The sequence below is a fragment of the Lepidothrix coronata genome, unplaced genomic scaffold, assembly GCF_001604755.1.
Source record: "Lepidothrix coronata isolate B3197 unplaced genomic scaffold, Lepidothrix_coronata-1.0 Scaffold13, whole genome shotgun sequence".
In the NCBI taxonomy this organism is placed as follows: domain Eukaryota; kingdom Metazoa; phylum Chordata; class Aves; order Passeriformes; family Pipridae; genus Lepidothrix; species Lepidothrix coronata.
Genome location: NW_016690193.1, coordinates 6110371 through 6374053, shown reverse-complemented (window position 1 = coordinate 6374053; position 263683 = coordinate 6110371). Strand labels below are relative to the sequence as shown.

At 38.4% G+C, this 263683-nt stretch overlaps 6 protein-coding genes across 12 annotated transcripts in view; 2 read left to right on the top strand and 4 right to left on the bottom strand.

Moving 5' to 3' along the window:
• RAPGEF2 (Rap guanine nucleotide exchange factor 2) overlaps nt 1-7649 on the bottom strand; it is a 182403-nt gene extending 174754 nt beyond the window's left edge. For all 4 annotated transcript variants that reach the window (XM_017805851.1, XM_017805853.1, XM_017805852.1 and 1 more), the window contains exon 1: nt 7530-7649. In XM_017805851.1, coding sequence (XP_017661340.1) covers nt 7530-7598 — 69 coding nt within the window. In that variant the 5' untranslated portion in view covers nt 7599-7649. The remainder of the gene's footprint in view (nt 1-7529) is intronic.
• A 59627-nt stretch (nt 7650-67276) lies between these two features.
• On the bottom strand, nt 67277-117170 carry FNIP2 (folliculin interacting protein 2). 4 transcript variants are annotated; one of them, XM_017805953.1, is made up of 18 exons: nt 117054-117170; nt 95531-95657; nt 93409-93543; nt 92271-92371; nt 92117-92188; nt 91399-91499; nt 91123-91212; nt 89893-89964; nt 89147-89276; nt 85555-85756; nt 84892-84980; nt 83906-84052; nt 83609-83778; nt 79109-80426; nt 78201-78357; nt 76211-76411; nt 72406-72521; nt 67277-71094 (listed from the first exon to the last, which is right to left on the bottom strand). In XM_017805953.1, exons 1-18 carry the CDS (start codon nt 117146-117148, stop codon nt 71016-71018), a joined length of 3402 nt encoding a protein of 1133 aa, XP_017661442.1. In that variant the 5' UTR covers nt 117149-117170; the 3' UTR covers nt 67277-71015. The 4 variants fall into 4 exon arrangements, with proteins under 4 accessions (XP_017661442.1, XP_017661441.1, XP_017661444.1 ...); XM_017805952.1 differs by lacking the exon at nt 117054-117170 and adding an exon at nt 100644-100918; XM_017805955.1 differs by lacking the exon at nt 91123-91212.
• Nucleotides 117171-126394: 9224 nt separating this feature from the next.
• On the top strand, nt 126395-142227 carry PPID (peptidylprolyl isomerase D). Its single transcript, XM_017805811.1, has 10 exons — nt 126395-126528; nt 128222-128362; nt 128807-128913; nt 133578-133766; nt 134522-134644; nt 136241-136347; nt 138903-139044; nt 141245-141331; nt 141413-141455; nt 141998-142227. Exons 1-10 carry the CDS (start codon nt 126444-126446, stop codon nt 142084-142086), a joined length of 1113 nt encoding a protein of 370 aa, XP_017661300.1. The 5' UTR covers nt 126395-126443; the 3' UTR covers nt 142087-142227.
• A 571-nt stretch (nt 142228-142798) lies between these two features.
• Nucleotides 142799-161680, bottom strand: ETFDH (electron transfer flavoprotein dehydrogenase). Its single transcript, XM_017805810.1, has 13 exons — nt 161573-161680; nt 159455-159601; nt 158776-159005; nt 157869-157950; nt 157467-157585; nt 157070-157147; nt 154287-154433; nt 152718-152858; nt 150981-151124; nt 145853-146021; nt 143958-144140; nt 143441-143662; nt 142799-143139 (listed from the first exon to the last, which is right to left on the bottom strand). Exons 1-13 carry the CDS (start codon nt 161604-161606, stop codon nt 142976-142978), a joined length of 1860 nt encoding a protein of 619 aa, XP_017661299.1. The 5' UTR covers nt 161607-161680; the 3' UTR covers nt 142799-142975.
• Nucleotides 161681-161857: 177 nt separating this feature from the next.
• CUNH4orf46 (chromosome unknown C4orf46 homolog) lies at nt 161858-163392 on the top strand. Its single transcript, XM_017805809.1, has 2 exons — nt 161858-162055; nt 162154-163392. The coding sequence occupies exons 1-2, from the start codon at nt 161894-161896 to the stop codon at nt 162307-162309; spliced, it is 318 nt and encodes a 105-aa protein (XP_017661298.1). The 5' UTR covers nt 161858-161893; the 3' UTR covers nt 162310-163392.
• A 1540-nt stretch (nt 163393-164932) lies between these two features.
• Nucleotides 164933-210139, bottom strand: RXFP1 (relaxin/insulin like family peptide receptor 1). Its single transcript, XM_017805808.1, has 18 exons — nt 209785-210139; nt 193810-193965; nt 182317-182421; nt 181357-181462; nt 180136-180207; nt 178519-178590; nt 177403-177474; nt 176486-176557; nt 175746-175820; nt 175391-175462; nt 174368-174439; nt 172435-172506; nt 171650-171721; nt 170319-170390; nt 169867-170096; nt 168237-168647; nt 167556-167774; nt 164933-165536 (listed from the first exon to the last, which is right to left on the bottom strand). Exons 1-18 carry the CDS (start codon nt 209831-209833, stop codon nt 165235-165237), a joined length of 2301 nt encoding a protein of 766 aa, XP_017661297.1. The 5' UTR covers nt 209834-210139; the 3' UTR covers nt 164933-165234.
• Between the last annotated feature and the right edge of the window lie 53544 nt (nt 210140-263683).

Genomic DNA, 263683 nt, shown 5'->3' with positions numbered 1-263683 from the left:
GATGGGATACAAGAGTATCCTTAAAAATACAGAACTGCAAATGCAAACTGGAAAAAAAAAAAAAAAAAAAAAAAACCAAAAACAACTCTGTAATAAAAGTTTTTATTTATTAAGACAAGTTTATTTTAAGACATACAAAAAGCAAGCAAACAAACAGCCCGGTAAAGACAGTCAACAACAGGCATCTCCAGAAATGCGTCTTTCATGAAACTTACTACTCATTCCCGGGTAATTTACTCTGATGCATTTTCATTGTGTTGGTGTTTATCAGAATACATACAAATAAGAGAAAAATAGGTAAGTTATGCTTTCCACAGAAATATTAATATGAGAATATTCCTTCAACCTTTATCAATCCTGAAAAGTAAACTTGTGCCTCCCACTCTCCACTCTCCCTCCTCCCAATTTAAATATTTCAACCTTTTCTTATGCCTTCAGTGTTTTGCTCAGGTAATTATATACATGCTGCTCATTACTGTTGACTAGAATTCTTTAGAACTGTTCTAAATCAAATATTGAATCACTCTTACTCAGGTCAGAGAAGACAGAGACACACAGAAACGCATCTACAGCTATATGGGCGTAACAGAGATACCCAGAGAGAAGAAATAGCTGATTTTAACTGCAAAACAAAGCTGTAAGGAAAGCACTGCAGTAGGGCTCTTCTCTCTCCCTTTTCAAGAACAGTGGTTAACTTCACCAGCTTCAGGAAAAGGGAAGCAGAGAACCACTTCCATTTTGAGACTTATTCAAATACACTCCTTCACGCAAAATATATCCAGCAAATTAAATCTGCAACACTGGCTGCAGCAAACAAGGCGTGCAGGCTCAGCTGCCCTCCACAAAGCATCTTTGTGGAGCTATCTTTCTGCCAGCGCTCCTTTTGAATCCCCAAACAATACCTCACAAAAATTAGATCTCCTACTGTGGGAAAGTTCCCAAAACACAAGCCAAAATACATTTTCTCATGAGGATACAAAAAACCCTCAACGAGGAAGTCGAAGTTCTTACAATGACTGTTCAGTGTACATATAGTTATTCTTGAAACATGCTAACAGATTAAGTAGCAACATTCCGATTAAAAAAATTATTAAACTCACATCAGTAATTCAACAGAATTAATTAGTAGCTACTAGTAATTTGCACAAGCATAGACCTTTAAAAACTTCTAAACATACAGATTTTTTTAAAACAATGGAGTTCAAGAAACAATAACTTCTTAAAAAAACCTTAGCTAAGCTCTATTGTAATAAGCATAAAATAAATTAATCATCTTTGGAGATTACATTTAAATTATCTTTTTTTTTCCTAATGGTTCTTTGTGAATAACCTGATAACCCACAGAATACTCTATCCTCCTACTAAAGAAAAACACGATTTGGGGAAAATGCTTGTGTGTTCTTTACCTTTGCTGACCTACACTTTTACACCCAAGAAAGACGCAGTCTTTTTGGTTTTAGAAGTTCAATAGATGATTTTGCTTATTACTAGTTTTGGCAGAAGAGCAAGCCTATCCATGCCAATCAGTATCACTTTACAATAACCATCCTCCACCAAAGGCTCCCCAACAGCACCACTGGGCCTGACTCACCAGAGGGGTGGGTGAGGATGGGTGGGAGGGAACTGGCCTTTTGGCATAACAGAGGGTACAGACACGTGCTCTTATGTCTGAACAGCACGTTAAGAGGCAAGTGGACAAAAAAAGCCTGGGCTGAGTAGAAGATCCCCGGGCTTTGGGCCCAGCACTGCTCACTTCAGTAACTTCCCTAGGAAACGAAAGCCTCCCAATTTTTAAGTGCAGGAAGGTAACTCTGTCCACAAAGGCTGTCAAAAACATGCTCACAGGAACATACCCAGCCCAAACCCAGTGCAAACACTTCTGCAGCCACAGCAGGGCAGAAATCATAAGCAAACTCTATGAAGCAGATAATTAATCAAGTAGGAAATTACATAGAGCTTATCAGTGCTACAGTTAAACGCTCACTTTCCAAGTTTCAAACTTGCTGAGATACGTACAGCTAACTGAGCTGCAATCTTATGATGTAATGAGAAAGCAGACAAGTGTTTAGGATAACACTTCAAATTGGCTATTTCTATGCTATAGGTGAAGGTTTCCTGATCATACCAAGGTCTTTGCTTGTGTTGGCAAAAGATACAGCACTACAGAATCTACAAATGCAGAAAGTACTAGCCCTATGACAGGGAAGAACTATTGTAAAAGAAATTAAAAATTCAATACTCTTGCCCTTCTCAAAGCTCTTGGCAACAAAGATATGAATGGCTATGGGAAAATGCACACACACACCTCCCATCAGAAAGACTGGGAAATAAACATAGTTTCTTTCAAAACAAACAGGATACTGAGCAGCCCATTGCAGCACATACCCTTACTTTTGGGAAGGACATGAAAACTGACAGTGGAAGTTCAGAATCAAACATTCCAGGACTGTTTTAACAGACTGAGATTAGAGAGGTCACAAGAAAATCTGAGCTATGCAAAGGGTTTCAGTTTTCGTTATCAGCCACAAAAAGATATATTGACACAATTAAGTTTGTTGCACATGAAATTATGCTGCATAGCAATACTAGCTTGAGAAAAAACATTAAGAGGAAAAAAAAGTACACTTACTTCAAAAATACATTCTGTGATATTATTTCTGTACTAAACAAATACATTATTTGCTTTGTCAGGGAAAGGTATCACTTTTTCCCAGTAGTTACTTTGGATTTTATGTTCCCAGTTTAGTGCTGAAACACAACAAGAAAAACCCCTATGGATAAAGGTCTCTAGATACTTGTGTCTGTTATAACTTCTTTTTCAGACACAAGTATCCTCCTGCCCTACTTACACCCCAAGAGACATCACTTAACTTAAAGTTCATCAGACACATTCAGGGGATGTTAGCTATTTTGAACAAGTTTCCAAAACCCTGCAGCATCGAAAGGGTTAGTGGTTTTTTTTTGGTCAGGTCAACTACCCTTACAGATGACTTTATGACGGCAATTTTACTTCAAGCCCACTGACTGCCAAGCAAGAGAGAAGCCTGGACCAAGAACTAGCAACATTTCTTCATTAAGCTGTATTACTAACGTTGCTCCCAACATTAACACAAAACGTAACAGGCTCATGCCCCCACTTCAGAACTAGTCACTGCAAACAGCAGAAAGCCTGAACATTACCACAGGAAGTGCAGTCAGAAATCTAATTCTGTTGGTCAAATGGGCTCTCCTCAAAGAAACAGAATGTCAAGCCTTGCAAGCTAAGGCTACCCCTGAAAAACCGCATTACAAAGCTCTGAGATGTATTATGGAAAGACATTATAACAATGCAATGCAGCCAAATACCAGGCATCAGCTGTCACAGTCCTTCGCTCTTCAGGGCTTCCAAGAACCAGCAGGAGAATTTAGCAACAGAATCAGTTCTCAGCATTATACTGCTGTTAGCAGCGTGATAACAGAGGTTACCCTCCTCTTCAAATGCTAGCCTCAAAAAGATGGTAACATGCTAGCATGCTGACAGTGAAGAAAATCTGAAAGTAATGCTCAAGCTCCAAAATATTTTTGTTTTCCAAAAGAAAGAAATCCCAAACAAGCTCTTCTGAAAAAGATCATTTTAGTCTTCTGGTGTATTTGGTATAAAGACCATGATCAGCCTGAATTTAAAGACTAAATTCTTTTGCTAGACTCGTACATAAAACGCTTAGTTTCTATGACCCCATTAAACTACAAGGTCTTGTATTTATTTGCTAAGAGATCACTATAGCAAGAAGGAAATGTTCATTTCTGGCTTATCTGAAGATTGCACACAATCATGCTATCACTGGTTACAAGTATAAAAATAACACAACTGGGGAACAAGCTGAAAGTTTATTCGGAAAACGCATAGGTACATCCTATAATTAAACCATTGTTCCTCTCAAGTGTTCAAGAAGGGAGTATCTGCTTAACAACAGCATCCTGTTTAGATGTCTTCTGACATTAAATGACGCACTAGTATCAAACTAAGGACTACTGTACAGTTCTCCCGTCTGCCCTCAAGATGTGGTCTGATGCTGTTATATCTCTGCTACTCGTTACTGCTGTACTGAATTGCCTCAATGTACCACACCGGCAGTTTCCAGAGGAAAACCTTAGGCATCTAACATATATGAAGTCACACATTAAAAAATTTTCTTCCTGCAGACGTCACTACATGGTATAAAAACAGTGAACTAGTATGCAGAGTTTCTGAAGTAACTAGCTGTTCACATACGATGCCATGCGAATGAGTCGTTAGCATAAAGAAAGATTAGGGCTCGGTTTCTCTTGTTTGAAAACAAAAGCAGCCCTATTTTTTCAGATTAAGCTACACCAGCATAAAACTGCATGCTTACTAAGTTGGCCTATGATGCCCATAAGAATTTGTTTTGAAAAGACTTAAAGCTATAACAGTCCACGTAAGACAACATTCAGAGAAAAAAAAATAGATTGCTATTACTCACAGCTTAAGGGCAGAAAACCATTTGTAATTTATGAACATTTAAAAGTTAGATTCCCCAAAGTAGTTAAATTAACTTCCTAGTTCACATCTTCAAAGAGAAAATGAATAGTTTAATACAGCAATTAAAGAGGAGAGCTCTGTTACACAACAGGCATGTTAAAGACCAGGTCATACACATATTCTTTTTTTTAATTATTTATTAGTTTCTTTAGCCAACAGAATACTGAGTTGTAATTCACAAAATTCAGGACAACTCTGTAAAGGAGGATACACCAAAGAGATACAAAGTTAAGAATTTACCAAAGCAATTGCAGAATACACTGTTTACCTATTTGAAAAAAAAAAAAAAAATCAGCCCAGTCCAAAATTACCAAGAGATTTTTGCACTACAGAAGTTCATACCAATTTAAGTTTGCTTTCTCCAACAATGTATATCAGACTTAGTAGTTCTCAAAGCCATACACAGTGGCTATCATACTGTCACTCCTTTCCTCTGAGCCTGCAGTGAAGGCATTGTGCCAAATTTGCACCCTGACAATCCAGGGTGAATAGTAATGTCAAACAGATATTTACTTCATCTTGATTTGGGAGAAGCTGAGCCCCAAAGAGTTTGTTAATGCAAGTAAGCAGCAAATATGCTACTAACATACTTCTCTTGCTATTTCCTGTACTGACATGAATATGATAAATATATTTTTTCTTTCCAACTCTCTCTCAACTTTAAAGAAACCTCATGACTTCCCAAAAGCCAAAATTAAATAACTATCTTTATGAGATAGCATTGCAAGGACAGGAAAATACAAGTAAAGAGACAATAAAAAGTTACTTTAAGGGAGGAAGGAGAAGCAAGGTCTTGGTACCTTTCTATATTTTTTTCCATTTACTTAGCAATGAAAGATGATATGCATAAGCATATTTCTTTCAAATTCCAATACTACTGTAAAATAAAATCAAACTTCCAGAACAGAGAACCAACATCAGAAAACTCTTTAACATACACAATTCAACATGAGTTATTCACAAAAATATCAACCAAGTTTTCTGCTGCAAGCCCTGCTCTCCCCAGCAGCAACAGGAAGGCACGCCTGACTACAAGTTTCAAGTATTTCCAGTGCTAAAAACACATCATGTTTCCCACAAATTTGGTATTATTTGTGGATTATTTTGGGCCAGTGTCAGTTTCATGGATTTAAGGGTGGGCTTCTTTTCCTGCCGTGATTGCCACAGCAGGCTGCCAGTCTGCTGATTCGGGAAGTTTTACAGCATTAACACAGCCCTGGTGTTCCCGATTTAGCTCTCTGCCCTGTGCCCTTCACATAGGCTTTATCCCTTCATTCAGGCTGGATTCTTCACTGCGTCATTTCTTACTTTCTGCCTTTTTTGTTTGTTTATTATCCCTTCTAGACAGCAAGGCCAACTGCCAAGGGCACAAGAAAGTTTAACAGTTCACATGGCACAGACCACACCACAGGGAAAGCATTGTCCCCCCAGCCCAGGGTGGTGGCCCCACAACCTGATCAACTAGTTTCTGAGCATCTGCCAGCCTCACTACTCCTGAACACTCAATCATCCTTTGATAACCATCTCCTGAGGCTGGACATTGCTGGTAGGCTCCCCCAGCTGGAATTTACACCTCTACCAACACAAATGACCTCCCTACAAGTTTGCAGAGACTGTCTTCCCCAGGAGAGCACACTTGGCCTCTTTCAGCTTTCACAACACACTGAAGGGCTGGGTCCAGCACAGAAGGCAAACAGACATTTTTGGAAAGGTCAAACAAGGACAGAGAAACAACTTTAGCACCACAAAAGCAAGTTCCAGAAGCAGCTTTCTTTTTTCCTGTAAAATAGAATTTAAAAAAAAGATTTGCCAAAGAAACGCTACATACAATGCCTATGCAGTCAGTATGTTTTTCCATGAGAAGTTTTATTTTCTCACACATATTCCACGAGCATGAGGATAAAAATAACATTACCACAATGACGTATCTATAGTAGGAGGAATGACTTATGGGTGGTGACCGAAAGTCAAGGTTTTCTCTTTGACCCCAATTTGAAATCATCCCCAGCCAGTGAGACGCCTGCCAAAACAATCAGTAACATTTCTTCCCCAAAACCCGAATACAGGGACTGCTCAGAGAGCAGGACAAGCCTTTAGAAAATAGGACAGATGGCATTACAACTCCAAGCAAAGTAACTCCTTGTATCATTAGCTATTGAACCGCAGCTTGATGTGGGGATCAGTGTAAAGCTTATTAGTCTTTAGACAGTTGGCAGCAACAGCCACTGCAGCAACCGTTCGGGAGCAGAAGGAACTCATTCAGTTTACTTGTTTTTCAGGTCATGTTAAGTCAAAATGTTTCTGTACGCACGCCGGTCCCCAGCTTAACCTTTCTCAGCCTCTCTAAGTGCAACTACGCTTACAAACAGCTTAAACTCACACACTCCTCTGACAAAGAGGGCTCCAGGAGCCCGGCGCAGGTATCTAAAAAATTCCTGCCTGGTGCCATTGTGTAAGGATTTCACCCTACTTTGGAGAGCAAGGACTTGCCAAGAATACCACTGACCTCAGCCCTTACATTATGAAACAGCGCTGCCAGCTCTAGCCAGCTATGTAAAAGTAGGGATTGAATTCAAATCCGGAGCCACAGCGTACTCCGGGGCAATAACAAAACACACACGAAAAGAAAAAGCCAAACGAAAAATTATACTCTAAGTGCATTTTTCTTTTTACCGGAAACAACCTTCAAAACAAACCCAGCTGGCGTTTATCCCTCTTCTTCCCCCAAAATTAGTGAGTAGAAGGAAAGTTGTCGCGTTAACGCGCGTCTTCCCTTCCCGGGAGCTGCCGGCCGGGAATTCAGCGCTGGGGAGCTCAGTGGGGCTGGAGAGGGGGGATCCACCCCTCTCGGGAGCAGCTGCGCTCCCGGGGGAGCGCGGCCGTGGCGCTCCCGGGCTGCCCGGCCGGGGCTGCGCGGGGCGGGCGGAGCGGCCCCGCCACCACCGCCCCGAGCGCGGGTCCGCGGGGTCTGCGGGGAAGGGGCGCCTACCTGGGGGCTGCGCTCCGCCGGGTTCTTCATCACCGCCTGGCGGAAGCTGTTATCCACGTAGGACGCCATCGCGCCCCTCCTGCCTCCCGCCGCCGCCGCCGCCGCCGCCCGGGGAGGCGATGGGGGAGGGCCGGCCGGGGCCTGGCGCTGCGCGGCCGGGGCGCTGGGCGAGGAGCTGGGAGGCGGCGCGGAGGCACCGCGGGCTCAGCAGCGCCGCCGCCCGGAGCTGGAGGCGGCAGCCGAGCCCCGCCGGTGGCAGCGGCGGCGACAAGGGCTCGGCGCTCCCTCTCGACCCGGCTCTACGCCTCCCGCCGGCCCGCTCCGCCGCATCCCCCTGGGCACCGTCCTCGCCGCCTCCCTCCTCTTCCTCCTCCTCCCATCCGGGCTGATTGGGGGCTCCGCGCCCGCCTCGGCGACGGGGAAGTTGCTGGCTCGGGGAGGCGGAGCGGCGGGGGGCGGGTGGAGGCGGGACGGAGCAGGGAGGGTGGGGCGGGGTGCTGGGGGTCGCGGCCGGCGGGGTCTCCTTCAGCGGCAGTGGTTTAGCATCCTCCCCATGGGAAAACATCCTTCCTGGTTTTAACAACCGGAAAAAAAAAAAAAAAAGGAAGTCTGACCGGTTGCCGCCATCGTCCTAAGACACGCGCATCACCATAGCTTTGGCCGTGCATCCTGTAGATGGATCCTGGTGCTGAGCAAGCTGGACACTGAAACAAAAACTATAAATAAAGACTCGATCTGCTAGATCTAGTGACTTTTGGGAGCCCACTTGTTATCACACTTCTCAAAAGTAGTCCGTACCAGCCGGCTGTCCCCTCTGTCATTGTTATATGGGATAAAAACGAGGAAGGGATGTGAAATCTTTATTTTATCAATTTTCTGGGGATTATCTAGCAGCGGATTCTTCTCACGTGAACTTAAGTTTTTAAAGAATAAGGGGTCTCGCAACATGGCTGATTTTCTTTGTTTACCATGATACTGAGCACGTCTCAGCAGCAGCTCAACAAACGCGAATCATGGAAGTATTATTAACGTGCCATTAGCAGCAGGGTAATACTATTAATGTATTTGCCTTCACAAGCGATGTGTACCCTTCACTGATACGGATCACGCAATGTAAATAATGTCAACACTAATAAATCTGTTTAACTCCCAGTCACTAGCAGTCACATTTCAATCCCAAGTAAGGTAGTGTCATCTTTATTTGATTTTTTTATTTGTGAAAAGTCCCATGGATAACCATCTTTTCCTTATAAAACATACACTGCTGGTCTCAGGAGACAAAATCTTACACTTTTAGACATACATGGCTCTCAAAAATGCTCTGTCTTCAGACTAATCTTCTAAACCTACTGAATTTCTAGATATGGCTCATTAACAAAGATAGCTTTTCGGGCTAATCCCACTCATATGTGTCAGCAAAATATTTTTGCAGTAATACCAATCATTCTGGGCAGATTATGGCAAAATACTAAGGAGGGCTCCACATTCTCTACATCTTGCTTGTAGGAGCTTATTACTAGTCCTTTGGGGGGATTTCTTTCCTAACTAACAGATTGATAATGTAATGTCCTTTGCCCTAAAAAATAACAGTTTAAATATGCCTCATGTTCATCATTCAGAGGGTATAATTTCTTCAAATTAATCAAGCCTGCAGCTATAGAAAAGTGTCATCTTTTCCAAAGCTGAGTTTACCAACACAGAGTGCTGAAGTTCCCTTTTTTTGTGGGGCATATGTATAGGGCGAGTGCCACAGGAATGTGAGGAATGCTCTCCTGGGCTTCAATCCTCAATCACTCCAGGGCACCCATTCCCTCCTGCTACAGACTAGCTTGCCTGACATCTTTATATCTCTACATCAAAACAGAGCTACCCACTCTATTTTAATATGCAATTATCTTTCATTTCAGACCTATTAGCTGTAACAGCATCAAGTGAAGTGTTTTGCTCTGGTTAATTTTTTGCCGTGCTGTCTGGAACACAATAGCTGTGATTCATAGGGATGTTTAACTTCAGCCAATGGGATCTGGGAGTTCTGATAGTACTCAGCTCAGTGTGACAAATCTCAATGGTTATAGATGTATGTCAAAGGCTTATCACATGGTACATGAATTGTTATAAATGGAAATGAATGAAAGCTAGAGGACTATGTACAAATACACTCAACGACTTCTTAATAATATTTAAAGATGCATTGCGTTAGCACCTTTTTAGTGTCTGTAAGCAACAAATTTGTATAATGAAAATGCTTCTGATTATTCATATCCTCCATGGTGGATACTAGTCTGTCCTTTACGCTGGTTTTTTTCCTAGCTGAAATTAGTCTAGTTTTTTCAGAATAGAAAAAAAATAAACAAATCAGTAAATAATCATCAAGATACAGAGTAAGGACAGTAAATGTTAGAGAAAATATCGAATTATCACTGGAAACCCTATTTTTTATGCAAATACTCAAAAAAATATAATTTACAGTGTCAAATGTTTTTGCAAATTCAATATTCTCATAGTCTCACTGTCCTCCTGTTTTCCAACTTTAACAATAAATCAGTATGTTTTAAAATACATATATATACCATGACATGCCATACCATTCATTTTTCTTTTTGGTTATTCCTCAGTCTACATATCTAGCCTTATTAACAATGGATTTTTTTCGAGGGGTAGAGGTATGTGACAGTGTTTTTCTGGTCATGTTAGTACATTATACAGGTTTTCGACTCCATATTACACAAGGAAACCAAGAGTTAACTATATATACATGCAGTACATATAGTACTGATATTTCAGCAATATGAAAAGGCTGCAACTCAAAATATGACAGCTCAGCATAATACCCTTTTGGATAGCTATAACTAAGCACTATGTTATTTTAGAAAAGTATTTTTTCTTGGAAATACAGAGTACCTGCCTTCCTGAATATCTCTGTTTCTTTCAAGTGGTAATTTGAAATGGTCAGGTCAAACAATTACTGAAATGACAAGGAAACAAATTCAGTATTTCTGGGAGCTCTTTGTTCATTTGCTAAATCTCATTTTTAAGAAGATACTCACACTTTGAAAGGCTTGCACTTGACTTAGTCATACAGGTTTTAATTCATTACACCAGTTATTAGTCACCGACAGTTAAATACTTGGTTTTCTCAGGACTGTCTGCCCTGGTAGGGAAACAAAACATTGCCTCTTTGAGAGAGTTTAGTAAATTATATACAGTCATCATGGTTATAAGCCCCAGGATGTCCTTTTCTCCCCTTTCTTTGGATAAGTACTCATTTTCATCTATCTTCTTGAGACGGCATGGCAGCTGAAGCAGATTCATGCCGCCAAACTCCAGCCCTCAGAGCTGCATGTCTCCTTCCCAGCTCTCTCTCTTCTCAGCAACCATAAAAAAATACTTCCATAACCATTCATGGAGGTAGACTGTTACAGAGGAATGGAGGTATCAGCCCAGTGAACCCCTCTGGAGCTGACCAGAAGAGCAGCCATTCCCTTCAGCCTGGGCTGAAGCTAATTTTATTGGCTTTTAAGTCAGAGATGAATTATTTTAGGCACAAGTAAGGCCACTACCAAGAGGAGATAATTTCCTTTGAACAAGATTAGCCTCTACGCTCTGTCTTTAGGGGTGGCACCATTCCCAAGAATGCTATCTCTCTCCTTTTTGGGATTTATACATGGATGGGATTGCTACCATTTGCAATTCCAGTTTTTAGCATCTTTTACAGTATGATGAAGGACATGTGGATTTGTTTGTTTGGGTGGGTGGTTTTGTCTGTTAATTTTTTACACAACATCCTCTAGTTACAACTACTATGTGCCCCTGAATCAGAGGGTAGAATAGAAAGATATCAGTAGCTTAACACGGTCCATACTAAAATAATCCTTGAATGTTTAACATAGTTTTACGGTCCTTTTGTACTCATAAGATGTATGAAATTCTCTCTAAAAGAGAACTTGGCCTGTGCCATAAAGGAAAAATCATCCTTTGTTTTTTCTTAAAGGAAAAAGAGAAGGATTTTTTTACTACTATTATACATTTCATTTATTTATTCAGAATTTGCCACTATTTGCATAGATACGTTTGGGAATATTTATCATTTAACTTCTGCTGTAGCTGCAAATGTATGCAAACCGGCTTTAGCTAGTTAGCTTAATACTAGCATCAACAGCTCAGGGACCAGCACGAACCATCCAAGTATTTACATGATCTTGGAGAGGAATTCACAGCCCACACAGTGTTCTCTTCAGCTGTACTGATAAAGGTACCCTGAGAAAAAGAAAGGTGGCTGATATCTGTATTGCAGCAGCACCCAGGAGGCATAGCAATTGATGGTAGCCCCTATGCTACACCCTGTGTGAACACTGAGCAAATTAACAGGAACTCCTGAAGGTTGAGCCTGTATTTCTGAAGCTCAGGTACACCTACACAAGCTTCATTTGTGTTTGCGACCATGCTACAGGTCTGGCCCTCGTCTCTCAGGAGTGAAAGTGATGATAGGAGATGGTTGTGAGTCTTCTATGCTGGTACCTCCACTGGGAAGCTAGGCTCCAGGCCTCATGTCAACATCTCCAGCTTCTCCTTCTGTGAAAAGAGACACAAAAGTAGCAACTAAACTTCTCAGGTAAAGTATTCTGAGACAGAGAAAGCGCTGCAAAGTGCTGTTACTAATAACAGTAGCAGCATTTTGATTTTTTTTTTTAACAGAAAATTAACTACAGACACAGAAATAGTCAAATAGCATCTTTTGTCATTATCGGGACGTGTGGTGAGAGAGGCTGGTTCAGTGGGAAGATGCAAAGCACACAGCAGGAAGTTGGCACATAGGTGCTGGTGTGCTCTGAAACAGGCTGCCAGCATGGAAAGGTGCCTTGTGGGAGTTCTCGAATTGCAGCTGCTACACAGTGGCAAAGGTATCAGAGAGACTAAGCTCAGTGTCATTTTAGATAGATGACACTTTCTGAATTATATATGGGTTAAAAAATGCACTCTACTCCTTTCCAAATAGTTGTCCATGACCTAGAATAGGCAGGATATACATAGGAACAATTTCAGCTGTTGAATGTATATCATAAGAGTTTCATGATCTAAATATTTGGTGTCACATATATTTCTCATAGTATATTTCAGTAAATAGCATCCCAAATAAGGAAAAAATATTTCATTCTTATTCGTTGTCTTTGAAATTTTCATTACTAAACAAATTAAAGCCAAAGCTTACATTTCAGTGTTTTGCTTTTAAACCAATATATTTCCTAAAAGAAAATACAAACTTACTCTTTCTGAAATGGCTGCACTTGACTTGTTTAAAATAATCTTTTGAAGTTTTTTCAACCCAAACATTACATGATTGTGCCAAACTATCAAAAGGAGAAATTGTCTAAAAGTCAAATCTACACAGAACTACTATTTATTCAAAGCTGGCCAAGTCTTTAAAAGAATTTGACTCATACATATTAACGATATATAGCTAGATGATCATTAATATCCAACCATACTGCTTCTCATAAAATACTAGATGATAAAGTTATCTAATAGATCATGCAGAATAATAAATAAAATATGTAAAACTCTGCAAGGAAAATGAAACACATAGGAGGTAGGAATTTTATTCCTGCACAAAGATATCAAATATTTAAGATTGTTATTAAGACCTTTCACTCCAAATGTGCTATTTCACTATTAGGATTCTATACTAACTGCCTAGTTTTCACTGACTGCCATCAGAAACCTATTATTTTTTTTTTTTTAGGTCAGCTTTATTATATATTATATATGATTAAAGCATTTGGCTTCAGTTCGTACTAGCTGTTTCAAAAAATATGAATATATTTATAACTTTTGGCATTACTGCAGGGCATTATTCTACAAATTAAGTTTACAGCTGGTAGCATTTTTCCATAATGAATTATTGATTAATTATTCCAGATATTGCCTGTCCTTGCTCAACTACCAAGCACTGCTTACTGCACTGCTAAGTCAGCCCATGCTAGAACTATTCCTTGGACTGAGTCCCCAAATGCTGCATTCCTGTCAGCTTTCTCCTCTTTAGTCTTGTCACCATCTTCCATGGAGATCATCCACACTCTTCCCTGCTTGCTTTAACACAACAGTATAGTGAATCACAAATATGTTCCAACATGATGCTACTGGTGCTTATTAGAAGAGCATTTGTATTTACATTGCTTCCTAACAACCTCCATAAATTACTGCCTTGCTTTGAAATTAATAGTCATTGTGTATAATGTTTATGTGGCTCAGCCTTCTTCATCTTTCAGTCACCGTTTAGATCTGTTCAAAGCATATGGGGATGTGTGGGTGTGTGCTTAACTGAATGTTCCTCTGCTGTACATACATATCCTGGCAAAGCATATTCACACCTATATCATAATGTGACAAGTACTAGGTACCAATTTAAATGGTTAGGATCAGCTTTAAGTTCAATGAATTCTATAAAAGTTGATAGTTTTTTACTTAAAAATCACTAATACCACACTCCATTGATTTATGTTCCATCTATTCTTCCAAGAAGAAATCATCCAGTATCTGGAATAAAAGAGCTTTAAAATCTAATTTTACCCTATCCAAAGAAAGCATATTCCATGTAGATGGACACTGAGTTAAGCTGCCAAGGTGATCTAAGCTTATCATGGAATTTTCCTGATAATTCTGGACAGTTTAATAACAATATGTCTGACCTTGTATGTGCAGAGCTCTGCACTGCACCTGTAGTCAAAGAATACTCTTAATAAACAGATCATAGGAAAAAATAAATAGTTCAGGTTCAAAACACTGTAATGACCAATTTTTTTTTCACACAGACTCTACAATCACTGTTAATGTCAGCAGTGAAAATTAAGACTATTTCTTTATTTTTGTAATGAACTTAATACAAAGAGATCCCTATTGCCACCATAACCTTCAGCTTCTGTAAAAATACATAATGATAAATTCAAGCATTAAATTCAGTTGGAGCAAGAAATCCTCCAGTAATACAAAAATAGAGACATGAAGGAATAGACAAAAATAAGCATTACTGCACTCATAAGCAGTCTGAGGTAGAAGTTTACACAATATATTCCTTGTGTTACCTAGATCTAAGACACAGAGCAACAAATTATCACTTTTCCCCAGGGTTTTTGTGTAATTTTGCTATTTGTTTCATTTATGCAATAGATACTCATAATACTCCTCAAACATTCAGTAGCTAGCTGTGATAAACACTGTCTTCCTACTCCTGTAACAACTGATTTGTGCTGAGAACATCCACCATTGCCTTCTTGTATCACTGCTGGAAAAACATAAGAACACAATGTCTGGTTCACTTTTCCTTTCTAAAACATATTTTTAAAAGAAAAAGAAAAAGCTTTTGTTGTTGTTGCTGTGCTTAGTAGAGCAACTAGCAGAGGGAAGTGGCTGATGAAGATCTGTAACCAACCAAGTATATCTTGTAAATGTGTTTTCTAGGTCAGGAAGAGAAACTGAAATGTGGGAAGTAATTGTAAAAAAGAGGTAGTTGAGATTAATGTTTTGTGGCAAATCAAGTGACCCTCTGGAAGATGTAAACTTTTGAAAAACACATGAACATTTAAGGATTTTGTCAGGAGAAGCTCTTTGCCAGGAATATTTTTTTTTTTGTGCTATTAGCCACTTAGAGGTCTGTCGACATATGCTGGCACCTGACTGGCATGATGAGAGCCCTGTGCACTGTCACAGTAAGCACACTCCTGCTATCCATACTTAATTTTTTCTTCCTTCAGTTCAAGCTATCTGGCATGGAGACAGTTCTGTGTATTTAGTCCTTGTGATAAGGAAGTCTTGAAATACTTTAGAAGTACCCTCCTGCAAATAAACTGGAGGGTGGAGATTGGCATCCACATGCTCTTGTTTGTGCACGAGTAGTATTCACATGAGGAAGCAGATTCTGCAGTGGGAGAAAATCTAGGGTAGATCATTTCTCCTGCTTCAGCATACCTTCATTTTACAGTCCAGGTCCTCATCTGATTAAAGTCCCTGTATTTCAATGAAACCAACAAAATTCTGCTAATTTAAAACTGCTAAAGACACTCTCCTTGTTTCTGATCCTTGATGGGCTTGCAGGGAGTTCTGAGAGTGCTGCAGCAGAGGATGGTCTCTAGCAAAAAAAAAAAATTATGCACTGTTTGAAGCTTCCAGAGAGACGGCTCTAACTTGCACTCAGCTATGCCCTTGGGAAGAGGAGCATGACGAACCACAAAACAATCTTGCCCCTGTTTGCCCGATGGTGACATCTGTGTCTTGTTAGTGAAGCACAAACTGTTAAAATAGTTCTTCTCTCAGGTGGAAGTGAGCTGTATAACTTCATTCCATTGATGTGAGTAGCTAACAATTTTGCCTCAAGCCTTCACATTACTATTACATTCGAGTATGAAGTTAGATTGTTCTTGCTATCGAGCAGAAGAGTACAGGAGAAAATTTTATCTTTAATTAATTTTTCTGGGTCCCTTGTGTTCCAAAAATACTACCAATGGTCCAGAAGTTAAGTATTTGCATGGATATTTTTTATTTTCAAATAGATTTTCCGAAGTTTTATTTGAAGTACCTGTAGTCTTTAACCCATACTCATCATGAATACACTTTCAGTGAGGGTCCTGCTCACCTGACATGTAAATCTCTGAGTGAGATAATGGGTTGATACTCCTGGGCAATGTAAGTACAATTGATTAAAAACACACATCAGCACATTTTCAAAGTGCAAAGAGGGGCCTTTCAAGCAAAAATACCACATTTTTTTTTTTAAACCATCAATAATGGTACAGATATTCAGTTCATTTCAAGTAGGAGACCAACACTGAAGCTTAGGCAAAGTATTTTCCTACTGCGGTTAGATTTTAAAAGATCTGTGCACATGGGAATCAAGTTGCACTTTGCTTTGTGGGAGCCTCAAACACAATGGTTCCAAGGGTAATCTTGTGGGAAATAAAACGGGGTTTGTAGGTGGAAGGAGATGTGATGGCATTTGACAAAAACTAGACCACAAGTGGCCTGAAACCATTCTGCAGTGCTTGCAGATCTTTGTTTTTGTAAATTTTAAAGAGAAATAAAAGTACTGAAGATATTCAAAGCATGACATAGGTTTGAGCTATTAACTTAAATACCTCATGGTTTTGCAATGTGCGTATGTATGTCTTATCTTCAAAACCATGCAGGTATGTCATAGCCCTCAAAAAGCATCTCTTAACCTCAAAACCAAATGTTTAAAGTTAAATTATATCTCCGTCCTCTAGCAGACATTTGCAACTCTTGTATGCAACTGAAAATGCTTAATTGGTCTAGATGTACTCACTTGCACAATTATAAAGTGAAATAGGATAGCTGACATTGCAGGCTGTGATAACTTGTTCCAGTTGTAATTCCCCATAAAATAACTTTGATTAATTTATCTGCCCATCATTTCCCTGAATTTACCTGAAACACTGTATAGAGATCATAAAACTAGAAAATAACTCACATTTCCCTTTCCTCCAAAGAAATTTGTGGGGCCAGATACCTTTACCAGAAAAACAAGAGAGAGATAATATTGCATGTAGAATTATTCTGAAAAACAAGTAAGAAACCCTTTCTGGGGTTAAAAAAGCATGACTAGTTTATACCATTCCACTCTTTCAGTCTCCTCTATGCAGCACAAGTGTGTGATTCTTTCTGACGCACCAGAGAGTTCAGTTACTAACTTTCAACCTCTTTCCTGAGATGCTGCATAGTCCTTCATTCAATGGACATAACTATCCAATTATTTACTCAATGAAAAAAAATAATCTGAAAGAAAGCAAAGCTAACTCAAAAATAGGGAAGATGGAATGCAATTAAAATATACACTTGTTTTAGCCTATCAAGCTTTACTCTTCTCACGACCTGAGCTAGACAGGCTATTCTCAATCTATTTACCCAGAAAGCATAAAGTAGGTGTATGTCTATGAAGCAAACCCTCATGTCTGTAGTCTCCCACCAGTCAGCCCCTGCTGGTTTATTCAGAAGTGCCTCACCATCTCACAGCACTATTAACTATTCTTTATGGGGCCAAGTTGGCTACTGTTTTCCAAGCCAATTTTTCCAGCTACCTATGTGGGCCCTAAGGCTCACCGAGGTTTACAAAGACCTTTAAAACTGATTTTTACACAGCTTTCAAGGTCTTGCCAACCTAGTTTAGAAACCACATTTCACGGAGTGATCTTGGCCCTAGCCAGATCATGTGTGCTGCTCAACACTTGAAACTTCCACTGGCTTGTCTGTGCAAGGTAAAGCATGTCAATGTGGTCATGCCAGTAAAAGCTCAGTGCAAATATATAATTATAAAGAAGTAATTTATAGCTACAGCTTATTTCAGCCCCCTCACTCAGATGAGATACAATATTACAAGAACTTTCAGTGGAAGGGAGTTCCTACTGGGACTGTTGGGGCTTTAATTATAATCCTGCAGTTAAAGCAGGGAAAAAAAAATAATCCTGCACTATCCTTTCAACCGAGAAGACAGGCGTTTTTCATCATTCCTCCTAAAATCATTTCCCTCTGTTTTGAAGTATGGTTAGAGGCAAGTGCTCCAAATCTTCTATCAAATTTGGGTCTCTTTGACGATCCCTGTAGGCTCCAGTTCCGCTGTATTAATTGAAGCTGAGTGCAGTAGGAAATTCGGCCTCATAAACTTTAGAAGTGCATATTTATCTGGTAGTACTGTAACCTGAAATACATTTTAATTCTTGATGTCACTAATCACTTCTTTCATATGGGAAAATATGTTGCCATGGTGAAATCTTACTTTTTTTTCTTTATAGGAAAACATCACAGAACACCATTAGGAAAGTGTAAATAATTCCTTCCTCTATAATGCTTGCTGTGCAATACATCTTTGAACAAGTTACTAACACGTGTTAGTAACTCCTTGTTATGAACCATATAACAAAATGCCTGCACCTACCTCACAAGGGCATTCTGAGAGCTGGGGCTTGTAAAGACCTTTTGAGGATGAAAAGCATTATATGACTGTTGAGCACTAATCTCAGCCATGTGGACAAGCCGCGCACATTCGAAGTAAAAACCTTTCTAATAACATCCATCTGCATCTTGAATACAAGAATGAAATTGTAAGACAGCCTGTCAATGATCAAGGCTTTTTTATGCAGCTCACTGTTTGGCAGCTTGCCAGCTCAGAGAGCCTACAGAGGAAAATGGCTCCGAAGGAAAGAATGTGCATGTTAAGCAGAGGACAGCCTTTGTGAAGGGTGGGAAAAAGCAAGACAAATACCCTCAAATGCCAAAGTGCTCTCTGATACATGGAGGAAAGAGGTGAGACAAACTGTAAGGAAGAAACTACAGTAGGCAGGAGCCTCCTCTTCTCACTAAAGATGACTCTAGCCTGTTTGCACTAAACTGCCAACATTTCTACTTCAGGACCAAGCCTGCTTTACATTAAGGATGTTTCTCTGTAGAGAGGCTGGGAGAAGACAGCGAAGGATTTATTTGGAACTGCGGCACCTAGACCAGCTAAGAATGCATGTCAACCTCCAAAACTCTATTAATGATATCGCAAAGTCTTTCAAAAAGGTTTGTGAGACAATGCAGTAGGATCTGAGCTTGCTGAGGAGATCCAAGCTCTTCTTCAGACGGAATGATGCCGACCTTTTTATTCAATGGGACTTATCTCACTGGCAAAGGCACTTTAGCTCGTGCTGCTGACATGCACTGTCTCCCTTCTATTACAAGCCCCTGTGCAGAATCGTCAGCAAATTCTTTTGCCTGATATATATATATACACACACACACANATCATGCAGAATAATAAATAAAATATGTAAAACTCTGCAAGGAAAATGAAACACATAGGAGGTAGGAATTTTATTCCTGCACAAAGATATCAAATTGTTAAGATTGTTATTAAGACCTTTCACTCCAAATGTGCTATTTCACTATTAGGATTCTATACTAACTGCCTAGTTTTCACTGACTGCCATCAGAAACCTATTATTTTTTTTTTTTTAGGTCAGCTTTATTATATATTATATATGATTAAAGCATTTGGCTTCAGTTCATACTAGCTGTTTCAAAAAATATGAATATATTTATAACTTTTGGCATTACTGCAGGGCATTATTCTACAAATTAAGTTTACAGCTGGTAGCATTTTTCCATAATGAATTATTGATTAATTATTCCAGATATTGCCTGTCCTTGCTCAACTACCAAGCACTGCTTACTGCACTGCTAAGTCAGCCCATGCTAGAACTATTCCTTGGACTGAGTCCCCAAATGCTGCATTCCTGTCAGCTTTCTCCTCTTTAGTCTTGTCACCATCTTCCATGGAGATCATCCACACTCTTCCCTGCTTGCTTTAACACAACAGTATAGTGAATCACAAATATGTTCCAACATGATGCTACTGGTGCTTATTAGAAGAGCATTTGTATTTACATTGCTTCCTAACAACCTCCATAAATTACTGCCTTGCTTTGAAATTAATAGTCATTGTGTATAATGTTTATGTGGCTCAGCCTTCTTCATCTTTCAGTCACCGTTTAGATCTGTTCAAAGCATATGGGGATGTGTGGGTGTGTGCTTAACTGAATGTTCCTCTGCTGTACATACATATCCTGGCAAAGCATATTCACACCTATATCATAATGTGACAAGTACTAGGTACCAATTTAAATGGTTAGGATCAGCTTTAAGTTCAATGAATTCTATAAAAGTTGATAGTTTTTTACTTAAAAATCACTAATACCACACTCCATTGATTTATGTTCCATCTATTCTTCCAAGAAGAAATCATCCAGTATCTGGAATAAAAGAGCTTTAAAATCTAATTTTACCCTATCCAAAGAAAGCATATTCCATGTAGATGGACACTGAGTTAAGCTGCCAAGGTGATCTAAGCTTATCATGGAATTTTCCTGATAATTCTGGACAGTTTAATAACAATATGTCTGACCTTGTATGTGCAGAGCTCTGCACTGCACCTGTAGTCAAAGAATACTCTTAATAAACAGATCATAGGAAAAAATAAATAGTTCAGGTTCAAAACACTGTAATGACCAATTTTTTTTTCACACAGACTCTACAATCACTGTTAATGTCAGCAGTGAAAATTAAGACTATTTCTTTATTTTTGTAATGAACTTAATACAAAGAGATCCCTATTGCCACCATAAACTTCAGCTTCTGTAAAAATACATAATGATAAATTCAAGCATTAAATTCAGTTGGAGCAAGAAATCCTCCAGTAATACAAAAATAGAGACATGAAGGAATAGACAAAAATAAGCATTACTGCACTCATAAGCAGTCTGAGGTAGAAGTTTACACAATATATTCCTTGTGTTACCTAGATCTAAGACACAGAGCAACAAATTATCACTTTTCCCCAGGGTTTTTGTGTAATTTTGCTATTTGTTTCATTTATGCAATAGATACTCATAATACTCCTCAAACATTCAGTAGCTAGCTGTGATAAACACTGTCTTCCTACTCCTGTAACAACTGATTTGTGCTGAGAACATCCACCATTGCCTTCTTGTATCACTGCTGGAAAAACATAAGAACACAATGTCTGGTTCACTTTTCCTTTCTAAAACATATTTTTAAAAGAAAAAGAAAAAGCTTTTGTTGTTGTTGCTGTGCTTAGTAGAGCAACTAGCAGAGGGAAGTGGCTGATGAAGATCTGTAACCAACCAAGTATATCTTGTAAATGTGTTTTCTAGGTCAGGAAGAGAAACTGAAATGTGGGAAGTAATTGTAAAAAAGAGGTAGTTGAGATTAATGTTTTGTGGCAAATCAAGTGACCCTCTGGAAGATGTAAACTTTTGAAAAACACATGAACATTTAAGGATTTTGTCAGGAGAAGCTCTTTGCCAGGAATATTTTTTTTTTTGTGCTATTAGCCACTTAGAGGTCTGTCGACATATGCTGGCACCTGACTGGCATGATGAGAGCCCTGTGCACTGTCACAGTAAGCACACTCCTGCTATCCATACTTAATTTTTTCTTCCTTCAGTTCAAGCTATCTGGCATGGAGACAGTTCTGTGTATTTAGTCCTTGTGATAAGGAAGTCTTGAAATACTTTAGAAGTACCCTCCTGCAAATAAACTGGAGGGTGGAGATTGGCATCCACATGCTCTTGTTTGTGCACGAGTAGTATTCACATGAGGAAGCAGATTCTGCAGTGGGAGAAAATCTAGGGTAGATCATTTCTCCTGCTTCAGCATACCTTCATTTTACAGTCCAGGTCCTCATCTGATTAAAGTCCCTGTATTTCAATGAAACCAACAAAATTCTGCTAATTTAAAACTGCTAAAGACACTCTCCTTGTTTCTGATCCTTGATGGGCTTGCAGGGAGTTCTGAGAGTGCTGCAGCAGAGGATGGTCTCTAGCAAAAAAAAAAAATTATGCACTGTTTGAAGCTTCCAGAGAGACGGCTCTAACTTGCACTCAGCTATGCCCTTGGGAAGAGGAGCATGACGAACCACAAAACAATCTTGCCCCTGTTTGCCCGATGGTGACATCTGTGTCTTGTTAGTGAAGCACAAACTGTTAAAATAGTTCTTCTCTCAGGTGGAAGTGAGCTGTATAACTTCATTCCATTGATGTGAGTAGCTAACAATTTTGCCTCAAGCCTTCACATTACTATTACATTCGAGTATGAAGTTAGATTGTTCTTGCTATCGAGCAGAAGAGTACAGGAGAAAATTTTATCTTTAATTAATTTTTCTGGGTCCCTTGTGTTCCAAAAATACTACCAATGGTCCAGAAGTTAAGTATTTGCATGGATATTTTTTATTTTCAAATAGATTTTCCGAAGTTTTATTTGAAGTACCTGTAGTCTTTAACCCATACTCATCATGAATACACTTTCAGTGAGGGTCCTGCTCACCTGACATGTAAATCTCTGAGTGAGATAATGGGTTGATACTCCTGGGCAATGTAAGTACAATTGATTAAAAACACACATCAGCACATTTTCAAAGTGCAAAGAGGGGCCTTTCAAGCAAAAATACCACATTTTTTTTTTTAAACCATCAATAATGGTACAGATATTCAGTTCATTTCAAGTAGGAGACCAACACTGAAGCTTAGGCAAAGTATTTTCCTACTGCGGTTAGATTTTAAAAGATCTGTGCACATGGGAATCAAGTTGCACTTTGCTTTGTGGGAGCCTCAAACACAATGGTTCCAAGGGTAATCTTGTGGGAAATAAAACGGGGTTTGTAGGTGGAAGGAGATGTGATGGCATTTGACAAAAACTAGACCACAAGTGGCCTGAAACCATTCTGCAGTGCTTGCAGATCTTTGTTTTTGTAAATTTTAAAGAGAAATAAAAGTACTGAAGATATTCAAAGCATGACATAGGTTTGAGCTATTAACTTAAATACCTCATGGTTTTGCAATGTGCGTATGTATGTCTTATCTTCAAAACCATGCAGGTATGTCATAGCCCTCAAAAAGCATCTCTTAACCTCAAAACCAAATGTTTAAAGTTAAATTATATCTCCGTCCTCTAGCAGACATTTGCAACTCTTGTATGCAACTGAAAATGCTTAATTGGTCTAGATGTACTCACTTGCACAATTATAAAGTGAAATAGGATAGCTGACATTGCAGGCTGTGATAACTTGTTCCAGTTGTAATTCCCCATAAAATAACTTTGATTAATTTATCTGCCCATCATTTCCCTGAATTTACCTGAAACACTGTATAGAGATCATAAAACTAGAAAATAACTCACATTTCCCTTTCCTCCAAAGAAATTTGTGGGGCCAGATACCTTTACCAGAAAAACAAGAGAGAGATAATATTGCATGTAGAATTATTCTGAAAAACAAGTAAGAAACCCTTTCTGGGGTTAAAAAAGCATGACTAGTTTATACCATTCCACTCTTTCAGTCTCCTCTATGCAGCACAAGTGTGTGATTCTTTCTGACGCACCAGAGAGTTCAGTTACTAACTTTCAACCTCTTTCCTGAGATGCTGCATAGTCCTTCATTCAATGGACATAACTATCCAATTATTTACTCAATGAAAAAAAATAATCTGAAAGAAAGCAAAGCTAACTCAAAAATAGGGAAGATGGAATGCAATTAAAATATACACTTGTTTTAGCCTATCAAGCTTTACTCTTCTCACGACCTGAGCTAGACAGGCTATTCTCAATCTATTTACCCAGAAAGCATAAAGTAGGTGTATGTCTATGAAGCAAACCCTCATGTCTGTAGTCTCCCACCAGTCAGCCCCTGCTGGTTTATTCAGAAGTGCCTCACCATCTCACAGCACTATTAACTATTCTTTATGGGGCCAAGTTGGCTACTGTTTTCCAAGCCAATTTTTCCAGCTACCTATGTGGGCCCTAAGGCTCACCGAGGTTTACAAAGACCTTTAAAACTGATTTTTACACAGCTTTCAAGGTCTTGCCAACCTAGTTTAGAAACCACATTTCACGGAGTGATCTTGGCCCTAGCCAGATCATGTGTGCTGCTCAACACTTGAAACTTCCACTGGCTTGTCTGTGCAAGGTAAAGCATGTCAATGTGGTCATGCCAGTAAAAGCTCAGTGCAAATATATAATTATAAAGAAGTAATTTATAGCTACAGCTTATTTCAGCCCCCTCACTCAGATGAGATACAATATTACAAGAACTTTCAGTGGAAGGGAGTTCCTACTGGGACTGTTGGGGCTTTAATTATAATCCTGCAGTTAAAGCAGGGAAAAAAAAATAATCCTGCACTATCCTTTCAACCGAGAAGACAGGCGTTTTTCATCATTCCTCCTAAAATCATTTCCCTCTGTTTTGAAGTATGGTTAGAGGCAAGTGCTCCAAATCTTCTATCAAATTTGGGTCTCTTTGACGATCCCTGTAGGCTCCAGTTCCGCTGTATTAATTGAAGCTGAGTGCAGTAGGAAATTCGGCCTCATAAATTTTAGAAGTGCATATTTATCTGGTAGTACTGTAACCTGAAATACATTTTAATTCTTGATGTCACTAATCACTTCTTTCATATGGGAAAATATGTTGCCATGGTGAAATCTTACTTTTTTTTCTTTATAGGAAAACATCACAGAACACCATTAGGAAAGTGTAAATAATTCCTTCCTCTATAATGCTTGCTGTGCAATACATCTTTGAACAAGTTACTAACACGTGTTAGTAACTCCTTGTTATGAACCATATAACAAAATGCCTGCACCTACCTCACAAGGGCATTCTGAGAGCTGGGGCTTGTAAAGACCTTTTGAGGATGAAAAGCATTATATGACTGTTGAGCACTAATCTCAGCCATGTGGACAAGCCGCGCACATTCGAAGTAAAAACCTTTCTAATAACATCCATCTGCATCTTGAATACAAGAATGAAATTGTAAGACAGCCTGTCAATGATCAAGGCTTTTTTATGCAGCTCACTGTTTGGCAGCTTGCCAGCTCAGAGAGCCTACAGAGGAAAATGGCTCCGAAGGAAAGAATGTGCATGTTAAGCAGAGGACAGCCTTTGTGAAGGGTGGGAAAAAGCAAGACAAATACCCTCAAATGCCAAAGTGCTCTCTGATACATGGAGGAAAGAGGTGAGACAAACTGTAAGGAAGAAACTACAGTAGGCAGGAGCCTCCTCTTCTCACTAAAGATGACTCTAGCCTGTTTGCACTAAACTGCCAACATTTCTACTTCAGGACCAAGCCTGCTTTACATTAAGGATGTTTCTCTGTAGAGAGGCTGGGAGAAGACAGCGAAGGATTTATTTGGAACTGCGGCACCTAGACCAGCTAAGAATGCATGTCAACCTCCAAAACTCTATTAATGATATCGCAAAGTCTTTCAAAAAGGTTTGTGAGACAATGCAGTAGGATCCGAGCTTGCTGAGGAGATCCAAGCTCTTCTTCAGACGGAATGATGCCGACCTTTTTATTCAATGGGACTTATCTCGCTGGCAAAGGCACTTTAGCTCGTGCTGCTGACATGCACTGTCTCCCTTCTATTACAAGCCCCTGTGCAGAATCGTCAGCAAATTCTTTTGCCTGATATATATATATACACACACACACACATATATCCAATGTCAGAATTAGCCCCCTTACTTCCTCTCACCAGTCATCTACGTATTCGTTTCACTCAAGCTGTGCTCCAGCTGTACAGCGTTGCAATGCTGCAGCAAACATATGGAGTTTCAGCCAACAGTCTTCCTTCACTTCCTACAGCACTTTAGTCTCTCTCTCCCCACAGCACTTCGTGCACTATTTCACATGCAGCAAGGTTTAATTAAAGTAAAATATGCAAGAATTACACTAATAACAAGAAAATCTTCATCTATCATCCTATATTGAGAAAATTTCGTAAGGAAAGATTTCCAGTCTTCCATTAAAATGTTTACCTGCAAGAGATTTCTTCTCTAATAAATCATGATTTACATTTAGATAGTACCTTTTATTCTGATATCTTGTCTTTACTGAAAAGTTGATTCCAGTCATGACTCACGCCTAGCCTTTCATTCAAATTCCTGCCATATATAAAGAGCCCAAAACTAAATATTTAAGCAGCTTTTAATTCACGTTATCTTGCCACAGATCAATTTAGCACAACTCATCAACTGCTAACATGATCAATAATTAATGCAGCTGCAGATCATCTGCTTCAGAGTTCTGTCAGTCCTCTTAATTTCTTCCCGCAGTTTGCTCCATAAGCCCAGGGAGAACAGGACAGCTCTACCACGGCTCCCTGGAGTGAAATTCATAGAGGAGCTAAGTCCACTGAAACAAGGAAAAAACCCCAAACAAACAACTAAACCAACCAAAAAAAAACCCAAACCCCACACCAAAGCAAAAGACTTCGAATATGCTCTCAGAAGTGTTCAGGATCCGACAGATGAGCCCTTTTTGGTGAATTTTCCTTTTGTGGTGTATTGTGTTACTAATCTCAGCATTTGATTTCCTGACCTCCTCTTCTCCACAGCAGGGATGCCAGAAGAGCACATGTCCATATCTCAGCTCTTCTAATCCAAGGCCTAGCTTCTTAAGTCAAAGTCTTTGCACCTGAAACTGAGATGCCACACAGTGGACTGAAAAAAATAATACTCAGGTAGGTAGGAATATATGTTGTACATTTTGAAACTCTTTTAAAATAAAACAAACTACCAAGCCTAAGCTGGTAGAAAAAGCAGACTATGTGCCACAGCTGCAGTAGCGCCTCATATCTCCCTCCATCTCTGAAACAGACCTGTCCAGCAAGACAGCTTACTTGTAAGGCCTGAGGAAGCCCTGATGTCCATCATGTGGTTGCTTCAAAACTGCATGTACCTTTGCAAAGTTTTTTACTGACATTGCTGGTGGCGTTGCTGCTGAAAATTTTGAAATCATGCGATTTAATCTGCAGTCCAATGACACAGCTGTCATATTTTCCCATCTTCTCTCTTTCTGTGACTTATTAGACATTTTCTATACTAAATAAAAGCATGCCAGTTAGAAGGGTGGTCTTTTACTTTCAGAATGAGACATACATCATTAATTGCAGAAAAAGTTTGGATAGTGTAAATTCAGACAACAAAAATAAAGGTTATCCCCCTCCTTTAGGAAAATCAATACCAGCATAAGCACACTTAAGAAACATGGCATTGCTTGTGTAAGTATAACACCTCTTTAACTGCACTGTTTTTTTCAATGACTGTACTTTTCCATGGAGATGAGGGCTTGAGGATGACGCCAGCCTTTGAGCCTGCCTGTTGTGCATGGCACAACATTGCAGATGACCATTGCAGATGACAGATGTACCCAGGCCCTGGAGGTGCCTGGCAGAGGCTGGGTGTACTCTCCCCTGGCATGACAGAGCACAAAACAATCTGGCTTGGGGAAGAGGCTATTTGGAATGTAAAGGGAGGAGGAGTGAACAATGGAGACCAGACCAGGAAAAATAGGAGAGACTGAGACAGGTCACACTGAGAGGAGCAGCTGAAGGGCCAAGAGAAGACAGCAGCAAAATGTTGTTGAACAAGTAACACTTAGTGATTCAAAGCCAGTGTCCATCAGCTCAGTTTTTATTCAGAAGATCAGCACGTGCCAATGGGTGTGCATAGATAGGCATTGTCAATCAAATGCTCCAATACTGCCCTTTAGGCATGGTTAGGAAAAGGAAAACTATTAGAGTGACACTAAAGATGCTTCAGTACACAAATCAGAGCTGCCACATATGTTTAACTAGAGTGCAAGGAACACCATGCTATCCTTGATTATTCATTAATTAGAAGTTTGTTTCAGATGTGGTTAGAAATATACTGGAAAGCCCTTGTTGAGCATTTTTAATATTGTATGCATTGTTGAAGCACCAAGGATTCGTATTGCACCATACCAGTCCTTTGGATTTGCTCACTTAGAAATGGCTTGTGCCCTAAGGTGTTTACAAGCGAATAAAAAAAGTGGGAGACAACAGATGGAACCAGCAGCTGGAGGATCGGCAGAAATCAAGGCAGCTCTGACAGGCATGTCAGCCAGACTTTTGTCTGGGGCTCTCTTATTCCATATCTTTTGCCAGCATCAAAAAAACTCAAATCTCAACAAAATTACTGGATGAACCAGAAAAAAAGTAACTCTTGAGAAAAACCTGCATGTCCTCACTCAGATCACTTTCTTGGAGTGGAAAACTCTGAAGACCCACAGGTGCTGCCCAGGATTCACCTTTTTGATCCCCAAAGTAGCAAATAGCAGCTGAAACCCAGGAATTCAGGGTCTCTAAAACTCCAGTTTCCTGAAGTCAAATAATTTTACTTGTCAATGGGCAATCTCCAGCAGACTTATTGAATGCAGTGAAACACATGTGGGCCTCACTTGGAGTCAGCTCTCCAAGGACACCTGCAGCGGCTGTTTCTCCAGGGCTGCCATCCTGCCAGTGGGGGGACTGGGCCAGGCCAAGACCAGGGACACTTGTGCAGGCAAGGGAATGATATGTAATAGTGCACCAGTCCTCAGCACCTGCCTGGGTGGAAGAGCCGGCAGCCACTGTGATGATGGGCACAGGAGCCCTGGTGCAGCAGGGGCTGGACCACTCCCAGGCAAGGAGAGACCACACCATGCCGCCCTCCCACCACAGGGCTTTGGTGGGGAGACTCTCATGGAGTATGTGATGGTGCTGGGGTCTCAGAGCCCCTCAAACAGCAGGGGTACTGCTCCAGCCTAGAACAGGACTGCAGGTCCTTTGTGGGCAGGGAAAGGGCAGCATTACTGTGTATCTTCACTGCCAGCATTTGTCTGGTGAACCTTGGTTAAACATGATAGATTGGTGATCAAAGCACGAGCAGCACGGTTAAAAAGGATTAAGCAGTGACAAAAAAATGATGTTAGATAGTACCATAGTTTTTGTTTCATTGGAGAGTTTGATGCCTAAACAGAAAGACTCCTTCCTTTTGATGTTTACATTTTTTGTATCAAGTAAGTATCTGGGTATTTTTCAGCCTCAAGGGATTATTTATTGTGTGCTAGGCTTAAAAAGGCATGCACACCTAGAGACAGTAAAATGAACTGGATGCTTTTTCAGTGTGGAAGCTTTTATGCCCTGCTCAGCAATTCTCATTCATTACTTTAAAAGTGCGACCTGCACCTCCATATTGAAGAAAAAGCCCTGGCAGTGTTTGAAGGGAGAATGAGGTTCTGGTCCAGGGACTAAATGAAAACCTCCTGCTGAGCACCAGCAAGGATTTCTCAGTGTTTCTAGCTACAGTTCCATTTGAATTTCAAATGTACCAGTTTAAAAGGAAATACTCCAGAATAAAAATAATGGGCTTTTATGAAAAGAATTTGCATTCGTTTCAGAGACTGCTTTTAAATTATAGTGATGATCTGCATATAGATTCACACTAATAACGATTTTATTTAGAGACTGATACATTTCAATGCACTTGTATCTTGTAGTAATTAAACAAGAATTGTACAAATTGTACTTCAGTATTCCATTTTTTCCTTAAATGCCAAATTACTAGAAACAATATCTGGGTAGTATAAATTGAGTTGTAATACAGTATATGTGCTCCAGTAGCAGTTCATATATGAGTACCTACTCTTCAAATTATACACAGCAGTAGCTTCTGCTCTTGAGGTACAAGTCGCTGGAACATAAAACCTGCAGTTTCGGGTCAGATTAAGAATTCATATCATCTAATATCCTTGACAAAATTGCTCTTAAATCTCATTCAAAAGTTTTGCCTTGCAACTTCTTTGCGACAAAAGGTGAGTCAATTTGGCCATGAACTGAGTGAAAAAAGAATTTCCTTTGATGTTTAAATATGTTTCTAGCAATTTAATTCTAGGTTTTGGCTTATGAAATGTTGCAACTGCTCCTTATTCATCTTCTTCAGAAAGGTCATTATTTAACAGCTCTCTACCACAGCCTTTTCGGTCATTTCTGAGAAAGAGAGAGACGACATAAAATTTCTGTTGACTTCCTGAAAAGAAACAAAGTCAATGGTTTTGATTCTAGATTACTGCTAGTTTTCAGTTATTAAGATTAACAGAATGGCACAGGTAGATAACTACATCCACATCAACACCTTTCCGTACTTTTTCTCATTTTAACAGGTCATTTCATGAGACTGGTAAGAGTGGGGAATCAGAACTTCACACAGTATTCAAGATATAGGTGCAGCACCAATATATTCAGTGGCATATTATCTGGAGGTCATGCTGAATTGCCTGTTCACTAAAAGCCAACACGATACCACCCCCACTCTTGTCAGAAAGAGCACACAGTGGTAAAATTGCATGGTATAAGTTGTATAAATAGCACCCAGTGACAAAACCAGCCTGTGAGTTTACCTACTCAACCCTTCTGCAGCATTGTTAATATCATTAAAAAAATTGAGCAAGTTTTAGAAAAATGTCAAGTTGGATAAAGTTATTTCAATTCAACTACTGTGCTACAATTCTGTCCTAAGAAGTTTTTCTACCTAAAAGTTTTCCTACTCTTTTTTTCCTTTCTATCTAATATCATGGTAAGACTGCTGTTACTCTCAGTAGATGGTGGATTACACTCTTTTAGGAGCATGGGTTTTCTGGAGAAAGCACTTTTCCTGAGAAACTTATCTTGGAAAGTGCTTTGGCTCTTCTTGCTGACTGTCATTAATCCAATAATATCACTACAGTATTGTGTGACACAGGCATCGCTCCTGTGAAAGATTTGTGCCAGGCAATTCTGAGACAAGAGGAATAGTCAAGGTTATTTTTAAAGCAGCAGAAGTAACTTAATCGCAGGAACATAATCACTATTTGAGAATACACAGCTTGCTATTAGTGACACTGATATCTTGTAAAGGGAAAAGTAAAATTCACCTGATTATTTATAGAGTTTTATTGCACATAATGGAGCAAGTGTGTTTTTGCAGATTTACAAGTTAGCAGATGGGTTCATAATTAGTGTATTATTCATACGCATTGTAGGACTCTTTAGACAAAGATCCAAGCATCTATGTTCAAAGTTGCTAGTATTTCAGATAGGCCTATGATTACTGTTCTGTTTCTGGTGGTTTAAAGATAAGAAGATTATTTTTTTTAATCCCTTAAATAATTCCTTAAAAATAAAATGGGATTTATTTATGTAATAGTATCTGTAAGCTTCTTGGTTCAGATTTCAACAAAATATATGATTCTCTTTTCATGATCCAATTTTTAAAAAGTAATGCACTCACATACCTCCGCAGATGTGTCCTAGATCCTGTTCCAACTGGCATCCTTAAGGTCAAAAGGGGCTTGACCTTCTCATATAGTTTCAGAACCCATCTTCTCAAGGAAGCAAAAATTATTAACTAAATAATAAACCTGACCAAGCAGGACTTCTTCACTATATCATTTCAGTTATTCTTATGGAGGATCCTGATTATCTGCTTGAAAGACTGTTAGCAGGTGACAGGAGGGAAGAGCTTGCTTTTATTTCTTCTGCGCTTTTCCAGCCTCAGGCTCTTAATCAAATCTAGGAAAATAAAGATAAGCTAATAAAAGCAGAGTTAAATACTACTTGACATACAGTGCAGGTGATACATATTACCTTCTGAAAATATCTAACTGAGGTATTAAAAGGACACTTCTTGTGTTTAAGGGTCCCATTATGTCTGTCTTCATAACATATACGTAAAAAAGGAAAGTGCTAAAGAAATACTGTGACTGTGGAACAGTCTGAGCTACCATGCTCTATGCAAGTGCCACAAGTGATGGGTTGTGATTTCAGAGCCTCCAGGAGGTTATATTCTAAGACTCAAACCATCCTTCTGCACCAGCCTTCATCTGGTGATTGCTGTAGCCCCTGGTTTGCATGCAGTCCCCCCAGGGATGAAAGGCATTCACATCTCTGTGCATGCCAGGGTGGGAACACTGCTCTTGTTGCAGCACTCCTCGGGACTATGCCAGCTCAGCACTCCTGACCTTCAACCACTTGTTCCCATCTCACACTGTTTGTTTTGGCACAACTGTTTCTTCCCAAGCCACCCCCTGAGGCCACATGGAAAATGAGATCAGTGAACTAATGTGTTAAAAATAAACCAAAAAAAAACAAACCCAAAGCATTTTACCATGTGGTTGAGAAGCAGTTGTTTCGCTGCCCTGGGTATCCCCGGGTAGGCAGGTAGAGGGGCTGAAATTGGCAATGCTGCAAAGAAATGACACATGGCATCCCATTCAGCGCTGGTGCCTCTTATTAGATGATGACCTCAAGATAGTTCTCAAAGGGTGGATTCCTACACCAAGCAGCTGAATGTCGTGACTGACATTTGCATGGCTATACTCAGGGCGCTGAGATACCCTAGGTATCTTTTTTCTATAAAAATAGCCAAAAGAGAAAAATGCAAAAAAAAGGAGCAGAGAGATGCAGGAAAATGTTGAAGTCTGTGGTGTCTCTGATGAATGGTTACCTCTGTTTACTGATTGTCATTCGGTGTTTTTCAAGAGGAGATACATTTAACAAATGAAATATGAAAAGCAGTTTATGATGCTGAAATTTTGCCTACATCTTTTGAAGAAAATAATGGAAGTAAAATAAGCTGGAGAGATGTATTTGTATTTGGAGTAATGTTTGAAATCATGGTCTGTAACAGAGAAACAGCTTTTCATTTTTTCTCAATTTTTTGTTCAAAAATTAATGTTTAGTGCTTTGTCTGGCTTGACTTAGAAGTTTAAAACAGAATAGAAAACCTTCTCATCACTGATTTAGAATCACGAGCCCTGGGCTCTGTTTTCTGAGCAACTCACTTTTCCTGCAAGACTGCAGAGTACCTTCAGCTCATATGGAAATCAGTAGGTTCTGTTGTAAGCACAAGTCTAGGGCCTGCTTATACTTTTCATTAAGCCTTCATGAAATAGCTATTGCTAGATAACACCAGCTGTGGCCATTTTATACTGGAAAGCAATTGGGATGTTCCACTTAAACTGCAACCAGGAACTCCGGAACTCCAGAAAAAGAGAAGTCCACACATGGAATTAATTTGAAAAGAGTTAATCAGAGGAATACCAAGCTCAACTTGTGGTATTTGCTATATGTTTATATAGTTTAAGTCAGGTTAAAGATGTTCATCACAGGGTGACAAGGGCAATTTTGCCCTTTATTCTCTGAAAACTTACACAAAATATGCATAACCATATCCACCACGACTAGTAATCTCTACTACCAGCTTCAGCTGGTCAGATTAATGCCATCTGGAAGTTACTGTTTGGTCAGTAGAATGAACTATTTCTGTTGTTGTTGAGGGAGTGGGAAGACACTAATTCCTTACAGGGTGTTGTAAATTTAAGCAATGGTTCTGTATTTAGCCGTGGTTTAGTTCTGTGCTTTTAAATATGCCCCACTAGCATATGTGTTTGCTGGGATGAATAAGACTGCTAGGATTTATATGATTATTTATTTACATTAGTATAAATAAAATTTATTGCCCTAGCTTATAATTAATATATGTGGAGTAACAGTGAAACAAAAGGAAAACCAGTCTCAGTGTTATTGAAATAACTGTCATTCTTACTATCATCTCTTCCCTCATTCAGCATTCTGGGAATATACCCACAGCTTTCTCCAAAAGCTTGATCAAATAAATATGTCCTTCACTGAGCCTAGAGAATCAGTGCATCTGGACAAGCTAGGGAGCATACTGCAGAGATTTCAAGACTGCACAGTGTGTGAGCTGCCAGCACTGCCTCTCTTTATCTGACCAAGAATAGCCTGCTCAAACGCCTTTGCTAAGCCAAAACTGTCGAGAGGCAGTCCCTTGGGAATCAAGCCAGGGTTTTTCCCAGCGACAGATATATTCTATCTTCATCCTTACTAATGGAACATTTATAATTGATTTCCTTTGTTTAACCTTTCCCTTGCTTCTACAAGGAGAAACAAAAGTCTAAACTTTGCTTTCTGTACGACAAACATGACAGCATTCCTTACAGAATGTTAATCACAAAGTGGGAAGTATTGAGAGACTCTTGGTTTGCTATTAAATTACAATTCAATTTCTAGCAATTATTCTGAAGTCCAAACAGACCAATAATACATGTAATTAGTGAGGATTCTTTGAAAAGGGAAATGTACACTTAAAGGACAGTTCAGACTGTGGAGTCAAAAAGTGAGAAACCTGATGGAAAAATCAGGACAAAAATCCAAGCTCTGGGAGCAAAGTTGGTTTTAGAGGTTCCTGCTTTTTATTAATTCACCTATGGCACAGTTCACTGCCTTTGCACTTGTGCTAATGGCAACTGATCAGAGGCTGTGCTGTAAACTGGATTAGTGAAACAACCTTAGGAAGATTTCCCCACAATCTCTAAATAACAGTGAAAAATGCTATCAGTTAGCAGGACTGCTTAATGCAGAGGCTTTGGAACCATACCACGCATCAGCTATTAACTCAGAGAGGTGAGCTCAGGTAGTATCTGCTTCTTAGAGCTCAACTGCTTATTATAGGATGCTGGAAATTTGGATACGATGTTAAAGGAAGCATTGCATGGAGTACTCATACTTAAATTTTAGCCCCATGCTGAATAGGACTGAATCTGGTTTTAAAAGGTGTCCTTCGCTGTTAATGCAACACAGTCAAAACAGAATTGCCAACCTTTACTGAGAGGCTGATCTGACTTTGAACTGTACTGGAGTGATGTTTGTTTCAATTGTCTCTGCACATAGTGATCTATTTTCAGTTTAATATGCATCCTGAGTAAACATGGTTTGGAAATTAAGCCCTTGCCTAGGAACAGGAGTCAAGTATTATCTATAGTTGAAAATTCAGTATGATTAACTTTAAGTATAGAAACTGTTCCAGAGTAACTCCCAAAGTGTTTCACAAAAAAAAGTTCCTATCTGTTCCTGTTTTGCTTCACCCATTTTCAAGAGCAGCTTCATGTGAAAACTCACCCTGCTCTTTTGCATTTTTGTTTTTATTTTGTGATAACTACGGTAGTGTGGAGGATGTGTTTTTTTTCAGCCTCAGTCTGGATCAATACAGCTCTACTACCTAAAGCGGTTGCATAACTATCAGTAGACCAGCAGGGAATTGATTTAAATCTATACCCGCAATGAAGTCATCTAACATCATCAGATGCTTCTCCAGTAGAAGACTTTGTCAGCATGCTCCTAATGGTTCATCCTTTTAACTAAAAACATGGCTTGTGGCTTTTTCAGGGCTTTTTCAGGGTAAAGCCACACTGTGCTTTACAATCTCTGTGTGACAAAACTTCTGAGTGGTGCAGAAGGAACTCTGGTTGTTGCCCAAAGGAAGACCTGTCTTCCACTGTAATAATGCAATATTTCTAGGACTTTACATTTTTGTCAAAAACGTGGAAATCTGTGTGGTGTTTGTCTGGCTAAATGATATTTGAAAGCTGAATCATTATAACATCCCAGTTATAGAGGTGATGATGGCAATGGTGCCTCTCAGACAATCACGATCTCAACAACTTAGTCATACTAAATTTGGAATTTCTCTTTTGAAGCTATTATCCAAGTGCTTTGTAATAACCATTAAGGCAAAAATCTGCCTTCATATGAAGCTCTAAGAACTCTCAGCTTTGACAGTAAAAAATATCAATATTAATCTCAGGCTGCAAATTGATGCTGCAGAGACTTTGGTGATTTATGAGTTCCCATAACACTCTTGCCCTGTTTGCACAGGGCAGAGACACAGCTTGCAATGACCAGCCTTTAGGTTAAATCTCTACCTCTCTGTGTTACTAAAGCAGCTTTCTAAAGATTTGATTTGCTTATTTGTACCTAGTCCATAAGAGCGCAGGGCTCCCTGAAAAGAGCACCATTGCACCATTGACTATGAAGCAGTGATGTGGAAGCTACTGGTGAACCTGAGCATGAGTAAAACTCTGAGGTTAGCTCTGTGCCTTACCCTCCAGCCTCCTGTGTTGCTACCAAAGAAAACTCAGGTCCTCACACTGGGTGGGACTTATGAGGTTTTCCAGCCAGGTGTCTCATCAGCAATGGAGAGTACGGCTTCATTTTGCTTTTCTTATACCATGCCTTCTGGTCATGCACCTCAACAGCTGGAACAGCATCTCATTCCATAAATTCAGACCCTTCGTAATTCTGCACTAAAGTTCCTTTCATCTCTGGATGACATAGAAAGTCTCTTAAAATCACTGGGGTTTGTTATTCAAAATAACTTTGTAGTCAATATTTTAAATTGACATTGAGATATATTGAATTGAATTAAAGCCACCTTAATTCTGGATTAGAATAAAATCACAGAATCTAATTCAGTAAACCAAAGCCACTTTAAATTCATATCTTTCCCAATGCATACTCATTTCCTGAACATGTTTATATAAATAAAACTGAAAGCACCATTTTAAAAGGTAAGTACCCAATCAAAATGACAAAAAGTTGCTCTTTAGTAGAAGGAGACTAATTTTGTTTCACGTCATGCTCCTTTTTCAACAGCCAGATTTTTAGAGCAGGAAAAAGGATTATGTGACCCCCACAGCTGGAGACATTCTAACAAAAGATACAAGTACAATGTTCTTGCAAAGTGGAACAGCTGTGTAATGTTCTTGCTTTATAAGTAAGATAAAAGACAATAAAGTATACTGAAATAGGTTAGTAGGAAAAACAATTTAAATAGTGTGTTTCTCTGACTTTTCTGTCTATAGGCCCAGATGCTATACATGATTACTGAACTTATTCCCTACATCTGCAATGATAGACAGCACCAGTAATGCCAACTATTTGTGGTGCCTGGCTCCCCCATTTTTCATATGTATCACCTCGCAGACATCACTACCCTGGCAAAATTGGGTGGCATGTGAGGGAATTCAGCCATTTCACCAGGAAACATCTCCAGAGTGGAGAAAGACTTTGTCTATGAAATTACCTGAGTTGCAGAAGGCAGAAAAAGGTTGTGCTCTGCTTTGCAGTTTCATTCTGAATTACCATTAGGGCCAAGATTAATAATGGACTAAGGAAGGAACAAGAGAGAGTACAACTGATAAAAACTGTATGAGCAAAACATCAACCTAGGCTTACAGAGGCTTCAAGAAATATTTCTCTAACATTATGCCTGAAGTAAGGCTCCCAGGTTCATGAGGCTGCCTGACTAAAGCAACCTATCCAGCACAATATAATGTTTGCATTTAAGGGCTGAGTGGCTGTGGGCTGCATTTTCCCACATGACTGGAGTAGACAGAGATGTGGGAGGAGCTGTTTGAGGGAGCGAGGTCTAACATGGCATGAGCCATCAAGTGATCTGTCCTGGCTGATTCCCAAACACTGCAGAGACACCTAAAGCATCAGGTTTTCAGCCTCCCACAGGGTTTGTATGCTCACAGATGCTTACAGACCCCTGGTAATTCTGCAAACCTGCATGTTACTCAGCCTCATGAAGGGCATGGGGTACAGAAGTAGATAACATGCTTCAGACATCCAATTTTTTTCCACTTGTTCTAGTCATTTTGAACCTCTTACACATCTAGTTACAGATGAATTCATGCTTGTGATAGGTTATAATAAAAAGTCCTACGGCTTGATTCCTGAAACAATTTGTATTTATAAATGTAGATATGATATACATCAGATTTGTTCTTATACATATGCATGCAAATTCACATGTGATGACATGGCTATATTTAACATTGCTATGGCTATATTTTATATTATTATGTGTATTGCATAGTAGTTTTAGAAGCCCAAAATAGCTAGGGTTTTGTTTTATTTAGAGCCATATGAATTTATACCACTTTTTTCCTAAAAAATATTTTCAATACTTAAGGTGCTCTTGCACCACGCTGCAGCACGTCTACATTGAACACTCTGTATCCCCCCAACCCTTATTAAAACACCAAACATAGAGGAAGTATATACATTATTCATGGGTTTTGTCTGGGAGCAAATGAGCCTGCCTGTGAGGGAGGAATCTTCCCAAGGACAGAGCAAGACCACTGGGAAAAGCAAGTAGAAATGAGAAATTTTGGAAAACTGTGGTACAGTTGGGATTAGAAAAATGCTTGGAACATTAGATGCACAGGTTCCTGAAATGAAGGAAAGAAAAATAATTTTAGGGAGCTAAAGGACAGTGTGTAGCATTTGGTGTAACCCAGGAAGCTGGTGAAAAACCAGGAGGAATTTGGAAGTGAGGACCCATGGAGAAAGTGAGCAGGGTTAGGTGTGTGTACAAACCTTTCAGAGCCTGGTTTCAGTTCTACAGTTATAAAATTTGCCTTGCTCACATGAAACCAGCTTTTGAGCTTAAGGTGTCTTTCATGCTTCTTGAGGACCTTTGAAGGGAAGTTGTAGGGATAAACTGAATTTGTAGCTGACTGTGAATCCCCTTAAACAGAAAGACCAGCTGCTGGGTGATCAACTCTAAACAGCTGCCCTTTTTGGCTCTCTTGGTGATCTGGTGGTCTCTTCCCAAACACACAAAAACCACTCACTCTCCCCCACCCTTCCCAGGGGGAGGATGTGCAAGACAGAGGGGTAGACTTTCCTATTTGTTCTTTCCACCTGGATGCAGAGGAGAGGAAGAGAAGAAAGTCTCTGTATTTGTTTTCCCCTGCTCACAACTATTCACAACCAAAGGAATATATTCAGTAGGCAGTAAGAAAGTAGCTGTGGGCGCAATAAGCTGATGGAGCTGCTTGACTGAGCTAATTAGCCATTGAAAATATGAAGTCTAACTGTATCAGACCTCTCTGAAAGGAACCGGTCTTTGGTACAAAACTGATAAATCTTTAATTTCTAGGGGCTGATCATTTGTGATGTGATGTAATGTAATGGGAGGGAGACAAAAGTCAGCAGCATTCAGACCCTCTGCAAGCCTCGTTTGCTCCCTGAGCACACCTTTTTTGCTGTACAGCAGCTTTCTAGGTGAAATTCTGAAGAAATTCTACCTGAAAGTCAGTGTGGTTTCAGAGCCAACAGGAGCACCACAGACATGGTATTTGTCCTCAGACAACTGCAAGAGAAGTGTAGGGAACAGAACAAAGGTCTTTATGTAACCTTTGTTGACCTCACCAAGGCTTTTGATACTGTGAGTAGAAGAGGTCTGTGGCAGATTTTGGAACGTTTAGTTTGTCCCCCCAAGTTCCTTAAAATGATCATCTCACTCCACGAGGATCAGCACGGCCAAGTCAGATATGGCAACACACTTTCTGAGCCCTTTCTAATAAAGAATGGCATGAAACAAGGCTGCGTTCTCGCTCCTACCCTATTCACAGTCTTCTTTAGCATGATGCTCCAAAGGGCCACAGCAGACCTCGAGGATCAGGACGGTATCTACATTCGATATTGTACTGATGGAAGTCTATTCAACCTAAGGCGACTGAAGGCCCACACCAAGACCTTAAACCATCTTGTCCGGGAGCTGCTCTATGCTGATGACGATGCCCTTGTTGCCCACACAGAAACAGCCCTACAGCATTTAACATCCTGCTTTGCAGACGCTGCTGAGCTCTTTGGGCTGGAAGTCAGTCTAAAGAAGACAGAAGTTCTCCATCAACCTGCACCTCAGGAAGTCCCCCATCATCCCCACATCACCATTGGCCAATCAGAACTCAAATCAGTCCAGCAGTTTAATTACCTAGGCAGCCTCATCTCCTCGGATGGTAAGATTGACGGGGAGATACACAACAGGTTAGCAAAGGCATACAGTGCCTTCGGAAAGTTTCATAAAAGAGTTTGGCGAAACAAACACCTGAAGAAAAGCACCAAGATCAGTGTTTACAGAGCCATAGTGCTGTCTACTCTCTTATATGGATCCGAATCATGGGTCATCTACCGCCACCACCTGCGACTCCTAGAACGCTTCCATCAACGCTGCCTCCGTACGATCCTAAACATCCACTGGTCAGATTATGTGACCAATACATCTGTACTAGAACAAGCAGCAGTCACAAGTATTGAGGCCATGTTGCTGAGAACACAGCTGCGTTGGGCAGGGCACGTTTCCAGGATGAAGGACCACCGCCTCCCCAAGATCTTGCTTTATGGTGAACTTGCCACCGGCTGCCGCAAGAGAGGAGCCCCAAAGAGAAGATACAAGGACTCTCTGAAACAACATCTCAGCCTTGGCCACATTGATCGACATAACTGGTCTACTCTGGCCTCCAATTGGGAGGCCTGGAGACACACCATCTATAACGCTGCTGATGCTTTTGAGAAAGCACGGATCACCCTTAAGGAGAAAAGACAAAGCAGAAAGAATCGTGCCTTGCAGAATTTACCATCTAAGGAGTCTTTCTGTTGTGCCTTTTGCAACCGGACATGCCTATCTCGTATTGGCCTTTTTAGCCACCAGCGCACTTGCAACAAACGTGGGTAGAGCCCTTCCCAAATCTTCGTTTGCGAAGCCTAGCCATGAATGACCTTTCTAGGTAAAATTCTGAATCTTCATTGATAATTTCCCTGCAAAGTCTGAACAGAGGTATGGTCCAAGCTTTATTGAATATTATCTCCTGCCATGAATCCAAAAACATTTCCTGCTGTAATGAATTTGGTGTGAGTCCAAACTTATGAAAACACAAATAAGGGTTTGCATGTATACGTTGCACATATGAATAACCTCCATGTATAGGTGTATGTGTTTAATAGATTTGTGATATCGCTTCTCTGAATTTAACAATGTGCACCTGAACTCTTTTTGTTCTTACCAAAAAATTGCCAACATAGAGTGTAGTAAGTGGCAATTTGGTATCCCTGTGCAGAGCTGTGTGTACTTGCTTAGGAAGCAGTAGTCATTTGGGAAAGACTTGTCCAATGTAAGTACAACCCAGGGACACTGCTGACAGTCCAGATTTCAGGATTAGAGGAGGGAGATGTAAGGTCTTTCTCAATCATAGGAGAAGCTGCTGCATAAAGTGTGTTACCATTCTGCCTGACACATTCTGCAGCCCTGGCCATGAGAGAAGCCAGTAAAGGCTGAGCAATGCGTAGCTGACTAGAGGTCCTCCTGCCTTGGCCCCTTGTCCCCTGCGCAGCAAAGGGCAGTTAAACTTAGCCTACAACTACAGGGTTTTTTCCATTATCGGCTATGTATTCATAAATGAACTCTCCAATAGAGAATGAACTCTCGGTTCAATGGGTTTTTTTTTTTTTTTTACAATCTATAGATTTTATAGTCTACTTTGTACTTTTAAGTGGGTATTTTCTAGTACTAAAATGGATCTGAACCATTTTCTTCATGTAAAATCAATAGCAGACATAGATTCCATGTCCTTCTCCCAAATATCTAAGCATCAACAATTTGACTACTCTCATTTTTGATCTGCAGATACTGCTCTCAACAGAGATTAAAATAAAAACAATTTAAGCTGCTTAGTGAAATTAAATAGCTTTTAGAACAATTTATTAGAAAAATAAAGCTTTTAGCTCATGATTTATCATATGATTTTTAACAAATTTTAATATAAAACACAGTGCTTATATTTACTCTCCTTTGCACCACAGATACAATGTTGAGATATTCTAACCAAGCATGTTTAAGATAGACTTATAATGCTTTCAAGCATATTGTACTAAGTGGTAATTCTTAACTCACAAGGCTTCTGCCAGTGTTAATACTCTCAAATTTTTGAAAGTGAAAGCACATTGCATGCTGAAGAAGGGCCTTAATGCTGTCACCATAGAGATGACACTTTGCAACCCTTATTTATGTCTCCTTGATTGCACCAAACAAACGCACTCTCTTTATAGACAAATGCTTTTTGTTTCTTAAGGATCATTTCTCTAGATGATGCTTTAAATAATGTCTTTGTTGAGACATAAATATTATTTTGTAGTGCAGTGAATTTTTCACAATAAAGACTACAGTACCTTTTCAGGCTTGAATCAGTTTGAATAAATGCAAAGAAAATTCCTTGGTTAAAATGAGAGCCAGAGAGGACAGTCTCTTTGTCTGCACAAACAAGGATGAAAGAACCTGTTATTTGAAAGTTTTGCAAAATTGAACTCAAATTCATAAATAGCATGAGCTGTTTAAAATAAATACAAAAATAACCACTCAGCCCTATTCCAAAATAGCTGAAGAGTGAAAATCAATGCAGTGCAGAAGGGCTATGCAATCCCACCACCAAAGCAAACTGCCTTTCATGCTATGCAATCTTACTACAAGAAGCCCTTGCCCTCACCCCCCTCCCCATGTTGAGCAAATGTTGCAGGGAAGCAATTTCCCTGGTGAGTGAAGTGCCATGCACATTTGTAGGTCTGCATAAGTGCTTATTGAGTGAGAGTGAGGAAAATTATAGATGGTAGCAGAAGTCATAATTTGATCTAATTTTAATACAAGAACGGACTTTAACACAAAGTTTGTATCTCTCGCCTGAGTGTATTTAAGCCTGCACAGGCTGTGCAGTGTGGGTCTTACCAGGTCTGCTGGTCAGCAATGTGTGTGGAGTTTATTTGCTGTGTGTAATTGCAGTTGTCTTCCCCACCCCTACTCCTGACAAACTCTGCATTAGACCCAAGAAGCAGCGTTCCCTAAGTTACTGATCAAAACAGTTGTTTTGCCTCCTCTTTTTTTTGGCTTTTACTCTAGTTTATTCTTTTTTAATTGAGCTAGTTTCCATGACAGCTAGGGCCATACAAACAAAACTCTTTAAAATACCGATTTGATTAAGCTTTTATCAAATGATAACAATCTAAACACATTGATAAGCCCTGTCCTGACACAGAAAGCTCTGCACTGTGACCCATGGTCTGAATCCAACCCAGAGGACCACTTCACCTGCCCTGCCACACCTAATGGCCATGGCAGGGGCAGAGGGGCTGAAGGCAGATCATCTGCCCTTCCCAAATACTGCCTGTATTTGGAGCAAGGAGCTGCTGGTTCAGCTAATAGACCCTCAGCATCAACACTGCTACATGCCAATCACCATGCTGTCTGGGCTGCATATGCTTAATAGCCACTGATTTCAGAAGCTGATTATCTAATTGCTCCATCATGTCAGCTTTGACCTCATGCTTGGCCCAAATGCCCCAGTCCTTGGTGTTGCTTGCACTTCCTAGAAATAGTCTGCCTGTCCAGCAAGGAAAAGCAAGCACAGAATAGGTATTAGGGACCTGAGCTTTTGACCCTGAAGGCAATATGGATTCAACTGATTTGAGGCACTTGATTGTGTGAATTTGAGCCTGAACATACACAGCTGGTACAAAGGGGGTAGATAAGATCACTGGAGCTGTACTTTTAGCTGAATAGGCAGAATTAACCTAGGAGCTTAAACCTCCCCAAATCAGGAATCATCTCCCTTTTGTGCAGATGGCATAGTGGAATCAAACCTAATTAAATTTTTAAGAGTAATTTGCTGTTGTTCCTTTTACTAGCATTTTTATAGTGAATTGCTCATATCTGCCAGAGAAAACCACAGAAAAACTTATTTCCTCTGGCATATCTGAGAAACAGAGCTGCTCTATGGTCTTCTTATCTCTCAAGATGCCTTATCAGGGGGAAAAAAAACCCAACAAAACAAACCAACCAACCAAACAAAACCAAACCAAATTAAACCAAAATGTAACTCCTACTGACTGCTGTGATGGATGTCCAAGTGCCAGCTGCCTTACTGTCCCCAAGGATATTAGCCAGGCAGCTCAGGAGGCTGCTGTGGAGGACTCAGCCTTCAGCACCCAGGGCAGGAAGAAAGGTCTGTGTCCCCTTCTGTGCTGTGGGGTGCTGTGAGAGCCACAGGAGTGCTGGCAAGTCCCTCTCCATCTGAGTGAGCATCTCCATCTGTGTGCCTGAATCCAAGCATTAATGTCTGCCAGTTGTCTACTTATAATGTTTCTAACTGGGCTATGACACCTGCAAGAGGGAAATCCAATTTTCCCTTGAAGCAGTTTTTCCCCAATGCTTAGACTTGCTAGTACTGCACTGATCCACATGTCAAGTGGGATCCTGTTTTAGACTTTACCTGGGAACAGGGTTGCTTAGTTTTTCAAGTGCATGTCTAAATTATTCTGCAGTTGAAACAGCCCACCAGACATCATGGCTGGGCTTTGCGAACGAAGATTTGGGAAAGGTCTCTACCCACGTTTGTCACAAGCACGCTGGTGGCTAAAAAGGCCAATACGAGACAGGCATGTCCGATTGCAAAAGGCACAGCAGAAAGACTCCACCAGACATACACAATTGTTTTAGTACAGTCCTAAGGAAAATGTAGAAAAAAGGAGAACAGAGTAGCAGGAATGAAGGGAAGGACAGCTGTGAATGGGGAGATAAACTAGGAGATAAACATGGGCTAGTTCAAAGCCTTTGTCCAGCTACTGGTCTAAGTAGAGCTCATGAGCTACTTGAGTTCTGTGGGCACAGTAAAAAGAAATTGCCTAAGCAATTGTCACTGCTTAATCTATATCTGATATGATGTTTGATTGCACAGGACCTGAACAATTACACTGAGCAAGTAAGATGAAGAAGCAGAGAACTCAGGGAGGCCAATCAAGCCACTCTGTTCTGTTGAGCCTCAAAGGAGCTCTGATTCAGCTATTTGTACCAGTTCTTTTACCAACATGTGGCCCAAGTCCTGTCTGCAGATAAGCATGACAGGAATTCAAATAAAGACTACTTGGGGTGCTGCTGCTTCTCTCTCCAAGACAAAAGTAATACACATGGTTATCTCACTCAAGTGAGTTAAGTTTGAAAAAAGCTTATTACTGAAGATTGAACCTTGACTTATTTGCAATGATATTTGCTATCCTGGCTGTATTTGTGTCCCATGATCTCAGAGGTACAGTCTGTGATGGACTTTGGGACTTATCCCTTTTCTGTTTTCCACTTGTGACCTTTAGATGCATTTAAAATAATCCCTTACCTTTTCAACTACTCTTCTTCTCCTTAAAAACTCTTCTCTAAGTGACTCTTCATTGGCTCTTTTCAAAATTTTAAAGGAGTCAATCAACTGGCAAGCCCGCTGTCTCTGCAACCCTTGTACAACGTGGAAGCAAGTAGTGATGGTTATTTTTCACATTCTCTAGTTTCATTGTCATATCTCCACCTAAATCTTCCAGGTTGGCACATGCTGGCGCCAAAGTTCATGGTAACCACTTATTATTTTTTTAAAATTTGGTCTAATCAGTGCCCTATGAGGAATTTCTCTGAGAATTCCTGGAATAGGCATATTATTGGCATACTTGACTTTGAAGTTCAACAGATCTAATGAAAGCCTGGTACCCACTGCTGCAGAAAACCATTGAGAATAGAGTATTTAGTTGATATTTTGTCATAAATGCATAGGAGTGTTCCAGACCTAAACTACAATACATTTCAAGCAGCTAAAAGAGCTCTCTAGAAAATATTTAATCCCTTTTGAAGAGAGAGCCCTGTTTCACAGAACTCATTTCCTTTTTTTTTAGTCAGAATTAATTTTTCGAGTTATTTTTATTAATCATCTTAAAAGAAATCTCAGGTTTATAAAGCAATAATCATCTGCAGCTAGGAATGCATTACAGAAATTGGAGTGTGACATTAGAAAAAGGCCTTATGAGACTGGCAGAGCTCTCCCACCAAACCATGCATGTGAAAAGAACTTACACCATGCCAGAATATACAAGGTTCACCACAATCAGGAGCTCTGACTGCTAAGGCATTCCTAATCTAGGTAAAACACAGAGCTGTGAAAAGAACTGAGGGTATTTATGGAGAAGGACTGCCCAAGGAGTTTCATTGTATCTTCTCACCTTTCTTCAAAAATAACCACTGGGAAATACAGTATATTAATGTATGCAAGGTAGTGACCCCCAGTGAAAAATGAGAAATGCCCAAAATCCCTAGAACTTGCCTGGGAAGCAGCAGGTGATGACTGAAGTGCCTCCATCATCACAGCAGGTATCCAAACATGCCTGCCTGCTCCCAAGACTGTGGAAAGGTGTCCTGTTCTTGCTCCGCAGATGTAACCACATCTCTGCATTGCCTCAGATGTGCTGTGGCAGAGGGCAAGGCCGTGCAGACAGACACACAGACACAGCTCTGCTCAGCCTCTTCCTCCCTCCCCTTTGTTCTCACTTCTGAATGCTGTGAACAGGAGCTGCTGCCCTCAGGACACTGCTTCCCTTCACAGTGATCCATAGTACAAGGAGCTCTCACAGCATATTAAGAAGTTCCTTTTTCCCCCATTGCCCGTTTGTACACCCTGGAGCAGCAGCACTGGTGCCACAGGTGTCAGGGGTTCAACTGGGTGCAACAGACAGACCCATGAAAAAGCCTAAGCAGCTCCTCCAAGCGGAACTCCACCTTGCCAGTAGTAGCAGCAGTACCAGGAACAGATGGGCCAGCTGGTCTTCAAAAGCTATAATCGCTCTCTAAACTATGGCACGGGTATGCTTCCTCATGTGCTGGGAGTAGGAAGTCATTATCAGCTTATTTTGGTTATTACAGTAGTGTGTTGTTGTGACTCTTGTAGCCTGGTGACAAGCTACAGCGTAAGAATCACTTCCACAAAATCTGTGATCCCATGGAATCTTCAGTCCATTGCTGGAAGGCAGCCAGCACCGCCAGGCAGCATTGCAGCTTTGTCATTTTTATAAAACATTCATGAAACATGCACCTTATTAAGCACTTGGAAAGTAATCCTAGTTTAAATTGATAGATGAACAAAGAAACAGCAATTTGCTGTTAGGGAATGGTTTATTTGCTCTTCACCACAGGAAGGTGGATAGAAAAACAAAGTCACCCAAGTCGGAAACAAATAAATTAAATGCGTTCAATTAGCTAATGGAGTGTCTCACAAAAGGTTGCAATATTAGAAAATTAAATTAGGTCTTCCTAATATGCTGAGTCATTAACACTTTTTTTTGTTTTTAAGAGCAGCCTGAAATACTCAGGAGCTTATTTTTCACCATTGGCTTTTTGCTCTCCCTGCCATACCTTTCAGTACTGATTCTCTTCAGTATTGGAAACAGTGCTAATTTGTGAAAAGCATTTCTAAGCTAAATACCTTTGCTGTAATTCATGAGTACAAGAAACATAATTCAAATTTTTCTAAAGGAACATGGTGTCCTCAGAGATCAGTTTCATGAGCTATTACATGATTTAGTACCACTGGTTACAAAAAGACTCAACTCAAGGATGTTCATTGGTGGCTTCCTGTGCTTTTTCACAACAACTGAAAAAGGAGGATAGAAGCATTTTGAATTTGCAGTCCTGTCCTCGCAATGTTATTCCAAATGAGCTAAATCCAACTTACATTAGGTTAATTAACATCAGTGTGGTATTTGCTGGGGACAGCAACAGATTGGCCAGACATACTCCTTGTTGCACTGCTACAGTAACGTGCTCTGTGTGGTGTGGTGGCAGAGACTTCCTATTCTCTTCACACCATCCCAGTTGGAATGCTGCAGGGTCTGTGATTAGGAAATGGAGTGCACATCTTTGTAACTCCACCTAGACCTTGCTGAAGAGACAGGAAGAAGGGACAAGGATATTTCCTGCAAATACCTACATAATAAGTACACCTATTTTCACAGCTTATGCTTTGCAAGCATATCTGATCTCATCCAAATCATGAGGTGGGGGGTCCTAGGTGACCCCCAGCCAGGCTAGAGGGTGAGGCTGGAGGAAGAAGCAGTGCTCAGTGCTGACTCCTGTTCTCAGTGAAGTGGAACTGAATCTGTCCCATGGAAAAACCCAAAGTCTGCATTAAAGATAGCTCGACAGCTGGAAGCACAGGCAAAGGTCCTGGACAGTGGGGTAGGGTTGAAAAAGAGCGAGCTAGAGACATAAAGGCACTTTTCTACAAGAGTATTTCTTTCCCAGGCAAATAAAAGACTCAGGTACATATGGAAACTTATTATCCTCACGTGCTTAAAATCAAACTCTTTGCTGGGTGAGATCTGGCATGCCCTTATGTAAGCAAATTATTTTTATCTGCTTCCAGCCTAATAGAGACTTGACTATTTTGAGAACTCATAGGTCTCATTGCTATGGAAACTAACTCTGTATCTTTAGGTCAGTCTTGTTATCTCTGATTCGCAGAGTCCACATCTAATGTTTAATTAAAAAAAAAAAAAAGCCTAGTTGTATTTGCTGTTTCAGTCCCACTCCTCATTACCCTTTGTCTAACTCCTGTTCCCAAAAGCAGAGTCCAACACCCTTTACAGGGAAGAGAAATTAGGATATTAGCAGCCAATGTAAGGTTACTGGTTTCAGTGTCAATGAGAAGTGACGGGATTTATGTTGATAGTACAGACAATCAACATTGGAGCATCAGCAAGCAAGCTGACCCCATCCAGGAGTAAAAACCTGGCCTCACACAGCTGTCCTCTTCTTGTTTCTCTCTTGCTTAGGTGAGTGAGTCAAAATACTCAACAATACTCTGAAATGCTAAACAACTCTTTTCCAATCCAATCATCCCTATATGAAAAATCGTACTTGACACACCTCAGTTTCTTTACAGCACTAACAGAACTACAAGGTGTTTGCATTTCTTTGGGTTGCTTTTTCTTGGGAGGGAAAATGTTGACTTTTTCAGAGGTAGTTCAAGGACCAATATATTTCACTATTTCAGCCTCAAAAGACTTTTCTGCATAATTCAAAGTCACAGAGAATTCACACCCAGAACCTTTTAAAGTTGCTGGAATTCTACTATTTTAGTAACACTGGAGGTTTTTCTTTGTTTTTCTTCTTCTAAAAAAAAAGTTGCCACCTCACTGACAGAAAGGTTGCTTTGTTATTTTCCACAAGAAAAGAATTATTTCAATTGTGATATATACCCACACTTTTGCTCAGAAGTAGCATGCATTGTAAATTTTGCTGTAAAAAAAGTTACTCCTTTGGTAAAGATGGTAAATCTACCAAGAAGGCAGTGCCTGTCAGTAAAAATGAAATATTTTCATCCAAAATGCTAACACATATACCTGCTTAATACATTACTTCCTATTACAGCACATGTAATCTATATATCCTAGTACAGGACAAATGTGCCTTGTCTCAGGGGTCTCAGATATAAGGGGAGTTCTGTCTCCATTCTTCTTTGCTGTTGTCTTCTCTTTTCAGTTTTAAGTGATTTATTGATTTTTTTTTTCTCCTTTGGAGTAAGAGGCTAATCTCTTCTACTGGCTTAAAGACGGTTGGTTGATTTTGGTTTTGTTTTTTCTCCCAGAAAACTAAGCTTGTATTCCTATTGAACTCTGATGCAGCTCTTTTTTTTTTTTGCCCTCCTGGCTTCTCCTGCCCAGTAGGAATGAAATCCCTATCTCACCATGCTCCATTTTTATGCAAGCCAAATATCAAATATATAAGATCAGAGAGCAAGCACTGAAAATTTTAGACAATCAGGATTATGCAATGGTGGAAAATGAGAAGTAAATGTTTCTTAAAGGTTGAAGGGCATTCAGCTTCAATAGACAGGAAAAACCCATAAGTTTAATTCTTGTAATGGATGGCAGTGACACATATTCTGCTTTCTGGGATATTATTCCATAGAGGAATGCAACATAAACCAGTAGTTAAACTAGCACAGATGTTACTGGAAATATTTAGAAGATGTTTACTTTATATGATTAGTGACTAAATATGCAATGTTCTTGGGTATGTCATCCTCATGACTTCCCACAAGACATAATATTTTCCTTGTTGGAAAAAGCAAACAGCTAAGTTGTAGGCAGCTTTTAATAACTGAGATATTTTGGACTGATGATATAACTGTTTAAGCATCCATCAGCAAAATCATCCTGCTGCCCAAACACTTCCCTGGACTTGCTCCCATGGAGGAAGGGACAGCTTATTCCAGGGAATTGAGGTGGGAAATTTCTCATTGGAAAGCTACCAGAGAAAGTACCAGTGCTGGGCTGGGAGAGGGTGACTGGGAGAGTGGAGAAGCATTTTTAAGGTATGCAGGGAATAAGGGGAGCAAGCCCAGGGAAGTGGTCTCAGAATAAAACCTGTTTCTTACTATAATTTACTGGGTGGATCTCTCTGGGCTTAACTAAAGAAGTGAAAAAGGATTTTTCTTACTAGGGTGTGAAACCAGCAAATAGAGTTTTCTTTCACAAAGCTCACAAAAGTTTCAGCTATTGCAGTAAAACTGCTGCAACATTCTCTGAGTACGTGCTTGTAGTTGCTTAAAGAAAAAAAAATTAACAAGCACTGTGGTTAATGTGATTCTGTAAAATTAGCTGATTTAAGACTTCCTACACTCAAAGTTGTATCATTATAATCCCCTCTAGCTAATCAGGTGATTTGTGCATAGAATGTACCAAATCCTCTACTGTAGATGAAAAAAGACCAAGCAGCTGAAAAAAAGGGAGGTGTGAAGTCTGCCTTCCTTTCTCTCAAGCCTCCCACCCTTCAGACCCAAAGGAGACCCTATTGCACTGAAGCAGGGACAGCACAGAAGAATCATAGAATAATTTAGGCTGGAAAAGACCTTTAAGATCATCAAGTACAACTATTAATGCAGTACTGCCAAGTTCACCACTAAACCATGTCCCCACGTACCACATCTACACGTTTTAAATACCTCAGGGATGGTGACTCAAACACTTCCCTGGGCAGCCTGTTCCAGTGCTTCACAATCTTTCCTGTGAAGAAATGTTTCCTAATATTCAATCTAAACCTCACCCGGTGCAAGCTAAGGCCATTTACTTTTGTCCTATCATTTGTTACCTGGGAAAAGAAACCAACCCCTACCTTGCTACAACCTCTTTTCGTTTACCTTCTCTGGACACTCTCCAGTACCATAATGTCTTTCCTGTAGTGAGGGGCCCAAAACTGGATGCAGGATACAAGGTGCAGCCTCACCAGTGCCAAGTACAGGGGCACAATCACTGCCCTGGTCCTGCTGGCCACACTATTGCTGATACAGGCCAGGATGCCATTGGCCTTCTTGGCCACTTGGGCACACTGCTGGCTCATGTTCAGCTGCTGGCAACCAGCATCCTCAAGTCCTTTTCTGCCAGGCAGTTTTCCAGCCACTCTGCCCCCAGCCTGTAGTGCTACATGAGGCTGTTATGACCCAAGGGCAGGACCCAACACTTCACTTTGTTGAACCTCATACACTTGTCCTCAGTTCATCAAACCAGACTGTCCAGATCCCTCTGCAGAGCCTTCCTGCCCTCCTGCAGATCAACACTCCCACCCAACTTGCTGTCATCTGTGAACTGACTGAGGGAGTACTTGATCCTCTTGTCCAGTTATTAAAGTATTAAACAGGTCTGGCCTCAATACTGGGCCCTGGGGAACCCCACTTGTGACCAGCTTCCAGCTGGATCTAACTCCATTCACCACTACTCTCTGGGTCTGGCCATCCAGCCAGTTTTTTACCCAGCAAAGAGTACACCTGCCCAAGCTATGAACAGCCATTTTCTCCAGAATGCTGTGGAAACTGTGTCAAGGGATTTACTAAAGTCCAGGTAGACTACACCCACAGCCTTTCCATCATCCACAAGCATGTCATCTTCCCATAGAAGGAGATCAGGTTGGTCCAATTAGGACATGCTTTTCATGGACCATGCTGTCTGGACCCAACCTCCTCATTGTCCTGCACCTACCATGCACATTTCTTCACGATGTCCTTACTGGTCTCTGCCCTGTTGCCCTCCCTGTCCTTCATCTTTTGCCTGACACAAGCATTGTTCTGACTGCCTGTGGCTCTCAGCCCACTTTCTCTGAATAACTGCACCCACATCGCCCCAAGGCCAGATCAAATGTCTTTTTAATTTTAAGAAATAGTGGCCCATATCACTTTCTTGAAGACAAAGCAGCACTGTTTTCCTCACCTCATTCTTACTATGCACCCCCATGTTGATGAACTCCTGTTTGTTTCTTGCCTTCTGTATAACCTTCCTGTTTTGGCTCATTACATATTGCTCAGTGATCTCCAGCCTCTGGGGTCAGAGCCAGCATTGGAGTGAGGGGATGTGTGGTGGGATGTCACCATCCAGGGCTGTGGCTGCAGGGAGGGAAATGTCACAGGCCATGGCTGGGCCTCATGCTCTGAGTTTGTCATACAAGGGGGTTACCCTCTGCTGCAGTAACAGGTTTTGTCCGCTCTATTCCTCAGCCTCCTTCATCTTTTTCCTCCCTCTTTTGTTCCGCTTTCCGATGCTAAACATGAAGGTGGAGTAGCCAGAAAGACAACTGCTGCCTTTTTCCATCTGCCTCTCCTATGCATCCATCCTTTATGGGGATTAAACATTTTTGTTTTATTGTGAACTTTTTTGACCAGTGGATGATGGCTGGTGAAAGAAGCTTGATTCTAAAAGAGTTGAAGCTCTGTGCTGCAGTTGAAAGGCAAAATATTGTGGAGAGCTCTGTATACCAGCCAAACAGCAAGACTTCCTCAGGCTCCTACTTCTTAAATGCTCATCTGCTAAATATGTTGCTTTTATATAATTTACAGAATGTTTCCCTGCCTTTTCTATATACGTTTGCTATGGTATGGTCATATATTATTTTTCTCATCAGCTTGAGGGCACAGATATTGATACAGCTCTTACACCACTGCAATCCCAATGACTTCAAGGGAATTACTTCCCATTACAGCAAGTGAAATCAGAATGAGTAAATACACCACTTCTCTGCTATTCACCATTAACACTGTAAATCTCACTGGAGTAGTCAGAGAAAGCTGGAGACTAACTCTTGTTTGGCTCTGTGCATCTTGTGTGATATGCAGGGCATCCTCTTTCTCATTGAGAACCAGAACTGCTCTGACAGAGTGGAGAAGAGCCAGTGACAGAATAATTTTGTGCTATTTATTTTTACTACCAAATTGGAAATACTTTATTTTCTCTAGCTCTTTCTGTTGGGAATCAAAGCACTCAAGCCGTTCAGTCACCCAGAAAGGGCTTTCATCCTCTCTTATAAATGGGAAAACCCTGAGACACAGACAGCTTAAATTATTTGTTCTAGGTCATAGATGTGGTGGAGACAGAAATAGTTCCATGTTCCAGATTGCCACTTGAATACATTTAACCACAAGACCATCCTTCTTCATTACTCCTTAGTGTTTAATTTAGACACAAACATAAGAAGGCAACAAAAGAGAGCATAAGAAGGCAACAAAACAAAAGCTCAGGTTCAGATCCACCACAAATCAGACACGCAAAACTGCTAAACTGCATCCAGCTATCATATGGCTGCTGTAGGAAAGCTTGGCAGTTGCCTCCCTATGGAGAGGTCAGTTATGATTGCATACCATAGAGATACTCCCTGGATGGGCTGTGAGTTACTCCGGAAGAGAAAGAGAAAGGATCTGTCAAAGTCAAACATGTTCTGAAGACACATCCTCATAAACGGACCCAGGAACCGCCGACCCAAGCACGTCCTAAGTGGATCTCAAGTCACAAATGACTTGGGAAGCCCCTACTGGGTCTGTCTGGCCTTCTGTTTCCCTCCATGGGTATTAATAAAATAGTCTATCCCAATTTTTTAATCCAGAAGTTACTAATGACAGCCTTCCTCTTCCCAATGTTAACACATTTTTTACTGGTATTTTCCTTTAAGACAAAAAGGAATAATGAATCCCTCAATAATTAACATCTCACAGTTCTTTGTAATGAAGAGGTCATGTACGTGCTCAGCATGTCATGTACTTTCCCCATGGATGTAAGCAAGGCTAGTCATAAGTCTAGGAGAGTATTCTTCTGAGCTTTGCCTATGTACTAAGCTATATCTACGGAAGAGAGCAGCAGCAAAATGGTTCGGAATATGGACACATTCAGAGACTGAGCTGGCAGTTCAAGCTCATAGTTGTCATGTCTATGTACACTATACGCAGTGTTGTTTCCAACAGAGAAGATAGTTTTCCTTCCTCCACACTGTCAGCTGCACACTCATTCAAATCTAGAAGGTTTTCTTTATGTACAAGACTTAGAATATATTTGTGTTTTAAGCAATGAACAACCAAAATTATTTTCTTGTCTGTGCCCTTTGCTGATACATTCTCAGCAATGAACATACCTTCCATTTTTCTCTAAAGTAAACAGATTTCATCTACTCTTCTCACTCCCCACCTCCAAGTTAGAAATGCCAGGAATTACAATTGCTGACGCCGTGCTTGCTGCAGGACTACCAAGAACTGGGGCTTTGGTACAAGCAGAAATTTGACCTGCTGTTTTCTCAGCCTTCAGCAGAGGGAAAGAGGATGTCGTCTCTCACATAAAGGGCTTTCACAAGGAACTCACAAAACCTGTTCTCAGCCAATGCTGGTTTATCATTTGAGATAAAATTGCAAGCAAATGAGTAGGGATTTTCTTGGCTTGACTGAATGTTTCTACTTTAAAAAAAAAAATCATTAAAACATTGCAGCTCAAGTTTCTCTCATTTCTCATGTCACTAAGTCATGGCTTATAGGCTACCCTATAGCAAAACTGTGGAAATTGAGATTTAATATTTGCAGACTACAACAAATGCATTTGCAGATTTGCAGAAGAGAATAAAGAGTCAAAACCAGTTCAGTCCCTTTGTTCCCACTGTAATTTTCACTGTTGCAAGAGGCAGTTCAGTTTCGTATAATCACAAAAGCAAGCAGCTATAACAGAATACATTAAAAACACATTTGTTCAATAAAATAATGCCATTTCACAAAAGGTCATGCTTTGAGTTTTGAGAGACTGCTAGTCATTTGCTTAAATGCCAATATATCATACCACAAACCTTTGACTTATCTATTCCCTAGATGCCTTAGCTACAAAAATAAAACAAATAGTATTTACCTACCATTTCAGATGCTGAAATATTTGGCTATAAATTAAAAATACATAGTACTGAATATTTAAAATGAGGCACATGTGAAATAAGACATACAGTTCCATAAAGTGGATAACATATGGGAAATGCACTGTTAAGAGTCTCCTTGGGAAAAACAATAGTCTTGGAAAAAACAGTAATTATGAGTTTCAGCAGTTTAATTAATTGCGCACAACATTCCATGGCACTTATTTAGAAGCCAGCTAGTTCATACTAAATTTTAAATACTTAAAGACAAACCACCATTTCAAGGAGTTTCTCCTTTCCACCTGAATGACTGCAGCCACCACAGTCTGTTTCCAGTGACAGGATAAAGAACATCGGCATAGATATACACCACTTCTGCATTACCTCGTCCAAAGCTCTAAAGTGCTATTCCCTATTGTTTTAGTCTGCATCCTGTAAAGCTTCTAACACATTTGAAAGGTGACTTTTATGCTAGAAGAGAATTTACTTTTAACCTGGGGTAAATTTATTGCATCATTTTATCTGCAAACTCCTCTTAAATAGAGGAACCTAGCTTTTTGTCCATTTGTCTCTTGGGCACTTAGTTAATGAAGGAGGAGAATTTTGCTAAATTTTGGTCTTTTTAAAATGTTGTCCAAGGAAAAAGATGAATACTTATCAGTCCAGGTAGATGGGGAGAAATATAGTACTGCCTGTGATATTAATTTTTCTCTTTTTTTGTCCTGCATGATATTTAAAAGAAGTCAGGTGTCTGTGAGTCAAGTATTACTACTCAGCAGCATCTGTAGCTATGATTACTTTTTAAGGAACTATTTTTGATGATTTATATATTTCCCAAAGAAACTATTTGATTAAATTTGATAGCACATGGGTAGTCTCATTTTTAAAAGAGTCAGCTCTAATGGATCACCTTTCTCTCAGAATTCTGAAAATGTAAAAGCATATTTCTTTCCCCATATTATAAAAAACAAGTAAAAGGAATGGGTTTTGTTAGCTCTCACACCTAGTAACTCCATAAATGACACCTGAAATTCCTCAAGTGTGCCATCATGAGGAGGTTGTGCTTTTGGAGTTTCCACCTGACCAAGCCCTACAGCTTGGGGCAAGCAGTTCATCATTCTCAGAAGCAATCTATAAGAATTTGTCACCTAAGTTCAGTGCATATGCCCAATACCGCATGTGCTCCACAGCCTTTGAACAGGCAAAATGCAGAACAGGTCTAAAGATGAGAAGGTATGAAAATAACGCAAAGCGAGAGAAAGTGGCCATAATGGAAAAAGATGAGAGTAGAAAAGCCCAAAACCAAAGGCAGGAGCAGAGGGTGGGGGAAAAGGCTGCAAGCCAGGAGGGGACAAAGGCACCAGTTGGAGAGGCAGAGGTGAGAACTGAAGAGGTCTTTAATCATTCCTCTCTCACACTTTGTTTCAGAATTTGGCGATGAACATACAGCTCTTGAGCCGCAACATACCTCTGCTGTCTAGCAAACAGCTACAAACACAACTGGGGAAAACATTTTTTCTCATTCTCCTCATATCTTACCTTTAAATGTTGCCTTTTGAAATGTTAATTTTATTTTAAAATTTTTTTTTCAATGGAATAAAAAATCCCTACTCTAGCAGCATTAAAAGACAATCAGACTTGACTGCTGGGAAAAGAACAGAAGGAATGCAAACAATCAACAAAGAGTTGACAACCTAGAAATTCTGGTCCCCTTACTAATTGTTGTGTGTATATAAAATCTTCTTCCTATAAGTTATACACAGGTTTTTTTTGCTTACAAACATCCTGAACATCAATTATCCATGCAAGTTGGGAAAAGAAATCATAATTGATGCTCTCTTACTCAAGGCAAGTTTCAAGAGAAAATTAGTGCCCTGGATGGTAAAATATTCAAACTGATTATAACTCTGTTATTGATATGAGCTTTTAAATGGCATATGACACATCCAGATTGGTTCAGTAAGAAAACAGGTTTAGGGTTGGATGGTAGCTGAGATTTTTCTCTTGTTTTTATGGTTAAAGATAGCCAGATGGATAAGGATTTTATTATAGTTATTGGCAACTTAATGCTGCTGAAAGCCTGACACATGATGCATTGACTCAAAGTTGGAACATTAGATTTTCATCGACATTAAATTCAAGCAATTTTTCTGAAACTGCAGCCTGGATGTGCCACCATAGTTTGTATATTACCTACCTCAAATGAAGAAACCCCATAAACACCAGGAATTATTCTCTCTGAAGTGAAAAAAGATGAGCAAAGAGCATTCTCCACAAGAGAAGAGCCAGAACTCTTGAAAACTTGTGCATGCAAACACATATGTTAAGCTCTCTTCATCTGCACACCCTGCTCACAGGCACGTCACAGAGCACAGTGCCCTCTTCACATCATACAGCCTGGAAAACCGGGGTTTACTGTTGGTCTTCTGCCTTCCAGTCCAGTCTCCAGATCAGGAAGAAGCACTCCAGTAACCTCTGAACCCTGCACTGTAGATGAACCTCTAAAACATATGTGATTTGTTGAAAATACATGTATCATATTCATCAGTTAAATCCCCAATTTCCTAATTCAAGTATGAAAACAGTGTTAGCTTGGAATACCTAAACCAAAGTGATAGGGCTGCACATGAGTCCCCCAAAGGACTTCCTCATGGGTGAGATTTATCTCTGTTTCTTCATTTGTAGCATAGACAAAGGAAGTCATTTACATTCCTGAAAGATTTGTCTCAGCAATTTCCCTTTTGAGACAGTGCAGTAAGGGAAAGAGGTAACTAATCTATTTGGGGTCTTCAAATAGTACACCAGAAACTTTATAAGCATGGGCAGGTACCTGCCTGGGAAAGTGGGCCATCTAATTTTACATATGCCAAGATGAACAGGAGGAAAAAAATACTATAGGCAGAGTAGGGTTAACAAAGAAAGAATTCTGGCTAGTAAGAGAACAGAGTAACTCGATCGGTGCACGTCTGTGCAGCATGACATGTAGTTGTTAACACAAAGGATAAAAAACTTTGCCATTAATATCACTCAAACTGCAGTGATTAAACATGTCCCTGGGGTTTCTCCTCTCATCAGAACAAGAATTCTTCCTAAATTTGGCCACTATCTCTTAGCCACTCTCACATGTGACCTTCCCCAATAACAGATTTCAATTGCAATAGTGAACACCAACTATTATCTGAGTCCTACAGAAAGGCTACCCGAGCTGAGCCAACTGCAGCAATCAGCTCAGAAAAATGACTAAAAAGCTGCTGTGCTTGAGCTGTAGCAGACAAGGTCAACGTTTTTCTGACTAATAAGTGATTTGGGTCAGGAGGCACTAGAAATGAGGTAGATTTTGGACGCTGCTTCCACGTAACCTGGGATCTGCTCGGCTTGCGGTGCCTCCCAGCACTCAGCAGCCCAGCTGGAAGCCATAAGCAGCTATCAGCTTGGGCTCATGACATCACTGTGGCACCGAGCACATTTTTCACATACTAAGACAGCACAGATACAGGCTGATAGCAGAAGGAGTTTATTAAACAGCCAAACTGCCAGCTGCTGGCACTTCATTTCTGCAGGTTAAGCTGTTTGTTTTGTTGGAGTGATCACATTTTTCAGCTGCAAAGAGTTTATTAAAAAAAAAGTCATTGACATTACCACTGGTTACACTTGCATGTCAGAACACCTAAACATTAGTTTTTGAAACACACACAATTTCTTCCAACTCCTCTTTGGTTTTCCAAAGGCGCTGAGGTTTCTGGTTGTAAATTTTACTCACCAGTATCAATCCCCTTGTGAAATGTGCAGAAATTGCAGAGAGCAGTTTGATAAAGGAAGGCACATATTTAACTTCAGCAAGACCAGCCCCTGGGAATAACGTCGTTTTGTACCACAGCATAGGCAGTCTTGTGAAAGAGAAATGAATCAGTCACACTCTGCCCTGTAGCCTCATGGAAGCTATACTGAACCACAGGCTGAGGGGCCAGCTTATTACATCTTTGGGAAAGAGAAATTATTATAGCTGAGGAATTTGCAGTGTGCTAAGAGGTTTCACAATCCCAGAGCAGACAGAGATGGTGAAAGAGCCTAAACCTGTCAAGTTAAAGGAGTAAATCATTGCTCTGGTCATGTGTCTCTGGCAGCCACCACCTGCTGGGCTGCAGTTGGGCTGCCTTTCTCCGTGCTAAGTGAGAACAGTACTGCCAAAGCAAGAGAGGAGGATTTATCCAAGGAGAAACAAACATGCACACTTGTACAATGAGCCACACTGGTAGTGCAGGTTTTAGACCTAAGGGAGAAAGGCCAAGACTAAGCCTAGAGGTCTGCTGCAGCCCTGCAGACACCAACACAACTCACAGGAGAAAACCATATCCTACCTGACACAAAGGCTGTGGTTGGGCTCCTCAAAAGAGCTGGTATAGAAGAATCCCATCTTTCGACTTCAGAGCCTGAGAGTTCAAGTCTTGCTTGTGACCTTGAGTGAGAAACGCATAGAGAATTAGTCTGAAAGCTCTACTTAAGTGTACTCTATATTGACAAGGTAGAAGTCAGCTGCTCAGCAAAACAAGATTTCTGCCAGGTTCTTTAGGCCATTTCTGAAGATGGCACAGTATCAGACCTATGTTAACAAAATGCTTTTAATGCAAAGTTTTAATGTTTCAAAGTTCAGCTGTGTAGCTGGTCACATCTACAGGTAATTTTAAATTGAATTTTTACTGCAACAGAAAGCATTGGGTGCCAGCAGGACTGAAAGACAGAAGGCAGCTCTATTCTTCTGCTGGTTATAAGGCAAGTTTTTAATAGCTTCCAGTCCACTTGGGCAAAGTACTCTAGCTGCAAAGTAAATCATGAAAGATTTGCTACACTTAATGTATAACTAAAATGATACACTGCAAAAGGTGTAAACAGTACTATAGCAGTCACAAGTCCTGAACTGGAGGAACGTGTGACCAAAACAACTAAGGACGAGAAACGCTGAAGCACAAGTTTAAAAAACAAATGAGAGGCTGATATTGTTAATATAATTTTTTTCTAAATCAACAAGATGACCAAGTCCCAATTCTAGTGGGACTCCGATGTGTCAAACGCAGCACAGCTCAAGCGGTTACTACTACTTTGGCATTCCCTACCGATTTTTTTTTAATAGGATGGCTGCTGTGAAGTGTCAGTCTCATGTGAGCAAAACAAGCTTTGAAAGAGGAAGACAACATTTTCTTATTCTCTTATGCACAAGATGGGAGTTTAAAAAGACGTGGACTCTTGTCTTCTACCCAATCATGATCCTTAGGGTCTGATTTAAGATATCTGAACTCCTGGGTGTACTCTTAGCTATTAAGGCATGATTTGACCTTGATTTCCAAGCAGCCATTGCTCAAAGCCTTTGCATTCTTCTTTGAATTGTTTCACTTCTTTATGGATTTTTCCAGCTGACCCTTTTGATCCTATTTGAAGAAGCTGTGTGGGGGCTGCTCATTGCATGAAGGAATATTAGGCCTGAAGAACAACAGCTGTAGCTCCAGCAGAAGTTAGAAAAACTTTTATATGGCATTCTTTTCCTTTTAATTCCTATGGAACTGCCTTCTGAGTGCAAAATATGCTTAGCAGTTCATCTTAATTCTCTGATGACTTTGCCTTTCCCTAGCCAGCAGGACAACGATTTTGCAGCTGCTGCTACTGCACCTAATTTATCAGCAGCTTCCTTCGCCGGTGCTTGGAGCACTGACAATTGTGCTCATAATTCACACAGAACAGGGACTCCACTCCTGAAGGAAACAAGAGATACACAATGCCCTTCTGCAGTGTTCACAGCTGTGGGAGATACTCGGCTGGAGTGGTTCCTTCTCCCACTGATGCCCACTGCCAGCCCCACGTCCCTGACTGCTTTGTAACAGTCAGGGAGCAGAGGCAAAAAACTGGAAACAGAATGAATACATTCTGCAATTTCCCAGGAGTTACACCTCCTCTTAGAGTGGTGTTAAAGTCAGAAATAATGACAGCTGGCTTCACAGGGGGCTTCACTGGTGAGGAAGGGAGCAATTGGGATTTATTTCAATAGGTTACCTTAGACAGTCTCCAGTAGCATAACAATCAGGTCCAATAGAACATACCATGAACAGTAATAGGGTTTGCAAAGCTGAGCTATTTGATGCCAATCTAGAGCTAGGCAAGCAATCTGAAACCAGCTTTTACACTAACTGCAGCTGGGGAAAAGGAGAATTGGATTGGCACCGGTCCCACAAAACACGCATTTCGGTATTATTATAGCCAGCTGTAGCTCTGTTACTTCATCAGTCCTTCAGAGTGCAGTTTTCATGTTATAGCTAAGCTGAAGTAATGGGTAGGTGATGCTGGAAGGGGGAGTCATGCTTCTCCCTCTCATCCTTAACACCTGGCTATGGATTCTCGAGGCATCACAGTAGCAGCTCTCATCTGACCCCTACTGCAAGCTGGTAGGTAAGGGTATATTTCCACAAGTAAACACAAGGGATTAGCAGCAGACAGCCTTAACTTATGTGAAACTCAGTGCTCAAAATTCCCATTTGATCATTGCTTTAGGCAGACTACGCTGAAAGGGGCAGACCTGTTGTCCTCTTCCCTGCTACAGCCATTTCCCTTGCACTTGCTCAGAGACTCAACCTCATCCTCATCATGAGCATAAAGATCAAAATACTGTGTTTATTCGTTGGATGGGGTTCGGAGCAACCTGATCTAGTTGAAGATCTCTCTGTTCATTGCAGGGGAGGGGTGAACTAGAAGACCTGAACTAGAAGACTTTGGTCCCTTCCAACCCAAACAATTCAAGGATTCTATAATATTATGCCTTCTTATAGTAGGCGCCCAGTCTTCTCTTTCTCCTGCTGTCAAACCTCACATTTCTTCCCCTTGACACACTAGCAAAACTCAGGCTCCAATTTGGTTTGGCATTTGCTGTCCTTCAGAAACTGGTGATGCCTCTCAGGCACTCACTTTTACAACGAGAGACACTCCTTAATCTCAAGCAGAAATAAATCATTTAATGGCCTTTGTTTTGAGAAACAGTTTGCAAGTTTGTCTAATCATGCAGAAGGCACCTTATCCCCAAGGGGTTCACCATCTCCAGCTACCTAGCAGCTGGCCAAAATCAGCCGGCTCCCCAACAGCAACAGCCAGGATTGCCATGGCCATTTATCGCCTTAGAGAATGACAGTCACATCTTGTCTGGTCACGGTTGCTTTTCATCTTCGGATTCCCACCACATGGATTAAAACAAGCAGCATCAAGGCTGAGTCAGGAACTCACAACAGACACCGGTACAGAGTCAAATGGCATTTATGACCCAAAATTTTACTTTTTTGCTCATTCTTCTATTTCCTCCTGCCCCTATCCATTCACATAGTTTAAAGTCATAACACTCATTACAGTATTTCAGCCCATATGCATACTTCCAAGCAAAACTGCATTATATCACTATTTTCTATATTAAAATGGCCAGATATAAACATGCTGCATTACAACAGCACAACATTCATTACAGATACCTGCACACCGAGTACAAACTAGCACATAAGCTGTTTCTGTGAAGGAGTAAGTTAACATCTTGTACATTCCACATGCTTGTCTGTAACACCTTCCCACTGCCTCAAACAAGAAACTCCCTCAGAGACTCTGATCTTTCACTTCTGCCTATATTTTTCTGAAAACTAGCACTTCTTTTGGGTGGTTACTGACTCCTGCTATTTCTTCCAAAGTGTTGCTCAGCTGCTTGTCATGAGTTACTTTTTCCCACATAATTCATGCATCTCAAGCAAAAAATAAAGATGCATAACAGCAAAGAAGCAGGTGTTCAGAAAACCAAAATACATTTATTTGGCAGAATCCATGCGGCAGATACTTTCAGCTAAAATAGCCGTATAGGTACAATTTTAATTGTACGCAGTATATAAGAATGAGCACACATTTTCTCTTCTTTTCTTTCACAAAAGAGATATGTCTGAATGTCAGACATTATGTCTCTGACTCTTTAAAGCCATTGCCAGGAAGGGAGAAGGGAGGTGGACACATGCCCCCATCTGAGCTTGGCCAGTAGGATTGTTCCACGATGATAGCATTATTTTAGGACTCAGGTACTAACCTTTGACACAGCATCCCTGCATACCTTTGGCCAATCACCTCATCCTTCTGTAATGAATGGTGATAATTACCAGAATGCTGAGAAAACAAACAGGAGCTGATTTTATGATGAGCCACAGACACAGGGTGAAATTTCCTGACCTGCCACCAGCCAAATCTTAGTCAAGAATTAGGAATGGTTAATCAGTGTGGTTTACTCAGCATGGTACTGAGATTAAGATGTGTTACAGAGTGACTAGAAACAGGTTTAGTCAATCCAGAGATGATCTCAGTATCGCTGCATAATGCTGTGCTACACTGACAAGCTGTGCTATCAGGATCCTCGATGCTACATCATCACAGAGCGGTAAAACTGCATTTACCTTGAGTAAGTCCACCACACTGTAAAGTTCAATCATATTTCAACCTCAACTACAATGCAACCCAGCTCAACATCACAGCTATAAGAAGGGTAGCAACGTGCACTTTGGCAGCTGACCATCATCAAACTATTGGAAGTGTTACATGGCAAAGGGCGGTCTGATGGTGCAGAGGCTTCACCCCAGACCACTAACAAGTTCATCTTTGTGCTTTTTAGCACAGTCCCCAATTGTTAAGGAAAGACCGACACTTAGCAACATTCAACAACTAGCAGCAAGACGACCTGCAGGTGCAGATCGCTGCTTGGGTTCACTGAGACAGCAATTTCCAGGGACCCCTGCTGGAAGCACTTTGCCTCCTGGAATGGGACAGTTCAGCTCTTAGCTCTCCAACCGGAGAAAGATCTGAAATCTTCTCAGCACTAATCACCAAGTCCATGCCAGATTTTTTCAGGGCTGCAGAGCAGTTGCTGGCCACAAAAATAGACATGTAGAAAAAGCTTTGTATATTTACAAGAAAAGAAAGAATTTTAATTTGAAGTGAAGCAAGGGAGGGTGGAGAAGAGTCAGCTTCCCTGTAAAGTTTAGTATGATCCCAGAGATGAACTAGTTAGATTAGGTCCTTTGCAGCAACATAGTCTAAATATCACAAGGCTCAGGACGGGAAGCCTTGTGAAGACAAGAACAGCATTCTCTAATTACCAGCTTGCCTGCATATCAAGAGCATCGGCACTCGCACTTGGGAAGCCACCAGAGCTCATTTAATTCAAGCATATAATAACACACAGCTACTTCTCCAACCACTCCCATCAGCCAACGAATTACCTGTGAGACTCGGAATTTATTTAGCAACATGACAAATGGGCTTTGCATCTTTTGCTTTTGGTGTTTACCCACTACTGAGCAACAGGACAGGCTACTGCATTCTTGTGGGAAGAAAATGGCACATGGAAAACCAGAGGCAGCTGTCTCCCTTTGGGGTGAGGCCATGGCTAGGTTTAACACAAATGGTTTAAATACCAGAGGCCTGACAAACTCACCTGGAACACTGGTGGCTGTTATGTCCCCAGCTGTGCTGAAATGGCACAGGTCAGTCTGTCACTGGCTTTGGCAATAGCAGCAGGTCAGCATCCAGAGGACCCTGCTCAACAAGCCTTTGGATTCAGTCACCCTTTCCATGTTAGGAATATCAAACCCTGACAGGAGACTGCCAGAACTGTAATTGTGGTAAACAGCAGGGAAAGGAAAAAGGTTAACTTTCCCTCAGTGCTAACTCCATTTTTGTTTTATTCCCCCACCAGGCAGGGCACTCCCAATATTCCTGGCCAACAAGGCCACAATGCAGGACTAGGCTGGCCTGGGGTTCAGGGAATGGAGAAGGCTCTCTTAACCCATGCAGCAATGGGTTGATGCAATGATGTGGGCATCCCAGGAACCTCTACTTCCCAAATCAAAAGTTAAGGTGTACTTTCTTTGTTAGAAACAAGCCTTTTAAGAATTAAAGCACTTGCACTATGACAGCAGTGACCTTGTACGAGTCAGTCCCTTAAAAGGGCAGGAGGAGCTAATGGGATGGTTTGGAAATGTGATTTTTAATTTCACATTGCTTATGAGGCAGCTGTGTTTGAAGGTCAAACACATGTTGTAAGGAATCACAACTAGTTCAACAAAATAAGTTCAATTTAAAACCCCTATATTTTTCATAGCTAAAGTGAACAACTTTAGGAGATTTGTCCATCTTGAGGCTAACAGGGCCTGTGCAGATCTTAAAAAGAAAAAAAAAAATGATGCAATACTGTAGAAAATAAAAAATGAAACATTTATAGGACACACAGAAAAGAGGAGAAAACTACACAGGCTCATTTTACCTAGGGACAAAGAGATAAAGTAGCAAAATAAAGTTACAATAGTTACATTAGGGACATATTTGAAACAATTGTGTTTTATGCAGGGTTGGAATTCAACTCAACAGAAGGCAAAACATCTTTGTGAGCCAAAATACCCAAGCCCTTGACCCTATGCTACTCTTATCAGAATATAAAATCCCTACATGGGAAGATCTCAAGCAGACCTAAGTATCACTTCATATTTCCACATTCACGAATGTTTCTCTGCCCCTAGGATTGGGAGCTTTACTCCTTGGTGAGAAATTCATTTCTCAGGGCAGTCTGCTCTCTCTCAAACACCATTTTGTCAGATCACAGTGGAATCTCTCTTGTAGCTTCAAATGGAAAAAATTCAGTTTATGAGATTACATTTATTTTTGAGTGCTTGACTGTCACTATAAGCCCTTCAGTCATGTGTTGACCTTCAGGATTTCGAGACAAAGTTCTACTCTACTTGTACTGCCTAAACTGTTTTAGCTTTGGAATTGTGCCAGACAGACAACTAACTGCAACTATTATAGGAGTAATTTTCCAGCATGCAGATTACTAGCATGTATCCACTTAAGATAATTTTATATGGGATGAGAAGCCTTATAGGTCACAACCTCATGTTTTGTCACTTGGCCCAATGTCCTTTATATCCAAAATCCTGTTTCATATGCTTAGTCCTGATCTCTTCAAACATATAAGTACAGAAGGCCAAAGAATATGGTGCATGGATGATCAGCAGAAAGCTTTGCTATATAACCTTTTCATTTACAGAAAAAAGGAGAAAGACTGGCAGAACTTTGGTACAAGACTTAGTTACTTTGTGATATAGTTCATGTTTACTGCTGTAGCCTTGAAATCCTTTTCACATATGAGGAGAATCCCTTCATACGCAGGAAAACAGTACAATCAATTGCTCACTATCAATATTTGTATTATTTCAAGTCACATCTTTTGAACAAATCATGGAATCTGACTGCAGAGTTTGAGAATTTTTCAAATCTAGGTATTATTTTCTCCTTTGCAGCTGTCTGTCCTAAAAGCTCTGTGGCAGCCCTCTCAGCCACATAAGTATTTATTAATGCAGGTCTCCATCCTTTCCCAGTGCTTGGCCATTTTATACCTGTCAGCCTCCATACCTGCCTCTTCCTAACCTGCCACCATCCCAAACATACAGATTCTGAGACACTGGCTAAGTGCTCTTAAGAAAGAAATTCAACCAGTTGATATGATCAACAGCTTAACTACATTTTTTAAGTAGTGGAATCAGAGCAGAGGAGTTTCACAGTCTCACAAAGCCTGGGTGGAAAACCCATTGCTGCCCCACATAAACCACCAAGACAGTCCAATGGTTCACAAGTATCAAAGACATCAGGAGCTGGAGCAATCTCAGTCTTTCTCTGTTCCTAGCTGAGGGGTCCCATTTCTTCCCTTGCCCCTTTGAGACAAATTCAATTTGTTAACCCAGCAGCAGCTTTTTTTTTTTTTTTCTGTTGCAAACATGTTTCAGCTGGCTACAAGGGACTCATTGCACAACAGAGCAAGGCAAAGATTAAAACTTGCAGATGCAGCTAGTATGACAGGAGAAAAGACTGGACAGGGTAACTGGGTTTTCTCCTCACCATCAAGCCCCTCGATGCCAAAGTTCCTGGGCTTTTCGCCTTACTTCCAAATCTTGTTAGCCTGACCAACAAGCAAACCTCAAACATTTCAGTCTACAGGTAAGAAGTGCTTACACCCTACAAATCAGACTGTAATTCAGACCCGTTCAAAGATGTTCAGCATAATTACAGTTGATCAGCTCACCTCTGTTTTTATTTCTAAATAAGGATTTTCCAATAAGCTGACAATACTAAATAGAAAGTCAGGTCTTGGAGACTTTGAGAGAAATTGATGACCTCTTTATTTTAAACTAAACTTCATAATCTAGCAGACATGAGGTGTCACTCATTCCCATTTGGTTGAGTAATTTTAAAAACTGGATATATTATCTAATAATGACACATTTTTCAGGTAGCTCAAATGCATATGAAAAGAGCTAAATGCCAGCCACACAAGAGTGTGGAAATTCCACAGGACCTATTACAACAGTCATTGTCTTCATTTTCCATTATTTTTTGCTGTTATTTTTCACACTATAAGAGCTCTTGTGGAGTAAAGTTTCCAAAGATGCTAAAAGTGTTAAATCAGGTTCCAAATTTTGTGGAGTCTTCCTGTCAGACATTTCTTGCAAGTTGCATACTCCGCTACTGGGTTATTGAATGCTCATGTGCTTTTAGATCTCAGCTACAACAATAACAGCCATTTCAGAAGTTTTAAAAAGGAAGATACCAAATATCACTTAAGTTGATTTCAGAAAGTTTATTGCACCAAATGCCGCAAAGAAATAGACCAAAATGATAGCATACATGAACAACTATAAGAAAAAAAACCCATGTAGTTTGACATTGGTATTCAGTCATTCCTAAAAAAGCCTATGTTCTCCAAACATGCAATAGCAACACACATTTTTTTCTACTATGAAAAACCTGCTGTGTATGTCAAATTAGCTCATTCGACCTCCAAAAAAAAAAAAAAAGGAAAATGTTTATACTATATTCAGTAGTTCAGACTTGATTTTTATTTGGATCCTTTTAATTGAAGTTAGACTTGGGGGTAAGTGATCGTTTTGCGGAAAACTTATATACAAGAATTTGGTGCATCTGAAAAGAGTTTTTGACTTGAAGAGTAAAGATGCATATAGTAGTAGGGAGTGGGGAAGATCAATCTAGAATTCTGGAGGATGCTATTAGAAAAGTGAATTACAGAATCAGTGTCTATTAGTTTTTTGGGGGCAGAAGAAAATATTATACGTTAGTTCAGAGAGTACCTACTGAAATTAAAATGTTTAATTCTTGGTATCGTTTGGGGTTAAAGAATTCATTTAGATTAAATACTACAATTTAGCAGTTCACTTCTCCCCTCTGCTTAGTCTTGCCTGAAAAAAAAGCATACATTCTTTAAATTTCACTGTGTAAACTGCAATTATGTGGGATTTTGGAAAGACTGTGCACTCCCACTTAACCAAGAAAGTATGTATTTAAGTTTACAAAAAACCTACATAATACTGATAAAAACAACTTTGGAATAGTTGAAAATTAAGCTACATTATCAATTTTCAACACATCTGTACATTCATATCACTTTTCATCCTATTAAAATAAAACCAGAAACATGCCCTAAAAATGTCTAAAAACCACATCTGTAAATACTTACTGCCTGTCATGCCACACCAATTTACATAAACATCAAGATGCTACCAAAAACAAGTTAAAAGACTTTGAGTCAAAAAAAAAAGCCCTAGAAAGTGGAATCCTGTCAACTGAGGTAGTACGTTTGGTGGAGGGGGAAATATATAATTAGCTTTCATTAGTGTAAAGCCTTTTAAAAGTAATAAAGAGCTTTTGTTTTGAATTTTCTTTCCCCCAAAACTAAAACTGTAAGAATAAGATAGTTCATGTAATTTCTGAAGAGCAGCAAAATGTTAGAGAAAGCAGCAAGAACTATAAAGTTTTAGCCTGGGCTGAAGAAAATCCAAGTGTTTTTGACCATCGGCTCACATGCCACCATAAGGTTAACTGATGTCTTGCCAAAGGGCAGATTTTTTAATTTTTTTTTTTTAAATAGTTGATGTAGTAACATCAGGTATTACTGACTATGGTATTAATATTGAAATCACTGAATGCTGACCTCTGACTTCTTTAGTACACTCTGTGATAACAAAAGCACATCTTTATGTTCGCAGCTATTTCTTTGAAGACTTGTCAGTGTCTGGTCAGATAAAAACCCAACTTATACTTTAAAGAACTGGAATTGACTTTTAATGATCTCGGCTACTATTTAAGAGTGATATGAAATAGAGAAAATACATGAGGATTCCTATATACACTCAGGGAAGCAGTTTCATAGTCTTACACATGCACACGTTCTCCATCAAAAGGGTAGTTTAGGAATATGTGACTTGCTCTATGGTTGTTACTTTGTCTTAACCTTGTGAACTAGAAAGCAGTATCTGCTAAAAGTTATATGCAGAGGTAAGTTTACTTTCCAGCAGATATCCAGAGACAAGAAAAGTTTCCTTAACTACAAGCAGGAGAAAACCTGAACCACAGAAATATTTTAGCCTTTTTAGGCAAAATACTAGGGAGAAGTATGAAAATGCAATAAAAGTAACATTTGGAATGTCAGGTCAGAAAACCAGCATAGAAGGAACAGCTTTAGAAGTGTTACCAGAATATTAAGTATCCCTCCACATGGAAACAACCTCTTTTCACAGTAGGTCAGTCTACCTATTTCCCTCAAAAAGCAACACAAGGTTAATCAAGACCCCCATCACATTTAAACAATTCACAATATGCACATTTCATTATTTCAAATCATTGAAAGTTTACTGTAGAAAAGTCCAAACATCAAGGTAGTAGGAAATAAAAACACTTGCAGTAAAAGTGTGTCCCTTCAGTGTTAAAAATCTGTAATCATCAACAAGGAGAACTCACAACTGGTGACCAAGAGTTTCTTATAAGAATTCACTATTTTCAAGCAATTGTGTTGCCAGCAATCTGCTTGCAAGATGACAATTTCAGACACTGCATTCGCAGTGGCTCAAAACAGAACTGTCCAACATTGAGTTTTTTGTTTAAGAATGTTTTGATCCTTTGTTCTCTCCTCAGTCTGGTCCGTAGTTTCATATCCAGCTTAACAGTGCTTGATGCAAAAAAAGTATTTTTTTACATTCATTTTAATCAACCACATGAAAACAGTGAAATACAAAATTTTATTTTGCTTTCTAGAAACACCAGAGGCCAGTATCAACTAGTGGAGAAGTAGTTTCTGGTGTCAGAGTACTTAACCTATTAAGGAAAGGCACCTGGATGATAGTTCAAGATTTCTGCAGAATCAAAAAGAGTAATTGCAAACATTCATAGTAATATCAAATATTGGGGTTTGCCCCCTACATTTCATTTTACTTCAAACAGTGTTCCTCTTTTATTCCTACTGAGTGTGACAACTTGTAGCTGGAAAAAAGTAATACTTTTGACTAAAGGTTTGGTGGGGGTTTTTTGTTGTCTTTTATTTCCCCAATAGGATTGTCTTCAGTTTGTGCCAATGGCTTGGTGTATGTGTGCACAGACACGTGCTGACAGCACTGGCATCATTCAGAAGGTTTTCAGATTCATACTCCTTGGAGATGGTAATACTTGATGACACCAAGACACAGGTTTAGTTCCCAGGACTACAGTCATACAGCAACTCAAGAGTTATTAAAGTTGCATCAGCAACAAATGTAAACTTGTAGCAGAAGTTCCATAAGGCTTTCCCACAAAATCCCTCTCTCGGAAGTTCATTCCATTCCATTTCTAGCCATGGGCCCATTTGAATGCCTCCACATTAAAACAGAAGCAGCCACAGCTTTCAACCTCTTGTCCTTAAAGGGAAAAGTAATATCAACCTCACGCACACCTCCATTTCCACATAACATTGGCTGCTGAATCCAGGTTCCTTGTTCCGAGCCCATCACTTCTACTATACAAAATCATGTGTATGCTCCGCAAGAAAATCATGTCCCACCTAATACACTTGTGTATAGGAATGCTATATACAGAGTTTACAGCTCCTCCTCCTCCCCAGCAAAGAAACATACACCACACCACACTCACAAGCATAGTATTACAAAATCCATTTTAACCCACTTGTTCTTTTGACTGGTACTTCATGGTTTTGAGCAGCGTTTTGGATGGCAGCTCCTGGTCTGCCACATAGCGTTAACTTTTGTCCTCTGAATAAAAATAAAATACAAGGATGCAGTCTCTTTCTTAAGTCAGAAGTGAGATTGTAAGAAAAACCTGAATGCCTTTGACATTATGTAAACTGAAGTCCTCCGATAAAACATCCGGTTGCGATCAGAATCGGAAGGTGGTAGAATGTACAGTCATCACCGCCTTTCCTCAGTGCTCCCCTTTACCAGTGTTTGGCACCTCTGTTCTTCATTCAACATTCCCATTTTCTTAACTTTACTTTAAGGGAATGACTATCCTGAGAGTTTAATTTATAAGAGTATTTGAGCAACATATGGGGAATGAGTACTTGCTATAGCAGCCAACAGAGGCAAGTCATTGGATTCAATCCTAGAAATTAAAAAAAAAAAAAAAAAAAAAAAAAAAAAAAAAAAAAAAAGAGACAGACTTTAAAATATACAGTCACCTTCACAAGAAAAAACAAAAGAAGANAGACAGACTTTAAAATATACAGTCACCTTCACAAGAAAAAACAAAAGAAGATATTTTTCATTCACTTTAAAGAAACTGGAAGTGTCTTGCTATAACTAAGTTCACTGTTTAATTATTATTTATTGCCATTACTCATAACATACCAGTAAAGGTAGGTAATAATGTTTAAAATCAAGAAGTATGCTACCATTTAAGTCAAAAGACAGTATTATATTCTGTGCTATACAATCTTTTGTAGTTTAAATAAAAAACCTTTTATTTATTTGCTAAGCTATAAGCCTTAGCTTGTAGTCTTCCCAATCAGGAGGCACCAGTAAGCCCAGTTTAAGCAAGTACTAAGCATCAGCTTATGGAAGACTATGCATTTCAGGTTTTGAATATAACTCTGTTCACTATATAGTAGCACTTTCTTACCAAAAATGACTAAAACCTGAAATTATTAATTATTACACAATAACAGTTCAAGGAATGTCTCTCAAATGCATTGGTCAGCTTCCAACCATTTCTAAATGTGAAGCTGCTCAGAGGCCAGGATGTACATGTATATTTATATACACTGAGAAGAGTGCTTATTTCAGGTTTTCACTATTTACAGCTACGTTTCTGAATATGATATCTTGAACAGTCTGGAAAAAGATGAATTAGATTTAATTTACAGTGCTAAAAAGCATCTTGAGAATGTGTTTTCGCTTCTTCCCCCTTTTCTGCTGTCAGCAGGCACATCACTCAAGGTTATATGCCGATCAAGTACTATTATTAGGAGACAGGTGCCCAACAGGACACCTGTTTGCTTTTCTACATCTGCTTTTTGAGACCCTCTCTTCCCTCGAGATACAAATATACTACCTAATCTTCCAAAAATTCCAAAGTATTTGTTGGGATGAAGTTTTCATTAAGGAGATCACAACAGAAGGGAGAACAGAAGGGAGTGTGTATGAATGCATGCTTAACTTCCTAAGGACCAAAATCCAAACTTTCTTTATTCTGAAGATTTAAGAGTAACAAGTAATTTGTTCTTGCTGAATAAATGTCTCCTCCCGATTTCCTGATAGCTCAGCAGAACCCATTTGCACACCTTATTAGGCATATGAGAGAGTGTTAAATATGAAGCAAGTCCTTGTGAGAACAAGATGTCAAAATTCAGATGAAAAGGAAAAATAACTGCCCCAGATTTTGCCAGTGGTTGAGACTGATACCTGCAATACTCACCCCAATACAATTCCTAGTTCTTTTACATGCACTCTTGTATGTCCTCGCAGATATTCTGAAAGCATTTTGCTTTTGAGATACATCTCTTGTAGTCTATCCTCAAGATGCATTATGCACTGTAAACAAAGATCAAAAATCTCAGAACGGTTTTAGCAATTGCACGCAAACATTACAGATATGTAAGCATATCACTTTACCTTCTATCTTTGCCAGAAGATAAACTAAATCTATACTCCAACATCTAGAAGAGGTAATTGGTTTTGCTACAACTGTGCTACAAACATTAAAACAGTTACAGTATCCCACAAAGAAGAAACCCCTGATAGAACTGGGAAGTTCCAGATTTCCTGGCCAGCCAGTTTACTACACTAACTCCATTCTCCACTAAAGTAAGCCACTGTGCTTCTGCTGACTTCAGCAGTTTTAACTGAGTTCAAAACCACTCTGAACATCTTACTAAGAATCAAACCAGAATCCTTAGATCAAGATGTCTTTGTTATAAGTCAATACCATTTTTCTGAAAGACTTGGTTTAGACAACAGTTCCTAAAATTATCATTCTAGCTCTAAGGCTCTAGCGCCATTCAAGAAACTAACACTCAGGAAGTAGAAGACATCAGTACCTTATTCATCAAAAAATTATAACTCTTTTGCTGACAGCTTTACTGTAGCAGATAAGATACAAATCCATTTTAGGCATTTGTCTTCATTATTTCTAGGTACTTCTAGTTTAAAATTGCTTAAACATTTGATGCTGATTGCCAAAAGGTAACAGTTCAAGTCGAAACATCAGTTTAATCACACCCCTTTTCTTTCAGCAGTGGAATGCTAGAAATGCATATTATTTTTAAATACAGTCATGTGATGCATGGTAATTTCTCATACATCAACTACAGGAGAGCAGATGAACTTCAGCTTCAAAGAGAAAGAGGGGTTACTTTGGTAAGACAAGGTCAGTAGTTAGCATGTCTTCACAAGGCAAGTAGGTAGGATGTCTTATCAGGTATTTTGTTCTAGGACAAAAGGCACATTCACTTTGATATATTCCTTCTTTTCATAAGGATGACCACTTCAAAAAAGTTAAATTAGTTCAGCTCTCCAAACTCCAGGAGATGAAAGCAGGAAGTGCATGCAGCACCTCACATTATCAAATGTATAATCATCCAGCAGGCATACACAGCAATTAGAAACAGTAGCAGCAAACAGCTTCAGGTCATTGTCTCATGTACTTAGAGTTGAATGAAAGCCTAAGTATTAGAAATGAGATCTGGTAAAACCTGTTTTGTTAATTAACAAAATAATGATGAAAAAAATAGACTCAGGCTTGCAGGTAGCCTACCATGCATTTTTTCTGATTGTCTGGAGCAAGATGAAGATTTTTAATGATTTTTTTAATAGCTAATACCAAGTCTTAATCATGGAAGATGAAGAGGCATTTTAAAAGATGTGCTACATGGTAGTAGAATAAAATAATTGACACCAGTGGAGGAAAGGCAAAAGCTTTTTGGCAGTAGTTTGATCTATTTGCTTCAAGCAAATTTTCACTCAAATCATTTTAATCATACCACTTCTGATTCTGGCCAAAAGGGAAGCATTCTTATCTTTTCCATTACAGGTAACTCTAATGCAAAAAGCCTATGAGCACTGCCTCAGTGGTTCAGGGGAGCATGCAGCTGATTCACAAAGCAGCAGTTCAATATATTTCAATTCCAGTATTCGTATAAAGGAATACGGATTATTTATATTTTCAAGTTATGAGGCAGCATGTAAGAAAGAATGACACATGATTTTAAAAGAGGGATTGTTTACATAATATTATCTGCTCCTCATTAATATCAGCCAAGAATCAAAAGACATTTCTCCCCACAAGCTTGGTACATGAACCCCTTCTGTTGAAAACTTCCACAAGTCTTTTGTTTTTAATGTTAGTTTCCTCTGCAGTTTTTCCTCATTGACTAAATGGAAAAAAAAAGTCAAGTTACTTTTAAAAATAGAAGAGTAGCTTAAAATGAGTTTAAAGGTGTAGGTAAAACTTTTGGCATATTGCTGAAATGCAGCAGTTGCAATCATCACTTTCCTCTCATCAGGGCATACTGCAAAGCTCTCTGCAGCACTGTCACCAGTCAGAAGTGCCAGAAGGAAGATATCACCACTTGCCTTTCATCTGGTCTCAAGTTGTGTTCTGTTTTCTGTTGTACCAAAAAAAACCCAAAAATACTTATTCATCTGAACATCTAAAGAATCATGCACTCCTAAAGGAAACTTCAAACATACTGCATTATGCTCATCTCTGACTGGTATTAGTACATTAGTACATATGGTTTCTGTCCAAATTAAAATCAATAGAAACACTACAATTAAAAAGTCACACTTCTCCCCCTAGAGTTTAGTAGAACACTTAACTGCCATGCACCAATGTTCTGTTCTAGCAGAGTTGCACAATCCACCAGAAGGATCAAAGTGTCTCTAACATGGATTATAGAAAATTTATCAACTACTAGCACTGTCACTTCACTGCTCCTTTTTGTAAGAAAAAGCAAATAAAAACCTGAAAATCATTCCACGTCCAGACCCCTCCCAAACCATACAAACCATAAAGAAATTGCATACACAAATCCCAAGGGAATCTCGTAAAGAACACTTTGGTTGCAGAATCAACTTCAGTTTAAAAATGCCAGAATTTAAGGTGTGACTGCGATAGTGTTAGGTTATAATTTCAACCAAAGTTGCATATTTTTCGACCCCCAGAAGAATCCAAAGACAACACTGAAAAACATGCCCACACGTTTTGCCTAGCATTTGACTTCAAGAACTCAGTATAATCAATACTACTAATTTTATCCAAAACAGTGCCAAGTAATACTACTTACAGCTGTTAGTATTTAGCTCTATCTTTCTCTTCCATCTGCTGGCAAAGTCATTACACAGGATTCCTACAAAGTTTCTCAAGGCTATCTGCTGAAGGACAGATCAATTCTGCTAACTGCAAAAGCAGTGAGCACTGAAAAAAACCGACTCCATTTCCCCTCAACCTACAATCGTGCATTAAAAACTGTATTACAATTACTGCTGTCAGACTTCTGAGTAATTTTGTTATAATAGCAGAGCCAGCGTTACTGATTTGCTCTGATGAACTCCACAACAAATGAGGACAGAAAAGGATGCTGTGGGACAGGGAGCACGCAATATGACGAAGTAACGTCCTCTGCTGCGACCCACCCGTTCTCCGAGGTGTCTCATCCCATTAATCCTACGGAGACATGAGCAAGTCTACCCAAGACAGCACTTGCTGACAGGGGTGGCTAAAATATGCACAAAATAGAAGGGTCAGATAAGCACACAGAGGCACAATTATTTGGAGAGCAGAGAGAAGAGGCATCCACTGCATGGGGTTGAATAGAAAGCGCAAGAATAGAAAGTTGTATGCCAGAACCAGGCTTAGGTAAATAGACACTTCAACAACTTAAAGAAGTGTGGAAATCATACAAACAAAAAAATAAGAACCAAATTTAAGAGTCCTAAACATAAACACATGAGGACCATGCTAAAATTGCCTAAAAAATTTGAGTTTTGCTACATGTATTTTCAAGTAGTTAACTTTAATTTGTTCTATTAAACGTAAATTACAGCTAAACCAGCATTCGTTATTGAACTGTAGCATGGATTCTTTTCAATATGTTGTAACAACTCTGCATTATTTCAGGCATCAGTTCATTTATATAGCAACACGGTATACAAAACTCTGCATCTGCTATCTGAGCTAAACCATTTTCATTAGCTTCAGTCTGCAGCAAGGAAATACTTACGAAGTCAGCTGGGACGTTGAGTTTGTAAAGCTGTAAAATAGACTGCAATAAACTGGATACTTGACTTGAAACCAAAACATCCTTGCCTAACTTCATACTGTCCATCATCTTTCTCTGGCTTGTAGCTACTTGTACGTTCCATTTATCTGTGTCTGCAATAATGCAGACAGCTTCTGCTATGGGCTCATCTAGCACTGGATGCTGCAACAGAAACAAAATACAATTATGTGACACTTCCATATACACATTTCCACAGCTCAGTTTGAAGTTCTATTTTCATTCACACTGAGGTAGGGACTAAGAAAGTGATTCAATGTCCAGTAGGGAACAAACGGCATCTTGAAAAACAAGGAATACCAACTTCAGTGACAGGATTTATATTCAGCAACTTTGGATCAGGTCTTAACTGCCAATTTGATCGAGGCATTTAGTTTTAATTAATGCTTCAAAATCACTACTCCATTTTATTTTTCTTCACATAGTCCACCTACCCTGAAAACAAATTTCTTTCAAAATTAAGAGAGTAATAATTACACTAATCCAGTGATGGTAAAATTATGTTCAATATTTCAGAGATATGTGAGAGATTTTACTACACAGAATCAAGGGCAGGTTATCACAGAATAATTAGGGTTCGAAGGAACCTCTGGAGACCACCTAGGTCAACTCTCGGACCAAGGCAGGGTCACCTAGAGCAGGTCACACAGGAACACGTCCGAGTGGGTTTTGATTGCCTTCAGAGAGGGAGAATCCAGAACATCCCCAGGCAGCCTGTTCCAGTGCTCTGCCACCTTCAGTGTAAAGAAGTTCTTCCTCATGTTGAGGTGGACCTTCTTGCATTTTAGTTTATGGCCATTACTCCTTGTCCTGTCACTGGGCACCACCGAAAAGAGTCTGGCACCACTCTTGACCCACCTTTGAGATATTTACATGCATTAATGAGATTCCCTGTCTTCTCCTCTCTAGACTAAACAGGCCCAGCTACTGCAGTTTCTCCTCATAAGAGAGATGTTCCAGACCCCTAATCATCTCTGAGGGCCTTCACTGGATCCTCTCCTGTAGCTCCTTGTCTTTTTTGAACTGTGGAGACCAGAACTGAACACAATACCTGAGATGTGGCCTCACTAGGACTGAGTAGAGGGGCAGGATCACCTCCCTTGACCTGCTGGCCACACTCTTTGATGCATACCAGGATACCATTGGCCCTCCTGGCTGCAAGGGCATACTGCTGGCTCATAGTCAACTTGTCATCCACCAGTGAAGAGACACAGCATCATATAAAACCAATCTGATGTTGTTTCAAAAAGTTAGTTACATACACACACACAACTGTTTTGGATATTACATGCAGTCATGCCAGCAGGAGGATTCTTAATTGCTATAGAGAAGCTGCAGACAACTACTAGGTAGGCATTTTAAATTGCATATTAAGGTCAGACAGTTATTTCAGTGAAAGGTTAGTTATAAATTCTATAGTTTAGGAGTACCTACAGTAGAGTAAGAACATGGCAAAGTTCTTATCCACAGACAATTACTTTCTATAGTCAGTCACTTTTATTACAGCCTAGTATCATACAGGCCTCAACAAGACTTTATCTCCCTTGCAACACATGCCACTAAAGTGGCAGAATATGATGTTTCAACTTGCGTATCATTTTTCTGAAATACAGATAATTCTGTCTGCTATTGTGATTGAAAACAGAAGCAGCTTGAGAGTTTTTTTCTTGTCACTTCAAGTTGCAAACAATCTTCCTTGTGTTTATCTTTGAAGAGAAGCCTTAAGAGGATATAAAGGAAAGCACACAATTCTTGTGTGAACAGGCTTTGCATATAATGAATTACGGGCTTACATCTTTCAAGAAGGAAGACGTGGCAGGTGTGGCTGTTCAGAACAGGTAAGTAAAAAAGAAACCTATTGAAATAATCTGCTTCTGTTGATCTCAGTAATATCACAACTCCTGCTATGACTCAGAACGGTACTTTAACTCACGTGCATTGCATGAAGTAGATCTGCTAGTAGACACTGCTTGAGTTTTTCATCATTACTTATTCCGTGCAGCACTAGATCAGGTATATATGTATGACAGTAACCACCTAGAAGTGATCTTCCAAAGTTTTTCACACATTGACTGCTGATGGTATTTGACCTGAAATACAGAAATGCAAAGCAGGTAAGATTCTTGCTCCACAAACTGCATTCAGATTTTACAGGAACACGAAGTTAGGTTTATCAACCTGTTTCTACTGCAAATATTAATCAACAACTGTACTCAAAGTACATGTAAATGTTCACACCAGTAAGCATTTACTGCTGCTCTTAGAAACGAGAATTTTAAAAGCTTAAATTTAACAATGTACTGATTCCTTCAAATTCAAAAATAAGCAAATTTTTATTTCTGCACCTAAAAAATTTGCTAAATTTGAATTTTCTCCAATTCTCATGCTTAAGGTCTAGAAACCTACCTTAAGCATCAAGTTCCATGTGCACCTATAATGCTCAAAAGTTTTCAAATAGGATGTCTATATTTATTCCAAATCTGTCTTTGACTTGTCAATTATGTCAAATCTAAACAATTATCTGTTTAAGCAAAGCTTTCCTTGTCCTCAGATGTTCTCTCTACATGTCTACGTTAAACATTACAAGCAGTTTTTATATAAAGTCTGACCACTTTTTGTTAGACATTTGAACTATACCTTTGTCACAAAACTTCTTTAAACCTGCTGTTTCTGTTTTCTTTTTGCCCAATCTGTTTACAAGATTTCTAACCACATCAGTGTCTGTTACTGATTTGTTTGCAAGGAACTTAGTCAAGACTCCAGAAGATTTCAGAAACTCTGAAAAACTCCAAAGTAACAAGAGCTTTTAACTTAATTTAGTTCTAAATTAAATCGGACTACCTTGGTAAAGGAAGTTCCACTTCCGCAAATTCTTCAAGTCGTTTGCTGACATTATCACAATGCACTTCATCAGGGATACAACAGTCACCTTCTTCATCACTGGCTCCAAGAGCACTGTCTGAACTCTCATTCCTTGGAATGTCTCCTTCAACTCTGAAGGAGGTTTTCCTTCCAGCATCCCCATAGGGGACATCTTTAGCACCTACTTTAGGGGAATCCTGTTTGACAGCAGAATCTGCTTCTACGCAGTCAGAGGAATAGTTCTCTAAGTTGCCAGAGCATAAAGTTCTATTTTCTTTTATGTTTGGCAATTTTACAGTTTCTATGTTATCCGTGGGCAAAAGCAGTTCACTTGATATGGCATTCTTTAAATTCATTTCAGTTCCTTTACTTTCCATATGTTGGTTAAGTGTACTCTCCTTCTCCTCACACGGTGGGATTTGGGCATAACAAACATTATGTTTACTGAAGGGTATAAAGGCAGCTTCACAACTGTCTTCTTGATTCTGAGAGGCATCCATAGCCAGACTTGTGGAACTTGAGGCACAATGTATCACCTCTGTATTTTTTCTGAATGCCTTCAGATTTTCTTCCATTTCTCTTCTACAAGTTTCTAAATCTGACTCTGGTGATGCAGAACTTCCAATCTGAAAGGTGACCTTTTCTAAGTGGGAACTCCTCTGGCCAGACCTTTCAGGACAAGGTAAGGCAGATGACCTACTAGAAAACTGATTTTCTGCTTTTCTCTCATTCTGGTTCTTGTTCTTCTTTACATCCATTAAATCCTCTAATTTAGATAACTCTTCAGAGTGATAGGATACTATGCCTGTGTCAGCGACGGTTCTTTTCCTACCATCAGCTGCTCCTTTACAGAAACTGCTAGTTAGACAGTCCACAGATGCTTCGGAGCTCTGACTGGCCTTTCCTATTGCTTCCTTCTTTTCTTTTGAAGAGATTGGGACAGCATGAGTGCTTTCTAGGTCATGCACCCACTCTACAGTACTGTTGTTCTTACTTCCATCATTCTTTGGAGGTAGGATTGGAGGCACAAGAGCAGGTTCATTTTTAACAGTGACAACCACATAATCAGACTCCTCTACCTCTCCCTTTTCTAGTGCAGTTGTTATCTTACTTCCATTTAGCACTTGTTCTCCTTCTCCAGCCGTCTCGCTCCACATCAGCTGATTTTCCTGCAGCTCAGAGCACCGAATGAAGTAAGTTAGAACATAGAGCAAGCGCTGCACCAACTCCTTGCGTTTTCCAACAATAACAGTTCGAGTTAATCTAACCGGAGAGCCTATGGCACCGTAGAGATCACCTACACAGGAAAGCAAAAATTTCATTTTAACATAACCTTCACTGGTCAAATTCAATACATTTTGAAACAGCATTTACTATGGACACAAATCAGACAATTAATTTCTTTCATAGTAAATTCATAAAAGTTTAAAAGAATAAGGAAAGACAAAAAAGTCCCCTACTGCTTCTTACACCTGGCTTTTGTCTGGAAGTGTTTTGGTGGTTTTTGTGAGGAATTAGCTGCTATTGCTCATTTTCTTTCTGTTCAAAGCCACTAAGTTTTTTATTCACACAATGCTTACAAGGTATTATCACTTAGAAACTGACACAAGAGGGGGTGAAGAGGAAAGTAGACCCAGAAAAACTCCAAAGCAAGCTGTACTATTTTCTATTTTTCTACTTATTTTCTTTCACATCAAAGTGACTTTTTTTCTGTTAAACACAGGTATTTTTACAGAGAAAATCTAAATTACATTTTTCAGGACTAAGAAATCAAAAAAAGGATTAAATATTAGCTTTATAAATAAGGTTCAGGAAAAAGAGGCCTTATTGAGCAAGGCTCATGGTATGGACTTGGAGTCAACCTCACTAACGTGAGCATTTATCTGTGGCAGGGGGCAGTGGAGAACTAGAAAATTTTACTACCTAAAGTACAACTGTAATATGAAAGGTAGGCACTACAACATAATCTGAGTCCCCCCCTATTCATTTACTAGATCGTTTATCCTGAAGAACTGCTTTTTTAGCAGAACTAAGGTCATACATATCCTACTTTCAACATATTTGTTTGGGAGAGTGGTAGCTATCTTCTACAGAGTTTCTACTCCAAAGTTCTGGGAAAGTAAACATAGTTAGCCAATAAGGGAATGTTCACATACTCTCTCAAAGATGGACTAACTCAAGAAGTGTTTATTATCAGGTTGAGTTAACCCTGTTGTCTTCACCTAACACCCATTAGAAAATACCAACTAAATTGTCTTTGCTTAACCAAACTGTGACTGACCTCACCAGCACATGGCAGACAGTCAGCAAAAGCTCAGTTTTCTTCAGCTACCTTAATTGTTGAAAGCAGACTTCTCTGCCTTGAGATTTTATCAGCTACCTGCTAATCTACTGGATTGCTTTAGGTGCTAAATCCTTACTCTGAGCAGCTCAAACTCTGTTCTGGATGGAGTTTGCCATCAGGATTTTGTATGACACCTCAAGAAGCAACATTATATTAAAGTTATAATCAGAGCTTCAGAAAAGTTTCTACCAAGGGCAAGGGGGCCTCTGGCTTCAATATGAGGACACTAACACAGCAAAAAACCTCCAAATATATTTATGCTCAGCCTCCTCCTCACCATACAGAACATAAAAGGAATAAGGCTTCTGACTCCATTCCTACAAAACAAGGATCAATGAGACAGTAATTCCACGGCTCTCACTGTCTCCCCTGCCAAGATCTGCCATTTCTCATGATTCCAGTGATGCACTGGAGAGGCTGCTGTGTAGTGGCATCGGTGGTGCCATCTTTCCTCAATTAGGAACAACATTGCGACCAATCTCATAGCCTAACATGCCAGCAAATTCATTTCTCAGTAACCAAAAGCGGGCGTCAAACTGCTCAATTAACCTCGAAGCCTGGTAGGCCACAAGAACAAGCAATTTGGAAAGGAAACGGGAAGATATTGCTTTACTTTTGAGTTGAGCACAGTTGCTATAGAAATCAGATTCAGACTTCATGTTAATTTGCACAATTGCTTTTTATATAAAATCATTACTAATAAGACAGCATAAAAAGTCAAAATTGTGATCTTCAAAACATACTAATACTTGTTGTTAACACTATTATATTGAAGCTGATGCTTAAGAGACAGTATGTCTTCCTGACAATGGGATTTACAGTTTTATCAGTATGTAACTGTAATTGATACATAATACGTAATGACAGGTGGAAAGACAAGTGGAAAATCCCTTCCTTAATAAAATATCATTTCCATTTTAAATACTAGACACATGACTTTTTGGTTTTCCTCCCTCTTCCTAAAGGAGACCAGCAGAGGGCAACATCTTACTTTCGTGATCAGTTTTTGCAACCACTTAATAATGGTTTTTTGGGCTTTATAAAAATGAAACAAAACCAGAAAGCATTTTGAGTTCAGGTACCAAGAACTTGTCAGGGCAGAAAAAGCCCAGATTCTTGACTAGTCACCAGTGGTCACTCCTGGGAGCGACCATAAGCTCAGCAGCAGCTCTTATGCTTCCAGTCCAGCTGGTTTTTATAACTCCAGGCCTGGCTCCGTCCTCAACACCATGAACACACTTCTAATTTCTCCTTCCCTCTAAACTCTGCACAATGTTTAAAAGACATCCTAAGCCAGGAAACAATTCTACTACAACTATATGGCCAAGGCAGCAATTATTAGTTTCATAACGGTTGCTGAGAATAACGAGTATAATTGAAACAATTAGCAAGAAACACAACCAGTAGCACAGTGTAAAAGTCACATTATTTGCTTTAGTGTGCACATGTGTTATCCTACATAGCAATACAGTGTATCAGTTAAAGTGAAGGCTGATCTGATGTCACTCACATCTCCTGCCAAGAAGGAGGACTTTTCCAGGATTTACCACTGGCAGAATTATTCTCTCAGCTTTCACTCACCTACTCATCTGACATCAGTTGTTTAGTCCTCTGTATCGAGACAACTTATAAGCTATAAATTATTTGTCAGAGAATAGCTTGAGGCATGGGGCATAATAAAAAAATCTTGGACCAAGCCCACTCATGTAACTGTGAATGGAGGTATTGTCACTTCCCAGACTTCTGATTTGTTGTCTTGCTGTCTATCCTACTCTGTGAGAGAGAGATAAAACGAAGTAGAACCAGGGCAGCTGCAACTACAAAGGGCCTCCAAGACCAGATAACTCCCCTCAATCCAGTCTATTCCCTCTTGTTTTTTCCCAAACTGCTCAGACTGTTCACAGCAGTTGCACGGTCTTAATACTTCTATATCAAATTACTTAACCAGACAGTGTAACAGAGGATGACAACAAAAAATAAAAGAATAAAAAGCAGGCTATGCAAACAGGCCTCCAAACACTCTGATTAACCAGGCAAAATGTGACCTGGATCACATTTTAGATCCTATCCAAAAGGAGCAGACGCAGGAAGGTGATAGTTGTAGAGAAGTCTGAAGCTTTCCATTTCCTACTGACCAAGCTGTGCCCAGAGAGGGTTATACGGGTGGGATTTTGCCAGCATGTTCACAGACTGTGATGTGCGCTTCTCAGAGAAGGCCTTGATGGGAGGATGGTCAACTGGCATTACTGTTGGGACCCAAGCCAGATGATATGTCAGCACTGCGGTCAACAAAGCAGCAAAGAACCTAGGAAAAAAAGAATATGTCCAAAGTAACACCAACAAAAGAATATCCCATTAAGTGTTTTAACATACCCACATGCTCTGTGAAGAACACAAGTTTTTTTACGAAAAAAGCATTGGGAGAAGCTTACTGATTTTTGTTGATCTGTTCTATCAGAAACGTAAATTCTTTAAGAAAACGCTGGCATAGCTGGTTCTTTTCCAGGGTACTGGACATCATATTAAGCCACACAGGCTCTGCAATCCTTGGAACAGAATACAGGTTCCAGATGGTAACTCTGCTCAAAGAAAATTCCCAAAAAGTAAGTGTTAACATGCACATTTCAATCTTGCAAATAATTACAAGTAGCCCCTTTCCTCTTCTATTGTCCACTGATTTTTATTTATTTTTGCAAGATTGAGGAGACTAAACAAACTGGAAGAGTTTTTACTAGTGTCCAGAACACTAGTCTGTTTAATTCAGAGTATCAGTAATCTAGTGTCTTCACATGAATTACATATTTGGCTTCCCTTTATTGCATTACTGTGTGTATTTGATTCAGAGAAACCATATAGAAATAATTTTGAGGGGAAAAAGAACCCATTCTATTCATTGCAGGAATTTGATTCTACATCCCAGGTATTACAGAAACTCCATCCCACTAAAGCCTTCTCTCTCTCTTTAGCCAACTTTCTTAGCCTCTGACCATTCCTTCCTTTCTTAGGTACAGAAAAGAGAGACTTTGATCGCATCTTTCTTGCCAGTTACATTGTTCAGCATCTACAGCTAGGAACAGACAACTCCTCTGTCTGAATACAACATCAATCCACTTGACTATACAGATATCAGCAGAAGTCAACTCTTGATGAGATCTTATAGAATTTAACTGACAGTTCCAGGAACACGATTGCAACAGAACTACTTTTACTCTCATTAGAAAAATGGCTGAGCTGGTTTTGCTAAAGTTTTTTTGAAAACATTTACCCAATACCCAATGCAGAAAATTCATTCACGTTAACTTCAAGACTGTCTAAAATACAAGACCTTGCATTCAGTTGCTTATAACTGCAAGTGACAAATATCTTTTGAGGGGCATGAAAAGAGCTTTCCTTGTAATTCAGAATTCCATCAACTCACCTGAATTCTCCCAGGGCATCCATGACACGGCTGATATAAACCTGCACTCTCTGGCTGGATTCTGCTATTTTTCTACATGAGATCATGGCCTTGATTAAGAGTTAAAGACACAAAACAGCTTCTTAAAGGATTCGCATTCTTCATCTTTTTAAGCTTCATTAACATGTCAAAACAACTAAGTTCTAGCCCCAGTCCTATACAGCCACTCATGACAGCAACAGCTGCCAACCTCCCTCCACTTTGTGAGGGACCAATCCCTAATACCGGGCAAGGGGAGAGAAGAGGACATTTCTGAGAGACCGAGAGGAAGACAGCAACAAATATTTTGTGTCTCTCTTTTAGAAACTGCATGAAAGGATAGAATATCATCATTTCCACAGTCTCCAGGGAGTCAAAAACCTCATAGCGATACATGGTGAAAAAGAAAGAAAAGCCACCCATAGCATAAAACTCTCCATTCTAATTCTGTCTAGAAAAGAAACCGCACCCCTTTCAGCAAATGTTGAATTCCTGCACTGGGCTCAGGCTCAAGACTGCATGTGTAAGGAGGGAGGCAAGCTTGAAACCACGCACCTTCTCCCACTCTTCATCTATCAGATTCTAGAATACTTCATTCTGATTGACACTTATTTTTCCACATTATGCCAAATTAGTATTCTGTACCTTTTCTATTGCATATTTCAGCTTGTTCATGTGAGATTCAAAAAGAGGAAAGTGAGAAAAAAAGAAATCCTGGAAGTTTCTCTGTGCTTCTTCTTTTTCAGGCAGAGAAAAGATTATGCTGATTGCAATTTTTTTCCTCCGAACCATCGCAGGATTGGAGCTGCAGTTTTCATCAGCCATACTAAACATTTCTTCAGTGGACCTGTAAGGCAGATTTGTTAGGACAGTTACTTACACACTGCGAGATAATTCATCTTCTATCCATACCTCTCTATATAGTACAAGGTCTCCTTTGACTGACTATATAAGGCTTTGCTGTCACAGTCTCTGAACAGAGGATACTCAACATTTCGATGCACAAGACCCATTCTTGTTCAAATAGGAGGAAGACAATTCCCAGAGAGGCCTGGTGTGAACAGTTTTCCTCTGAAACAGAGTTACTACAAATTCCCTCCTGGATTTATCTTTGAGGGAGATAAAGAAAAGGGAATGGAGATACCTCACACAAAATCATTACCAAAAAAGGTTAAAGGTAACTCCAGAGCTCTGAACTGCATCTACCACTCAAGCTCCTATCTAGGTGCTCAGCAGTATGCCCATGACGCTCTTGAATCTGTACTGTTCCTCATGAGAGAAGTTGGGAAACATGTTACCTATACTGTTGTGGCATCTTAAGATGGATGTTTGCGCTTAACGATGCAAAATAAAACTTTCTATTTTAACTGAAGACAGAGTGTCATCATTCAGTAATTACTGTGGAAACACAAATTTAATGCCTACCAATACATATGTGCCCAGCTCAAAGTTGGGTAGGCTTCAGCTTAAATTATTTGTTTTCTGATTAAAATCTTTAAAACAAAAAGAAAAAAAAACCAGACAAACCCAACAACAACAAAAAAAAACCCCCAAAAAACCCCAAACAAAACAAACAAATGAACAAAAAAGAGTGGCTATTTTACAACCATTATTATTTCCCCAAATTTTGTTTATTTCCTTGACACTTCTGCCACATTCCCTTCAACAACCATGTCTCTCTTCAATATCACACCTGTGTTACTACTAGGATCAATACTGCTCAATATTTTGATTATCAGCCTGGCCTGTGTATAAAAACACACCTTCAGTGAGTTTGCAGATGATGTTAGATAGAGGAAAAATGGTCAATAAACTGGAGGGCACTGTCCAGAGAGGCTGTGGAATCTCCATTCTTGGAGATTTTCAAAGACTCAAATAGACAAGATCCACTGTCACCTGATATAAATTCCAAGCACAGGCAACTGATTTTGATGATATCCACAAGTCTCAGCCCACCATAAGTTTTACTGTGATTATACAAAACCCTGTTCTTCCATAAATACTTGCATTGCAGTGCTAGATATTGATACTGCTGGATTTACAATGTTATTATTTTTTCTTGCTTGAAGCATCCTGATCAGTTTCATCTATATACACAAATAAGTTAAACAGTATGGACAGAATATCTTTTGGTAGGAACTTTAACTGAAAAATGGGTTTTAATCTACTGAGAAATTGTAGAGGGGGATAGGGTAAGAAAGACAAGAAAGCCACGAAGACATTCAGAGCAACAGCTCATGTGGAAATAGCTTGATTATGGAGTTTCTTCATAAAGTTAAGACTGCAATACCAGTGAGTGGTAATTAAAAGCTTGAAATCTTTTCATATCAGAATTACCTTGAAATGGAGTCTGTGGTATTTATAGACCACTATGAAGCAATTAACAAAAGGAAAGACTCAGAGCTAAGCATTCATTCTACATCCATTCTAAAAATAAGTGGTTTATAGTTTAATTGGTTTTACAAACTTAAATATATAAAAGTTTCTCATCACAGAGGTATGAGTCCATGAATACAGGAAAAAACACACAATAAAACCCCAGCAAAAAACAGCTTGTGGGAAAACAGAGTTCAAGACAAAAACATAACCTCATTTGAACTTCAGGAACTTGCATGCAGAGACAGAAATTCCCAAGGAAGTCGGGAAAGGACGGACAGTCAGCATCTATGAAACATCACAAGCTTTTGTACTGCTTCCCAGGAACAGAAATTGAAGAACTTAAGTCTGTGAGAAAAGCCTTTTTAACAAAGCTACTTAATCTAGTTTGCTTGCCAATTGACTATGAGGAGTTCCAGGAGGCATCTCATTTTCTTTGAGCTATTAGCCTAAAACATCAGTGACAGTGATTGTAGAATCTTGGCTGTGCAAAATGGAAGTGCAAACTGTGGCACTGAAGTATTCAACCAGAAGCCTACTGTTTCTTTAGCAAGTAATCAGAAAACAAGTATCTGAAGAGGCTTTTTGGCTTAGAAAAAAATCACTGTCTAGAGCTACTCCTCAATTGGGAAAATAATGTCCTGTTTCCAATATCTTTCCCCAGCACAAGTTCTCCAGTGTGGAAGAAAAAAACCTACTCCCTACACTGAACAAGCAGCCCAAAGAGGTTACTCTCCTCTAAACAATTTGTAACTTTCAGACATTTTGAGGAAGTTTAGATTTGTGAAACTTTGGCTATTCCTTAAACTGGGCTCAAATTATCCTATTTACCCTAAATGTTTTAATTTTTTTACATGGACTGCTCTCAGTCCTATTTCTTTAGGCAAGTAGACTAAAAAGTCTTCGATTTAGTGAAAGCAAAATGTTTACTAGCTTGATCTCAAATGCAAGTGTGATTTAGGAAGCATGACTGCTATATTAGCATCATGGCACGATTCTTCATGTTAAAAATGATTCACTAAGAATATCCAGGAAAAAGCTGCAAGTGTTGACACTAGGGAAAAAAGTCTTTTAAAAAAGAGTTTCATTTTAATTTTCAGTGACTACATAATTTAATTGGCAGATTTTAAGCTTCCCTTAACTGAAAACAGTGAAAAGGGAAAGAGGCCGAAGAGCAGGAATTTCTTGTGGCTCTCCACTAATTCCATGCTGTCTCTGGATACAGGTAGATGAGCAGAGTGAGAAGATAGTCAAGAACCATTTGATATTTTGCAACTGACAAGGGAAGAATTTGCTTATTAGCTATGCAAAGTCTGCTGCATTCCATGCTTTGTTATGCCACTGAGCTACAAGAGCTAGTAAAATTCCAAAACAGAAGCCTAGCCTTTTCATCACAACTTTTTTTTTCTTCCTGTTTTGGCAGAAGTCACATCAGGAACATCCTGTACCAGCCAAGAGAGTCGTCACAGGCTATTACTCCAAAATTTCAGTAACTGCTCACTAGTCAGACTTCATTATAGTATAATGTAATTATGGCAGCAGTGCCGTTACAGTCCCTTTCATCTCAACAGGATGCTCTGCTCATTCAGAAACAGTTTAGTATGTTTTTCAGACTATGGCTTCAGACACAGACTATATACTAATAAAAATAAGTATATTTCAAATTGGACTTTGAAGTTCATATTCACCCAAAACTTAATCTTTCTTTAAATTGGCAATCTTATGTAACATGCAGAGGAGATAGACTAAGTCGAAAGCATTTAATAATAGGATTTGTCCTTTTAAAGAAAAGAGGCTTAAGCTCTATTTATCTTAAATTACTGCCAAACAGCTTTGGTAAAAAGAAAGGTGTGGCACTCACCACCTTGGAATAATTCCATTCTCTAAACTGGTTGTCTGACTTCGGAGCCAGCGACGTTGGTAGCTGCTAGAAGATGATGATGAAGAGCTTGGAGATGGAAAAGGAGTAACCAGAAGACTGCTCAGAGATGCTGTGAAGAAAGGAGGAAACCCCACAGATAATGAATTACAAAGAGTGCTGGTTAAATATTTTTCTTCATACTCTAACTGGGAACAATTTCTCACAAATATTGCTCTTGCTTGCTGATCTTTTTCACACAACTCACTTGCAACAGGAGAGACAATTATTTTAAATAAATCTCGCTGCCTGAGGACATTCTTTTGTTATAAAGTCAGAGATCTTCCCTACTAGAACACACTAAAATTTATCTTATTGTCATTAAAAGCATTCTGTCCCAAGAGGTGTTGCCCTTCTATTACAATGGACAGGACTTCTGGTCTTCTGACACCCTTTTCTTATTCAGTGCAAGAAAAAGCTTCTCTTCACTTGCTCTAATAAAGGCTCAAACCAGTTCTTCCTCCAAATGAGAAATTGGTTAAGGACCCAGAACATGGTAGCTGTAAACAAAGAATAGAATTACAAATATTCTTGCATTAAGGCTTGGGGCAAATGCAGAAGGAAAACCACCCAGCAGATCAAAACCATTGTGGTTTACAGGTCATAAGGTGCCTATCTTTCAGGTGAATCACTGCACTGAAGAATCGTAACATAATTACAAAAGCATGCAAACAAGAGACAGCAGATACCTGACCGAGCAATGCCGCTGTCTCTGTCCTCATTTTGTCCTCTGCTAGGCATATCGACAGGTGTGCTGTGTGCTAAAACAAACAGATAGATCAATAGAAAATATTACATAACTCATCATACTGTTTGTCAGCATTTAAAAAAATGTTTACGTTTAAAGGTCATACAGGAAAAGAATTACATCCTTTACTCTTACTGCAAATCAGCAGTATGGTGTGAACAGAGGCAGCAGCAAACAGTATACCTATACTGAGTATCATGTTACTAGAGGAAGGTTATTTGCCCCAATGCAAATGTAAAAACATCTCTAAGGAGCTTAAGAATACAAATACATTATTTGCACTATCAGAAATCGGATATGCTTTGAAAGTTAGGGCTCGTGGTAAGCTCACCTGTCACTCCTGACAAATTTTTTTGAGTGTGCAAAATTGTCATTTAACACAGGTTAACTTCATACTGAAATAGTCAAATACAAGGTCCATTAAAAGCTTCTGTTTCGCTCCCCAAGCAGAGATTTACTGTCCTCAAAGCCTCACAGTAAGAAACATTCAGCCTATGTCATATTACATTGAAGTGTTAGTAGCGCAGAGTCACTCAAATCGTAGAGCATGCAAGATCTGCAAAGGCTGTGAAGAAACTGCATTGGTATTTCAGTTCGTATTTTTGCAGTTAAGAGAAGTAATTGGGCCTAAGATCTACCCACCTGCATGGGTCATCATTATGCCTGTAAAAGTAGACTTTATGCAGCTTAAAGTTTTGAGAATTAAAGAAATTGATATTGTTAAAGAAGAAAACCTTAGGACCTCCTAGATTTAGCTCAAAAATTAATTTTGAATGTATGCCATCAAATTAAAAAAAAAGGTAGCAAGAGGCAAGAGAAGAAAAAGCTGTACAGCAGCAAGACACCTGCACGCTAGCAAGAAACCAGCAATAAGCCAGGAAACATAAGTTCTCTAAGAAATATAAGGGCTAATTTATTATTAAAACCACTGCATAAAAATATCTTTAAAATTAAACATAGTACTCAGAAAATAAATATGGACCAAAACCAATCAATTTAGCCATTTTTTTTCAAGAAAGATTTTTTAAGTATATGCCAGATACTTCTGTTGTCACCATTTTAGCCCTCTGTTTCTAGAGAGTAATTATGTATGTCCTGCAAGGATACAGAAGGAACTGGATTTGTGTGTGCAAATGGATGGATCACACTGTGGCTGGCATTCCACACAAACCTGCAAAGAAAGAAGCACTGCGAATGAGCCGGAGGGGACCTCCTTCAGACACACCCTGCAGCAGTTTGCTGCTACACAGCTGTAACACACCTAGGAAACAAAAGCAATGTAGAAAAAACACACACACACACAAAAAAAGGCAAAAAAAAAGTTAAAAAAAAAAGTACAAAAAAAGTAAAAAACACAAGGAGGTGATGTACTGGGGCAAAAACCTTAAAACTTAACGAACAGATGGCCTTATGTTGTCAGAAAGACATAGAACCTGGAAATATTTACCTAAATTACTTCCACTGCGACAGGTTCCCAAACCATTCTGATTTGAGCTCAGTTTTCCCAGGCTGGGATCTTGGTTGATGTATTCAAAGCTATCTTGCAAGCTAAAACAGGGGGAAAAGCCAGTGTTCCTTAAGAATGCGATCAATAGGCATTGATATTAGCTTAAGAATAAGGTTCAGTTTATAAATAAAGAAGGCTGAACATGAACTTTACAATCAAATTCAAGAACAAGTACGTTTCTGAAACTGGAATGAAACAGGCATTTATTCCTTATATACGCTTCCTCTTTAAATTATTAGAAGTTTCTTTATGTCACATTTGGGATTCAGTTTATTCACATTTGCCCATTTTAGGGACAAGGAAAAACAGAACAGATGAGAAACAGTGGATTTGTTGAAGGAAGCAGAAGTGGAGTATAAGGAAACAAAGCACTCTCAACAAACATACCTTCCTCACATTTCTGATAGCAGGAAGATATAGAGGCTTTGATTGTTCAAAGCACCTAATCTCTCAACTTTACTGCATGCCCTGGACAAATTAAGAAGCAGAAATTTGCAGAGATTTTTCTTTATTAAAAGCTTGGGTAGCCTGACTAGGATCTATTAACAGAATCCTTCTCCACAGCTGCCACTCCTAATTCTTTTCTAAGACTACAAAAGGAGAAAGACAGACAGACAACTGCATTGGACATGGAAGAAAAAAAAAAAAATCTTCTTACTTATTGTTGCTTCCACTGAAGCTTCCTACCCTGGCTGAGAAGACTTTACTTATCATCAGCTGTGGGGGAGAGCTGAAAGGATAAACAGTCATTTCAGTGAATCATCAATTCCAAGTGCCTGACAAGAGAGTGCATCACAGAAAAGGACACTCACCGTATGTAGTGAATTTTCAAGGTGGAGCCTTTGTAACTCATTGCCACTGAGCCAAACATCATTTCTCCCAGCATATTGACATCAGAGGCTGGCCTGGTGTACTACACAGACAAGATGGGAAGAGCAAAGTCAAAAATAACTTGGCATATTAATTCAATTTAATATAGTGTCATAGTGCTACATTTTGAATGGAGAGTAAGATCAGTGTGGTTTTAACACACTGAATGCAAGGATAAGCAAGGACAGCCAGAAGATGTATTCTGTTTTGCTCACTAGATGGGCATTATTACCCTTGTTCCAGGGGGACCTCCAAAGGCAAGAAAGAGGAAAAAAGATCTACTGCATTTCCAAAGAAATAGCTGTGTCCAGCAACATTCCCATATAGCAGAGTGTTTGATGAAACCTGCAGGTGTTAACAGGACTTGGATTCTGTGGTTTGGATCCCCAAACAAACTACTTCCTTGTCCAAATTAGTATATCTCCTTCCCTGCCCTTATAGAAAGCTTCTTGGAAACACTTTTTATTGGAAAACAGTTTGTGATTACACTTAGAAAGGTAGTCTTCAGACCAATTGCTTATTTTGTTTCAAAGACTGATCATCAATAGCAAATATGAAGAGAAGTTTGTTAATTCTGAGGGAAATCACTTACCTTCCAGTTAAATATATTTTTTCCCACCTTAATCTATACATGCTGCAAATTACATTTTTCTAGCTAAAATGCTAATGCTTTTAGTGAGAAACAGCCAGAGTACCTAAAAATTAGCTCTCTTAAAAAACAGACTAAAGGGACTCTTAATTTACTCTTTCAACAGCTTCTTCAGAACTAAACTGAAGCATAGGTAGACAAGAACAGAGAATAGTATAGTGGTTCTCATGATATTGACAAAATGTTATTAGATTTTAGATTAGATTTCACAGCTCCTTCAAAAGTAAGACCAAGATAGATCAAAAGGTAAAGATGCACCCACGTGTTTTTATTCTACACCACTTCAAGGATAGGACAGATATTTCAAGGTTCAGATTAATTTATAATACAACAGAAGTGTAAGTCATTCAATGTATGTAAGTGAATGCTTTTATAAACTAACTTCTTCAGTAAAGTGAATAAATAAAAGCAACAAAAGTAATGAATATTACCTGATACTTCGGTATCTGTTCTTTGATATTCTGCATACAACTTATTGTGGGACTGTGGGAAGAAATATTGTTGTTCCCATTGCTTGCCTGGCAGTTCTTGGCACAAGTCTTTACAGAAGCCTCATCTGCCATTTTCTATGTCAAAACAGAACAATATGATAGAAACCATTAAAGTCAATATAAGAACTCCCATCTCTAAACGTACCATGGCATGAATTTTCTTAAAACCACAGGAAAACAAAAGAAATTAAAAAAACACAAATTTATTTGGTCTTATATCAGTTTTAAAATATTTTATAAAATGCCAGCATCAGAGCAAGAGGAGAACTATCATCACATTTACAATGGCAGATAGGTTTCATAGTATCACACACAGTCTGAGTAATTAGCCAGTTTCATGGAAAGATCATTCCCGAGAGTTATGAATTACTCTTTGTAACATTTACCAAAGTTTATGTAAACAAAATCTCAGCTTATGGGTTGCTTACAAACCAATTCTTGTAATCATTTGCACAATTAATCACTCAAATTGCACATAACTTTTGCTTCCCAAATGATTAACAGATTTCTTAAAGAGAAGAACAACCAACAGAAACAAGGGGTGAATAATGCATCATTTGGTAGAATTAACAAGTTAAAGGTAAACAATGTATTTGAATATTCAATGTAAATAAGCTTTACTGTATTTCAGGAAAATGCATGAATGCACAGTATACACACACCTTCTTGATTTCAGTTTAAACAGGACTCAGTTTGAGAGTAAGTCTGCCTCAATTTTAAACGAATCAAGTTTTAGGCTTGCCGTTTGATAATATATCAAACGACCAGACACTCAAAATCACTTTTAACATCTATGTGTTTGCACTGCATTCTAAGTGCTTTAGCTGTTTTAAAAGGGTACCTAGTTTAGTGTCTAGCTAAAAAAGAGATTATAGTCTGTATCACGTGTTATGAGAGCGGCTATAATCTGTTTTATGTCAGTGTTGCATGGAGTTTCTGATCGGATACATTTTAGTTAACTTTTAGCTTAAAGAATTCAAGTAAGTGGAATAGTTTGAATATTTAAATGAAGCCAGAAATATATTTCTTCTTCCCATGCTGTGTGTTTTAAACCAACTTAGAGATACAAAGTAATGACCTTGATTTTAGGGGGGGGGAAGAGGGGGGAAGCAAGATTAACAGACCAGTCTGACCCATTTACCCTCTTAAGTAGATGATCAGACATCAGCTGATGATGCTCACCAGTCTTACTGATTCAGCACAATGGCATATTTACAGTGTGACTGAAACAGAGATTGTCGCTTTTTAAGCATCTTGATAAGTAATTTCTACAAGTCATGACTATTCTTATATAGCTTATACAGCTATATATATAGTCCTACAATAAACCATAGTAGTCTAATAAGATGAAGCTGTTAGTTCTAAAAAAACTTCAAAACAAACAAAAATTTGAAATAATTCAATATAAAAGAGAAACATGGAGGTAGTAAGAAAAAAAACAAGCAAAACTACAACAAAACAGGAAACACTATTGGTTTAGTTACCTTAAAATCACTTAAGTTTGCTGAAAGCATTACTCCACAATTTGTGTGCCTGGAGAGCAGCAAAAAGAACTTGCATCTTGACAGCATTTGCTCTTGCTTCTATGTGTGTCACCAAAACTTACATGGCCATGTATCACCATGTGTCATTCTTCACAATATGGCATGGTTAGCCAGGGGAGTTGTTTTAATTCATATAAAGACAACAACTTGACTAATCCAAAACACCAAAGGAAGAAAAGCACCTTCAGACATGTGGTAGACATTACTGGAACAAGGGGACTGCACAGCCAGGGCTAACAACAAAAAGCAAACCCAGTCAACATTAAAAAGACTCAAGAAATACTCAGTTTAAAGGAGTATAGATTTCTTTGCCAGAAAGCAAATCAGGTCTAAGTTGTTAAGTTTCAATAACGCATTTATATCATAAATACCAAATACCAGATATGTTCATAGGCTTTTTGGAATCTAACACACTCTTGTTGCAGCTATCACAGAATAGCAAAAGATAAAGCAAAGATCACAAGATTAACACGTTGACACTGTCCTATTAGGACAACAGCAAAATTAACATTTCATACCTGAACCACAGTTTCATCAATCTTGCGGACTGCTTTGGAATCAAATAAGACCTGTCTGCCTCTCCTCTCACAGTCCTGGTAAACTATCAGGCGGATTTCATTCAAGTCAAACTCCGAAGAGGACCAGCTACGGATTAGAAACACAAGATGTTAAAATAGTGTGCTTACTTTGCAGGTTCATTTAAGTGAAGAAACAGGTACTATGGAAATACAACTTTTACTCAGCATTTACAGGATCCAGGGTGCAAACATTTAACTCCAACCAAAAAGGAACTCCAAGGGAGTATCTAAACCCAGTGTCACTGCTGACCCAAAGGCAGGAACAGCCACACCAATTTTCATCCAATCTTTTTTCAAAATTTTGCAGAAAGAGAACACAAAACTTTGACTCAGCAATCTGCCTCAGGGCTTAACTACTCCTAAATTTCTTTGTACACAGCCTGGATCATCCTTATTGTAAGGTAGGTGTACTGTTTTGTCCAATACTCTTAGTGGTAATAAAATACAATGGGTTACCATTCTCTCTAGCACAGAGTTTCAAAAGCACAAGGTTTACACCCTCCCACATCCTTCTCTAAACAACAGAAAGCCAATTCATTTTGGTCTACTCCTGACAATATCATTTAAGATTTTCCCTAAGTTTAAGTCTTGCAACTGAAAGACAAGTTTTATGTTGTTCCATTATTTTTCCCCTTTTTCTGAGACATTTCAAGGTTTACTGAGCAGCCATAGATTACTGAGACTTGATCTCCAACTACAATGAAATTCATTTTGTATATGAAATCAAGATACCACAGAGATTCAACCTGAAGAAAACAACTATCTCAGGCCAGAATCTGCCCATTCCCCAGAGATACAACATGGCACACAACTTGGCTCATTGCACTACGGCAAGAGGCTGAGGAGCACAACTGCGGCATGGCTGCAATGACAAGAAACCTTATTTACCAATTCCAAAGGGAGTCAGTCTGCACATCAGAGCATGGAGGTTTGCTTAGTCTCAGCTTCAGCCACAGAAAATGCTTTTCGTGTTATGTAGCTTACAAGCTGAAATTAAGGGAAAAAACCTACTACTGCATAAAGCAGTGCCACACAGCACTGATGCTCAGCCACATTGCCTCATTCCTGACCTCGATGAACTGCACTGAGGGGGTAAGAGTACAACTGTTATTAATAGTTTTTGGTTTAACAGACTTCAGTCAAGGCCACACTGATCTTCCACCCAAACGGAAGTTTCATTTAGGAATTTTGCCAAACTGTGCCTACAGAAAAGGAAGGCAGAGAATTGAGAAGAGCATAAAACCCCTATACAGTTGAAACAGTAGAATTTCTGAAGCTATTTCTTTTTATTACTTGCTCTGTTAACATCCGTAAGTGAGGTAAACACTTTCAAATACTGCTAGAGTCAGTAAGGTAACTGTGGATTACTGCTTTAGGAGCACACACACAGACTTTTAAATTTAAAATCATTTTAAGTAAAGGTAGCCTAATTTCCTCTTTGTGCTCTTTCTTGGTAGCTAAAAAGAGAAATAAGCGTAAATAGGCATCCTTTTCAAACCTGAAAGACTTCATTCTGGAAGGTTTCATCCTACTTTCAAATATCTTGAGACAGAATAAGCCAGATACCCATTGCCACTGTAAGGTACTCTGATACGAGTATGCTATATGTACATAATATGCAAGGTTCCAGTACACTTCAAAGCCAGATTATGGAATGCTGCTAAAGGCTGTTTTGCCATCCACAGCGAGGAAACTTCTTGCTGTGTTTGTAACATGTTGCCTCCAAAACTGCCAGGAGTGCCAGGCAGATTTCTTTTCAAGCTTTCCCTTTCAAACAGAGCCACAGCATTAAGTTCACCTGCACGAGACCAGACCTGATACCATTGTTGATAGTTGCCCAACAAAGATCCTACACACCTCACATATACAGAGAGCTGCAACTACACCATCTGTTTTAGAAATCTGTTACTAGTTTCTCAGCCCACTGCCTCTGCAACGCTATTACAAAATCCAGTTATGCAGAATGCAAGAGAAGTCAGAGCCATGAGTACACTTCATTCTAGCCTGCCACACGAATCCGATGCTCTTCAGCTATCTACTTACATGCTTTCTGCAACAGGTGACCTCAGGTAACTATTCTGCTTTCTTAAAAAGGCTACAGGTCTCCTTTTAACTACTAAGAAAAGGTATATCTCTTTGGCCTTAGTTAAAATTTTATGCAAGAGCAAAGCCTTATTTATCTCCAGGATTAGCACCGCAGCATCAATACTTCAGACTACAGGACTGCAAGTCTAAAATGAGAAAGATTCATTTTAGACAGACTGAGCCCTGCATCTGCCCACCGATGAAGAGTTGCATGCAGGTTGGGTTGCATGAATTTCGGTTTCCTTCCCTCACTGTGCACTAAAGCAAACTTCATGTTGTTTGCGCAGTGCCAACTTCTGTATAAGATTTTATGCTGAAGTAGAAGCCAATTCAACAGCCTGCTGAGGTGCCTTTTCCACACAGCATGCTAGAACTAAAGACTGCTGCAGTCTGTCATAACTACAAACAGATTCTCTAGTACCAGACAGCAACAAACTAAGTTACATAAAATCTATCATACAGAGCTTTATCTGACTAATAGATCAAATCTAGGGAAGCAACTTCTGCTAATGCTTCTTACAGTACTAACCAAATATCAACCTTATGTTTTAATGAAGTCTTTGCTTTCAGGCTGTAAATTACCCAGAACAGAGATGCAGTTCCTGCAGCAGTCCTACCCATTACAGAAGAGTTCCATCCTACTAAAACCTCATTTGGTAACATCAAGCATATCTATAGGCAATTCATACAGGCATATAAGTCCATGTAGTCTCATTACTTCCACGTGGAATCTAGCATCAGGCCCAAGACTAGTCAGATGACTGGGATGTTTATCCCTGTCACAAAAGCCGATGAGCAGACTGCTTACAGTACTTCCACCCTTTATTGTTTAAGCCAGCTTATATAACATAGAGCCCCTAAAACAGGGACAGTAGGAATATTCAATCATCTCCTAAAAGCACAGCATTGAAGAACACAGACAGTACACAGATTCTTTGGTCCGCTCTGTTTTCCCATGTATAAAAACCAATACACAAACCATTACTTTCTTATCTCTGTATCAGCTTCCTGCTTATTTAGATACGCAAGGTCCTGCATATTCCTAGAAATTAGCTGAATTAATTAATTTGAGCTTGTGCAGATGTTCACATTTCAGGTTAAATGTGGCTATTCTGACTGAACATGTTTTCTTATTTGACCACAAAAATTAAAAGCCCCATATAAGCTTTTGCCCCTTTTTGTAACTATGTGACCCTTCCTGTTACTCATGTCTGCTCCGGCAATTCTTGGACCCTTCTGTAAACTGAATTCCCTGCAGCAAGAAAAGTGTGCCCAAGCATCTGAAAGTGGATCAAAAACACAGTTGGAAACAGGAAGGAAGAAGTAGAAAGCAATGGAATCGTCACCTCTTAGTGGCAGCATGACCTACACTCACTTTGTCCATGGAACTATACACCTTTGGGAAAGGGCAGAAAGAAATTGTTCCCTATGCATTCCAAATAAGTATTGAGGCTAGTTAGAATGTTAATTGAGTTTTCTTGTTCCCAAGTCAGTTCTCTGCCGCTTATTGAGCTAACTGACACCCTAAGGGGAGTCAGTTCCAAAAGGACTGGAAAGGGGGAAAAGGACGAAACCATGATGCCAGAAATCAAAGGAAGAAGTGGCAGTGTAATTTCCTCCTTTGACATCATCGGCTTGGCTTATCTAGCTCACCTTCAGACTGTATCTTTCCTGCATACAGAAGATGCTAGAACTAAACAACATAATTTTCAACTCAAAATAAATAAATAAAATCAAGCTGTCTGTTTTCATACAACAGGGGAACCAAGTCTACTAAAGATACTAAAATACTATGAAATTTTTTTTATTTTTCGAAAGAAAGCCACAACTTTGGAACATCTTACAGATAGCCTGAAAAGTTTTCTCCCCAGATTCCATATTAAGCTTAAACATGCTTTACTTCCTCTTAAACTGGTATATAAACTACTTTCCTTTGGCTTGTTCAACATTTCTTCAACTATATATATACATGTGAGACATGGAGGTAAGGAAATCTCTCTTAGGGGAATGCAGACTTGTTTGTTTCTGGAAAAAAGCCACAAAAATTCTGCCTCATTCTGCCCTGAATCAGTACTTTCAGTTAATATATCTCCAAAGCCTGATTTTTACACAGAAAGCTTTTGCTTCACCTTCAAATTAATCAGCATTCATGCATGCAATAACTGAAGAGTGACCTATTAATTTATATCCAAAAACTACTTCAGCTGACCTTAAAATGTTTTTGAAAGTGACTAAGCACTCACTACTTCAGTGTAACATCTATAGGCTGGAGAAACAAACAGGCTGTAACATCTCCATATACCTATATATGTATTTATATTTTTTGCTTCTTAGACCAGCAATCCTGAATATGCAGAATACTAATTGTAACACCCTTGGGTGCCAAGATTTAGAAAAAGCTACCCTGAACCATATTCCCAACACAGTTACATAGCTGTAAAGACTCAGACATTAGAGACATGTTGGCACACATCTGAAAAAGACACCACAAAAGTTAAAGAAACTATTCACACTTCAGATTACTTTGATGTAATGCTTGATCTAGAGGTAATTTACAAGTAAAACAGAGGATTCTCCTCTCCATTCTTCCCCCACTTCACAGCATTCCCTCCTGTCTGCTCTGCACACTGTTACTACTTGACCCACTAACACAGGGGGTGGCAAGAAAAAGAGGGCAAACTAATTAGAAAACTAGAAAGAGAAGGTAAGATTATTCAACCGTAACTGAAAAGATCACCCTCCATGCCTCAGTTTGCATATATATAAATCTCACATATCAGAGATAAGAATGTAGATTCAGTTTCAAATAGGAAAGACTTTCTTGAGTTTCAGTCAGCATCATCACCAAGAATAAGCTTCTAATAGAACTTGCCCAATTAGTTACAAAATAGCCTTTCAGGAACATGATTATAAATCTAGTATTAACTAAAAATGTCTATTCTTTGTCAAGAAAGAATTACATGCATACCTGTTTTGCAGCAGTCTAGTCACTTTGCTCGCACAGCTGACACACTGGTCTCTCAAAGACTTTCTACTTCTTTCATCCAGTTTGGTACAGGAGAGATTATTTCCAAGTAGTACATCGTTGTTGTTTCTTCCTCTTTCTATTTGTCCCCCAGTGCCATTTGTAGCTTTTGGTGTACCCCCACACATTTTCTTAGCTACAAATACTCTTGTAAAGCTCCCTCAAAGAAACTAAATACCTGCTGAGGAGGTACAGCCTCAAGCAGATTTCTTTACTATTGATCAGCCATTAACAATGGTAATTTACCATCGGCTTTCTTCCCTATACAGGAACCCTGTCTGCTGAATTTCCCACTAGGGGAAAAAAAGGCAAAGCAACCTTCATATAGTCTATAAGCCATTAATACAGAAAGACAGCTGTAGCTTATGTACTCCTGCAATTATTCCAGACAGAGTAGACATGACTTTTAGGTCTCAGAAGCCATCCTAGACTTGCTCTTGCTGCTGTCAGTTTTTCCTACCAAGCCTGGCACAAGGCTGTAGCAGATACAACAGCTAATATTGACTTTAGCTATGTTTGTTTCCTGGTATGTGATTTAGGTAGCCGGCAATTATGTAGTCACAAGACTGAACCATATGGCCTCTTAAAAAAAAAAAAAGCATAGTTGCTTTTGCAGTGACTCGCCCTTAGTTGCAAGGTTGTTCTAACACTGGCTACAACACCCTGTTAATGGCTCTCATGTGAGCAAGTGTCATCTGACAACCCCTAGCAACCTCATATAGCTTAGAAGCAAGTAAGAATCTGTCATCATTGCCATATGGCTATCAGTTAAAAAAAAAACAATTACCAACACCAAGAAACACCCTAAATATTCTGCACCATAATGCTTTTACTTCAAAGGACAAATGGGATTTACACTTGGCCAAGAACTTAAAACTACTACCTTGAGAAGCCTTTTTTTAAAAAAAGTAGAAAGGAAAACAAGGAGAAAAGGTTTGTTGCAGACACCAAGTTGGTGGACGAGAATTTATAGTCATGTGCCTATTAAAATAATTTAATGGCAGTGCTGATGACAAAAATATCTAATAAAAATATTTCTGACCAAGTAAATTTAAGTTTTTGAACAGAATAGAGGAACTGGATGTTCTGTCAGGCTCAGGTAATTCTACTGCAGAACAAAGTCCTCTTCCCCACCCCTGATTTTAAAAAAAAGTTATCCATATATGTCTGCTCATAATTCATGTCTTACATAGCTTTTCTCCCATCGGCAAGATGACAGCTCTACTGCAATTTCCCTTCCAGGTTAAAAAGGGAAAATAACTTAGCTATTAGTCAACCAGAAATACAGCATAGAGTTAGAAAACACAGTAAGATTTCAAAACTTAGTGCTACGTGCTACCTTCTAAATAGCACAGCACCCTTGCTAAAATGATTTTGTAATCTCAGTTAACCCCAACCTCTAAACACTGGACAGATGTCAAGCAAAAAACTAGAGCAAGGTTAGGTTGAACAACTCACTCTGTTACAGAGGGAAGCCTACAGCAATTAAAAAAAAGCTCAGTTTCAATTCCCAGAGTACTGACAAGTACTAGATCATCATCACTCCTCCTCCCAAGTGCAGGGAAACAAGTGAAAAGCTTTGGCCTGTTCTCAAGTGATTCAAATGATCTAGGAGAGGGCAACCTCTAGTCCTCACCGAGGAGGACTACTTTAAACATCAGTGTTCCTAGTCATCCTTGAAGTGCGAACGAAATAAGCAGCTGAGGGCCAGGTTCTTACACTTCCACTAAGATCAGCAGTTAAAAGCCTTCACTTCTGTCCTATCTTTTCCCCAAACAAAGCAACACTCACCACAGTATCAAATTCACATAAAACATTAGAACTAGGAATTCCTGTAAGCTCACCAAAAAGACATGCTTCACAACACTACCTCATCTGTAGGTGCAGTCATCTGTAGAATATTATAAATCTCAAAGTACCTGGGGAATTAACTTTGAAAATCCACAGAACAGTTTGTCAACAATAAAATAATATTCAAATCCACACATTGAAAACACTCAGAGTCCACAAAGTAGATAATACATAAAATGGAAGAAAAGTATCCTGCTCTCAAGATATAACCCTCTGGAAAGCAGAGTTTAATCACACTTTTTCTACGCTATGTGACAGCACGTCACCTGCTCCGTTTGTAGGTCATTTCCTGTCCTTCATCCCCATTGAGAGACAAGTGCCCAAATGATTTCAACTCAAGGTAACACTTTAGCAAAAAAATTTGGGGTGGGGGAAAGAGGAAATATATGTGATGTAGTTGTCTATTTAAAAATAATTTTCTGTACAAGTTACAACTCTCCACTAAACCTTAAGCACTGTTTTCACATCTAAGAGAATATTTGCAGAGACCTCTGTAAGGATTTATTTTCCCAAGAGCTTTTAGAAGCCGGCTAGAGAAGCTTAGGAAAACAAAGTTTGAATCATACCTGCTGTTTTGGTGAGCATTTGTTTTTGCAAAACATACACTTAGCAAAACTGATACACAAAAAATGCCTAGACCCAGACATTCAGGATTAGTGCCAAACACATGTTTAAAGACGAAGTGGAATCTATTTTGGATTGCTTAATGATGATTTCCCCTCCTTTAGTCCATCAAATAGTTTATGTGGAAGATATAGGTTCTCTTCCTCTCTCCAAATATGAATCATTTACCTTGGATTGTTTCTCCTCTTTTTAAAACCTCAGATATGGAAGAGTTGTGCTGATGCCACACCACATTCTTTTTCCACAATGACTTAAAGAAGTCCTAATATGGTAAAGCACTATTAACCTCAGATGAACTACCTTGTTCAAGCATGATACATAGTTACTAGGTCCACACGAGTTAGGCGGGATACATTGCAGATTAGTCATGCAACAAGTGAAGGAACGTATTATTTGCAGCACTGCTCTCTCTCGGGTTAGATTTTCCTGTAGAAAGAGCTCAGGTAGAAAAAAATAAAATTCTCGGTATTAGATCACTATACAGAAAAGTTATCTGTTTTAGGATAATTCCATATGTTACCATATGAAATGTAAAACAACATTGGATATATTTGTTCACTGAAAAGTTAGAATTCCACAGACTCCCTGCTTAAGAAAAGAGAATACACTTTTCATCATCTTGGTTGCCAGAAAGCAATATCATCATATGCATGCACAAAAAAATGACAAGACACACACACTGCTGATAGAAGCTAACAAACAGATCTACACAAGTTAGTCACCATAAATTTGCACACATCAGCCTTCCACAAACATAAAGAACAGCCCATTAAACCAGTGTTTCACAACTCAGTCAAATTCCATAAGTTGAAATTGCACAAAAAATGGCATGAATTTAATTTTGTTTTACCATTAAGAAAAGTGTGGTTTTGTTAAACTAGGTCTTTAAACAAAGGTAAGGTATGCAATAAGGTTAGTGCCATAGATCCACCACTTAGTTCTTTCCTCAGTACAGAAAGCCATGTCTAGTCTTAATTAACTTTCCCCCTTCCATCCCACTTTCTGCCCTCAATCCCATAGCTACTGACAGCTGATCCAGAGTAAGTCAAATGTTTTGCAGAAGTTGTTTCATAGTCATGATCTTTATCATTTTCTGATGAATTGAAAATTTACTTATAATTTAACACTCTTCAGGATTTGACTTTGTTTCTTTCCGTGTTTATTTTTTCAAGGCACCTGCAGTAACCAACTTCCAGCTTTCACTGGAGCCAAACAGGTTGAGCCAAACAGCAGCAGCCATCTGGGAGCAAGCGGTGCTGGACACAGCATCTGCGCTGAGTGCCGGGGCGCAGGCAGCCTGGCCGGCTGGGCCACCCCACCTCCTCCAGCACAGGTCTCAGCTAATGCATCATTCCCATGTCACTTGTTCCAGTGGTGCCATGTGACTGGGCCAGCGTCCAGGAACACAGCTACTAAATGCAGACACTGCCAAGGCACGTCTGAGAACTGCCTCTGCCAGAAAATGAGATTAATAGAAATCTCTTATCCTACCGGCTTTACTGCCTCTGCCTTCCCCACCTTCTCTTGAACAGAGGGAAGAACTACACATTGTACATCCGAAGGAGAATTCTGAGTAGAAATGCAAGGCAGAATCTAGTATTTATAACACTATCAGCTCTTGTTGCATTTCAATGCTGTATAAAAGTACTGACAGATCTCAGACCTCAGTGTCTCCTACATAAGTGAGCAGGTCAAGACAGACTACCACACCTTAGGGGCGGTATCCTGAGGCATGGGTTTGCTTGCCTGCTCTTTCCTGTTCCTTCTCCCTCTTCTATAAAGCCCTATTTTATTTTTTAAGAAAAGAAGTCTGTACACAGCTTTCAAGCCTCTGTTCAAAGTAATTTTAGAAAATTTTTAAAAAATTACTAAGAAATAATGTTATTTATTAGATAAAATACATATTAATACCAACAGATACAGAGATATGAAGAATGTCTGATGTTTAACATCCCCCCTTCCCACTTTTTTCTAGTTAACTGAAAAATACTCCTTTTGCTAAAACACACACCTTCATTCAAAGTAGCTAAAAACACATGCATATTAACAGCAACCATTTCTTTACAAATTTCCTCCACTTCTACTATGAAAAGGCTACTTTCACAAGAGGGCTTTGTAAACTCCAGAGAACATGGCACTCTCTCTCATATTTTACAGCCAAATAAGTTTAGGGTAATCCCTCCAAGGGTACAGAAAGCATTGCAAATGCCCTCCTCGTCTTCGTTCTGAACACACACTCTCACTGCACAAGAGAACGCTCTTCAGGAAGGTAGAGACAAGTGCTATCCAGGGACCTCACATTTTTCTTCCAAAGGAAATTGCTTCAGAAGGGGTCAATATCAACTAACTCAAAAGAACAAACTCAGCAGTATCATTTCACTTTAAAAAAAAATTACTAAAATTTACCTGGTTCTAGCTGCACCCTCCTAAATTCCTAACATATGAAAAGGTATCAGATGTGGCTCTCTAACAGTCCTGAGAGCTGAGGCCACACAGTTTTTTTTACCAGCTAACATAATATTGGTGAGACCTCTGTAAATGGTTATGTTCAAATGTTATAAGCACAAGATGTTTTTTGATTCTTTTAAAACAGTTGCTTCAGACTGCAACTGAAAAGTTAGTCTGCAATAATCAAGAAGGGAAGGAAGAAAAACCTAAGTTGAGTATTTATGAGAATGTACTGATTTACCCAACTAGCAAGAATATGGGAAGAGACACACACAAGAAGCCATGCTTCATCACCCAAAAGTTGCTATAGCATGAACAGCAAAGTCCATTGCCTCTGTCTAGATGAATGCCAGGAAATCCTGACTTAGATTGAATGAAGTGATAACACAGACGGATATAACGTCAGCTCCGGCATTTTTCACTAGTTATAGCCAAAAATATGTTTTGCTGCTCTTGTTGTTGTTATGATAACTTGTCTATTCCATCCAAAACACTTTCCTTAACCCTCACTTGTAGACAGCATGGAAAGTAGCTTGCTAGTAACTAGCACTGAATCTTGTAGTCTTGGACACATTTACTTTCAAGTTTCACTGGAAAGGGAAGGAGGAACCATATCTTGGGACCAGGTACAGAAGATCAGGGTAATTAAATCACTCACACCATATATCTTCTCAATGAAAAAGACTACACACAAAACCAACCAAATAAACCACAGTCCTGCACCTGACTGGTATGGGCAAAACTAACCTTGCTGCAAGCCACTATACCAGAGACTCATGTTCTGTTTACCACCAATTGCGTAGGACTTTGAATGTATAAATAGTCATTAAGTTATGAAACAGTTTCCCCTCCTTAAACCGCTCAACCACTCTAACTACTCACATAGAACCCCAAACATTTTCTCAAAAACACTGGTATTATAGGATACTTAAAAGTTTATCCAGTCAGGTTTGTACATAATTACAGTTGACCACACCCAGTAACATACTAAGATTTGGCTGCCAAGTATCTGTCCAAAAATCCTGAAATATCTGGACAAAAAAATAAAAATCACATACAATGATCCAGTTGCAACCTTGTCCCGCAATAGGAAACTGCTTTGCACGTTGATAGAAACAAATTTCAGTCAGCAAGCTTATGTAGCAATTATCTATTTAGGCAAATTACAAGCTTATCTCCTCATAAGAAGGTAAGAATTGGTCAAGCTCCTTTGCTGTTCCTCAGAAAAACACTGTACAAGAAAACAGTTTATAACAGACCTGACTTACTCCTGAGATGAAGTCTACCAGAGCAGACTTACTAGGAGCCTTCTTAGCAGTTACAGATTCAGGATAATTTCATTTAAATACAAACAAAATTCACTTTCTTTTGAGTCAAAACAGGGCCCAAGGATACAACTCTAATTAAGACTATAGCCAACTTTTAGTACTATAATCAACTTTTAGTACTTCAGTAATGCAAACAAAAAGCCAAATTCAAATCAAGTTTCAATCAAAATTCTAGTTCACCTGCCAACACCACATTTCAATACAAATAGAGAATTATTTCTTTAAGCATTAAACAAAGTTTAATTCAGAGGTTCAAGGCATCTTTGACATTCCACACAGATGTTTTTTTCTTAAAAACAAAGGAATTGAGCAGATATATTATCAATGTGCATGTGAGTTCATTGAGTTGACTGTTTCAAAAAAACCATGTCCACTACAAAGTACATTGTTCTGACTGCAGTTTCCTCTCCTTTGTATACCTATTCCTGCATCCATTATCCAGTTCAGCTACTCATATGCATTTTACAGTTACCAAGTGTCACCATAAAGTGACAAACAGAAAAAGCTATTTTCAAATCAACATAATTTCTCTAGTTTCATTCAAAAGCGCTCCCAAACATATCCCTGTCTGTAAGACTCTGCACATAGGAACTTCATAAAACAAGATGCTTAGCACCTGAATTGTTTTTGAACTCAACTGTACTCTGATCTAGTCCACAGTGGGTGACTGACATATATCCCCACATCTCCCAAATACTGAATTCACCAGGTTTTACTCATCCACACCAAAACTGGGAATTATATCTGAAATCATTTTAGCGCTTAGTAAGCATGATGTATATCCACAGCCAAATCTCATAAATAACTTTGTAATAAGAAAGGGTTACTCTTTCCAACTCTTTAACTTGATGTAACTCTTTTAGCAGTTGGAAGGCAGAGGTGGCACTCCTGAAGCTGTTTCAACCAGCTAACATACGAGAACAACCTTCCTCCAGGATAAAAGCCAAGACCAAGTAGGAGCTCAGATGCATGTCACTATAGTTATCCGCTAAATGAATCGATTACCAATTCCCTACTCTTTATTCCAGCCTTCTCAACCCAACTGAGGATTAGAACATACTAGCCCTCCATAAGCATTCCTGCATTGTGTGACAGCTTAACACAGACTGGTGTAAGAAGAGCTGGGTTCTATCGCTGACCATTACACAGAGATGACTGAGAAGAGCTTCAACGCTCTCTATCCATCAGTGCTGCTGTGGAAGTGACAAATGTCCAGCCAATAATCGATTTCAGCAGAGCATGGGAGAATGCAGTAACATCTTGTACCACTGCAGCCATTCACCAAGACCAGAGTCTTAACACACGTGGACAAACTCTGCTGCTGTACAGCTGAGCAGAGTGGTCTCTGCACCAAACTCGCTTCTTCCTTGTGCCTACACCAGAGGTCACCAACCTTCCTTTGCAGCAGCCTCACAGGTCTCTGCCCAGCTTGTTTAAACCAGTCCTGTTAAACAAGCCAGAATTTCAGAAACAAAAGGCCCATGACCTTTCCTATAGTAGGATTTGCCTTAAAAAGCACAACCTGTTTTAAAGGGCAACTTAGAGAGCAGAGCATTAAATGTGAAGATTTTAAAAGGTCATTTTGGGGGAATGTGAAAGGAAGAGCAAGGGAATATGACAGAAACAAGTAACTGATCAGCAGCATTAGTTGGACAGGCTCAGGTGCCCACACAGAAAAACAGAAGACACAACAAAAATCTGTCTGAATATAAACTAATTTCTGTGAGTTGCAGATTTAAAAAAAAATTCCATAACTATCTCTTCCAGCCCACAGAGGGCTTTAACAATACAACATTAAAATTCTGTAAAGTGAAATAATAATAATTAAAAAATAACTCATTCAGAACTATGTATTCAACAGTTTGTAGATTCTCCCTCTTTGAGGTTTCCTTCCAAAACTTTATCTGATATACTCTGCTCAGATTTTCTGTACTCCTGGAGCTGTGCATTAACAAACCCAACCCCAAGAGTTAAGCAATTTCAGGTGTTGGATAATATCCAGATTCAGAATTCAGTGCAAATACTCTGCACAGAAACCCAGAGCACTGAGTTCATTCAAGCAACTGTTTTCTTTCATAGAAGTCAGTAAACTCAATTAAAACAAAAGCTAAGAGATGTTATTGTAAGAAACTTCCCGTACATTATAAAAAATAAGTACTAATGTGTTCGGATTTCTAATTTGAAAGTGCTAATACCAAATTCAGACTGCTAGAACTTCTATTAGAAAAGTAAATAAATATTGTCAGATTGTTTACTTAATACAGCTGATTTCATTAGCATGTGTGAAACTCCACTGAGCACCTCAGAGGAGAAAAGCTGAACTGTATTAAACTGAGGTGAGGACATCCTGCAGAGAAAGCTCCATACTGATTCAGTAATTACATCACACAGAGCTCAAGTTTCACTTCAGCAGTCTATGGAAGGAAAACCATGAGTCAGTTTTAACAACAGCAAGTGTGATGTAAAGCCCTCATGCCCATTTATCTAAGAATCTAACCAATATCCAAGAAGTGTGCTGACTGACCAAAAATATTTCAGCTGTTGGTCATGTAAACGCATCCACACTTGTCCTATTTGACGTGGGAAAGGCAGAGGCTGTTACCAAAACTCCTAGGCTAGTCCACTCAGTGCCTCAAAAGAACACTTTTCCTTGTAACCTGGAAGGGAGCTTGTCCTATGACCTCAGTCTTGCTTATTAAAATATGACATTGTTATGGTATTCGAGTGACAAACTCGTACAAACAGGGCAAATGGAGTGACTTGAGAAAGGCACTGTTAAGGTGAGGACAAAGCAGAATAGAGAAAAACCTGAGCCTGAAGATTAAAAAGCAGCATAGGCAGAGCACACATAGAGGAGCTGATTCATGACAGGCAAAGGTGAACCACCATGTCCATGCCTGTTAATCAGATCAGCAGTAATCTGACACTATCACAAGAAGCACAAGAAGAAGAGCAGACAGACATATTTGCTGTCTTCACACAACAAGTATCCAATTCAAAGTCCTCCTTTTCTTGCTTATTCTCTCTAGAAAGCCTGTTAACCACCACCCTACAGAACTGCATTCCTCTTCTTTTGCCTAACAAGTGTACCCATGGAAACCTTCACATAGCAAATACTGATAAATAGGACGGCATAAGAACATTCCTCTTACACCACTTCATCTAAAGCAGCATGTAAGACAACAGTGTGCTCTTAATCAAGAGTGCACCTGGTAGAAATAACTGTTGAGAAACATAAAACACAACATATGGCTTAAAAACTGAATCTACTCTTCAGAAGCTATCCCTGAACATCACTAAGGTGCAAAGTACATTACAGATGAAAGTACATGATTGTTAGCACCAGAAGGAATACTTAAAGGAACAGGTACATCACCAATGTTTGTAGCACATGTAGTCATTATTAATCCAAAGAATTTTCTTTGCAAAAGAAGTCCTTAGCAGCTTCAATACTACTGAAATGTCAGAACAAGAAATTACTTTTACGAAAACAATTACTCCATCTTCTGTCCACTCTGACACCAGCTATTTTGTCACATCTCTGGGCTTTCAGTCTGCTGTTACTCACTGTTCAGACCAAAGCAACAGCTAAAGGCCACTACCATGCACTGAAAACACCTACATCTCACAATGTCAAAGTGGGATGACATGATGACTAATGATTAAACATTTTTGTCAAACCTCTTCCATCTCCCTTTCCCCTAAATATTTAATAAAGCTATTTTGCAACTTTAACTTAGTCTACATAAGAAAAGTTACAAAGTTTATGTAATTTTCATGAAGCCAGCCTCTCCTGGCAACAAAAAGCTCTGCATCAGTTTTTTAAGTGTTTCTCTACAAATTCAGCTTTTATGAATGATAGTCTACATTTTTTCAGCCCCAAGCAGCTTTATTTTCTTATTCACATCAAGCCATTTATGTCAACTGATAAGTATTCCCCTACAGCATTAGGATCACTGTATTAGATTGCAGTGCATCCTGCTTTAAATTCTGCTACCAGCAAGGAAAGGTAGCTCCAAAGCTTTCTGTCGCTACTGTTCCCCAAATCACTTTCCACTGAGCATAGTATGTGGCAGAGTACTCACTCACCCAGTTTTAGGTATGTCAACAGCAAAAGTGCCCTAAGAATAAGGAATCATGAGCCTACTATCCAATTACACATCAATTTAAGAATCAATGCATGGAACTCTGTGCATAAGTTACTTGTAAATCAGAAATAACCTACAGGCAAACCTCATGTGATTAGTAAGGCAATAATGCATCTTTTCATGGAATTAAATTAAAGAACTAAGGTATACCCATCCCCCTTGGAATACCAGTAGCTTGTGCATTTCTACCTATTTTGCAGTCTTCTGTGGCAAAAAAAAAAAGAAAAAGAAGAGGCTGTCTTGCAACTTTAAGAGAGAATGAGTTAGAGCAAATCTAGAGGAAACCAAGAGGTTGTTATGTGACAGAAGTGTGTAGGGGAAGGAAAATCCAAACAACTGTAGAAGGCCTTAGTTCCTGCAAAGCTGAAAACCAGAGGACTTGGGGGTTTGTTTGTTTTCCTTCAAAACAGCCCCAGGCTGGAAGTGTAGTTTCCATGCCAAAGGACCATACTTTCAACCACTTCCACTCTAAGCTGTTTTCTTGAGTGAGGACTAATAAATCTCTTTCTGCAGAACTTACACCTTAGCTCTCATTACTGAGGAAAGACTAACGACAGCACAGAGGTATAATACTGCAATTAAGGCTCACCTTCAGCTGTCAGTGAAGCGGTATATGGCTTAGACTTGCTCTTTGACCTTTCCTGCCCCCATGCTCAGATCTGGCCCTGGGCTGATTCCCATTCCTACAGCAAATAAAAGAGTAATTTTATTTCAAATGCTTTTTGAAGGGTTTACAGCCAGATGTTTAATGATATTTCCAAGTATGAAGATGTACACGTGTGGTCAGCAGTGTTATTGCTGTGTGGCTATCTACAAAGCTTCAAGAAGCTCAAGAAAAACCCAATTAGGCCACAAGAGGTTACGGAGGAGCGTTTCATTTGAACAAAGAAGTAACAAACTGACATGCAAGCAGACTCCGAGCTCACTACTGCTTTTTTTCCTTTTTCAGAAGGTGGAACACTGCCAGGCTGGTAATAAATGCCATGAAATAATGCTCAGCAAGTAGGATCTCACCAAGCATTTCAGCACTATGACCAAAGAAATTACTAGTACCAGCTGCTGAACAAATGATCTCATATACCAAAGCTAACAAACTGTTACCAGATAGATATCCTGCAGCTACAACACAACATCCACTCCAATACAGACACAAGAAGGAGCAACTGATACTTAAAGCTGAAGAAACAGACCATATGCAAGTTTCAGACACAGCTGAAATAATACAACTTTTTTTTCTAAATGCACATAAAATGGATCTTCACTAAATATACCAATATTAAAGAAATTTCAGAAGTTACAATACAGAAGTTATACATTCAGCATGAAAGTAGTCTTCCAAAGACTCCAAGGCAACTATTTGCATTTAAAAAAAAAAAAAAAAACAAACCAAAAACTATTAAAGACTGAAATTAAGGTGAAACCTTAGCCCTCAGCTTAAGGATAACATCAGACTTTATGTTGAATACAGAACAGCACTGACATGAAATCTCTTCTATAATCAGGTAAACACAATCACAGAAAAACAGCTATAAATTTAAGTAAAATCAAACTATCTGCAACCCATATGAATTTCCTTAAAGCCATTTCCCAATACCTTACTCAAATACATGCTTAGCACTTCAGACATTCTAGTCTTGAGATACTGTGTGCTTATACTCTACATTACCCCTAAAACTTAATGGACTGTTCAGTGTGTAAGGAATTGGTTGGATGGTTGCATCCGGAGGGTAGTGGTCAACAGCTCAGAGTCCCGATGGACATCTGTGACAAGTGCTGCCCCTCAGGAGCAGCAGAAAATGGGGTCAGGTGCACCCTCAGCAAATTTGCAGATGACACCAAGCTGAGTGCTGCAGTAACACACCTGAAGGCTGGGATGCCATCCATAGGGACCTGGACAAGCTCAAGAGGTAGGCCCATGGGAATCTCATGAGGTTTAATAAGACCAAGTGCAAGGTGCTGCACCTGGATCAGAACAACCCCCAGTATCAATAGAGCCTGGGGGATGAACAGATCAAGGGCAGCCTTGACAAGAAGGACTTGGGGGTGCTGGTGGAGGAGAGGGTGGACGTGAGCTGGCAGGTCAAGGGAGGGGATTCTGTTCCTCTACTCCGCTCTGGTGAGACCCCACCAGGAGTGCTGCATCCAGCTCTGGGGTCCCCAGCACAGAAAGGACATAGACCTGTTGGAGCGAGCCCAGAGGAGGGACACTGAGATGATTAGAAGGATGTAGCATTTCTCCTATGAGGAAAGGCTCAGAGAATTGGGATTGTTCAGCCTGGAAAAGAGAAGGCTTTGGGGTGACCTAATTGTGGCCTTCCAGTACATGAAGGGAACCTACAAGAAAGATGAAGAGAGACTATTTACAAGGTCATGAAGTGACAGGACAAGGGGGAATGGATTCAAACTGACAGAAAGTAGGTTTAGATTAGAAGTTAGGAAGAAATTCTTTACTGTGAGAGTGGTGAGGCACTGCAACGGGTTGCCCAGAGAAGCTGTGGAAGCCCCATCCTGGGAAGTGTTCAAGGCCAGGTTGGATGGTGCTCTGGGCAACCTGATCTACAGGAAGGTGTCCCCATCCAAGGCAGGGGAGTTGGAACTAGATGATACTAAGGGTCCCTACCAACCCAAACCATTCTATGATTCTGCTGAGCACATGACCCTAATGGCACTCCAAAAAAGTGTACAAACTACTTTAAACCAATCTTGTAAGGGAAGTAACATCTGATATGGAAATAAGAAATATTAGGAGAATTTAGCCACATAAATACACATTTCTTGTAAACAAAGTAATTAGGATTTCCTCAGAGCCTCAGAAGCTAAAAGGAAATATACTGAACTACAGCCACTCAAATGTCTCTGTTGAAAGGGGGTGTGCGTGCATATATACATACATCTTTCTGTACGCATTACACATACAAATATATATTTTTAGTTAAGGGAAGCAAAAAACAGTAGTAACAAAAACCAGAAGCTCAAGTGTGTACAAAACTGCTTAGAACAAATGTAATATGTCACTAATACACATCTGTTCTCCAGATTTATAATTACTCTTTTTAAAATAAGTAATATATTCTATAATTTTAACTACTACCCTTCTACCACTTTGTAGTTCCATTATTTTGAAGGGAGGCCTGGGCCAATAGAAAGTCTCATTGTCCTAATAGCTCTATATTAACATTTACATCTCATGTTCACATTCTCCTCACCCAGCAAGTAAGGGTTGTGCTTACACGAAGATACAGTGCGGCCCAACCAAACTAGATCCACAGAGTGAATTAACTGGTGCTAAGGACCTGACACCCACACTATACGTGTTCTGGAGTTTAACTTTTGATCAGCTGTAGTCTGGTCCCAAGGACTGAATGCCCATTAGTGGTAGGAGTACACTTTCTAATCTCATTCATTCCAACTGGAATCCAGTTTATGCACTGAGTCCACATGGCTATGCAAGTCAAAGTGCAGTCAGTGGAGACAACTGAGAAGCTTTCTTTAAAAGAGCACTCCTGGTCCAAATTAATATGTTAATGGTCATGCACCCAAGAAACTATTTCCTGTAGCTCCACATTCAGCTATAGGCACCATGTCTCCTGCTCTTTGAGGCTGTGCCAGCTCATCCTGGTAAGCAGCATGGACCTTGAAGCTTGCTATTTCCTTCAGAGCTAAAGAATGCAAGCAGCACAGATGTCTGGTCAAGATTTAGCTCCCGTTATAGGAGAGGGGGCAACAGAACTTGCAGTACCTGTTACAGGCAAACCTCAAGCCTAACTGATGGACCTCTGCAAAAGAATTTCTCCTGGTGTTCCTAAGAAGACTAGAAAACACTAAGCTTCCTAACAACGTAGTTGAAAAAAGTTGTCAAACTACATTAATTTTAGGATTTTTGGTGATTCTGCTGTTGTTCAGGGTGTGTGAATACACTTAGGCTTTCAAGGATTTCATAACAACTGAAAGTCCAAGAATACAGATTGTGGTCTTACAGGGCTGCTTAAGAGAGCTAAACACAGCAAGACACACTGAATGTGGAGGGACCTCACTAACCAAAACACAAAGTGGGAATAAAACCTTAAAACTAAAATCCTTAGAAATACAGGCCTGCCATTAGAACAAAAAATGATTCTGCCACTTTGCCTCTAACAGTAAGCAGCAGTATATGCTTAATACAGAAGCTACCAAAGGATTAAGTCTTGCACTTTACTTAGGTCCAATCGTGTCTCTCCATTCAAACAGAGATTACTGCTCAACAGAAAGTCTATTAAAAGGGTTGTAGCAGAGCTTCTAAGACCCAGTAAGTATGCTCCTGCAGGTCATCAGCAGATCACTAGAAAGAAAGAAAAAGCATTATAGAATATTTAGAAGTCATAAATAGGAAGCTCAATGTAATATTAACAAGCACAAAAAACATCCACATGTAAAAAAAATAGACAGCAAGGGAATGAGGGAAAAATCAGGGATAAAAAGAGTGAAGGGTAACTCCAGTAGTATTTTAAATATAAGTTTTTCTTTGAAGTGTCAAATCATTTCAGTGTTATTCAAACTGAAAACTGAGTGTGGAATATCTTACCTAAGAAATAGAAAGACAAAGAAAAAATATAATCCCTAATTTCACAAAATACTCCAGATGGAACAATCTTACTCATTCTAATGGGGAACACGCTGTGCAAGCAATCTGCCTTCATGGAGATCCTTGATAGTCCAATACCCTAGAACTAACAGCCCTGGTCTCTGATACACAGTACTTGGCATGATTTTAAGTACAAGGCAAAATAATAGTTCGTCTGGAATTGTCCCTCAGTTTAAATGTGGAAAATTGTTTTCTTTCAAATTAAAGATGATATTAAACTCATAAGGTGAATAACTACCACAAGAAGTAGCTAGCAAGTACAGTGTATAGACTTTACAGCTTCCCAAAATTCACCAGCCCTGCTCTCTGATACGAATGCAGCTCCAATACTATGTCCAATGACATACAAAGGAACCACCTTATAACTCAAACATACTGACGTTATTTTGATCTTATACAATTTTTCACCATGATCTTGCAACTTTGGCCATGCACACGGCCATGACCCACACAGACCATCTTTGAACACATGACTCCACAATTGTCATCTGTCATAATTGGCACTAGGGCACTTTGTGGATCAGAGTATTGTCTCTCTTAGCATTCTTGACAGTTTCAGCAGTGAAAGCCCAAATTCCAACTCAATCCTGTATACCATTTGATCACAAGACCAGTCAACTCATGCCGCACAGAAAAACAGGCACAGAGGTTACGGGCACGCATGTGATTGTCACTGCGCTCACCGGGCGCTCGGTCTTGTGAGCAGCACAGATGTGACAGGAACAAAGCTCCAAAGCATCAGCCTGAGCCAAATGCTGTCCCCGAGGTTCAGAAAACAGTAATAATTCAATATTATATAAAGATCACACATTTAAACCCTGAAGCACCAATTGCTACTGAATATCACCTTTAAGCATTTGCAGTATCAAAAACAGAGGGCAGTGAAATGGTTAGCGGGTCACCAGACTGCGCACGTGTATTTAGGTCACGACAATCAAGCCATGTTTTAATTTTCCAGTGGTGATGAGACCCGACCACGAGTTATCGCAGCAATCACACACAATCGCCGGACAGAGGGCCCGGCGCCTCTCCCCCGCCGCTGCCCGAGGGGCGAGCGCCTCGCGGCTCCCGGGTGTGCCACTGCCAACAGTGGCCAGAAAATGGCTGAGAGATCCAACGCGAGGGAAGGGCGGGAGAAGAGCCTCCCGCTGCACCCCCGCCCGCCCGGCTGTGCCCCGTCCCCGCCGGCCGCTCCCCCCGGGCACTGGGCGGCGGGGCACTCCGGGGGGATGCGGCACACCTGCCACCCACGCAGCCCCTCGCCCCACCGGCCTCTCCGCCGCCTCCCCTGCTGCCCACCCGGGGCAGCCCCCGCCCCGCCGTCGCCGCTCACCGGAAGGCGGGCCCCTCCCCCGGGGCCCGGCCGTGGGGGGCCGCCGCGCCACCGCCCCTTTTGTTGAAGAGCTTCTGGAGCAGGGTGGGGGCCATGCCACCGCCCCACGCGGCGGCGCTCCCGCCGCGCCCCTCGCAGCGGCTCAGCGCGCGGCTAGCGGCGGCGGCCGCGGCAGCATCCCCGGAGCTGCCGCGGAGCCGCCCAGCATTGCGCGGAGGCGAGGAGAGGGGAGGCGAGGGGAGCGCCGGCCCGCTCAGCCGCGCCGCTCCCGGCAGCCGCCCGTCACCTGACCGAGGGGCCGAGCGTGCCTGCCCGGCGGCGCTGACAGCAGGCTGTGCGCCCTCCGGACGGGGCTCTGCCGGGCCGGGCTGGGCCGGGCTCGGTTGGGCTGGGCTGAGCTGGGCTCGGCAGCGCTCCCCGCGCCGCCACCAGCCGGCAGACGAGGACGGACCCGCCGTGGCGCCGCGCCCCTCGGGCGCTCCCCATTGGCTGCGCGGCACCCCCGCCCCGCCCCCAGCACGTGGTAGGGCGCGGAAGCGGCCCTTAAAGGAACAGGGGCCCGCTGCCGGCCGCGCGGCGTGGGGAGGGCGGGTGCGGGGTGTGCCCGAGTTACAGCTGTTTTATACGGCCTCACATCGGGAGGCCTGGAGACACGCCATCTATAACGCAGCTGTCTCCTTCGAGAACACACGCAGGATCACTCTCGAGGAAAAAAGGCAACGCAGAAAGAACCGTGTATTGCAGAATATACCATCTAAGGAATCTTTCCGTTACGCCTTTTGCAATCGGATATGTCTGTCACGTATTGGCCTCATAAGCCACCAGCGTGCCTGTAGCAAATGTGGATAGAGCCTTTCCAAATCTTCGTTCGCGAAGCCTAGCCATGATGATGATGATGATGATGATGACACACCCACGGTGGGAAGCATGCCCATGTACACAGAGCTGTGGGACCGCAAAACGGCTTGGGTTGAAATGGATCTTAAAGATCATCTAGTCCCAACCCCGCCGCTATGGACAGGGACACCTCCCTCTAGAGCAGGTTGCTCAAGGCCTTATCCAACCTGGCCACCCTCACAATAAAAAATTTCTTCCTAAAGTGTAACCTAAATTTCCCCTCTTTCAATTTGTACCCATTACTCCTTGTCCTGTCACTACAGTTCCTGAAAAAGAGTCCATTTCCAACTTCCCTGTAGGCCCTTTTCAAACACTGGAAGGTTGCTATGAGGTCTCCAAACATCCATCTCCAGACTGAACAGCCCCAACTTTCTCAGCCTGTCTTGGTAGAGGAGGTGCTCCAGTTTTCTCATCAACCTTGTAGCCCTCCTCTGGACTTGCTCCAACAGTCCCATGTCCTTCTCATGCTGGGGACACCATAGCTGGTGGGGTCTCACAAGAGCAGAGTAGCGGAACAGAATCACCTCCTTTGACCTGCTGGCCACACTGCTTCTCGTGCAGCCCAGGACATGGTTGGCTTTCTGGGCTGTGAGCTCACACTACTGACTCATGTTGAGTTTTTCATCCACATCCACACACTGATAGTGTATATTTTACAATACACTTCTCTCTATATAGATCTGTGTTTGCATATGTACACGTGGACATATACATTCCCTGTATATGTACACACATGTAAAACAGGGGGTTGTGGTTTACAGCAATATGTTTGTGCACTGAAGCAAAGTGCACTGCCTGCATCAGAGGGGGCTGTTCGCCTGTTTGGGCTGACAGCAGAATGCAGTGCCTCAGTGGCCTCCCATCCTCCTCATGCCAGACAAACCCACAGCCCAAAAAATATCCATTTGGTTTTCGGAAGCTCACATCCCTCATTTTGCTCTGTGCACCAATCTGTCACCAGTGCAGGAAAGTCTTCATCTGATTTTTTTCTAGTCCTTATGTCTGTAATTGAGAGATCCCTGGCATATAATTGTAGAAGTACTGGGATTCCCTCAGAGAACCTGAACTTTAGTCTTTGACCAGGCAAGTGAGAACATTAGAAGAAGGGCATCTGCTGGGATGGTGCCCATTTTCACTAATTTCTGTGAAATGAGTGATCTGTTTCATTCACAAATAATTAGATAATGCTACAGCATTTGGGTGTCATTTGGAACTTTATGTTTGTTTGTTTGATTAATCTGGGGGAAAGGGTTGTGTGGTTTTGCCCAGTAGCAGCATGACTCCATGATGCACCCACTGAGAGAAAACGACTTCAAATGCTCCTTTTTAACCAAGTCACTGCACAGTGTGGTGCAACAAAAACCAACCAACCAAGCAAAGAAAACACCCCACAACCAAACCAAACCAAACCAAAAACCAAAAAAATCACCACAAACAAAAAAAACAACCAACCAAAAAAAACCGCAAGAAAAGCAGAATCACAATAGCTTCCTGCTCTTTTCAGACAACTGGGAGATGAGACATGGAGAATGGTTTAAATACCATAGTTTTAATGGATCTTTACAACAGACTGCAAACTCAACATCCAGTGGTGGCAGAAGAGGTGGTGGAGTCAGCCTTTCAGTGTCTTGAGAAGCTGATTTCTCTTAAAAATCAAGAGATTGATTATTCTCTACTGGCCTGAGAATATGATCCCCTGTGCCCTTGATAACACCAGACTGAATCATGTAATGCTCAACTGATCCTGTCTGGAGGTTCATTCTCAGAAGGGCTCTTAACCACTTCATCTGTGAGACTGAATACCCAATGTAAATCTTTCAGCTTGGATGTTATTACTTCCTTTGACTCTTTACTTCCACCATTATCACCAAATGCCTCCTGTCATCAGGGCCAACCCACTCAACCAAAGCCAAAGGACAGAAAAGTAAGGGTATGGCAATGACACCACAAAGGAAAGGGTCCTTGTGAATAGCAGAGTGTGGCTGGACAAGATGAAAGACATCACGGCTGACATAGCAATCATTGCAAATGAGAATCTAGGCATCCAGCTCCAGAAATAATCATTGGACTGCATTTCTCAAATGACAGTCCTGAGAATCTTAAAAGTTGCAAACTATGGCTGCCACTCTATGGTCCATCTGCATTAGCAAGGAGTGCTGACCAACAGGGGCAGAACCCTAGATTAAACCAGTTGTCTTAGAGAGCCCTATGTCCACACCGCAAACATTTTATAGGCTTTTATTTTGGACTGGTTGCAATCTAGTCCTGTGAGCACAATGAATGTCAGTGATTGGAGCATACTGAACGCATTTCTGAAAACAGCTGGTTCAGTTTCTTCTGAAAATGATGCACTTTGTATGCCCATATGCTACTCCAAAATGTGAAGCATGACAAAGTCAGTGAGGACAACTGGGATACTGACTTAAAAAATGGCAGCGTAAATGCTCTGCACACATTGGCTGATGCAGAGTGATTTTGCACTAACCCAAGAGTGCAAAATATGCACAGATATAAAGAAAAAAGCCATGCCACCTGCCAAGCAAAGACCATTTACAGCAATATGGTATGTCTCCAGGCCTCACTCTTCTAGGAAATACAGGAAATAAAAATGGCATATAAAAATCAAAAACTTATCGGTAATTTTCTGCCTGAGGGTCAGACTCTTTGTGTGCAGAAAAAGACAATTTAATTGTTCAAACTTCAGTCAGAAAATGAGACAGATTCTCAATGCAGAAACAGATGAGGCTTTGTTAGGAAACTGCCAGTACATAAAAATGATCATTCAAATCCTGGAATAGCTGAATGCTTGGAAAAGCATTTCTGTGTTTCACAGGGCATAAATCTCTCTAAAGATTCTCTCCTGAGAATGTAGGAACTAGGTTTTACAGCCAGGATAGGCAGGGTTAAAAGCCAAGTCTCTTAAGTCACATTTTGCTTCTCTGTCACTTAGACCTGGATGAAATGATGAGTTCCTTTACAGCTACTTCTCTTTTACCCTGTTCAGTCCTGAATGCACAAGTCCAAAATGCTCCTAAACCTTTGTTGTCAGAACTAGGCTTTGGAGGTACCAGAAAAAGAAATCAGAGACCAATGCAGGTAAACTCCAAAGATTTAACAAAAAGTTTGTTAATCCAAGGTGTTTGTTAATGATTTACTGTTTAGTGTGGTGGTGCATGCTGTTTAAATTATGTGAACACAGATGAGTCTTGCTACACTCTGTAATGCATCAGCAACAGTTTGGATTCTGTAAAATAAATAAAATCCAGTTTCTAATGTCAATTCAAACATGCCAAGTAAAATGTGGTATCAAGAAACGTCTAGAGTTATTCTCTCTCCATATTAGTGGAGTACAGTAAGTCTACATTACTCTCCACAGAGAATTTTAAAACCTATTGTAAAATGTATCCCACTTCACAAGCAGAAACAGAAACTGACAGAAAAGGAAAGCTTGGGATTGCAGCCCCCTACAAACCAGCGTTACTCATCCTTCATTGAAGCGTTACATAATTTGCACTGTTGCTGCAGCAACTTTCCTCAGCCCCTGAACAGTACCACGAAGGTGCTGCTGTAACACAGATAAGCAGTTTAACTGTCTTTTTACATAGATATACAGTCAGTTGAAAACAAAAGACAGTTTGAAGGGAATATATTAATATAATTGTTTCAAAGTTACTGGGAATTATTGATGTATGTAATGAAACATGTAATTTTCAATAGCCTTTGGTGTTAAAAAAAAAGAGAAAGGCCAGATAAAGAATGTCTTCTTTTAATCAACACAATATAAATATCAAGTAATATGGCAAGAATTGGATTGTGTGAAGGTAATAGGTATTTACAGTCCTTTGAAATCACTGCTGTACTTATGCAGCTTGCTAAATTTCCTAAAGCAAAAGTACTTCTTCCTCCAGAAGAGCTTAAAGATGTACACACCTGTGAATGTTCAAATACTTGTTTAGAACCTGGTTTGGTTCCTTTTCTCAGAAAAGTCATTAGCATTGATAGATTGCTTTTCTAAGTCTCCTGCCTAGGACTCCACTCAAAGTCTAGCTGGAAAACCTCAAGTCCCAGATTTTCAATGGTGAAATCTGCCATGGGCCTTACTAGTTGCTGGTTGCACTCTTGTCTTTAAATCCATGCAGACATAGTTCACCTTGGACTCCATCCTACCCACATTAGATGCAGACCAAAAATGCTTTCTACATAATAAAAAATGCAGTCATCATAATTGATATTTCAATACCTTTTGGTGGTAACTATGATAAACAGCATTATACATTTACATGAAATTGCAGTAATATCAGGACATACATTTGTATCAATACTGAGGGCGGGAATTTAGCAACAAAACCAACATCCTGCATTAGCACTGTGGCAGCAATGACCAGCTGTTAGCTAACACTTTGGGCGTCTTCTTGCAAGGCATGGCTTCTACTGTTATCAGAAATCACAGGCACTCTCTACCATCCCTCCTCACATCCTGAGGTCCTAATGCTACTCTGGATATTTGCCTCTAAAACATGTTCTAAGCAGAGCTAAAATATAGAGCCAAAAAGTCTGCTTATTCTTGCTTAGTTCTTAACCATTTCTTCAGGGATCAGCATATCTGAAAGTTAGTGACTTTCCTTTTGATTTGTCATATTATGTCAGCCTCTGTGTGGATAATTTTCTTTTTAAAACATTCTGATAGAGGAACATATGGTTCTTTCATTGTTCAACATTGTGGTTTAATTCAGCTTACAGGAATCAGCACAGAGTCAATTACTGCTCAGTATGGGTTTAATCTGGGGCCTCTTTATTCAGTTTTATGTAGAAAAAGACTTGGTGAAGATGGGGAACAATAAACCTGACGATGAGAAAACAGATTTATTTTTCCTGTCTCGTGTGTCTCTCATGAAGGTGACATGCTTGACGTGCCAGGTCACATGGGAACAGCACATGATGCACTCTGTGTGTCACACAGCAAGAGTGGCTGCTCTATTTCACAGAAAGCAGTGAAAGAATCCTTACCAAGAATGTAACCAAGAAATTGCACGTTGGAAGCTTCTTGATAGCTGTTCTGAAAAGCTGATGACATATGTGTTTCAGTCGCTTGTCAGATGGATCCCATCAGTACTCCACTGCACCATATTCTGAAGCTGCAATTCAGTCCACTGAAAACCCCATAAACATATGATTTCTCCTGTACAAACCAAAATGGCTTGTAATATCCTTAGACAAGGCAGTGCTGAACTGAGCCAAAGCACTCACTTTCTGGTGGAATTAACATCTTTAAGTCTCTATTTTCTTCATGGTGTCAAATACAGATTTAAAGGTGAAAAAAAAGTGCAAGAAAATTAAACAAAAAGAAAAAATTCTAGCAAATGTGTATACATTTGCCCATCTAATACAATCTGCAACAACTATAAACAACTATAAATATTTTGCAGTTTATTCTTTCGCGAATGCTATTTGCCTGGCTAGAATGATTATGAACTAAATTTGCTTACAGTATATTCCATCAGAGTAACAGTTTTAGAATGATATATGCATTTTTATGCATTTAACAACGATAGCTTCTTTAGTCAGGGAGGAAAGGAGAGGTGAAAACAAAGATTTGATAACAGGCTGATCTTTGAGTTTCATTAGGCTGGAATGTCATACTGCAGCAAGTAGGAAGTACTTGGTGGAGGGGAGACCTGTATTTGAACCCATTTCCTTCAAGATTTTAGCACTCCCAGCACGTTTATCTGTTGATAATACTCATATTACTTTTGCTGGGTAGCCAAAGCTGTATGTGCAGAAAAATAAATATCTGAATTGAAAATTTAACAGACAATTCAGTTATAGTGTGTATTTTCAATGTACTGTTTTACAGATATTTACTATATAAACTACTGGACGTGTCAAAAGATAAGAGATATTTTGGTGATAGGAAATATTCCTAAATTATAAGATCATAAAGCATTAGAGGATCACAGGGGTGATTTTAGTGCTTGAAAACACTTTTTAGAGGACCTTATAAAGTAAGTCTGACTTTGAAATAGATTATTTGTATATCAATTCAGTGTATAACAATATATAAATCTGAACATGAAATCACAGTAAATTCTTGACAGAAGTCACACTATGCTTGTTTGTTACAATCTGTCAATGACTATAAATTAATATGAAACTAATTATGCTACTGCGGTGTTTGGGAGATATTAATTCAGCTCACATATTTTCTAGAATCTCCTACTGACACAGAGAAAACAGTTTGATTTCTCTCTTGTTCAGCTCACATCTCCAAATTAGCACAGAGATGGCCTCTTTCTTTGTACCTCTAAAGTATCTTGCACATAGGGACTTCTGAGTGACTAGTGTAAGAATCACTCATCTAGAATCTAGACTATTCCAACTTGGCCAGTAAAAAAAACTGCAGAGACTGCGTAAGTCTGCTCCTGGAAGAATGAATCACTGCTTCTTCCTGAGAGGAAGCTGCCAACAGCTCTTGCGGGGGACACACACCAACACCACACACTTTACTCTGATGTCTGCTAAAGAAATCTCTTCTAGACTGTACTCATTTGGCTAGCAACTGACTCACTGAGATCATAGAATATATTGGTTGGAATGGGCTTTTAAAGGTCTTCTAATCCAACCCCCCTGCAATAAGCAAGGACATCTTCAACTAGATCAGGTAGTGCAGACCCCAGTCCAACCTGGCCTGAGATGGTTCCAGGGATGAGGCATCTGCTACCTCTCTCGGCAATCTGTTCCAGTGTTTCACTATCCTCATTGTAATAACCTTCTTCATTTTATCTAACCTAAATTGACCTCCATCAGTTTAAAACCATTACCTCTTGTCCTATCAGAACAGGCCCTGCTAAAAAGTTTGTCCCTGTCTTTCTTATAGGCCCTTTTCAAGTGCTGAAAGGCAGCAGTAAGTTCTCCCTGAAAGCCTTCTCTTCTCCAGGCTGAACAACCCCAGCTCTCTCAGCTATTCCTCATAGAAGAAGTTGTGTAATCATCCCTCCATCCATCTAATCATCTTGGTGTCTCTCCTCTGGGCTTGCTCCAACAGGTCGATGTCCTTCCTGTGCTGGGGACCCCAGAGCTGGATGCAGTACTCCTGGTGAGATCTCATGATGGCAGAATCTCTCAACCTGCTGGCCATGCTGCTTTTAACATAGTCCAGGATATGGTTGGCCTTCCTGGCTGCAAGCGCACATTGCTGGTGTGAGATCCCTTCTCCTACAGCATCGCTCCTATGCTAAGCGTAATGATAAAAATATCTCAGCCAGTGACTGTGGCCAAAAGCCTAGTAAATTACAGATGACTTAAAGCTTTGGTGGCCTTTGACACTGAGGAGCATGCGAAATCCCTGACACAGCTGCATGACCTGGCTCAGAGAGAGAAATGCCTTAGTGTGGTTTCACTGATTTCTCACTAAATGTTCCCAGATGGTAGCAGACGGCTTTTCCTTCTGTTAAGGGTTCCCAGATGCAACATGCAACAAGCAACTGATGCTGATCACCTCTCCTGTCCAACATCTGTAGTGAGGCTGTGGGAATGATCATGATGCAATATATGGACTGAAGTTATTAATATCAATGCTACTTTATCTATTATTTGAATCTGGGAATAACACCTGCCCTCTGACACACCTAATATTGAGAACATACTATGAGAGAGATGAAAACCACCTTGATGAAGCTCAAGTCCAAACATATAAAGTTGACATGAATTAGAAGAGAGAGCCTTTGGAAGATATAGTGAATCAAAGAATGAATGTAGAGGTTTCTGGGATGGATTGGAGGAGTCCAAGAAATAAAGAGGCTCATTTTGATGATCAGCATTCCCAGAAGGACTATAAGTTTGCAGGAGTCAAACCCCAGCAGTCTTCTGCCCCTTCTACTTTTACCTCAATATGTGCCTTTTCTCTATGATGCCAGTGAGCACAGGATGTGGCCATGTTGACCATTCACCTCTTTGGGAATCCTACACCTTGAGGAGCCCCAAGTGTGTTGATGGTATTCACACTCCTTGGCCAACACAAGTGCCTGAAAGAGATTGTTTGCTTTGAAGCAGCTATCATGATATTCCTACTTTGGGAAGAAATATATTTTGTTTTCAGACCTTAGAAAGACTGGAGTTACTCAGTGTTTCTAAACATTTATGTTGCAGTAGTCACTTTTGACAATTTGCCCATTCTTTCCATGGGTCACAGCTTTTCATAGACCCTGCAAAACATAAATCCAGGCAAAATCTAAACCTCCTCTCCTTACTCGCCTTTTCAGGCCTTCCGTATGTGTGTGTGTATGACCTCGAGAAAGACACGTTTTTCCTTCGCGGACGCAGCAGCAACCGTGTCCTGCAGCCCATCTGCAGGACTCCGGCTCCCGGGAGACACGCCGCCGTCCCCGCCCGCTCCCGGCGGTGGGAGGAGCGGGAGCGGCCGCGACCCGCGGGAGGCCGGGAGGGATCGCGGGCGGCCGAGCGGGCGGAGCCATCGCACCAGCGGGCAGCTGCGGGATGGCGCACCCGTCCCCTGCCGCCCGGCCCAGCAAGGCCAGCAACCCCCGCGCCTTCTTCGATGTGGACATCGGGGGCGAGCGAGGTGGGGAGGGGGCGGGACGGCGCCCGGGCGAGACGGCCGGGGCCGGGCAGGGGTCGGGCCGGGGTGTGCCGTGCGGACCGCGCGGGGCCCGGGCCGGGCGGCGGGAGCGGCGGGGATCGTGCCCGGCCCCGACCGGAATGTTCTCCTTGGGGGGAGACCGCCGGGACGGACTGGGAGCTGCTGCCGCGGGCTGCGAGCGCACAGCCCGGCAGCGGGGAGGAGGAGAAAGAGGAGGAGGAGGGCGGCCCCACCGCGAACAGGCCTCCCCGCGGGGCCCTGCGCGCTCCCGCTGCGGCTCCAGAGTCTGGAGAGAGGCAACATGTCAGCACTGGCGCCCTCTCCTCACGGCCGGGGAAGGTGTCGTGGGTGATGCCGGGGTGCCGGTGCACACACAGCGCCATGAGTGACCCCTGCCGCGCGTTCCCATGGCAGCCCTGCCCGCCTGTCCCTGCCCATCCATGGCTCCCAGTGCTGCCCACGTGGGCGGCCGGTCCTGCGCGCCTTTTCCACGTGCTGCCCGTGGGCCAGGGCCGCCCGTTCCATTCCGGGCTCCAGGCCCTGGGACCTGCCGCGGCGTGGCGAGTCGTACCTGGCTGCTGGGTGGGCAGTGGAGTCTGCGGGACTGAAAGCTCAGGGCAGTACGGCAGCCCTGGTACTCTTGGCATCGCCAGTGCTACCAGAGGTCATTCGGAAATCTGGGCAAACGGTCAAAAACATGGAAGCTGAGGAAATACTTGGAAGTGTAGCTTTTCAAAATATGCACGGGATTGAGGCTGACTAAATTTTGTTGGGATATTGCTTCTCATTTGTTCATTCTGCTATTCAAAGGAATAGAAGAAAGTCTCTTGGATGATTTGCCTTTTATTGACTTTCAATTGTCTAATTTGTTTTCGTTCCTGTATTAATTAGAATTAATGTATTTACATTTAGCTTCCGGTAGAGTGAAGTTATGTTAATTAATTGACTGTGAGACTGATGAGAAAACAGGAGCATCAACTAATAGCAGCTGCTGGGAGTGAGAAGTAGCTTCCCTGGGAAGCCAGTTTGTGAAGGGATGAGAATTTTGCACAGAATCCATTTATTGACTATTACAGGATCTGTTACCTGCTCAGGTTTCATGTCCTTCGGTTAAAACGTGGCATGTTTTTGGAATTAATGTTTATTACTGTGTCTTAGTAAAATTCAGGTTTAAGAGAATGAGGAGTAGGGTTGGTGTATGTGTTTGGCATAAGCTTTTTGTTCAAATAAAGGTCTACACAAAACAGTCTTTCTTATATTTCATCTACTTTTGATTGAACAAGCTACATGTATATGTTAAATTAGACATAAAATAAGTGTGCATATTAAAATACATGATTTGGCTTTGATATATCTGTATGTGATTTTCCATGCACATTTTTTTGGCAGAAAATGCATTCAGCATTTTCATTAGTTTTTGGTGGAATCTGTCTCTATTCCCCCTACATTATTTTTGACAGAATGGAATCCATTGTTGGTAATAACCTTGCTGAAAGCCCAGTATAACTGCCAGCAATTGCCATGGAGCAGCCCCCCAAGTGGAAATTTAATAGTCATGTAAATAAAATGATAAAGTTAGAAACATTAATTTCTTTTGACATATAATGCTCAACACATCACCATGCCAAGGACAAGACTTAAAAAAATATGTCTCATTCTCTCTTTGTCATTTCAGTTGGACGCATTGTCTTTGAATTATTTGCTGACATTGTACCTAAAACTGCTGAAAATTTCCGTGCGTTATGTACAGGAGAAAAAGGAACAGGGCCTACCACTGGAAAACCTCTCCATTATAAAGGATGTCCTTTCCACAGAAGTAAGTTCTATGAAGCCCTCTGTTTTCCTATCGGTAACAAGTTATCTACCGTGAGTATTTGAAATAGTGTTAAATAATATTTCAAGGACTTGTTTAAGAAATAACTTGACTGAAAGTTTTTGACTTTTTGATCCTCCTAATGGCTAGATGTTCTTACCCTGCATTGACAATAGTAAATTATAAATTTACCAATAAATTATTAGTAGTAAAACTAGTTTACTCTGAGTTGTAAACAGGTTGAAATGAATTTCAGGTAAAGGTTGAAATATCAAGTGATATCCACAAAATTGAAGGAGTACTTAGTGGACACTTGATAAATAAATAAAAGGTGGGTTTTGGGCTTTTTTAGGTGCTAGTGACAAGGATTGCTCTTCATCTCTGAATTGTTTCTCTTCGTGCCTTCCCTGCCTTGGTGATACATTTTATATTTATTTTATTTTACAGTTATTAAGCAGTTTATGGTCCAGGGTGGAGATTTCTCAAACCAAAATGGCACAGGTGGAGAAAGTATATATGGTGAAAAATTTGAAGATGAAAACTTTCATTATAAGGTACTCTATTGAAAATATTATTGTATTCAGTTGGTGAAGTTTTATTTTTCTTCAAGGTCAGAATTAGTGCTTTTTAGTCCAAATTAAGTGTATTTTTAAGCAATGGAAAGAATGCAGCAAAACAGCCCCGAATTAGTTGATCATTCATGAATGTAGAACAAATACATGTAGGTATACATACAAAAAGAGGTCAGCCTTGTTAAAACAAAGAACTGTAGTTTTATTTTTCTTCTTAATTGCACCATCAGAAATTAATTTTAAACAATAGTTCTCCTTTAAGTAAGGATATTATTTTAAAAGAGTGGCAAATTTTGTTACTCTGAAGCATCTACAATATCTTAGCATAAATTGGATTTTATGCTTTTTTCATACACTAATAATATTCATAAGATTAGATGTGAGAAATACTTTTCTTAAGAAGTGGGAAATCCATGGTAGATTGCAGAATTAATCTAAAGGAAAATTTAACAAAAAGCGTTTTCATTACTGTCGTTATTTTCAATGATACGGGAAGTAAAAGTTTATATATAGCTTTTATTCAACCAAAACGTTGGGAAAATGTCCTGTGAACAAAGCAAGCTTTTGAAAGGCCTGGATTTGAGGACTTCATTTAAAGAGATCACAGAATCACAGAATGGTTTGGGTTGGAAGGGACCTTAAAGATCATCTGGTTCCAACCCCCCTGCCATAGGCAGGGACACCTTTTTTTAGACCAGGTTGCTCAAAGCCCCATCTGACCTTAAACATTTCCATCTTGAACACCAAACATGAACATCCAAACCTGAACATTCAAAGATACTGGGTTTCATGTCAGAAATTCCTGCCTCTCCCATTACTTACCACTGTTTCAAAGCAACCATTAGTGTGTCCCAGAAGCAGTTTTGTCAGCCCCACTGCAGGAAGAGAGGAGGGAGCTGTGCTGCAAGAGTTCTGCACATGATTCTAAATCTTCATCTACAAAATCAACATCTGGTGACACCAGGGAGACTGCATGTGTGTTTGCTTTACACACACAAGTGTTCCTGTCAGCATATCTGTGTACCTTAAGCCTACAATTTATACAGCATTTGAAGATCTCCAAATTTAAGTATTACCTGTACACCGTGACTTATATTTTTTGGCTAGCAGTCAGGTATTCTGGAGAAAAGTGGCAACAATAATAATTGTTCTGAGGGTTCATCTGTCGTCTCAGCTGTACATAAAGGGCTGTGTGACTGGAAAAAGCCCCCTGTGCTTGAACTATCAGTAATTGTGGTTTGAACCTGGGTGGGAGTACTACTTGGAAAAAACAAAAATAACATGTTCTGCAAGTACCCCTTACAACAGCCAGGACACCTGCTGCTGTAGGAGTAACAATTCTCAGCATTCGCTTTAGCTGTTTTCATATCATGTTATGTGTGATAGCATATGAGAGACTCCTCAACAACACTGACTGAAAAACGTAACAGGGGTTAAAGCAAAGCCTTAATTGCAATTGTGCCTGCCTCCAAACAGTATTTTAGGAAAAGAAAATATGGCAATCCTTTAATCAGACATCAAAATCCTTTATCAAGTTCACAGAACCACAGAATCAGTTAAGTTGGAAAACACCTTTGAGATTATGGAGTTCAACCCCTGACCGAACACCATCTTGTCAACTAGATGATAATGTCACAACTAGTCGTTTCTTGAATGCCTCTAGGGATAGTGACTCCATCACTTCCCTGGGCAGTCCATTCCCATGTTTCACAACCCTTTCTGTGAAGAAACTCCTCCTGACCTGAACCTCCCCTGGTGCATCTTGAGGCTATTTTCTCTTGTCCTGCCACTGGTTGCCTGGGAGAAGAGACCAGCGCCCACCTTGCTTTCAGGTAGTTGTAGAGAGTGATAAGGTCACCCCTGAATCGCCTTTTCTCCAGGCTAAACAACCCCAGCTCCCTCAGCCACTCCTCAGAGGACTTATAGGACTTAGATTTTGAGCCATAGTTGGAAATGTGTCTCCAGTATTCATCATAAAGATAATTACAGTTGTGAGAGGTGTTTTCTGAACTCTTGACACTTGCTAAAGTGGTGCCCATAGCACTGCTTTGAAAAGTTACTCTTTTGGATTGGTCCTTGTCACAGGATCTCTAGCTCCCTGAGAAGCAGACTGTCATCATTACTTTTTTGGTTGTGCTTTGAGATGTGGAGGTAATTATGAACATGATGCAAATGATCCCCATTTCTGTACTTCTCTGACTGCTCAGCTATAACAAATGTTGTCAAAGTGCCAGAGATGAGTTTAGGAACTCATGAGGATCTTATACAGAGTCTGGGAGTTTGATTCCTGTTATCTGTTTGCCAAGTATTGTTAGGATTTTAGTGGGAGTTAAAATGCCTCTACTACATAGAAATCCACTGGATCTTGCACTTAATCTAGCAGTCCTGCAAAGTGTTCTCTACCTGCTGTCTCGGACAACAGGGAGTTGTTTTGTTGATGCTTCGAGGACACTGGAGCAGTTTATTCTTGTCTTCTTTGCATGGTTTGTTGTAAATTGCAGTAAACTGCAAGACTTTTGTCAGTCGTCCCCTTACACATCTCAGGTCAATCCCACTAGGCTTTTTTTGGTGTCACTTCTCCAGCTGATGGATCTCCTGTTGTGGAACACCCAACTTACCAAGCATAGTTACCATGGCATAGTTTTGCAAACCTTGAATCTGTCAGAGAATCTGATTTTGTCCTGACTTTTTTGCTTGCTTAATGAACTTACAGAATGATAGCAGAAACAGTCATGGGAAAGACACTCTCTCTGCAGTGTTTTTCAAAACACTCATGGCAAGAAAATGCATGAGTGACAACAGTTTTGTTTACAAATAGAGAGGCTCATCACGGAACTAATGTTGAGAGTTGGTCCCAAATGAAGTGGGATTGCGGTAAGTGTGAAGACCGAAGCTACCTACAGATTCCTGTCTGTAACCTTCCAACTTGTCCCCCGATCTTTACAGACAAAAGTTAAACCTGAAGGTGTAAGGCAATGCCAGAACTTACTGTTACTTGGCTTTTTGTTTACAAACCATTGCTGTCTAGCATTAGCTGTAATTGTAGGGGGGTGGGAGGGGAGAGGGAAAGGTAAGGTTTACAGGTCTTGGGCAGTGAATCAGTGACCAGCCTCAAATGGTATTTGCAAAACTCTTCTGTGGGGGAACAGTTCTTTAACTTGTTTGCCAGCAAGTACAATGCAAAATGTCAGATACTTCTTTTGGAGGCCGCATTCCTGTAACGCTCCGTTCCTACCAGATGCCTTCTCTTGCTGTGGAATACAGGCTTCTTTCTGTTGTTTGCAATCTGTGACTCTCAGGGTGAGTTTCAAGGTTAGAACAGACAAAGTCAGGATTCCAGTGGATTTCTGTTGGCTAGGTGCCAATCTAGCTCTCAGCTGTACAATCTTTTCCCAGAGTTCCTAAGCTAAATTGTGATTAAAAGATTCAGACTCACTGTGCCTTATGACCAGATGAAGAGCTTAGGCATGGAGTTCTCTCTGCCACTGTCGAAGTCCAAACACTATATGGGAAAACAATTTTCAACAGGTTCTTCAAACCAGTTGAGAATACAGGGACAAACCAGGTGCTTAAATACAGCTGTCTCAGACTGTTGTCTCAAACTAGTCAGCCTCCCACCGAGCTTTGAGGTGTGCCTCACAGCAGTTTCTGTTTCCATGCCCTCTGTGCTGTCATACTTTTTCTTTCCACTCCCCTCCTCCCCACAGTATCAACTTTCGTAGGAATACCAAAGCATGCACACTTTAGACATGTACCAATGCCTTGGTATGACATACTGACTTACATTAAACAGAATTCCTTGCACTTAGTAACCAGATCAACTTGGAGAGAATAAAATCTTAATGGCTGTATCATGCCAGTTAAACGAGGTATCACAACACATATGAAAAGTACATTTTTTGCAGTACAAGTGAAAATGAAATAATCTGTGAGATGGAACAAAATAATTCTTATTTCCAAAAAGGAAAAAGTACTTGTGGGAAACAAGATAAACAGTATCATCTCATATTGGGCTGTTTAATAATCTTTTTTAGTTTGTGGCCTGGCAGCATGAGCCAAAATAATTAGATGGTTAAAAATCCCAACAGATTAAAAACTCTGTCTCCAGGAAAGTGAAGAATATTAAAAAAACCCCAACAAAATGCTACCCTGTAAATAACAAAGACCACAGTCCTCTAAACTCTACTGTTTTGCAATATAGTTTGTGTAAGTAGCCCTTATAAAATTAACAGTACTTAGCCATCTTGACAGTGTAACATTAAAACTAGTTTAAGTGTTGTTTAGCTTTGTTTTTTGAGACCAGTAGTTTTGAATAATCCAGTGAGGAATTTCATGTGTCTGAGGTGATGTCTAAACCCCACAGCTGGGCAGGGGGCCCCGTGTAGAAGCAGTGGACAGGTGTTACAGCATCAAATCACGTGTGGCTGTGCTTGCTAGATTGGTGGGGGGCAAATAAAGACTGAGTATTTGCCCTCTTCAGTCTGATAGGTAAAATTAGTTGCTAACTGTATGTAACTGTCTGGGTTACCAAGTTGTTGCTATGGCTGTCCTTGCTATATATATGAACAGCCTTACAGAATCTTATGCATGGTTTTCTAACAGATCTTTCATATATGTTGACTGTGATTTTTTTTTCCCCAATGCAGCATGATAAACCAGGTCTGCTGAGCATGGCAAATGCAGGACCTGGTACTAATGGCTCTCAGTTCTTTATTACAACGGTGCCTACTTCTCACCTGGATGGGAAACATGTGGTATTTGGCCAAGTGATCAAAGGAATGGGTGTAGTTAAAATACTCGAAAACGTTGAAGTAAAAGGAGAAAATCCTGCTAAGGTAAACAAAATCCAAAGCACTGAGGGATGATGTTTATTATTCCATTGTATGATGCGTATTCATTTCTTTTAAATGCTTGGTGTAATGTTTAAAAGTATTAAATGTTAGACAGCTGTTTCTGCTAACAGTGTTAATCTCCATTTTACTGTTCTTGTTAAGAGGCTTTTGTTCTTACACTGTAAATTTCCCCTGCACAAACAGTTTATTGTTCAACACAGCTGGGAGGGTGGAAGCCTTTGCTAGAAGTGTAGGATGGGTGATGAAATTAAAAGGTGGAATTCACAACCCTACCTTCTTATAAATTTTGTGTCAGAAGTCGTGTTTCTGAAAAAGCAATCAGTATGTAGGTCATGTCAGTTTGTGGGTGTTTGAAAAATTAATACTTCTGTAACTTTAAAAGACTTGGCAGTTGAAGAAAGAACCATCGTCTCTAATGTAGTAGAACTTCCATGTCTTGTGTTTTTGCTGCAGCTCAGCTTGTTGCCAGTTCCTCTTCCAGCCTCTCTATGAAGCGTGGGTATGGTGTTCTTGGAATGCTGCTCCTCTGAGCACAACACTTAGTGTGATAAAAGCCTTTTGATGAGGATAGGCTAATGATATGATGGGCTTCTGAGACAAATGCACCCAAACAACAGATGAAAAAGCCTTTTTACTGAATTTCAAAAATTTCAGAGAGCACTCAGAAGTTATGGCTTTTTTTTTTTTTTTAAATTGTCTTAATAAGCAGTACTGCTATTTACACTTTATTTTTTCAGTTGTGTGTCATCGCCGATTGTGGAGAGCTAAAGCAAGGAGATGACTGGGGAATTGTTCCCCAAGATGGATCTGGAGATGCTCATCCAGATTTTCCTGAAGATTCAGATATAGACTTGAAAGATGTAAGTATTTTTCTTCTTAGGTATTTTACAGAAAGCAAGACTTGTAGGTAGTTACATGGTGTCTCTGATGATGTTCATTAAGCTTTTTTCCTTAAGGATGGATTAAGGTCCTGATTAAACAGTAACATTGTATTTTAGGAAAGAGAATGCTGTGGAGGGGATTGTTATCTCTTTTTTTCAGTGCTAATTGCAGCCGATTTTTCCCCCCATAACTAAAACCTCAATTACTTACAATTGTCACACTTTTTTTTTCTATTCTTGGTTTCTTTTTACTTTTGTTTGTGCTGTAGTGTCAAATTGCAATTACTAGAACTCCATCCTGCAGATGACTAATTTAATGTTGTACCTAAACACTTTTCCTGTGCAATGTTTTAAATAACCATCTTTAAACAGACTTTGCCTCACTTCCTAGAAATTTTTCCTAGAAAAAAGATTTTTACTGCATCAGAGCTAGTCATTCTCAATTCCCAGTAGTTTTTTGCTTTTCAAATTGTTCAAACTGAAGGAAAGTCTGTGGTTGGAATTTAGGGAGCAGACTGGTGAAAACAGCTCATCTGCAGGTTTTTACTCTTATCATGAAAGCGAACTAGACAAACTGTGTAAGTCAAACAGTGATTTGTGAGAGAGGAAAAAAGGGAGCTGCATGTGCAGATTGTAAATACAGAATTACAAAATAGAATAGTAAAATCTCATTACAGTTAGAAAACAGGAACTCCTTGTATCTGGCTGTTGAGAAGCATTTCAGCTTGTGGAAGTGTTTTTGGATAGCATTTGATGTGGTGCAGAACTGAAATTGGCAGGTGTCTGCGTTCTTTAACTTTAAACTTGTTCATATAAAGCAGCTACAGAAACCATGGTGACATTGGTCTCACTCTGTGATCAGTTTTTTTTCAAGGTCATTATTTCTAGTAGGGTAGAAGTGTAAACTGATAGTATTACAAATGGCAATATATACATTTGACAGAGCTTAAGACAACTGTGTTACAGGCAGCAGTAATTACAGACTGTTTATTGGCACTGGAAAAGTAACTTCACAGAAGTGTATATGAGTCTGGAAATAGAAATGATGGATTTGATAAAGACAAGCAGTTGTTCTTTTTCTCCCTCCACGGTTATTTTAAGTGTTTAGGGAGAAGGAAAATTGTGTTGATATGAGTCCTAGTTTAAGAGGGTGCAGATTTCATGTGACTGATACCATTTTGAGAAGCAGAAGATAATATTTTCTCAGGAACAGGCAATGTTGGTTGAATACTTTGATTGTTAACATATCTTCTTTTCTTTAAATAATGAATATGTGGGTAACAGCATTTAGGGGAAAGAGCTGAACTGCTATGTTGTCTCTGGTATATTCTCACCTTTCATACTGTAGAAAACCCACTAGGAATTTAATCTTTGAGACATTTGTGTTTCATAAAGTAGATAATATTATAGAAGTGGTTTGAAGCTAGTATTTTTCTAAAATTGGAGTATTTCTATTCTAAGGTTTTATAATTGTTGAAGGAAGATGGATGTGGGATCCTACTGTTAAGGATTAGTTACTTCAAGACTTCTTTTATAAATACATTCATACTGTATATTTCCCATCTATTTTATTAGGTTGACAAGATTGTGGCCATAGCAGAAGACACAAAGAATATAGGAAATACTTTCTTCAAATCGCAAAATTGGGCAATGGCAGCTAAAAAATATAGTAAAAGTTTACGGTAAGGCTATCATCATCACTCAATCAGATAGTTCCTGTAACCCAAATTAATACTGCTATCAAGCAATGATTTGTGCATTTAAAAAGTGCCTGTTGCATTGCTCTTCTCTTTTTTAAATAAAGAGCCTTCTGAATCTGGAAAACATCTGGTTGATTTTTGGCTACTTACGTAGGTCTTCTACTGATTGCTATGTAAGAGCTATAGGCAGAAGTATTGTTTCTAACTGACTAAATAGTCCTTTTTTAACACTCTTGCTGTGGTGGTGCATAACTGGGAAGAAAAGAACAATAGTATACAGAGTAGTTAATGGATAGCAAAGGAGGGAGATACTTTTTCTCTGATTTCTAAAGAGCAGTAAGTTTAGGAAATTGGTAAGTTCAAAAGACAAATGTGACTCTTATCCATTCATTACTATTTTTATTCTGAGGCTCCATACCATCATCCTGACTCCATGTATAATTCAGACTTCCTTTCAAAATCATGGTCTTTCTGCTTTTATTTCCATACTGCTCCTTTCTTCTTTCCAAGCTTTTTGCTTTCAGTATATGAACATCTCTTAAAAATAAACTGACCTTTATCCCTGCCTTCTTAATGATCATTGGTCAACTAATATAATGATAATGAAAGGAAAAAATTCAGGCATATGTAGTGCTTCAGCGGAGTTTTTAAGTGACTGGGTTTCAAATAAATTATGTCTTTCTGAAGCATAAAATGAATCCCTTAATTGCAGATATTAACCCAAGATGCAGTGTCTCCCACTGCCCTCAAAAAGCCCATCATAGACCGTCACAAACCTTGAAGCAAATAGGATTTCTGTGCAAACCTTTTGGAAATCATATATAAAGAAGGCTGGAATGGATCTTTAAGGATCTTTGTGTTGTATCTGTCTATTTTCTCCCCCCATACTTAGGTAAATACCAGGTATAATTATGCCATCCCTTATAATTAGTTGTCTTGCTCACTTTTAAGCACACCCAGTGAAGGCTCTTTCAATTTGAGCCTCTTTGGTGCTTATTTTTCCTTGTAGAAAGCATAGTAACTTTTCTAGACTAAACAAATCTGATCATTCCAGCTCTTCTTTACAGGCCATACTTTTGTGGACACTCTGTTATTGTATCTTAAAATCTAATACTTCATGTAGTAATGGTGTACTTTAGCTGGCACTTTGCCAGAACTGATAGGAATAGAATAGACACCTGGTAAGGGTGTCTCCAATGGCACATGTACAATTCACCTAGCACACCATGGCTTTCTCTTTTTACCAATAGTAACCATTGTAGCCTCCTGTTCTTTTTCTTGCTTTATTGCTTCTTAGCCTTTTTTTTAATAGTTTGTATGTATGAATTTAAACCTTTTTTGTAAAAAACCCCTTTACTTCCTGTTGTCTCCCTTGATACTCATCTTACTAATTTCTTCGACTTGGAAGCTCTAATTTTGTTACCAGAATGGTTGCAGCCTTTCATGTTTTGGTGTGATTTATAAATATTATATTTGTGTTTTGTTTGTTTTGAACATAATACAGATTTGTGTTCCATCTCTCCTTACTTTTTTTTACTCTTTTCTCTCTCTTCTGTTTCTCATCTTTTGCATAATGCCCAGCAAGTGGAAAAATCACTGGAACTACTTCTAATTCACTTTTTAAGTATTGCTTATTTCTGTGATCCAAAGTTATATACAAACCATGTAACACTCAAAAGACAGAGCATGCAAAAATTGAACTTACACAGGCATTGATCTGCAAAGGCTGCATCAATCATGGCGTGCTTAAAATGTGAATGTATGCAAGCACATGATTTTTATTTTTTTAAATAAAAGCCACTGAAGTTCTATTAAGTAGGCCATTAAAGAGTTGAGACTTTTGTATCCACAACAGACCTTTGCCACTTGAAATAAAAACCAGACAGCTGTAGTACATTGTAAATTAATGAGATACAGTTTGCCTGTCAGTTTGCTTTTGAAACAGAAATGCAGTAACTGCTGTGGCTTAATCTTGAACAAGTATCAGTTTTGAAGTTCAGGAAAAAAGTCATAAAGGAAAACAGTGGGAAGAAGGTGCTGTTACTAATGCTCATAAAACCATATTCCTGTACAAAGTAGAGTTACCTTCAGATTTGAACCATAAATGCCTAAGCTAATTAAAATATTACTGAGGGAACTGGAGATGAAGCTTTCCATGAATGTGGAAGGTGCAGCAGTGGTGTTGATTTTTTGGCTCTGATGAGCAACGTGGTTTTTGAGAATAAACTTACTGAAATAAATTCTAATGGTTTCCTGCTGTCTAGAATAGTACATTTGTCTAAGAAAATGCTGCTAGTACATGCTAGCAGCATGGAGGACTAGGAATTACAGGAAAACATTCACCAGTGAGTTGATCTTTTTCATCAGGGTGGGTTTTATTTATTTAGTTTAATAAACATTTGTAATAGTGGAATTGAAGCTGCTTTAGAAATAGTAGTTTGGATAGGCCAGTTTGCACAATATCTGTGCAAAGATAGACAAGGAAGTTGAAAGTTGCAACACTAATACACGTTCTATGTGAATCTGTTTTTCTGCAGGTATGTAGAAGCTTCTGAAGCAGTGGCAGAGGAGGCAGACAAACCAAAGTTGAAGACTGTTGCTTTGACCTGTGTTTTAAACATTGGCGCTTGTAAACTAAAACTGTCAGATTGGCAGGGAGCCATTGAGAGCTGTTCAGAGGTAAATTTAATATTTAGCATCTTGATTAACATTTGGCCTAAATAGAAAAGGGAGACTGAAACTGCAAAGCTTTTTTAAGGAGTCTTCTGACAAGCTTACTATTTGAAAGTAAACAAAGTAGAAGCTCATTGTGAAGTTATTACTAGCTTTCCAGTATGTGGCTTTTTAAAAGATTTTGAAATTGAAATGAATCATTAAACAAAGGAAAGAGGGCTGTTTCTTACTGTCATTGTCAGTTTGGTTTGCAGAACAAAGAGTTAAACTGTCTTCATTGAAAGGGGAGTACTTTTCTCTGGAAGACTACTATAAGCAAAATGTTCTACTTGCTTTTAGATTTGATGGTGTCATATTTTATTCATGAAAGTGACTTTTCTAACTAAATAACTAACCTTTCAGGTAGGCTTAGTGGTGAAAAGAAACCAGTGAATAGGAAAAAAGAAAGAAGGTAATATAAATATGGAAAACCACTAGAATTGAAAAAAAAAAGGATATAGTGAGAACTTAGTAAATTTAAGGAAACTTTAAATAATTTAGTAAAACTCTGAAGTTTTGAAGGAAACAGAGGAAAGAACGCTCTTATGTGTTAGCAGAGGATCCTGAGCAGCATCTCCTAGCGCTTCATGCTAAAAGCAGGAGTCTCAGCTAATCTGTGTGTGAGAGCTCATTAGAGAGCTGGCTTGCTTTCTAACCTGCTGATGGTGTTACCACATGGAAAACTTTCATGAACCTATATTCACAATGGACAAATGAGGAATGAGGAAAGAAAAAAAAAGAAGAGAACTGTGTAATGTGATACCTGTCACTGAGAAAATGGTAAAAATTGAAACAACATTTAAGTGTTACAGATAGAAATTATTAATCATAATACTTGCCATTGTGGGAAGACAATCACACTTCCTTTATTTTTGAGATTAAATAATTTTGGATATAGACAACTCCATAGTTGTAATAGACTTCTGAAAGGGATTTAGCTTATGTCTCACAATGTATCGATGTTTTAATCAGAGCACCAGTTTCCTAAAATTAGCTACTAAAGTTCTAGGTATGTTAGTGAGAAACTATACACTTTTATGATTTCTTAAGGCCCATAGGAATTTAAATTAACTACCTGTAAAACATGCATTTGTTGGTGTAAATAAGGAATTATGAGCAGCTGAGCCTGTTCAAACAAACCTTGCCTTGAAATAGTTGTAAGCACAATGGTCGAGGTAAAACCAAAGAATGCTACCTATGTGTATTCAACACAGACCCCTAATTCTTGACACAGGAGAGAGGGGCTGAAGGCTTTATAGCAGACTGATCAGGGGGAGTGCCTGGAGTAACACTTCCTTTGTATTAACAGCCAATACTGAAGTGATTTAAAAAATAAGGATATGTTGTCTAATGTTTATAATCCATATTAATGATTTAAAGTGAATAAATTAAATTAATAAAGTGACACATTTCTGTGAAGACATTCCCTCTAATCACTGAGCAACTATATTCTTTAAAACACTGTAGAACTAACTGCAGGAAGAATGTGATTTTCACAGGCAAGGTAACTGCTAGCTAGCCAAATTAAGTGAGGTATTTTGAAAAAATAATCGAAGTAATCAAATAGTGGAACAATCTCTTTGCCCAGGCACTGTATTTCCTATTTTGATATTGTCATATTAGAGCTGGCACATAAACATTATCGAAAACATTAATCTCAAAAAAGGCGTAATGACTGGAACTTGGCAAGGTTCCTGAAGCATGATGAAATGGATTGCCTGCATGTGTCTTTCTAGCCTATGGTGAAAAAAAGCTTTACAGGAAATCTGTGTTTTATTTATGATGCCATTTGAGGTTTTTTTGGTGTGAAGGAAGGAGCTGCAATATAGAGTTGTACGGTGAGACTCAAGGTTAGGATAATTTGAACTGCAGCAACTCCTCAGCCTTGACAGCTAGCTATATATACACACACACAGCTGTTCCATTTTAGCCTCCTGTGTGCTCATCCTTCACAAAAGACCACTTTTGGTGCAGTGGTATTGAAGCCGCTTAGCTAGATATTCAGTGTGCTGCATTACAGCATTCCTTTTTATACAGTTAATGTTTTGACAGTTTACCCTCAAACCAACTGGGAAGATTGTCTGCTGGTGTGAATTTTGCCATTTGTGGAGATGGGAGGCTGTGAAGTATAAGAAATGTTAATGTGACAATTTTATTAAATTTACAGGCTCTTAAAATAGATCCTGCAAATACTAAAGCTCTCTACAGACGGGCCCAAGGATGGCAGGGAATAAAAGATCTCGATCAGGCATTGGTAATGATCACCTTTTTTTTTTTTTTCCTTAAATCTAAAAATTTCATCAGACCATTAATTTATATTTCTCTTTTATTTAAGGCTGATCTTAAAAAGGCTCATGAAATAGCCCCTGAAGACAAAGGTAAAATAAAACTGTTTCGTCATAAAATCTGTTAAGAATTTAACAAAGTATGCAGGGTAGTATTTAGTAAGAATTTATACCAGCGTGATGCCTAAAATGCTGGCTTCTTAAACACTGATGTATTGAGCACAAAGCCCACTGAGGTGGAAAACCTGGTTTTATACAGCAAGTGATGCTTCTGTTGCACTGGAACACCTGCTTATGTAGGTCAACAGCATTCCTCTTGAACCGTGTCCCTATCTCCCAGGGCTCTTACTAGCTTAGTTTCCTGATCAAAGTGGGTGAGATTTTTAGCTCATAAATTCTGTGTCGGCACCAATACTGTGCTTGCTATACACTCCTCTACGTAGTGACCTTACCAGATAACACAGGGTCAGGGACAAGGCTTTTTGCTGCTACTATCTGACCTAATCCAAGGTTGAATGCAGTTTTATTAAATGAAATAACATAAGTTCGCTCCAGCATTGTGACCTGGTCTTAAACTATTAGGAGACCTAATGTAAGTGATTACTGTAACTGTCATGATTTTTCTTTTTAATCAGCTATCCAGACGGAAACACTCAAAATCAAGCAGAAGATAAAAGCCCAAAAGGAGAAAGAGAAAGCAGCTTATGCTAAAATGTTTGCTTGATTTTTTTCCTAAACATTTAAATCTATGCACTAACTCATGCAAAAGGATAAACAGAGCTGCTTCTTTCATTTGCTCTCTGCTGCAGTTTTCAGTGTTTACAACACCAAAAGTCTAATAATAAAGACAAACTATTCAAAGATGTTGTGGTTTTCTTTTTTTTTTTTCAGCTGTAGTAACTTGTGTTTTGCAACTCAGGAGCGGTTGTGTTTTCCCAGCTTAATAGTGCTTCCTAAGAAGCACTTCACACTAAGACGATTTAGGCATTTTCTTAGTAGAGTTTTTATTAGAGAAGGCCTGATTTCTTGTAAGGAATAAAAATGGTAGACATACAATGAAGGTGCAAGTATTATTTTTTTTAAACCACATTACAGGTTGTATTCCCTATTAACATCAGGAAAAAAAATCTAACTGTAAATTTGATGTAAAATGTGTAACACTTAAAAGCACTGACAATTTTCTAGACGGATGTATTTCCCTGTCTGCAAGGTAGGATTACATATAGTAAATCACTCCAGCTACAGAGAGAAAAAACTTTTTAAGGGTGGGTACTAAATTCTTCCATTGTAAGCACAATTCTGGATATGGCTTGTTATCACTGAACTTCAGCAGTAAATCTGAGATCCAAAGTTCCTTTATCAGTACTAAGAAGAACTTAAGTCTTCTGCCTGCCATACAACTCCTGTAAAGAAGTCCTATTTAAATAAGGCTAGGGTTTAATCAGAAGGCACCAATTTTCTATTTAATGCAACAGTCACATGTAAAATCCAGAATGGCATATTAGTCTCAAACTCTTAACATTCGAGTCAGTGCTGTACATAAATTACACTGCAGCATAAAATACTCCAACATATTTGTTGGCGATCAGAAGTCACTGAATATATGTGTCAGTTTACATCCCGTTATAAGCTGGTCCTCCTCCACCTTCAGGCACTACCCAGTTAATGTTCTGACTTGGGTCTTTAATATCACATGTTTTGCAGTGGACGCAGTTCTGAGCATTTATCTGCAGCCTTGATCCTTCTCCTGTTTCCAGAGGAACAAACTCATAGACTCCTGCAAAGGACCAAAAGAGCTATCAGTTCACTGAACAGTTTCCCCCTCCATGTATGCTCTAGTACTTATCAGCAAGTATAATGAGGGACAGATATTACTAGTGTGATTCAACTGCCTTCTTCCATGTTTAATAGTTATTTCAGTATGAAAGTACTGTTAACATACTTTACAACCTGCACTTGAACCCCCTTCTAGGAGGAGGATTGGGATAGAATGCTTGAAGTAGTAGGCCACGTGGACTCTTCCTGAAGTACTTAGTCTTTGATCGTGCAAAAACAGCTGAGACATTTTTGTTACCTACCTGCTGGACAAAACCTTTGTTCCGGTCCATCAAATACAGCCAGATTCTTGCTCACAGGGACGCTGTCATCTTTGAGAGTTAAATGTGCAGGTTGGTCATGTTCATGGTTTGTACCACTTAAAGCCACAGATGACAGGAGATCAAAACTGATTTTTCCATCAGGCTTTGGGTATTCAATAGGTGTGCAATCTTTGGCTGGCTTGAGCTGAGCAAAATCTGGTCCTAAATATATTTTTAATAAATAGATTTCAGTATAGAATTACTGTAATTTTCAGTTACTCAAGAACAATTTTACTAAGCTATTTTCCCTGTCATCAGAATTAAGTACTTCATAAAAGATAGTATAGTTTTTTGTCTCATGAAAAAGGCTGTTATACTAAGCAGTGTTTTAATGTCTTAATTTACATTATATGGTAGGTAATATGACAGTCTGCTTTAATGCCTTATAATCTTTTTCTTTTCTGCACTTCAAGGCCTCACCACTAGACCAGATGTGCATTAGCTTCAATGAAATTACCTGGATGTTTTAATGTCCATGGTTCCATTCCTCTCAGTAACCAGTAAAATATACCCGTGTAAATCATTCCTCCATACACACCAAGTACAGTATGGCAGGATGGTCGGATGTTTCTAACCGCATACAGCTCTTTCCAGACCCAGGACTTTTTCAGGTTCTCCTCATACTCTTGCACATGAAGTCCTAAGGCAGTACATTACGTGTTAGGTACCTACAGTACATCAAGACTATCCTTGAAATAAAAAAATAAATTCTGAATAAAGGCAACTGCTAGCAATCAAGTCAGCAAAATGAGAATTTCAGAATCATATTCTGGGAGTATACTAGACAACATGTTTCAGCCTCATGAAGAGACCTGTTTTGTTGGCAGGTATGTACTGCTCCTTTTAGAAGCCTCTTAAATGAGCCACAAGCAGTACTGAATTACTTCAAACCTCCACAAAATATAATCAGCCAGGTGGCTACATTGGTGCCTCCGTGGAAAAACAGCTCTCGCCCTGAGCACTGACCAGGAGCATTTACCTGTGATCTAAAGCCAGGTTTGCAATTCTAATGTCAGATTCAATATCTTCTTCCTTAGAAGTTCTGCAACCACAAAAATTCCCATTTCAGTAACTATGCCTATGGCCCACTGCAAGAACTAGTGCTAGAAAACTTTATTTCTCCCTTTGTAATCAACACAATAATGAGATATATTTGACTACAAACTCTTCGATTGTATTTTTTACAAATACTAGACACTGGACACTTGACACATCTACTGCAGTGTAGTTAAAAGTCATGTAATCATCTTGGAAAAAAATTTTTCTTCAAATGAAAATTGAGAGCTTCCCCTTCACTATTCTCCATTACTACTGTATAGGAATAAATGTTCTAAATAACCAGTTTTAAGCCTTGTCTATACATGAAAAACATGCTTCAGTCTGTATTTCCCATCTTATATGGCTCTGAAGAAAGCCCATTATCTCTGTCAAGTGAAGCAAGTATAATATTCCAGTCTTGACAAAAGTGGAAAACAGCATATAAAACCTGTCCATAATCAAACAAGACTGGCACACTACCCATCAAGAATGTTGATAGTTTCAGATGGATTCTAAGCATTTTAACCTGTCTAGCAGAAGTTTTAATTGTTCAGCATACCTTCTCTCCTGAATGGCATGTTTCGGCTGAATGAGATGAAAGCTCATGAGGTTTGAATGCATCAGTACAGAGATTTCTAATATAATCATTGTGTGGCATCTGGCTATAGTGTCCATCTCCAGAATGACTGAAATTCTAATTCTCTCTCTGTACAGTCTTTGTTAACACATGTAAGGGTACAACCAAGGTTTAAACTAGTCACTACAAGGTGGTCAGGACCAGGTGATTGTTTCAATGTGCTTGCATTATGTATAAAATGAAATACACAGTCTCAAACTAAGAAAACAATAAGATTAAAAGACAGGAAAAAAGGACTGAATGAAAAAAGCATCTTAGCAAGAGTGAAGAGCAAATTTGAAAAATCTCACCTTGTTTTGCTTACATTTAATCTGTTCCTTTTTTTATCTCTATACAGTCTTTCAGTAACACTTTCTGAATCATAAAGCACTAATTTTTAACATGTTTGTAGGAACAAAATATATTATTCTTGTTTACTTATACAGGAAGCATAAGCTTTTCAGATGGTACTTAGAGGTGTATTTTTGTTCTAGCAAACAGTAGGATAAGTACTTAAGAATAACTGAGCAAAACTGTATTAATTTCTTTCTTTTTTAAATCATTTAACATTATTAATAGTAAATTAACAATAGATATATTTTAAACACACCTATTAGCCACATTGAGTTACTGCTGTTAGCTGTTGGTAGTTCTAATTGAACGCAAGGTAATTACAACTCAAAGTACAGTGATCTTACCTATTGTCTTTGATTGGAGATTTTCATTGATTAATTGACTAAAAATTGCTTCTGAAGCCAACATGCCACTTTTCATTGCAGTATGTGTCCCTTTGATCTTAGGAACATTCATGAGTCCAGGACTGCAACCAATTAATAATCCACCTGGGAAGGTGAGTTTGGGTATTGACTAAAAACAGAAAGAAAGGTGGTTTGTTTGTTCTTGTTTTTTAAATTGAAAACGACATTCTAGAAATTAAAATGGCACGAGGCTTGAGTGTCTTTTACATTTTCAGACTTGCATGTGCACTATTTAAACATACACCAGAGATACTCCACTTCATCAAGGAATTTTAGCATAGTATGCATATAGGAATGCAGGCATTGTACCTGCACTGAGTGTGACAGAATGACATTTTCCTTACATCCTCTCTCCAGTTGCTTTATCTGCAACAAGACTTGGGTAATGTCACCCACTGATACTGTTTTGTCCTTCAAGTGAATTCTTTTTAAAAAAAACCCAAAACAAAGAAACCTCATTTGTTTCCCTGATTTCCACATAGTAAGTTGTACACATCTTACCTCACAGTGCGTTTTTTCCACAAATCTTGTTCTATGAAACCGCATGTTCTTGTTCTATGCCCTGCCTGTCCTCCTCCCCCTTATTTTAGAAGTTGCTCAGCAGCCAACAAATGTATTTTGGTGTAAAATCATCATCTTACTCCTATTCTGTAAGCATAATGTCATTGAGTACAGTCAATTCACAAACCTAAGACAGATGATTTGCAAATACTGTTAGAAAATATTGTTACCCTCATCCAATGAGACTAAGATTTTAGACAGGGACCATCTTCAAAACGTGGACTGATAGCAGTACTTTTTAGCAGAAAGCAGTGATCAAAGCCTCAGTCTGAAAACTAAAGGTAAGTTTTGAACACAGCCTTCCTCCAAAGTCTTTAGTACTGAGCAGTGCTTATGAATCTACCATCCTGCTTTTATTAAAACTGCCTGAAAGAATTAATTTTGTAATGGCCTAAATAACTTGACCCCAAACAAGTAGTTTTATTTAATGAAAAATGTTCAAAAAAATATATCCCTCAGAATTCAAGATAACCCAAAACAAAAATTTTGTTTCCTTCTGCTTGTTCCGTTGTTACCTGCTTATTATTCACCCAGGACTGCTTACTTTTAAATAGTCATACAGGAGACTCTAAAAAAACATTGTACTACACAGCATTTCATTGCTGTGATTGTGTTTTGCACAGTTTGTTTAATCACAGACTTAGTGCTCTGGTTCATAGGAAAGGTAATTTAGGCTGAAAATACAATTACAAATTACAACTTTTCTGGGAGCAGAATTTTTAAGTTCAGCTACATAATAGTATTTCAAAGGGATTAAGTATGTAGGATGTCCTCTCTTTTCACAGAAAACAGCCACTCTGTTATATCTATTAGGATAAAATAATGCAGCACTGACATAAGCATAGAAAGATTTCTTGACTGACTCTTTGAACTGCATAAAAAGATGGTGATCAAGTACTTTTCTTTTGCAACTACTGTTTCACTTCATATGCACAGTGACCAAGATACTGTTAAAGAATAAATGAGATTGAAGATCTGTCATATAACGCAAAAGCTAGCATATATTGCAACTTTGTTAGGAATTCTCATTATTAGTACTATGGCACTTGGTGCCTGTTTCCACATTCAGTTGAAGAAATACATCGTGCCAGTATGGCACAAGCCCTCCCTGCCCCTGAGATACAGACACCAAACAAGGCTAGTTTGGAGGAAGGCGTGGAGACACATGCTCCCTACAGAGTCAGTCCTTCCAGCAGACAGGAAACCTCACATTCTTCCTCCCCTAAGCTCAGCTCAGGGCTTAAAATCTGTTAAGTGAGTCTAATATTTGACATTTGAATGGGTTATCAATATGAAGGTTTTTTCCCCCCGATATTCATAACATACACTGCTCAACCAACAGCAACACTTTCTGTTTTTTTCACAAAACTCTTAAACCTTTCCAAAGTTTTTGATAAAATGGAGATAAAACAGAGGGTGCATGGGAATTTCTTAAGTGCTTGATTTTTCAATTTTAATAAATGTAAGAAATAGCAGCTATGTAGGTGTAGACTACTAAACTCTGTTCCCTCCTTCCACATATCCCAAAACACATCCAAGAGCATGCACTAGCATGCTCTCGCTCGCTCTCTGTTAAAGACTGAAGAACATGGTCATAAGGTTATCTATAACAGACAAAAAAAGGCTGAGATTGATGGCAATTCTAAACACCTATTTGATGCAATACTGTTACCAAATTCAAAAACTGGAGCTACAGGATGACTTACATAAGAAAATATTCCTGGACTACAATGATGCAAATGAGTCAGACTGCTACAGTTATTAATTGAAACAACACATGCAAAAGAAGAGCTAATCTTAAAACTCTTCGTAAATGAATCATCAATAAAGCTTCTTTTTACTGAAGGCATGTATTAAGTCTTAAAAACATGACTGCATGATTAACTAGACAAATCTATCTACAGAAAATAAAGAAAAAACACAAAACACAACAAAACAAAACATGTTTTTATATTAGGAACAACACAAAGTAAGGGTGTTGGTTTAAGTCCAGCAAAGAAGTCCAAAGATTAGGCAGAGATGCACAAAAGCTGTAATCCTACTGACTGTGTAACTTAGCACAAACAATGTCTGTAAGTGACTTAAAAAATACTATGTTCTTCTAGCCATATGTTTTGAGCAGTATAAGGATGCAACTGAAGTCGCAATCTGGCTACTTCAGCAAAGCCAGAAATTCAATGATTATCTATGATACAGAAACCAGTGCACAGGGTGGAAAAAGAAGCTCCTCTTGCATAAAAGTATATATTAAAACATGTTGGTATTTTGTATTGTATATGTGTTAATAATGGAGGGACAATGGTTTCTGAAATAAACCAGTAACACAGCTGTGTTGCAACGTGGTACGACATATTTCTACTAGAGAGTGCACAAAATCAACCCTCAGATTTACTAAATGTGTATCACATGTAATTAAGAAGTTGCTTCATGAACCCACATGATCACTAGCAGGTATGCACACTGGGGTCAAAGCCTAACTCCACATGACTGTGACAAAGAGTTACACTGCTGCTGAAATTCCACTTGTATCGCAAAAACTACATGAAACTATATTTATACTAAGAAAAAGAGGTTCAAAAAGGAAAGACAAAGTAGAGAGCAGAGTGGAATGTACCCACACACAAGGTGCAGATCATGAACATCAGATCTGCTGATCTGCACATCAAGGTGCAGATCATTTTTAAGCTCCAGGTTGAAAGAAGCATCTAGAAGATGGATCTGGGAGCACGTGACACAGAGCCATGTCCTATGTTCCAAGATTCCCACATGAAAAGCTAATAGGTTGAAATTTAAAACTGTTAAATATAAACTAGATTATTTTTTTCTGCAAGCTGTTCCAGTCATTTCAACTGACCTTAAGTCTTGATGAATACCTATTCAAAACTGTACCTTTTAGACTCCTTAACGGAACACAATGAACAAAGTATTCCACCTCTCAAGAAAGCAGAAATTCAAAATTGTCCATGAAAGATACTCAAGGTATCTGTACTTGAGGAGTTAAAGATTCACCTCACTAATTACATTACAATTTCAGCACCATCAGTGACTTAAGGGTCAAGCACTGCAAAGAAGTTCCCTCTGCTGTGATAAGTAATAGGGAAGACATGCCTCCCCAAACCCACAAGAAGAAGAGATGAGTGGTGCTACCCTGTCTTCCCCAAGGTTTCAGGCACAACAGAAGATTGGCTGTACTGTCTTTGCTGCTGAACACACTTGACTGCAATATAAATTCCACTTCACTGACTGCTCATGGCTTGGACTAGCAGACTCTTTGCTGGGTAAAAAATTTTCTGGATGGCCAGGCCCAAAGAGTGGTGGTGAATGGAGTTAAATCCAGCTGGCAGCTGGTCACTAGTGGGGTTCCCCAGGGCTCAGTTCTGGGGCCAGCCCTGTTTAATACCTTTATCAATGACCTGGACGAGGGGACTGAGTGCTCCCCCAGTCAGTTCTCAGATGACACCAAACTGAGTGGGAGCGTTGATCTGCTGGAGGGCAGGAGGGCTCTGCAGAGGGATTGGGACAGGTTGGATTGATAGACTGAGGCCAACTGTATTGAGAACCAACAAGGCCAAGTGCTGGGTCCTGTCCTTGGTTTAAAATAACCTCATGCATTACCTCAGGCTTGGGGCAGAGTGGCTGGAAAACTGCCCAGCAGAAAAGGACCTGAGGGTGCTGGATGACAATGGCTGACCATGAGCCAGCAGTGTGACCAGGTGGCCAAGAAGTTCAATGTCATCCTGGCCCTTATCAGAAACAGTGTGGCCAGAAGGACCAGGGAAGTTATTCTTCCCCTGTACCTGACACTGGTGAGGCCACACCTCAAGTACTGTGTCCAGTTCTGGGCTCCTCACTACAAGAAAGACACTGAGGTGCTGGAGTGTGTCCAGAGAAGGGCAACAAAGCTGGTGAAGGGTCTGGAGAGTAAGTCCTCTGAGGGGCAGCTGAGGAAGCTGGAATTGTTTAGCCTGGAAAAATGGAGGCTCAGTGGGGACCTTATTGCTCTCTACAGCTACCTGAAAGGAGGTTGTAGCCAGGTGGGGGTTGTGCTCTTCTCCCAGGTAACAAGTGACAGGATGAGATGAAATGACCTCAAGTAGTGCCAGGGGAGGTCTCAGGAAAACTTCTTCACAGGCAAGGTTGTCAAGCACTGGCACAGGTTGTCCAGGGAAGTGGCTGAGTTAACATCCCTGGTCGCACAAAAAAGGTGTGTAAATGTGGCACTTGGAGACTTGGCAGTACTGGGTTAATGGTTGGACTTGATTATGTAAATAGTCTTTTCCAACCTAAATGATTTTATGATTCTGTGTTTCACTTATAAAGTAAATGACTATGTCAGATGATTTTCAGTATGACAGAGCCCAAGTCTAGCAAATCTCAGCAGCCAGCACCCGACAAGATAACAAGGCTTTTCTGTCCAGAAAAACTTTTGGCATAGCATGGAACCCAAATCTACAGCACTAAATACATGGTAGAGAACTCAAAGTTAAAAACCTCATGAAAATATTACCTGGAAACCACCTTCATTTAGTGCTCTGGCACCATAGGCAATCCTTGTTCCACCCTCCAAAGTAGGCTGTACACTAGGATGGTGCTTCCACCTCTGAAATTCCCTAAATGGATTCAAATAGGGATTTTGATAATCTAAACCAACCTTAAAAGAAAAAGGAAAAAGTGCAACATTAATGAAAAAGAAATATAAAACTTAAAGAAGAACACTCACATATTACCACGTCAAGTCTTTATTTTATATTAAACCCATCTCAGAATCTTCCTATTTAAAGAAAATGCTGCCAGAAATACATTCTATTAACAACACAGCAGAAGCAGATCTGAAAATTTGCTGCTCTCAGCTCCATCTAGAAATAAAAAACTTAATTGCATTGTAGCCACCTTTCACCTGTCTTTGAAATAAAACAAATTAAATTAAGCATGGTTTAGTAGGTGGGATAAGCAAGAAAACTTGTTTTAAAGTTGTGTTTCATACCTCTGCCCTAAAAAAGATGGAAGGAGAGGTAAACAATTATTTTTTGATCATTATGTCCTTGTGCTCATTTATTTTAAACAGTTCTTCACACTGTTTAGTAGTCAATTATAATTTCCAATTAGGTAAGCCCTTGTAATAAAGCATAGAGGAACAATGATGAAAGCAGAAAATTGGAGAAAAAAGACTTTGCCAACTGGCTAGATGCCCAGGATTCTTATCCTATGCATTTGAGAATTTGCCCAGATATACTCTGCATTTCCCATTTTTACTATACTCTTAAAAGGACTTCTGTTGTCGAATTTTTCTCTTTTGAGGTTCCAGTGAGCTTTACTTGAGAAAAATAACATTTAATGATATATATATCTCACGATTCAGCAACAAACAGGACTTTTTTTCAATATTTTTTACAAAACGGTTAGACAAAAAAACTGTTTTCACCCCACACACACTCTGGAATCCTTCTGAAAGGATTTTAAGGTCTCTCTTAAGAGAGACCAAAGTGTCAGCTCAGTCCCATGCTGCTAAAAGTCCATTTTGAGTGCTTGACTCTTAAAATGTCTGCGTGTGAAGCACATGCACAAGATAAATAGTGAATGTTTCTTTTAGGACTGCAGGTGATAAATATTTCCAACCATTGCTCCTTGCAGCAGTTGGCTTGCCAGAATGACACCAGCCTGTCTCTAGTGATCTCAGTACTTCTGATAAAGAGGCAATAAGAAGGAAGAAGCTGCCTGCCCAATTCAGAAAGACAGTTTAACTGCAGAAGGCAAGGCCAATGGGGATAAGAATGATACGAACAAAGTGAAGAGCTCAGAAATGGAAGTGATGCTGCTTGTGGAGCTGCAGAGTGCCTCTGCTTTATATACTTCTCTCATAAAGTGGAGTTGCACCTGAGGCTGACACATGAATTGGGAAATGGAATTGTATGAAGTGCATGTGATTTAGAGATTGTCTAACTTCCAAAAATTTTGTGAGCACAACTTTGATTAGTCATTTGGTTTTGGCTTCACAAAAATTTACTTGGTTTGCAAAAAAAAATTATTCATAATTTTTCTAGTTGGTCTTAATAAAAGACACTAGATTAAAGACAAATTAATATGACAAATAAACCTTCCCTAATATAAGTGCATTTAAGATAGAGAAAATACTAAATTTGCTCTGTTGCTATTCTTGTGTTTTCATTTTTACATTAAAACAGAGAAACTTCATAAAAATGAAGATCAAACAACAAGCAAGCATGAAAAACCTAACTTCACTTACCACAAATCCAAGAGCAACTAAAGGTTCACCCTCATTTAAGTGATAAAGAAAGGATCCTCCATATGTATGTCTGTCTAAAGGCCAGCCTACAGTATGTTCTACTCTTCCTGGTTTCCATTTCTTTTCATCAATAGTCCATAACTGAAATGAAGATGACCAAAAAATTACTTCAGATTGCAAAGTAATGGCCTTTCAATAATATAATAAAAGACAAACACACGATTTCATATAGAATAAAATCATTTACTGATATGACCAATAATATAAATAAATGCATACAGCAAAATACCAAGTAATAAATATACCTTTTTAGATTACCATTTAAGATTTTCCCAATACCTCTCTTGCTTGAACTGTTGCATATTAGAAAATGTGACATACTCCAGTACTACACCCAAAATTTTCATTCAACCACAAGATGCCTTTTACTACTGACTTTGACAGATCCTTCTGCTACAGAAAGCAATGCTTACATTGACTTTCTTTTCTTTAAAAATGTTGTATTTTTGTATGATTGTATGAATTATCTTGCAAGTTTTTCAAGGTCGTGCTTAACAATATGCCTGAGTTGATCTGAATATTTTCTGTCAAACAAATTGTCCTCTCTCTGCTCTCTCCTACACATCTCCAGTGCTCCACTGACCCATGGTGAACTCACAGAAGCATTTTCATGTTTCCACTCGTGAGTCAATTTTCTGCTCATTTCACAAAATGTCTCTTCACCATGGAGTTCTGTGCAAGGCACAGTCTAATGGCAGAAGGGCAGCTGAGCACCATAAGATCAGCTCAAGCATGGAGGATGCACCTACGTTAATGCTGCAGTTTAGATTAAGGAGCACATTTTGGAGTAGCACTTCTGTTTCCTCCCACTTACTGCACTTTTGTTCACATTGCAGAGCAATGTGGAAGGCGGGAACTGGATTCCTTTCACATGGAACTAAATTGTATGACAAGGTCCCAAAATCCCACCTAGAGTATTCCAGTGAAGAAAGGGTACTCAGTCCATGAGACAAGATCACAGCTAGTCCAAAGTAAAAATAAACCTGAGATGTGCATAATACAGATGTCAGCTCATCAACTATTTCACTTTACAGATCCACTCCTATTGGACTGCCCCATTTGCTAAAGCAGACAGTCTCATAAGGAAGCAAGAGAACTTCACAGGAAAACCCTGCTTTAAGAACAACTTCAGTATTAAAAACTGTAACTAAGATTATGTCATACATTTACAGAGTGGTTATTCTCTACAGAAGCATAAACTAATTATTTAACAAACATTTTGTAGCTCTAAGCACATACTTAAAGTAATAAAAAATATGTTATAGTCAAACTCTGAACATATTCTGCAATAATACAGCTGTTTTTCATGAGTGATATTTCCAGTGTATAGAATATTTTCAAAAGGAAACCTCATCCCTATCCTAATTTTATAAGCCCAAGAAAAGGATTTTTTTTTGAAAGAAAAATCTTTAATTCTTATATCTTACACAAATTAGCTTGAAAGCAAACAGAAGCTACCTTAAATCTTCTCAGTATTTTCCTTATTTGTTAAAATTATGCAAGTGATACCTCTTTCAGTCCAATGCCATAGCTCTGGGGTTGACATTTTTCCCTTAGATTGTATTTTTTGTACATCTGTTTGGCTAGATGTCCATGACAACCTTCAGCAAAGACTGTGACTTTAGCATGGAGTTCCAAGCCTCTTTCAAAGGTAGCCTGCAAAAAGTACAGCATTTCATCAGCAGTTACATCAGTGCCACATCAAATTCAGAGCAAGAAAATGGAGAGCAATGAAGTGATTTTACGCTACTTCATGGCATAACTCTGAATCTACAAACCATTGCAAATCATGGCTCTAGTCCAGCTGTTTTTTCCACCTAACCACAATGCACTCCTGGCAAGTCATGCAAGGGGACTGCAGTAAAGCAGCACTGCAGTGAATAGCCATTAGTCACTGAAAAAGAGAATCTTTTCCAGATTGGAGGATACTTATATTACATCTGCTCATTCATAGGGTGCAAAGGAACCCTGACGGAACAAACAAACTTTTCCCATAACTTCACACTTTAATTTTTCCTCATAAAGTCACATTACAATAAAACACTGTGTGTGTCCCCACACATATGACAAAGACTAGACAGAACTTCCACATCTGAAAAATCTGCATCGCCCCTGCTCCCAAAAGGACCCACTACCTGAGAAGAAAGTTACTATGACATTACTTCAGTCTTGCATGTTAAAACATACAGTAAAACCAAACTAACATTAAACATCATTATAAAAAAAATTCTCATAAAAAATTCCAACGAGATTGAGAATAAGATAAGAGAATACTACTGTATGAGTATGCCACCTGCATCTGTGAGCACGCTGGACAAGAATACAGATTATATTTGCAATGTAAGGAGACAAGACTGTAAATTTACATAATCTCTTTATACAAATTTTTTATGAAGTAAAAAACTTGATTTCAGTCAGAAAGTTTAATGTTAAAAAATACAGTGAAAAGAGTTTTGGACGAAGGTATCCAGCAGTACCCCACAGAACCGTCTAAACCATCTCAAGGTAAGACAGCATAGGTCCAGGAGAAGCTTACTACTTGGTTTTGAGTTGTCTCTCACTTGCTTGTAACTTACTGGTTGGAAACCTCTGAAGAAGAGTAGCAAATAAAAATCTTTCCTCTAGTTGGGAATTACCTTTAAACAACAGTCACAAGACTTTGCCATATTTTTTGTATTCTTTGAACCTGAACATGAATTAATCTTACAAAATACTAGGAGAACTACAGAGGCCTACCACTTGATCTAAAGATTAAAAATATATACTGTCCATTTTAAAGCAGATTTACATAAAATAAATCAACTACAAATGTCGACATTGTAAATATCAGAAACTAACGAATTTGAAATGTTTCAGTAATGTGACAGAGTTGTATTTCACAATTAATGTCCTTCTCCAGTATCTACATAAGAATCAATGTGCAACTTTTTACAATGAATGTTTTCCCACTGTAATTTTTGTTTGGTTGGTGCTGACTGCAAGGTGGAACTCTATTCATTAACCACGGTCTATTTGATTAGGCTCTCTATAAATTCATTGAAGATACTCTTGCCTTGAAGGTTACAAAACTCCATCTATTTACCTGAACCTTTATGCACTGAAGCTAGTATCAGCTGATCTAACTGACAGTGAAAACAGCTGAATACTCAAAAAGCTGCAGTAGTGGCACACTAATTATGTACATTAAAGAAGTCAATAGACACATTCTTCCAGAAAAAACTGTTTCGAGAACGTTAAAAAAATATAACTAAAATCGTTCCTTCCCATTTTAAAACAAACTCAAACTCCCAAAAACTCTTTATTCCCGCAGTGAGCTGTACGCTTTACTTGCGCCTCCTACTGGAAAAAATGTGCACTGGAAAATAAGAGCATGTCTGTTCCCTACAGCAGATGGACAATATTACACTGGAAAAATAACTTACTTTTCCCTGTCACCACTTCCTCTTCCCTTGGCTATATTCTCTCAAAACAAGAATGAGTCTTTTCTTCTCATGCCCTGAATTAAATGGGAAAAATAGCCCACACTTTACGTGAATGTGAATAACTCTCTGAAATTCATGTAACTAGACAGAAACCTTGTAAAAGAAGGTAAATCTTAAGAAAAAACTTGTACTCCTAATTTCTGCAGTCAAATAACTTTATGTGAAAGTTGTTCTGAGTTATTCTGATGTGACAAATTCTCCGTACATATTACATAGGGAAGCAACACACTTTGGGCATGTCCTGGATTCCACTAAAAAAAAAAATTAAAACCAAAATCAGTCCAAATCTGATACTTAGGGCAGGGAGTCACCTTCTGGATGCAGAAACATGAACTAGCAAAAGGGTATAAAGGTTCAATGTGCACCTTCCCCTAACTAGGCAGACAGACTGTCAACAAATGTGCAGTTGTAAATATCAAAGAAACCAAGTCAGCCAGAAGCACACTCTCTTACACATTGCTAGTTACCAGCTGGACTACAGCTTTCTATTTCACCTTTGCACCTTTTTTCTAGGAGTTCCTGAAGTTCTTTCCTTTTGTTTCCTGATTTCACATATGCCAAAACACCCTTACAATATTTCCTTCGAGTCACCCTTTCTGCAAAAGCTTCTAGTAATTTCAGAAGAATTTTACAACATTCCGAAACCAGAACTTTCACAAGTAATCAATCCAGTTAAATACAGAGAGAGAAGACAGATACTGAGTTTTACACTTTTTCTTATACTGCAGGAAGACTACTGATGGCAGTACAAGCACATATATCACAATTTCCATAAATAAACCCCTAGGTATGGGGAAGATAGATACTCACTTTAGGTGCTCCATCCTTCTGAATGCCTACATCATTAGTTGCTATCCCTTTCACGCTACCATCTTCATGGAAAAGAACCTTTGGAAATATTTAAACAAACAAACAAAAATCATTTTAATAATGATCTGCCATTTTAATCCATTCTTTAAAAGTTCTAATGCAGAACTTCTAAGCACTCTGACTTTAATGGTCAAACATGAAGATTATGTATTTATTCACATAGTGTACGACCCACTTGCACTTTGCTGGATCTGAACCAGGGAATTTAGACACTGAAACATGGTTTTCATAATATATATCTGTTAAAAGGAATGTTCTGCATGTACAAATGATTGTGACTGCTCTGAAGGGGGTTTCAAAGCCACTTTTCATATACGCACACTGATGTCATGAGTACCTCAGCTGCTGCATAGCCTGGATATATCTCAACACCCAAAGCTTCTGCTTGTTCACCTAGCCAACTCACAAAGTGGCCCAGACGTACTATGTAATTTCCATGATTAACCATCGGAAGTCCTAGGCAAAAAAAGACACACACACATAAAACATAGGACACTAGGCAAAATAACTGATGCTGTACACATCAGACGTCACATCTTCTACAGCTACTATCTTCCAAGTAATGGAAGATAGTCCATTACTATAACACATATGTCATGTGTTATCACAGCCATCATCTACATAGACTGTAACCCTGAAAGCTATTACATTCTACATACACTTTCTGTACTATTGATTCATGGAAAAGTTGAAAAAGACACGGAGAAAGCTGACTCTCTACTCCCTTGCTAAACTTTACCTGGAAGAATTGGCACCGGAATTCTAGATGTCTCTGTTAAAATTCCAAACTTGTCTTCAGTTACAGGAGTTTTAAGTGGAGCCTACAAAAAAATGAAATAGAAAAAGAAGAGAGTTATGTTTTTCTAGCCATTCAACAAAAACAACAAGAAACAAAATCAAACAATCGAACTGGCAGACAAGTACAGGTTAAGTACAGCACTTCTATAGGAAGGTACCACAAGAGAGAAGACAAAGCACTTAATGAGGCAGTCATCAGGAAAGAATCAACACTCAGTATTCTAGACCTCTCTAAAGAACACGGCTCAACTTGCCTATTTACCACACTAAGACAAAACAACTAGTTGATGTCTAACTTCTTGCAACTCCCAGGTGATAGCAGGCAGTTGGCTGCAACTCAGATGGCTGTTCTGGTAGAGATGGCAGCTTATTTTCTGCTATCCTCCCTCCTAAAATCATCTTAGGCCTTCATTACACCACAGTGTCTGCACAGAAGTCAGTGTACTGTGTGCCATTTCCATGAAGAACTATTGTACAGAAGCAACAAGTCTGTCACTGGTAAGAACCGAACATCTTCCTGCTTGTGCACAGAAGCTGGATTCTGCTCAAAGGCAGAAAGTGCAGGTCACCCCAGGATGCACAAGACATATTGTATATATGCAGTAAGACTACTAGAGAAAAGAGCAAAAGCCACAGCATATCTGTATAGACATAAAACTTCTAGCATTGTCAAACTAGAGGAAACAGACTAAAATGAAGGCAGCAGTTTTTTGTTTTGTTAGAGCAATGTATTTTATAATGGTACTAATTACTAACTGTACCAGGTACTAAGTCATACCAGAATGAGTCAGGTATGGAGTTCATTACAAGCTAGAAATTAATTTCAGTGTTTATGTGCTCATACATACCCCTCGCTCCTTCCAGTCTGGAAAGAGTTCTTCTAAGGACCTTGGCTCAAGACAGGCACCAGACAATGTATGGGCACCAATCTGAGAAGCCTTTTCCACCAGACAAACGCGTATTTCTTTGCTATGCTCAGCAGCCAACTGTTTGAGTCGAATAGCTGCAGAAAGGCCTGCAGGGCCTCCTCCAACAATGACAACATCAGCTTCCTCTGCAAATCTTTCCATGTTTACCCCTTCAATAGAAAAAAAAATGATAATAACATAAACCAATCTCCAATTACTTCCAACTTCTCTCTCACTAAACCTAAACTCTCATGGTAAGAACAATGGAAAAAAACCTAGCAGATACATACTGAACAGAATTAAATCTTCTGATAATCACTAAACCAAAAGCTGCGTGTATATTTTATGAAAACAAGCATAAAGTTTAATCTGATCCTATTTTATAGCACTAAGGACACCAATTTTGAGATAGCAACCAAAAATTTCATTTGAAATATCAGTGCTGTATTTAAGAGTACAGAATTTCCATAAAAAGAAAAAACCAGCAACACATTTCAGTGCCTTTAAAACTGAGCAATAATAATAATAATAATAATAATAATAATAATAATAATAATAATAATAATAATAATAATAATAATGATGATGAAGCTTTTAAAGAACGCAATTTTTCACTTACCTTCCCATCGTTTGTCTTTGTCCCGAGGATGAATTGTGTAGTGCGTAGTTATGCGAGGCACAGAGGCAGTAGATGCACATCTTGAGACACGTGGTGATGGAAGGCAGTCTTTCTTTATCAGCTTAAGAGCGCGAAAGCACTGATGTGCTGCAAAACCAAGGAACAAATTTGTCAAATCTTTTTTTCCAAATTTTTAAAATTTTCAGGGACGCAAGTGGCACAACAAATATGACAGCTTCCCCTTCCCAAAGACTACCAGGTGATACGAAGATGAGGAACCATAAACATGGATTTTTTTAATTTTCAAATTAGGAGTATGCTGTATAATTTTATATCAGGGAAAAAATAATGAAAGAGCTTCCCCTTTAAGCATTCTTCACATAGTATCACTCAATACACTGGCCAGCCATACACAGCTGATGTAGGACAACATGTGTGTACAAAGGTGAAACACATTTTAATTTCCTATTTAATTTTGAACTTCAAAAGATTTCTTTCAGACTTCATCAAAAGTGACCAAACAACTGTAGAGACAGGAAATGAAAGTTCAGCTCTTCTGACATCTCAACACATGTTGAGACACACAGTCTGGGCTACTAGTACAAGACAGTTCATCTAAAGTAAATGTCATGCTCTACAATAAAAGCACAGACTTAAACCCAAGTATGCTTTAGCCAAAATTAGGAACAGCAGATACAAGTAATCTTTACCTTTGCTGCAGAAACATTAATTGTTGCAAGAACAAATCAGAATTTCTTTGTAAGAAAACAGACCAAATTAAAGCTTCAAATTATCAAGAGGACTTTGTTAAGAGGATTATTACATGTTGTAATTTTCCTTTTTCACGAAAAAAATATATCTGAGTGATTTGTAGTTAAAAAAACCTAGTATGGTTAGTATGAAACCTAGTTATAGTTAAAAGGTCTGTGCACTAATGCACCTTGACAGATCATTTTCCTTCCTTTAAGAATCCTCTTTCTCTATTTTCAGAGGTGAAGAAGAATATCACATTTAAAGTAGAGTATTTCTGCAAAACTACACAAGTAAAATGTACATTCTATGACATAAATATTTTATTGAGAATGGTGATTGGCAAGGCCAACATTAACATCCCATGTTATAACTGCCCAGTGACAGTCAGCATACAGGTCTCTATATGCAAAGTAGGAGGTGTTATCCATGTTGGTTTCTTAACAGCGATTCTGTAACCAACATAACATAAAAGCTATCTATTCTTATTTATCCTTTACCTGCAACCAAGCAGGATCTGAGAACAAGTATTTTATAAGCATGATAACAACTACACCTATACATATACATTAAACCGTGAAACTTAAACTTAACTTTTGAGATATTTTTATTTGAGCAGAACTGATGCTACTAAGAATCACATAGTATATTAAAAAAAAAAATCACTTATTCCACACATAGGCAAAAGAAGTGAAACCCGGCTCAGAACATGTCTGATAATTACAAAGATAGGTTCAAACGCTGGACGGTCAGATTCTTCCCCCGTGAGAGACCTGAGCCTACGCCACAGCGCTACTAGGAGCTCCCGGCCTTGGAACGTGATGGGAAATGCCTGCACGAGCCAAGCGATCCCCAAGGAAAAACTCTGCTCTTCCACAGCTCTTTAACAGCACCTGTCTGGATGCCGTTTCCACAACTCTTTCCTCAGTAAGGGCATGCGTTCCATTGCTTTACTTTACCCTTTAAAACAGGTTAACACCCAGTACAGCTCAAAAAAAATTCCGCAGATCGCTTCACGCACCGCGTTGCAGGTAAATAAAACACGCCACTACCGCACAGCCCAGGCGCGGGCAGCGCTCACGCACACCCCTGTCCTCTCCTCCCGCCCCGGGAGTGCCTGCGGAAGGACAGAGGCCCCAGGCAGAGCGAGCCCCGGGGACCCCGCGCCCGCCGGTCCCGCTCCAGCCCCGCGTCCGCCTGGACACCCGGGCGAGACCCAGCCGCGACCTTTGCCCTCCTCGGCGCCGCGCCAGCCACCGGCCCCACCCGCCCCGCCGGGCGGTCACCCCAGCCCAGCCCCAGCCCCAGCCCCAGCCCAGCCCTAGCCCCCGGGCGTCCAGCCGTCCCCGGCGCGGCCCGGCGCGTTACCTCGGCCGGCGGACGGGCAGCGATAGAGCGGCATCGCAGCGAACTCCGGGCTCCCTCCGCCTCCCGCGACCGCCCTGCGCGCACCCCGTGCCGGCCTCCGCCCTGCTGCGCCTGCGCGCCCGGCCGCGGCCCCGCCCCCTCCTGCCGCAGGACTACGGCTCCCAGGGCTCCTAGGGCGCCGCTCAGGGAGCCGGGCGGGCCGACCCGCTCCCGGGGCATTGGCGCGGGAGGCGCCCGCAGGGAGTGGGAGTGCAGGGGGCGGTGCTCGGGCGGGAGGCGCGGCCGGCGGGGGGCTGGCGGTGCTGGAGCGGCGAGCGGGACATGGCCGAGGCGGCGCTGCCTCCGCCCTCGGCGGTACCCGAAGGAGCACCCGGCGCCGAGTCCCAGAGGGTCCGCGGTGGGAGCGAGGGGTCGGGGCCGCCGGAGCTGCCCGGCGGCGACACGCGGGAGCTTCTGGAGGAGGTGGAGATGCAGATCGGCGACGTGAGTGCCGGCGCGGGTCCCCTGGGGAGGGCGCCGGGGGTCCCGGTGGGGGTATTGCCGGGCGCCGGCGACCCCGCACCTCTCTGCCCTTCCTCCAGGCCGCCTTCTCGCTGGCGAAAATCCTGGAGGCGACTTCGGCCGTGTCGGCCCAGGTGGAGGAGCTGGCCACCAAGTGCTCGGAGAACGCCCGGTTCCTAAGGACGTGGCGGGACCTGCTGCGGGAGGGGTACGAGTCCCTGAAGCCCAGCGGGTGAGGCTGAGGCTGACCCACCCCGCCGGGTCACGCCGAGCCGCCCGCTCGTGTCGGACTGCAGCGGGGTTCCTTATAAACAGCCTTCTTTAGGGAATTCACGCCGAGTTTTGTTTGCCCTCAGCAGCTCCCCGTGAACCCGGATTTTTTTTAGAAATACTTGACGATTCGTGTGGATGTTTCATGTAAAAAAATCTTTGTTTAGAGAATAAGTTTTGACTTCTAGACTCCTCGGTGCAGCTTAAGCGATTTCATACTCTCCCGCCTTTTTTTTTTTTTTTTTCCTTATGCTAACGTGGTAGATACAAAGTTAGTATGTGTGGTACATTCAGAACTCATTATTTGTGGGGAAGTGGTGTCCTGTGAGGAAGTATTGTCAGCCCTCCTTTTTAGAGCTGTCACCAGCAGAAACCTTGCCAACTTCAGAGAGACTTGAACTCACTTCAGTTTTTTTTCTATGCACACTTTTCCTTCATGTTGAGTAATGGATAATATGGCAAGTTTTGGCTTATTTATGAGCTTTAGAAAAATCCTGTATCCCAGACCTTACTATTTTTAGCAGTATTGCAATGTATGTCTATGAAACTGCAGATTTTTTGCAAGAAGTTTTATTATTGCAAACTATTTTTACATTATCTTTTGTTGTAATAAAGTGCCTTATGATGGACCATATATCTTTGCGTGGTAAAAGTTTGACAGCATTGTTTACTGACAGGATGGATTACTTTGAACTGTAAGGAAAAGCTTCCATCAGTTAGAAAAGAATCTGCGACAGGAAGCACCTCAGAGCTTTTTCAGTATTTGGTCCTATTTTTTTATCTTTGCCTTAAGCAGTTTCTAGTTTGTTAGTCTAGACCTTACTGTTATCAGAACCTTTTGGTCTGAAAGAACACTAATCTGTAACTGAAACTCCTGTGCCACACAGAGCACTGTGAAAAAAAGTAATGCTGAAATACAAGGGCAGGCTGTAGGATAACATGACTCTACCATGATTTATTAGTTGGCTTTATTTTTACTGGTAGGAGCCTTAGAAAGACCAACTGTAGTTTACTTATCAAAACAATAAAGATGTTGCAAAAATTCTGAAGTATTGACTAGTCTTCTGTTACTGATAAAAACAAAGGTGACATTGACTATAACTATAATCAAGTTAAGTGAAAAACAACTAGTGGTAAGGACAGGGATCCTTGCATGTCTCATCAAAGGCAGTTACAGTCCTTGAGAGGGCTTGGCCCCTCAGAGCGTGAAAGGTTTATTGAATCGAGTTATAATTGCTCTCATTAAAGGCAATCCACGTGGCAGGATTTCACTTAGCTGTTTCTAACCCCAGAACCCAAAATGTTGCTAAACAGCTTGGAAAAGAAGTCATTTTGTTCAGCAGATAATATTTTATTTCAATAAAACATACAGTAGTGGAAACAAGATGTTTAACAATCTTCAATTTCAAAATAATCCAAAGTTCTGTAAGCAGTTGAAGTGTGAGTCACACTTTTTCAAAATTCTACTTCTTATACTGTTAAGAAGTTAAGTGCAAACATTGGAAATATCTTTTAACTTAATTTTAAATAGTTTCAAATCATCAATGCAAAAAAAGCATTTCTTTTACCTTTGTGGGCTTCTAGGCCATCAGACTGAGTACGATACTGAAAGAAGAAGGGAAGTTGTAATAATTCATAATGGAAAAGATTCTCTTCAGTAAGAATATGTGAAGGAACTGCCTCTAGGGGACTGTTTCAGATGGGATAAGTTGTTTTTGGATTTTTTTACCCTTGAAATTCTGGGAAAAAATAATGCTCCAAAAACTGCTGAATGGCTGTGGTCTTGAAATTTTAACTATAATGCATTCAGTCAGATGCACAAGTTGATTAAATGTAGATGTCATGACACCTGTTAAGACTAATAGTTTTCTATTTGGTTGTCTTCCATGTACAGAGAGAGACATCTTAAGACAGGAATTTGTTGAAGTCTGCAAGCTGTGCTGAGCTACTTATGGTAGCCCATTAAGAAAAGTGAGGAAAAGAGCAGCATCAAGATGCTGGGATACTCAGTCCAGTCTTTCCAGGAACAGATACTCTTCTGAAGGTAGAAACTTCCACCAGCTGTAGCTGGGGGATACTCACTTGAGAAAAACCCCTCAATTTTAGTATTTTCTTTGCCTGGTTCTGCCTGAATTAGAATCATAAAGATCATCTAGTCCCAGCCACTCCCTGCCCTGGGCAGGGACACCTCCCACTAGACCAGATTACTCAAGGTCTTGTCCAACCTGGAAACTATATTAGAACTATCATTACAACTTCATAATTGTCTTTACATGAGTGAAATAGCTGGTAAAATTATAGAAGGAATACAATTTTCACTTGTTTGGCTCTGACCAATTAGGAAATTGAAATATTTCTCATAGACCTATTGCTCCCTAAAGCTTTTTAAGAGTTGATGCAGCCTAAATAGAGCCAGCCAAAATTCTGTGGTGAAAACACATTTCTTAATGAGGAAATAGGTTAACTCTTAAAAAAATTCAGCTGTTGAAATGGGGAATTAAAAAATAAATAAAATAGAATAACTTTTCCCCACACACACTTCCCTAGAAACAGATAATTTTGAAACAATCTGTTTTCAGAATGAGATGTTTTAAATGAAAAATGATTTTTTTCCACAGTCCTGGCTTCTGGAAGAAAAAATTCCCGAACAACTGATTTCTCATTCTGATCTAGGATGAATTGTCAAAGTGTCAGGTACTGCTGTGAGATGGTAAAATTATTGTTGCGTCAGTTCTACCTATACCCAGACATATTGCTCCCTCTTCTTGCCGCAGTGGTTCACGTGAGCCCAAGTGTCACACCTCCCTCGTTTTTCCTCATTGCTGTAAAGGAGTAAGCCCACGGATATGAAGCTAACAGTACCAATGTCACCGTGAGGATTCAGAATGTGTTTACGTGTATGAATTTAGTCTTGTTGACTGTGTAGTCACTGAAGCATCAGAAGAGTCTGTACAAAGCACAGGCTTCGTAACCTTTGGCGTGATTTCATGCATTGGCCACATCTCTACCCAAATGAATGATGGACCATATATTTTCTGGCTGCCTTTACCTCTTTTGGATCTTCTTTGTCTGTAATTGTACCAAACCTGATGAATCATTTCTTTGAAAGGTCGTGTAGTCAAAGTGTAGAGAAGAGGATTCAAAGCACTATTTATTGGCAGTATAAAAATCACCACCCAAGAAGTTATGGTACCTTAGGGAAGGAAAAAGAAAGGCAGCTGTAATATGCATTCCAGAGTTTGTACCCATTAATTAACACAAGCGCTTAATGCCTCTGCAGCACAGCTTCCTGGCGAGAGGGGTGGTCGTGCTCCTAGGCTGAGCTCTTTTCACAACAGGTACTTTTCTTCTCACTGCCCTCTTACCTCCCTCTGTTTCCAGGACTCCCTGCAAAACCTGACATTTTTTTATTCTCCCAGTATTTCTATTTATCCCTCTTACTTTTCTGTGCCATAGCTCCCTATTTACCCTGGCAGACTTATTGTTCTGGCTGAGCCCATTTTCTTGCCCCAAAACTTTTTCTCTTTGCTTTGTTCTCTATCTGTTCCTGTGATCTCTGTTCCCCATCCTCTTCTCATGATTAGTGGCATGCAGTCTTAACGAGGTCCCCGGATGTCCTATCCTCCTGCAAAACAGAATCGTCTAGTCCCTGTATTCCATCGGAGAATGGAATAAACCATCGGAGAAACCATTCCATGGTTTTCTCTTCTGCACCAGGACTACTTGTTTCCTTCCCCTGCAAAGGGCATTGTGTACATCCTCCTTATTTTCTTCTTTTTCTGTGTTCACACCATCTGCCTAAGTCAGTCTGCATTTTTACAACATCCCCTTCTCATCCTTACTGTTTGGGAGATAAGTTACCCAAGGAGCAGGCAGAGAAGGGACAGGATTAAAGTGCTAAAAATTGTTAGTGGGTGCTCTCCATTGCATTGTTTGATTTATAAAACTATTATAGAACTGTTCCAAGAAGCACAAAAAAAATTAATTCACTCTCCCTCCGTGACACCCCTTTCCATCTCCGTCTCCAGTTTTACAACTTTGTTGCAATATCAATACATTCCTGTCCATGCCTACCACATTGGCTACACTTTTGGAAAACAGCAGATGCTTAGTTCTAAAGCTGTCACAGTGTATCCCCAAAGTAAAACAAATGCTATCAAACAGAAGTTTAAAACTTCTGTAAACTCAGACAGCTAGCTGTGATGTCTTTAATTTTATGAAATGCAGAACATTAATTTACTGAACCCAGGATCACCCCGTGATTCATTAAGATTTCTTCAAGATTTCTTGACTCAGAATACTTCTGCTTCTACTTTTCACAATATTTTCTTTCAGGTATCTTAGGTGGTTTGATAATTTCACAAAGAAGCATTCTAGAAGATTAAAATAACTGAATATTTGACATAATCAGCATAAATTCAAGATATTTGAAACAGAAGTAAAAACTTTGAATAGGCAACTCCCAACCCTCCTGGTCAGCACATATGGCAAAATCCTCTGAGCTACAGTGCTTTCTTGCCAACATAATATTGTGACATACATCTGTACATTGAATCTGCTATTGCTGATTGCTCACATGTTCATGCTTACATGTTCTAACAGGGTTTACAAACCCCCCACAAAGAGGCTGTTTTTCTGGCATGTGCTGGTATTGCAAAGAGAAGGAAAAAATAAGATGCAATTTTTAATCTTTTAGGTTATGCTATTTTTACGTGGAAATATATTCACAGCATGAAGGTAGACAGAGCTTTATAGAACTCAATGTTCTGAGCTATAATTACCACTTTGTAAAATAAAGTTATTTCAAAGTAAGAGTTACATAGTTAAATCAAGGTAGGAAACATTATAATGTCCTGAGCCATATTTAGGCAACAGAACCAGCAAAAGTCATAAGATGAGAAAAGTCAGTACAACTCAGCCTTGCTTTTCAAATACATTTTGTACATTTTATAGATATTATATGGAGACAGACTTGAATGATTTGAATTTTGAAGTTTTTTATCTGACTCATAGGTGGCTAATCTTAGATGATTATAGTAATATAGTTCAATTAAATAGTAAAACTATATAGTCCATTAGATTCTGTGTATATATAGCTTAAAAACATGAAGTTAATTATAGTACTATAGTTCATTTTATTAAATTCTTCTGAAGTAGAAGCAACACTTCACGCAGGCACAGTTGAAACAGCCTCACAAAAGAAAGGACATACCTGGTATTTCTACTTGAAGTAAAGAAAGGAGTTTCAAAATAAAAATAGGTATCCAACATAGTGCATCAGTAAATACAATGAAGAAAAAACGTTTAGCAAGGATCATCTCTTTTTTAATATGATTCCGAATTTCAGTAGCCATTATAGCTGTTTGGTGAACACTGTAGAACATACTCCCATAGGAAAACACAATGATGATAAAAGCTGCCAAGTTTACACCTGTTTAAAAGTTAAAATTTGTTATAATTTAACAGCATAATGGCAATTCTACATCACCTATTTGCAATCTAGGTAGTAAAGAAAAATATTTTATCTAAACTCTAGTCCCACAGAATTAAGTGGCCAGAAAATTTGAGTCCTCACCTCAAGATTGAATTTTTGCCTCCACTCAGGTATTTATTTCTGATCCAAACTACAGAGTTCTCTGATCTTACTATTGCTCTACTTCCCTAAAAAAATCTATTAATTCAGGAACTTCATGGTCTGTAATTTCTTTCTATTTTTTCAGCCCTTCATGCATTTTAAGATACATAATTACCCATCTAATAGAGTAGAATAGTCTTTAAGTGTTTGCTGAAGCCTCTAAATCCGAGGAGGTGTGAACATCACAGCTATCTTATTTGTTTGAAAACTAGGTTAATTAGCAACTCTAATCATATATAAAGAAGAAATGCAACTTACCTAAGAAAATGACAACAGAGTAAATCTGACTTCCTGAACTTTCTGATTGTTCTGAGTGAAGAGGAAAACAGACACCATTGGTGCCATAGTAGTTCCTGAAAAATTCCTTATTGCTCAGTGGGATGAAAGCAACGGCAAACCCAATTATCCAGATAAGAACCAAAATGGAAATTGTCCTGCATTTTCTGGGCTTCAAACACCTAAAAGGATAAACTATGCAGATGTATTTTTCCAAAGTCAGATATGTCAACAGTAAGACTGACACCTCTGTAGACAGAATAGCCAGCGATCCAACCAATTGACAGTGAATACTGTCCATCCACAACTGAGCGTGCTTGTTGTATTCTCCACGATATTTAAGATCAAAAGCTCCAATCACAAATAAATATATTCCCATCAGACAGTCAGCACCTGTGGGCACAGTGCTTAACATCATTATTTACACATCTGAATTTCCCATTATCTCTGTATATTGGAAAACAGACATACACACATATATATACGAGTACTTATTTACAAATCAGCTAATAGATATAAAAATCCACATTACAGTTGGAATGCTATTATGAATTAAAATTAAGGCAGTATAATTAATTTTAATTATTTTATAATTATTTTTCTTTTTTTTTTTTAGTTTTCATTTGGACTGACCGTCTATGTTTCATACTTGTTTCCAACCTGTTTTTTTAAAGCTCAGGTAAAATTGGTTTGCAAGTAGAAAAAGACATGGCTTCATTTATAGAAATATTCTTGCAACACTTTTTTATTAGGTCTTATTTCTTTAGATATTAACATTTGGCTTAAGATTAATAAGCCATCTCTGCTGTATTCAAAGGTTAGTTTTGTCCATCTTATGCTAATTCATAACTCTTGTGCGTAGTCTTCTAACCCTAATAAGTGAAGAAGACCTGTCAACACAGAATTGAAGGCTTCTTAGATATTTTGCCTAAAACTTTTTCATAGTATTCAGATTGTTCCTATGGAAACAACAAAGTTTCAAAATCACTGACATTTAGAAATGTTGTAATCATCTGTTGACACTTGACAACTACCTTTCAAAATGCATCTAATTGCATTTGTGAAATACTTATAGACTCTCCTGTATTGAGACAGGGTACTCAAGATTGTAGTAACTGTACTACCAGATAGTTCATCCATAAACTTGTCTTGCTTTTAGAAGTAAAATAAAAAACCCCAATTCCTAATACTGGGGATATGGGAGAGATTAATTTTCTCTATTTGCATAAGTAATCTTTTGCTCATGCAGAAAGTAGAATATCTTAATATTTACATGCAGAAATTGTTACTTAGAAATGCATAGTGAAATATAGATTTATGGACCTTTGAAAACATTAAAATTCTATTTCTTTATGCTGAAGAAAGTGGGAATTTGAGAAAATACCCCCTGCATGAAAACCAAACATGAAAGCTTTGGAATATATCAGCCACCACAGGCAGCGTTTAATGAGAACTTCTGGTATATATGGTACAGTATTTTGTATTGTCATTTGCAACAGCATGAAAGTACAGTTAATCCAGTGCTGGAAATATGTCACTATATTATAGTAAGTACTATCACACATACTATGAGCAGACTAAAAAGATATTCTTTTATGCATGGTGTACTCACAGCAAAGAGACATTATTGAGATGGCGTGCAGCTTATTCTCTGATCTGATGTAAGGTCTCATGCAGATAACAAAAATATTTCCAAAGCAGGTGATGGCAGATACAACCCAGACAAACACTCTCTGTATGATGCTAGCTAAAAGATTCTCGAGGGAGGAAATCCCATCAGTGTTGGGCTTACAGCTGCGCACATGAGGGGCATATCCACAGTATTGGAATTTCTTAAAATATCTGGTTGTGAGAAACAGATAAGAGATGGTTCTAGTTTGGTTATCAGAAAACCCTCTAGTAACTACTCAGAAAACATATTCTGAAAGAAGAAAAATTAATCAAAATCTGTCAAAATTTGACAACTGTTCATATGCTGCTTTTCATATGCCTGCTTTCAATTATCCAGTATTCTTTAATTGTAAAATTCAGACCTAGGAAAGCAAATTAGAATAATCTACTTACATGTGGGAAAGGTTTCTCAGGGGTCTGAACATTCTTCTCTGGATGTTTGCAATTTCAATGCCCTCCAAACTGCTGTAAAAAATATATTCTCAGTAAAAGGCCATAGAAAATCAGTAGTAAAAGAACAAACCTTATGAGCATTTAATTGTGATTACATGATGAGTATAGGAAACTAGAGGTGAACTTTAATTTCATCTAATCTGTTACCCCTTTGAAACTTGACCAGAAAGTCCGCACAAAATCTCAAGAGGAATAAAATAAATTGCAGTTAATTCTAATAAACTTGCTGCTCTTCCAGAATCGTGAAGAAAACTCTTGGTGCTCTCAGCCATGAGAATCTCTGAATCTCTGATTAACATGTTGCCCTTCCAAAGTGCTATTCTACTGATGTTCTTTCATCATCTCTGGGGAAATAATAACTTCTTCTAGTAATAATATTTTAGATGTTTCTTCTGTCTTTTATCCCAGGGAGTGCTTTACTAGACAAACAAACCACTGCAGGAACTCAGTCTTCATTATGTCGAGAACAGCAGGAAGCTGGGACACAGACTACAGCATGTGAGGGAAAAAGCTGGCTTTCTTGTGACACAGAGATGGGATTCCTCATTTTAATTTTTTTATGTATATTGAAAGCAGCAATATTGTTTCCCCTGTAGTGTTAGATCAGTAAAGTTTATCTGTGTAAGTTATTCTTTTAGAACTTCAGTTTCTGCATTTTTGCAGTGCATCCTCTTCACTGTGTTAGATGGTGCAACTGCTCTGTTGGTGCACCTATAAAAACTTCCCCTAAACTCTTCAGAAAGATTTATATAAGTCCCAACTTTCCCTGACATGGAAGCTGAATCATACTTAACCATTGTTCTAATGGTGTTAGCAGTAGATTCTGTAAAAATGGAAATGTGTCCCCAAAGTTGTAGATATGTGAAATTCTTTTATAATTCCAATCTTTACATATCCTAACAGTACTTGCCCATAGTGTTACTAGCCCCAGCTGGACCTTGCATGGTCCTTAAGGCCCGGGAACAAATTGTACAATGTCAAATGAGGGTTGTGTTACTCTTGTTCTGTAATAGCTGACAATGTTATTCTCTAAGCTAAATTTATGGTCTCTTTTTGCTGGAAAAAATTCCATTACGAAACTGGTATTCTCAGGAAGAAAAACTTGAGTATTGCTAGTAATTTTCCAGGCTTAAATTATTGAAGATCATCAACATAACCATAAAATATATCAAGGACAATTTCTTACAAAACATATTCTGGATCATGTCCTTCCAAGGGATATGCATAACCATAAAGAAAATATAGCTAAAATATAAAGACTTGATACTTACAGGGATTTGAGTTTAATTAGAAAATCAAACTGGTCTATTTGTACTTTCTTGATGGGGTTGTAAGAAAGATTCCTGTAAATAAAACATAAGTAACTTTGGCTATCTTCCTTACTGCTTGTTCTAAAAATAAAGTGAAACTACATAACCCACTTGCTTTTCTAGTCCTGTAGGAAGGACTTGTACCCTTGGCAGTTACAATTGCAAAAGGTAAGAATCATTTAGCATTATTTAGCTTCCTAAGCCAATGGAAAGAGTGGTCAGATGCTTCACAAGCATGCTATTGCCATGTACACACACACAGAGACACATAACTTCCTCCCCCAGCCTGATGCTTAAAGGTTTTGACTATAGAAATATTTAGTTATTAATCTTTACAGACTTGTCTTTCAAGTAAAAGAACCTATCTGAACTGCATGCATTTGGAAAAGAATTACAATTGATTTTGCATGTGAGTTCAAGGGACAGGGACAGAATGGAAAAATAAACATTAGCATTATACACTGTCACTCTGTGCAAGAGTGTTTCTAGGTACATCCTCTTTTACTTCTCCCTATAACTTTTCTTTATGTTTTCATCTTAATATTGTAATTAAAATGCATAAACTCAATAAATGCAACTGTACACACTTGGTTATATAGAGTTACTTCTGGGATAAGTGTACTTTAGGCAGAGCTTAAATGATGCATACAAACAAATGTGCTCTTCTTTCCTAGCACACATGACTAAAAGTATCATATCAAATGAGAAAAATACAGTTATATATAATAATAACCAAGAATCCTTACAGTTGTGAAAGCTCCTTTAGATCCTTAAATATATATGGAGGAAGTGACTCAATCTTGTTGCTACCCAAATCTCTGCAGAAACAGGAAGAATACAGTAAACTCTTACTAGGCTCAATAATTTTACCAAATGGTTTTGCAATTTCAATATACACAATTTTATTTTATCTGCCAAATAGGATATTGTTTACCCAAATGTTATCAGAAACTTGTTATCAGAAACTTCTATTTTAATAGAATACTATTAAAACAAGGTGGGAAGCTAGATCCATCAAATTGTTCTCTGTGTTATTAGTTCAGATGTACCTGTCATGGTTTGAAAATTGCCCCCCCTGGGAGCCGGGGGGCCGATAGGTGAGGTGATTGGATTCCAGGGCAGTCTCCCCTGGAGGGCCAATCACTGCTTGTTTTATTCGCTCCTGTGAAAATCATATATACACAGCTGCTGGAAGTGGTTGGCCATCCGTCTGTCTGGCTGCTGCTGTGTCTGCTGCTGTGTGGGTGTGTGGGTGTGAGAAGGCTCAGGGGTGGCAGGGCCCCCTTTTATTCCTCTGGGGGAAGGGGACCCTGCGGCCCCACAGCTCTGGCTAAGCCAGGGTTGGAGGCAGCATTGGAGTGTTGCGAGAGAGAGAGACTCACAACATAAGATAAGCGGGGAGAGAGAGGCAAGCTCCTTGCGAGGAGCCAGGCCCTCTTCCCCCCCGCCCCCTTTCCAGCTAGACTGTGGAGGGGGCTTTCTTTTCCCTCTCACTCTAAAGTAGAGGGGAGGCTCAGCATTGGAGCCGAGCCAAAGTGGACGGGCTGAACGCAGCCAGGCACCAGGGAGATAACCCCAGGAGAAATTGGAAACGGACCAGAGAAAGGCCCGGAGGATGTCCTTGCAGCGATTTAAATGGAGGACAGCCGAAAACTCGGAGGAAGAATGAAGATTCCAGGATGCGTACGTGTGATAAGCTGAACTGAACTACAGCAGCACAGAACCGAGGTATGAGAGAGAGAATCACACATCAGAGACTGACATGGAACCAAGGAGCATGGACTCAAACTATTTTCTTGGACTTTGTGAGGAAGAAGAGACATCAGTAAACAGCTGGAGGTTGGTGGGAGTAGTGAACCCTTTTCCTTGAACATTCCCATGAGAGAAAGACTGTTTACCTATCAGCCTGAAGGGCTTTTCCTGGACTGAATTGAGGGAGAAGCTTAGAGGGACTGATAGAAGTGTGTAATATTATATATATAGTTGCTTTTAACTTGTAGAGTATATTTATTTGTGTAAAATAAATGTATATACTTCCCCTTTTCCCCTATAGAAGCCTCTTGCCTGAAAGTTTCTCTTCAGTGTTTAGATAAAAATTGTGGGAAGGGGTGGGGGAAGCCTGGAAATTGGATTTTAGATTTTTGTGGTGGCTCAAACCACCACAGTACCACTAGATACATTATTTACAGTTATTTTGTTTCTGTCAAAAAGAAAGTAAAATACCTTTAATTTTTAAATTAATTAAACATATTGTTTCATGATAAGAATTCTTTCACATGGGCTAAACAGCACATCTGTACTGTTTTTGTCTCTTCCTTTCACCTTATTTTTACTAAACATAAATCCCAATAACAGAGGAGTAAGGATCTCAGTCCAACTGAAGCTGGCAAACTGGTCTAAAAGACACTGAAGGCACACGTGCACTGGACTGTGGTAATGCAGGATGAATATTATTCTGTTCAGGGAACATAATCTTGTGAGCAAAAGCCCCAGTATTATTGGTACAGACTATGCATTTTGTTGACTATTTCTTCCCTGTTCAATACATATTAAAAAACCATAAGAAAGGATGACATCTCCAGAGTGTGTCGTATGAAATAGAATTTATGATGAATGATATTTTCAATATAAATTACCAAACTTTGTGACTTGTACCAATAGGAGAAGAAATCTACTCACAATTCATCTAACATCTGGAGAGAAGAGAAGCTGTTTTCATTCAGAGAGCTGATTTTATTTCGTCTCATCACCCTGAAAGAACAAAACCAACTTATGTTGCTCCTTCTTGATAACTATTTGGGTTTGGAGAAAAGGTTTTATAAATTTTAAAAATTTTTTCTTTTCTGCATCTTCAATTTGAATTTGCCCAAATCAGTTAACAAGCTAATTTCATCTAGAAGCTTGCCATTTAATCATTTGGTATGTACTTTTTTTTTGCCTATACATCCTATACATGCATGTACTTCCGCATATGTATATACATACACACACATATACGCACCCATGGGAAGCTGGTGTAAATTGACTGAGGGCAGGAGGAACATTGAATGGACTGGAAGGATTGGGACCTAATCACATCTCAGACACAGGCACATGGTTGTGCAACTTTGCACTCACTCTTATTTCATCTGTCACTGAACTTGCTCCTTAAATGAACAACCAGGATTTTGAAAAATGAGAAAGCCAAGAACATGGGTACTGCACAGGAGTTAAAAATTGAAAGTGACAGATACCATGGAGCCTACTAATCTCTCAAAAAGTGGAAGGGATTTTCTGAAGATGGTTACATCATCATTGAAGAAACTTTTAGGAAAATTCTAGAATTGATGAGCCAGGCAACCTACCAGCCAATCAAACTCTTTAAAATGAAGCAACAAGCTATGCACTTTGTACATTTTCTGCTTTTTATTATGAGATTTTTGCCTCCAAGAAAAAAATTATAATGAAAATTTCTAAACCTTAGTATCAGCCAAAATCACTTCAATGAAGTTTAGTTGCACATTTCACTGCTGAACTTTGCTATAAATGTAAACAGTGATTAATTCCCTGTGGGGGTCATTTCAAACCAAACATTTTAATAATACACTCAAGAGATAAATAACCATGATACTCAGGAAACTTTTATATTAGCTGTAATGAATCACTTGACTGTTCAGCACAGGCATATCTCACTCTGGCTAGCCAGCATATCTTATTACTTACAATACAGTTAGAGTGCTGCAGGAGATGAAAGTAGCATTTCTCACATGATGGATATGGTTCCCTTCAAGGTCTCTAGAATATAAAGAAAACCTCATTAATCATTGAAAATAAATTCAGGCAGTTATTCTAAAGTAACTAAAGAAAAATACTACCAGAACTTCATCACTGCACAGAAGAAAGTGGGAGATAGACATGTAATACTTCTGCACACTTAATTGATGACTTCAGGTCATCAAACCTGCAGTGACCCAGCAGCCAGTCTGCAAGATCCAGTGCCCCATTAGAAAAAGTGTCATGGAAGTGCCATACAAAGACAACAAAATAATATTATTCTAGTGAAATAAGGTATACTTACAGCCAATTTAGTCTTGGCATATATTGGCACAGAGGTTTATCAGGCAAACGAGCAAGAGAATTATTCATCATTTCCCTGGAAAAAAAGAGGAATAGTATAGCTAGTTGTATTTACCTAAAGTTAACGTTATAGAAAAAAATTGATGTCTCTTCTCTTTGTACTTTTGGGAAAAAAATAATTCAAATCTTAATGTGCTTCTTATAGTTTTGAGAAAATAGTACTATTTTCTTAAACTTCCACATATTTTCACTGTGACATTCTGTGGAGCAGTACTTTATCCTTAACTTGTTAATTAGCAGGTAAAGGAAAGATGTTCATTTCCCTGCTATTGAAATAAAACATAGCAAGCCAACACAATGTGCAATTCAACAGCGGTAGGTTATAGACAGTGATTTGGGGGGGCAGGGCTGGGCAGCTGCAAGGGGCAGGGGACTATGGGACACCCTCCTCCTGCACCACGGCTCTGGAGGACAACTGGAACTGCACAACTGCTGCAGCTGCCTCGTCCTTGCACTCTCAGTGATGCATTTTACCATTTTCTCCACCCATCTCTCCTAATCTTTTCCAGACATGGCGTGTCCTACTCCAACACATTTTGCCCAGGGTAAGAAAAAGCTTCAGACGTGCTGCCAGCACTCTGTGGTGAGCAAGCACAGTCATTATAAAAAGCTTTTTAAATGTATGTGCCCTTTCTATTCTGTTCTTTTAAATAACTCTTTTGTATCTTATTTCATACTTACAGAAGAATAAGTGATTTGAGTCCATAAAATGTTAACGGATAGATCCGATTTATCCTATTATTTTCAATTATCCTATAAATTACAGCAAAGCATGTATCAGATTGACAATTGACTTGAGTATTAAATTGAACAGATAATAAAAAGTAACATACTTTAAAGTGGATTTCTTCAAATGTTCAGTCAAACTACTTAAAAAAATCAGCACACTACTCCTTAACAAGTTAAGGCCTTAATTGAATTAATTTCCTTTCAGAAAAATTTAATTAAAAAAATTAATTCTGATAAAGTAATTAATTTCATCTTAGAAAAAGTGTTTTCCTTTGAGTTTTTTAAATTCTTTGATCAAGATACTTTGAATGGATTTTCTGTGAAAACAAAGCAGCACAACACAGTAGTGTTCTGTGGTGATCCAACAGTTCCAAAGACATGGAAGCAGGTTAGACATATTATTTTCTTATTTTTAATGACTTTTCTTAGTTGAAATCTGTCTGAAAAGCAGTAATAAGAAAATATTCCAGATTATGACAGTCATTTTTGTCTGGACATTTCAAGCATTATTTACAGGAAAAGACCGGCCCCAAAAAATTATCTTTCTACTGTTTTATAGTATCTGAGCTATTTAATTTATTAATTTGTAATAAGCAATTCCTAATAGACGTTATTTACTATTGTATATGCCATCAGTCACTGAAGCCATTAAGGCCCAAGAATTTTTCCTGCTCTCACCAAAGTCAATTGCGTTTTCACCTTGCACAGTACAACAGGAGTTCCTTAGTTATTATCTAGTAAAAAGTATTGCTATGCACAAAAAGTAAAGTTATCCAAATATTTCTCTTTTATGAATTATTTATTGAAATAATAAATGTATTGAATTTATTTATTGAATAAATAAACATACAAATAAGAAAGCAACATACAGCCATTCAAGTCTGTGGAGGTCTGCAAAAACAAAAGGCTCCAAACTAGTTATCTTGTTGTTACTCAGGTATCTAAAACAAGATCAACCAAAGATAAATTAATGGAATGATTAGTTAGCAGTAGATGCATGAAAATGAGTTTTAATATTATTTTTTCCCTGATTATTTATCAGAAAACTACTACTTTTTTTCATAATTATAATTTTTGAGTATGGTAATTTTCATGCCATTGTTTGACAACAAGACTCTCTCTAATGAGGACTTTAACAGCAATTGTTAGAGCACTTTGTCTTATCTATAAGAAAGCACAGCCAGCTAAATATTTTCACTGTGTCATATTTTAGGCCCTTCCCTGTTTCCATCTGTGGAGTGATTTGTTCCATGGATGTTCCCTGGACCTGTTCAGTTTTTGCTAAGGATACTAGTCATAAATGTAGATGCCAGAATAATGGAACAAGAAAGGCTGAAAAAGAAGGGGAAGATGTACTATAATGGTCTGGGAAGATAATAACAGCAGCTGTAATAACAGATAACCAACCACACTCATATGACGGAAAAAATAAGAGGTACCATTTTAAAAAACTTTCTTTTTAAAAAATATTGCAGAAAAAATCTTAATCAAACAATACAATTTATGTGTTGTCTCTTTCATCTCTTAAAAGTATCTCTTAACGGTTGGAAACACCTTTTAAAAAGCTGCTGCAAAATAAAGAAAAATATGTTCCTTTCATTACCTATACTGGTTACTTTGAATTGCTTCTGTAAACCAAAATAACAGCATTAAAGATTTTTCATCCATCACAAGCTCTCACTTTCATTTTACTTCTTTTTCATTCTCTTTGATTTTCTGCAGGGTAACTACCATACTATCTCCTTCTTCCATTCTGAGGATATGAGGAATAGGAGTGAAGTATGGAGCCAACTTGTATTTTCAAAGTATCGTCCTGCACAGATAACTCTTAAACTGTCTTTGCTTTCTCAATCCAATCGTTGAGTTAAAGATTTGGACCATTTTGCAGGTTCCTAACATGGAATGAAATAGAGCAAGACATCCATAGCAACTCTCAGAGCTCTGACTGCTGGTTTTTACTTCAATGTTCTAAAAGCAATACTTACAGTTTTGTCAAATTGTATAATCCTTTGAAAGCACGTTCAGATACAGCTCTAATTTTATTATTCTGAAGATACCTAAGAAGATAGAAACCCAACAATTAATTCTCTAAATAGGCAAAGTTAAAGCAAACCTAAGTAAATAATTAAAATCTATCAGCTAAACTGAATGTATATTTTATACTTTAAAATAAGTTTTCAAACTTATTACACTTTGAATTTGACAGTAACCATTTCACAGCTATAGCTGCAAAGACTGCAAAGGTGTTTTTAAAGAAATACACATGAAGAGCAGAATTACAAAATTCATTCAAAGGGACTCTTACTTTGCCTGAGACGAACAATGAAGTGGTTGTTTGCAACCTCCTTGATGAGGTCCTAAACTTGCAGTGCTCACCTGTGTGACCTGATCTTTGTGCTTAGCCAGATCTCTGCTACAAGCAAAATTTTGCACAGAAAATATTAGTTTAAAACAATTTTTGAATTTTCCATTTGCAGTATCAGAGAATTATCAAAATGCTGCATTTTTAATATAATAAAAATGTACAGCAAATCTTACTAATCTTCTCTAAAGGAAAGATACCAATTTTTTAAATTATGGTTTTCTTTAACTACTTTGATGAAATAATGAGCTGAAAATATTATCAGCTGCAAATATTAAATAATTTTCAAATAATTTTAAAGCATCATATTGTAATTCTCTGAGCAATATTTAAATATAAGTTCTTTTAATTAAATTACAGTTAATAAAGCATCCAGATGCATTCCTGTTAAAGCAATAAGAGATCTGACATTGGGCTTCTGTCAAACACTGTTCAAGACCTTTTGGAAAATGTATATCATTCAGATCAGACGGGTGTGGAGTCAACATTAGAAGCAAGTGTTTTGTACAAATAGATATGGATATGTTTCTTTTAACGAAAATGTACCTTTCAAGACTGTAAGGTCATAATGACACTTAACTTTCAGAACACAAGATGGTGCTGCAGTACAGCAGAGTTCCCATAAAAGAGACCTTTAAACTGACATAGGAGCCCTGTTTTAGACTTCACATTTAATTTTTAATTTCACTAATTCTAGATCAAGAAAAATTATTAAAGTCTATGATTTTTGAACAACATAAATGTTACTCATTGTGAAATATTACACAGTATTGTTCGGCCATAACAATTTGACTAGTTGGGCCATTACTGAGTTGGTACCAGACATAATTAGGAGTAAAACCACATGCCATGTGAGTGAGCTTCCCATGACAGTGGGAAGTTTGAATTTCCAAACTTTGGTTTTGCAGAATAAACAGATTGACTTACTTTAATTTATTTTGGCATATACTGTTCATTATAAATGTAACTTCCTTCAGACACAATGAAAGTTTAGCATTTTTTTGGTATAAACCAGTCCATATAAAAACATTAAATATGCAGAGACTATGGTTTTGAAAAAAGACAGATGTCAAATCAAGATACTTGAGCCAAACAGACTACATGTGATGTATTGAAGGGTGAGATTAACCAGAATTTTGTTACTTAGATGTTAAGCTCTGTGTGTGTGTACATAAGGAAGAAAGAGAGGATGAATGTTTAAGGCACTAAATAGATATTTTAGGTTGAAGCACTTCCTTACAGATTTTTAAGATCTTGATATTTCTTGAAAACATCAGCAGAAAGCTTTCTTAGCAGATTCCTCTGAAGAGACCTGTAGGAATGAATGCATACAGTAAAACTACTGTCCCAGCTTCCTATAGTGCTGCTACTTTTGTTATTCAATAAGAGCAGCTCTCACACTGCTAAATAATGAAAGCAACATGAAACTATCTGAACATGCTACTTCTGTTTGTCTGAATATTTGTATCTATTTAAACAGTAAGATAAATGCTTTATAATAATAAAAAAAATTCTTCCATGTCCCCAGGAAAACTGGCAATATAATGGTTAAATCTAAAAATGAAAAAGTTTTGAGTATAAACTACAGATTTATTTCAAACATCAAATGCATATAGAGCTTATTTCCCAGTTCATGTGTCTCTATGTCCCCATCTCCACTGGGGATACTCAAGTGTCCCGTCAAAACCAAAATTCCTTTGGGGCATGATTGGATTAGAAGAGAATCTAGCCTGAAAGGCAGCTGAACCAACTCAACAAGGAGAACATCAGCCAGGAGTGAGCACAGACTGGTACTGTTTGGAAGGATCCGTACCCTTGCTCTACAAGGCAGATCCTCAGCTCAGGACACGTGATGCTGCACTCTGCTCACCACACATAAAACTGCCTCTCAAACAGTGATATGCAAACCAAGTGCACATCAACCATTTTCTCATCTCTTAAAAAGGTTTGGCTTATACATACATATCTGTACGATGACTCAGCCCACATTAAACCCCTTTAAATAACAGTGTATTCAGACACATAAACTGAGAACTAAAAAGATTTGCTCAAGCAGTTAGGTCCACTGATTTCAAGATTATTGACTTTATTGACAGAAATACAGACTAGGAATATTGGCAGGATTGTAGTATAATAAAAAGGTTCTAAGCATTGTGTCTTTAAAGGAAACTTCTGTAGATTTCTTTAGATTTCCTGAAACTCTTGCTAGCTCAAGTCACTCTTACAAAAACAAAATTTTCACTTCACACGGTTTTTTAGTTTCTTTTCTCTCCTTTTATGTAGGAAGAATCTCTACTTCAAACTTCCTGCTGACAAAGTACTTGTCAGCAGGAAGACATGGTGCTTTCCAAGCACCAGCTGAGGCAACTGATCATAATTATAAGGCTGCAGTTGTGAAAAGGTTTCAGGATTGATAGTCAAACCTGAACAGAGCAAGAGACCACTTTACTTCTTTACTTACATTACGGTTATGTTTGAAGAGACTGATGGGACAGCTCGTAATTTGGCAGCATCACAGAAGATCTCCAGCCCTTGGCAGGTACACTCTGAAGGTACATCACCAGCCACTGCATGAGAACAAGAACGTGGTTGTGGCAAAAGGTGGGATGTGTGGTGCGATGGGATGTGAAGAAAAGAAATACGGTGTAAAAGAACAATGAGCACAAAGGCAGACATAGCAGGCTCTGTTACACAGAAATTAAGGCACATGTTTTTACATAATTCATTTAGACCTGGTAAGAACCTAACAATAAATATAAAGGAACACAAAAAATTATTTTACCTTCTGACCTCTGTGAAAGGGTTTTTAAAAGCTCTTGAGCCTTAGGCTTGTTGTACAGGAATCTGGCATGGATTTTTTGCAGCACTTATTTAGATTATTCAGTCCTCTTATTTTACTAGAATGAGCACAGTTCTGCCTGGGTGAAAATGTGATGAAAATGGGCCAGGAAGTCTTTGCTCCCTTTCAGCCCAACTCTGTGTTTTAAATTACTGCTCACAGTAGGCAGCAGAATCAAAAAGTCTGTACAAAGGCCTGCATAAGTGGAGCAGGTTTGCAAGTTTCATTTGATGTACAAAGACGTGAACTGGGGAGAATATTGCCTTCATTTCATTCTGAAATATGTGTGAAATATATGTCTTTCCAGCAGTATCAACATATTCAAATAAACATTTATATTATGCTCCTAATTGGAATATGTTAATTGGCATATGTTTGGCACTCCTCTTGCAGAAAATGAATCATCCTTAATGAAACTGAAATTAACTTCAAATTAGCATTTGTTTATCTGAGACATTAATTCTGTTTTACTATAAATGAAACTGCATTATTTTTCTCTTCCTGATAAGCATATATTTGCTGTGTATTTTTCTCTAGGAATCATCATTAATAATCGCTCAAATAATATCTGTAATTACTTACAGCACTCAGGTGTCTTTTTCTGAAATGCATACAGAGATTTCAGTTTATTGTACTTGTCCTTTGTATAATGTTTATCAAATTGCAGAGACCATCCATTGTTGTCTTCTAATAAAAAAACAAACAAAACCACAACACAAACAGACCACAAATAGAAGACATTAGAATACAAACAGAAGGTATTAATATCTTCACTTAATTTAGTTGCATCAAGTTTTATCTAAATAATATGGGATTTTTTCCAGCGCATTTCACAGACCATTAGATAACCTTATCTTTTAGAGCTGCCTAATCACACATAGCTATGGAGATTATAAGGTGCATAGTAGGAACAATTTATTACGCCTTCAACAACTTTTTCTGTGACAGTCACACTGAAAAAACTATGATCTTGACATTAGAAATTTTTGTTTACATAGGAGTCTAAAGATGAGAGGCAACCATATTTCCCTACATCCTTAAATGTGTGGGTTTGTCACTTTGTCCATGGAAACTGAAATGATTACTGTAACTGACTTATTCTTTCAGAGAGCCATCTTGTCTATAATTTCTTTCTGAAAATCTAGATGAAGGCCAAAGGAACACTGCTTTTCAAGAGAAAGGGAGGCTTGGTGTAATGTATTCAAGGCAGTGTGTTTAAGTTAAGCTTAACAGGCATCTTAAACAAAGCATGATTCCATATTATCAGTTTGGTCACTGTGCATAAATATACTGGAAATGAGTTTATGGCTAAAAAAGCAAAAATTGAAGACCAAACCTTTCAGTTCCTTCCACCAAAGGGACATTTCAAGATACAGTGGTGCTGGAAATAACTTCAGATACTTTAGTTGTTTGTTTCTTGGAAGTCTATTGTGTATGGGAGATCTGTAAATTAACTGATCAGGTAACCACTTCCAAAAAAGGGTGGAAAGGGAAAGGTAATTTGCCTTTAAAAGATGTGATTGGATTTTAGTTGTATCAATTTGTCTGACTTCTCTTTACCTTTGACACACCCTTTTAGTTTAAAGCACCTCATTTAATGAACACTCACAGCAGCAGAAATGCTCCTAATGCATTTTGAACTGAGTGAAAGGTATTGGCAAACTTGCAGAAACATTGCTGTTTTCTGTTTTAAATCATTAGAAGAAGCTCAGTTTTAGGACTGCCTGCAGCATGGAATTTGTAATTGGTGAAGCAATGAGAACAGATTCTTTGCCAAGTGGCAATTGCCTTATAAACCTACTGCCCCGTAGATGGGACCGTAATGAGGTTTCCTTTATCATTATTCCTGAATATTTAGCTGGAACACATCCGTTGACTTTCATTCGTATGACTGGACCCATCAACTGGGACCTGAAGAAACTGGTGGGAACACAACATACGCAGAGAAGGTAAGATTTAAGAAGAAAGGAATCTTTTGTTGAGTGTTTTTAAAAATAAATTTGTAAAGATTTTTAAAAATGAGATTGTTCTTGAAGTTTTAATCATACCAAATAAATGTTTTGCAGTCAGGAATATAGTCTCAAATACTTTTGGATTTTCTAAATCATAGTTACGTTCGTAGAAAGTTTTGGACAACTAAACACTTATCTGCACATTTTAAACATATAGTTAAGAGCCATAAATTCTAATCCACCTGTAAGCCAACGAACACATAAAGTATAATTTTTCTGCATTTCCCTGCTTCTGACTCTAGAGTGGATATGCAAGATTTTATTCCGCCTTTTTATACTTTTAAAATTCTTTGCCATGTGACACAGCATGTACAGGAGGTGACATCACTGCACTTCACATCTGCAGAGAAAATGAGTAGGGCCTCCCACACTAATGGGAATGATGGAGCAGTTCGCTACAAAGGAAAGGTTCAACAGCATTTTTGAGGAAGTTGAGAGGCAGCTGTGTATTTTTGGGTGGCCATAAAAAGAAGGGAAAAAAATCGCAGTGAAGATGGATTATTTTGTACTGGAATCGTTCCAGTTTGGAGTTTCTAGTCAGTTTATTTCAAATAATGGGCTTTTCTCATGGAATTGATTTTCTTGCCTTCTACTAGAAATACAAAGGCATATCTCATCTAACAAGTTGTTAAAGGTTTTTTGACCTTCAGAAATATACGCTTTGGGCCAAGTTTTATGCCCAAGCCTGGGACAGTCTTTATTTCATACAAACTATTTTGTCAAATCCTGAAAGAATGTATTGTGCAAATAACTATATTTAGTAGAAACATTTGATGAAGCGTTCAATGGTAGAATTGTAAATCACTTTGTGATTGTTTAGAGTTTATGTGGAAGGTTTGTGACCTGTTAACCTCTTTTGAGGCGAGGTTCTCCAAACACTTTAAGAAATGACTGGTAATAGTACTGGTCTTGAAATCCCAAATCTATCATTGAGAGAGTGCAGCTCAGATGAGAAATTGCTTTTCCCCCGAGCCAGTTCTAAAATAGATTATGTTGGCTGTGCTTCTGTAAAATAACCAGAAATCTAGGAAAACAAGGCATCATCAAATCTTTTACATGGGATAAGTGAAATAAGTGTTGGTAAACTGGATTTATCTTACTACAGATTAGTACACTGTTCCTCGCTAAAAGTCGACGATTACTACTTCTGATGGGAACAAGAAAGAGCACTTTAATCCTGACAAACTACAGATTTGAGTAATCATTTCAGTAACAGATCCAAGAAAATATCATCTTTGCTCAATTAAAGACACACATCTTACTTAGTATGGAGCTTATGACCAGGATGTTATCTATATGACTTTCCCCTTCTCTCGGCCATGTCTTCATTGGTTATTATGCAGAGAAATGCTATCAGTTAAATGCATAAACACTCTAAAGAGACACTGTTGTGTCTCCCTTTGGTTTTGCCTTTGCTGTTGTTGGTCATAACCTGTGGGCATATTCTGTCAGTTGTTCAAAAAAACTTTCTCTTGCTGTAAGAAATTACTTCAGGCTTTTCACAAAGATATCTTTTCATACAAGGAAAACCCATTTCCTTTAAAAATGTTTACAAATGTAGAAATATAATTGCCCTTTTCCACACTGATATAGCCTAATAACTTACAGCAAGACCAAAACCACACCGAGATTTTACTAAGTGGAGTGTTGTGGTGTCTGGAGCATTCAGATTTATGAGGGAATTTCACAGTCACAGTTTACATATCCAAGCAGAAAAAATTAAGAACTTAGAACTGGACATCTTATCAGTCAATTCAAAGGCAATTTACCCCACACCCAACTGTGTGTCACTGCACATTGACTGCCTCCTGTACCTTCTGATTAATTGAAATGTGGTTCTTCTGCTTATATGTGACAATGCAATCATAGTAAAACAGACAGGAAATAAATCAATTCAAATAAGGTTTACAGTTCTTTAGATGAGCTAGATTATATACCTACCAAGTTTATTCTTGATTTTAAAACAACTTAATTAAGCTAGTGCAACTTTTAAGAAAATAAGCAGGCTCAAATTTCCAAAAGATAAACATCTTCTCAATATTGCATCTTTATTCTCATAAAACACGTGCAAAGAGGAGCTTTTTAGTTTTATAACAATACTTTCAATCTATATAAATTATTCTGATTTTCTATTCAGTTTTTCTCAAAGTATTTTCAAATTTTTAAATAAATTAAAGTAAGCTAATGGCATGAATACACTTATGAAACCTTTAGTTGCTTCAGCGTTTACTCGGCAGTACGCCACTACAATGGAGATCAGGAGAGACGTAAGTCTAGTGAAATGTAAAAGTTCCTCTTAGTTATCAACAATATTTAAAGATTCAATAGCAAAATTGATTAAAAGCCTCCAGAAGTTCAGCAGAGCAATTATATTTGCTGATACTCGCACATCAGAGAAAACCTGATTATTTCAGTGCCATATACTGTTGACAAATGGCAATGACAGCGAGAATAAAATTTGGCCGTATAAAAAAATTTCCTTGTGAAGCTTGAAAATCCTCTCTTTTGCCAAATATTTGCTACATTTTAAGTATACTATGGACTATCAAATGTTTATTTTATGCTTAAACCCCAAAATTTATTATTTAATGCACAAAACTGAATAGTGCCTCATACGTTAAAATCTCATATTTTAAGTATGATGGGAAATAATGCCATGCCAGGAAAACATGAGATGAGCTATAACATTATCCATTATTAGTATTAATTTCAAAATAAAATTGTCAAGGTCTTCTGCAATGTCATGAGGCAAAAATGGGAAACTGAAACTCTCTAAAGTTTCTCATCCCTTATAAGTAATCCTGTAATATTAAAACATATATCTTTGGTACAGATGTTTTGAAACATAGAAATTTAGATTTCTGCTATGGAAATCTAGATGATGATTTAATGAATCTACAGAACTGCAATAATTGTCTGTAAATCTATAGACCTTCAAAGAAACACATATGAAAATACCATGAGATTATATAGAGTATTTTTTTATCCTGTTAAGTTTTTATAAACCCGTTAAATAAAAGATGTATTATGTTGTAACTTATTAAACAAGGCAAGCCAGTCACCCAATGAGTGTGTGGCACACAGCAGCAGATGAGGTCTTGTGTTTTTAGAGGCAAATAGGTGCAAGACTTCAAACAGCTGCTCCCTGCCCCAGTTCTTCTGGAAACCTCTGTGATTTTCAGCCTATGAGCTACACAGAGCTTAACGAACCTCTATAAGTGAACTTTACAACTGGGGAGCAGAATGCTGTCTTCTGTTCAGAGACTTCTTAGGCCTGGGAGCAACACAATGGTAAACGCATTTAGGCAGTGAAGAACTCCTCCAGAGTCAGAAACAAATTAAATCTGCATGCCTGTTCTTGCTTCATTGGACTGGAAAAATGTGGCTATGACACTGTGATTAAAAAACAAATGCAGACACACTGCAACCATTGCCTAGCTGCCAAAAAACAGTTTTGCAGAACTATCAGCAAAATTGTCCAGAAGCCAAATTTTTAAACACTGAGGAAACTTGTGCTCTTAAAATAGCTCAGGCTGCTTTGTTCCATTAACTGCTCTGCATAATTAAAGATGCTGCTTATGAAAAAAGATAAAATCAAACACTGATACATTGTCTCTTCCATTGCCAATTTTATTGCTGCTAGTAAGTAAAGTGTAGTCAAATGTGTAATGGCAATTGTTGGTTTTTGATGTCCCATTCATGGCAAACCAATCTGGTTTGCAGAGGTGCAAGTGGTTAAGTACAACGTGTATGATTTTTGTTTTGAAATCATTAAGAATTCTGCTGTTTGCATTTTTTACAATTCTTATGTTTAAATACCTTTTATTCTAAATAGGACTTATACTTGTGTTATTTGCACATATTAATTTCCTCTAGAGATTACTAGTAATAAAAGAACCTCTATTAACAATCAGTTCTGAGATGGAGCATAGGAGCTCTTCAGTGTGTGATATGACAGTAACCCTAACTTTAAACAAAGTATAAACCATATCTACTAAATTCTTAATTAAGTTTGAGCTGAAAAAAAATTGAAGCATTTATTTATTAAAGTTATATATCACAGCCTGCATGGGAAGAGACTATATATTATATCTGCTGTTTCTGTGGCAAGTTGCAGTAGACCACAGCCTAGATTTCTTCATCTAAAGAAAAAGAATTAAAATCACTGCTAGCAATTCCAAATAGTCTTTTCTAGTTCTCTTTAGGAAGGCTGGTACACGAGTCACAAACACTGGTTTCTGGAAACATATGAGCTTTCCATTAGTTTCCTAATTAAGGGACGTTATGATTCTTTGCTCACTGAAGACAGTGAGAGTCTCTCCATTGATTTTAGTGGTGTCAGCCCAGACCAGTTCTCCTCAGGCTCAGCCTTGCTTCATAAGATATGTTGTGGTCCAAACCCCAGGTGGTGTGGCTGGAGATTTTACATCAGTTGTATTGTTTGTGTTTTAAATTAGAACAGAACACAAGAAATCCAATAACTGTATAGATTTTGACTGCAGGTTTGGGTACTATCAAACACTAATGGAAGTTAGTAAAACTTCTAAATCTGAAAGCAGCATTATTTATAAAGAAATGAGTGCACCTATACTTTACGTACAAGGGTATGTACATGTTTTAAGAACATGTAGCTACAGGGTGCTGACACGTAACTATATTAGTGACAGAGCAATAGGGATGTGTCTTCGAGACACCTTATAAAATATGGTTTTAAATTGGCCAGGTAGGATGTAAAGTCCAGAGAAAAGCCCAGTACTTTTTGAGGTCTGATCATAGCTCAATATTTCTCCTGAACTAAATTCTAGAGTTGATGGGTGGTTTTGAAACAAGAGACGTGAGGTAAGCTGCTCTGCAATTTACTGGAAAGCTTTTTTCCATGAACTTGCATCACAATAATGCTACAGCTAATTTACAGTTCCGATGACCAAATCATGCTGATGATCCAGCAGAATGTATGGAATATTAGGAACAATATTACAACAAAGATCACACAGGAAAAACAAATATTCAGTCTCTCAGTGATTTAAAATTTAACTACATTAAGAATTTTTGCAGCACTTCATAATTAGCATGTTATGACTACGAAATGGTAACTGACTCAGTGTTGTATCCAGAAGAGATAATTACACAAAAGTTGTTAGACTGAGAATATTAGGCTTTTATCATTGCATGTAATAGTAGGATAATTTTATGCAGGGAAAGCTGACCCTTATCTAGGACAAAAACTTGCTCATTCAGTCCTCTTAGTAGACAGCATATCAGAGAACTTAGAAAAAGAAAAAATGAAGTGTAAGTTTTAAAATTTAAATACGTTATTAGGAGCAGATTAAAGAATTATTTTGTGTGTGTGTGTACTACTGCTGAGTCTAAAGTGACTCAGTAGGTATTTTGAAAAAAAACGACACCAATCATGGGTGATTACTGGCAACGTTAGTTTACTTCTGTCCAAATGCATGGAGTACATTTATGTTGCAATTTAACTTTTCATAAATTTTTTTTCAATTTTTCATGTGTCAGAATTTGTTCATCTAAACAAATATGCACCTTGAGATAATAAAACACATGCAGGCTCAGTAAAAAATGACATAAAAAATATTCTTATTCTGTTATTTTTGTTTTTCATTATTCAACTGCTGTTTTAATGTACTGTTGCTAATCTTAATTTTGTTTTATCATTAAGCATCACTGTCAAAGCAGAGATCCCAAAACACTTCTTTCCACGAATTTGTACTTGGGACTTTTACTATGCACTTTTACTATGCCACTGGGCGTCAAAGAATTTGCCTAGAGATTGTTTAGACTACATTAACAGTAACATTGCAGCTGTAATGTCTTCAATGTAAGAAATATTAGTTTCTTCTTTTAGGAACAAATCCCATGTCAACACTGCCATAGCATTAGGAGAGCAGAATTTGTGATTATGCCTAGTATTTATCCTTCCTGCTCATGTTTAAAAATTGATGAAGTAAACAAATGCTCTAACCTCCCATTTATAAACTCCAAGTAGCTACAGAATCAAATCTTACAGCTGTAAACAAATAGGAAAAGTTCTTACTTGGAAAATTAGCCAGGAGCCATTATGTTTGAAATCAAATGTAGTCTCAGGAGGACAAAACAGTATCAAACTTCCTCTGCTTTGCCAACTTGATCCTTAAACAAGCGTGAGCACAGAAGGATGCTGGAATTGCTATATCTTTTTTTTTTTCCCTGCACATTTTGAATTTTTTTGACAGATACAAAGATAACTCCAGGTGAAGCATGATACAGGCTAAACTGCTTCATGGTGCCTTCAGCCTAATTAAGAACTTGGAGCTTCAGCAAGGATGACAATGAAGAAGAATATCAGAGAAAAATTTACTGCCTACTCAAGTCTAAAAAAGGAAATTCCTCAAAACCTTGAGCTTCATGACAATTTACAAAACTTTAAATAAATTATTTTTATTTAAAAATATTATTATCATGACAGATTTGCAGAGATGCTCACTTCTACTTGATGGACTATGTTTTCAAGTTAAAAAGATAAGATTGTATTTTCCATGCACATTTAAGGTTATCTAGCAATAGATCAAGGAGAGCTTCCCAATGTCCACATCCTGAGGTTAAGCACTAACACAGCAGTCTGAGATCTAGAGTCTCTTCTCAGCTCTACCTATGGTTGTAATTTGAGGTCATTTCACTTCTCTGGACCTTACTTTCATGTTTATTATTTGGACATGGAGAGGATGTTGGAAGTGAAAGAGGAAGCAGAACTGAACACCACAAAGCCAATCTTTATGTGCCGAGGCTGGATATGAACAGTGATTACAGCACATCTGAGCACACATCTCTCAATGAGGATTTGGTTTAGTTTGAAATATTTATAATGATGTTTTGCTGTTACCAGGCACACACAGTGCCTGAAACAGGATTAATACTGCAAATTATCTCAAAGATTACAACAATAAATGTTTCTATAGGAATGAAGAGGGGAATGAGACAAATTTCCTAAATAAAAGAAAAAAGAGATGGACTTGCTACAAGATAGCTGGAGTGACGTGTTTCATTATTTTCAGAGGCTCCTATAATGTTGGTCTCTTTTGCACTGCTGCCTTTTTGTTTCAAGGGCATTCAAACAGTTTTATAAAGTAACTCTCTTGAAAGACCTACATGTGCTTTTTATGCTAGTTGCTTCTCTTCTTATTTCATTCACTGATGTTTCTTATAACTGTTATTTCAGTAATTGCAGTTGCTGCTAATATTCAGCACAATTAAGGGCTTCTATTGAACGACTGGATATTGAATTTTCTTGTGTTTAGAGCATCTGTTGTTTTTCGTTTGGGTTTTTTTTTGAAACAGCAGTATTATATTTTCAAAAGAAGTGTGTTTTTTTCCTTTTCTACTTCAACATATTGTTCTTTCCAACTACAGTCTGTGACATAATTTTACTTTCTTTTTCCTTATATTACAATACTGGTTTTACTGTGCTTTATCATTACCAAAGAAATTGTTAGTAAAGCAGTTGGTTTATCTAGCTTTGTTTGAGATACATGCATTAAAAAAAATAAAAAAGTATTTCTTAATTCCTTTGAGGGTCTACACTGATTTTTCCTTCCCACACTTGTTGAGTTGAACCTTGTAGATTTGCCACATCAAAGTTCTCATTCAAATTGATGAAAAAGTGTTCAGGAATTTAAAAGTTGAGCTACTTAATTAGAATATCTTGTGGATGAGATTAAAATTTTTAATGGTACTGCATGAAACAATTACTGTACTGGAATAATTTAATTTTTAATTTCTTTTCTGTAACCAGGAGTAATGACTTCAACTGAAAACTAGTTGTAAATTTAAAAAATGGGTAGAAGGAGACAGATATAATTGCTGACACAAGCCAGTCATGCTGAGGTGGTCCTGGGAAACTTCAGGGGAAAAAAAAGACATTGTTTCTTCGTTTCAGGAGCTAAGGCTTCCTTTCTTGTATTTTAAGCAAGATGAATAGTCACAAAACCGAGTTATCCCACAAAGATCCCCACATTTACTACAGTGTAGAGGCATTGCAGAAAATCTCATCAGGACATTCCATATTTTCAGGAAAGGAAGTGACACTTCCTTTCACTGAACAATGAAGTTTGACTGCAATACCAATTTTTGAGAAAATATTACTGCTGAATATTACATTAATCTGTTATACATGGCATGCATTTCTAAATAAAAATAGGGGATCAAGATATGAGAAAAACATCAATAGTATAGTTTTCCCAATAAGTCAATACAATGACTCTTCGTCTTTTGTAATTTAGGTTTTCAGAAATCAAGGCTAACTCATTCTTGAATTACTGGACACAAAAGAGGATTCAATATTGCAGCTGAATTGTCTTGTATGTTCCTTCCTATAGAAGAACATTAAGGCAATACTAAGGACTTGATGAAGCTTGTTTGTTGTTTCAGGGTTCAGTAATAAATCCCTTCTTGCAACACTGTCCCTGCTCATTGCCAATCCATGTTAGTCCTAATTGAATTTTTGAAATTTGTTTTCAGTAATCCAAGAATACCTCAGTTCTGTATCAGTAATGATACAGATTAGAAGTGAAGAGCTCTCTTTGATTAATGGACTCAATGATCTTAAAGTTCTTTTCCAGCCTAAATGATTCTGTGATTCTATACTGTCTTGTACTTCCCATTACAAAACTGTGTATATCCTAATTGGCATTGTATCAAGCTGTATGCTTTCATCAAGTCCTTGTACAGTAGACCTTGTGGTATTATACAGAAATTAAACATGGATAAAACATGGTTTATGGACCTTGGACTTCTTAAACATGAGAGGGCAACACCATCAGCAATTTCTGCCACTTCATGCCAAGATGATTACAGGAAAAGAACAGAATGAGCAATTTTTGTTCAGGATTTTGATTAATTACAACAGAAAGTAAGTTTATAGTATCAGTAAATGACATAAAACTACAAAATCCTACTCCTCTCACCCAGATCTGATGGCAACATGCCTGGCTGGGACAGGTAAACAGTTCACCTGCTTGGGTCCAGAGAGCTGGAGGCAACGTGTGAGGCAGGGCATCATGCTGTCCTCCATGGCTACAGGCAAACTACTAAGGAATAGGAAGCCTAGTTTCCCCATCTGCCATGGATCAGCAGCTCTGGAGAGTACCTCTAAAAATATGCAGGCTGTTAGTAAGATGACAGTACCAATAAATAAAGTGTGTCAGGGCTGATTTTCTCTCCCCGTGGTCGTAGATCACAACCAAATGACCAAGCTCTCTTCTCTCAACATATAGGAGCCCCTTTCCAGACTATCCCAGGTCTGTGCCACCTCTAAGCTGTATCCAAACATTGTGGAAGAGATGAGGCTCAGCACAAACTAAAGCTGTGCCAGGGCCATGCTCACAAATAAGCAGCGTGGACGGGTAAGCACCCACGCAAAGCCTGTATCCTGATCCTACCCAGTTTTACAGTAGGGTAGGATCAGGACTTGACAAGCCAAGTCAAGCTCACAGCTAACATCCAGAGGGGCCAGAAGTGATAAGGATCATAACAACATGCAGAAATGTCCTGACTGTGCGTATTCCCTGAAATTTTTACATTTTCAAAACCCAAAGCCTGCTGGTAGTGCAGCTTGTGTAGTACACTCACGCAGATGTGTTTCTCTCAAATAAGGACATAAGCGATTTCTGAAAACCCTTAACAATTCCTCTAAATTATGTTTCCCACGTTAAGTCACATTAAGCTTTACATAAACTGTGTTGGAGCACACATTTACTTCTCAGCAGTGATCTTTGACAGATCACATACATCCATTTGTACACATCAAAATGACATGTGCAAACAAGTTCAAAGCAGGGATAAAACTGGATAAACTGATACCATATACAAAGAAAAATGTGATCCATTCTTCTCACCTAACAAATGACTTGTTGGGTGGTTTTATTAGCTAAAGTAGACCTGCTGCATCTTCTGCAAAGCATGTTACATTTCTGTTCCTAACACTGTATAGTCTTCTGTTTTGTATGAGTGCTGCATGGGTTTCAGTGACTACAGGTGCTAGACACAGAGAAAAGTCTCAACCACGTACCACAGTTTTCTTCGTCGGCCTGATTCCCACAGTCATCCTCACCATTACAGTGAAGTTGCTGGGGCAAACACTTTGTGATGTTGCCACACGGAAAGTAGCCCAGGGGGCACCTGACCCCAGTTCCAGAAACATGATCTTCCAAAGAGTCACAGATGACTAAATGGGAACAAAAAAAAATATGCTTACTTTGTGATGTGTTTAAAGATATTTGATGTTATGCTTTTATAAATACTCATTTACATTTGAATGTGAGTATCAAGCAACAAATACATATTAGTTCATTGGACATTCAATTACAATTAGTATATGAAATAATTGTTAAACTTGGCAAAAAACTGTTATATTGTTAGCTAATTAAAATTTCCTTTGGTACACAGCAAACAGGTAACTCCTCCCCATTCATCCTCCTAATAAGATCAAAAGGTTAGTCATACAAGACAAATGACCTAAGGCCACTATTTTAAAGGATTGTTTCTCTTTACACTAGAGATTAATTAATGATAGCAATATACCAGATAAGTTATAGGTATCCCTGTCTGTGGCAGGGCAGTTGGAACTGGATGATCGTTAAGGTCCCTTCCAACCCAAACCACTCTGTGATATTCATTTGTGCTGAAATTTTAGACCCAGATAGAGAAGTCCTTTTATACAAATCAGACATATATTTTTGATTTAATTCTCATTTTAAAGCAGTTTCTAGGTGTAAACTGGTAAAGGATCAAAGAGCAAGACAATTAAGATCAAATCTGTGACGCAGTTTTGCTGAAAAATGAGTAAGACAACATAAAGATGCCGTTATGAATCCTTTGGAAGAGTTGTCAGTCTGGTCCAAAAAATGTGGAGATACTGCTTAAAATCTATCAATGTGAAGTTTACATATACAGATGTTGTTCTGCTAAGCCCATGCTTTTTAGGAAGTAGTTTCATAGAACACAGGACTTCATTCAAGCAGTGCTGAGGCGAAAGGCACAGTGATGCTAATGAGGGACAGCCAAGGCAGCCGGAGTCGTCTACCTGTCCCCTGTCCTTCAGCTCTCTGTACTGCAATTACCTACATTTGCAGTTGCCTGATGCCTTACCAGTTGCACCAGTGCACCTGAGGGACAAATTCTGCCACCACCACTTTTTCCAGGGTAAACACAACTGATCTACCGCTTCTGTAACGGATTGCAGGGTGCCAAGTCAGATTTCTTGTCATAGAGTATTCTTCCCAGGAGTATACTATGGAGAGGATTTTAAATTATTCTAGAATGAAATTTGTTCAGTTCACATTTTTGAAGTACTTTCAAAAAGGAATATCACTTTCTTATTATAGCTATCATTTGACTTAATGGATGCTGTTACAAAAAAAATTTCTAATACAAATTATATTTTAAATTTCATTGCTGTCTTAGAGCACTTGAAATACTCTATACAAACTTTATTAACTGGGATGTGATGCCTATTCAGATAGTAATCTGCTACTTTTGATACCTACCGCTATTTTTCCAGGCTATTTTCATAAGTCAAAGTTTAATCTTTCACACAACTTTCTCAGACTAAAAAGGAATATGCTTTTTCACAACACCTGATTTTTTGCACTCATTTTTCTCTTGAACTAAGGGAAATCACATGAAATTGTATCAAATATTTCAGATTCTTAAGGAGTCTCTTCTGGAAGAACCTTCTTCCAGTTAAGTCCTAGACAGTGTTTTTTACAACTGTTTGAAATGTAACAGCAGTAGCTGAAGAAAACTGAGATAAATATCCTGTTATTTCCATATGTACAGAATTACCTCTGCTGTCAGAAGCTCCCTGCATAGAAAGTTATATGTTCCAGCTAACAACCACCATATGATTTTGAAAAGGTTATTTGCTTTTATCCACAACTGTGTAACCCATGCAATTACTCAAAGACCCTTAGTTCCTCATGCCTTTTATGTATAGGTACCAAAAATAAAGCTACATCCTAATCCCAGGGTGAATTCACACTTGCACATTGTTCATAAAGATTTATGCTGTTTTGTACTTGTATTCAGAACATTACCATTAACTTGTTCCACTCAGAAAACAAGTAGCAAAAAAATCTTATGCAGACATAATGTTAAGCAAACAGGGTATGTGTAGTACTTAGTGTCTTTCTGCAAAAAGATGAGCAGGAAACTGAGGCTCCCTTTAGTCAAGTTATTTGCTATAATCTAAGTAGCTAATGAAATGTCTGGTAAAAGACACCAATGTGGGAAAATTAAACATAAATGAAAACATTCAAAACTAACCATCAGCCTCTTACTCTGCAATCCATTATAGAAGCAGTAGATCAGTTGTGCTTACCCTGTCAAGCTTTTTACCCTACACACTGGAGACATATTTAAACTGATCTGAACTCGTGCTTAAAGGGACTGATCTCCATGCAGTTTAAATTTCAAATGACACCATTTATTTTCTCACAGTACCATTCAATGGAATTTTACACCATGTTCCAGAATTATTATTCATTAGTCAAATAGTATTAATTCCTGAACTAATTAAGGGATTTGCTGTTGCATTTTAGAAATCTATACTCTTCCACAAAGAATAACTCACTCATAGTGTTTAATGTTTTGAATTCTCTGTACATTTATAGCCTTGATGATATCTATTCCTCTGCATTACTCATATTTTGCTATGTTGGATTACCCTGGCATGTAAATATCTGCCTGGGAAAGGAGATACTAAGACATCAAAACTCAACAGTTCATACTAGTTATACAATCATTGAAAGCACTGGTCTTTGTCCACTGACTTGTTAACATCACTTTGTTTATGCAAAAAAGACAGAAGTTTGGACTCTGCAGATTGCAGGAGATTTATGTGTGGAAAAGCACCAACTCTCTGAGGAAATATTTGGCAAAGCTGACAAAGGTAGACAGGAGATAAGAGAGTAAAATTAATTGTAAAATGCTAGATAATGTCCAAACAATTATGTTCTGCATCAAGGAAGTAAACACACTGTCTTTTATGTGAGGAAATTGATAAAAATAGCAATGCAACAGCAGCAACTAAAACTTGTGCTTATTATTTTGCAAATACAGACTTGACTGACATTGGAGTTTATCATGCCAAGACAATGAACTGTCACTCTATGTTTGTGATGCAGTATTAAAGATGTTGAATTTTCTACATTTGATTGATTTTCCACTATTAAAAGATCGAACTGCTCTTGTTGCATCTTGTTTCTTTTTCATTTTTTTTTTTAGCAGCTGAAAGAAGAGGAAAAGTGATAAACCTGTGACAGACTTGCTTATATCAGAAGGTTTGCTTTTACAGATATGTCCAAGTAAAAAAGCCTCTTCTTTTTATACTTCCTACAGAAAATCATCTGCTACCTTCCGCTGACATAGAGATAATTGCATGCATTCCACCTATTCTATACAAGCAAATTTTTTTCTCATAGTGATCAGCATAAATATTAAAATACTTCCAATGTTTCTAGAACAAATAAAAAATAAATAGGTGAACCAATATCAATACAAAAAGCAGACCCACAAACAAACATCTTTCTTACAAGATGCTTGTTGTCTCAATATAGAAAAATGTTCTCCCTAGTACTGCATCTTCATGATTCTGCAATATAATATTTCTGACTGTCACGTACTTAAGGTCCCCCACCATCACCCAGTTCTTCTCAAACTTTCAAAAAGAAAAGAATTCATGCCATGCACCTTTTAGGCTTGTCCAGACCTGATGCTTTAAGACACTTATTGCTGTAGCAGACACCTGCAGTGAAGGGGAAAGTGGATAACTTCTCCTGCTAGTCTTTAAATACGAGACTAAATTAACTCTGCTTTCCCTTGTTAAAGGAATAAGTAAGAGTTGGGTTGTCATCTAGTATTGATGGTAGGGCTCTTTCCTTTGTTGCATGGATGCAGAATAACTGGAGAAAGAACATGGCAGCCCCTCTTTAAGCTCTCATATAATGAAATAAAAAGAAGGAACACATTTGGGAAAGCCAAGAACAAGATGTTCCCAGGAGAACATGGCTTTCCTTCCAAATAAATTGATTCATTAAGCTTGCTGGTTTAGTGCATTCTTTGAAATGGAGAGATTGGGTCACAAGCACTGTTTGAGAAACCAAATAAAGGGACATGTGCACTGTAAGAATGGAGACTTAGCACAGTTACTTGTAGCTTCCATAAAACAAGTGAGTATGACTCTGTATGGGAACAGTACTGGCCTGATTCAACTGACTCATAAGCAATTAAACTAATCAAAGCAACATTACTCATTGCCTGGTACCTACTAGTCACACCAGTCTCAGCTGTATTGGATATAGATTCAAATAAAGGCATATCATAATATCAGGAAAATATTTTTGTGTCTTCAAGAATTTGACTTGCATGAAACCCATTGCCATGAGTCCAAAATGATTCATGAATTGCACCAGTCAAATAAGCTAACATGTTTTCTTCACTTTGATTGAGTTAGCAGTTTAAAAGTACTGGGGCTGAGGAAATCCAATTGTTTTAAAAAAGGGTCCTTAGATGCCAAGGACCAAGTAGTGATCATGGCAAGGAAGAATCCACCCTGTACTTACTCTGATGAAAAGTTATTTTACCTACAAAAGCCCAAGTTATCAAAGAGACTAAAGCAAAAATGATGGGATTTTTCCCATGCTCCAACAACTTATTTTAATTGCTGTACCTGTAGACACACTGGGAGATGGGATGGATCAAGAGAAGACTGAAAATATTCTTTTGAAATGCTTGCTTTGAAACAGAATGTTTTCTTCAACTAAAACAGAAGGAGTCAACGAAAGAAACATTGAAGTTGAAATCCATTTTGCCTGTCATTTTTGTGCCTGAATACTTCAAGATGATTAAAAAATATCCCCTTCTGCTGAAAGGTACGTTAAAGGCAGGTGAACTGGCTTTGAAAAACCTTTAGCACAATATAGAGCAGACCTCATAGGCCCTATAACCTTAATTTTCAAAGAAAAATCAAGTGACAAGTGGCTGAACAACTTTGATCAGAAGCATTCAAATAATCAAATGACAGGAAAAAAAAGAAGATATGACATCTTAAAAACTTTTAAAAAATAATTTGTTGTCTAAATTTTACCATTACAAGAATATCTAGAAGTGAATGATATTTAATTCTTTCTTACATTAATTTTCCTGGGTTTGTTCAGAATTTTCAGCTTCTTCCCACTAAACAAGGGATTTTTGAGTAATTTATGACTGGGACAAGGATGAAGTTAAGCCAGGATAGAAATAAAAAAGTTAACTTTCTCATGATTTTTTTAACCTACTACAACTTCATCAGTGAGAATCCACTTCTTTTTTCAACATATGCCTTTATAAAAACTCTCCTAAACTGGATTCTTCACTTGGGAAAAGCTTCCTAGTGATTTCTGGGAATATATAACAGAAATCCCATATTATTTAAATGTTAATAAAAATAATTTTTAAACTGTGCATAAGTAGTATATTGAAAAAATTCTAGTTCCATGCAAGAACAAAACAGATGTTTTGTTTATACACTTGAACCTTAGTGCTGTTTAATGTACACACATTGTTTTGCCCCTTGGGCAAAATTTGTAGACCAAAATAGAGCTTGGTCTTGAGGTGATAGGTACTTTAGCATCAGTAGCTTAAAAGATTTAAACATCTGTACAGGATCCTCACAGAAGTATAATTAAACTATTATCACCACATTGCCTTTTCTTTAATTTGCTCCTCTGCTATCATAATTGTTCAGCCTATAGCCTTTTCTAAACATATGTGTTGCATACGCATCATGTTTGTAATATTAGATTTTGTTAGGTGCAAGTGACACAGTGGCATTTATTCAGAATATCAAATGGCTGCAACAGAGTAATTTCTAAAACACTAGTAATTTTTTTATGTTTAGCTGTTTCTTTTGCAACAAGAATTACATTTTCAGTTTTATTGCATTATATTTATCTTTAGTAGACCATATTAGATGTCATTCTAGGAATATGTAGTACTTGAACTACACACCTAAGTTTATGTTTGCTTTCATTAAACACAATAAAGTGCAAAGGATTTTAGCAAAGAAGGTGCATCTATTATGACTGTTACATGCCAATCTGGTAATTATTTTTATTTTAATTTCACACAGTACCTTTATATCTTGCTGTGGGTTACACCATGTTTTCATTTCAGAATCATCTTCCAAAGCAGAAAATTTGTACTCTCTTTTTGAAAATATCACCTCCAATCTCTAACATCACTGAAGCTAGCTATCGGTTACACCACAGATAATTCAGTTGAAATTAATCCACCTATAGGATTGAAAGATCTTTCTTGTCTAACTGCCAGTCAAATCCACTCCAGGGCCAGAAAATGCCAGTAGAGCAACTCGGACCGGTCACATGGCATCTTGCCAGAGGATTTGGCTCTTATACTTTTTTTAATTTGTGGCTTTGTTCTGCTTGCACAGAACTTGGAATAAAGAGATTCTGATGCACAGAAAGAGCTGAAGGGATAATAATACCTATAAAAGTCTCAACATGTAGTAAAATGAACTGTATCCAAAACCTCAGATTCTGTAGGGCATTCCCAGAGGATGAGGGTTCAGCATAATGTCTAACAAAGGCATAAAGTGATGAACAGAGCCAAACCTTTCTGTTGCTTCACTTCCTCCTTTCTTCCAAATAAACAGAATTTAAATTATATCTGATTATTATTTCCGTTTAGAAATAAGTTCTGTGTATTCTGATATGATTTCCAATAGAAAGTACATCAAGGGAAGCTTTTCTTTGCCTGCCCCTGTGTCTTTTTGCATCAGTGTAACGTCTTAATTTCACTTATTTCTTTTTCACAGCAGAGCAACATCAAGTCTAAAGATGCACACACGAAACACTAGGGTTTTGCTCAGGTGGCATTAGATATTGAATAAAAATGAAGGCACCAATGTGCCTTTAACTAGCACAGTTAAACGTGCAGTGCTAGTCAGTACCACCCCACCTGGAAGGCCTAGAAAGGCAATGGTTAGCTATCAAAATCAAGGAAGACTCCTCTCCCAGGAGTTGATTCTTTCTCATAACCACTAAGGAGTTTACTTTAGACGAAAAGATTAAAGATAAATGTTTATCAATACATTGGTGTCCCTCAAGCAACAATCGTTCACCTCATCTAGATAACTAGAATTCTGAATTTAAATACATGATGAGGGTAGTTAGAGACTAGTGTAAAGAAGTTAATTTCAGACTGCTTTCAACAAGTTAACTCAGTCAGCCATGTGTAAAGTAAGCAAAAGTGAAACAGTGATTTGTGAAAACTAAATTATTTAAGTTAACGAACAACAGACATTTGTAATATGTCTCTCAAGTTTCTATAAATAAAAGGTGGATTTAAGTGACTCCATGACACAATATCATATACAGGAGAAGAGTTTGTGTACACTCAAGCATGGAAGTAAAAAGAAATTCAGGAGATGAGACAGAAAGTACTTGGAGCAAAGCCTTAAGAGAAAGCTGCAATTAGAAAGGCAATTAGAAAGCTAAAATTACAAAGGCAATGAACGAGAAATTACTTGCTGATATCCAAATTGTAGGATGGTCTAAGAATACAGTATTTGCAAATAAGCAGAATAGCAAAGAATTATGTGACTATCTTTAACTTCTCCTCATAACAGAAAACAACCCAAAAGACCATAACCCTTTGCCTAACTTTTCTTAGGTCAAATAGGGCAATCCTGTCTTTCTTTTTTTTCTCCTGTCATGTGTCTACACATTCCCGCTCAAAAACCCCCACAAATTATGGCTAAATTATTCAATGTATTTAAAATTTGGTATGCTCTTGGAATGGGGAAAAAAACCCACAAAACTCCAACAACATGGTAGAATGAACATCTTGCAATGCTGACAATAGAAAAATAAGTTTGAGAACAGTGAGCCCAGACACAGTATGAGGAAAAGAACCTGAAGGGTGGCAGTGGGAGATTCTATTTTCTCTTTCTCCATCTTCTTTTGTTCTCTAGTCTCTTATTTTGCTATACAGGCACTTCAACTAAGCAAGATGCACAATCAGCCACAATTTCAAATGCCACAATATTTTCCTTCTTCTCTCAAGTAACACAATCTTAAATAAATCTTTGAAAAATAATCTCAGGCACGCTTTTTCTGAGACTCCAGAGAGAGAAATGTTTTGGGAGCCCTACACAAAGTATTTGAAACAGGAAACATAATCATTTGTTTTTCTTTTTCTTTTCTTTTTTTCCCCCTTCATTCATTGTGGCTTTAATAAAGACTAAAAGGAACATAATGATAGTTCTTACAATGGAACTAAGCCAGCATGGCTTTAAGTGAACTCTGAAGGATACTTAATTTTAATTTTGGAACAATAAAAATGTATTATTTCTTGATGACCCTGAGGCAAGATTATCTGGTGAATTTTATTTATTCACATATTTTTGTTACTAAGAACCATTTATAACTATTAAGAATTTAAATTTTATATGGCACTACAAGTTCACATTTGGTATGTGGCAGTGCCCTATAAATCTATGAGATTCTACCCTCCTGAAGTATTACAAAATATGGAACTATTGGTTGTTCTGTTTTGAAGTAAAATAACTTGAAACTATGTTAGACAATTTGTTCTCTAAGAGCTCACTGAACTATTTTGTGAAAAATCAATTTGCAGACTATGTTTAAATAAATGCATTATTATTGGATTCTGTCTCATTAACATTGGGTTCAGTTTAAAAATCACAAGTTTTCCTATCTCTACTCTGTTTTACTATGAGTACACATAACTCACAACTATAAGTTGTGATGCTCCAATTAAAGTGCAAAAAACAGAAATTATCTCAAGATAACAGGATTTTTGACTTTCTTAAAGGGAATAATGTTAGCTGGTCAAACCACAGATCCACAGAATCATTTAGGTTGGGAAAAACCTCTGTTTGGACTCCATGACTAGAGACATCTGACTTATTTCTTTTTTTGCAGGTTATATAAAAATGTGCATCCAAATTAGGAGTAATAGATTTTTAAATTATAACTTTCAGATTTTATATTAATGTGCATAAAGAAATGCTGTATTAGCAGTACATATGTGTAGGTTATCGGGGTATCCCAACTAGGCTGGAAAAGATAACAAGAAACAACATTCAGAAGTGTGTCTCCATTTTAAATGCAGTTTGGCTGAACAATATTTTTGCATAGATTACTGATGGATTCCACCTCCATATAGTCTATAGCTCCTCCTTCTCTTCCTTTCAACCCCACTTCAGTTAAATCAAGGGACGATGATGTCTGCTCCTGACACCAAGTGTTTTCTCATTGTTAACATAAGTGAGAGCATGCTCTGGGAAACACAGCTTCAGTCAGAGTATCCTGATCCATCAAAAGCATGGCACACAAGGCAGGATACCAGGTTGGGAGGAGGAAAGGTTTGCTCCAATGCATCACCTTGGTCCTGCGATACCTTTCTCTCAATCCCTGTTCATTCCATATCTGAATGGCTGACTCAGACAGAGGGCACTTCTGGACAAGACATGCAGAAGAGTGCCTAGGCAAATATAGGCAAATACAGGCCTGATCTCATGAGGAATCATAAGAGATTTTTGTGATAGCTGCATCATGATGTGGAAAGCGGACTGAAAAGAGGAAGCATCAGAACACAGCTTTTCCCAAGGCTTTAAAAGCATCGTAGTTAAATGCTTTGATAACTTCAAATCACACACAGCGAGTTGTGAGAAGACATTTATGTTCTAAAGTCAAAGTGTCAGTGTACTTTCAATGTCTATCGTATTAAAACAGTACCTCCTTTCTTTTTTTTTAAACTGTAAGATTCTTGCTTTATTTGACCTACACGATTACCTGTAATTTATTCAGTGAAGGTACATTAAAGGTTCTTAGCTCCAAATGTTTCCCTAGATAAAATGTACAGCTTGTTGCTAGACATATCCAGAGAGTAAATCTTAAAACTTCATGTCTTAAATGGAGAATTTTTGTTATGATACTTTACTTCAATAAGAGGTTTTTTGTGTTATCAGACATGACAATCTGGCCACAATTTTTTTTTAATAGCTCGAGTAAGATAATTATATCACAATAAAGTATTTGTAAATTATGAGACCATATCCCAGTACTTAAAGCAGTGTAAAAAACCTGTAATTTTCTCCAAAGCTGCATACCCATAAACCCAAGAAATATTTCTGAGTAAGAAACCAATCTAGTTAAATGATGATGTGAAAGCAGTGAATATGTAAATGAAAGATTTAAAAATTAAAAAAAAAGCAAAATAGTGATAAAACAAAAAAAAATATAGGAAGGTGTGCTGTAGAATTAATCTATATTTATTTTAAAATATTTTTTCTAAAACATAGTAAGAAAAAGAAAGACCTCACGTGACATATAAATCTTAGGGTTGTAGAAAAGCCAACTATCCAATAACCATTTTTGATATGTATTTGGAAAAGTAGAAACTCTTTCTGCATGGTCCTGAAAATCCATACCAAAGACAAAGCAGCATTTATAAATGAATGCATTTTCAAACCAGCCACCAGAGGAACTTGAAAGGAATTAGTTGAGAAATACTTTGAAACTGATTTTGTTATACAACAGATTTTGAATATGAAGAAAATACCAAAATAGTTACAGATTTGCAGTGTTATTTGAATACTAGAAAATAATTAGTTTCTGAAAACCATTGCCTGTAATTTCTAGGTAAGACAATATAACAGCTAAGTCACATGTATTAACATGGAAATGAAGTCCAGAAAATGACATCAGGGAGTGTATTTTTATGGTAGATGGGTCTTCTTGAACCAAACCTCTAAAAATGCAGATCATCTTTTTTGGCTGTATTACTGTTAAATTCTCCAGAGTAATCAAAGCATTTAATGTAGAATCAGATGGCTTTTAAATTCATTAATTTAGTCCCTTTCTTCCTCATATGCACAAACTTTGGCTTTAACTATGTTGTGGGTAGAAGTTAAGAACTTTTTCTAGATCTTTTTTTAATTGAAACTGAAAAAAAATAAAAATAGAAAAAAAAATTTCTAAGTTAAAAAATACCATGACCAACCCCCTTCCAAGCACTATGCTTTTTTCCCCTACATTGAGCACAATATTAACAATCAGATCTGTGATGGGGAAAAATCTCCTCTCCCAGGTCAAGCCAGAGCTTTTATTTTTTCTGCAGAGCAGAGGAGAAAAAGGCAACGGTTGCCTACTTTGACAGACCTGTGCGCCTCTTTAAGTCTCAGTTGCTATACAGCCATTGCCATTCCTAGTGGTGTACTGACACTTGCTCTTCCCTGGAAATAAAAATTACTTGACTGAGAATAAACATTTTGACCAAATAAAGCCTCAGGATTAATACAGAGCGCATGGGTGGAACACAGTGACCTATGTTATATGGGACTGAGTGATTTAACATCCTTTCTGGATAAACTCTGCTGAGAGATTTCATGTGTTCAAGTCCTGTAGGATCAGAGAAACTACTCCTGGGCTCTTCCTCCCTACCCTCTTCCCCTGACATGAGGTCAGCTTGTCCTCCCAGGCCTGGATCTCCCCACTGGGCCACAGGTGATGGCTCCAGAGACTCATCCAAACCCCTGTTTTCCCCTCTGTCTTTCTTCTTGGTACATGTATCTTGTGTACTTGTGTACTGTCACACAAGTCAACTGCATGCTGGTTACCTCACGAGCGTTGAGACACAGAAGGTATTGAGCATAATATTGTGCATTGTTTCTTTGCATATACAAAGCTACTTCTTTATGTGCAACATCAGTTATTAGCAACACATGTTCAAATTGTGAATTCAAACTCAAGATCTTTAAATGTCATACATTTCTGCAAACACACCTTCATATGACACACTAAAGGCATGTGATCTACGCTTTAATTAGTCTTCTGGTGAATTACCGACATCTTGCTGCTTAGTCTACAGTCTAACCACTTACAAGCTACAATATTAAATTCCTAATTAGTTCAGTCACACAGCTACAATAATTAGACTTCCCATTTTTAAGTCTTCACAAATTGTTTGGATTACAGTTTAGAATACGATATTATTGTTCAGATGGGAAGCTGAGACATTAATATATGTATGGCAAGTGTTTCTGCTAATTTTAGGTTTCTACTTTCAGAATCAGCTTCAAAGACTACTTAAAGAACAACTTGTATAGATATCAGCGGCAGCCATGCGGTGAACGCTACCACATCAGGATGATCAAGGCAAAACCCCTAGAAAATCTGCCATATAATTATTATCCATTTATAAGCATTTAGAGCATTGCTGTCTGAGTCAAGGGGCAGGAATAGAAATCAGTTTTCCACAGCAGAGTTCAGTTGCTTTAATCAAATGGCCATTCACATTTTATCTTAATTAATTAATTACAGCAAATGAAGATATGGTGACTTATTCTCCTTTTTGCCCCTAAGTTTCTGATTCATTCTTTGAATGAAGGACACAAAGCATGAGTTTTTGTGGAGCTACAGCAAGAAGAAAATGCCGTGTGGGTACATAGGACAAACTAAGATCATGTCTTTTGCCTCAATTCCTAAGCACTGGATTTACAAAATTAATAATGTTCACTAACATAGGTGACATCTCAGATTATTAAAAGAGAAAATCAGTTTTCCTCCAACATTTTATAGCAAGACACCATGCTGCATCACTAGTTTAGATCCTTTAGGTCTCCAGACCTTCAGTTTATGAGAGGGTAGAGTGTTCTGAAAGCACTAATTACCAGTCTCTGAGCAGAGGTGTTATGCAGGAGGAGACATTTTGAAAGGAATCAGTAAGTCACAGGACAATCTTGAGCTTCCTTCTGGCTTTGTAACACAGTGCTCACCCTACCAAGCACAGCTGCTTTTTCTGCTCAGTCTCATCTTTTCCTTGTCCTGGCCACTTCACTCACTTCCATCCTTTCTTGCCTAATCACTACCTACTTCCCGTTATCTTATCCCCTTCTGTCTGTATAGTGTTCTAGTTCTGATCTCACCATCCTCTGACTTCATTCTTCAAGTGCTCACTCCCCTCGCTCAGAACTCCTTTAATTAATTCACTGTTCCCTGCCGTCTCCCTCTCACACATCTCTTTCCTCAGTCTCTGCCCTCCCTGACTAATAGTCTTTCTGATTTCCATTTTTCCTTCTAAGTAGCATTAGCCTTTTCCCTCATCTCTCTGCTCCATTGCCCCATCTACCCATCCCTTTGGTCCCTCTTTTATTTTCCTTATTCAGTCCTTCCAAATACATTTTCACCTTCTCTGTCTTTTAGACACAACCAGTATGACTCCCTGATCCTCTCAGCTTCCTGCGCCTCCCCACCTGGAATCAGCCATTTCAAAGTCTGATTTGATGGCTTCAAAGTCTAGGACACTTGGCACCAACAGAAAACCCTTGCTGAGATGACTGATGGCACTTTCTCTGATGAGTGTCACACTGATCTCTAGCATCCAGTAACATCTATTAGAAGAGGCTATTTTTTACTTTATTGCAACTAGGCTTGAACAGCCTCATCAGTTCTAGTGGGATGTCCTGTCAGAGGGCTGTCTCGCAGGCACAGTGATTTTGTAGAGGAATACTTCAGAAGTTCTTATTTGTTTGAGAAAAGGCATTGCTTAGTACAAGATTCCCCGAATCGTTCAACATAGGCAAAATAACAATTCCTCACATTCTGGAAAAATGAAATTATTTTGATAAAGTTTTGCTTGTCTTCTTGTTCAAGGTGTAAAAGATCCACATTGCACATAAAATTTCAGAGCAATAGGTTCAAGTCTGGTAGAGTTGCTATAAACAGTCAAGACAGGTTTTCAACTTAGGTAGACCCTGGTGCTGTTAACGGAGAGGAGAAAACATCCTTGCCCAAGCAGCAGTTGCAGGATCTAACTTTCAAAACTTTAGTTTAACATTGTGTAGACTTTTACCTACCCTCTAACTGACATTAGAGTGAATTTTCCTCAGCAAATCTAGTCTTCATCCCTGATTTTCTGTAAAGATACTAATTTTTGTGATACACGTAAAAATATAGCTAGTCAGATTAATGCCCAAGTTAAGTGAAAGAAATAACCAAATGTTATTATTACATAATGGTTATTTGAGCTTGTGCAAAGGCTGAAGTAATTTCACTTTTCTATTTAGAAATCTGGAAGGGATCTTAAATTATGTTACAAACTATGTAAACAGGAGCACTTTCCTGCACAATCATAAACTTGCACTTTTCCAAATAGTTTAGAATAGTCTCTTTCCCACATTTGACATAAAGCATTTGCTGTAAAAGATCTTGGCCTTGAAAACAGCCGTCACCCTCATGAAGCACCAGAACGACTAACAAGGTTCAGATGTTTTTAAGAAAGTTTTCCTAGGCATTTTAAAGTGAGGGTAAGGGAAGGAAAAATAACATATGAGAGGGAGAACGTAAAGAAGAGGCTAAGGGAACTGCAGGTGCAAGCAGTAGGATTGGAAAACATCAGGTAGAGGCACAGAACAGAAAGGGTTAAAATAGTAAGAGTTGTAATTGTTTTTCACAAGGAGCCTGCCAAATCCCTTTTGGAACTCACTTTGAATACTTTTCGATACTAAGTTTCTTCTGTTTTGCTTAATGATTGATAAATGAATTGTTTGAGATTCTGTCACTTAGCCAAAGCCCAGGAAGATAAAACAGCTTTTGTCTCCAGAAAGCTAATCAAAGAAATGCTAAAGGCACAACCATGCACTACAGTTGCTGCGGTAATTACAGCCGATTAGTTTACTAAGAGAAGACATGCGGCAGCAGGCAGGGCAATGCCAGCCACACACCTGAAGTGACCTGCTACCTTCACGAGGGGGGTGAGCCACCCGGGCAGACGGTCATCCTTGCTACTTATTCAATGCTGCCAGTTCCACGACTAGATTCTGAAATTTACTTTTCTCCATGTTGTAATCAAGGCTGTTGTGCTGACAAAGAACATGGTATAGGTGCTGCTTTGTTTTCAAAGAAACCCCCTACATGGAATACTATATTTCACATGGGAACTGCTTAAAGTTTTTCAAAAGATTTAACTAAGTTTTGCAGCTATAAAAATAACTGTATGTGGAGCTCTGTTTCCCAAACTCCTAGTGGGGAGCAATATGCCTTACTAATCGTAAGAAGCACTGTATACACACAATCCCCAAAAGCTTTAATTTAAAAGCGGGAGAGAGAACAAGCTGTTGTTCAATACAGAAGGTGGCAGAATTCAACCCTATGCTTCTATTAGTTTAACAAAACAGTTGATATTGTAAAGAGTAGCTATTTTTGTCTTCAATTAAAAAAACACTATCTTAATATTGACATTGTGCGACAGAAAGCAATTTATAACATAATAATTACAGCTAAAGAAAATGATAACCATTAGGAGCATTCAACATACAGATCAGTATCAGCAGCTTCACAGGCACAGCTCTATCAAGTCAAAAGCAGCATTTACAAATAAGGTGTTCAAATGAAATGAGAAAAACATTACTAAAGTAAGCAGAATGTATGGTGTAACTCCCACCACTCTGAAGTGATTTGCACCTGAAGGGAAACTGAAATTTAATTGTCTCCATTTTACATGCTATACTGCCTAACATGCTGAAAATTCCTATTACCTGAACACAGTCTGCCCTTTGAGAACTACAAATTCTAGTAGCACTTGCACAGTATCATCTCAAAATGCTGAACTGAGTCTAAAATGTGGATTTTGTGACAACTGAGATGAGTCAGTTCTATATGTACCTTCATTAAATATTTACAGCAAGTATTTACACAATGTTTAAAATGTTTCTTATTTTTTAATTTCAGCTCATAACTAATAATAGTTACTATCAAGGCATTAAATAAAAAAATATCTGATTCCGACATGCAGCTAGTAATCTTGAGGGACTGCATTACACTTTGATTCTATTGAAAAATAATTGCCATGAAACGTAAAATACACTGAGATATCGTTCTTTAAAAAAATCCACTGCTGAAGTTTATCAGCTATCTGCTTTGCAATGCTCAAAACAAGAAAGAATGTCAGGTACACTTACCCCTGGTACCAATAAGCAAGAACACATAGAAGCAGCAGTTGGATGTCATATCTGTCCTTCAGCAATTCAATGAATAAAGTCAGTGAATGTTGTCCCTTAAACTGTGCACCAGCCAGAGTGTTGCTTGTATGGTCTGCTTCTGACAGCCTTCAGCAGAGCGTGAAGCAAGCTCCCTTCTCTCCCTGCCTGCCTTCCTCCCCTACTCTCCTTCACACTAGGTCTCTCTCTCTCTCTCTCCCCCTTCTCCGGCACACATGCACATGAAGATTTCCAGGATCACATTGGCTCCTCAGGCTCTGCCTTTACAGGATGGGGTCTGTTCTGCAGCAGGCAAAGTCTGTGCTGTATGCATGGACACGGGTCTGCTCCAAGGAAGGCGGCTGCTGCTGCTGCACAAAACACAGCCAGGTCCCAAGAATTGTCACCAATAGTCCAATTTTTTCCCCCCTCTTTTATTTTCTGAAGTTGCAATGCTGTGAGATGTCTGATAAGTACAGTTTTATTTAGTCAAATCTGTTTGAAACCAAATATTTGCTATAGTTTAGATAAAAACTAGAGGTTTTTCAACTAAGAGGAAGTGAAATTTATAAATACAGTCCCTTTGTAGCAAGCCAGTCACTCACTGAAATACAGAAAAATGCATGACGTAACTTATTTCCAAGACCAGCATGTCACTATTTTTGCACATTAAACCACTCTTTGTGACTAATGCTAAGGAAAACAATCTGAAAGAGCAAACAAGGGTGTTCAGAAACATATTCTTTATGAGAAAAAGTTTTTTTCACAGATTTTCTTCTTTGAATACATTAAGACCTTCCTATCCAACCCTTGATTTTACTGTCACCAGTAGATCATGGTATGCACCATCACATGTACAGTCACACAGTTAAAATCTTTTTTATCATGTGAAGGCTAACACTCAGCCACACAGCAAAATATATTTCAAAATGAGTTGGTGAGTAAAGATGAACTCAAGATGAGAAGCTAAATTTTATGTGGCCTCAAAGAGTTTCAGACTTTTTAATTTTTATTTTTTTTTTTTTAACAAAAAAGTTTGTTAGATTCAACAGTTTGCCAGGATGACAATTGTCAGGGAGCCCTGGTAACCTGTCAGTATCTATGTCAGGTTCCTGAGGAAAAGAGCCTCTCAGACTAAGGAAATATGTGCGTGCATGAACACATGCACCAAACAGTGAATTTGGAGAATGGGAAAAATCTATATTATAGTCAAAATCAAAGTCCAGATTGTTGCTGTGACAAAGTTGTCTATAAAATAGATATTATGAACTGCCAGTCTCTTAACTTCTACTATAAAAGATATATTATATATATGATACATATATATGATATCTATATAATATATATATAAAAGATATATAAAAGAGTGGGATAAAACAATGTTCTAGTCTATGGAAGCCCCAAGAAGTACATTGACATCTACTGTACCAATACCAGTAATAGGCAATGTAGATGCAAAAATGGATCAGATGGATTAGGGACCTATAAAATGTTTCTTTACAGGGTGAGAACTAACTTTTGAGCATATCAAGTAAAAATCACATTTGTCTCAAACAACTGTTTAAAAGTTAAGCTAACTCCTAAATACTCGAGGGCTAATGGCTGAGCTGAAAAGTGCTTCCAAGGTGAGAAAATAGGGGAAGAAATTGAACCAAGAAAGTGAAGAATAAGCAAAATATATTTTCAAGGAAAAGTAAAATAAAAGCTTTACCTCTTTTTACAGGATGAGACAGACCTTATGTTCTAAAGAAAGGATTTTCTTTCTTGCATGCTTTCCACTGTGGCTTTCTGCTTCTGATCTAGTCACAATTATGTGTAGGAACCATACGTGTGTTTGGAATAGATCATTTTTACCTGATAATATAATAGATCAAGCAAGCTGCTTCTTCAAAAAGCAGTCTGAGCCACTACAAAAGTTCAAGATTTTCTACCTTAGGGTAAACAGGGAGGCCTCCAAATGTGGTACATACCACTCACATATATTTTCTGTAGCTCTGCCCCAGTGGGAGTTGTCACTTTTCAGCCTTCCTCTTTTTCAAGGACCTTTATTTAGCAAGGATACTCATTAAAATTAATTTTGCTGTACACAAACACTCTCTCTATGGAAAATCTACTGAGACCTTCCTTCTTCTAAATTTTTTATACTTTCATAATAACACATAAAAAAGCAGCAGCAGTTTTCAGCTCGTTCTCTCAGTATAATTACATTTAAACCAAGAAGCTAGAGTTACAAACACACTCATTGCTGAACTGTGGAATACAGAGCAGAAAAAGGAGGAGAGACTATATTTTGAACAAGAGTTTTAGCTTACCCTACTTGAATGCAATTTTACTTTTTTCTAGAAGAAGCTTGTCTGTGTATTAGAAAGGCAATAAATACTTCTCACTAAAAAGTAAAAAGCTATGGCATGTTGGTGTTTTAGAACTCTCTTTTCAAGAAAGCAATAGGCTTTATATTCTAAGTCCATACATGGAAAAGAAATAAGAATTGCATCTATGTTTCAAACAACTTTGAGAAGATATTTGACTTCATTAGGTTGGTCAGTATTTTCTTGTATTTCTACTTGCAGCAATTTTAAAATCAAAATTCAATCTGAAGTACATCTGAGCTATAGCAACTTAGTTGTTAGATCTGTGGGGGACACTCCCCCCAAACATTCAACAAACATCGTGCCACCACACCACAATCTAACAGAATACATTAAACTACAGTAATTTCATTAAACTCCAGTAATTGCTATTATGCTATTGAGAAGAGTCATCTCATGTTTCTATTACAAAGTGTTTGAAATCAAATTCAGTGATCAGGGCTTAGAATTAAATAGCTGTAATTATTAGGCACTTTCAAATAAGTTGCTAGTAAAGTTCTAGCACCTTTTACTCTTTTTCTGTTGTTCACATCAGGTGCTACGCAGAAGGAAATTCATAGAAGTAAACAAACCATAGTTGCATGCATCACCATGGTGAGTGTCAATATTAAAAACAAATATACACTAAGCTGTAAATCTGCTACTGTAGAAAAAAATTAGAATTCCTTTTCAGCTTGAAGAGAAAGGTTTATTGATTCACAGGCTGCAGCTACTTCCTTGGAGGTTAACAAATATTGCTAAGGGTTGGACTCAATGATCCTTGTGAGTCCCTTCCAACTCAGAATGTTCTGTGATTTACCTCTGTGATTTACCTCTGTACATCAAACTCTGACTTAACACTCAATGTTATAACTGATAAGCTTCAAATAGATGAAGGAGAAAAGTTTTACTCTGTACGGGGCAGATAGGTGCATACAAACTCCACCCGTTACCATGTTTTTTTCAAGTACTGAGTAGTCTGGATCTCAGATATACTTCTGCTCTTTCCTGTTGTGGCAATTTTCCTTGGTTTAATTAAGAATAATTTCAAGCATGCTTTATGTCATGCATCAAAATGAAGACCCACAAGACAATAGGTATTTCAATGCTGATTTTATACCTAAGAATTGCTTATTAAGCAAAACAAATTTTCAGTTGAAAATACTGACTAGATTGTCAGCTGTTTTGCTGTTCTAGTGAAATACAAGATATGCAGGATGAAGCACTGAAAGTAAAACTTGGCCCATGTTGCCATCTGCAGTCATGAAGATTATGTATTTTATATTTAGAAATGATAACTCAAGAAGTGAACCACTTGTTTTCTCATCCTTTTGATGACCAAACTCCAGGTTTTGTATTATAGCCATGTGAATAATTGTTGTGCAAATGAACATATTTGGCTTAATTACATTTAATTTACACTGCTCTCAAAGCTCCGTCAGTATGCTTTGCAGACAGTGCAACTGAGAATAAGACTTTCATATTTTACAGGACAACTCTTACCTTTGGAAGATATATTCCTTATTTAACATCTGCATCCAGGTTCCCTGAGTCCAGAGCAAAGCAAACTAAAGGACCTTTTAAGAGAACTTCACAAATGTCTAAGCACAGAATAAAAAGATCTCATTTACAGCAGCTCTTCCCAAAGTTTAAGCTGTGCTGCAGTACCTTTATCTATCTCATATACTTGTGTCTCAAACCGTACTTTAAAAATGTGCTATCTTTTGATAAAGATTACTCTTCCCCATTTCACAGTTGCAGAGATTTAACAGGATCTACCTCCCAAAACCTGAAGGGCCTAGGACACCCAACCTAATGGTCCAAGCTAACTCTGTAGGCATTTGTGCTGTAGGGCCTCCTGACTCCTCACTCCCCTCTCCAGACCCTTTTTATCTGCACAGCTGCAGCTGAGCTGGGATTACTTCCACTTGCGTTTGGAAAAAGGGGAGAAACCTTCCTCTGTTGGAAAAAATACCTGAGCTAGATGTTCCCCTCTGAAGGGCTTTATTTACAGGAACAATACAGATTTTTTTTTTCTTACTATATATGTATATGCACCAAGAGTCTCAAAACAGAAACCAGTTATGCCAACCTTATTTTAAGCTAAAGCAAATGTACAAAACTTGGCTCTAGTGACAGCTACCAGCTGCAGAGTGATCATATCTCCCTTGGTAGGTCTCAGGTTGTAGCTACAGAGGTGAACACAGAAAATGAGTTTAATTTTTCCACAGAAAAAAGGCAAACAGAGGGGGAGGGATTCATGGATGACTATTTGTCCCTTACATGTCTTTTGTGGTTTGTAGATGGGACACTAGCTTGGCTGTAGACAATGGTGTACAAGTAGCAGCGTCTAGCTGACTCTGAGCTCCTTGAAATAATTTCCTTTCTTCTGTAAAAGGTACTCTCTGCTGCTGAGTGCTTTGGTGACCCTATCTAGCTGTCCCAGACCTGGTGTGGAGGAAGGCCACAGTCAAAGCAAACTTGATCATCACCTCCCTCATTTTCTCCTGCTTTCTCCAGCTGTTTGTTCCAGCTGGCCTGTTTTGACTAAATCAAATAAAATCTCACTAGTGTGCCTGACTCAAAGCTGCTGCTAATGTAGAAAGTACATTTCTTTCAAAATACCAAACATATAAGCTTTGCTAATGATATATTTTCCAAATCAGCCGTTTCCAACCTTTTAACTGATTAAAGAGTATGACAGTATTTCTATGACTGTGTATAATCAACAGGCATCATGTTAATGGCTTTGGTAAGTTATTATATTGTTTGGGAATGTCATAGGAACTGTACACAACATCCTACTTTTTCAGTGTCTCTTTTTCCAAGTTATCCCTTTCTGTCATATTAATAATATTTAATAATTGCAACTTTTGTTTTACATCACCTAAGCTTCTAGGAGAAAAGGGACACCTAGACATTAATAGCTGAATATACAATAAAGGTGGTGTGAAGTTCATAGAATGTTGACTAGCAATTTATTTACATATTTGAACATGAAACAGTACCAAACATATGAACATTGGCAATTAAGTCATACATTGATAGAATGCACTCCAGAAAGGTGCAGTTAATAAAATTTTGAGGGTGGAAGGTGTTTTAGAAAAAGAACAGCTGATTAGACACGTAGACAAACACATGTTAAAGTGAATATAAAAAAAAGAATAAAAAGAACATCCTCCAAAATTCATAAGAAGTGAGAAGGAAGAGGAAGACGGTTACAGTATGAGGAAGCATGGCTTCTTAAAGGGCAAATATATAACATAAGAAGACACTGTCAAAAATGGAAATCACTGAAATGAAGAATGCATTTGAGACGTTATTTGTAGGACTATCCATACTCACACTTTGCCAATGGGCTGCTATGAAGAAAATAACCTCTGTAAAATTAACCACATTTTGTGAAGTAGGTCTGGTTTCCAGTCCAGTGGCTTTCATGTAATGCCTTAATTGACAAATCCAATTTTGTATTTCTGCAATAGCCTACAGAAAACAGAATGGAAAGAGCAGAAGGAAGATGTGAAATTCAGAAATCTCAAGGTCATTGCTATATAATTACAAGGGACCAACAACATAACATTCTCCTAATGCTAGTAAATATTCAAGATCTAAATTCACTGGGGTTTTGAGTTCATTGTTTGGGTGCTATTTAGATTGTTCTTTTACACAGAAACACATTTGACTCAATCAGCAAATAACATCTGTATCTAATGCTTCAGCTTTTGGGAAGCATAAAATAAAAATTGCTTGACAGAGCTAGAAAAGATGTTGGTTTTGGGGGCAGCTGATAGCCCATGGTGAAGGAGCTTATATTAGCAGAGGCTGTTTTTGATTCAGGTCAGTTTTCCTACTTTCCTTTAATTCACTCATGAAAAAAATCAATATTTCTGTGATCAGCTTGAACCAAAAGGAGACATTTATTTCAATATTAATCATACAGTTCTAAAGCACTGGGAGTGATACAAGTGGAGAAAACCTTTTAAAAGTAACCATGTAAAATGCATGGTTAAGCCATAGGAAGCTATGACCTACAGGTTTTTTTCTTTTTGTTTTCTGATTTTGTTTTGAAATACAGCTGAAACTTTCAGGTTTGCAAGACCGAGTAACAGCTTTACATTTCAAGCAGAAAGATTTGGTATTTTTCCCAAGTGTTTGGCTGACTAACTTATAAAAATCTTTTTTCGCCTTGATGGTATTTATTTCCAATTATCTTGAATATTCTAATACCATTAAGAATATAAAGTAAAATCTTGACAAAGAGCGAGATAACTTTAAAGAATGCATTAGACCTGTGTTTGTATGTTATCTCAGGATGATTTCTATGTTAATTTTGGAAAATATCCTTGTGGTAGGCATAATAAGACAAAAATCCTAGACAAGGGCTTGAATGGCTAGAATTTTAGTGCTCTTTTTTGTGCTCTCTTTCTGACTGAGTCTGGGATTATTTTTTGTTCAGTAAAAGAAATAGTTCATTCTGTTACCCTTGGTCCCTTGTATACTCCTCTCAAATATTAGAGCATTGAATGAAATCTTTTACATCTGGCTCAAAAGCCATAAATGCTGGGCTATGATATGAAAGATGGCAATGCAATCAGTGCTGGTTGGTGCTGACACATGCTTGTGTTGAAGGAAACAGCAGGGGCCATCGTTATGTTTTACACAGAGTCTGAGTATTTTGTTCTACAGGTGTGCTCTGAAATTAAGACTGCACAGAGCTTGGGCAGATGAATGTATAGTTTCTGGATTCTGTTGAAGTAAAATGAAACAAAACTTGCAGATGCTTAAACCTACAGGTAATAAACTGTCTCCAGTGGCCTGGAAGCAGCAGTTTAGCAATAAATTTTGCTTGTATAGATGCTATGTGATTTCAAAAAGCTGATACCCCTTTTAGCTTCAGCCCTTATTGCTTGCTTAAAAGATGTGGTACATATCTGCAGGTTTTCATCTCACACAATTTATTGTACATATTTTGATTACCTACATTTTTACCCATCAGCTTTAATCTTCAGGTCTCTGAGGAAATACAAATGAATAGTTATTATTCCTTTTCTGACTTTGTAATTGCCCAAAATACTAAAACAAATAAATAGGAACTGATGAGTAGAATTCTAAGAAGGATTGATTATTATATTTCTGATCCATGGATGCTTTATCCAGGCATCATTTAAATGCCTAGTAGTTTGGCTTCCTCTAGGTCTGTATTTCTCTATCAATATATAAACCCTTTGAATTTTTATTATAAAAGATGAATCATTAACTGTGTGCTGAAGTAGTTTTAGCTTAAGTAATTGTCTTCCAATAATATAGAGTATAATCCAAAACCCTAAAGAAGAAGGCATTCAGCATAAAGGCCATCCACACTGAGCACAGCTAGAGGTACTCCAGTGTCCTTCCAGAACGAAATTTGCACCTTTTTAAAAAAGTAGTTGTAACTTGCAATCTAAAAACATGGTAGGAATCCATGCAAACATCTACTGGGTTTTAAAAATCAGATAGCTAGATTTTAATACTGCTGCAACCAAAACCAGTTACACTTTGTTTGAAGTGTAAAACTAGATAAGATTTTGGGATGTCTTCCCAAGGCCACGGCACAACAATACTTATCCTAGCTAATGCAAGGCTGGTTTACATGAGTCTACACAGCTTACAGCAGCACCTCTGGCTGCCGCATAGGCCACTGTCTGTTTTATCTACTCCATAAACACATTTTGTCACTGATGATGCTACATGCCTGCAATCACTGAAGAACTACAGCGCCTGCATTTTTGTTACTGCAACCTTTTGTATTTCACAGCTGTGTGAAATGTGTGGAGAGATGAGGGCAGGTAAAAGGGCAGTCCCTGAGACAAGGATCCTCCTGATGTGGTCATTATGAAATGCCGAGGGGAATGAAGTGCCTTATGGCTGATCCTGTCCCAGGACTGAAGTGAGCTGTGCTTGCTACCCTGAATCTCTCTTGAAGTGTGTTTTCTCTTGAAACATCACTAGCCAAAAAGCACATATGTTTTACACCTTTCTCTAACCACTCACTAGCCTAAGACATAACAAAGTAAAACTCAAACCCTGCTGTATCACAAACCCTGCAGTACTGAGGCATTGAGACCAGCACCTCTGTTTCAGGGAGAAGGATTTACTTCTTTACATTGGACACGGTTCGGAAGGTGGCATTACTCCTGGGACTGGCCCTGACATGTGGACGCCAGGATCCCAAACCTTCCCCTCCAGTGAAATCCAGCTGTCCCTCAGGGGATCTGTTTTGTGACCTTGAACAGACTCTGACAGTGTAATGTCTCACAGCCAGCAATTTGTCTCCTTGTTTTTGGCAGTTTTGCATGCCATGGTCCATTTACATGCCCTGGTCAGGGGCCTGGGCACTTCCTTTCAGCCCAAACACTTTGTCCAGCAGGCACTCCACTTGCTGTGCAGCCTGACAGTGTCCGCAGTCCAAAAGGGATGAGGACACCGAGGAGCCTCTGAGTGGTCTCCAGGAAGGCTAGGGAGGGGCACAGACCCTGAAATGCCTCATTCAGCAGTTCTGGATGCGGGGAAACACAAGCAAAATTAATTATTATTTTATTTGAATTATTTTTAATTATTTTAATTAATTAATGACTGAATTTGTTTTCCAGCGCAGATACAGTAATCCTTTTCTGAGATATCTGCAATCTAATCCATGATCCAATTCTAGGAATTTAGGCAGCACTTGGAACTGCGCCTCTATAAACTGTAAATTGTGAGAGGATTGCCCTTGCTGCTAATAATAATACCTCCATCCTGAAGCTGAGGATGCGACTTTGGTTTACTCATTCTGCAGCCTGATGAAACATATAACTTTGAAAGGAAACTGCTTAAGACACCATCTGGTTTTTTTGAGAAATGCTCTGGTATTGGATACCAGTCAGTCCCATGTTACTGTCTGGCTCACACTTGTAATTTCTTTTGATCTTTAATTTTGGAAATATTTCCCTATCAGAATCATCTTAAAGGCAAATGTGCTCAGACAGGGAAATTAGAGCATGTTTATCAATAGTAACCTTGGAAAATGGAAGCTAAGTATTATAGCTTCAAAATTCTTATAAATGACTGAGGGACTAGATTGAATACCATAGAATACATTTTCTAAAGTTCTTCCTGGTAACTTGCAAATTCTAGGAAACTGGTAGAGTTTTGTGTGTGTAGACAAGGCAGTCATCAGGAAAGAGAAATTCAATAGATTTTTAGCAGTTATTCTCAAGTTTTAAAATTTGCTCATACGAATGAATGCTTCAAGACATTACATGAGCTATTTGCTCTTTCTGTTTCCATGGAATCCCTTTCATTGAAAAGTCTTGCAGGTCAAATCCATTTTAGGACATTTCTTCATCAAGCAAGATATAAGTCTAAGTAATTTTTACCAAAAAACTTAAGACACAAGATTGTTTTCAAAGATTTTCTTCATGGCTGGATCATTAAAAGTCATTATGTTAGACAGGCTAGTCTCAAAAAAAATTTAAAATTATTTTTTTTAGCTTTAAATGAATGTTGTGTTTCTTTTTGCATAAGATACTCATTTGGTCAGTTCATGTGGTTTCAGCCATGTGTTTTACTGCATGCACTTTAAAAATGTTGCGTCTCTGCACAGTGATGCAAATCTTTTTACTTAGGCGTAAGTTTTCCTCTCCTGTTTATTTCCTCGTGAGGTGAAATAAAAAATATCACAAAATCCTTTGACAATCTCCCACCTTTAAGCAGTCATTACTCCCTGCATGCTTATTGCATGTACGGGATTGTTATTGTTTCTTGATAGCATCCACATGTAATTCAGCAAACCCCAAAACGCTCTGAAACTTCTGACATGTTTGGAGAAAATGCAGCTGTGGGAAAGGTTTGGCTTGAAAAGCTGGTGCAGTAAAAAAAAAAATGAAGCAGGCTTCACAAAACAGACTTCATAAATCAGAGGTTTCATAGGTGAAATCTTCTGGGATACTGATCTAAAAAAAACCCTGAAGAAATTTGGCAGCTCCTTAGAGATGCAGTATTTAGAATAAAAGTGTAAACTATACTATTCTGGGAGGAAGAAAGGCAAAGTAATAAAAAAATCAGATTTAATCAGTGATTTTTGTTCTCTAGTGCAGGAAAGGACTGTACTGAACATTTAAATGAAATCAGATTGCTGAAGATGAGTACAAAGGTATAGATCAGGCATGCTGGCCAAAATCAAATAACCAACAAAAAAAATGAGGTGCCACTAGCAGGGGACACCAAGAGACAACAAAACATCAAATCAGACACATAATATAAAAAGAAAGGAAAGGGCTGGAGCTGTGCTTACCTTTGAATGTCTTGTGAAGGCTCTTTAGTGTAACTGCATTTAAGAGTGTTTAATGTTCTTTATTTGGATGTCTTCACTCAAAAGTTCAAGGTGATCAGCTGGCCCACATAAGAGCAACAAAAAGGGTCAAGAAGGTAAAGAATATTTTGGAGCACATGTAAATAAGTCTAACATCTTCCTACTGCCTTTGCCCAATGATCTTCACCCTAAGGTGCCTTGAACATCCGGCTAAGTCAATTATGGAGTTTAATGATTATCTTTGCAAACAGTCAAGTGCATGAATACTTGGCCTACTTTCAGGACAGTTCATAGAAATTTAAATTTGTGGAAGGGGAAGCTAAAAACTAGGAAAGCATGCTGAGAAAAAAAAATAAAACAAGAGCTTTAGTGAGTAATTTTCTCTACTTTCTCAAAATAGAGATCAAAAGGTAACTTGATATATAAGCACTTTCCTGCAGAGTTACTTTTGCTGGGTACTAATGGGATATTTAATATAGCAGAAGAAGACGAAATATGAAACAGCAGTTAAGAGCTGAAAGCCAGACAAGTCTAAAAAGAAATAATGCATGGCTTTCCAATAATGAGGATAGTTAATCAGGAGAATAAATCACCACAGGAAACACCGTATAAACTATTCTTTAGTCAACACACATATAATTTGGGCTCATTTGGGGGAAATTTCTGTAGAATTATGTGTGCTATGTTCCCTATTCTGCACAGCTATTGCTTGTGGACCCAATACCTGTGAAATTCTTCTCATTTATCCACATGGCCAAAAATAACATAAGTACACTTCCCATTTGGAACAATGACGGCACACAGGAGCCCTAGATTACACCTGAGAATAGAGAATATACATTTATTACTTATTGACTGATCAGAATTTGATGACTTTCCAGCTAAGACATGGGTATTTTTTTTGAATTACAATCTGTTTATAAAAACCAGAACTGTTATTTGTCAAGTATATATATATATACAGTTTGTAGCACGGCAAATACTGTAATGTAGAATCACATTCATCCACAGATGCTGTGTAGATGCTACTGAGAATATGGAAAAATTCTGCTCCTGTATTTTAAAGAATGAAAATATCATAATGTTTCTCCCCAAAGTCCCATGTTTTTCAGTGAAGAATTTTGAAGTCCTTTTCATCAAAAGTCCAATCACTATGTGAAACTGCAGGTTTCATAGGACAACAAGCTAAAGTTTAGTACAGTCCACATAGCAGCTTTGTGGGTATTGCTACTCAATAGTTCAAAAGAGTTGTCAATTAAAAGTGTGAACAAGAGATGAAGAAAAGATAGGGGCATCTTCAGGTGTGAATGTGTAATATATTTGGAACCAGCAGGCAAGGCTGGTGCAAAAATAGAACAAACAACTTTAATCAAGTTACAATAGAGCTATTGAAAGTTTGCTTTGAAGCAGAATTTACCATGACAAGAGCTCTGACAATGCCTATTAACCAGACCACTGAGGCAGTAAGAAGTCTCTTTTCCCTTGTATATACTTCAAGTATATAAAGGTTGTGCTATGACAGAATGATGAAGGGGTTACAGAGCACCAGATGACCCAAAGCGTGTAACTCCAAGAGAGTGGTTCCTTCCCCTGCAAAGAGTCAACAAAACTGGTTTATTTCAGCGAAGCTCCTGTGTATTGCAGCTTTTCCTAAGATGAGCTATTGGTAATGGTCAGATCAATCAGGTTTTCTTTTATCTCTTCATTGCAAGTTCTTGAGAATGAGACCAAAGGAAGTTGAAGCAATCAAGTAGTATATTTCATTGGTTTTATGTTTTTGTTTTGTTTTTGTTTTCCCCACTTTGGCAGGTGCTATTTGCACAATATTTAGTAAGTTGGCAAGGAAATTTTTACTTGAACATCACACTAATAATAGTCAGCAGGTTTGAAAAACCTTTATACAGATAGAGGAACTAATTTATTTGTCTTTAGTGTTGTACATAAACCTTTATAAATGCTTTACTGCTTGTAAGGGATATTGCAGACTTCCACTTCATTAGGGGTGCACTACTCTTGTCTCTGCCCAAAATCACTGGTGTTTCCTTGGGACATAGACAGATCAAGCACTACATATAGAAGAAACAAGTAATGCTTTCCTGTTCAAGTTCCACTTTTGCGTATAGTTTAAAAAAACCAGCAAATTTCAGAGATTATAAATGTCTTTTTCATACATCCATATATTGGTAAATGGAAAATTTGAATAAAATTCTGTGTAAGTAACAACCTTTCTTTTCATTTATTTGAAGGCTATGGTTTTGTCAAAACACTGCATTAAACTAATAAGCAGTTTCAAACGATCAATGAAAGCCAATTAAATGTGACTCCACATTTCTAGACAACAAGCAGAGAGTTACATTTAAATTGAAATTTTATTCAGAAAAGATATAAGCCCCTCTTCCACATGGCCTATAAAATTTACTGGGTACAATATGCCCCATGCAGATTGGCAGTTCCCTCTCTGTAGGGGCATGAAAAATACAATCAGCAGGCACTTTAAAAGCTCTGAAGTGTGTTAGTACAATGTACTTCGCCGTATTTCAAGATCAGCAAAATGGCACGTGACATAGTAGCTGATCATTCAAAATCTCCCCATGTGGCATGGCCAGTGATTATGTGCTGCATATCCCATTTCCTTTGCCACCCTGAGACTCACTAGTGATGAAAACAAGGACACTGTGGAAGATGCAGCATGCCACAGGCATACAGAAAACATTTGCCATTACTAGTATGCTTCAGGTCCTCAGACTCCTACTGTTGTGTGATGTCCACTGGTTTTCATAAGAGTACATGAACTTTCCATAGCATCTGCATGAAGCCTCTCTTGCAGTCACTACATTTGTTAGTCCTATTAGAGGGGCATTGAGACAGTTAATGTATGCCACCTTAAACAGATCCAGGTCTTCCCCCTCACAGTAGGAGTGTAAATACAAGTGCAGGCAGTGCAGTAGGCCTGGGCACAGTTCTGAGACTGCCTATGAAACTCATGTGTGACTCTGACATAATTTCTTTGACTAAGCCATCAGGGGATGTCCAGTTGCCCTGTAAAGATCCTGAGAGCAATACTGAGAAGGGTTCCTATCACCACGGCAGGGACTAAAGGTGAAACTGAGTCACATAATCCTGACCGGGCTCTAAATCTGGATTTTTCCAAGAAAAAGGTATTGGATCAATTTAGAGGTTTTATCCAGAGAATTGATTTAGCAACAAATAGAGCTGAGCCAAAAAATTGTGCCTAGCAGACTTCCTAGCAGCCCTGGTTATTTATGTATAGGAACAATGGGAAGACTATTTCTTTGTACTGACTTGTATCGATAGCTCCTCCTTTTTCTCTCTCTCTCAAAAAAAAAAAGCAAATTAATGGAACAGATAAAGTTAATTTATATATTCCAGCTTTAGGTACCTAATCTAGCTGTCTGCAATAGGAACCTAATGTTCCTGTGTTTCCAGTAGAATTTACAAGGTTTATTCTAGATTTCTTCATTCTATTGAGAAGCTCAACTGCCTGTAGGGAGCTGTGATATGGTACTTAGAGTTACCTTCTATATATGCACTCCCAGAAGCTCTAAACAGCCATTATAAAATTCTGGAGACTGATGAAGAGTGTAAAGTAAAATTTAACTATGTTTACATTTTTATTCGTATTCATTTGTAAGTCTGCCATACTGCTTTCAATTTGGCTCTGCTTGATGAAATCTGTTTGATGAAAACAACTATCTCGGCATTCCTATCATGTTTCTTCTTTTTTTTATTCTCTCCACCTGTGGCCTCCTTTATTACATGCCAGATGTATTTTCCTGAAGAAAGAATTGATGTTTAGCAAGTATTGCAGTCTCCTGGTATTGGAAACTGTACAAACTCTTGCCCAGAACTACCTTTAAATCAAGCATATTGCTTAAAAAAGATCAACTGAGTTAACTTTGAAGTTATTTTCTAAATATACATTCATTAGTATAACTTATTCAAGTTTAGGTTTTAAAATATTTAGGTACACATAATTATTTTAACAGCAAGTACTAAAAGAATGTAAGAATAACAATGCTTTGGTTTATATTTTATTTTTAAGAATAATTGGCTTCTGGGTGTTTATAACTTCATCTGCCTTGCACTGAATCTTTTTCTAATTACACCTGTGTGCTTTCATCCTCTAAGTGAGAAAGTGTGCAGTAGGTACATTTTAAAAAAGCATAATAAGTAATATTCAAGTTTATATGGTTCACTTAAGTCTCTACACTTTGATAAAAGCAGCGTGTAATTTTTAAGTTTTCACGTGAATTGTTTGTATTTCAAATATTTGATTCTTGTTTAGACTCAGTAGCAGTAAAGAGAAAGAGAAGCACATGCTTGTTTACCCTGAAATTTGCAGCTTTCCATGATATATGGGATTGTGTGCAATCATATTTTCATGTTGTTTAGGCACTTTTCTCATTGCATTTCTAGCTATTAGTCATGGTAGCAACATTACAAGTAAAAATGATGGTTAAAATAGCGGAGATGGAATGTAACTCATGGAGGAAAAATGCTATCATCAGAGTACATCTGAAGTGAAAGATTTTGTTCAACATCAAGATACCACTTGCCAGTGAATTCATTATGCTGCTGCAGTTCCAGTAGTCCCAGGGAATGTCAAGATGGATTTTTAAAGAGTGATCACATTGTGTTCTTATTTATTTCTTACACAGACTTATGTGCACAGGCTTTTTGGAGGGTTCATGGTTGATTACCCATGCAGATTCCAATGGTGAAAATTTATCTTTTTTTCTTTTTTTGGGGGGAAGGGGGTGGTGTGGTGTGGGAAAACCTACAAGGGAAAAAGAAAACAGAAAGGAGAAATTGCCAATGGCTACCTGGGAAGAGAAGCAGCAGAGCCTCCAAGGCAGATGTCCCCCTTGGGTGTCCCCTGCAGTGCGACACATCTCCACACTGTACTTTTCACACAATAACTGCACAGTCTCTGCCAGGACCCATTCAGAGCAGGTGCAGGTATTTTATACTACTTTGCTGTTCAGTTCCTTGGTGGGTCCATCTGCGTAAATTAAGAGTAGGAAAAAGCAGGGAAAAAGAAGAACAACTCTCACATTTGTGGCAATTGCTTCCCATAAGGGCCCACCATAGTAAAAGTATTAGGGTGTGCTTGAAAATATGTTGGAGGTCTGCAAACTTAGCTGAGGAAGTTTTTGACTTAAAGAGTTGCAATGAGTCCCCTGGAGATTCTGGAGGTGGTTTGGTGTGTGTTTTTTTTTTTCTCCCTCATTTCTTTTTTTTTTTTTTTGTAGAAAACACAATTTAAGTACAAGGGATTGGATGAATGAAGAAGATTACATCTTGTGCAATACTTTTCCTGCATGGAAAGTTATACAATTATGACTTTGATCCTGCAATCAGATTTGACAGCATGAAATTCCAGCTAGCACATAGATGAGCGACAATACAAAACTGTAGAACTGGAAAATGGATTTATGTTGGACTGTTCTTTAAAGACAGCGCAGCACTCTTCTGTATAGACATTCTCCTCAGCCAATTCATTCTAAGACTGAGAAAAAGTCATCAAGAAAAGTAACTATGTTGTCTGTCTTTCAGTATGCTGGACAATCACCACTGATAAAGATGGACAATCAGTGTTTATTGATCCATTCATCATTCTTCCAATATTAAAAGCAGTTAATTAAATTCATGTTAGTTTCATTTTCTTTTAAAATATGGCATAATAATAATTATCCTAAGGAAGAGAAGAAAGGCTCCTTGGTAAAGGAATTTTGGAGATCAGTTTTATGAACTCAGGAAACACTGATTTTTATTGCATTATTCCAACAGAAAGATAACAAGTATGTTGTCATGATGTGCAAGACTAATTGAAAACTGTGCCCCAACCTTCTCACTGAGATTATTTCTCTGATTTTATTACCATCTCAGGAAAGAGATGGTGCTGTTATTCTCTTTTTTTCTTTTGTTGTTGCTTATACCTGTCTTTTATGTAGAATCTTCTAATTAATACGCTCTTTTCTTGTCTCCTCATACTCTATAGATTTTCTTATTGATCAAAAATCAACCCAGAATTACTCAATCTTAACGATTTTGATTCAAATCCTTTACCGTGATCCAGCTCCTGGGTTTAGTGGTAGTAGATTCAACTGGACCTCATGACTCCCCTGTTCACCTTAAAGAAAGTGAGAGGGGAAAAAAAGAAAGGACTTTAAGATTGTTTCAGGATTTTAGCACTTTTCTGCTTAAAATCTTCCTGTACTCATGCTGTTTTTAATAGAGAATGACAAAATATTTAGTTGTTTCATAAATACAGAATACCATGTGTCTCAGGCTGTTATGACAATGAAACTGCTGAGAATATGGTTTATGAAAAACTACACTGAACTAGCAACAGTAAAAGGATTCAGCATCTAATGTTAAATATTAATCACTTTTAAAGTGTAGGCAAATTAGTTTTCACAAAATAGCTGATATAAATAACTCACACTGACTAATAAATATTCCGAGGAAATTATAATTTAATGCAATTTATCTTCCAAACAAATGGAAAACATTTTTTTAGCTTTACTTGAATTTCACAGATAATCTTATTCCTTTTTCATTCCTAAAATTTTTCATACTTGTGGTAAGCTAGAATGGGTATTAAATGGGTATTAAAAACTCTTCTTTTTATTATAATTTTGAATAATAGCCCATGTCATTAGCCTAACTTAGCATTTCTTTAGTCTGGGCAGTGAGGTTAATGTCGAGGAAGAAGACATCTACACTAAGAGTTGTTTATATACTTTTAGTATTACTGAGATCTAAAATAAAGGCAGTATTCTTGTGCTTAGTTAAAAGTGTATGCTAAATAGCACCAACATAATAAACACCCGAAGAAAAGTACAAAGATCAGTTTTTACAGAGCCATAGTGCTGTCTACTCTCTTATACGGATCTGAACCATGGGTCATCTACCGCCACCACCTGTGACTCCTAGAACGCTTCCATCAACGCTGCCTCCGTACGATCCTAAACATCCACTGGTCAGATTATGTGACCAATACATCTGTTCTAGAGCAAGCAACAGTCACAAGTATTGAGGCCATGTTGCTGAGAACACAGCTGCGTTGGGCAGGGCACATCTCCAGGATGAAGGACCACCACCTCCCTAAGATCTTGCTTTAGGGTGAACTTGCCAATGGCTGCCGCAAGAGAGGAGCCCCGAAGAAAAGATACAAGGACTTCCTGAAACAACATCTCAGCCTTGGCCATATTGATCACCATAACTGGTCTACTCTGGCCTCCAATTGGGAGGCCTGGAGACACACCATCTATAACGCTGCTGATGGCTTTGAGAAAGCACGCAGGATCACCCTTGAGGAGAAAAGGTAATGCAGAAAGAATTGTGCCTAAGGAGTCTTTCTGTTGTGCCTTTTGCCACCGGACATGCCTATCTCATATTGGCCTTTTTAGCCACCAACGCGCTTGGAACAAACGTGGGTAGAGATCTTTCCCAAATCTTCGTTCGCGAAGCCCAGCCATGATCCTTGCCTTGACATGCAAGTGATGTGATCTCAGACCACAGAGGAAGTATGAAACAAAGGGTACAACATCTCAAATCCATCTAGAACTTCAATACAAACTTGAAGTGGCATTAAAAAGCAAAACCTTTTTAAATCACTTTTTGCACACTTTTTGTGTACATTGACATGTAAAGCCATTGGAGAAGAATAATTATATTTGCAACTTTTGCAGGGAAAGGATTGAAGGAAACCATTTTCTAATAATTGTTTCCTTCAGTGTGGCCTTGACATTCCTTGCAATGATGTTTCCCTTGTATTTTCTGGAGAATTGCTGCTTTGAATCATCGTCGGTGTTGTTCATATGATTTAGTGGCTATCTCCCAGTTTTAGATCTTTAATGCAAGATGTCTGACATCAGAATGTACTTTAACCAGAGCAACTTCTGGTAATAGACATAATTAAAATGAAAGATCATGAACCAACAATGTTGAGCATCTGATAATTGCACTCATTGTCTGAATATTGTTAAATCTAAAGTAATTATGTTAATTTTGATTAACTTTCCTTTGATTGGTATGTAAAAAATGGTTACTGCTTTGAAAAGTATTTAATTTTGCCTCTAATAGACAGCTACTGATATCACCTAACACTTTAGGTAGTAATGCAAGTACATCCTCAAGCAATCTTTGTTCCTGTAACATTATCCAGCTACAACAGACTGAATGGGGAGTACTGACGTAAGTCCTTAATAAAACTGTTAGTTGCTCTCATGATGGCAAGTAGCAGCTATTTCTGCTACTTTCTGAAAATCAATCTCCCACTCTACTCCCTAAAACCTTCCATGACCTGCACCAAGGGAGAACAAGAGGTAACACGCATTTTGCAGCCTAGCCACTGGGTTCAGTGGACAAAAACACTAGCCTCAAAGCCTCGTGCTTTTGGTTGATGGCCATACCAACTGTTTTTCTACCATCTGCTTAGGGAAATAGAAATTCAAGCTCTGTTTCAGAATCCTGTTGAAAGTTACCCAAAGATTTAAATTTTGCTAGACAAATTTAGATAGTGTAGAACATAAATGCTTCTGGGTATATGAAGCAACCTGATAATGTAATACAGTTTCTTGGTAAGTGATCAGAATGAAAGTAGCCTGTATTTTCCAGAGAAGTATTTTTTCACACACACCTACGCAATGGCACAGACGGATATTTGTGATAGGCCCAGAGGTAGCTATCAAACCACATTCATTATTTTATGTAGCTGAGGTGCTGTAGTTTCCTTCAGTTCACTGGTGAATAGCAATGATGACCACCTCCTTCAGAAGATATCATCTAGGCCTATTGAAAGAATCGTCACAGTTATTCTAAATTAGTTATTTGTACAGCAACAATATATATGTTCTTACTAGAGTGTTTGATTAATTTTGCAATCAACTTAGCTCGGTAGTGTATGATACATTGGTAGTTGGAATGGGCTAAAAATCCAGTACCTAAATATGGCTTCAAAGGGAAAGAAGGAGGATTGATTTCCTATTTTCTGACTCAGGCATGGGCAAGTATGCATATAGATAGTATATGATCAAAGCTTGTTATCATAACAGATGAACAGAAAGAATTCTGGTTTGAACTCGTGAACTACCCATCTATACCTCAGCTCTATCCTTGGTTTTGCCAGATTTCAAAGTACATTATACTTATGTTATAATTTCTGTTACATAAAGGCAAAGGAGATGAGGGTCATTTATTTATACAAGTTTACTCCCTTAAATCACTTCACTGAAGTAGCACATGAAAAATATACTGATCTCACAGTGCTGTAGAATGCATTAGTATGTCATTAAAAGCAAAGAGAACAAAACTACGGTTCAATCATTTGAGCAGTCAGACTTGCAAAAATCATCTCGAATGGGTATTTTTTTTTCCTTCCCATTATAACTTTTCCACTGAGCCATTCATAGATTTTCAGTCCCTAAAGATTTTCTTATAATTAACATGAAGTTTGGCCAGGAGCAGGAAAGCTGCTTTCTCTTGGTCATCCAAAAATTCTGTTTAAAGTCTCTGACATTTTTGTGACAAAGTCAAGGGACTGAAGTAAGAAAAGATAAAACCCCTATCCTTTCCATTTTCCTCTGAATTTTTAGCTACCTACTAAAAGTTTCTTGCACTCTTGAGACTCCTTTAATGTTGCTCATAAGTGTTCTCTTTTTTTCATTCTGGGGACAAACCAGTGCATATTACCTTCTCTTAATTACTGCAGACTTCCCCTAAAACAATGAAATCCCTTTCTCGATTGCTACAAGCATACCTAATAAGATTAGTTTACACAGACACCTTTTCCTATTTTTTGCTGCTTTTTGCATCTTTCTCTTTTCATAGTATTTTGTCTGATGATAAAAACTTGTTTTCCGTTTTCCTTGTCACCTGCACAAGTGTTACATGTTGCCATCTTTATCTGAACAGGACTGCTCTTTGGTTTCAGTGATGTCTCTATCTACCACACCAGCCATGTAGAAAGTATCTTTCAGGCCAGAACCCTTTTTTATCTACATGAAACCTTAAAGAATCTCCAAATTTTCCAACCTTGTTTCGCCATCTCCTTTGTTCTTACAGCCAGAGGAAAAAACAAAAAGTGATTTAAATGTGGTGCCAGGTGCCATGCAGTTCATGGTTCTGAGACTGAAAAAGGCAAAAAATTTTCACCTTGTAACCAACAGAGGTTTGCTTATGCACTAAAATGACAAGGAGCCTCAGTTTTGGCAATTTACTATAATGATGGTCAGGTGTCATATGTATACGAGTCTGTGATGTGAACCAAGAAATCTTAGTGTGAGATTCATGCTACTGTCTCTGCCAAATGTGCTGATAATAATTTGAATTGCATTTAGCAATTACATCTGCTTCATTTTGTAATAAAATAGAGATAGTTGTTGTAGGTGATGAAGACTTCTGATATATGAAGATAGTTATGATTTATGCTTTATTTTGGTGCAAGAATGAACACAATTGCAAGAACCTCAGCCAGAAATATTCAGGAACTTTAAAGGCATTCTTGAAATGAAAGACTAATTTGAATGAACTCAACTGACTCCAGGGAAAAGGTATAATCATATTTTGAAGAATTAAATTATAATCTCATTGATTGCTATATTATGGTTGGGACATAAAAGATTTTCTTTCCTGGTATTCACTTTCTTTCAGATGCTGAATCTAGCCTGACTGCACTTAACAGCATGTCTCTGCTAACAAAGATGAAGAGTTGCAACAAACATTTATATGAAAATATTTTTCATAATGTGTATTTTAATGTTTATTTGTTTATGTCCTGAGTTCTTCAAATGATATAAAACTGTTTGCATGCTTCAAGTTAGACACACACTGCAATATACAGGGCTGTGCATAATAGTCTGATTTCAGGTCATAAAACAATGTTATGAAAATGCACTTATTGCACCATTTGTCTACCCAAAGCTAGTATTATATTCTTTATTTGCATATATTTCATTATATAATTTAATAAATTTTACTATGAGAAACACATACTAAGCAACTCTAGTAATTTTTATTCATCAACTCCCCCAAAGCAAATTTCAGGTCACATATTGGCTCTATGCAAGGTGGGCTTTGAAGATAACTATTTAATTTTCTCTTCCTTTTCTCTTGACCCCATTGAAATATGGGAAAGCTTAGCATTAAAAAGTGCATAGCTAAGCAGCTGCATTTTAACACCGTGTTTTGAAATATGGTATAACACCAGCACAGTAAAAATAAATGGATTTAGAGTCTATACTTTTCAACACCCCCCGGCCCCCTCAAAGAGGAATGTTAAATGTAGAATTTATGCACATAAAAACCAATTTTCACTCCAAAATAAATTCTAGTTCCCAAGGTGAAATAAAAAGTACTCTCTAACAAACTGTCTTGCTGTTTATTGGATGTCTAAGGGTACAGAACACTTAGTAGAGGGTCCAGAATATTATTGAACTATTCTCAGAAGTTATTGACCATGTGCAACACCTACAGAATATTCTCAGAAGGAATGGAAACTAATGAGGTGGTATGAAAGTGTGGCCTCTGTAAATAAATCCTTCTGCTGTGTCTATTTGCTGTGCAATTGCTAACCTTAAAATGGATGGAGAGAAGAGAGGGAGAAAGCAAAAAGCAGGCATAGCTGCCATTTGGCTTGCTTGCAATTTGTAATGTCAGCAGCTAAGCTTTAAACAGAGCATTGGCACTGACACCGCAGATAAGACTTGTCTCCTATTCCCTTTTTAATATTATCACTCAGAATCCAACAGTCAAAAGTTAAAAATAGGTTAACAAAATGGTTTATAGATAAGGAAGCCTTGTGGTTGCCTTTCATGCACAAAGTATCTAGTAAACAATGTTTAACTAGACTATTTATTATAATTCTATGCTTTGAATAAACTATTTGTTTTTCATGAGTGATTATTTTCCCCTCTATTCAGCTTTGTCTCACTCCCAAACACCAGATCACAGACTGTTCTTACCTCTCTTATAGTTCTCAGAGTATTTATCACAGTGGTACGCTTTACCATTGAAACCTGTTTTTCATTCCTGTCTCCTCTCTTTTCCTTATTCTACTCCCTGACATTTTAATCCATTTGTCTCCTTCCTGTGAACTTCCTCCAGATTTTTACAATTCTCTCCTCCCTCTTGTTTTCCTTGTTTCCTTTTACCCTCTGTGAAAGGGCTTGTATATCATACAGGAAACAAAGCTGCCAGTGCCCTCACCTAGGTCTGCAAGTTCTTGGGCTCTGTCTGTCCCAGAAATCTTCGGTGCCTGCTGTTTGTCCCTTTTCTGCACCCCTATACTTGGATTGAGTGGTGCACTGACCTCACACCCACAAGGGCTGAACTTATGTTTCCTCCTATGCACAGGATCCAAGCTTTGCTGCTTACATTTTGGCATCATGGTTATTTATCCTTGAAATTGCTTCCTCCTAACACTGCTTCTTCAAATTAACGTGTGAGGTGTGTTTCCATCTCCTCTGAATGCCTGTTGTTTCCCATGCATAACTAATTGCTCGTCTTCTTCTCTAGTAATGCTTCTGTCTTTGTCACTCCACCTGTCCTTATTAAAGTAAATCACTGCATCTTCCTGTGAAAATACAACTCCTATTACTGTACAACTTTTTGGGTGTTTATGTCTTACATTGAAAAAATTTCCATTGTTCTCTTCATCACCATCATTTTTTTTTTAAAATGACACCATGTTATAAGATCTTTGTTGATGTCAGATCAATCCCATCTTTGAAACCTTCTGCTAATATCCTCTCTTGTTGAAGTTTCATCTATTTTGTCTAAACCTAGAATTCCCCCAATAATTGTCTGCTTCTTCTATCACACTTAGCTCTTACTGCCTATTTAGTCCTTTTTTCTTATTCCTCCTCTATCTCCCTGGATCCTATTCTTCACATCTTTCTTGACCACAATTCATGCTTTAAATAATTTTTCACTCTACCTTTTCTGCCAAAAATATCCCACTGGTTCTGCCTTTGGAACCATGATGCCACATCCTCTTTTCACTGCCATGATATGGATGTCTGTTAAAATCTCCAGTGAGGAGGTATTGAACACCTTGCTAAGTGACAGTAATTCCTGTCCTTTAAATGCCAGTTAGAAAAGACATGCAGAAAATACTGATGATTTACTTGGCCAGAAATTAGTCAGTCAAAAATAAAATGTCCATTTGAAGGAGTAACAATTTTTAGATAATTTTTTTTAGAGACAATGTGTTTTGTACCACAATGTTACACCTGGTACAGAAACCAAATAACTTTCTATCCCCAAGGTTATGTGAGATGACTGGTCATTTTATGTGGATAAAAGCTGCACGTTAAAATATATAATGTGGTTTTCAGATGAAGATAACAATCAAAAAATGAAGAAAAAAATAAAATATCTGAAAGTTACTAAAAGCAACTTTAGTTTAGAGTTTTAAAAGAAAATCAGCTGCAAATTTAACGATGAACAAATTAGTACTTGCCATTTCCTCTGCATTATGAAACTCCCAAGTTTTATACTGCTTTTATGAAAGGCTCTTCTGTCAGAAAACAGCCTTACCTAGCATCACTAGATTTTTGGTTTTTTTTGAATACCAGTGCTAAGGTATTTTGTACCAAGGCTTTGCAGGAAAAAAGTCACAGTAGAGTGCTGGTCCCATCAGCTTCAGAACTCTGCTGTCTTTTTTTTTTTTCAGGGCTTTTCTTTAAGTTTTTTTTTGATCTGTAGTATTATAGCAGTATTTCAAAGGAAAATCAGTGAAAAACCACCACCTTATACAAGACATCAGGCTTGAGGGAGCTTGGAGTCTTGGGCAGTTGATTTTTTGGTTGTTACCACGTAACAGTGCCCCCTTTGGATTGCTTATATAGCTTGACAATATATAATGGAGTAGTTAACAGAGGGAAAAGGTATGCATATGCAAATAAAATTATAAAAAGGAATGCAGGAGCAGTAGCCAGTTGACAATAGCCACATTCAAACATTAAGTACTACAGGTTGCTTTCTAGTACTGTCAGAAGAAATACAGTAGCACAGTGTCTAAAAATAATATAAAAAAACAGTAACGATTTTTCTAAAGTTAGTCTTCAACTACAGAGCACAGAATCATAGAATCATAGAATCAGCTGGGCTGGAAGGGACCTCCGAGATCATCAAGTCCAACCCTTGATCCACTACCGCTGCGGTTACTAGACCATGGCACTCAGTGCCACATCCAGTCTCTTCTTAAAAACCTCCAGGGATGGAGAATCCACTACTTCCCTGGGCAGCCCATTCCAATGTCTGATTACCCTCTCTGTAAAGAAATTCTTTCTAACATCTAACCTAAACCTCCCCTGGCACAACTTGAGACCATGTCCTCTTGTCTTGCTGATAGTTGCCTGGGAAAAGAGACCAATCCCCACCTGGCTACAACCTCCTTTCAGGTAGTTGTAGAAAATGATGAGGTCTCCCCAGAGCCTCCTCCTCTCCAGGCTGAACAACCCCAGCTCCCTCAGCCTCTCCTCAGAGGACTTGTGCTTGAGTCCCTTCACCAGCCTTGTTGCCCTCCTCTGGACCTGCTCCAGGACCTCAATATCCTTCCTGAACTGAGGGGCCCAGAACTGGACACAGCACTCGAGGTGTGGCCTCACCAGTGCTGAGTACAGGGGAAGAATCACTTCCTTGGACCTGCTGGCCACGCTGTTCCTGATTCAGGCCAGGATGCCATTGGCCTTCCTGGCCACCTGGGTACACTGCTGGCTCATGTTCAGCTTCTTGTCAATTCAAACTCCGAGGTCCCTCTCTTCCTGGGTGCTCTCCAGCCACTCTGTCCCCAGCCTTTAGTGCTGCATGGGGTTGTTGTGGCCAAAGTGCAGGACCCGGCACTTGGCCTTGTTGAACCTCATCCCGTTGGAATCAGTCCAACTCTCTATCCTATCCAGGTCCCTCTGCAGAGCCCTCCTGCCTTCCAGCTGATCAACATGGTTCTTTCTTTCCTTCAGTGTCTCAGTGGAAAAGGTTGGAACTAAATGATCCTTACTGTCCTTTCCAAGCCAAACCATTCTATGAGTCTATGATACTCCTACTGACTTTCATGACATTTTGGGATCATGAACAGAGGCTGACTGAATTTAATTTGCTTCTGGCATTCCCTTTTTATGAATTAAAACAATTTCCCCAAGAGTCTTCTCATTTTGGTTTCACTAAAACCTGAAAGTGAAGGGGAGGCTGCCATATGACTCATTGCCCAAATTAGCTGGGTTGTTACAGACTGTTGAAATAGGCATGTGCTAATAATTCTATAGATGTGAACTGTTTGGGAGCTTTTCTATTCAGACTAGAAAAACACTATTCTGACTGGAAGAGAAGACAGACCATTTGGCCTCTGACCACAAAATGAAAAGGCATTGAATACGGCAGTGTCTTGGCAACAGGAAAAACAGTCTATTAGTCTCTTATTACATCAAAGTTCTTCAAAGGTGCTTGTTATACATGGATGAATCTTTTACTCTCAGGTTTTCTACAACATGTATCTCTGGTCTACATGACCTCATTTTTCTAAAGTAGCACTTAGTTGCAAAGAACAATTCTTCATATTACTGTAATGCAGATGCATTTGTAGGATTATCAGGGCATTGCCGGTCTAGTCTTACAAGGAATTCTGATCAAATCAAGTCAGTTAGCATCTTTGTGAAGGCCTAGAATAAAGCAAATTTGAAAAGTCAAGGTGAGTGTGAGAGGAATCTCTTATATATTTTTAATGTGTAACCTGAATATTTAGATATAATCATGACCATAAATAATCTAATGCATAAAATTCTAACAAAGATTTTCCAAACATGCTTTCCTGGATGAACATATGGAAATAAAGGATACTCTATTTTCTCTTTTTGAAGTCCAATATGTTGTAAAAGTACCTCAAGATATAAAGAGGAACAAAGCAACTCTCCACACCCACTAAACCATGCTGTTAACACTGTTAAGAGTGTTGTGTTAAAGCTGAGTAATTCAGGTACTGACTTTAGATAGATAGATAGATAGATAGATAGATAGACAGACAGATATTGGGACTACTTTCTCTAAATAGATGCGTCACAGTATTTCATGATAATAGCTCAGAGCTGAATCTGTTTTCCTTGTGCATATTTAAGCCTATTTAAATACGAAAATTCATATACATAGACTAACAGAATATTTGAAAGGGATTTTTATCTAGGTTTTATGAACCTCTACTGCTTGATGTGCCTTCACTTTGATGGATTTGGAGCTAGAGTGATTAGCACATTTATATCTAGCCATTAAAGGCTGTAGACATGATTTTAATATCTTTTCTATTTTTCTTTTGCAGAAACTTAGGACCGCTGATTGTCTCTTCTAAGATAATTCACTGTAAAATAAGGTTAAACACGGAATAAAATTAAATTACACTTTTTTCTTTTCCTCGTGATAACAGAATACTATTTAAAAAAATGACTGAAGAGTTAACATACAGAGGTTCTCAGTTAGAAAGAACACCTGTGTGTGGTTTATTGGTTCTAGTTGAGGATATTATACTGTTAGATTATTGAATACATTATTTATTAAAGCAATCAAGCAAACCCTTGGTTGTCACATCTTTTTCAGACCAGGCAAAGAGAAAGGTCACTTAAACTTTGACATTTGTCAAAAGGATATATGTGACAAGGGGATTAGAGACACCTATCCAGCCTATTCTAACTTTAGAAAATGGTGGTATTTCCTTGGAAACAGGGTAAAGGGGGCACCTGCCAAATCAGGATTTCAGGACTTCTTATTTCAAGGCTCTCAAGTTCTGAGACAGTTGGAAAGATGTTAGTCTCCAGTGCTTAGGGAGGGAATGAAAGAGTGAGGCATAAATTTCATGACAGAAGTCTGTAACACCAGGTAAGAGACTGAGACACAGCTGCAGAAAGAGATGGGAGTCTCTGTGGGCTCATGGGTGGGAGAGGAGACTCCTGTCTGAAGTGATCAGAACTGATAAGGGAAATTATATGGGGAATGTATACAGATATTTTGCATTTCTTTGGGCTTTTTTCTCATTAATAAAGAATGATTATTTTAAGAGTTAATCATATAACTTTCATAAATAAATAAAATTATTAAAATATCCTCAAAGCCTATCAATGAATTTATTTATTTCATTTGATTTGTCCTGAATAAATGATTTATGAACCCTGAGTAATCAAAACGTGGTAGCAGTGGAAAATGCTGTACTCATGATACTGTCAGCAGCAAACCTTAAACAGAAGGAGGGCTACAAAACCACAGTTTTGTGAAGCAGTAATGTGCAGAAATATAAGGAAGTCTATGCTCAGCATACATGTCTAACTACAGAATAAGTAATTGTGAGGGAGCTCAGCTTGCATTTTTAGCTGTGTTATTACTTGTTTAAAAGTTAATAGCAAACTGACTTTAAAGTGTAGCCTGATTTTTTTTATATTCCATTTCCAGTTTTTGTATTCTAAAATCATCGTCACTTTACATTTCACACCTTTCACTCAATGTTTACAAGATTCATAGTAAAAATCAGGACAGTCCACAAAAGTCAAATTTATGTCCCTTAGTTGAAAATTGCAGTGGCAGAATGGCTGAGACAGAAAACCTTTTATGGACCATAAAAGATTTGAGCATATTCTTGTGGTACACATGTAAAAGACAAAAGAATATCTGTCACAAAGAAAATAAGAATGAAGCAGGATGATGGCTTTATTTCCCTCATGCCAACCCACAGAGCAAGCAAACAGCACTCAGAGAAATAGGTTGTCCTCTTCTAAAGGATAGAGCAACTTGTGAAACTTCATAAGTACGAGGAAGTTTGAGTGTATTTTTCTTGAGATAATTCTCTGCACAACACATGATATTTAAGATGCAGTTTTCTCCCCTTGCCTCCTAGAAAGTGCTTGGGAACTCTTCCCTCATGATGTGGAAACACTTGGCTAGCAAGCAAAAAATAATAAAAAAAAAATCAGCACAATTTTATTCAGAATTACGAACTTCAAATTAATCTGAGATCTATGTAAAAAATTCTTTAAGACAATAATTGTATGACAAGAGAAAACAGATACTGACAAGATGAGGGTAGTGGGCATTTCCAGGCAGTGTGCTGCAGCACAATATTTTCTTAGGGAGGGAACATGACATGTGAAATGCAGAATGCATTTCTGGTAAGATACAGAATTGCTTTGTATCATTTCCAGTTGCATGGAAGTGGAAACCCAAATCTGGAGAAAGCAATTTAGATTATTCCTACCAAGAGAAAAGAAGCATAGATAATCATTGGCCAAAAGAATAATTAGAAGGAAGAGGAAAAGAAAATAAACACATTAGATCCAAGACTGTTTTGTATGTTATTGAAAGAAGTTGAAAAGATAAATTTGAACAAAATCTTCTCCAAGACTAGTTGTTCTACAGTACCTCTTCTGTTACTTTTATATTGACAGTAACTGGATGTTCTGCAGCAACAACTTGAAATATTATGAGGCTTCCACAGAAACCTAAGAGAGGCCTCCAGTAGATCTGCACCCTTACGTAGGACTGGTATGAGTCTTTGGGTATTAATTTGGGGAAGTCACATTTAAAACAGAAAAGACACTTGAGGCAAATGGCTAAAACACATAGATTAATCTTTGCACGTGAAAAGGTTAATGCCAGTTAGCAAGTCTGTAACTAAGCAGCCAGTCATTTGGCACTGTGCCTGGTGAGCAGGATGGCTTTACTCTATTGGAGGTTCTGAACATCCTTGTTGCTGTAGAAATTGCCCAATCACTTTTGACATTGACACATACCTGCCTGACTCTGATTTTGTGACAAACCCATCAATATACTCTAGTTATTAGCTATTTTTATTTATATTAGTTTTACTGTAAAAAACACTGCCATCCTGTATAACTAGGGATCAAGTTGTCTTCTTGAGCCACACCATTTGGGGAGCAATTGCTTCAGAAGATTTTCATCTTCATACAACATTCTGATTTGTTTACCCAATGGCATGTTAAAACAAGCTGGAAAGAGTGTGATTTGCTAGGAATAGCAAATCCTTATGGAGATGTTTTTTTTCAGTGAACTCTTTCAGATCCTTGAATAACTGCTGAAATAAACAAAAATGGCATCATATTTCCCCCATTTCAAGAATGAGAAAGAGGTATACAAAGGGAATTATGCAGTATGTTGTTTTTGGAGAAACTGTGCTGATACGCATAATATCAACTGTGTTGTTTAACAGTGCATAATAATCTGTTTAACAGTGCTTAATATTCTGTAGAAACTCTGTTGCTAATTAATCAATCAATCCCAATAAAAGACCTAATTACTTTGCAGTGGAATGAAATTCCTTGTTTTATTTCATGAAACAGGATAGGCAGTGGATTCAAGAACTTCATTCTCAGTCCTAATCAAGTGAACTATGCAATATATTGAAGTGCAGTAAAATTCTGAACATCATATACAGAAGTGGGACATTATGCCACACCTACTGAAGAGTAGGTGTGGGTCAACAAGATCAAATTTCTGTCAAATATAATAGAAAACCATTACCATTAACAATAATGTAATTCAAACTAGACCTTAACATTCAGAGGATAAAGCAGGCTAAAACTGCATATTCATTTTCCCAGGAAACTGTCCTCTGTGCTAAAACCCCATAAAATGATTTAGATACAAAGCAGATGACAGCACTTTCATGGTTTAAGATTCTTGAAATTGTTGTGGTGTTGCTCTGAGAAAATGTTTGACAAAGTACAAGAAAACACGCAGCCCAACTAGCCCATAAAAAATGGAAAGTTTTCAAGCTGGGACATTAGATGCAAGAATTCTGATGGGGTTATTTTAGTTATTAAATCCCCAACCACACAAAATTTATAAAGATAACATTACATTTCCTTGACTTACTTCATTATCAGATTCAGTATACTGAGTGTGAAACTTACAGTTAAGGAGCTTGGAAAAAAACCCTCCTAGATGACTGATAATTAGAAACAAGTTGAACTAAGAACTCTTGCTTGCTAGTTTAGCTGAGGGAGGAATACAATTTACAGAAAGATGGAAATATCATTAACCTTTCACTTAAAGCAGAAATCAAGATGAAGTTTAAAGTACTTGAGCTTTTTTTCCCCCCCTTTTTAAAAAACCTAGATTAAGTAAAAAATTACTTGAGTTTTTGTTTGAAGTATTTTGAGCAGTTGAAGATGAGTATTTGGAATTACTTGAGTAACTGTAGTTTTGTAACTCAATGAAATTAAACATGTTCGACTTTGGTCAACTGTAATTTTGAACTTTTGATTTCAGTCACAATCATGCCAGAAAGATAGAATAAAACTACAACACATTTCCTTCAGCTAGAATCTCAAAAACTGTAGCTGATTTAATACAAACTCCTATAGAAAAATAATAAAAATTTTATGTAAATAAAAGACTTACAGATGGTCACATTAACTCCATTCACCACTGCAGTGAATATGGTTTATTTCAGCTGTGGAGGGACAAAACAGCCTTTGATGCACAGGTGATGGACTCCAAAGTAAACTCAGTAAGGTCTCTTCAATTACTAATATCCCCAAAATAGTAGGAACTGTTCAGATAAGAGGTCTCAGTAAAGATCTGTAGAATTGCTTTTTATATCTCTAACAGGAAAATAAGTGAACTAAGAGAAATTCCTCGAAAAGCGATTCCTGCACAGAGAACAGGAAGCATTGCTTGTTGCAACCTCTCTGCTGCAAGCATGTCCTTATATACTACCAGTATTCACAGACTTTATTGGGAAATGTAGAAAAAACAGGAGATATTTAATATTGAACTACTACCATGTTTGCATAAAGAGTAAGTTATCTACAACAATCTGATTTTCTTTCATGATTTCTTCATTACTTGAAGTATACATAGCCTAACTCCTAACAAAACCCAACAACCAAAACTCACAAAAACCCCTCAGCTTCTAAGTCAAAGCTCAATTTAATATACACACACCACACACTTCCCTCCCCGCCCCCTCCCCCTGCTGTGCCTCTGGTTAACTTTTATCAGAATTTATTTCTATTTCTGTATTTTTTATGTCTTAATGATGTTTTATATCTCCTCCTTCCTGGCAAGGAAGGTGGCCAAGTGAAAGGATCCATCTCAAACCCATCATGATCAATGTAACTGCAGTTATACTCTGTGTGTGGAAGGACTTCATAACAACGTCATGAAAAATTGTATGAGCAAGTAGGAAGGTTTGCACAAAGTTACTGTATATGTCTCATCTTAAAGGAAAACAAATGTGATTTGTCTTTAGATGTTCTGTGGGAGCAAGAGTAGTTCACATGTGTACCATTATTTAGTAATTTAAATAATGAAAGGGACATATATTTAGAGAGTAAACAAGCAAGGTTTTTGTGGTAGCTTCAAAGATGATCAGCATGGTACTGATATCTTGGACAGATGCTCCAGAAGTAAAAGGTGGAAGCCAACAGAAGCTGAAAGCTACATGTTAGAAAGAAACAGAAGCAGAGATGTCAGTCGTGGAAACAATTGACTAGGAGCCATAGGGCAGAAAATAATTCTGATGTTATAATGGATCAAAAACTTCAAAGCATATAGATTGTTGCAAAAAAAAAAAAAGCAAACTTCAACATGACACTCTGGGATATATTAATAAGCATATGAGAAAGGGGTTATTCTTTTATTCTAGTTGATACTGATGGGATCTCACTGGGTCAAAACTGGGTGCATTTGAAATGTTCTTAAAGAAAAGGCAAATAGAGAGTCCAGAAGAAAAATAGTCAGAATGATGAGAGGTTTATAAAGTAAGAAGACAGCTTATTTTCTTTGGAAAAAAGAAGACAGATTCTTGGAAAAGAAACATTTAGATGAGAAAATAAGAATTTGTTTTTAGCTCTTCAGAAATAAAAAGCAGAAAAGGTCAAAGTGTTAGGGCTGTTAGTGTTCTCAGATCCCAAACAGTGATGTGGGTAGAGAAGAATCAGCAGCCAACATTATCCTAAAGGTAAGCATCAGGAAATAATGTCTGATGCTTAGTCCACAGGGATATTCAATATGAACAGACTGCAATAGATTTAAGGGGTTTTAAAATTTGTTTGGGGTTTTTTTTGGTTTTGTTTTTGTGTTGGTGTGGGTCTTTTGTTTTGGTTTGGGTTTTTTGTTCGTTTTTTTTACTTCTACAGCAATTGTAGCTGTGGGAAATGAGACTGTCATGCACAGGGATGCTCAAATACACTGGATCCACTACTGTTAGAAGGGAGGAGGTGGTATTACACAGTTGGCTGCATGGCTCATGGGCAGGTCCAGCAGCTGCCAGAATTCAGTCAACACAACTTTTGAGCTATGCTTTCATTCAGTCTATTTCTTTTCTGGCATACAGAGACATTAGCACTGCTGTAAAACACCATTAAACTCTCAGACTATGAGTTACTAATTTCATACCATACCTTTCTAAAATACATTTGCAGAACTCTGAGCTGCATCTTCAGTTGTGGTGCCAGGAAATTCTGAATCTGAAGATCTTCTGTCAGGGGAGGGGGAAGTGGCTGGAGGGGAGAAAGAGGCAAAGGATTAGCCACTGATAAGGTTATCTCCTGCTATTTGACCCAATTTCAATCCATTTATTATCTCTCACGAGGACTAAAAGTTTGCCTCCACAAATTCCTTATAGGTCACCATTCTTTTTTGCTCCAGAGACCAAAACTTTTGCAGAGTAACTCACAAGAGCTAAGTTAAGATGAAGGTCCAGCCATGTCCATTTGCCTTATAAAAGACCAAGAAAGTTCAGTATAATTTCTGTAAGTGAAGAGTTGTTAATTATGAATTTATATCAGTATAACCAAACACTTTACACCCATTTTTTTCTTTTTAGTTTGAGAGTTACATGAATGCTGTCTCCCATTAGGCTACCCTGAATAAAAGCACAAGTACACAAGACAGGGTTTGGTGTCTGTTGGAACTCTAGATCTTATTTGAAGCAATCAAAAGATTCAGTTTACAAGCAGCAGCTCTGAAAATTAGGAAAACTAGCTTCTTCTACTACAAATTCTATGTGACATTCTTTTCAGAATTATTCTTCAGGAACAATATTTGCAGCATGTTTTTGCTTCTTAAAAAAGATGACCAAATAACTATTTACATTCAGTTTCAGTTCTCTTCTTCACCAGGCATCTCCCAAGAGATATTATTTTGAATGTACTTAAATTTTTTAAAGTATTTTAAACATGAAAAAGCTATTTTGCATGGCTATTTTGCATATGTCTCCTGGGCCACAATAATCTTTATAGAGTCACTCCTTCATTTCAGACACTATCAGAAATTCATCTTTTCAGGGATCGTAGCTCAGCTCTGGAAAACTTCAAACCAGAAAGTGACCTTTGTTCAATTTTCTATCTCTGCTTCAGGTCACTTAACTCTCAGACTGATGCCCCTATCCCTTTCCTTCAGGGCAGCTTCTCACTGTGAACACAGTTTAGGAGAAGCTCTATCACACTTGTTGATTTACAGTCTTAGAAAAGCAATGTACCTGAAGCATTACCTCTTTTCCTCTTACTCAGTTTCTAAAGAGCTGCTCTGTGTCCTCCTAAACTTCTCCCAGGTCTGACACCTTGTTCAGACTAATGAGTTTGGTTTAGGACTGATACACCTTTGCAGTACACTTCTCAGTTCACAAGCCTCACCAAAAATTCACTTAATTAAACACAAAATTTTGAAGACAAAATTAAAATATTAACTCTGCCTATTTCTAGGCAATAGTTTTTAAAACAGTGTCAGTGCAAACAAGGAAGACCTATTAGGATTGCTAACAGAAGGGATGCACAGTCTGTTCATATAATAGGACAGAAAAGAAACTAGTATAATTTAGCATAGAAAAAATGAAGGCCAAAGGGAATAAACATAATCCCTCTAGATACATCTGCTGGATTAAACACTAAGGAAGGGAAAGAGCTATAAACCAGTACTGGTTTAAGAATAATTGAGCATAACGTGGTCACATGCAAGCCTGGGACAGATACAAAGAGAAAGTTTCTAACCATGATGGGAAAAAGGTGTGGAACCCTCTGTCTCTTAGAGATGGCAGAGGTGAGAAAACTAATTATAGTCAAGATGTACTTGTTACTTGTCTGGATGTGGATAATATGAACATTGTTACATGTGATAAGAGGGCAGTGGAAAATGCCGTTCCAAACCTACAAAGCTGCTTTATTACTAAGAGAGCTTGAAAGAGAAATGAAGTCTGTCATGTATCTGACACATCATATTCAAAAAATATTTGATGTTCTAAAAAATTGTGGATATGCCATTTTATCTATTACTTGTCTNTGGTGTCTAACAATATGATCAGTTTATTATGTTCATTCAAACATGCAGCTTGGTCTTTGACAACCTGAATAAAATTTATTTCACTAGTTATAAAACTCTGCAGCCTGAGGAAATGAATAATTTCCTAGTATTTGTATGTGGAGATTTGCGACATCATCCTCACAACAAAAAATAAAATCTAGAAATGTTATGCATATCTCCAAAGCAAGAAATAACATTTGTTGATTTATTTGTTATTATCCAAAGACTATTTGGATGTTCTTCATAATATGGTCTTAAAATTCAACAAGAATTGAATAAGATCTGACCTGGAACTTTTCACTGAAGCAATCCTAGAGACTGTACTCATACTGCCTCCAAAATCTCTTGGTCCTCATTGTAGAACCCTTGCCTAAAATTTCTTTACCAACTTGTTTGAAGTCAATTTCCTAGAATTCATTGTGCTTTCCCACAGGAGAATGAAAGGAATCATCCTCCATGATTAGTTTCTTACTTGTACAAAAAGTAAGTTATCTGATGAACTTTCACAGCCAGAATAGGTATAAGGATATTCATAGCAATATGTCATTAAAACTGATGGTAAGAGGAGAGGACACCACTCAAGATTCTAGATAAGGAGGATAAAAGAAGGACTTTCATACATATATATTTATTTAAGAATATAATGAACAAATCATCATCTTGCTTACAGTTGCTAGCTTAGATTAATAAAGAAAAACTGACACTACTACAGCTTGTGCACTTTCTATCATGTGGATAAAGTAAAGAAGACTATCATCTCCAGGTCTGTCAATTTGATACATTTTAAATGCACTTTATTTTAAACAGGAATAAATTACTGAGCAGTGTCCGTATCTGCTATGAAAGCAGAACATATGCCTTAGGAGGATGAATAACTTCTGATGAAAACACCAGCCAAAAAGCATCAGAACATCAAAGCTTAAATTGGTTTAAATAAGTTTAATAAAAGAAACAGTCACACAGTATAGAGGGAAAATAACTTTTGGTTAAAGTAGATAATTTCCTTGGGAGCCAGGATTGGCCTCAGTTCTGTTGTTACATTATACAGAATGTTTGCATTTTAATTAAATGTGGCTCTGATACATCTAAAATGTAGGACAGATCATTTACTGTATCCACAGAACATGCTGCCCTGGAAGATACAGTCCTCCACAAAATTAACCAAATTGTGCCCATCTGTGAAAAGGGTCAGGTCATTCAAACAATAAATCTGTTTTCAATCACAAAGTGTACTATGTGAAAAAACTCTTTCTGTTTAAATAGTTTCATTGTCAACCATATAGATGCCTGCAGCCAAAATCTCATTCTCTTTCTGCTTGCCTTGGGACTGCCTTGGATTACAGGAACATAAACCTGTCTCCAAGAATCAAGTGAATGTAAACAGACTACAACCTGTAGCAGGAATATGCCTTACAAAACAAATTAGAGTGTATAATCAGAACATGATTTAGAAGGTTCTTTCATTAAAATTGTATTTACCACCAAGGCAGTCTCTTCCAATCACTTAATTGTGGATTAGAAAGTGATAAAAGTTAGCAGGAGAATGCAGAGGTTAAATTTGCACTTCTGCAAACCAGCTTCTCCAAATTTGTATGCTTTTGGGGCATGGAAGTTATGAAATTGAGAGCAGCACAAAACAAACCAAGCTTTAAAATACTGTTCCATTCTTGGCCTGTGTATCCAAAATGTGTGAAATATATACTAATTCTCTGCCTCTAGAGCAAGCGTAAGCAACTACATTAAACTACTGAAAGGATTAATTAGAGATTATGTCTCAAGAATTTTATTATAAACTTTGAAAAATTCTTCATTTGCCTCTTGCTCCTGAATTATAGATAAAATATTACATCTTGAACATCTCTAGCTGATACACTTGCAATGTTCAGATTTTTGAAAGCATATTTCTTTGTGTAATGATCCCATTATTTTTCCTAGGTCAGTGAGATTATTTGAATGGGGTAGTATAATAATCTTTGAATACACACTACCATTAACTTTCTAAGTGTCTTCTCATAAAGAATTTAGTCTCTCTGAAAAGATTTAGCTGGTGCTTGCCTGTTGTTGAGCACGCATGAGAGTGTGCTTTCTGACAGCAGAGAAGCTCCCTGCCTGTTGTACTGTAGTGGTCCACTAAAAAGTTGAATATTGGTCGTAGTCTTTCACCACTTCCAAGCTGATATTTTTCTTTGCCTCCAGTGACAATTCCCCTTATGCAAAAGGTAATGTATTATTTAAACTAATATGCTTACTTGTCTTCAGAAAAACACAATAGCCAGTGATTTGAAAAAAGCAGAAGTATTTGCTTTATCCCCAGGCATATGGCATTCTTAGCTCTTTTTACTTAGCTATTCTTCACATTCTTATTTTACTGCAAGTGATTAACCTTTCAGAGCTCTAGAGAATAAATTGTTTGCTTCTGTTTAGAGGGAAGAGAATAAATAAAAAATAACCTAAAGAAAAAATTATTGCTCATTTTTTTATTCCTTTTTTTTGCCTCATTTCTCAAGAGATGAATATTCACAATATTCTCAAACTTTTAGACTACTTTTTTTCAAACTATTCTGCCACAGTTGTTCAAAATCATGCATTTGTTTACGTATCTATGCCCAAATTGCATGCCAGCATTAGCAATGTGTTGCAAAGTGATATCTGTTTTGACTGAGAACCAAAATATTTCCTGTAGATTGCCCCCTCCCTGCATCACAGAATCTCTCCATGGAAGTGTTCAACAGTTTTCGATTTGTGGAGTTACACCAGTGAAGGTGTAAACAATTTACTGTAAATTTAAGCCTACTATCAAGAAGTTACCTTTCACAGATGCCTTTGAAGAGGTCTGTAGATGGAAAATAATTTCTCCACACCACATATTTCAGATCACAAACCACTTCTTTTTCTCCGAGAATTAATTCTTTCCACTGGCAGGTGGAAAACAGAAGATTGTTTATTCTGTTTGTTGGATTTTCCCCCATCTTAGAAGATTATTAGGAAAGCTGGCAGTCAGCGCACTCAGTGCTGTGCTTTGGTCTTCCATTCCTGGTTTGTGGAGACCCTCTGATGTGACTGTATCACTGAACTGTAGCTGTCCTTAGTTTCAGACCACCCTTGCTGAAGCTTGTAATTGGATGAAGTAACTGGAATGGGATCAGAGCAGCCTTGAGCCAGCCCTTGCATAAAAGAAAGGAAAATAAAATTTGTAATTTCTCTCCTGTGTGAATCTGACTGGTAGCTATTTATCTACCCAAAATGAAATTTAATTTGCAAAGAGTAAAATTATATAGTCCCATAAAAAAAACCCAAACATCATGCTATTTTCTAGGAACTGTAAGGTTTCCTTCGGGAGACTTACATTTTACTGCTGTGTTTGCAAAAATTAACTTATCCTCTGCAGCCAAGCTCTTAAAACCATTAATGCTGCATAATTTTTGTTGACATTCACAGAATTTGGAAATCAAAGTCTAGCACATTTTATTTTACATTTCTCATCAGATCAACAAGCAGTAAAAAAGCCTTGCAGAAGAATTTCCTGTAATTTTGACACCTTCTCCTCCTTTACTTATTTAGTAACCTGTCTTAGAAATCTCAGCCTAAGACAACACTGTGTTTTCCTTTCATTGCTGTTTGAAGCACTGTTAGAAAGTACATTCTGGAAAACTCTGATCCAACAGGAGCCAAAGTTTACTCTCAACCCACATTTTAGATCATTGTTGCAAATAATGAAGATATCATAGAATCTCCTGAATTAGAAGGGACACACAAGATCATTGAGTCCAACTCCTGGCCCTACACAGGACACAAAAATCACAGCATGTGCCTGAGATTGTTGTTCAAATGTTTCTTGAACTCTTTCAGGCTTGGTGCTGTGACCACTTCCCTGGGGAGCCTGTTCCAGTGCCCAACCACCCTCTAGGTGAAGAACCTTTTCCTAATATCCAACCTAAACCTCCCCTGACACAACTTCGGGCTATTCCCTTGGGTCCTGTCACTGGTCACAATGGAGATCAGTGCTTGCCCCTCCTCTTCCCCTCACAAGGAAGTTGTAACTGTAATGAAGTCTCTCAGTCTCCTCTTCTCCAGGCTGAACAGAGCAGGTGACCTCAGCTGCCCCTCATATAGCTTTCCTTCTAGACCCTTCACCATGGAGTCCTGCAGAACCTCCCTGATGACCACTCACCAGCCTGTTGTAACCCCATTTACTGTAACCCTTTTTGCTCAACCCATCAATTAGTTGTTCACTCATCACATTATGTATTTTTCTACGTAGGTTACCTTGTCATAAAATAAAATTAAGTTTATCAAGCAGAACATCCTCTTGGTGAATCCATGCTGGCTGTGACCAATGTGTTGTCTTTCAGGTATTTTTCAAGAACACTCAGAATAATCTTCACCATAATTTTACCAGGCACTAATGTGAGACTGATCGGCCTGTAGTTACCAGGGTCATCTCTTTTGTCCTTCTTCGAAATTGGGACAACATTTGCAATCTTCCAGTTGATTTGGACCTCTCCAAATTCCCAAAACTGTTGAAAAATCATTGAGAGAGGTTTCACAATGACATCAGCCAGCTCTTTGAGTACTCTGGGATCAATCCCATTGGCTCCATAGACTTATAGGGATCCGGCTGGATCAGCAAATCTCACAAGTTCAGGGTTGTCTTGGAGTTTATAATTCTCAGACTTACGGTTCCCCAGCTCTGGGGGTCCCAGAACACATGGTTGGTGTTGAAGATCAAGGCAAAAAAAGCAATACACGTCTCTGCTTTGTCTACATCCCTTTTTGTTGTCAGCCTGGAGAAGTGAAGGCTCTGGGAAGAAATTATAGCAGCCTTCCAAACATAAACGAGGCCTACAGAAAGGCTGAAGAGGGACTTTTTGCAAGGTCAGGCAGTGATAGGACAAAGAGGAATGGCTTTAAACCAAAAGAAAGTATGTTTAGATTAGATATTAGGAAGAAATTCTTTACTCTGAGGGTGGAGAGGCACTGGGACAAGTTGCCAAGAGAAGCTGTGGATGCTCCATCCCTGGAAGTGTTCAAGGCCAGCCTGAATGGAGCCCTGAGCAATCTGGTCTGGAAGGTGTCCTTGCCTATGGCAGGGGAGTTAGAATGAGATGATCTTTAAGGCCCCTTCCAAACCAAGCCATTCTATGACTCTGTATTCTTGAAATTCTTTATATTTTACATTCATATTTAAAATAGTCTACTTTTTATTGCTGCTGGCACATCTAGAATTGTGGTTATAATCACAAATTTTGCTATTTAAATGTAAAAAGTATGGAAAGCAACCATGCTTCTCTATTGTCAAAAGTGGGAAAAATCAGGAATTTACTTTGTAGTATGAAAAAGGCAATTCTAAATTTTTAAAAAAAGAAACCCACAGTATATCTCCAAAACCTCCAACCAAATGGAAGAGATCTAGAAGGCAGTCATCAGCACTGCTTTCTGCAGCAGATGTAGTTCTGCACCAGCTTCAGGTTTATTTAGAATAGCAAACTATTTTATGCTGGTTAATTTTAATAAATTTGCATACCCATAACTTTCAAGTTTGTTTGCTTATATTTTCTCAAACTATAATCAGCTTATTTTATGTAAAACCTCAGATTCTGTCTCAGCAACGCTAGAGGAAAGTAGATAGGTAAGACTCAAATATTCCATGAAAAAATACATGTCAACTGCAGCTTCCAGAAAATGAAAGAAATAAAAGCTTCATGCAAAGTACTAAAGAAATCATAATGGTGGCAGAATGAGAGAGCTAATTTCAGAAGTTTTAAAAAAATTATCCCCTCTAGAAATGAAAGATTTATTCCGCACTATGAATTTCTGTTCAAGGGAAGGCTCATTTCGTTGGTCTGCTTCTTTGACATACTCTGTCTTTAGTAGAGTGCATCTAATCAAAGAAGAGGAGGCTAAGAGTGGTTCAGCAACTCTATAGCCCCTTCTTTCCACACCTCTGCCCTTTAACCACTAGATTATGCTTTCTAGACTTCTAAACTGCAAAGCCACTCACAGGAGGAAAGGTGTGTTTGCCCAACTGTTGCATGCCTAAACAAAGAATGTAAAAAAACCAAGAGGTTGGAAAGAAAGATAGTAAAGGGAAATCTTGTATCTCTCCAAAGAACACTTTACTACCACTACCATCAAAACCCACCAAACCAAGTATCCAGAATCAGAACTCCTAAGCTCAAAACATTGAATTGCATGTTATTCTTCCCTCAGAGAAGGAGATGTATAAGAAGTAAAGTGATACACATTAAGGAAATTTTTAATTGTGCTTAAGGGAGGCACTGAAATGCTAAAACAAACCACTCAGCAGAGGGACCTGCACAGATTGGAAAACACCCTAAGATATACACAGGCTTGGGTTTTGTTTTACTCTTATCCTTGACTACAGTGATCCCAATATTTTTTTGGATAACAGAGTGTGGTATCCATGTTCTCTTGAAGCAGAAGGGGCTGACTAAAATGTGTCCGAAGATAATAAATTCATTAGTTAATTAACCTTCAACATATTTTTGCTAAGTAAACACACATCTTCTCATCATCAGTATTTTCTCAGACAATTCCTAAGTAACAGCCTTCTCTACTCCTGAGACCAGGAGAGTAATCAATGCTCTAGCTCTGCAGCAGAAGTAAGACTTAAATGCTCATCTCTTGAAACAGATGTCTTTGTCGGCATCACACAAAGGACAAAGAGAATACCAAAGCATTTAATACTCTTCCAGAGTCTAACACACTTTTTTCTTACTTTGCTAGGTTTTTTTTGGCAATAAGGAAGGTATCTTCTCTGTGGAAATGATATTGTAAAATGCTTATACCCTTATAGCATGGCTTGGAATTCAAAAGTGGTGCAAGTGGCACTGTATAAATTCCAGCATTAGATAAGACACAAGACCTAGTAGCTTATCTCTTACTTTATTTATCTGACAAGTTCAACTATATTTCTTGAAAATCAGAAAGCATTTTCTCGTCTTACATTAGTAGTTAGATATCAATTAAAGACTATGTTCTCCTCAAATAATGGTTTCATTTAGCACATAGCTATGATAAAATGCAAAACTATGCTTTGGTTGAGTATCTGTATGACCTGAATGATCCTTCTTTGGATCTTTAGCATAGAAAGCATTTCTTCAGTGTGCTAAACTGCTGATGAATCATTTATTTTCTCACTATATATGCAATTTTAAATTTGCATCTCTCTGATTTCCTTTGTGGAAGGTCAGAACTTGCAAATTAGCAATGTTTTCTTGGTAACTCATCTAGAAGATGTGTAATTGAACCACCAAGTTCTTTTCAGAAGTGTTCCATAATGTAGTGTAACACTTATAAGTAAAAGTAAGAAAAAGCTTATGTGAAAAAGAACTAAAAATTTTCCCAGTCATCTGTCACAGTATTTATACTCTATGGATCATTAAACTAATTAGTAGAAGTTTAACTGGAGCTACAGACATCTATTTTACTGCATGGTCTTTTGGATTTTTCACATTCTTTTCAATAGCAACTGAGGATCTGGAAATCTCATAAAAAAAAAACCTTGAAAAATTTGAAAGAACCATTTGCTAATTTTACCTGAGAGAAGTAAAGAATAACTTCACACAGCTCAAGGACTTGCACGATTCCTGAACTAGAATAGATTACAATTATGATCAAGGTCAAGGTCAACAAGAATACTGGACTAAGCCTGACATATTTTTCCACATTATATTAGTTAGCCATGCATCTTTTTGGCTACTGAAATATGTTGAGTTAAAGACATATTTTGACTAAGGCAAAATCTGTCAAAATGACCCAATTCTTCCACTGCTGAAAGCATGGAACTTTCACTGGCTACAGCAAAAAACAAGGTCTATCCATATCACCGAGATCTCCAGCAGATTTCCAAGCTTCTAGTTTATTTCTCTGCTAAAGCTAAGCATAAAATTCTGGGAGTAGAAAACACCTCAGCAAGTCTTCTTTCCTTCTCTCTCTTTCATTTCTTCTTTTTTTTTTCTTTTTTTTTTTTTTAATTCCACTGCAGGAAGACCCTTTTAGTAACCTCACTACGAAGAGAGCGCGCTGTTGGGAGATGTTAAGGGTAACACACCCTTTGTCTAGAGACAATCTAGCACAGAGGAAGAGCATGTTTTAAGTACTATTTTGTTAGTTGACTGAATATTTACTACACTTATCCTGAAAATGGCAAGGTGGCCTTTTGAAAAACACTTGCATAAGGCCAATGGTCTGGAGTACATTCTTGAAAATTTGAAGTACCCTCTTCTGTGTATATTTCTAGTAGGAGCCATTTGCTGTGAACAATGATTAAAATAAACCCCTGTATTTAATATGAAGAACAAAACTCTTATGTTAGTATTTGGTGGGGAGTGAATGAGTCTGTACACTTTGTATTTGCTATTCTTTAATGAAAGTCTGTATTTGAACAGTTGGCATCAAAAAGAGAAAGTATATAAATAGCCCTGCAAGACAGCAGGATGTTATGAGATTGCTTTTGTCTAAGAACACTTAGATTCATATTGGCATTTGTTGTGATCTGGGAACACAATTGGCTTTTGAAGTCACAGAATCACACAATATGCCTAGTTGGAAGGGACCCACAAGGATCATTGAGTTCAACCCTAAGCCCTGCACAGGACCATCTCCAAGAGTCACACCATGTGCCTGAGAGCATTGTCCAAATGCCTCTTGAACTCTGCAAGGCTTGATGCTGTGACCACTTCTCATACTTATCTACTCTGGGTGCATCCAGCTTTTGATTTGTAAATAAAAATGCCTATTTTATATATATATATATATATATATATATATATATATAAAGAACAGATCATAAAACTAAGGTCTAATTTTGCCAGATGTTGAGCACCTTTGTTCTTTGCATACTTAATACATCCCACTTACAGAGGATTTTATTGCTGCAGCCAAAACTTCGATATAACTTTAGAGGTTGCTCTCTCAGAGCCAACTTTAAATGGTTCTTTCCACAGTGATCCAGCATGAGTTCCCTCTGGATCCTAGAGATTTGTTTCTTGTGCCATAAAATAACGTAAATTCAATTACACCTGTGCTCTAACAGTGTTCTAATAAGAATGAAGGAAGATTTGGGTGCTTTGTGACTCATCCTGAATTCAACTCTGAAAAGCTGAACGTTTTCACAGAAGAGATTTTTGAACAATTACAGAGCACATTACTTGCTAAGCAGGTTAAATTCCTTTCAAGGAGTGCTACCAAGTGATCATACCAAATTGATATCTAACTAAATTATGCCATTTTCTTGTCAAGCTAATATTTGTTCCTCTGGGGATAGCACCAGATACTTTAAAGCAAGGGAAAAAAAAAATCTTTTCATAACCAGTTAACCAACCCACTTCCAAAAGAGTTTCCAAGTAATGTCTAAATATGCAATGTCCAATGTTATTTCAGTAGTCACAAAAAGCTGGATTTTTTAAAAATTCAGATATTCTAGTACTTATGCCTAAAAACAAATTATTAGACAGAAGGTAAAGAAATTAAATGAAGTCTCTATATTAAACAAATATGGTGACAACACACATTGGTTATGCCTGTTAGCAGTCACAGAGGATTAGTCTTCCCTGTTTTTTTAAAAGTGTGAAAGAGCAATCTGCAAAAAAAAAAATGATGTTGTATGACAAGGATATACTTTTATATAAGCAGCACAAAAGGAAAACACATTTGATGATTTTTCTTTAATTCATTCTTCTCAAAGATGGTCCTCTTTGAGTCAAGTATTGATTCCATTATATCTTTTCTCAGGATAGTACCTTTAAATTCAGAAGAATCATTAGCTTCAAGATTTAGAGTGGCTTTATCATTAATAATTTTTAGCTGAATTCTCTTATACTAAAATATTGGGGGTTTGGTTGGTTGGTTGGTTGTTTTCCCTCTGTTTTTAAGGAAATATCATACCTATCTAACAATGCTTCATTTTCCAACTTAAGTAGCTTTAATACTAAAAGCATTCTCAGTTTGCACTCTGAAATACCAAATTTCTTCTTGAAGCAACAGTAGGAAGTCATTAAAGGCATTCAGTACTTTTTTGTATACTGTAGGTGCATATCAAAGGGTTTTCATGTTCTTTGCACTATGTATGTAAAATATTGAAAGTTCCTAGCTGAATTTTAGACATGATGGTGCAAGTGAAATACCTCAGTCTTCCAACTAAGCAAAAAGGATAGTAAACTATAACCCAAATCATTAATATGATACTCTTAATACCTACCAATCATCACATGGCTTGTGAAACCTTCATGAGCTGAAAAAAAGACAATCTGTATTCATGGGTATTCATGAAAAACAACAATCTTAACTACAGCATTGGTCTATAAATAATGTCTTAGGACCAGGAGAAGCCTTGTGTCTGTCAGGTGACTTATTTATAGCTAATAGCCTAATTGTCTCTACATGTAGATGAAAATCTAATTAACTGTTTTCCAGCTGACAGCAGAGAGAAGTATTTCTTTCATACGTTAAAGGAACAGATATGTTATGAAATAGTCAATTTAAATAATTTATGTCTCCTTAAAATAAGCATATCTTTCACCAACAGTGTCATACATTTGTAGTACAATGCTTATTAAAAGAAAACTTACATATAGAAAAGTTTTGAAATAGACTGTATTTGTACAAAGAAAACATGCTTAGCTATTGTTTCACTTTGTGAGGCTTTTCTCATTTATAGTCTCTTGCAGTGATCATAATTCAAAAGCAATTACATCATAGCATTTTGCTATGGAAAACGTTATGAGGTTGTTTCACTAAAATCCAGAGTAGTTGAAAGCTGACTTTTTATAAAGGAGGTCATGATGCTGCAAATCAAAAATTCGTGTTATTGAGTTGAAAGTATTAGAGAAAATTGCAGCACTGAACAAAAAAGATGGTAAAGGGAAAGAAAGTACTTTGTAACTGACGTTTTAAAACAGACACATGGTCTTAGCAGTTATTCTAGCCAAATCTAGAGTTTAGAAATTGGTTCTTTTAGAAATAATAAACTGTCAGTGCATCTTTAAGATAGTCAAAAGATCATAAGAAGCAACAAAAGAGCAAGCATTAGTAGAAATGTCCCTGTTTAAAGCAAATGAATTTAGTAAATGGATCTGTTGGTAATGGACGTCAAATTGAATGTACTTTGCTGAAGGGAATTGAATAGAGATATATAACTTAAGAGTTTTCAAAGTTCCTTGAAAAGGTTTCTGTGCAAATTTTAAAAAAATTTGTAAATTATTAGCTCTGAAAGAGAAAATGCATCCCAGAGAAAGGCAGCACATATTGTCCTACCTATGTGTCTTGTCTCTCTGCTGTTATTTTGATCTTTGGCCTTTAGACTTACTTGCCCAAGTAAATTACAAATTTGTGTCACTTGGTGGCAATTACCAAGTAGGGACTTGTCAGTTGTATGTGAACTGTAACCAGTAACTCCTTCACAGCTGATACAGAGCATCTGTCAAGCAATAATAATGATATTCAGCAACACTGATGTGTAACAAAGTGAGTCATCTGGAGGTTCAGCCTTGTAGATCCCAAATTAAATATTTTTAATGTACTTTTGATTAAAATTCATGTTTCTCAAATGTTATATATTATTCATTTCACCTTTTACTGAAAAGTAATATCTGATGTACGTAATGCTTGAACTGTGCTGAAATGCATAGGATGTGTGATTAAATATGCATTTGAAGATTAATTAACTTGCTTTGAGGAATCGGATTGTGACTTAACAGTCTGCAACATTATCTCTAGTACAGTGATAAGACTTTTTCAAAGCCAACTTTCTCTCAAAGTATGAAGAAAAAGAAGCTAATCATTCTGTTGATAAAATCTCTTTGACAGACACCTGCTTTAGAAAAACAAATTTATTTTTAAAATATGACCACGAATATAAATATCAACAAGCCCAATAATAATACTGTTGGCAGGCAACTACCACAGATAAAAATTTTGTAAGCAAACCTGAGGACAGAAAAAAATAGAAAATAGAAAAAAGAAATGGGGAAACATGCCTCTTGCTTAAGTTGCTCATGACAGAACGTATTGTTCTGCCCACACAGGGTTTATTAAGGTTGAGAAACAGTATGCATTTGGATTCTTAAATGTTTTCAATGTTAGCAGTGCTTCACCATACCAGCAGAGTTAGGTATGGTAGTAGCAAAACACTTGGTATAAATGAAGGTGTATTAAAGAGATCACACTGTACTAATATGGTAAACGGATTGTGTGAGCTCTACTGAGAAGAATGCAGTTTTACTGGTACAACTTGGCAATTTTAAGGACTTCTGCCAGTGTAATTCAATTGAACCAGCAATCAAATGGACCACAACATTTTGCACCCCTCAGCAGCCTAATGCTGCTGTATTAACTTTACTGACAATAAAGGAGAAGTGTTAAACTAATGTAATTTGCAGTGACTTGGACAAGTACCTCTGCCCACATTTGTTTTTTCCTTGTAAAAAAAAACAAGAAGAAGGAAAAAGAAAGGACATGAAAGAATCCCAAAGTTTTAGTATGCTATAGAAATCACTAGTTTCAGATATTTTTGCTAAATAAAAATAAAGATATCATTCAGAAGTATTTCCTCTTAATTCCTATTACTTTTCATATCAGAAATTGTTCTAACACTTGCAAGTAGAACTGTGCATGATTTCTCACGTATTTTGATTTCTTTCATTTTGAAAACCTCTAAAACACTTAGGCAGACCTACAGTACAAGCAAATGTGTCAATTACTTCATTTTATCCTTGTCATCCAACACTCATGCACGTGTGCACTGTTCTATTGTGTTTTGCCTAAACTGTGCAATCCTTTTGAATTCTCTTGCTCCACAACTGTCTGGCAGTTGTTCTTCCTCATCTTCCCTTATCAGTTCTCCCTGGACAATGGGATTGAGTGCACCCTCAAAGTTTGCTGACAACACCAAGGTGTGTGGAGTGGTCAGCACGCTGGAGGAAAAGGATGCCATCCAGAAGGACCTTAACATGCTTGAGGGGTGGGCCTGTGAGAACCTCAGGAAGTTCAACAAGGCCAAATGGAAGGTCCCACACCTGGGTCAGGGCTAATCCTGATATCAATATAGGCCAAGCAGCTTCAAGAACAAGGACCTGGGATGTTAGCTGATGAGAAGCTCAACATGAGCTGTCAATGTGTGCTTGCAGCCCAGAAAGCCAACCCTACCTGGGCTGCATCAAAAGCAGTGTGGCCAGCAGGCCAAGGGAAGGGATTCTGTTCCTTTATTCTGCTCTGATGAGACCTCTCCTGGAGTGCTGCATCCAGCTTTGGGTCCTGTTGGTGCGAGTCCAGAGAAGGCCCCCCAAAATGATCAGCAGGCTGGAGCACCTCCTCTACAAAGACAGACTGAGAGGGCTGGGGTTGTCCAGCCTGGAGAAGAGAAGGCTCCCGAGAGACCTTATAGCAGCCTTCTGTTACCTAAAGGGGGCTTACAAGAAAGCCAGAGAGTGAATTTTGACAAGGTCAGGGGAGGTATAGATTAGATATTAGGAAGAAATTCTTCACAGTGAGGGTGGTGAGACACTGGCACAGGTTGTCCAGAGAAGCTGTAGATGCCCCAACCTTGGAAGTGTTCAAGGTCAGGTTGGATGGGGCTTTGATCAGCTTGGTCTAGTGGAAAGTGTCCCTGACCATGGCAAGGGGTTTGGAACTAGATGATCTTTAAGGTCCCTTCCAACCCAAACCACTCTATGATTCTATGAAAATATTAACAACGTGTAAATTTTTAAGGGATAGGCAAGTGTTCCAACATCATCTCACTTTGGAGATTTATCTCATGAGACCTGCCTTGTAAAGCAGATCCACTCTGCATTCATGACAGCTTCATATTCTTAGTTTCCTGATGACTGCGGCAGAAAGCTAGAAGCTTATTACTGAAGAGAATTAAAGGTAACCTAGGTTGGATCTAGAGGGTTAAAATAAGAAAATGGTAATATAAGAAAATTTCATAATGAATTTAGTTTATGAGAGGAAAGTCAGGAGAATGGTTTTCCAAGAAGGTAGGATTTCTGACAAGAAAGGAACTGGAAATGAGGATGGTCAAGTTGCCAAAATGTTTTTATTTGAATATGAGAAGAAAAAGAAATCCATAAACATGCAGATTTTCTAGCAAAATGCAGCAGTAGTCTGCTAATGTCATTATCCATTCCTGAATTTATTGTTAACATACTTTTTTGTTAATTACCATTTTTAACAATTGAAGAGATTAATTTATCACAAATAAAATAATCTGCTGTTACCAAGATATTTGATCACACTCTTTCTCTCTGAGAAGGCCTTAGTTTTCAAAATCAGCAAACTGATATTTGCAGAATGTTGGAGTATAAACTTAAGTTAAATCACTAATTTGTCTAGGACCTTCTTGTCAGTCCTCTGGTATATTTAGATTTATTCAGCATGTTTAGCTCTTTATGTCCACATTAAAGGTCTCTGTTGAATATCTGTTCTTTAGTTTTTTTCCTCTTCTCCTGTATGGTTCCAATACGCCTGCTAGGCAGAAGCATAACTTCTGGTCATGTTCTGCCCTTCCATAGTGCATCATCTTACAGAAATCAATGAGTAATCCCTAAATGAATAGACTCATAATTGACAGAGAATTTACACAAAGTTTTCTCTGAAAATCTACAATCTCTATCTGTAAACTCAAGCACTATATTTTTGCAGAAATGCAGGAAAGTCTTTAATATAATAAAGTCTTGCAAGTTTACCTTCTGAGCATGCCACACTTTCTGGTGCAATGATTAAATAAACTATTTTTCTGTGTCACAAACAGAATAAAACTAAATAATGTGTTCTTTAGTCTAGTACATTGCACAAGCATTTCTACCAGCAGCGTTTGAAACTAAATCATATCCGTTTCCTAACTACAAAATATTTTTAACAATGGTGGAAAATGTCTCTTATTTTTTGTGTTTGAAAGGGTAAGATTAGCCTATTTAGTCTCCTGAAAATATTCATGAACCATGTGGCTATGTGGTGGAAGAAGAGAACCTCAAGGACAGCAATTTAGGAATTACCTACTATGTCAATTTGGGCTCAATTCCACATCATTCCAGTATGAGATTCTTTGTGGAAGGATACATCAAGGAGGATGAAAGAGGAATTACTTTGAAAGGATTCACCATTGCTTCCTAAACAGAAAATCTGGAGCTATTTAGAGAGGATAAGTTTTAGGACCTCCAATATTCATCCAGTGAAATAACATTTACAGGCATAGGTTTTGCCACTAGAAACAATCAAGTCAGTAACCTGCTGAAGAAAGGAAATCCTCCAGAAAGGGTCAAATAACCCACTAAGAAAATTTTCTCCATTGCTGGCTCCTGACTGATAAACCACAGGGCCCCCTTTAAAACTCTGCTTCAGAGGTGGAAGAGTTTAGAGCACGTCATACTGTTCTTTGTACATCCTACTGCAGCATCATAAAAAGCCTTGTGTGCAAGTCATTTTATGTGTCACAATATGGAATTTAAACAGATAGAAATCAGACTTTTAGATATGCAAATAAAATTCTAGGCTTGAATTATTTTCCACGTTAGTTTTGTGAAGAATTTGTTTTTCTTTATTATGTGGGAGCAGCTACCCTATTTTTTTCATTAGAAATTATTTTAAAGACCTGGAGAAAACCAAAGAAATACATTTCTATAACTCCAGTTTATGAGTTTCTTAATATAACTTCATTTTAGCATCTGACCATTTTATCAGAATACCTTACAACAAAAGACAAAAAAATCCAAGAAATTCCATCTATTAACAAGGGAATTTTCTAAAACTCTCAAAACCAATTAAGAAAATTCTACTGTATTCATGATGTAAAGATATTAAGAGCAGGAAAAAGAACATTGTTCAATAGATGATTTTTTGTTTAACTGAAATAAATAATACAATACAATAATTGTCATACTGGTTTAGGAACTCCCTTTTTAATTTATTTTCTAGTGATCCAGATACACTATTTGTGAAACATGTGCAATCATGTTGAGAGACAGACATGTATAATGGGCTAGGAGAAAAAGATTATTGGTTCATTACTTGCCTAGCATAATGGAGACATAATTATTTTGCCAATTACATTCCTGATGATATTAACCCTTTTAAAAAAAAATACATTCAATTGCATAAGCATGTGAGCATTTCTAATTATGCATAGATTCCAATAAACGCCTCAGAACCTCAGCTTCCTGTGTTTGTACTGAAATAATCTTGAAGTTTCAAGTTTCAAATTATAACTATCTCAGGAGTTATACTTACTGCAAGGCCCACTTTAACAATATGGAGCCTTCCCGGAAGCAACTGTGATTTGTAGCTAGTAATGAATCACTTATTCAGATGTTAATTTACTTGAGCACAATGTGTAACAGAATCCTGGTTAGGGAGCTGAATTCAAACAGCCACAAACAGCAGGGCTGGAACCGAACAGTTTAAACTTGAATAAACTTCAGCATTTTACTTGCTTAATGGAGAACTCATGTTATTGCACTGAGTATAATAATGCTGATTTAGACTTAAATAGACTTTGACTGAACAGAGAAGAAATTCTGTTACAGTTCAGACAAGCTATTTTTTTTACAAGGAATAATGTTATTAACCTTTGCTTTAGTGAGGATAGCATGTTTTGTGCCTATAAACTTATTGCCACTCTGACACAGGGTTTCAGGCAGTAAGATGTGTCTATTTAGTCTCCTGAAAATATTCATGAACCATGTGGCTACGTGGTGGAAGAAAAGACCCCCAAGAATAAAAATTTTTGTCAGCATAAAAAGGACTTGTCCCTTATTTACAAAAATTCAGAAGTTTGAATCCATCTATGCAATTATAAATCTTTTTCAAGTCTTATAGCACAAAAATTCTTACAGCCAAAAATTCAAGCATACCTTTAATAAGAAATAAGTGACACACATATTGTAGATATCTTTGTTATAATAATTAGATAAGTTATTCAAAGCAAATAATATTAGTAATAACTATCTCTATTCTCTTATCATAAAGACATAAATATTTGCATATTTTGCAATGAAGGAATTTTTCATGTAAAAAACCTCTGAAAAGTACAGAGCAATAAGCAACTTTTAAATTTTGCATGAGTATAAAAGAAGTCTTCTATGGTTCTCTAAAAATGGCACTTCATATACTGTGTGAGAAAGTAAGGTATAGCTTAAAGTAAAATAAAGACCAAAGGGAGTGTCACCTAAAAGGGAAGATTTATTTGAAGTCTTTGAAAGAGAGGGAAAGAAGCTTCTGAAACATAGCCCTATGCTAATTAATTTTAAATTCCTTCCATTAATTGATTTAAACCATGAAAGGAGAGGAAAGTCATCTCTTCTCAAAGACTGCATCCCAAATTGCCTTGGCCTCTGAGCCTATAAACGTTTAAATTTCCCCAGGAAATGTGTCCTTTGCCCTGAATCATACGAGAAGGCATATTTCACACATTTTCTCTTTGGTCAAATTTGCATTATGAGATTTCATCTTTACAATGCTGTTTCCTGAACAGATGATTTTGCAATCCTTTCCTATTAAATAATTAGTTAAAGCTCAAGAAATAATACTGTGCTTTAAAAGCCCTATTTGCACTTAAGTTAAATAAACCCCACACACTTTTCCAGTGTCTTTTTTGTCCCCCTAAACTCCTACATTGTTTTAAATGATCTTAAACCAAATTCCATGCCTAGAAACAAAACCAAGCAAACAAAAAGATTAGCTCATAAAAGAAGTTTGTGTGAAGATGAGTGGAGGTGAAAATCAGAAATACAGATGTTTAAAGCAGACTCTTGCATTTTTTTCTGATAATTCCTCGTGTTCCATCCATGAGAATCCGCTGAAGTAAATGTTTTTCACTGTAAGAGCACTTTAAATTCACAGATACTTGAAGATTCATGTTTTGTATGGAACTGAACATTTCAAAAGTTATTGAATTGGAAAATCCTGCAGAGGAATACTTTTGAGAATCTATGACTTGAAAAAGTTAAAGCTTAATAGTTAGACACCCTCCTACTGATCGTATTTGCAGTTTTAGCTCATGTTTTACCTGGGAATGCCTTTTCTTTTGCAGGTGCACCTCTCTTCTAAAGAGGTGTGAACAGTGCTCTCTTTCATGTGTTAAGATTTCATTTTTTTCAGTTAACCAATAGGAGCAGTAACAATTATTTTTCTATTGACTTCAAATAAGTTCTGTCTAAGAAAATTAGGATTTCTTTTTCTTTCCCTAGCAGGAAAATCAGTCAAAGTCTTTAGATACACTCTCAGTTCTGTCCAGGCAGTATGGATAAATATCTTACCAAGTCAACGGTGGGGGCTGAACACTCCTGGACTCCAAGGCCAGTCAATGCCAATTAACAGCTCTTCAGAGCAACAGGCTTTTCTTTTCCCTGCTAAAGCTTGTCAAGATTTACCTAAAGTACATCATGTTATATTGCTCAGCTTTTACACTGTCAGACCCACTCCTGTGTGTTCTGACACTTGACCATTTTGGACTGCTGAGAACACTCTAATCCTATTTTTGTGGCAATTTAAGAAAATTGTCCTCCTTGAGCCTAGCTTGTGTTTATCACAGGCAGAGACTCCACAATCCCTCCTCTCCCTAGAAAAGGGTTTTATTCTGCTTTTTGTCTATAGGCATTCTGATTATCTTATCAGGTCTGAATCAGAATTGAAATCTACATAATTTTTCTCTGTTACAGACAAGAGTAGAGTTAATTGATGGTTAGTCAGTTTTCCTTCAGGAAAAACATCCACGAAGCAGGATTACCAGTTGTTGGTGGTAGTCCTACATACTTAAAATAATAAATACAATAATAATATAATGGCCAGTCTTCGCGAGCGAAGATTTGGGAAAGGTCATTAACCCTTCGAGCCTGCGCAGTGGATTTTTTTTTAGGTGAGA

Coding starts and splice junctions, on each gene's coding strand:
- FNIP2 (XM_017805952.1), bottom strand. CDS start 100,828: ATGTGTGGGGGTACACCAAAAGCTACAAATGGCACTGGGGGACAAATA. Junction 80,427..83,608: donor CCCTCTCTGGGCACAGCTTG/GTCAGTAGGAAA, acceptor TTTCCTGTGTAG/GTGATCTCTACGGTGCCATA. Junction 78,358..79,108: donor GTGGAACTTCCTTTACCAAG/GTAGTCCGATTT, acceptor TCTGTATTTCAG/GTCAAATACCATCAGCAGTC.
- PPID (XM_017805811.1), top strand. CDS start 126,444: ATGGCGCACCCGTCCCCTGCCGCCCGGCCCAGCAAGGCCAGCAACCCC. Junction 126,529..128,221: donor GGACATCGGGGGCGAGCGAG/GTGGGGAGGGGG, acceptor TTGTCATTTCAG/TTGGACGCATTGTCTTTGAA. Junction 136,348..138,902: donor AAATATAGTAAAAGTTTACG/GTAAGGCTATCA, acceptor GTTTTTCTGCAG/GTATGTAGAAGCTTCTGAAG.
- ETFDH (XM_017805810.1), bottom strand. CDS start 161,606: ATGCCGCTCTATCGCTGCCCGTCCGCCGGCCGAG. Junction 159,602..161,572: donor CTGCCCGTCCGCCGGCCGAG/GTAACGCGCCGG, acceptor TTGGTTTTGCAG/CACATCAGTGCTTTCGCGCT. Junction 157,586..157,868: donor TCCGGTGCCAATTCTTCCAG/GTAAAGTTTAGC, acceptor TTTTTTGCCTAG/GACTTCCGATGGTTAATCAT.
- CUNH4orf46 (XM_017805809.1), top strand. CDS start 161,894: ATGGCCGAGGCGGCGCTGCCTCCGCCCTCGGCGGTACCCGAAGGAGCA. Junction 162,056..162,153: donor TGGAGATGCAGATCGGCGAC/GTGAGTGCCGGC, acceptor CCCTTCCTCCAG/GCCGCCTTCTCGCTGGCGAA.
- RXFP1 (XM_017805808.1), bottom strand. CDS start 209,833: ATGACATCCAACTGCTGCTTCTATGTGTTCTTGCTTATTGGTACCAGG. Junction 182,422..193,809: donor GGCCGACGAAGAAAACTGTG/GTACGTGGTTGA, acceptor TTTTTTTATTAG/AAGACAACAATGGATGGTCT. Junction 181,463..182,316: donor GAAAAAGACACCTGAGTGCT/GTAAGTAATTAC, acceptor GTTCTCATGCAG/TGGCTGGTGATGTACCTTCA.